Consider the following 288,358-nt stretch of genomic DNA (forward strand, 5'->3'; position numbering starts at 1 on the left):
GATTGTGTTCCTTTTCACCTAACTGTCTGTAGCTAATTTCCTGTTTTGGAAGGGAAAAAAAATCTAGGTGCATACCTTGGTATGTTGCTAAAAGCTATACTTGTTGACTTAAGCTTTTTTTTCCTCTTAAATTTTATTTAATTTTTTCCCCTCCAAAAATGTAACTAGTAATCAAACGTTTGAGATACATTACCTCATTTTTGTCAGTTACTGACTTAGTCACTTTTGGCAATGTTCTGAATGCTATATATAGTGTAAGCTTCCTATAGAATTTCTAGAAAGCCTCAACGATAAGATGTTTACCCCACATTTTTTTCAAAATTTATTTTAATGTTTTATATTTCATTGTAGAGAAAATGTTTCTAAATGAAGTCATTTGCATATTCTTTATATCTCAAAATATTTCAGCTTACAAGTTTTATACAATTTTCTAATAAATGTTGTATTTTTCTTAGCTGTAATTTTTATTTATTTATTTATTTATTTGTTTTTTCAATCTTCCAAGGTATAAGGTATCTTTCACATCTCTCGAATCGTGCCCCCATAACCGTTTGTTTTTTGATGGGAGAACTTGTTACTTTGTTTATTTTTAACAGATGTCGCCACTATATGAAAAATAGAAAAAGATTTTTCAAGTTCTTCACCTTGGCATACAAAGACTATGGTGGTCAATATCTTCACTATAAATATTTCAACTAAAAATAATTGAAATATTTAAACGAAACTGAAAATTAAATACTCAAATAAAAGTAAAACAATAAAACATGATTACTAATCACTAGTCTTACCAAAAAAATTTCGTAAAAGTATATCATTTAAGCGGAACTGGAATAATGATTGTAAGTGATAAATGTATGGAATATGTCATATAAAATTATTTATGGAACAAAAACAGATTAGGTTGTAAATCTTAAGGTATTCCTAAGGTCTTTAAATAATTATGTACTTTTAATTAAAAGCAAAAAAAAAATTTAAGCGACTGCAGTATTTGGCTCAAAAAAAGTTTTAACAAAAGATGTGGTCTTAAGGATTGAATCTTTATAGAGGCCAATGAAGCATAAACATTATAAGAAATCGAATCATAATCTTTATCCTAAATCAAGTAATTGGTCTAAAACAGCAATGATTCGCAGTGTGCGAAAAAAAAAATTTACTCCCTAATTAACTTTTGGTCCAAGTGAGTCGGATCTTCACGTACTATGACATGAAATATGCGATTTAATAAGTGCAACGATATTTTAAAGTACGAAAATAGGCACAAAAACGTAAAAAAGTACATATAAAATTCGAATTTTTAGAAACTAATCAACCAATTTCATTCAATAATTGTATTTTGCCATCTAAAATTACATTCTCTAAAATGATGTGAACATTTTTATACCATACAACTCAGAATTTTTTCAACTATTATTAAATATAACGTTACAAATAATAAATAATTATTAAAAATCATTCTTCGCAAGGAATTTTAGTTGGATAAAAAATTTTATAATAGTATGCAAAAATTTTAAACAGTTCTCGAGATATGGCAAAATATGTAAAAAGTAAAATTGACCATTAAAAAGTTCAAACTTTTGACCATTATCCTGACCAAACTACAGGGACCATATTTTTCAGATTTTGCTACTTCTCAATTTTTGATTTTCAAGAATCCAAATCTGTCTGGAAAAAAAGGATATTTATTTAGCGAAAGTGCGTTTTTATTTCTGATTTCGTAAATTAAAATATTGTCCGCGGTAATTAATTAGAATATTTGAGACCAATCCTAAAATCTGACTACTAGATCAAAAATTATTTCCTGTGCTCCATTTTTTTTTTTTTTTTTTTTTTTTTTTTTTTTTTTTTTTTTTTTGCACTGTACTCATATGAAATAAATTAAACATATTGAGCATTCTAAAAATTGTCGTAAGCTGAATAACTTCATTTTTTTTATCAGATTTATTTAAAATATTTTAACAGTGTATACAAATCATAATTTCCCTTGCATACAAATTTTTTAACTATTTTTTCTTTCATTACTTAAATTGTAAACCCAGATTTATAAGTTATTTTAATCTAATGCACCACCCTCTTCTAAAACTGATGAGGGATTTAGTTTCACATAATTAAGTTTATTTGCATTTTTTAATATAGTACAAAGTATATAAAATAATTTAAAAAAATTTGTCAAAATTTTTAACAATTTGTGTTTATTTAATTTGCTATTAACTTAGAACGTTTTCGGAAAACGGCTCCCAGTGTAAAACCCTTTTTTTACCGTGGAAGTAGTGAGTGAATGAAGTAATCTTGAAGGCATCTTTGTGATATTCTTCTCTCACTTGTGCTATCTGTTCGTCAACTTGACAAGGGCCTATAAGCTGCACTTTGTATAGAACACACATACCTGCATATGTGTTCACGTACCTGCATAACTCTATAATAAATAAAATAAATAAATAATATGTTTTTTTTATTTTTTAGAACCTGGTGATTGATTTAAGCAGTAAGTTATATGCATTTATTATTATTATTATTTTAAGGTTTTTCATTGTTTGAAATTTTAAACCGTAATATCCTTCAAATTTTCTGAAACCTTGACAGGATACTAAGAAAAGCGAGCATTATTTTTATACATCTTATAAAAAATTATGGTGCGACTTTGGCCAAGGGTGTGACTTTAAAGGAAATATGATTCAATTTAATAACGTTTTAAGGACGTTTCAAATTTACACCGTTTTAAATTGAGAAAAAAAGTATGGTCAAAACTACAAGAATATGGTAAAATTTACCTTGCTTCTGACTCTTATGGGAACACCAAAATGTTCCGTAGTTTTTACCGAAGCACTTTGGTAAAATTAACAATAAAATATAGTTCCATAACGGGTGATAAAACTCGGTAAATGTGGTAAAATTTGATAATTTTATCATGATGCATTAGAACATGGCATGTAAATCATTTATTCAGTTAAATTTACTTTTCAATATTGCCTGATTTACTAAGAGCGTGGTAATAAGAACGATAATTTTGGAAACAGAAATTTCTAGTGAACTGTTGTCATATGTATAAAAAAATTATCAAATGAATGGTTTAAATACCATGTATTTTGTTACACCAGAATTATAGTTTTATGTTGTTGTTGTTTTTTTTTTTTTTTTTGTTTTTTTGTTTTTTTCTTTTCAACCAGAAAGGTCATTGCTATACAATACGTTAATTTTATAAGAATATATTTCTTCGTATACAATTTAAAGTACCGATATAATGGTTTTACGTTTAACCAATTGCTGAACGGCCATTTACTCTTTCCTTAATAGTTTCCTGATGTGAATATCTCAAACTGGTTTAACAGAAGAATTAAACAAAAGAACTGTGAAACAAAACAAAATCTTGAAATGGATTCATCTTCACGTGAAAAAAAAAAATTATTTTTTTTCAGGAATAAGGTTGATGTTAAAATAAAATTCAATCGAGGCCAAATTATTAGAGCAAGGAAAGACAGCTGCTCAAACGGCGGAACAAAAAATACTTTCTTAGTTTTGCTAGCTATCGCACGTGTGAAAAATTTTCATTCAAGGTACAAATAATTATAATCTGCTGACTTTTTGCTTAACTTTACTGCACATTTTACTTTCAATAAAAAAAAATTATAGTAAAAAAAGAAATTTGGTTAAACACTAAAGTCTCCTACGCTTATAACAATAAAAAAAAACTTTATTTAACAATATAAAATTCAAAACCACAAAAATTAACATATTCATCATCAAAAGATTGTTGTTTAGAATAGAGACAAGAAATGCAGTAAAATTTATTGTAAGCAGCAATAAGTAAAAAATAATAATAATAAAATTAAAATAACTAAATAATAAACATAAGCTCCAAATATAAAATATACAAAATCAGGGAAAGAATTCGATTGATTTACTAATTGATTTTTTTTATAAGCTAGAATAATGTAGATATAAATTTTGAGAGAGTGACAAATAATAGGAAAATTATTAAATTGATGGCAGAAATCTAAAGAAGTTAAGGAAGCATTATTGGTTTCCTTAAAATTGAAAAAAAAAATGTCATTGATATTAGTGTAAGTTAGAATATAGATCTGAATGTTAAAGTCTGAAAAATAATAGGAAAAATATTTAATAGAGGGTAGAAATCGGGAAGGACGGAGGAACTTTTATTTATTTTTTAATTGAAAAAAATTGTTTAATGTCTTTGATATTTTTATAAGTTAGAATATTGCAAATCTTAATATTTAAAGTCTAAGAAGAAATAGGAAAAATATTCTATTGGAAAAAATCATTACTGACATATTTCTATTGTGAAATATAAGATGTCTAAAACTTCATTAGTTTCTTTCTTAAATGCTTCTTTTTAAATATTTTTAAACTGGGGGGCAGATTTATTTCGATATAAAAAATAGTAAAATACAAAAAAAAAATCTTTAAAATATTGAAAATTTTGAATTTTAAAACATTTTTAGAAGAAATAGTTGGAAACAAATTTTTAAAATAATCAAATATTGATAAAATAAATTAGCAAATTTAGCAAAGTTGTATTTGTTTTCGATGAAGATTTGTTATAATTATGTTGGACATTAGTAGTAAGCGCAGGCATCTATGCGGCGGAAGTGATAGGCAGTCAAGGGGTGCTTATTTCTGCCCGCCCATAAACCGGAAGTTGCTTATTTCTGCCCGCCCATAAACCGGAAGTTGCTTATTTCTGCCCGCCTGAAAATCGAAACTTCGTCTGCAGCGTCATGGGGAGCTTATTTCTTTTTTTCTTAAGCCTAATATATTTTTAGTTTCGGTTTCTGTTTTTAATTTAGTTTCGTTTTTTAAATATTATTAAAAAATTTTAGTTTTTTGATTTATTAGTTTTTTGAGGGTGGCAACACTTATTATTTTTAATATTAACTTTTAAGGATGGCAACACTTAGAAACTTTGTTATTTGGGGAGATTTTGTATATTATGAAGTTATGACGTCATCTCTTATTACATAACACATAAATGATATCATACTTTTACTCTAGTGGCGCCATCTATATGAGAATTTTAGAAATAAAATAACTTTAAATCTATTTTAATATTTAAATCTGTTTTAATATTATTTATTAAATATAATTAAGGCTGAGGATCGAACTCACGCCATCAAAAAGCCTTCGTGGGTCAGTAGTTGGATATCATAACCACTGACCCACGAATGCTTGGTTAGATATGTGTTAATAAGTTAAACTTTTGTATTCTGAACACGTGCATAAATGAAAAAAGGATTTGATATCGATATCATCCTACAGTTTAATCGATATATTTTTCACTTAACCTTTGACAGTTATTAAATATTTATTTCTGCCCCTCTTAATGTTATTATAACTTTCTCTGGATGGCAACGGTACTGACCATACACGTGTTCAGATTTGACGTGTTTTGTGTGATAGCACAACTACTGATTACAGAGCGAGCCATTCTGATAAGATATAACAAGCTAGATCTTGGTCTATGACGTGTGTGTTGAATTCAGTTCCTTTCACTTGCGCTGGTAAATAGTTAAGCATGTGACAGCTTAACATTTTTCTGATTGGCTGTTAAAGTTATACTTTCTTGGTTTGGCAACTAGAAGGATAGAGTGACTAAATTTCCTCCCCCTCTTATATTAGTATTTCACTTGTTCTTCTGTTGTGTCTCGATTAAGTTTTTAAAAGTGTTTTGATTCGCCGAGTTGTTATGGACGGATATTTAAAGAGAAAACACGTTGAAACTGAAGTAAGTACTATTGATTTCTTTTGTAATTTACTATGCTTTTAAATTTATTGTTAATAGAATTGTTTTATTGTAACTTCTAGCATTAATTCTTTTTTAAGCAGATCATGTGGCAAAACTTAGTTAACTTTAAAAATTCTTTAATATTATTTGAATCGAAAGGTATAATTAAGTTAAATTTAAAGCATAATTACATTCTGTTAATAGTTGTTACTTATTTTAAACGTTATTGTTGTTCTTGTTGACTCAAAAAAATGTTTCTTTTTATTTTATTAGGATGAACCAAAGAGGAAAGGTTTGTTCCAGGAGGGAAACTTTCCAGAGTATTACTATCCAATTGGTGAGGACTTATTCGTTTTGGCCAGCACGTATAACAAGAAATCAGCCATTCACATACGAAGGTTTAACAGATATGGAGACTCATACTATCCTTCAGGATATGGTATAACTCTACAGCCTGAACAGTATAATACTTGCTTCTGTCATGGTCCACCGACATGTATCTTCGGCATTGCAGACATCAACATGGCTTTGGAAGAGATCCCTCCAGCTAATCCCCGTGAAAAATTTTATGTGCTGATGAATGACGAGGGAAAGTATCTGCTAGTGGACGAATATACCTGCAGAAGTGGCCGCGTATACAAACACGAGACGGAAATCAGTTTCAAACAATGGAGAGAACTACAGAAGTGTCGAGATAGTGTGACATTCGGCTATATTAATTTAAAATACAGGTCCGTGGACTTTTTGAACATTTTTCAAGAATCCACCCATCAACAGTGTCCAGTGGTGCCAAAGAATTCAGACATCAACGAAGTGGGTCCTGTTATGAAAGATTGCCTGAAAATTGTGTTGTATAAACATATTGGACTGAAGAAAGGTCTGAAGCCAGTAGACAGATCTGCTGACTTTCTAGACCAGGTTGTGTGCAGTGTTCACGATTTCAATGAATCTTGTTTGGACTTACATGTGGAGAATATTGCTCTGGATTTTAATAATGAACTAAGTGAACGAAGGTTGTTTAGACAACCCCTTAAAGACTTTTTGTGTGAAGGTTTTTTAAAAGAAATTAAATTGGATACTTTATTAACTGCTGCTAAAAATGATTTTTGCAAATAAAATAACTAAAGTTTTAAAATATTTTGTTGTTATTTTTATATTTTGTAAAAATTACTGTGAACTTTTGTTTTCAGAGGAAACGAGATTTCTTTCTTTCAGCAGGCATGAATTTTCTTTTTCAAAATAATACTTTTTTCAAGTTCTTAAAATAGAAGAAGAAAAAATTATTGCTGTAATACAATAAGGAGAACTATTTTATACTTAAATAGGTATTATTATTTAATTTTATAGAAATTATTGTATACCATTATTTTTTAAGAATGTTTATGAGTGTTAATTTTAACTCTTAGAATTAAATTGTTATCAAAGAAAAAAAATCTGATAATTTCAAAAATTTTTTTGAAATAGATTATGAATCGTTTACTTTCATCTGTTTATACGAAACCTGGACATCCAGGAAGTTTTGGAGGTGTAAATGTTATTTATAATTCTGTGAAAGGTAAGGTGAAGAAAAGCGACGTTAAGAAATGGTTGGAGACTAAAGATTCTTATACTTTGCATAAACCTGTGAGGCATAAATTTAAACGTAATAGAGTGATTGTTGGAGGTATAGATGAACAATTTCAAATTGATTTAGTTGACATGCAATCTTTAGCAAAATTTAATAATGGATATAAATATTTGTTAACTTGTATAGATTGTTTCTCAAAGTATGCTTGGGCTATTCCTATTAAAGACAAATCAGCCAAAAATGTATTGCCAGCTTTAAAAACTATTTTTAGAGAAAGAAAACCTGAGAAACTGCAATCAGATAAAGGAACAGAATTTACTAATAAACTTATACAGCAGTATCTTAAAAATTTAGGAGTTCATTTCTTTACAACGAATAATGAAACTAAATCAAGTATTGTTGAGAGGTTTAACCGTACTTTAAAAATGAAGATGTGGAAATACTTTACAGAATATAATACGAAAAAATATATTGACGTCATTTCTAAATTAGTCCATAGTTATAATCATACCAAACACAGAAGTATAAAAATGGAACCAGCCTCAGTGAATATCGATAATCAAAAAGAAGTATGGAATAATTTATATAGTGATAAGGTGAATAATGATAAGCCTGTCTTTCAAATAGGTGACACTGTTCGCATTAGTAAATCAAAACTTACATTTGAGAAAGGATATGAAAATAATTGGACACGAGAATTATTTGTTATAGATAAAATAATTCCACGAAATCCTATAGTGTATAAATTGAAAGATTTAATGAATGAATCAATCGAAGGTACCTTTTATGCAGAAGAATTACAAAAAGTAGTCAACTCGGGCTATTATCCCGTAGAAAAAGTTATCAAAAAGAGAAAGAAAGGAGGAAGCACGGAATATTTTGTTAAATTTCTAGGTTATCCTGAAAAGTTTAATGCCTGGGTGAGTGATATTCAAAAAGTATAAATAGTGAAACTTAACCTATGAAGACTCATTCTCAAAAATGTCTTTCTATGTGACGCTACCCTCTGATAGCTCCATGCAGTTTTTTCCTAACAACAAAATTTCCCATTTTAAGACGCAGTTACCGATACCAGTGGATTTAAAAGGGGAATGGGAAGTAGGCCTATCTGAAATCATCTATCCGCATTCTTGGCTGAACGTAAATGAAAGTAACAATTATTTTCATTACAAGATAAGTAACGGTAATATCATATCGACTGTTAAGCAAACAATTGATGTGGGCTGTTATGAATCAATGTTCGATATTGTATCAGCTATACAACTTGCTTTACCTAAAAATCCTAGTCGATTTACAATAAAGCTACGAAACGAGTTAAAATTAACGCCGTTCAAGGTTGCAGCCTTCATTTAGAAAAGTTAGGTGAATTGTTAGGATTTCAACGTGATGCAATCATTACGGGTAACCAGAAAAGCGAATTTGTGGCTGACGCGTGGTCTAATTTTTCCGTTTTTTACGTCTACTCAGATTTAATTTCACCACAAATTGTCGGAGATACGCAAGCTCCTTTACTGCGGATCGTTCGAATAAAAGGATATGATGGTGAAACAATTAGCCAGTATTATGATAGACCACAATACTTACCTTTAACGAGACACTCCTTTCAAACTATCCATGTGGAGCTCAGATTGAATTCAGGTGATTTCGTACCTTTTGAAAGTGGTAAAGTGATTATAGTTTTACATTTCCGCATGAGACAAATACTATAAATAGTACGATGCGTTTTTTGAATCATTCATTTGAAGAGAAGACGTCAAGATGAGTGTACCGTACGTTTGTTGTGCTGAAAAATTCGAAGATCATTATGCGAGTCAAATTGGCTCGGGTTTGCCCTATTATAAAGGTGTTAATTTCCAAAAGGGCTATGGACTTGGTGGTATATTTCGTCGATTATTTAGAGCAGCACTACCCTTTTTAGTAAGAGGTGGTAAAACTATTGGAAAAGAAGTTTTAAAAACAGGAACTCGAGTAGCATCTGATGTATTATCTGGAGAAAACTTTGAGGAAGCCGTCAAAACAAGAACTAAAGAAAGTGGAAAAAATCTAGCACGAAAAGCTATTGATAAAGTGCAGTCTATGGTCGGGAAAGGAAACTATAAAAGGAAGCGTAAGAAGCAAAAACGATTCATTTCATCTAAAGCACGCAAAGTGAGTGGACGTGATATTTTTGATCCATAAAATGGCATTTTTGTTGAAAGATTCTCCTGAGTGCGTAAAATCGGAATTGGAACTTTTTACTTTACCTGGAACTCAAACAGTTATTCAAGATGGTCAATGGATACAATTTCATCCTCTTTCTAACGTTTTTGATAATGCTCCCGTAGAGTTTCATGTCTCTGGAAGTGTAGAAGATTACATAGATCTCAGTCAAACACAATTGTATGTGAAAGCGAAAATAGTAAAAACGAACAATACAGCTATCACTAAAGATGATGTTATAGGACCTGTGAATTTATTTCTACATTCATTATTTTCTCAAGTAGATGTGTCTTTAAACGATCGTACAGTTTCCAATTCAAGTAATACCTATCCCTATAGGGCCTATATTGAAACTCTCCTAAACCATGGATATGATAGCAAAACATCTCAATTAACTGCTGAGTTATTTTATAAAGATTCTGAGGATGGTTTAAATAAAAGAACTGCTTTTTTCAAAGAAAGCGCAACAGTGGACATGATTGGCTGCATTCATTCAGATTTATTTCATCAAGAACGTCTTTTACTCAATTTAGTGGATTTGAAAATAAAACTAATAAGAAGCAAACCAGAATTTTGTCTACAAGGATCTGAAGGATTTAAAGTAGTATTGGATCATGTCTCTTTATTCATTCGAAAAGTTCGTGTGAACCCTGGAGTGCTTCTTGGTCATGCTAAAGCACTCGAGAAAACAAGTGCAAAATACCCCATTAATCGAGTCCTATGCAAAGTGTATTCAATTCCTAAAGGGAGCATGTCTTTTATTCAAGATAATATATTTTCGGGTCAAATGCCTAAAAAGGTTATTATTGGTTGTGTAGATAATGAAGCTTTTCATGGAACATTGACAAAATCTCCTTTTGATTTTAAACATTTTGATTTAAATTTTATTGGAGTGTATGTAGATGGACAACCTGTCCCCCATAATCCATTGGAACTCAACTTTTCACAAAATCAATACATTCGTGCCTATCAAACTTTATTTGATGGAACGGAACGAATGGGTCAAGATAGAGGAATATTTATTTCCAGAGAAGACTACAGGAACGGAAATACATTATTTGGATTTAATCTCTCCCCAGATCTATGTTCAGGAGAACATTTAAATCTGATTAAGCATAGCAATTTGAGATTAGAACTGAAATTTGCCAAATCACTGGAAAAAACAGTATGCGTTATCGTTTTTGCCGAATTTGAAAATTTGATTGAAATTAACAAGTCAAGAAATATTTTATTCGACTTCGGAAATTGAAGAATGGATGGATTGCAACTATTCTACATTTTATCGCAAGATAAGATAACAACACCTTTCTTTCAAGGCGTATATTCAAGAGATACGCTTCCGAGTCTCCGAGAAAACACATGTGCTATCACGAATTCAGATGACTCATCACAACCTGGAACTCACTGGCTAGCATTATTTGTGAATGATCAAAGACAGTTAGAGTTTTATGACTCATATGGGAAACCTCCCGGATTTTACAACGTGAATACCGCTTCCTACACGGACGTACTATGGAATTCCAAAGTGTTTCAATCACCTACATCCAATGTATGTGGACAATATTGTATTTACTTTTTACTCAAACGCTGTCAAGGCTATTCTATGTATCATATTTCAAATCAATTATATGTAAATGATTTTCAGATGTATCAATTTGTAAAGAAAAAATATGGTGTAAGATTTGTGTTTAGAAAATAAAAAAGGAATGAAACTAAATCTAGTGTCTCTCATGTCATTATTATAAAATTTTACATTTAAATATTGTTATGTAGGCAATAGTGTAACATTTTAAATTCTTTTTAACAAAATTTTCAGAAAATATTTTTATTATTGAGGAAAACTTTCTATCTTTTATGAAAATATTTTTTTTTTGCAAAAAATTTTCTCTTTTAAGATAATATTTTTTTGTTTTTGTAAAAATATTTCAAACGTTTTAACAAAATTTTTCTATCTTTTAAGAAAACATTATGTTTTTACACAAAAATTTTTTATTTTAAGAAAATATTTTTACTTTTTGTTAAAAATTTGCTAGTTTCGTAAAAATATTTCAAACTTTTTAACAAAACTTTCTAATATTTCAGAAAATATTTTTATTTTTATAAAAAAATTTCTATCTTTTAAGAAAATATTTATGTTTTTGCAAAAAGGAAATGTCCAGTTTTTCAGAAAATTCTATCCCTCTTTCTAAAACTTTTTGTATTAATTAATAAAGGGTGAAATTTTTCCTTGATAATATAAACTTTTTCACCTGTGAAAAAAATGATCAATTAAGACAAAATACATTTTAATTAAATAAATAAAATTTTATTCAAAGTTTCACCCAAGCACTTCTGCGGGCATACATCATAGGTTTCTTAACAATTTTATTTTTACTATACAATTTTTTATTTACATCTAAATGTGATGGTAATTGAATATCATTTAATGTTTTTAAAAATACATTTCTCCCCACTGGAGCTGATTTTCTATTTCGCAAAAAGTCATTGATAAGATTTACTATATTACTTCCAGGAACAGTTTTATCTTCATGAATAATTTCACCTTTAGCGTTCCAAAGGAGAGATTCATTATTTTTTAAGAATTGATACATATCTTTAGCTTTTTCTTGAAATCGAACTGGAACAGCAGTTAGAATTTTTCCCTCCAAGTCTTCAGTTTCTTTTTTGATATTTGAAGAGATCTCTTCTGCAGACTCTACTAGAGGATTGTCTATGTTCGTAATTTCCTCATGATCGGTTTGAGGTTCTGGCTTTTTTGGTCTCGAAATTGAAAAGTGCGTATACTTCTGCAATATTTGTAAATACAGAGTTGCTTTCTCGTCATCTGCTAAGTCCTTTTTCTGTAGAATATTCTTCATTTGTTGATCCAATTGTGATAAGTGTTCCGCTACTTGTACTCTATCCTCCGGAACCAACACAAATTTCTTACTGTACTCCATGAATTAAAGAAGTAATCACAGAAATAGCTGCAGGTAATAAAAATGATAAAAATCCTTCTCCTTTCTGTACAAGAATTTTTTTCTTCTTATACAATGGCAATTTCTTCTTAGAAAGTTTTCTTAAACTTTCTTTATGAGGAGCTAGTTTATTTTTCTGAGATTTCGTGAGTGGTATATTACCACACAATACATTCAATACACACTCACACAAAGTTTTTATTTCACTTTTTGAACACTTTTTTAAAAGAGACTTGCAATGTTTAGTTTTAGAGATCAATTTCATGAGCTCTAATGTTCGCTCATTACATACGGACATCTTACTTTCAAATGATTTGAATTTCGAGTGTCTGTCCTATTTATAGGTGTTGATAAAAGTTGAAAACCTTCAAAAACAATGGTTAAAGTTGTCATCTAATTTCCTTGAAATTCACAATTGAAATGAAATTATCGAGGTTGGTACACATAATAAGTATCTCCAGGAAACGTACCAGTACGCATGCGTAAAGATTCTTCCGTATCACACTTTAAATCAATGAGTAAATAACCATATGGTTTTGATGTAGCATCAGCATAACATTCTTGAAAAAAATTAACTTTACGAGGGTACAATTGACGTCCTAAATGTGTAATTTGCGATTGATCTCTTCGATTCTTAAATAATACAAGATAATGAGCATTTAAGGATATTTCTCTCATTTCCTTTCCTTTATGAAAAATGTTTTGAACCACAAAAATAATGCTAAGAGATTTATGATGGGAAAATTTTGTAAATAATTTCGTCAATTGAGGATCATTTCCCAATTCACTCATGAGATCATCAATCACAATTAATGCATCTGAATATTGATTCAAATTCCTTCTTGAAAAACAACATTAGGCATCTCATCATATAATTTTTGATAAACGCCATAACACCATACCACATGTTTTGGAAAAGGATGTATCATTTGGTTTTCAATCACATTTTTTATGAAATAACTTTTACCACTACCTGTTGGACCTGCGAGGACAGCTGTAAAGGGATGTTTGAACTTCAAAAGATCCATGATGAATGAAAAACTTTACTCTCGCCACCTCTATTTATCGTTATCTCTTATCACCACATGATGAGTTCAATCCTCAGCATTAATTATATTTAAATTAAATAATAAAATAGATTTAAAGTTATTTTATCTCTAACATTCCCACACAGATGGCGCCACTAGAGTTAAAATATGATATCATGTATTTATTATGTTATAATTAACACGTGTATGGTCCGTACCGTTGCCATCCAGAGAAAGTTATAATAACATTAAGAGGTGCAGAAATAAATATTTAATAACTGTCAAAGGTTAAGTGAAACTATATCGATTAAACTGTATTAAGATATCGATATCAAACAGTTTTTATTTATACACGTGTTCACTATACAAAGGTTTAACTTATTAACACATATCTAACCAAGCATTCGTGGGTCAGTGGTTATGATATCCAACTACTGACCCACGAAGGCTTTTTGATGGCGTGAGTTCGATCCTCAGCCTTAATTATATTTAATAAATAATATTAAAAACAGATTTAAATAATAAAATAGATTTAAAGTTATTTTATTCCCACATAGATGGCACCACTAGATCAAAAGCATGATATCATTTATTTATTATGTAATAAAAGATGACGTCATAACTTCAGAATACACAATTTCTCCCCCAAGTAACAAAGTTTCTAAATGTTGCCATCCTTAAAAACTAATATTAAAATAATAAGTGTTGCCACCCTCAAAAAACTAATAAATTAAATAATATTTAAAAAACGAAACTAAATTAAAAACAGAAACCGAAACTAAAAATATATTAGGCTTAAGAAAAAAAAGAAATAAGCTCCCCATGACGCTGCAGACGAAGTTTCAGGCGGGCAGAAATAAGCTAGCGGGCAGAAATAAGCAACTTCCGGTTGTGTAGGTGGGCAGAAATAAGCAACTTCCGGTTTGTAGGTGGGCAGAAATAAGCAACTTCCGGTTGGGGCAGAAATAATCACCCCTTGACTGCCTATCACTTCCGCCGCATAGATGCCTGCTCTTACTGACATTGTATTTCATATTAAGAAAAATAATATTTAGATACCATTCTATTTCAGCAGGTTTTTCTTTTATCAAAAATCTTCAAAAAATTTTTAACTAATAATTTAATTATTAAGCAATAATTTAATTATTTTAAATATCAACTAATAATTATAATTTAAACTAATCTTTTCGTGAAAAAGTATTTTTAAAATATCACTATAATATTTACCATCGTGACAACTAATATTGATCTTTTTATCAACATTATTAATTCATAATATTAATATAACTAATGTGATTGGTTGGGACTTCAGTGTATATCATATTAATATTATTATACTATTATTTACTTAACTATATTATTAAAGGTGAATAGTTATTTTTAAAATTAAAAACTACTTAATCTGAATAAGTAATGAGCTAAGTTTTTAATATTACAGTTTATTTTATTTAATAATAATTGCATTATCATACATAATTAATATGCATAATTAGACAAATAAATGAACACTCATTTTCAATGCATTATTTAATTTGTCCCTAAATCTGAAATTTAATAATGTGGGATAATAACTTTTTTTATTTTTTTATTTCCCCAATCCAACAATTTTAACTTAATTGTTTCTTTCAAAAAAAATTCGATAATTTTTATCGATATAACAATGAACAAAAATAATCTTTTTCTTTGTGTTTTTTCTATTATAGCATTTAAATTTTTCTTCCTCGTATGAAAATTTTTATGCTGACTTCTACTTAACTTTTTTTGCTCAGTTGCCTTATTAATGTATTTTAAGAATTAACATTATAATTTCCATTTTAACACTGCCAATTGAATTATACCTGAAATCTTTCGTTTTTAAAATCAGAAAAAAAAAATTAAATGAAAAAGAAACTCAAAATCGATATAAATGTTTCGAAATTCTCTCCTTAAATATTTTCAATTAAAAATTATAAGAAAAGCTCGACTCATTTTCATACATCCATTAAACGAAAGACAAGTTGCGACTTAAATAAATAAACATTATTTTTCATTAAAAAAAGTAATGGTGAAACGGTTTAAATTTACCATATAATCATATTTTTAACTAAATAAATTTCTTAATTAGTTTAATCCCTTGACATACGAAGACGTCTCGGAGACGTCATTTGTGTCTTATGTCAAAACAATAATTGACGTGTCTCAGACGTTTTCAACACAGAGATGCCAACTTGCTCCGGACAGCAAATAAATACTTTAAAGTGGTAGTTTATCAATTGTGATTCTTGGTTTAATAAATTCAATTTAGTAGATTTTTATCCGCCACTATTTCTAAATAATTCTCAGGCTTATATAATTCACCACTTTATAGTAGTTATGTCCAGTAACAGCCACCCCATAATTAGCCCTGAACTCAAACTGTTTTTTATTTCAACTTTTGTCAAATTTCACGATGTATGGGATATGGGCCTTCTGCCCTGTCCAGGGGCCCAATTTTTGTAATTAAAGTAAGTAAGTAGTTATGCTATACCATGTCATGCTATACCATTTAAAAAGCAAACAAAAATAGTTAAATATTTGCAAAATTTAGTTTGTAGTTATTTACCGTTTTTTTAATTATTTTGGCAAGTCCGGAGCAGTTGGCATTTCTATCAGCATTCCGAAAAGAGTTGTTGTTTACAGTACAATCAAAGATCATTTCTATATCAAGAAATTATATGTTAAGAGGTTAAAAAAGCAAAAAATTAAAAAAATTATTGGAAGATGTCGTAATTTGGAAAATGTTCGAATTATATTAAAATAAAATTATATTCAGGTTTTTCTGTGAAAAATTATACACGTTAAAAGAATTAAAAAATACATTGCAATATTTTGAAAATTTTACAAATTAAAATAATTACTCTCAGTATTAAAGAATTACCACCATAGCCACAGTTTTGGGTGTTACACTTTACGTTACATTTTGTTTTGCTGAGCAAAAACTGTAAGAACTAGAAACTTGAGATGCGTAGAAAAATGTACTGGGAGTATAATGAAAAAAGTTTAACATTCGCTAATCAATTCGAGAATTATGAACTGTTAAATTTGTAACAAAAATTTCCATGGGATTTTCTCTGAAACTTACTGAAATACAACAAAAGAGTTAAATTTGATATACTGTGAGGGCCATTTTTATTTATAAACTTTGCACGAGGTTTTTTTCTTCCTTCTCTTGATCGAAAATCCAATTTGTTTGAAAGTAATTGCAATTAAAAAGTTCTTATCGATATATTTTTAACTTTTCTTGCTTTAAACAATGACTAATTATTAATTATTGTCAGAATCCATCCATTGCTTATTTTTCTCTCTCAACATCTTAATTTTATAAGTTCGTGTCTGAGTTGAGGTCGAAGCTAACAAGAAAAAATAGCAAAAAAAATAAGAAGATGCAGATTAGTCGTTGCTGGATACAAATCTGAACATTTGTATTAAAATCTTTTAAAAAATAAATTAACTAAATTCGAGAGATGTAAAAACCGTTTCCAATTAGAACTATCTACATAAGACTACATAAGTCTATCTTTAAGAAGACGCTATGCCATGAGAGAAACTCTTCATCCCAAATTCTCTTTTACCTCGATAAATAATTTAAAATTTAAAGTACAGAAAAATTGAGTTCAAGCAAACCTATAGTAAGCTATGAAGTTTCAAATACTCAAAAGAAATTTTCAAAATGTAAAAATTAAAATAAATTATGAGAAAATAACTTAGAATTGCGCAAAGGGGAAGCTCTCTTCCAATAATTTGCTTGCATTTCGATATTTTGAATTTTTTTTTCAGCAACTTCATGACCTACGCTAGGATTGTCTGAACCCACATCTTCTATATTTTAATTTTAAATTACAAATGCAGGTGAGAGAAAATTTGCAATGAAAAGTTTCTTCGTTAGTGTAGCGTCCTCTTAACTAGTAAAATTATAATTTTTTCTTACTGCGGGACGCATTCTAATTCCTAAGTTTAAATTTTATTTTCAAGTGGAGTTGATTGCTTTTTAAAAACAGGTAATCCTTTATTTCATTACGATTAACATATTTACAAAATGCTTTTTCATAAAAATAATAATAATTATATGTTGTTGTTTTTTTAAATGATTTCTTTAAAAAATATATCGACTTTTAAGAAGAAGAAAACAATGATGAATAGGAGGCATTTATAGGAGTAGTGAGCGGCGCGAGTAAAGAGCAAAATCTCCAAGTTTTTTTTTTTTCTTTTTTTTTAATTAGAAAATTACCCTGATTTTAGAGCACACAAAGCAAAGTATTGCTCTGCATCTTTAAAATTTTTAGTTTTTAAATAGATAAGATTCGTTGCAAAATAAAATTAATTTTTAACGAAAACTTCTGGTGGTTTTGAAACATGCCATAATTAACGATTTCAGTTTTTGCAATCACAATTTCGATCAAAAAATAACTTTATACTATTTAGTATGTATTTAATAAAAATAACTTTAAAAAAATGCTATTGATTTTATAATAAAATGAATGTTCATAAATGCCATTTAATTAGTAAGCCAATTTAATTAGTAAGTAAGCACAAAATTATTCAATCTCTTTTTTTTTTGCGAACATAAAATGTTGTAAATGGTTTCTTCATTATAAAAATTATGATGAATCAAAATGACGTTCGTTCCTGTTTCGCAAATAATAAATATTTCATAAAATGCATTTAAAACATTGGAAAGACGTTTCAAGTACACATTTATGAAATATTTATCATTAAAATGTTCTTTATTCTGACATTTTCAATTTATTTCAATGACATGCAGTTTTTTTTATAAATTGTGTAATAAACAAATACTGAGAGTTAAGTTGTATTTTTTCCGTGAAAAGAGTTTAATTTTTTCCCACGAAAAGAGTTGAATTTTTTCCCATGAAAGTTGTGTGTTATTAATTTACTGACTTTTCTGATTGATTCTTGTTTTCCTTTCTAAGTTTTATTACTTTTATAAATGTTAAAGTAATAATTTTAAATGTATTAGAACTGGATTTTTAAGAACTTAGTATATAAAACGTTAAATTCAATATTATAAAACCCCACATAAGTAATACGCGAAAATAATTTTTTTTAAAATAAAACGCTAACAAACGACTATAAAATATTTAATTTTTAGTAATTGAGCATAAAAAGCATAACATCTGGAGTCATCTGTGCACTATTTTTTCCAACAATATATTTTTAAATGTAACAAAAAAATTGTAATTACCATTAAGTTAGTTATAAATTTTTGTATTAAAAAAACTCCCTTCTTTAGTTATTTGTTATGAAGAATGAAGAATTATTCTATCAACCACTATATATCCGCTTATTATGATCTTGATTCTTTTATTCGATTTCAGTTTACATCGTGATTTATGAACAATTCTAGCAAAATGAAATAATAATATAAGTTTTTTAAATTCAATCCAACGTAAAATGTATACGATTCTCGACGAAACATTTGTGTTAAAAATATCAGTCCCGTCAGCATATTTTAATATCAAGCTAAAAATGCTTAAATGAAAAAGAGGAAAAAAATCATTTTTTTATTCATTCATTTTAAATTCAATGATATGAAGTATTCAAAAAAATTCGTAATCAATTCACAAATCACTTCGCAGATCGAAGAGGTTGGTGAATTTGAAAACACATATTTTTAATTAAATATTTAAAGTAACTCACAAAACTGCAAATAATGCCAAAGGAAGTAAAAGAGCATTTAGTAACCATTAATGATATTTTTGCATAAAATTCAAATTTTTCGCAAAAAAAAAAAAAAAAAAAAAAAAAATTAGGTCACTTAGCTTTTGCAGGCAATTAAAAGATTGTTCTAAATCCCCCAATCTACATCAAACTCTTAATATCACAAAAACCAATAATTGGAAAGTATAGTTTCAACAACAGACAAAATACATTAAGGCACAACTCTGCACTTAAAGTAAATATATGATATATAATCAATTTGACATGAACAAATATATATCCGTTTGCTACACCTTTGCTTTCCTGGATAACACCTACCTATTATGAGCCAATGAAAATTATTCCTCGGCAGTTCTTCATCTGGCTCAATGAATCAGATTTTAATAAAATAACATCAAACTCTTGATATCACCAAAGCCATAAATGAAACAAAGGACCAGGATAGCCTGGTCGGTAAGGCACTGGGCCATTGTCCAAGAAGTCGTGGGCTCGATTTCTGCCGGCCGAAGACTTCCCGTGTAGTAAATGGTGACTGGTGCACGTAAAATCTGTCGAGTCACAAAATCCTCCATGTTCCCGGCACACATCATACCTCTGGGATGTGCTGATCCGGAAATTTAACAGTGCTCTGGATTGGGATCAAAATTACAAGATTACGGAGGTGAACATTTGTAGTCCTTACCCCAAAATTGGGTCTTCTGTGCAACGACGGTTATAAAATAAAATAATATAAAATAAAAAAATTACACAAGTCGATAATTTCTGCTCGAAAAGAGGCACTTTCTGTTTAGTGATTCTAAAGCAGTTGTAGATAAAAATGGCAGTAAAGACCGGGGCGAGTTCCCGGATTGGTGACCGGAGCGAGCAATTGAACCTGCCTAACTTCTATCTGAATATGCAGGAAAAGTTAGTCTACAAATGTTTTACTATTAGCAAACAATCTCTACAAATTAATACTTAGTTTGAACAGCGGTGAAAAAAAAAAGTTTGACACTGTCATACATTTTTTTTTCTTTGCTTATCACAAAATAATAAGTTACGGAGTTTATAATTTATTACATAGTTTATAATATGCATTAAAAAAATTTCTATGGAGATTAAAATAAAAATCCGTTCATATTTAGAATTGAAAAAACACTTTAGGACATTTAAAAAAAACTACGGGGATAAACCAAAATCGGTAAATATATTCTGCTTCGATAAACTAAAAATCATCTAAATTGAAATGGAATTCATTTTTTCAAAATTGCGACATGGAACTTTTTTATTATTTTCAAGAATAGGTTCTGGCAAATCTTTGGCAGATGAAGAAAAAGGAAAACATCACTTAAGTGGAAGATAAATTGGTGAAAGAATTGAAAAATCAAAGACAGTTTCACACAATGTCTTCGTCGAATCCAAATGGTTACGAAATAAAATAATAAATGACACGGACGCACATCAAAGCTAATATTTCACTGTCACCTTCGCGTCATAAAATTAACGATTGATGAATCAAAACTTCAACATCAATTATATTCGTACTGTAACTTCCTGTTACATCAAAAGCATTACGAGATGTTTAAAACATTTTCACGCTTTTAAAATTTTCTTAATTAAGTTCCAAACCAAATCTACGAAAACAACACAATGCCATCAACACGCCTGACAAAACAGCACAATAACGTTTAAAGTTTGCTTCACATAGTGTTCTTAAGTCAAATTTATGGCGTGTTCTTATGCCAAATTCATGACGTAAACTTATATTTACTGATGAAACTAAATGTAATCTAAAAGGGTCCAGATAAGTTAATATTACTAGCTTAATAAAAGACAAACTTCATATCTATCAAAGCGTGCTCGGTTGTGATATGGGATAATTTCAATGCCGGATCTGAAACTATAATATCGTTTTCACAAAGTTTGAAGTAAATTCAATCGATTGACACTTAAGACCCCCTTAAGATATATTAATAAGATACCCTCCTGATACCAATAATTTTACCAGATGAAAGACTAACTGATGGTCACAACTTTGATATTGTTGCTTCAATCCATCGATAATACTTCAATCTGTAAATCGAATTTCACGACTGAACAATTATCAGTAAATAAAGATATTAAGAAACTGTGGTTTTCTGCAAAAAGCACGGGGAAGACTGAACTGAACTGAAACTAGCAACCAATGTAAATGGCAGAAATTGCCCTTCATCATTTGTAAAAACCTTTGCAATATCCTATCCAAATCATCTTTTGGAAGTTATACGCCTGAAAGGCAAAATAACACACTGCTAAAACCTTTTTAGAAACTACATTTTTATTAAATTTCTTTCCTGAAGCCAAAATTTTTTCAAAGCATTTACAACACAATTTTTGATATTTATAAATTATTAATATAAAAAGAGTTCATCGTATAGTATTGTCCCTTAAGCGTTCTTAAATTTTCATTTCTAACACAATGGTTAGTTTCCAATGATTTTTATAAAATTTAGTTTGAAAAATAACGAGAGGTGTCTAAGTTTTTTTCACCAATGTTATATACCCCCCAAAAAAAACCTCACTAAATCTATTTTTTTGAAACAAATAAAATGAAAATTTGAAAGCGTTCCGAAAATGCGATACCTATTTGCAAAATCGTTTGACCGGAAAATTGTGTTCTTCATCTTTTATAAGACTTTTTTTTTTTTAAATAGACGTACTGTTGAATTTCAGATGTAAGAAATTATTCAATAACTAAAATTTTCTAAGTTGTGTATATTTCTATGCTAATGTTATTATATTATTATAGAATAATAATGCTCTTGTATTTCAACACAGTGAAAGTGTTAAATATGTAGCTATTAAAGATGATATTACCGATTAGAAATTATTGTTCAATTTTCTGTTTCCCAACTGAGAGCACGAGCTGCGATATAACATATGCTTTCTTTCATTCACACTTCTGACTAAGATGAAACTTCATATTGTTTACATACGCGAAGGCTAAACGTCTAACCTTACGATTCAAAACACTGGTGCGTGAAAGCTTGTGGCAATTCGATGGGGTGTTCCGGCATTTCCTTAATATTTTTAATGAAGTATGTGTAAAAAATTTCACCTTCCGCTTGAAATTAATTCCTTGAACAAACTTTCAAGGTTTAGTTCTTCTATGATGTAAAGCTGCCAAACAGGAATATTAACTGTAACTTAAAACAGATATTTTTTTTGTTGAATGAAATGACGTAACTAGAGATTTAGTCAACCAGGACAAGAACTCGGTTTAAGGTCTCGCTCCTCTTTAATTATTTTCATAGCGTTTTAGAAACAAAAAGAAAAATTACATTAAATTTTATAATTTCAAGTTTTATAAAAATTGGATTTTTTTTTTTCTTTTCTTTTTTTTTTTTTTTTTGCGAATAATGAAATAACTTCTATCTATCTCTATCTATCTATTCTCTAATTATATACAATTCAAATGCATCTGACCTCATATCCAGTTCAATACCAAATTTACAAAAATGTGGAAATATTAAAAATAAAAAGAAGAAAAAAAGTAAAGCGCAATTTTTTTAAAGACTTAATCCTAAGATGAAAAAGTACGAAAAAAATTTAAAAACAACTTTTTAATGGCCAACCAACTTTTAAAATCGAGGAGATACAGTTTTAGCTGGTTTTCCTGATATTACTTTCATTTTATATAGCTGTTATATAATTGTTGTATTATAATGTATTTTATTTCATATTTTGTAGCCACCAAATTGCCAGCCAATTGAACAGCAGACCAAATTTTGAGTCTACGACTACCTATATTCAACTCCACAGTCTTTTAATTCTGAACCCAATCCAGAAGACAAGGGAACTTCTGGATCAAGTATTTTATATTTCATAACCGTCATTGAACAGCCGACCCAATTTTTTGGGTATACGACTATTGATGTTCAACTCCGTAACCTGGTAATTTTGAACTCAATCCAGAAGACAAGGGAACTCCTGGATCTTGTACAAGGGAACTCTTGGAGAAATTTACCCTCATGGAGGACTCTTTAATGGAACTTACCCGCATTTCCGTTACTGTAGAGGAAAACCACGAGACCCTTACACGATTAGCCTGACGGCAAGGGTACTCTAACCCATGATACGTCTACCACAAAGGATATTTAACGTCAGCACTATAAGCGATGCAAGCCGGATGTGGAATTCGTATCGACCAGTCATCTCTGGGATTCGAACCCGGTTCACCTCATTGGAAGGCGAACTCTCTATCCCCTGAGCCATCACGGTGGATCAAGTATTGAAATTAATTTACCTTCGTGGAGAACTTTTTGATGAAACTGGCCCACATTTGTGTGACATGAAGAGGAAAACCACGAAAACTTTAGCCGGAGGGCAAGGGGTCTCTAACCTATTATCCGTCAACTACTGAGGATATTTTTCATTAGCACTGTGGTCGGTGCGAGCCGGGTGCAAAATTCGTAATAATCAGTAATCACTGGAATTCGAACCCGATAGCTTCATATTAAAATGCATTGCAAGAGTTTATTAAAAACTTTTAAAAAGCAGATGAAAAGTCAGTTGTTTTCGAATAACAATATTAACATCATTTAATATTGCTATTTTTCAGAATTTTCGTGCGAATAAAAAGTAAAAACAAATTTGGAATTATGGTAACTTTATTAATTCTAAGATTTTCAATTTTTCGCATGATTTCGTAACGTTGATTAATATCGATTCAGTGATTATTTACTATTTGTTTTATCCCATATGACAAACGGGATTTAAGCTGAGATATGTACGAGTTAAAGTTGAATTTTGTTTTTAATTAAATTAGTTTTTCAATTAATTTTTAAATATCTTGGAACTTTAATATATTACTTCTTTGAAGTTGTATTTGAAGGATGCAGCCTGAAATTAATATTTCGACATTATTAACAGCCATGACAATAATTGAAGTCAGGCTCTTAGAGTAGTTAAATATTAACCTTGAATGCTTTAAGTTTCTTCAATCTTAGTAAAGTTTATTTAGCGTTATCTTCGAATCATTTATATGAGGGAATCTACAGAAAATTCAACATTCTAATAATGTGCTCCTCATTTTATTCAGCACCATCTGACATCTAATCTGGGCTAAATTAAAAAAAAATAAAGAAAGAAAGAAAACGAATCTAATTACGAAAAAAATAGAAACACAAAACGAAGCTTTTTTAGAAAAAAAAAATTTCAATTATTTTAGTGTATTTAATCTAACTGAATTATTCATGAATTACAGTGTTGCCACTGTGTTACCTGAAAAAATTTAGAACAAAAACTCTTTCATATATCTAAGAGAAAAATACTTTCGTTCTTACATAAAATTTCGTTCTAATATCCATAATTTTTTTTTTTTAATATTCATAGAGAAAACGCCTTTTAAGTATACACAATATCTACTAGCAGTGAGAGAAATAAAATTAAAACTTCAAAAGATTTTTTCTTTATTTTTCATGATTAAAAAAAAATTCTCCATCAAATTACTATTTAAGATCAAAAATTAACATAGAAAAATAATGGTATATTTTAACGCATTTTAAGAATGTATAAATAAACATGTAAGCATGTTTATAAAATATTTGTATTTACTTATTTATTCGGAAATCAATAGTTCTATATAACATTCGTTAATCGATGTTTCTGTTCTGCAGTTACCTCAGCAACCTATTTGTTATTCTTTCAAATCTATTTAACTCTAATCAAGGGGGAATAAAAATCAATCAATTTATTTATTTATTAATCTAGATTACTGCATTTGAAAATGGAAGACTTTGTCTCATAAGATGCACTTATTGAGTGATTCTATTTTATTTCCGAGCAATCCATTTTAATCAAATAAAACAAGATATTTACGAACATAGTATAGATAACCGTAAATAACTATTTTTACGAGTAAAAAAATTAAGTGTATAGGAGCCTCTGTTACTACGAATTCTTTTAGCGGAGATTAAAAAAGTACTAAATTGAAATTTTACTTCTTTATTTTTTTAAGCTTTTCTTTTTAGAAACTGTTTATACTACCTATATCAGTAAATAACTGAAATGCACAAAAGAACAAATCAGTGAATTGATAAATCGCTGATCAATGAATCATCAAATCAATGAATGATCGAATCAATATATAAAGAAATCAATGAAAAACTAAATCAACAAACCCAAAGATTAGTAAATGGCTGGATCTGCAAATGAAATAATCGATGAAAAGTTTATTAAAAAAATGAAAACATATGAATCAGAAAATCAATTGCTTAGTTGGACAACATATCATGGACATATATCATGGACAACATATCAAACATAAATGAGTGAATGTCTAAAAATTGGAGATTGTACAAATCGGTGAATCAAAAAATGAGCAATCTAACAAATCTGACACTAAATTAATAAGAGGGCAAATGAATAAATTTATCTACGAAATACCGAAATAACAATTGAAAAAATCAACATATAAGAGAAACAATAAATGATCAATTAAATGAGTCAACGAATTCATGTATAAAGGAGCCAACTACTCAATTAATCTGCAAATAAATGAATTAATAGCTCAATAAATCAATACATGAAGGAGTAGACGAGTCAGTAGTTCAATAAATGAGCAAATCAGTGAATCAATGAATCAATAAATAAGTGAATCACTTAAACAGAAATACAATGAATCATTGATTTGCAGATTCCTTGGTTCATTAAATCGCAATCTCAATGATTCGATATGACACGTCAATTTGCCGATTTATTGATTCGCTAACTTATTTAGTTGTTCCATCATTTTGTATTTATAATTCATTCACTATTCCATTTATTCGTGAACCTACTAATTCGTTTATTCGCATATTCATTGATTCAATAATTTCTAATTCGCTTATTTATTGATTGTCTTGATTATCTGATTTATTGAAAAAACCACGTTTAGTTTACTATCATAGACAAAGTCTGCCCACACCATTAAATAGCTACCATTTCGCTGTCCATTTAAAAAGATATCCTCTTTTTTCTCATGTACTGTTTCATTTTATATATCATATAAACAAATTGCGATATAAAAGAATTTTTCTTATCCATTATTCAGCAGGGTGGAAGCTTATTAATTGTGTGTGAAAGATGCAGTTATAGTGATCAACTTAACCTCCCAAAAGGGCAGTTTCAATCCCTTGCAGAATTGATGACATCATTGTCATCATTGAAACCTGGCACTATATTGATGCTAATATCCTCCACGTATTGGTATTTGGCAAATCACATCACATATTTCAAATCTTATAAAAATGTGGTGGACGTTTTGACTGTTATAAAAAGTGACTTTAATTCGATGGAACATTGTTATCCCTCCTTTTTTTTCTATCTAGGTGGAGTAGAGAGTGAATTTCTCCTCATAAATACATATTTGTATTATGATACAAATAAATACATAAATACATATTTGTACTTTCTTAATATACATGTTTGTTTCACATTGGTTTTCTTTGCGCGTAATTATAGTACAAAATCAAGGAGGCTTTAACTAAGTGGGGCACACTTCAGTAATTATAATAGAAGGAAACTTTTTGCTCGTAATTTGTAAAAATTCGGCTATTTAGAGTATCATATGTACGCATATAAGTGAGAAATATTTAATTATTCATGTTCGTAATGCGCAAAATTAAAAAGTGAGCACCCGAAATAACTTTTGATGGATTATCATGCACTGGGGCTCGATTTTAAGGGTTCAAGGACCAAAATTTAAATATAAAAATTATTAAAAGCAGATAATATTTTAAGTTACGATATCAGACACAAAAACACATTTTTTCTGAATAAACATGTCTCTTTTTTTTATCGCTTTTTTACCTGGAAAATATGGTTCCAATAATTTAGGTGGGAAAACTATCTGAAGTTTGGACTAATCGAAACATTTTTTGCGAATTTATTAATAAAGTTTTGCGAATTTATTAATAAATTAATAAAGTTTGGACGAATCGAAACATTTTTACGATTATAAAATTCAATTTCTCAAGGAAAATTCCGCTTGAAAAATCATTTTTCCGAATTATTTATTATTTTTTATTATTTTATTTAATAATCGAAAAGATTTTAAACTGTACGAATATACGGATTTTTTTTTATCATTTTAAATTATGTAATTTTAAGTGACCAAATACAAAATTTGTGCAAATACAAAGTTCCTGTGTTATTAAATTTTAAAAAAAATATTATAAAATCCAATAATCTTAAAATATCGATCTCTCTACCACTAAAAACTATTTCTCAATTAGCAGTGTCTAGTGGAGTGAGTAGCGGTAAAGTTTCGACGAAAATAACACATAAAAATGTTTCAAAAACACATTTAACTATTGATTTCACGTTTTTACATTTAAAATAATTCCAAACGCTCCGTGACAAACACTTCGACCGACTAAACACTCCTCGTCAATGAGGGGTATTTGGAGGGGGGTTGGAGTACTTACTGCTTAAATTTAAAAAAATAAATTTTTAAAAAATTAAGAAAAAAAGTATAAATAATTTTTTATCAAAAAAACTGACCGCTTTACTCTTTCATCTTAATTTTTTTTTCAAAACCTTAATCACATTGTTTTTAATCATTGATTTCATGATAATTAATTTGAATTTTCGTAGTGTAGAAAAATACGACCAGGTACAAGTAGCAGAAAACCTAAAGGCTACTTGTTTTTAAATTCAGAAAGGTGAATTTTAAATTCCTAATCTTAGAAAATTACTCTAGATTTAAGACTTATACGAATTTCTTAACGTCATTTTTCTTTTATTTATTCCATTTATTTTTATTTTCACTTTTATTTATTTATTCATTTTTTTCTAGTGTGTATATTTTATTTACATTTTTGTTTCAATAAAAAATATTAAATTAAGTATAAATGTCTGATAACTTTTACTTAGCAAAGATACTTATGGTGTATATTTTCTAAATAAGTACAACTTTTTTTTACATTCTTACGTAATACTTTCACAAGTACTTAGCCACACTTTTATGTACGAATTATATAGAGGGAAAAAAAGGAGCATTCATTTATCATTGTGTTATGATATGATAAGATTTAATTAAGATTTTGATTCAAATTTTAATTTTTTATTTAAAATTTCCTTGAACAAGTCTTTCCTTTTCTTTCGTCTTTATGATTTGTATCAGCAATTACTGTGGAATAATATTCATGTACCACTAATAATCTTGTAATGTTAAGGCTGTTTTATGCAAAACAAATATTTTGAAATCAATTCGCGATCGCAACGCTCGAGTACGCCATCTAGCGGGAGACTGAAAATATCGGACATTAGTTCCCACAAAACCATTGGCAACGACGGACGCCATTTCATTAGCAGCAAATAAGAAGCAAAATTTCCCTAAGGAAAAGGTAGAACTTCTTGAAAAAACTAATCAGAACATGCCAAACATTGAAGCCGAACACGCTAAGCATTTGAAGAACAATTTCTGGATAATTTTTACCTTTCTATTACCAACAACATAGCTTCCAATTTCATGATAACTTGCTGTTACAGATTGTGTGCATTACGGTAAAATAATTTTTTCTGTCTTCAATTCATTACAAATTAAAGTGAAATCAGCATTGCTTTCGTCATTCCAATGAATAAATAAGAATTCAGAATATGCACAGAACTGTATAATATGTAGTTATAGAATATTGTTCTTCTTTATACAACAGTATATATTTCTGTATCTATTATTCGTAAAACAACAATAAAGAATCATCCGAACTACTTGAAATAGATTCATTTGTGCTGATTATTAATAAATTTGAATCGTTTTCTTGGTAATTATTATTTTGTTTTGAAGGAATAATTTCAACTAGAATTCAGCTATTCTGTTTTTAGCTACATATTCAAATTCATATCAATTATAAAATTTTACTGTGTAGTATGTTATCTAAAAGTAATGAAGGGATAAACTATGCATATATTATTTGAGAATAAAGTTTTCAAACAAGGAACTTATCATTTTGGAATTCTCCGGGAATTATAAATCAGGTAAGTGCAATGATTTTTACAATAAAAAATTTGCTTGTAAATATTTTTTTTTTCATTTGATGTTGGTTCTCTACAGAATGGTTTTTTACGTCTGATTAAGAACTATAAGAATAATAAAAAAAGAAACAATATGAAAGTTTTTATTTCAATGTAAAGAATTCTTAAAATCGTTTTTTTATCCTAAGAATTCTTTATTTTCCGTTTTTTAGTTTATAATTTTTTGATAAAAATTGTTCTCAAAATACTTTTTCTGAAAAATTAAATGGTATAACATTATGTGTTTATGTATACTTCTTGTATATTCCAATGTTTGAAGTAATATGATTCAGAAAAGTATGGAATAAAAATTCGGTACTTACTTATTAACGCCACCGCCGCTACAGATTTGGCGGTTTTTAAGTGCCGCCAATCTACACTTAAAATTTTTGCGACAATTCATAAAATAAAACACTTTATTTAAAATCAAAATAGTCAGTCGGATTTCGGTGGAAAATGAGCCGATATAGAGTTTAGCATAGATTCAAAACAATCATATCGCCATATGAACTCTGATAAATAAGATTCCAAATGAAATAACATTTCCAAAACGTACGTTTACCAAGATAAAGTTTTATGTTGTGGGAATTGGTACATTTTCGTTTTTTCGGTAAAGTATTTCCCTCCTGAAAAAATAAAATTGCTTCTTGTTTTGTTTTTGGCAAATCCCAAAGACGAATTTTCGTAGCACTAAAAATGGCGACAAAAAAGAATTGTTTTTTTTGTTTTTGTTTCGTCAGCATTCTTTATTTTACGTTTCTTAGTTTCTAAATAATGATTTTTATTGAAACTTGAAATTTTTTGATAAAAATTGTTGTCAAAAAACTTTGCTTACAAAATTAAATTTCATAAAATTATGAGGCTTATGTATACTTTTTGTTCATTTTAATTTTTGAAGTAATATGATTCTTAAAACTATAGAATGTAAAGTTTAAATGGGCCTTTCATGTTATATCATTAAATTTAGTAATACTATTTCTCGGGAAATTAGGTTTTAACTCTTATAAGAAATATACATATTTTTTTCTGTTAATGTACAAATATTTTTCCGATGCGTTTTGGATATTCCTTCTCTAATAAAAAGAGATACCATTTAGTTTTCGTTTGTATAAGAAAGAATATCAAGCATTTTTCTTTTTTAAATTTAATTAGCCACAATAAAGAAGGAACGTTGCAATGCTACACGCTACGTTAACGACGTCTCCAGAGTAACTGAATGACGGTTCATATAGAAATCGCAGGTAAGCGGCTCACACAACAACGCCCCCTATAGTTCGTTGCGATCGCGAATTCACTCGTGCCGAGGTTTTTAATTTATTCGAAAAAAGTCTTTACAGATATCCGGTTTAGGATATCTGTATCTCTTCCTTTTCTTTCCTTCTTTTTAACAAACGGCAAGATATTAGAATAGTTAAATTATAGTTATAACATTGAATTGGATCCTTATGGATTTAAATCATAAAAAAGTAAAAATAATAATTAAATAATTTTAGAACTTCTCGATCCTATCTTTGCGGATCGTTGGAACATAAATATTCTCAAGATGAGTTGAGAAAATTTGAGGGGGAACTTAAGTCTGGACCTCACAGGCTTTATAATAAATCAGGCACTGACATTTCTATTCAATTATCTTTTAATTATAATTTTATTTCAAGTTTCAAACGCATATCCAGTTTCTCGATTGGTTGGAAGAAAAAAACATAAATGAACATGAGCACAAGATTGAAACTGTAACCGATAAGTTGGATCGATTGTTCGGAAAACAAAAAAGAAAGAAACTTGTAAAAACAAATTTTTTAAAATTTTATGGTGTTTTTTCCTCTGCTAATACTACCAAGAATTTTAAAGAAATCAATAATATTTTAATGTCAATCGAATAATCGCGATTTGAATTATCTGGTAACAACATAGAGAACCTTTTAACACGTCTTTAGCAAGTTTCATTTGAGCATGTTCCTGGGTGCAAAAAGAGTGATGTGTGCAAAACCTTTTTTTACGATATGTAAAAAACGTGTAATTTTCGACTGTGTTTCTTGAACTTTGCATGCTATCATTATCTTTGTTAAAACATCTTATCATTGCTTTCATTTTTCCCCAGGTAACCTTTTGATCTTAATTTGTTTGAGCTAATTTAACTATTTGTGAATGTTTACTGAGGACAGCGTTCTACTATAAATATAAAGTAGTTATAAGCGCATTATAAGCAAATTTACTATAATTACGCTTTCACTATTTTCACATCATTATTGCAAGTTTTGTTATTATTTCATACATCTATTAAGTCCGTGAATAACTTTTCACTCTTGAATACAGTATTTACTATATTCCTCAATAAAACTAGTCAGTGTGAATGATGATTCTCTGGAATTAAAGAAAAAATAATAATTTAATTTTCGAATCGTTAGCAACAACTAAATTTAATTTACAATTGTTTGTTTTCTCTACATTTTTCCTCTTATTTTTTTTCAGTCTAACATAATTTAGCAAGTTGAAAATTTTTAAAGTGAAACACTTCATTGTTAAATATTTAAATAATTATTAGTTTTCTTTTAATTAAATTTATGTTCTTTGATTGTTTGATTTCTAAATTGAATATGCGTATTTATTTACATTAATTAGTTTTAAAACTATGTGTGTAATAATTTATTTAATTAATTAAATACTTGCCACAAAACAAGGGATATTTAATCAAATTAACTGACTTCTTCCTTAGATTTCATTTCTTTTCTGCAATCTGATAGAAAAGGATAATAATTATGATGCATCATTGATAAATAAAACTTTATTATTTCTAAGGTGCTTCTTCTTTTTCCATGAAGATTATCAATTTTTTAAAAATTTAAATTTAACTTTCAAATCTTGTTTGAAACATTTATAACAATAAGAAATCTTTGCTTGATAATTGCTTATTCATTTTAGAATTAAATGAGAAATAATTTGAATAAGAAATAATTGGGTTTGTCTCAATAAATCTGCTGTTTTATTTTAGATAATTAATGAACTGAAAGAAAAATACTTAAGCCTTCAAACCACGAAAATTAAATTTAAAAGAAGTAAATTATTAATAAAAGGTAAAATTCTTAAAAATCAAATATAATTTTTTATAAATAAAATTATCCTTTTGTATTTTTATTTTCAATAATTAAACAAATTAAGGGATTGGATAAATTGCAATTTAAAAAATTTTATTTATAATTATTTAATATTTGCTACACCAAAATTTTTGTTTTTAACAGTAATTTTCAAAACAAAAAGAGTTTTATTAAAATAATTACAATATATACCTACATATAGAATTCTTGTAATTTTACATTTATGTTTTTATGTTACATTTTAAAATTGTTTCATATTTATAATACCTAATAATTATCCTTAGACCAAAATTTTGTGATTTTGACAATTTTCAAAAGTGCTTAAATATATTTTTTCAGTGCTTGTGAAGTGCTTATTTGTCGTTGAAAAATTTGGCTATGCATCTGAAAATAAATGGATAAAGAATATTTTGTATGAATAAAACAGGACTTATAATTTAAATAACCTTTTTCATTTTTATTATAGGTAGGAAAGATTACTTAATCATTTGAATAATGGGGAGATATTCTGGAAAGAGATGTCGGTTGATGAGTATGTTTACTCTCACCACAAGTTTTTTCTTCATTGAAATCATTGTAGGTTATTTTACAAATTCTGTTGCGCTTATAGCAGACTCTTTCCATATGCTGTCAGATGTGATAGCTTTGATAATAGCATTTTTATCTGTACAGGTATTGATATATTTTTAAAGATTTTTATCAACTTTTTTTATTTAAAAAATTAAGAACTATAATTTATTTTAAAATTTCAGATGTCTCCTAGAAAGTGGTCTAAAAACACTTTTGGCTGGGCCAGAGCGGAAGTTTTAGGCGCATTGGTTAATGCAGTATTTTTAGTAGCTTTGTGTTTCTCTATATTTATTGAAGCTTTAAAAAGGTTGTTTAAAGTTGACGAGATTCGTAATCCCAAACTCATTTTATATGTTGGAATAGCTGGATTAATAGTTAACATTGTTGGGCTTTTCCTATTTCATGGTGAGTAAACTGTTTTAAAATTAAACTAAATTGTTATTTTTTAAATAATATTGATAAATGCTCTAATTTTAATTATTTTTTTTCCACATGATTTAAAGTCCTATATGTATTTGAATAAAATGTAACAACAAACTTTTATACCAGTCTTTATTTTTGATGTAAAATGAACAAGCAGAGTTAAAAACAAGGTTCAATTTCAATCTGAACTGATTTACAGGGTTTTCTATAACCTGGCTACAGTTTTGATTTTTAAAGACACTAATGTAATGTATAAAAAGAAAATCAGTGTTTCTTTTAGTAACATTGTGAGTAAATTTTTCAAATAATGAAAAAAACATTTTGATTTCTTCCATTATATCTGTTGTGCCCTATAATCCGTAGAGAAGGTATTTAAGCAACAATGTAAACATTTTAGTGGTTAATCCCTAGATCCAGGTTCAGTTGGCACAATAGAGACAATGCCGAGTTCCAAAGCGTCTCCAAAAGACAGAATCTGTCTCATATGAGCGTTGGCAGAAAGATGAGCGAGCGATTATGCATTATATTTAAAGGGCATTCACCCTAAATGCAAAAAGATTGCATACGTGATCTTTGAGATTCTGATTGACGAGTAATTCACAGATATATTTAACCAATAATGTTCTTGCTCCCATCTCCAAAATATGCATGCATGAATAATTAAGTTCTCAAATGTTTATGCTCTATTTTAATGAACCAATTATTTTTATCCATCTTACTAATTATTAGCAAACAAAATAATGTCTATATAACTAATCAATTATAATTATTTAATTTACTTTTTTTAAAATTTCTTATTTAATGTTTAGTTATTTGATTTTATAATATTTTCATTTGGTAGTTTTTTTTAGCTTTAAAGTAATTCATATTTATTTAATATGATTCCTAGAGATAATCATGATTTTAAAATTCTGAATAATTGCTAACTTTTGATACGTCTTAGAAACTTTTCTTTTGCATTGTAATATGTGATTTATAATGTTTCTGTTCTGTTAAGCACTTCTGAAAATAAATGACCATCAAATTATTTTATTAATAAATTATTAATCTTTTTAGAACATGGTCATGGCCATAGTCATCGTAGAGCTCATCATCGAAGTTTACCTACCATTGAAGAAGTTCTTGCTGAGGAAGATATAAATGAAAATCATGAAAATTACAGACTATCAGACAATTTGCCAAATACGACCCAAGATGCACATGGAAATCGTCAAATGGGTGAGTAATTAAATAAATAAAAAATTTTGATGCTTTCAATTAATTATTAATTTTTTAAAGTACTTTTAACAGTGAAATTTCGTTTTATGTTAGCAAAGTTTTCAAATTTTATTTACATTTTTCAAAGACAGAATGCCATCCAAAACTTGGAAGAAATATTTTGTAAATCATATTTTGTAATGAAATTGTGTATTAATATTTTTGACAGTTTATTCTTCGTAAAAGATTTATAATGAAAGTACTAAAAGAAAAGCTTAATTTGTATTTACTTAAGATATTTTAAAATTTTTATTAAAAAAATTGTCTTTGATTTAATATTCACCTAAAATTCTAATAAATCTCAATTCTTCAAAAATTAACATGCTGTCTTAAAATAATTCATTAGATGTTATAATTATAATATGGAATCTACAGTCTTACGAGCTTTCACATTCATTCTCATTTGATTATATCTTATTAGTGAGATTATTACGAAAAAGGAATATCTTATAATATGTTTATCCATTGAATTACTTTAACTTCTTTAAGGGAAAAAAAATTTCTTTATATTTTGAAACACAGGTGACAGGTAGTATCTTCACTTTGATAAGACAAAACGCTTTCTGCAAGTAATTTTTTAACTCTCATAACTAGTTTCAGCTCTTTCGCCGCAATGTGATTTCAAAGAAGTTTATTCAAAATCACTGATTTTTTTTTTAACTGTTTTAATTTTTATGAAACTCTTATGTTAATTATTATACAAACCAGCATATATTTCTTTAAATTTATCAGTTTTTTGAAGATATGAAACTATTTATTGACATGTTTTACCTTATACTTCACTTTCTTTGTATTTCTAAAATCTGAATCATTTCAATACGAATATTTAATAAATATTTTTATTAGAATCGCTTGTCTATTCTTAAATAATCTTGCTTTACTCCTTTTGATATGTATAATAGTGCAAAAATAAAAATTATTAAAACTGAGTTGTCAACATATTTTGTCACTGAAAAATTCTATAATTAAATTACATATTTTGTGTTTTAAATTACATATTTTCTATAATTATATAAGAAAAAGAGAGACCTGTGCAATATAATTTTTGTAACTTCTTTTGTAATTATTGGGGGTGCTCCCCGCCCCCAAGGCTAATAGAGCATCCCAAAAAAAAGAAAAATTTAAAAAAAGGGCCCCATTTCAACAAATACGAAAATATGTACATAAAAATTTTTATTTCAACAACTGTATTTTAGCTGTATCTGAATACAATGCATATTCAGGGGTCTGTCTAGGTTTTTTCTGAGAGGTACCTATTTTGTGAAAATTTAGACATAATTTGTGAAAAATTAAAAATTATATTAAAAAATCAGCATAAAAATATGGATTTATCTTTTCTTAAGGGATACAAAAATAAAATTTTAAGAAAAAGTATTTTGTGAAACTACCGTTTTTCCTAAAATTGAATTTGTGAAATTACCATTTTTCCTAAAGTTGAATTTGTGAAGGTACCGCTAAACGGTAGTAAATTCAGCCTGGACAGACCCCTGATATTAGTCAATTATTTCACAGAAGAAAACCACAGGATTAGAAATCCCCTCCCCAGGGTTGGGTTTTTGACGTCAAAAAGTGGTTTTTGACATGACAAGGGTATAATACTGGTTTAAACCGTCAAAAATGTCAAAAACTAAAGTTTGCCAAAAAAATATATAAACTTCAAAACTACCAACAATTGCCATGCATTATATTGAAATTTAATTATACTATAGGTAATCAGCAGGTTTTAAAATATTTTTTAATTAAAATTAAGGTAAAATAACAGATTTAAAATCTCTGAAATTTATATTCAAATGCATGTGTGGAAAAATTTTGCAAAATTTTTTTAAATATTTATATTTTGAAAAAAAAAAATTTTTTTTTGATACTTAAGAAAATTAAAAGTTTATTACTATGCATTTTTGACATATAAGGAACATATAACTAATATTTATTAGGAACTTACAAGTTATGTTGTATAAATACAAACTTGATACAAGTGTATGAAAAAAATTTTTTAATGTTATACCGAATATCTTTATCCAGTATGTTAATTTGAATTTAAAAGTAGTTATATTTGTGAATAATGATAAATATAATTCATATTGTTTATTATATTTGTTTACAATTATTACACTTATCATTTTAAAACAATTTTTACCTCTTAATTTTTCCCCCACTTGTATTAAGAATACAAATAATGCATATCTTGAAAGCAAGAAGTAATTATTCAACAGCTGAATATTTAGATATTCAACAAAACTATGTATATAGTATTCAGCAAAATGAAATTCACAAGTATTTGGATAAACTAAATTTTCAGCATAGTAAATGAATAGGCTGAATATACTGTAAATCGACACTAACTACTCTGTGTATTTAACAGAAAGCACTTAAATTTGTATTGTCTTATGTTAAAAAGATTATTAAGAAGATTTAAAAGAATATTAAAAAGATTTTTCTTTAAAAGATGTCTAATTTTTAGTATAATCTATACTATACACTAAATTTGGTTATAAATAAATTTCTTAAAATATCACTGCAGATTTTCAATAACACATGAAAATGAATACATAATATTACAAAAGATGTGAGCTTTCAAAAGTACAAGATTTTGGTTACTATTCAAAATATAAGTGTTTCTTCAAAATTTTAAATTTATTTTTTCTAGAACATATTTAGAAACACTATCCTTTATAAAAAATATATAAATTTTATGTATTAATTAAATTTCACATATGAATATAGGTTTTTGACATTTTTGACAGTGAGGTTTTTGACGTGACGGTTTAAACCATGGTTTAAACTGTCACATGTCAAAAACCTGCCAACCCTGCCCCTCCCCAATAAAAACAGACTTCTAAATCTTAGTACTCGCTTTAAAAATTACATGAATTTTAGTTAATTCGTTAATCTTGTTATATTCATGATTTGATTTTCTTTAATTTAATGTAAATATTTATTCTTTAATAAAATTATATGTTTTTAAAAAGTAAGTTAATATACAAGATTTTAAAGTTTACAAAAAGATAATGTTTTATATTTTTAAAATTAACTTCTATGATGATATTGTCATATTTAATTTGATAGCTACAAAAGTCTCTCAAAGGATTAATCTTGTTACTAAAGCAGAGCAAAAATACGAATTTTCTGCCGTCTCGATATCTCCGAATTATATGAATGAATTTCATTAAAAAAGTTTAAAAACTCAGAGTTTATAATTTCAAAACTAATTTGAAATTTTAAAAGAAAGTTAATAAGATCTTTCTTATCTTCAAACAAAAGAGTAAGTAGCTTGAAAACATGGTTTTACTGCAATTAATTCTTTTACATTAAAAAAGCTGAGAAAAATTGCAAACAAATAACTAAAATAAAGTGATAACCATAAAACTTATTTCTAATTTCAACTAACTTAGACAAGTTTCACATCTTTAGCGATAAGAGTACTGAAAATGAAGTATTGGTATAAGAATAATGAAAATACTGGAGGGGGATTAACCTTCTTCCTAAATATGAATGCTCCCCTATTCTTTGTGAATGTTAAACTTTATCCTTCCACCAAAAAGAAAAAGTTTAACTGATAAGATATACAATGTGAAGAATGAAACAACCTGAATAATTTTTGATCTGATTATCAGATTTTCATGTACCAGAACTCAGTCTCAAAGAATCGTGAGCTTGACCTCAATTATGCGACTTAAAACTGGTGCAGACAATATTTTAAACTAGTGAAATGGCTGCAAATACATGCTTTCTCTGATTAAACTTACCTTTTTTTCAAAGGATTCGGATTCTTGACCTTGAAATTTTAAAAGAAAGGGGGAATAAAAACCCTTAAAAATAGGGGAGTAACCTTAATCCGAAAATTATAGTCCCATGAGAGCAGTCAAAAGTTTGGTTCCCTTAAGGTTAATTTTACTTTTCGCAAATTTTGCCATATCTCAAGACTTTTTTAAAATTGCATTCGTTAAAAATGCTGTAAAAAATTTTACACCTTAAAATTCAAATTTTTGTTTCACCATTATTAGATAAAATCTAAGGAAATATTGAATGCTTGTTTAAAATTGTTTTTTGTTTGGAATTATCTTCGGACAAAGGAATTTGATAATTTTGTGTAAAGTATTTATAATAAGATACTTTTAAGTTAATATGTAGATTTAATAGACTAAGGGACCTCTTTTAACAATCAAAAATATCCTCGAAGTCTATTTTACAGTTTAAAACTGCAAAAATATATCTAATTTTAAAAAAAGGGTATTCCTCCTTGGAATTTTAATGTGTCTTGTCGCCTTTGTGGGCACCCCTGCACGCTACATCTTAGTAAAGATAGAAAAGTTAAAACCAGCTCCTTTTTTTTCTTTAAATATATTTTAAAGACATGAATTGCCATAAGTTTTTTGCTATTTTCTCAATTGTTTTAATGCTACTTAAACTAAACTTCAACCATATCTAGCTTCAGATAGCTAACAGAAGGGTTTGAGGCAAAAAAAATTTTAAACTGGAAAAACTCATAATTTACCATTGGATCTAAACTTGTACATGTCAAGGAGGAAATTTTTTTTTTATTATTATTATTGTTTGAAAGTTTATTCATAGAGAATTCTCACTTTTATCTTTTCCCTAGCAACTGGCAGTCAAATGAACATGAGAGGTGTTTTTCTCCATGTACTTGCTGATGCCCTTGGTTCAGTTATTGTTATAATTAGTGCTCTTGTTATTTGGCTGACAGATTGGAAGTACAGATTTTATGTGGATCCTGCTCTAAGGTATTATTAATATTTCATTTTATTTGTATTGTGATGTTACTGATATATGGAGATTAATTAATTGTATTCTCTTTATTTAGTATTTTCATGGTTATGCTTATTATGCGATCAACCTGGCCATTATGTAAGTATAGAAATATTTTAAACTAAACATCAAAAAAATAATAATACCCATCATTATGTATTTTTTTACATATTTACCAGCCAAATTAAAGTATATTAATAAAACTTTATATTTAAAAGTAATACAGCAAAAATAGTTAGTAAATTTGTTTTAAATTATTTAATTATTATAAGCTACTCAGTGAATAAACAAAATCATTATATTTATTCATACTAAATATCCTAAAATTTTAAAGACAGAGAGACAGTTTGCCAATTGGATATCCAAGGAGAATTAAGTTAGTTTGGATCAGAAAACATTATTGAAAAACAATATAAGTTTCTCTGGTCATCAATAGATAATTTTTATCATTTTACATGAACTATATATTAATAAGTTTTAAAAGCACTTGTAACGGCAAATTAACCTAAGACTGAAAATTATTTTCATACACCTATTAAAAAAATTACAATTGATTTGAATCCATGATATTTTTTTTTTTAATCACGCGATTTCAATCATTGATTTTAGTAATTGCTGAATAAATTATTCAATAAAATGGCAACAAAAAATTATGATCTAATATTCAAATGCTTTTAAGTTTTATCTATGCATATAATAAATTTGCAATAATTAATTACTTCCAGAATTCTTTTCATTCAAAAATAAGTTTAAATTTTATTGTTTCAACATTGTAGCAAAAGAAAAAAAAAAACTTATTTATGTTCTATGTATTTATGTTATCTATTATTTATGTTCAACTTTTTTAGCTAAAATATTTTTAATCCTATTAACACGGAAAATACATAGAAAATTTGTTTTTCAAAATATTGAGAATTTAAATATGTCCCTATGTCTGGGTTTGTAATAAATTTAAATTTGCTAAAGTATTGTGCAACAATTTTTATTCAGTTTTGTTATCTTTATTGCTTGCTTAACCAAAAATACATTTTTAAAGGGGAAAAAAAGTGGTCAACCCTTAATTTGATGGAATTATTAAAAAAAATAAAATTCTAATTTTAATCGCTCCCTATCCCTTATAATGTATGCAAAATAATTATTTTAGTGCATAGGTATGTCTTTAAAATAAAAATACTTTATTCATTAGTCTGTTGATACTGTCTGGGTAACAACAGAATTAAAATTTCATTCTCAAATGTATTCTTAGTTTGAAGCAACAGTTAGCTAAATACTCTGAGTATCAAGAGAAGTAATTTGTAATGCCATTTCTTGTAATTTGTTATAACTAATAACATTTTTATTTCACCTACTTAATAGCATGTATTGCATTGAAAAGAGACTGGTTTAGTAAAATTATTTGCATTTTTTTATTAATTTAAGTGGTTTGTAAAGAAGTGAACTATTTCGGTATTTTATGGCAGTGCCAAGGGTATTTTTATATTGCCCTCTACTGCATTTGAAAGCATTTTACTAATTGCAGTTATTTGAATAAAATGTTTATATATTTTTATTATGGTCATCAAATTACATTTTCAGTATTTTTATCATTAAAATAACTTCTAATAGACTAATTCCTAATTGATGAAAATAGCTATGTGATATTTTTAAAATACTAATCTATCCAGTTACAAGGATAAATTATTGTCTACTAGAACACTAATTCACTGTCAACAGTAAATATAAGAGTTTATGAAAGAAGTATAAACAAATCTATATATATACAATCAGAAAGCTAATTTTCTCTATTTCACTGACTTATAAAGTATGTATCATATTAGTATTCCATTTGTTAAGTTACGGTATATTTTTAGTATAAACCACTCTGTATGTTCAACTGAACTCTGTATATTCAAATTTCTAACTTCCTAATTTTTCTCCTTTTATTTTTTAGTAGAAATCCCAGGGTTGCCACAGGCGACTAAAATGCAACTCTATTTTCAGCATAAGGCGACTATGGCAACATTTTTTGCCTGAAAAGGCTTTATAATAAAATAAAATAAAAACCCAACTATTTTCAGGAAAAGGAGACTTTTTCTGTACTCCTAGCAGTGTTTTTTTAGCATAAATTGGGTTGAAAACCTGCAGCCCATGAAATTTTCTGAACACACTGAATTTCTTTTCTTAAAAAATAAAATAAATAATTAAAAAATAAAAAATTTTAGATTGCAAATTTGAGTCATCACTTCTTAATGCGCTCAATTTGTACAGATTCTATCATAAGTCTATTTCGTTTCTCGATCGCCTTTTCCATGGTTATTGTTATGAAATTTTCCATAATTTAATTTTAAAAAACAAAATTTTTAATACGATATTATGCTGCATGAATTTCGAATTTGAGTATCACTTTTCACTATATATATATATATTAGTTTATGTAAAAATTATCATATTTGCCACCAACTTGACTCAATGGATCAAATGGTATATGATAATTAAGGCATTTAATAAAATTTTAGTTTTATTTTTGTTCTTATTCAGGCGACTATTTTCATAGTTTTCTGCAACTATTTTCATGCTTCAGGCTACTAAAAGCAACTATTTTGTTCATTTTTTTTTCTGTGGCTACCCTGAACTCCCTTTAGGCATCTATAAAATTAAATTTCTATTAATATTTTTATGTTTCCCTATTTCACCTTTTCAATATTTGGTGCAGAGGTTTGCCTGGTGAGGCTCTCCTAAAGGTTTCCTTCAATACAAATTATAGAAAAAAAGCCTTGCATCCCAAAGAGGTTGCTACACAAAGGTGTTCTTTCTTAGAGATTTCACTGTGTCTTCATATTGGAATACAATTTAAAAAGCTTATATAATTATCATTGATCTCAATATTGTGCTGTGAGATGATTATTACTAGATTTTTATCTTACATTTTCTAATTATTTTAGTGGTGGAATCTGCTTTGATTTTATTGCAAACTGTTCCAACTCATATTCAAGTTGATTCATTACAAAAAAAGTTATTGCAAGAGGTAAGAAAAATTCTGTTTCTTCTTAAATTTTAAACCTTTAACACATCATAGCTGAATTCCCAATTTTTTTTCTTCTTCTTTAAATTACAGATTGATGGAGTATTAGCTGTTCATGAATTTCATGTGTGGCAATTAGCTGGTGAAAGAATTATAGCTTCAGCCCATATTCGATGCAGAAATTTAGTTGATTATATGCAGATTGCTGAGAAAGTGAAAGAATTTTTTCATAATGAAGGAATACATTCTACCACAATACAGCCAGAATTTGTTGATATTCCTTCAGTAAGTAATTTCTTTTTCTAATTACATATTTTCAATAAAACATATTCTTTCAATATAACAATTCATACTGACAGCCAAAAATGTAAAAACTCTTAAAACTTAGCATTTTGTTAATAAAAAATGCTATAAACTACCACAAAAAAATGCTATTTAGATTAATATTAAAATATTCTTTCTAAATACAGGGGTGTTTACATTCCAAGAGTAGTCCGGAATTCCGTTCTTTTTAATCGCATCATTCTTCTGGATCTAAAAGCAGGTCTTGATTTTTCTGTGAATATCGCAAAATTACGCATATCTCAAGATCATTGTTTTGCGGATGTCTGCAAATCTAAAACTTCTAATCTGAAAAAATTTTATGCTAAATCCCATTAACAAGACGTTTATATACATGTGATTCTTCCACCAATTCGATTGGTTTGGCGGATTTGCCATTTTGAATCGTTGGAACTGAGCTGGAATCTGCTAATATCACGGTTTTAATATCAAACATCGGTTTTTCGTATCGACCTAATAAAAAAGTTACATGTATCGATTCATATTCACACAATTTATAAATCCAATATCGCGATATTTATGCTATTATCTGATATTTTCACTTTATAAATTCCAATGTCTCGATTCTTAATCGTGTGCTTGTAACATCAAACATTGAATTTCTAATTTATGTGATTTAAAAATGGGCATTGCGATTTGTATTCACTTGATTTAAAAATTACGCTTCAATATTTGTATTCACGAGATTTAAAAATTAAAGATCGCAATTTGTCTTTTTGCATTTTTAAAACCCAATATCGTGGTTTGCACAATTTTAAAATCCAACATCACGATTCTTATAAGAAGTAAGTTTGTTTTTTTTTACTTAGTTATTATTAAGGTCTGATATTTTTCATACGTTTTTATAAGCTCTTGACTAGTTTTCCTGAAAAAATATGTTTTGTGAAAGATGACTGAAAAAAGAAATTAATTTGTTTTTATTCTTCTTTAGTATCAAGAGAAAGAAGAAAACTGTGTTTTAGATTGTCCTGCTAGCACAAATTGTACAGCTCAAACTTGCTGTGGTCCTCAAAAGGAAGGTCAGTCCCCGCAAACACCTCGTTCTGCTCCAGCTTGCAGGCAGAGGGTAAACAATGGAGCCAACTCAGAAACATATCCCGAAGAAATCACTCTATCAATAGAGGGAGGAGATTTGAATGCAGCCTGTTCTGCAATGAGCAATCGACACTCTTAAGGACATGACAATCTTTGTCTGAATGTGGCTGTACTTTTGCCTTGGGATGCTGTTATTGATCAAGAAAAGCAGTAGATACTCTAGTTTTTTTAAATATAAATTGACAAACTGAAATGTATTTGGCGGGAGCAGTTAAGGTTTTTATATTCAGTTTTCAAAATTTTCTGTATGTCTCTCATCTACACTTGAGGTGCACAACCTACAGCTCCTGTTTGATCAATTCTAACTAAAATTAAATAATTTTAAACTTTTTTTTTAAATATATCAATAAACTTGTTCAAAACAATTTTTATTCTTTTCGAAAACATAAAGATATAAGAAATTTTTCTAAAGTAAAAAACAAAAATTTCTTATAAATGTTATAAAAAATTTATTGAAGAAAAAAAAGTGCGTTTAATTTCAAATGTTTTTTTTGTTTTTTTTATTCAAATGAAATTGACATTACTCTTCTTTTAAGTAAAGTAAGTTATTATTCATTATATTATCAACAAAAAAATTTAATTCCTAATTATTGTCAAATAAAAATGTCCCTTTTGCAAAAAAAGGTTGTACATCCTCAACACCATTGTTTATTCAAAATTCAATGATCTTTTTAGAAAGAAATTTTTTTTTATCCACTGATCTTATGATTTGTAGCCCTCTAAAGTATACAGAATGTTTTGATAGATTGTAACTTTCTAAATATTTACATTATTAAAATTAAAATGAAATTTTTTTAGGTATCAAAATTTTTATATCAATGGAACAAGGAATCGCATATTTTGAATACATTTATAATATTCAAAAAATTTAATATAAATAAATTAAGTACAAAATTTTTTTCAATTTTTATTTATCAAATATGTGGGTTTTACCATCTTTATATATTCATTTAATATTTTGCTGTGTAATATATTCATTACATAAGAATACTTAATCACTTGAAGTATTTTATATACCTTGAAGAAATACTTGTAGCATAATATAAGCTCTGTAACTGCATTCCAACTGTACAGTTCAGTACTAATTTGATACTTTTATTACTGCAAAAATGTAGTCAAAAGTTGTTTCCCATGACTTTGAGTGTTTAGCTCAGTTCATTTTTTACATTACTAGAGTCTTTTCACAAAGTAAGGTTTTTTTGAGCATTGGTTGAACATTTGTTAGACTTAAAAACTGTGAATTAATGTCTTTCATTTTTTTTAAATGTTTACTCTCTTTTTTTAATGTCACACACATTGTGTGATATTTGTTCTTTTTATTTTCATGTCATTTAAATTATTATGCAAAAAATATCATTTTGATTATTGTTTGGCACCTGTTCTTAGTTTTGTTTATACATTCTGATATTGCATTTCTCTAGAATATTTTTAAATTTGCATTTCTTTTTATATTTTGTATTTCTATACAATAAAAGCTTACTTCCATAAAATGAGTTGTTTCTGAAATGCTTTGTATTGCGTGATTTCTATCATTAATTCTAAAATGAAACTAATTTGATTGACACTGTACAAATTTTTTATTTATATTTTGTTTTGTACAAAAAATTAATAAATTTCTTTATGTAATTCTAGACTTGTAAATTGCTGTTAGAATCAATGCTGTATTAGTCTTACTCAAAATCTGTTATTATATATATATATATTATAGAGAGAGAGATATTTAGATTTTGCTGTTGGCTTACACAGTGTCTGAGTCTGTGTGTTTATATAAGAAACTTTCAAAAAAAAAAATTTATTTTTTTGCTAACTTTTGAATTTTTTAAAATATTAATTTTGCTTTCATCATATAGAACTTGGTAAATTGTTGATTTCATTGTAATGATAATAGTAATTAGATTATTTACAATCACAGGTCTCATTGTGAGGCAAAGGAAATATCAGTAAATTTTTGTATCAATGATTGATCTCTCATGATAAAATTACTGTTGTTGATTGGAATCTATCCTTTTTAAAAATAAGTAAAAGAGACGAATCAATAACTGAAATAAACTTACGACCCTTGAATTTATCACCCTAAATGTTTGGTATGCGAAATTGTTTGAGTTCCTTTTTCATGAAATAACTTAAATCCAAAACAATCACTAAATTAGAACTGTTGAATTTCGTGGTTTTTATCATTTGTGGTTAGCATTATCAAAAAGACTAAAAAGTTTTGATTTCATTTTTCAGGTTGTAACTTGAACAATTGAAGTGTAAAATGTACCTTAATTTGCAGCACAAATTCCTAGAAGCTTTTAGATCAATATTGTATTCATTAAATATGATTTAATTAGTTATTTTATAAAATCGAGATAATAGTTAATAACATTTGAGTGATGAAGCAATGTTTTTATTATCTGACTTTTTTTTTGTGCATAATTTTAAACATAGATGAAATATTCATCGAAGTTTTAATATTTACTAACAGAAATAGTTTGGATTTAAATATGGAAGGAACAGATTTTCTTTTTCAATCAAAAAAACCTATTCTTTGAAGACTCATTTCACTAGCTAAATACTTAAGACTAGTTAGGGAATACCTGGAATTGTCAGGGTATTCTATTTTGACTCCAAAAAGTAAGGAATAGTAAAAAAAAAGAGCATTTTTATTATTAAAAAAAAAAACTTGAAAATAACTAGTCTTGAATGATATAAGTTATTGAGATTCCACTTAAATAAGTATTATCAATTACAATTATTCACAGTAAATATTTCACTTTTTAGAGAAACTTTCCCATGTTTCCATTTGAATTTTCAAGGATATTTTTTTATTTACAAAATCTAATATTTGACAATTCAAATATAAAAAAAATCACCATTTTCCAATTAAATGAATGCATGGTTTGGACTAAATATGGTCTGGATTTACATCGAAATTTTCCTGAAAAACTTTGGAAAATTTCAGGAAATTTTTTTTCCCAAATTAAGTGGGAACTCAGATTATGTCACAGGTGAAAAACAATTAATATTTATTTTTTTTCTAGAAATTTATTTCTTAAATTAATAATAAATTTTAATCACAGAATTAAAGAAATATAAAAATCACACCATTTTTCTATATGAATAAGAAAAAAAATTGTTTACTATGTACCAAAACTTTATTTTGTCATAGAGAAGAATAATTATACACCAGTGCTTAAAAATGAATATTTACACAAATATTATAAAGCAACTCTGCAACACATTAAACCTCCCTAATTTACAGAAGTGAACTATTTACACAAATAAGCATAATTGGTTAAACAAGTAAAAATTACATTTGCAATCAATTTAGATTCTTGTAAAAATATTTAAGGCACAGGCATTCTGGTTATTTATAATGTCATGTATTAAATGAACCAGATATAAAATGCAGGATTAAATTGTCTTACCCCCACACTATGTCATTATTTTACACATACTCAACTTTTCACAGCTAATACAAAGTTGACCAAAAATGAAAAGAACAACATACAGTTTATCAAAAATAAAGTTCATGATAAAAATAATGACATTCTTTCACTTTCAAATTTTAGTTTTTTTTTCTTTTTTACAATTTTAAAATAGTTTCTTTTTCCACAAATTTATTGAAATGCTGCTAAGCACACACACCAATTGAATTGCAAATAATTTCAATTATTTATAATTATCATGAAAAATCTGAAGACATTACTTTTACTCTCAATCATAATCAGGTGCAACAAATAAAATTAAGTATTAAGTGAATAGAAGATATCTTAACCAATTTAAAAAGTAACATCAAACATTTAATAGCTATTCGTAGTGATCTCTTAATATAGAGAATTAATGCTATTCAAAAGATATTTTTAACTCTTTTTAGCAACTAGCAATCGACAAAATAGAATGTGACGATTTCCCTTATACATAACTTTCTCGTTTACAAATATTTAAGTCACTAGTTTCTAATGCTGAAAATCAAACAACTTCATGGTAGAATTTTAAGTTAATGGGTTGAAAAATGACAGTCTATTTTTAAATGGTTTATTATTGGAAAGATTGTTATTTCATAATAAAGAAATCCTAAAAGAAAACTTATAAAAAATTCAGACATAAACTGTTTGTATCAATATGATGTCTAAAATAAACTTTCACAAGAATTAATTGCATAGTCTAAATTGTTAATCATGTAGTAAATGAATCATCAGAATTATAGAATTGTTTACTTTGCCTTGCTAATCATGAAAGGTGTTAAAAATGTTGATTTAAAGTTGGAAAAAATGAAATATTTTGTTGGGTCAATGAACAGAAGAAACTACGAAATAGAAGATACAATATATACATAAAAAATTATAACTGTGACTTGTTTAAATTTATTTAAAGTGAACTAAATTAAGTTGTATTGCTTTTAATGTTTACACAGCATAACAATATTTTGAATAAATTGATACTACTCACTAATAAAACTCTGCAATACTAATAAACGCAAGAAATAATCCTTTTGGGGTATAGAGAAGATATTGCAAAAACATAAAAAGTGTCACTTGTTAAATTTTTGTATCATAATAAGAATGGATAAATTTTTTCTCAAGAAAAAAGTTATTTTAAAAAAAAATTCATATTGTTAAGTTCATTTTTTTTTTTTTTTTTTTTTTGAAGGAAAAGAACAAAAAACAATCTTGTTTTTGTTGTTTCAGAACTTGTTATTCCAGCAAAAAAATGAGATAATTAAAAGCATGCGAAGACAGTCTTAAAACCTATAGCTGCACATAAGTAACTATTCAAATATTTTAAATTTTTTTTTCTAACTTTGAAAATCTAAATCTTGCAAATTTATGATATAGATCAATAAAACTTGTACACTGAAATCATTATAAATTTAAAGACAAATTATTATGGCTATAAAAATTTATTAGTAAACGTAAATATAATATCCAAGCTAACTTAGCAATCAATATTGAAATTAAAAGAAGAAATTAGGTAATTAAAAAATTTACTAACAATTCAACCAAATATTGTTTTTGATAGTTTCAATAAAATAAAATTTTCAAGCATAGAAAAAAAAAACATTTTAGATTACATGGTAAGGCTTACGCTAATATATAAATTTTTTTTAAAAAACAAAGTGTCTTGTGCAAACTAAAACCAAGAAAACTAACACCAACACGTGCAATAATCAATTTACAAACATGAATTTCCCAGAGTAACACAAACCACATAAAATATTTGTAAATGCAGCTTATCAAATGCATTTTTTTTTCATCTAATAATTAATAAAATTTGTTTCTAAACTTCATGGAACTTATAGAGAAACTTATTATATATTACATGAATTAACAGGAGTAAAATAAAAAAGGCACTAGATCCATGTTTTCAAGAACAATAGCAAGATTGGCACATTTTTTAAAAAATAAATATTTTTTGTTTAGTAAATGACGTTTTGACTTTAGTCAATATCAGAATGTAAATTGGAACTATACCAATAAAGACTAGTTTCACTGTTTTACACAAATATGTAAATTACGTCACAAAAAAGCTTTTATGTGATATGTAATTGGTAGATCATTGCTCGCTCACACATACATATGTATGTAAAAATCAAGTTTCTATTTTACATTAAACATATCTGGAATACCTTCTATCTTTTCATGCCACTCATATACAACATGATTGAAAACAACATTTAATAAAAAAAATAATTAAATCTTACAAAGCAAAGCACTTTTTGTACATATAAGTCTTACTTCATATAGAGCTAAAAATCTATATTTTCTTTTACTAGACATTTTCCACAATTAAATTTCCATTTACTATACAAAACAAATAACACTAATGAAAAGTGATTTATTTCATTATTGTACTTCGAATTAAAATTTCAGAAGTGAGCATTGCAATCATTAGATCAAAATTTTCAAAAACATTTAAAATGTGTAAAGCAAACAGTTTTAGTAATTTAAACTAAATTAAAAAATTTGATTAATTTTTAAAAATCTAATATAATAATGCAGATTATAAAAATCACAATTTTAACAGTAAAATGTTTATTTTTAAGATATTTTAAAAAATTCAGAAAAAAAATACAACAAAATAATATGTGATAATGGAATCGTGTAACAATAATATAATTAACTAAAATGTAACTCATTTTCATATTCAACAAATTTTTAAAAAAATTACAGAATTTCATTTACATTTTGATAATAAATGGAAACTAGCAGTAGTAAGTATCTCTAGTAAAATTTCAAAATATCACAAACTTATTGGTCATTAAGATAAAATTGCACAAAAGTCAAGTCACAGAAATTGGTTTAATGACCAAAACCATTAAGAATTTCCATAAGAAATTTTTTTTACAAACAGTACAGAATTAAACTGCAGATTAAGGAAGAAATATTTTAAATAAATAAGCTATAAATGAAGCTTATACAAAGTAACTATAAACTATTTGTTAATTGTAATTATGAATTTTTAGAAAATTTAGTTATTCTTCACAAGGACAATACTGTAAATGAAAAAAAAATCTATTTTTATCTACTTAAAAAAAGTTTGCCTGATTTTATGTCTAACTAGGGCAAACTTTTTCTCATTTTCCATTCTCTGGTCTTCCAACCCTTTTTTAAAAAAAAAATTCATTTCCTATCCTTTCTTTTTCCCTGTGTTGGTTGTATTTCTCAACCAACAAAGGGAAACCGCCTGAGCGAAATGAATTCTTCCAATATGCCTGTAGAAGCTTAATAGCATAATAAATATGCATCTATATTAAATAGTAAAGTATTTTGATGATTAAGATTTAGCTTTTTAATAATCATAGAGATTGCCATCATTGTAACTGGATTTAGAATTTTAATTAATCAAGTCAAATATTTATATTATACTTTAAATTACTATTTGTTACGAAAATAATAAAATATTTTGTAAGATTTATTTTTCAAGTCCTCAAGTATGTATTGAAATGCTAAAATTTAATCTGCAGTTTAAACCTAAAATAATTCTAAAGAAAAATTTGTATCACAATAATTTTAAAATGTAAGATTTTTTTTAAGTACCAATATTAGGTTTTATAAGTATAAAAATGACAATTTAAACCAACTAAAACCACAAAAAATCACTATTTTATTTAAAGAAATTTATTTACTTTAAGAGAACTTAAGTCGCAAATAAAATAAATAAGAGTATCAAAATTAACATTTAAGACAAAAAAAAAAGACACTGACAATAAGACTTCAAAAATATTTCACACTTTCAAGAGAGCGAAAGCTGAACTACAATAAGTTACAATAAATAATTCCTGGAATAATTATCACGTTCATGAGTACGAGAAAAGTTGAAGTTTCCACATAAAAAATGCAAATGGCAAAATCATGAGCATTCATCGTTCTTCATTGGAAGAGAGTTTCAAGCTGTCTTGCTGCAACAACCTTTGTTTGTATTCAACATAAGCATCCCACCTTGCTTTTCCATATTCCTAATTGAAATGTTTCAGTATCAATGTTTTGTTAAAATAAAATATTTCAAAACATTTTAATGAATTTTTACAAATAATACAAAAAATTTAAAGTTTTACAATCTTACTTTTAAAAATAGTGTATATTTTACTTAATTAGTATTACTTACCCAGTAAAACACCTGAACATAAATTCAATGGACAAGCTTTTCTATTTTTTTAACAAAAAGAATTATACTCATTATATAAATAAAAATTAAATCATATATTTCTAATAAAGCTATTTTTTCTATCATTATTAAAAAAGAAGAAAAAATTATGGAAAAATGTAAGTCAAACATTTTTTAATATCTGTTTATTCTTTGAAATAATAATCATTAAATAAAAGAGTAAGGTCATAAATGTTTCTGAATGAGATTATGCAAACTAATATACTAATAATATAACATTAAATATATAGCGAGTTTTTATAATCAGTAAAGAAAATAAAACACAAAAATATACTATTTAAATTAGCTGCAATATTTGATTGAGATGGATAAACTTGAACATAAATTATAATTTTTATGTTTATTATAGTCTTCAGTTCATAGTTATAAATAGCAAACAGATATTAAATTCAAATAGTTGTGAATTATTTTTTAATAAAATGTAACTAAAAAAATTTTTTGAAAGGAAAAATTTATAATTGAATTTATTTAAAAACAGAAAGTTTTTTTTTTTAAAAATTAAAATAATAAAATTTTATGAAAAAAGTTAATAACTTTTTGCTATAAAATTCATTTCATTACTTAATAGAATTACTTATTTAGATTTCCAATCAAGCAATTATCTGACTAAACCTTATCTTAAGATAAGTAATTTTTCAGAAACTAAGCAATTTGAAGAAATTTTTTAAAATATACAAAGTCTAGGAGAACTCTTCTGCTATAAAAAAAAAATAGCTTTTGCTCTTTTATTCAAAAGTTACTTATAAACTTAACAGTTAAAAGCATTTCCAAAATTCATATTAAATTATTTTTTTCAATTCTTAATAGGTATAAACAAATATCTGACATTCTAGAATAAAATACCAGTTATAAATTTTAAATCTATTCACAGAAACTTTGTAAGAAGCTTATAAAATATAATACAGTTGAATAAGAAAAATAAAAGCATTTAAGATGTGCAAATTCCAAGGCAAATTGTCATTTGAAACAGTCAAACAAAATAAAATCAGACTTAAAATTAAAGTAAGAATTAAGACATCTTTAATGAATGAAACATAATTCTCTATAGTTATCAATATTTTTATTCAGCTCTGTACTTTTGAATGTTAAAAACTAAATCTGTGGAGTTTTCACCAATTAAAAATATTTGATGTTATTAATCAATTTTATACAGTACAGAACCCGTTATCCGGAAATCAGTAAACCGGAAAACCAAAAAACCGGAACGAAATTTGATAAATTTTCCCGCCATTTTTTTAAAAAAAAATGTTTTTTTCCTTATAAGATTATAGGATTTCTTTTTTGAAAGATGTTTACCTTACCATCATTTTGGAAACAATCATTAGTGTATTACTTCGTTTTTTCAAGATTATTTCCAAATATTTTTTTTTTAGTTGGGTTTAACAATAAAAAAAAACGGCTTTTGTAGCGATTCAGAAAACCGGAAAAATCAGTTATCCGGAATAGCGATGGTCCCGATCGTTCCGGATAATCGGTTCCCTACTGTATTACATCCTCAATAAAAACAACTTAGCCACATCTGAATATATATTGAAACAAACTGTTTATAAAAAGGGGCAGAAAAGTCATTAAAGATTATCCCATCAGACAATCATGGAGAAATAAAAATCTTTCATTTAAATAGATTTAAAAAAATTAGGATAGAATTTTATTGTGTTTAAATTTAGCCTATTTAAAGATTCTTTACAGGAAATTTATTACAATACAACTTGTCAAATATTTAACTAAAAAATAAACACTTTTATGTGCAATAAAATAAGCAGGTGCAGTTTCAGGAACTAAGAAGTGGAGAGGATGGGGTAGCAAATGACAAAAAGAGGTGATGGCAAATGAAATAATTTTTTTAGTGGCCACCTTATTTCTACTCGCCAAGTGGCGCTTTACTAGAAAGAATAGTCCCTTTACTAGAAAGAATCTATTTTATTATACCATTTTACAGAAAAAAAGTTTAATTCTTCTTACCCAATAGCCAAACTGAATTTGTGAATTCTGAGCATTCACCATAGCCCATAAAGTCCACAAAAAATGAGAAGCCAGCACAAATATTGAAACTTCATGTAGCACATGTTCTTCATTATTGACTTCATCTGATATTTCTGTGTCTGCACAGCTGCTTTCAAAATTTTTCAAATATGAGCGAATAAAATTCAACTGAAAGAATAAGATTTTTATTAATATTTCACAAAAATTACCTGGAAATATTTTGTTACTTTGAGTTTCATTATCATTTGTAATATTCAGTATGTTATTATTTAGCTTATTATTCGGTACATTATTATTAAGCTGTTATTAAGTACCTTATACTTTATTTTACTTAATAATATAAATTGAACAGCGAACTCAATTCTGAGTTTAAGACTTTAAATTCAACTCTGTAGTCTTGTAATTTTAAACCAAACTCAGAAGAAAAGAGAAATTCTGGATCAAACATTTGGATAAACTAGCCCTTGTGAAGGACATTTTGATGGAATTAATCCGCATTTGCTTCACATTAAGAGGAAAACCCTGAAAACCTCTAATGGTTAGCCTGAGAGCAAGGGGACTCTAACCCATGATCTGTTTATCACTGAGGATATTTTACGTCAACACTGTGGTCAGAATGAGCGGGGAGCAGAATTAGTATCAGCTTATTCGAGGCGAACGCTCTATCCCCTCAGCCACAGCTCACATACATTATATTGTAAGAGTATTGTACTTAACAGATTATACATGTAAGAATTTAAATATTTTTCTCAGTTTATTTATTTATTTATTTGTAATTGTAACATTTGACATGAGATCATTTATCAGAGTAAAAAAAAAAAATTTCTACACAAACTAATTAAGGAGAAGCAAAAAAGCAGGTGAAAAAACGTAAGCAAAATATAAAGTTAAAAATCGGCAAACAAGAGGGCTAATAGCCACTCTCTAATCCTGCAATATCTATCGTAGAGAACTCTGGTAACTACTGGACATGCTCTAAGATGTCTAGCATCTATTATTTGATCAGTTTAGCAGAGGACACAGTTTTTAAAATAGACAATTCCAAATTTTTCGAATAATTACTTAAGTTGTTACAGATTTTAAGTTTGATGACGACAATTGTGTACAGTCTTGAAGAATCTGGTACCTATTCAAGAGTTTTTCACAAATTTTCATCCTTAAAGTGTTGAAATATTTTACTTTAATAGCTCTCAAATTATTTAAACTTATAACTTTGTAATTACAAACAATATGAATAAGAACTATTTTATAAAAACTTGCATCAGCTTTTCAAACAATTATAAAATAAGTAAGTAAAATAATCATTTTAATAAATAAAGGACTGAAATAAAATAATTGGAAAAACAATAAGCAAGAGATAAAAATTGTTTTGGCCATCTTATTAGTGTTATCTCTACATATATGTATAAATTATAAAATAAATAATCATATAAACAGCTCAAAAGGTAATAAAAATAAAACATTAACAAAACAAAAATCTATTTCGACAAAATTTATTCAGACGATTAACAGGGTACAAAATAAGTAATTTTCAATGTCTAATAACATATTACTCACTTGCTGACTAATTGTTGGATATTCCTCTGATTTAACAGTGAAATGAGGATACTCTAAAGATGAATAATCACAGATCCACTCACAGAAATGATTAGCTATATCAAATGCCCTAAAAAATAAATAAAAAACTCTTTTTCAATAAAAGCTTGCTGATAAACAAATACAAAACATATTTCAATCAAGAGGGAAATAAAATTATGACAATTGCTAACAATTGCCAATAACATGATCAGCCAGAAAAATGTTATTAAATATATGTCAAGCATAAACTTTTTTTTTTTTAAATTTTCCCTGTTAATATTTAAGTGACACGAGTAATGTTTTAATTTTTTAAAGCTTTTCATTTTGTCCTCATCTCTTTCATTTTTTTAATCTCAACATTATAGAAAATGTAATTAATCACTTTGTTGCAGCTAAAAATTAGAATTTCTATAAGGTCAGTTTTCTATGTAGACAAAAATATAATTACGTACATTAAAAAATTCACATAAGATTTTGCTTTAGAAACACTAACATGGATTATTTCAATCTAAAACAGAAATTTTTATTATTCAATATATATTTTTATTTTGTATTACAATACAAATCAGTGCAACAGTTAAAGCTATAAAAAAAAATTTATTGCTTAAAATGTAAGTAAGTATCAGTTCTAGATTATTTTTTTTACTTTTAAGTAAGTAATTTTTGAAATTATTGAATCAAAGTTACAATCATGTAAAAAAATGTAGAAAATACTGAAATTTCTTTAAATTATTTTTTGTTTTCTAACAAAGTTATTTAATTCAAGCTTTTTATAACATGGCATGACATTTAAAAAAAAGAAAAGGATTTATTTTTACTTTCATTTCTAGGCATGAAAATATTATTACAAAAGAAAAAAAATACAAGATGTCAAAAGACTAAACAAATAATAAAAGGTACCTAAAAATTGTACAAAAATGGTAGGAAAAGGATGTTAGTTTATTTTTATAAAAAAAATATTAAAAAAACTTTAAAAAAAGCTTAATAGGTAAGTTAGAATTAGCAAATTTTGATTTTGAAAATTAAAAACCCAAACAACTTGTATAGTTGATAACATACCTGAAGTTATAGCTACAATATTCAAAATCGATAAACACAATTTTATCTTCATTAGCTGAATTTGTCTCAGGAACTAGAATGTTACCTAAGTGGGAAAGGCATTTTAATTACTAAGAATAAGTAAATATTTTAAAACAGAAAAAAAGTTTAATATTGACAAGTATATATATATATATATATATATATATATATATATTAAATAAATTAGGTTAAGACGGAAATCAACTGTATAAGACAATTTCTAAATGAGTGAAAGAATATATTAAGAATGTATACCTTCTTGCAAATCATTGTGACAAAACAGAACGGGGGATTTAGCTCCCATCAGAACTGGCCTAGAACAAAAGTTGTCCAGTTAAATAAATTAATTAATCAGCTTATGAAAGAGTAACTTAAATTTTTATATTATATATTATCCTCTAGCTCATAGTCAACTAAAACATTTATACTAATAGAGGAATCTCATTTAAAAATTAATATTTTAAATTACTACTTTAAAATCCTTCTACCTCAACCTATTATTCTTTTTTCAAAGGAAGCACTCTTATTTTGCTATTTCACATATTTTTAACTAAATTGGTTATTGTAAACTTATAAGAAAGAAAAATTTTACACTTAATGAAACTAAACATACAAATTATACTTAATGCTTAAAATGTATAATTTTAAAAAATATTATTACACAGATAAAATAAGCTCTTATAACGTAAGCAGTTTGTTATAAAGAAAGAAAAAATAACTTGCCTAAAAAACTTACATGAAAACCCCCGTAATAAAAAAAAACTTATTAATATTTAAGTCTGCAACTAATTGGTTAATTATTAACTGAAGGTAAAAAGAAATTGTATTAACCCCTTAACTGCCGCTGGCGTATACATACGTCTCGGCCAGACGATGCGCTAACTGCCGCAGGCGTATATATACGCTTTCCTGAAGTACAATGCGTTGCATTGTGCTGCTATAAATAGAGCTACACCCCCCGACTTGAGCATGCAGTAAAATGACCTTGAAAGTTTTCACCAATGGAAGTGTTTGCAACGAATGTATGTATTACCAATTTCAGAGGAGGGAAAGGGGGAATGATAAAGGGATGTGTTGGAAAAGTTATATCATAATATTTATTGCTTGTGTGTTTCTATTTGAGTAAGGTCAGGTTTATTCTTCTTTCGCTTTCGTTTCCCGTGTATATTCGTCGAGAATCCCGCTATCAGTGCAATGAATGTGATGTTGGTTTATGTGTCCAACCATATTTCAGGATTTATCATACATCAGCTAAGTTTCAACACCTTTTAGATAGTATTTTTATTCTTTAACTTAAGTTTTGTATTTTCGTTTTTTCCTTTTTCTTCTCTCATGAAAGTAAACTGTTTTTAAATTGCAAAGCGTGCATCTTTCCCCCCCACCAAAACACCGCGTAACAAAGCACACTTGAGTGAAAAATGGTGGCACTGGGGAGTGAATCATGTAAATTTTACTCGGCAAGTAAGGGGTCAACAATGAATTCACTAATAACAAACAGAATATAATATTAAAAAGAAATTTACATAAAAAATTCATACTTTAGCCAATTAAATTCTTTTTCCCAGTCTACAGCCAATAACTTCATAGCACAATTCTTTTGTTCTTCATTCAAATCATCTAACCTAATTTCATGCTTTACAAACTGTATCCAGCTATAAGAAATATGAACCAAGAATGAAACATATTGTACACTAAATTATTTTCATGGTAAAAAGTGTACACATTTTCATAAAATAATGAATATCTATTTCAAATTCATTGAAAGTAACAAACATTATAAATATTAAAGAACATTTCTTTTAGTTAGTTTAAAACAGTTTCAAAAAATATTCAAACTAACAAAATTTAAAATAACCTGAAAACACATGTTTTATAACCCAGAAGAGGTCATCAGGTCATAGCCAATAATAATAAATACAAAACTTGGAAATAAACTGAGGTATAAATTCATACACAAAATGATGAACAAAACTTATTTTTTATGTAACCAGTTTAGAAAATATATTAAGCAAATCAGACTGAGAAAAACAGGCTGATCCCCCCATAGAAAATCCGATCTTGCAGGATTAAAATAAACAAAGACACAAATTTACACAAAATATATATATCTTCATACTTAGCTTTGTTTCTTTCAGATGCTTTATTTACATTTGTAAGAAATGCAAACAGAATCAATATTTTGAATCTTTGAAAATCGGATAGCAACACGCAAACTTTCAAAAACAATCAACTAAAAAATCATAATAATTCATCTAACAGTGATATCAATGCAATTAAAAAAAAACATAAAATTAAATTACTGTGCAGAAAACTTGTTTTCTTACCTGCATACAGTACCTGAATACTAATTATATTTTACTACCACAAAAATTTTTGTCAACAACTCAAGCTAATGTAGCAGTCAGAATTACTCAAAATTGTGTACTGAAAATAAAATAAAAATGATATTGCAAATGACAAAAAAATAATTACTAATTTAAATTTAATTGCTTAGTAATTTTTTCCGTCATTATGCATAGCCACATTACTCCTTTACTTATATTACCAGACTAATCAATCCTTTTTTTAAATCTTATTATAGAATTTTTAATCAATTTTTGCAATTAGTTAAGAATTCCATTATATTGTTTAAAAATTAAATATTTCATTTTTATTTTTTAGAAAAATTCTGTGGATCTATTAATAAAATAAAACATTAAACAAAATTATTTTTACTTTTTCAAAAGCTACTACAATTAATATTTTATCTCTAATGATACCAAATTAATGAATCAAAATTAAAAATCTGTAAGTTAAAACAGATATTAAGTTTCAACCTTTTTTTGCAATTAAATTTTACAGGAACACAAATTTAAATAAATGCTTTTTATAAAAATATTTTTCGAATTAACATTGTGAACTTAATGTATTTTTGTATTAAGTATGTAATTAAATAAAAATTTTGAATTATTGAATTATCAGATAAAAAATGCACTAAACAAAATTATTTCTTATTTAGTATTACTTCAAAAACTATTCTTGGAAATTTTTAATGTGAAAATGAGCAAAAAGTACCACAATTGCTGTTCAAATTATAAAATTTAAGAAGCTTCTAGGTATAATCAGTAAGTTAGTCAGTACAATTGTAAAAAAATCCAAAAGTCCAATATTAGATGCATAAAAAATTAATTAGGGAAAATTCATTTTATGCTTTAATTTATAAAAAAAATATTAAAATTATAACCAGCTGCTTTGAAGGTTTTCACTTAAGAAGTTTCTTGTCTGTGATGTCATCATGGAAATAATTTAAGATGGCAAGAATCTGGACATGCAGTCAGACATCTTATCTGCAATTAGCAGTTATATAGCATATACACAACATCATCAAATACTTTAAAAGTGCATTTTTTTGTAAATTTATCAAATATATATTTTATTTTAAAATTTGTTTGCATAAATATTACATTAATATCAGCTTGAGCTAATCACTTACATTAATTAACCAATGATTTAAAAAAACACTTATGTTTTTAACTTACATTTAAATGTTTCATATAAGAAAATATTTGGTTTAATAAAGAATTCTAAAAAAATAGAAAGTTTAAATGGAAATACATAATTGTACATTTTTACAGTACCATACAGTTTCTATTGATTACAATTAACAGACATTTTCTATAACAAAATAATTATTCAAAATAGAAAAATTTACTCAAAGAAAATAAATTACAGTTATAATAGGAATAATATAAATGGAGCTGGTTAACCTACCAATATTCTTAACATTTAGCAAAAAATTGTTGTTGATAAGTTTTTAACTAAAAAAAAGCTATATCAAACTTTTGGAAATCTTACAGCTCCAACAAGCAAGACATGTCTAGAATAAATAAAAGACATTCATACAAATAACGCAATTCATAAATGAATCATGTAGGGAAAAAAAGAGATAAATAATAATTCAATCATAGAAATTTTTATTACATTCAATTTTGATATATTGCAGTTATTCCTTTTTTAACTATAATATGGAATGACTTATGGTAATTATAAGCAAATCAATTTAACATAATTTAAATAGATAAAAATCATTGTTGATCAAATAATTTATTTTTAATATTTTGAGCCTCTTGAAGTTGGTATTCACATCAAGTGTATTTTTTTTACTGTAAAGTATATGATGCACCAGCATAATTGCTAACAAAACAAAATATATTCCCCCCCCCTTTTTTTTTTAATGTTATGCTGATTCTTATCCTATACCTTATCTAATATTTAATTATTGTATGCTTGCTAAAATTTAATTTAATGTACTAGTTCCTAATTGTTTAATACATTGCGTTTCCTAAATCAATGACTTGAAATTGAATGCACAGTATATATGTATAAAAGCAAAAACATGCACATACTTACCAATAATATCTTTATACAAATAGTAATTAATGTCAGAAGTATAAAATGATAAAAATAGAAAGAATACACAAAAATAATAAACAAATAATCTTTCATAAGAAGAGAATTCCTAAGCTAATAGTTAGTTTTTCATATTTCTTATTTTGAATTTCTGTTGAATCTTTGACAAATTTTAACAGCCCGTTTGAGTGATCTGCTTGTCATGCCAATAATACTGAATTAATGAGATTGCAAATCAATAAAACTAAAACATAGATACTATGTAAATAAACATAGATATAAATAATAAAAATATTCTGAGACGTATCTTAAAAACAAATCCATAGAAAATGTTGATGAATTTTATTTTGGAGCAACCTTAACAAGGTGGAACAGACATACATGGTCAAAATAGGAAAGGTAAAATCTTTACAAATGATTAAGGAAATCAGATATTTTGGAAAAACATACGCTTACATTGACACAGGTTAAAAAATTAAATGAATAAATAAATAATCATGATAATTTTTGGGCAAAACATTATTACAAATGAAATGCTCTAGCATAAGCAAAAATAGTATCTGTTGACAAAGAGATAAAGATGAGAAGATTGGAGCTTAGTGACCACATAATAAGAATACACAGAAGAAATTCCTAGAGTTTATTAATTACAAAGGCATTGGATATTAGATTGGACACTAGAAGGAAAAAATTGATGGGCATGCCAAAGATTAACATGATCCAGATGATGAGAAACAGAATTAAATTAACAGAATTAAATTAACAGAATTAAATTATAAGATATTTATGAATCTAAAATAATTTGCAACACAAAACTTACTTTTTCATTTTGTCAAAAAGCCATGTAGGCTCTTTATTTATAGGTACATTTAGTGTATGTACTTTTGCTAACTTTCTGGCAATTGTGGCAGACATTTCAGGACTTTTCAATTCATCACATGTCATTGCTCGAGCCTTGAATGGAAATAATATCATTAGAATAAATTGTGAGATACACATAAAATAAAAAGAATTAAAAAAATAAGACTGAGTATTACAATATTTAAATTGAAAAATATAAACAAAAATAACTAGAAAAAGAAAATATTCATTGATATATTTAGCAATTAAATTCAATCAAATATTTAATAACCAATATTATTCAAATACTATTTTATTAAAAAAAAAAGAACATACAATAAGACGTCAAATAATGTTGTAATGAAATGAAGTATTAAATTCATTAACATTAGTTGAAGTGAAAAGGTAATTTATTGATAGAACGTTATTTTCTAACGAAACTCTTAAAACTGCAAATTAATTGCTTTCATTTAAATCTATTCGTAGTCTTTCCACAACTGCAGATTATGCAGGTGATCTACACTTGAACAGAAATACAACTATCTTAAGTAAAATTAAAAATGTAAACATTTTGAATAAAATTAGCTAAATAACTTTCATCACTAGTGGATTATCTTCTGAATTTTCAAAAGGCATTAATATCATAATTTTGAATACAAGAATACATGTTATAGACGGGAACATTTATAATCATAAAGCAAAATATTGCTAGTTTTTTTATGAAATTCGTTTTATTTTTATTTTATTTACAGAATTTGAAAGTTTAATTTATCATAAAAACATATGATTAATCTCAAATGGAATTCAAGAAGTCAAATTTTCCAAAAACAGTTCAAAGTCAAAAAACTAGTGTAGTTTAAAAAAATTTCAACAGTAAGTTTTTACACTAATTGAAATACTAATATTTTACAGATGTCTTCAGTACCCTTGAAAAAAAGTAGAAAAATAAAATTTGTGAAAAATATTCGTCACAGTGTTAATAAAAAAAAGTATTTATTGAAATTGTGCATTTATGCACGTTTGGCTGAAAATGGGTTAAACCAATAAAAAAATAATGTAGAAATAGAATACATGCACCTTCATTTATCAAACAAGTTTTCTTTAAACAGTTTTTACAGAGGGAATCTACGCCTAGGTGAGAAATATATATGTTATTAAATTTGCATGATTGCTAAAGTGCCAGAGGATTAAATAATCATCTCCATCAGTAAGCTAGTTTAACTTTACTGTATTAAATAAGTAAATACAATAAAGTAAAAATGTTTATACATTTTCATTTTACAGTTTCTCTCCTGGGAAAACTTTAATTCAATTTATTCATTGTTCTTTATTTTTTATTTATTTATTTTTTTTCATTCGTTGCTCTTCTTTCAACCAATTATATCTCCACTAATCTACTTAGATGATTATATTATTAAAAATGTCATTAACAATGGTGCTAAAATCTTTGAATAAATTCCTAATTTTCTAGTTTTTGATTTAAGGCTTAGTAAAGAAAAGAACAGCTAATTATGCCAACGTAATCATCATATTTTTTCTTCTTCATTTATTTACTTAAATGTACTTACGGGAATGTATTCTTCTAAGCGTCCACCAGGGAATATGCCATACAGTTTTGGTCCAAGTTTTCTTTCAGACAACATCATAAAGATGACACTCTCTGTAACTTTAGCTTCAATACCTTCATGTATTTGTCCATACATCCGCATGAGAACTTGCTGTGGTTCACCAACAAGGGGAGTGTGTGTTTCTGGTAGAGAGCAGTAATACAAAAAATTGCTCATGCCACCACTAAAAAAATATTTGAAAGTCAATAAAAAAGATATGATAAAGCACAAAAGTTTTAAGAATAAATATGCCAAGAGTTAGAAAGACATAAAAAAAAAATTAACATCCTTGAAAGCAAGCACAATCATACTCGGGCTTCATAAGAAATAATTGATTACTCTGAAGATCCTTTACCAGAAATATTAATTTTGAAATTATTTTAATTATGATAAATTGATATTTAAAAGTAAAAGTAAAAACTTATTACAGTCAGGAGAAAAAGATAATGATTAGATATCAATTTCACACAATGAAATTGAGATAAAACATAATGTTACTTCAGTAGTTCAGAAAAAATAAAAAGTTATTTGAAACTTGATAAAGAACGTTTTTTTTTTTTTCAAGATCCATTGAATAACAGGGAACAACACTTTCATATTAAATAGTAAAATTATTACTTGCAATACATATATTAATTTTTTTACAATGTTAAAAATTGATTGTTGTTAGTATTAACCTATATTATAATACAGTCGTCCCCACTTAATTGCATATCGGATAATCCGGTTATAGGAATAAAATTTAATGGAACCAAATAATTTTATATGAAACTAATATTAAATTTCCTCCTTTAAATTGATATTTGTTGTTTCCAGTCCTCGCTTAATTGCAAAAAGAAGTACTGAAATGAAAAAATCTGTTTATTTTTAATAACTGTTTCACTAGCTAGAATGAAATTTTCAGTTAAGAAGGTAAGAATACAATAGGGGGTCACTTCAACAGGGACTTCCTGTTCATTTGTTGCTCTGAACAGATGTTAGGAGCATAATTTAAGAATTAATCAAATCTTGCTGGCAGTTATACATTGTAGTGATGTAGCGAATAGTGATGGGGCCGAATAGCCGAATATTCGGTCAAATTTTAGGCCGAATACCGAATATTCGGTGGCCGAATACTTACTTTTTAAATATTTCTCTTTTGATTGTAATTAAAGCAGGGTTGGGTTTTTGACGTCAAAAAGTGGTTTTTGACATGACAAGGGTATAATACTGGTTTAAACCGTCAAAAATGTCAAAAACTAAAGTTTGCCAAGAAAATATATAAACTTCAAAACTACCAACAGTTGCCATGCATTATATTGAAATTTAATTATACTATAGGTAATCAGCAGGTTTTAAAATATTTTTTAATTAAAATTAAGGTAAAATAACAGATTTAAAATCTCAGAAATTTATATTCAAATGCATGTGCATAAAAATTTTGCCCAAAATTTTTTTAAATATTTATATTTTGAAAAAAGAGAGTTGTTTTTTTTTTGATACTTAAGAAAATTAAACGTTTATTACTATGCATTTTTGACATATAAGGAACATATAACTAATATTTATAAGGAACTTACAAGTTATGTTGTATAAATACAAACTTGATACAAGTGTATGGAAAAAAAATTTAATGTTATACCGAATATCTTTATTATCCAGTATGTTAACTTGAATTTAAAAGTAGTTATATTTGGGAATAATGATAAATATAATTCATATTGTTTATTATATTTATTTATAATTATTACACTTATCATTTTAAAACAATTTTTACCTCTTAATTTTTTCCCCCACTTGCACTTGTATTAAAAATACAAATAATGCATATCTTGAAAGCAAGAAGTAATTATTCAACAGCTGAATATTTAGATATTCAACAAAACTATATAGTATTCAGCAAAATGAAATTCACAAGTATTTGGATTAACTAAATTTTCAGCATAGTAAATGAATAGGCTAAATATACTGTAAATCGACACTAACTACTCTGTGTATTTAACAGAAAGCACTTAAATTTGTATTGTCTTATGTTAAATAGATTATTAAGAAGATTTAAAAGAATATTAAAAAGATTTTTCTTTAAAAGATGTCTAATGTACAAAACTGCTAATGTTTATCTTTAAAAATGTCTAATTTTTAGTATAATCTATACTATACACTAAATTTGGTTATAAATAAATTTCTTAATAATATCACTGCAGATTTTCAATAACACATGAAAATGAATACATAATATTACAAAAGATGTGAGCTTTCAAAAGTACAAGATTTTGGTTACTATTCAAAATATAAGTGTTTCTTCAAAATTTTAAATTTATTTTTTCTAGAACATATTTAGAAACACTATCCTTTATAAAAAATATATAAATTTTATGTATTAATTAAATTTCACATATGAATATAGGTTTTTGACATTTTCGACATTTTTGACAGTGAGGTTTTTGACGTGACGGTTTAAACCATGGTTTAAACTGTCAAAAACTGTCACATGTCAAAAACCTGCCAACCCTGAATTAAAGTAATTTTCAAATTTTAAATTAAAAATGAAATAAATATTAACAAAATTGCTTTTTTAATCTTTGTATATTTAAAAAAGTTTTAACAACTTGATTTATTTTTTGTAATAATTTAAATATCTTGATGCCAATAACAAGGCAATATGGCTTTTATAAATCTAAATAATTAATAATAGCATATTTTAGCTTGTAATTTATATGCTATTTTATTTAAGATAAGAACTCATTACTTACTACTGTTAAATGTATTCTTAACTTTCTTTTTTGTCAGAAAAATTATTAAAACTCAGAAAATTAAGAACTTTTTAAAAAGTTTCACTTTTGAAATTTTAATTTTGTAATTAAATAATTTTCAAATTTTAAATTAAAAATGAAATAAATATTAAAAAATTTGCTTTTTTAAACTTTCTATATTTTAAAAAATATTTAACAACTTGATGTATTTTTGTAATATTTTAAATATCTTGATGCCAACAATAAGGCTTTCACAAATCTAAATAATTAATAATAGCAGCATAATTAATAATAGCATATACTTCATTAATCGGCCGAATAACTTCAGTATTCGGCTAGGCCGAATATTCGTTACAACTCTAATGCATTGCAGTGAATGAAGGGGTTTTACTCCTCTTTGCTTACTTCACTCACACATCAGTTAGAATGTAAAAAGGGACAGAGTGATTTGTTTCACAGTGAAGACTTATGGTCCCCTCCTGGGCGTCCTATTAGATTTGATAAGAAAAAGTTTCAAAAATCTAACACACTAGTGTACAGTGTGTCTTTCTCTAAAGTAGAATAATTATTGCTTACTCCAGTAAATGCAAGATGAGCATGAAAAGGAATGATTTGAAAGAATCGAAGAAGAAATAAATTTCAAAAATCACAAACTGAAATAGCAAATTAATTTAGAATTTCTCAACTTTCATGGATAAAAATAAATAAATAAATAAATAAAAAATAAATTAAAAAGACTGTAAGTATTTGAAAGGAATACGCAAATCATGAAAGTCTCAGAAAAAAAGTAAAGGGAAAATCGAGCATTGATAAATTGAGGAATCGAACAGGTATAAAAAGTCTTCAAATACAGATTTTTTTCGAAAGGAACAAAATAATATTATAGTACTTGCATTATTTTTTTCATTAGCATAGATTTATTTTTATATAATTTTAAATAACATTTATATTTTATAATACTAAAACACACAGTTTAAACTATAATTGTTTATTCATCATAAAATTGAGTTTATATATAAAGCAAAACACTACACTAGATACTATTAAAAAGTAAAATTTCGTACAATTTTTGCATTTTAAATTTAAAATTAATTGCATTTTAAATTTAAAATTAATTGCATTTAAAATTAAATAATCCATTCCCCTTTTAATTAAATAACTCTCTTAATTGAATAGTGTTAACTCGAGCCAATGGTATTCCTTTAAGGGGGTTGACTGTACATTCTAAAAAATAATGTGAGTGTTGTTCTTGTGTTTCAATGTCTACCAGATTTCAGTAATAGCAGACAGTTTATTTCAATTACACAGGGCTTTATCATTTCACGGGCACAATCTATGAAAGGGCATTAAAATCACCACTTAATAATATGATGCAATAAATCTCAATCTAACGTAAAATTTTTCAAAAAAGAAGCTCATGTATCAAGTGTTTTAAATTTAGTTCAAAAAAATAGAAGTCAGATAAAAACGTTGACCGAGCATTCTTATTGGACAGATGCTATGGACATAATTTCCTTGCATAAAGATCCTGATATCTTTGATTTTTCATCAGCATAAAACTAGTATAAGTTATAAAGATACTTCTGACCAGTAAAATATTTCTTTACCCTTCATTTGAAGGCAATATTTTTTATCATCCTTTCTTGGTATTCCTTGTTATTATTACGTTCATGATTTTGAATTATTATTTTTTTTTTAAAAAAATGCTTAAAAAATGAAAAAAAAAATGCTATGATATAACCTATTTACGCAAAATTCATGAAAACAAATTTAAATCTGTATCTAAACTTTTTAACCATTTTACAATTAACTACACCAGAATGGAAAGAAAAGAAAAAACTCGTTTTTTTTTAAACCAGATTTTTTTTTAAATTTAAAACATGAGATTAAACAATAGCTTATACAATAAATTAAAAGTGTTTCAGCTATTAGAAGGCATAATCATGAAATATTTTTCAACTACTAAATAATATTATCAATAGACAATAACAAAATATCTACTTTTCTACCATAAATTTTGCTAACAGGATAAAAAAAAAAAAAAAAGAAGAATTGGGTTTTTTTTAATATGCTTTGCTTTACATTTCAACTTAACAAGCAAATAAAAATTTAATATTAAAATTTTTTATTAGTTATGTGAGAATGAATTCACCTTTGTTTTCCCATATATAAAAAATCCCATACTTCAGCAGTATTTAATGTCATTAGTAGTAAAACATATACATTTAATTAATGATTTAATGATAAATAATAAATAGAATACTTTTGTTAATTTTTTAACACAATGAAGTTATAAACATATTAATTAGCTTATTACATTATTAACAGCATTAAATAAAATAATATAGGGGAGAGTCGGGTAGCCCCGCTCACTTAAGGAGTATTGCTTATATTTCTGTATAATACTGAGTAATAATCAACATTTTTGTATGTTTCTATTGTTTTATCATCCAATTAAATAATGCAAAAAGAATAAACCAAAAAAAGAATAGTTAAACTTAAAAAAATGGAAATTTAAAAAAAACATGTTTTTCAGCTCTTCTCAAAATGTGTCGGGTAGCCCCACCAAGTTACAAAAATTGTGTTTTTTGGCTATTTTTTCAGGTGTAAATGAGAATGACCAATGTATTGACAATAGATAAACCTCATTTATCATTTTTGTCACAAAATTATTTTATTTATTACATATTTATATACTTTTAGTGAATTCTATCATTTAATAACAACAAATGTCATACTTTTTATCATTATTAACGTATATTAATATATTATAATATTAATATATATTTACGTTAAATATTTAACGAAAATAATTTAATTTAAGTAACAATAATTAATAACAATAGTTGTTTTTCAATATAAACTTATTTGGTTGATCTCTTCTTATAAACTTAATATAAAATACTTCTTATAAAATTACAAATTCACTTTGTATTTTGATTGCATTCAAATGCTTTTGTAGATTGATTCGTTCACAAATAAACGAAAATAAATAAGTAAGCAAATAGCTTATCATAATATTTATGATTTCTTGATATTAAATTTAATTTGGATATATCAATTACATTTTAAAAATATTTAATTTTTCATTTTTAAGTATATAAATATATGTTTCATATAATATTAAAACATATATTTGTCGTTAAAAATGCATATAACATTCAAATTTGAGGCAATAAAATAATAATCTTTGCAACCGTACATTTATCGACGAAATAAAATTGGGCGGTGATACCCGACATTCATGTGAGCGGGGCTACCCGAAATCCAATTTTTTTGTAAATTTGTAATTACTCGAACAATTTTTTACATACAAACTTCTTTCTTTGTGCAAATTAAACTTAAGACTACATACTTTAATGCTGTATGTATAGAAAAAATTATTTTTTTAGTATTAAAATGAAGTTTAATCGAAACATTCAACCAATTTTTCTTAATTTCATGACTACTGTATTCAACATATCTTCAAAACTATTGTTTACCATGTTACCAGCTGCGTAAATATTTGAAACTTTGAAAGCAATCTTTTTTTAATGTAACAATTAATGTCCGATGGCCCATTGACTTGAAAAAATATTCTATACATATGAAATTGACAGTGGGCGGGGGTACCCGCTGGGCGGGGCTACCCGACTCTCCCCTACATTGATAAAATTTTAAATGAATCTTGCAAATTTTTTAATATTTTTGAATTATGCTCTTTTATATAAGTATTACATTTTGAAAATATAAGAATTATTAAAAACGTATTGTACTATGATAATAATTTGTTTACGTTGATAACAGAAATAATTCTAAAAATAAACTAAAAAAAATATATAATTCAGTACACAAGAAATGCCTGGTTTTATTAAAAATTTAATTTGACGCATTTTAAATTGTACTTAAAGAGAAAGATGGAAAAATCCATATTTGAAGTATGTACTCGTAAGTAACTAAACAGAAAGAAAAAATTATGCAAAATGCATTCCAACTTTAAATTCAATAAAGGCTATTAATGCTAATAAATAAAACACTATAAATAGTGGTAGTTGTAATTTATTTACATCAAACTAGAGCTGCACAATGGGCTATTGGAGACGGTCGGGGAAGCATCCTTGAGGATGATCCGAAGACAAGTCATCGCAATTTTGATCCTCTGCCGTGGGAATGGCCGTAACCATCTAGATCAGGGGTTTCCAACTTACATGAGGCCGGGGGCCACAATTAAAAACACAAATCAAATGGCGGGCCGCAACTTTATCAAAATTTTATGTAGGACTCTTTTATGTTTGAAAGAACATTCAATATTACTGTCAGACTTTTACCAAGTTGTACAAATTAAAATAAGAAGTAGATTTTTAAAAATATTTAATTGTTATTAATAATATTTTTATAAATATTAAATACATATTAAAAATTCGGGCTTTAATAACTTTAATGTGCACTTATGTATTAAACAATTAATGTGCAACAGATATCTAATTGTTCAGATATAAAACTTTAAAAAGGTCGGTATTAAAACTTACATAGTAGCACACAAAATGTTCAGTGACAAAATTGAGGTTTGTCTGCTGCAACCACCACAGAATAGATATTTACATATTAAATTTAAAATTTACAAATGTGTGTGTAAATATTTTCATCCAAAATGAGTGGTTTCAAAAAGTTAAATCGGAGAATTTCTTAGAGAAAAATTCTGATACACACTTGCTAAATTATATTCACAAAATAAAATAAAAAAAGAAATAGAAAAGAGCAACATACACGATTATTTTTGTATTTGAATAAATATTTTCTTGGATGCAAAACTAATTTTTTTTCACCGCTGATATATTAAATTTCACAGAAACGAAGAAATTAGGTTTTAATTAACGAGAAAAGTATTTAAAACCCATATAGAGTTTTTACGAAAATTGTCCGCACATAAATAACAACTAATATATTTTAGTTCGCGGGCCACAAAAAAAGGCTTCGCGGGCCGGATGCGGCCCCCGGGCCGCCAGTTGGAAACCCCTGATCTAGATGGCCTTTCTTCTAGGTGGTTATGCCAGCCACCGCGCGAAGTAGCGCAATTTACAGTAGAATAGTTTAAAGAGGACCTATACCGTACACCCTAGTTCCCATCGCAGGCTGATCAAAGTGGTCATCCGATCGCACACTAACCTCAGCCAGCGAGGCTCGACTTCGGTAATCTGTTAAGAACCGTGTCTTAATGATTAGTCCACTGCAGGACAAGTTATTTTGAAAAAAAGTAGAAAGAATAAAAGAAAACAATTATTTGTCGAATTAGCTTCCAATCGAAATTAAAATATCAATCAAACACAAGTAACACTTGATTAGAATTAATTTGAAAAGAATAGTCTGCATTAAAATTACTAAAAAAATTAGAAACTTCATGAAAAATCTTTTCCTTATTTTTTAAAAATGTAGTTTATATATATATATATATATATATATATATATATATATATATATATATATATATATATATATATATTATATATATTATATATATATATTTTTTTTTTTTACCATGAAATAGATATAAGGAACTTTATAGATTACTTTTATGAAGATTACGCTGCGTAGATGAAATGTGCATATCATTCAGTTAATTACTTATTATGAAGGTTACACTGCGCAGCTAAAATGTGCATATCATTCGGACAAAGTATACTGCAGGGTATCAAATATTTAGAATATTATTTTGTTTAAAAACATGCAGGAGTTTTAGCCGAGATTTTTTACGCAGAAATTTCTTTATTATCAAAAGTTCCTTTGCAGATACATTGTTATGTTATCTCTGCAGAGATTTCTTAGCGAAAAATTATACACTTTCTGGAAACTTATATATCTTTCAGAGAATACATTTTGAAATGCTGCACCTGTACGAATGATTGTTTTTGGTGTCAGATTTCGAAAGGAAGAGAAAAGATTCTAAAACAACATTGATCAATTCTTTTTTTTTTCCGGATTGTATATATACATATATTGAACGCATCATCTCGCTAGCACTTTCTTTTTTCTTCTATTTTTCTTTGGAGATCTCAGATAAAAAATAATTTGCAGATTCTGAGATAATCTGCAGAGCTCGATGTCGTGCTGGAAGGTTTCCGCTACCGAGACATATTTCATATAGAAATTTTAAGTAACAGACTTACATTAGCAATTAAATTCATTATTAAAAATATTTTTATGTTAGGATTCAAAATAAAAGTTATTATGTAAATAACATAAACTTAAGTTATTTTTAAAAAAAATTGCTTTAAAAGAAGTTTTTAAAAAAACAGTTTGGTTAAACCGTGGTTAATACAAGGTTGGCTTTTTGCCGGCAGAAACTGGTTATAACCGGTAAAAAACGGCAAAAACTGGCAGAAACTAAAAAAACCTCTATATTAGTTCTAGTAATTGCTTAATGACATTTTGTTTAAGTAAACTGAAAAATGAATTAAGTAAAGAGAATCTTATGGCTGTTTATGAAAAAGAAGTGACATACAGATTTAAACAGGCAGTTACTGATTACCATTTGCTAGCTTATATACTGCATCCAAAGTATTTGGGATTGAAATTATCATGTGCTCAAGAAGAAAGTGCTAGAATTTTACTCGCCAATATTAACCCAGATTCTGTACCTTATGTCTAGTTCGGCTGGATTTGAGAGAATCTTCTCAAATTTCTCGATCGTGTATAGCAAATTGCGAAATTGTTCAGGTTTAGAAACTGCATCAAAACTTGTCTTTTGTTATAGATTACTGCAGAGTGCAAACAATGTAATATTTGATTTTGAATGGTGATAATTTTGTAAATAAATTGTACTTTGTTTAACATTTAATTGTTTTTTCCATGAATTATCCATTGTATGTCAATCTCAGTATTTACTTTTATGTCATTTTCTGAATTTTTGCCAGTTTCTGCCACAAATGTGGCAGAAAAGGGTTTCTGCCATGCCGGTTTTAACCGGTTTCTACCAGTGGTTTTAACCACCTCGGCAGAAACTTGCCAACCTTGGGTTAATACCATTGTATAACTCACATTGATTCAACTAGCCAACACCGTTTCAAACAGTAAAAATTACATTTACTTTTATTAGATTTGCATACACCTGCATACCTGCCAACTTTCACTCTTTCCGAGAATGGATTTTCAGAGTGGTTGTAAAACAATAAACGAAAAACAATCTGACTCAAAAATATAATTATATTTTGATCCCGTTGAAATTCGCTTTCGCAAGGATCATTATGCTTTTATATATTTATTGTAATTATTTACAGGTAGTGGTGGTCAAACTCATTTATAATTATCATTATAATTCAAAAAATTAATTGGAATAACCTGAGTATTGCTACCACTTTAAAAATGAAAATAAAATCTTCCGGAAAATCCGGAAGAGTTGGCAGGTATGCACCTGTGTCAAGTCAACATATGCAATTAAAATACAAAATTGCAAAAAAATATTAGAAATTAACTTTTAGCACAATTACTAAATAATTTCTACGGCTAAAATATTTAACTAATTTTAATAATAATCGAAAAACTAAATGGAAATAAATAAATAATTGTTGACGAAGTTGCAAAAAACATTGAGTATAATGATAAGGTTTTATTCGTTAAATGATTTTTCGACAATGACTTTTATGCATATCAACAGAAGAAAAATCCGTAAATAGCTTATAAGACTGAATTTCAAAGAAAAAAGCAAAAAGAAAAAGTGATTTGTCAGGTTATTCAGATACGAAATACTCAAGAGTACGCATATTTCAATCCAAAGATAATCTAAAGAGCAAAGATATAGACAGGGTTTATCTTTCAATAAAAAAAAAATTTTAATAATAAAACTGACAATATTGCTTCGTAAAATGAAAATTCTTGAAAAGTCCAAAACATCTTAGGAAAACACTGCACTTTAAATGTTCTAGATCTAGATCTTAACTTCAGGGAAACTCGTAAATATTTATTCAAAACATCAAAGCAGCAAGAAGTTCTAGAAAGGTTAGAACTAATTATTGCATGAGGAAAGGCAAATAAGTTTTCGCGATAACTAAATCAATAAAACATTAAGACAATACATCAAACATAAAACGCAGTTAAATAGCTTAACCTAGCAATTTAGAATGAAAATTTTTTAGTAACTTTGATATGACAGAAATAACAAATCTTAATTTAATATTTTAAAAATGTAGAGAGTTCTCAAAACATCGCTTTAATGCATCTTTAAATTCCTGATCAAAAGAGTAGATGTTCGAATTATAATAAACGATTTTGATAATTATTATCCTCTAAACTTTAAATAATTATACAAAATCGGGCAAACCATTATCCAAATAAATAATAATAGGTGTGAAATTAAAATTCGCAAAATAATTTTATTTGTCACATAAAATCAAAAAGCAATTATTTTTATTTATTAATCAAAAAATTACGCAATTAACAACAGAAGGCCAAAAGTAAAGGCAAATTTTAATTGGCTTTCATCTTAATTTGTTTTTTATTCGTTTAAAAGTTACGCAAGCACATTTTGATAGGTATGCAACTATACTGCAAAAAACACGATTTCAGTTCTTTAATTATTCCTACATATATAATTAAACATCAATTTATAATAATCTCTAAGCAATTTTGATCCGGCTTGATATTATGGACATGAAGTATTAAATGTGAGAGTTATTTATTTATTAACAAAATGTCATGCTAGACAACTTGTTACTTTAACATTTTTGTCACGTTAGCACTTCAATTTTCGTAGATACGCTTTTACGTATCTTTATAGCTTCCTGCGCAGTTCAAAATAAGTTTTGCTTACGTGTTAGTTTCATGGAATATATTAAACTTCACAACAAAGGGCGTATAGCTAAAAACAACTATCTTGGGAACAAAGAATTTTAGATTTAAACCAAAATTGTTTTCAATAGTTCTGTTTTAAATTAATTGAAAAGAGCAACAAAACACGCGCAGTTTGTTCGAAAAACATAAAAGTTCGAACGTACTGAAAGTAATTTCGCACGATACATGTGATTCAACAAAACTTGCGCGTAAATTCTAGCGCTGGAACTAATCAGCCCGTTAATCTATAGACTGCTGTGACAACTCGTTTTATACCTAGAAAACTTAAGTATTAGAGCCTCGAATATAAGAAAAAAAATAACTTAAAAATTTTTTAAATACCTGACTTTTTTAAAATTAGATTTCTCAGGAAATATTCGACCGATTTCGCTCAAATTTTATATTTTGTCATAAAAAATTACATTATTGAAATAATGTAAAAATTTGTATACAATTCAAAATTCTTCGACTGTTATTAAAAAAAATAATAATATATAATTATTAACAATTATTTTCGCATGGAGTTACCCTTGGTTGTTGTTGTAGTTGCAGTTCATTTACGTCACAAAGAGCTGCACAATGGGCTATTGGCGACGGACTGGGAGCCGAAGACCTGCCGTCACAATTTTGATCCTCTGCAGAGGGGATGTCCCTTGAGGTTCGGTAGCCCGACGACCAGTTGAGCAGTTTACGGTTGAACAGTTTAAAGAGAACTAAAACCGCACATCCTCGGACCCTTCGCAGACTGATCCAAGTGGTCATCCACCCGCACACTGACAGCAGTCAGTGATGTTTAACTTCGGTGATATGCAGGGAACCATGTCTTAACAATCAGTCCACTTGCATTAGGATAGTTATTTTTTTGTTTTTTGACAAAAGGTACAGTAAATGGAAACCGATAGTCTATAGTAAAAATCTCAATATAAAATGGGACCATTTTGGTCCAATCTTCAAACAAACTCAATACAAATTTTTTTTTAACAGAAAAATTTATTTCTACATTTGTTGTCAAAAAAAATCTTAATAATTTTGTAATATATATCCGTTGATGTGTTTAAACAAAACCTGAAGGATTTACAATCCAAATAAATTATACAAGAAGTATTATGTGTATGCCTATCACACATAATTTATTTTATAGATAAGTAATATATTATAGTTTTTCAAAATGTTTCCTCTTTTCTAATCATGCACTTTATTTTTTCATTTTCTTGGTTCATTTGTTCATCATAATTTTATTTGAAAAATCAGATTACTGAAATATGTTTTACTTCAGATTATTTTCTATAAAATCAAATCAAATATAAAAAACAAAGATTATAATTTCAAGGAACAATTTAGTTTGATAATTACAAAGAAAATTTATTAAAAATAATAAAGCCTAATAGAACCATTTAATGGGTATAAAGATGAGTTTTTTCAAATGAGCAAAATTCGAAAAAAAACTCACTGGGTTTTTCTGAGCCGGGCCCATATTTGCGAACCCTGGCACTCTGTGTTGCCGCATAGTGAGATAAGAGGTGCCACGAGGTACCCATGACTACAAGAATAATTTCAATCTTTTAACTCGTTCAAGACTGACAGAAAGCGAAGTGCTTACCCAGGCCAGCAGGCTGCGAGAGTATACATATATTAATACACGATGTTCCGAATTCTTAGATCAAGCAATGGAGACAAACTGGCCTTCGTGGAGAAATTTTTTAATGGAACTAACCCGCATTTCCGTTATACGAAGAGGAAAACCACGAAAACCCCAAAGATTAGCCCGACGGCAAAGGGATTTTAACCCATGATCCCGACATTGAAGATATTTAACGTCAACAGTGAGGTGGTGCGAGCCGGGAGTTGAATTCGTATCTACCAGCTATCGTTGGGATTCGAACCTGGGTTACCTGATTAGGAGGCGAACGCTCTATCCTCTTAGCTACCGCGACTCAGGATATCGAATTGAGATTACGCGATTTTGGGCTGCTATTGTTAGAAAGGCTGCTTTCATATATGTTACCGAGGGCCATGAAGGGAGAAGCGCGCGATGATAAAATTTTGAATATGTGTATTACATATTTATTCTTTCCTAAATAAATTAAAAACTATGAGGGTTCTCTTTCTAGTTGTTTCATTATACCAATACAAGCTGGGATTTCTGCAGATGCTGTTCAAAAACGCGAATATCACTCAAAAATAAATATAGAAAAAGTTATATTAAATAGTAGGAGGTAATAAGCAGCAAACTCAACTTTTGTACTAAATCACTATGCCTTGGTGTGGATAGTAATTTCTCTTTATTTAAATTTTCACTTACATATATTATAATATGAAACGCTATTAATAATTCCTTTTTATTAAAATACTTAAGTGGATTTTAAACATGATTTATACTAACTCACCACTTACTTTCATAATCTTGCACAATGCATCGTGTGTATATCATTAATATTAAAAACCAGAGAATATTATATGACTCGGGTGCCAAGGTGCCACCTCTAGAAAAAAGTGTGAGAACGCCTGGAGTGAGCAATTTTAAAAGTTGGCGAGCAAAGCGAGCAGGGGCTAATTTCCTTTTCTTTTTATAAAAAAAATCGGAAGATACTATGCAATTGATATTTAACAATATTTGTAGTGAAAGACCGAAGAATTAGAAGCAAGAAGTTAATCTAGGGCAGCGGAAATCCAAAAATCCAAGACAGCGAGAATCCATAACAAAATCCAACAACGCTGATTAAATCCACAACAGACAAGGCGTAGTAAGCACAAGTATTTATTTATTTATTTTTATTTTTTTAATGTTCATAGAAATTTTTTTAATCAACAATCGCAATTTAAACAAATAAAAACATTCTCTTAATTAATAATAATAGTAAAAAAAAATTTTTTTGATTTAATTAATTTAATTTACAAATATATTTTTCGATTGTGGATGTCAAGAGAGATGTTTATAAAAAAATAATAATAAATAAAATAAGGTTGGCATTCCAAGGTTAAAGACTATTCCCTCATAAAGTTCGGATATTCCGAGAATTTTTGCACAAAACTGCATTATGAAATCCCAGTTTCTTCGAAATTACTTTTAAAGCAATTTTAAATACTTTTGAAGGTCTGTAATTGCGAATTCAGGAAGTAAAGCTGTCCTCAGAGGGGAAATACTAAAAATAAAAATTTCGGCACGTGTAATCGTCAGTTAACAATATTCTGTCAACATAGGGCAGATGTCGTCAATATCATGCTGTGATAACTTTAAAAAAGAGAAGAAGAAAAAAACAGGTTTATATCATTCTATAACTTATCTAAAGCAAATCACAGCAGATAATCAAATAAAATAAAACTTAATAGACGACTGATGAACTGAAGTTCAACAACTTCAATAAAACTACTAGCACTACACATGAAAAACAAAAAATAAACCCCAATTCCCAGGCAAAACTGCTAAATGAAAATCTAAATGCAGATTTTCATCTTTTATATATAATACATATTTGTTTATTTTTTTAAATTCTTAAAAAATAAAAGAACTTATTTTTTGGTCATCTTACAACTATTTGTATCATGCCGACGACTGCTGACAAGTTCGAGGTCGGGATTAAAAATACTTTTGGATGACATCCCACTAGGGCATTGTCATTCGTTCCACCAAGTTCATCTCGAAATAAAATTTCAAGATTAAGAATTCATACAGGTTTAGAATAAATAAACTAACATCAAAAACGAAGGAGCAAAGGAGTGGGAAATTTTTTAGACGTAATGCAAGCCAATGAAGTTCAAAATGAAACAAAGCTTAGAGATAAATTTCCGGATCAGTTTTATTTTAGTCTTTTTTATTAATTTAGCAGTGGTAGTCTATCTGGATCCTACCCTTCAGAGATTAATACAAGACTTCCTGGTTGCCACGCGCCAGAAGTAACTTAACAAATATAGACGGAGAAATGTATTTCTGTAGTGCAGTAAACAGGGTTTGAAAAAACCAGGGTATTTTAGAAAAAACCCAACCCGCCTGGGTTTTATAAACCCGGGGAGAACCCTGGGTTTTTTATAATTAGATATATTACCCAATATAAAATTATAATCAGTAAAAACTAAAATTTCATCTGACTTTTGACTTTAATAAAAAACTAAATAAATATTTAATGGTCTTCCATGTTTTTATAATAATATTAATAGAAAGTGACATTAAAATTGCGTATAATTATAAAGAGTATCAGTTAGTTACTCCATTTTTTTTTGTCAAATAATTTACCCTAGGAAAATGATTTCATTTTTAGAAAAATAATTTTAAAATGCTCTTGTATAAAAAGTTTTAGCTTATTTTTTTAAAGCCAGAAAATAAAACTGTTTAAATTTGTTAATGTATCATTTAGTAAAAAAAAAAAAGTTTCTTTTAAATTTTTTCAAACATATGAATTAATAATAACCTGTTTATTAATATATAAAGCATGCAACTACATTTGAAAAATTGATCTTTTCAGACTATATTATTAAATTTCTATTTGATTTAATTTCATTAAAATATTACTTTTCGAAAAAACCCAATTAAAGTTTTCAATAGTACCTACTATAAAATTAGATTCGAGTTCCTTTTACTTTACAAATATTAGAATCTTAATTATATAAATCCTGCAACTCTATTTGACAAACTCATACTGCACAATAAATTATATAAAATTAAATGTGCAACAATAAGTTTTAATAAAAAAAAAAATTTTAAAAACCCACTTATCGTTTCAAGTGGGTTTTTTCAAGGTGGGCCCACCCAATGAAACCCCGGCGGGTTTTTTCAAAATGGGCCCACTTGGCGAACCCTGGCAGTAAAGCATCGATTATCTCAAAGCCGATTTACCGGATTGTCCAATTATCCGGATCGTTGACGGGCCATGTGTTTTTCCAACCTACTCCAAAAAAATAAAAATAAAAATTATGTTTTTTTGCGAATATTTTTTTCTAAAATATCTGAAAGAAGTCGAAAATGGCTTTTTTGTCCCTTGGTGACCATGAAAAGAACCACACATTCATTCCACCCAGTTTCAATCATAACCATCTAGAAAGGAGATGGTTATGTTTCTATGCGGGTTATGTTTCTAGATGGTTATGTTTCAATGCGGGTGATAAGTAGTTTCAAATAAAAAAAACATGTTTCTAATAAAATGTTAACGAAAATTATAAATTTTAACCACGCTGAATGTAATAGGCTATAATAAATACTACTATCATGGCCAATCCAAAGCCTAGTAAAAGTCTGAAGGGCATAATTACTTAAAAAACATTCGCATAGCAGTTTTTTTTTTTTTTTTAAATTTGTTCAATTATCCGCATTGTTATTGGTTCGGATAATCGGCGCTCTACTGTATCAAAAATATATGAGACTCGGGTCCATAATGATAAACCACATTTTTTTTAATTGTTCGTTTTTAATTTTTTGTTTTTTAATGGTGAAAAATTGGTGATTGAAGAAACTCCATTCTGAAAATAAGGCGTTTCTATGAATCGAGTGGAAATTCCGTTAACTTGTTAAATTCTTATCTAGCATTTAACAACGCCATTCATTAAACTTGTGCTTAAAAATCGCGAGTATGTTACATCGCTGCGACTCCGAATCAAGCTATTCAATAAAACTAAAAAAAAAATTCAAATTATTAATAGCAAGAATCCTAGAAAGTTCTATTTACAAGATTATAAAAGTGGAAAATTTGGGAAAAAGATGAACAACTATAGTTCGATCACCAGAGGTTGTCCCTTGTCGGACGAAGAGTTCATTTCAGCGCGGGAGTAAAAACGTCTCCGCGCTTGAAATTGCAAACAGTGAATTATTTTTCAATCACTTACTTCGCTTTATCATCTGCTGTTATACCCTTCGTTACTCTAGCTAATTAAATATATTGCAGGAAAATGTCTCAAAAAGGGCTAACTATTCACTCAAAAGAGAGAAATATCATCAAATTTATGAAATATTTAATGCTAAAAAAAAGCACATAAAGATTGCTAAATAAATCATTTTGTCATACGATTGCCAAATAGCAACCTTGTTCAGGATTGCTCACATTCTTCTCCCCAAAATAGCGAAATAATATAAGTCGGATATCACGTGATGAAGGCGGAGCCAAGTGCCAACTCCTGGTGAACAAACTATACCTACAAGACATGATCATATATGCATAATACATACGAAATATATATACTATCACGGAACTACTATAATAATACTATCACGGAAAGTTATAATACTACAATAACTTATACTATAATATCAGGGAAAGTTTTTTACTATTATTCATCATAAAAATAAAAGGAAATAGGTCAAAATTTTCATATTCTAACCTACAGTAAATTTTAGAAAATTCGGATACAAAAATTTTTTTAAAGTTAATAACTAGTTTTATAGCTCCAATAGAGAAATATATGCTGACATCTAATATTCAGTGTAGCTTTATAAGAATTAAAACACTTTTTAAAAAAAAAATTATTTTCGAGTGAATTTTGTCAAAATTAGGTGACGACAAAAGGTTGAAATGAAACTAGTTAGAAGAGTCAATGAATTGCTTGAAGAAAGTTTTTTAAATTTAGATTTTTTGTTCACATTAAGCTTTTCCTTTTATTTAAGTCTAGACATGACCTAACAGAAACATTTTGCTCTCAAGTAATGTAACTTAATTCATAACTTCTTTTGACGGGTGCAAGTATTCATTTCTTTTCATTTAAAGCTGTTGTTACTAAAAGTATGAAAAAAAATATTTAAAAAAAAACTGCAATTACTAACACAGATTAGACGGCTTGCCAGTTATCAACTGTTGTGGTAGTAGAATAATTTGTGAAGCAAAATATGTCTTGGTGCGCAAATTTTAATTCAAAATAAACTGGAAAAAGAGGAATAAAATATATATTTTATTTTCCTTCCGTTTTTTAATTACAAATTTGTTGTTGAAAAAAAAAAAGACACGGATCAGGAAACAAATTATGCTAGAATAACTTGTAAGTTGGACAAAATGCAAAAAATAATTTTATCTTAACTCTTTTCCAGTAGAAAATGAGAATAGAGTTTTTATGCAAGACTTCAACATTGGGTGACAATAACCTTAAAGCTAAGAATTTCATTTCTTGTTATTCTAGAATAAAAAAACTATGATGCGTTTTAGGAATAAATTTCTGTATATTTATTTGCTAAAATCCGCATTAGAATATATTTTTCGAATTAACTATCCATTTATATACATATTTTTACGTATATTTTATAGATATATGTATTTTAATTCTACTCTTGGAAAAATACCAACTATAAAGAAAACAGTAATTCGATTAAGAATAATTAAACAAGAAAAAAAACACATAATTAATAAGGTATTCGCCATAACTAATAGTATTTCCTAAAAAAAATTTTATTATTCTAAGAAAAGAAGGTGGGAGAAGAGATCTTCTCAATGCAAGCATGTAATGAACATACGTAAAATTTAGACCCAAAAATTTACTATTAACAAACTAATTGGAATTATTTCATTAGAATAAACTCGTAACTGAGTGTAATATTCACACTGACTTATAAGTTTCAATAAAAACATAGATTCAAAAAAAGAAAAAAAAAGAAGCTATATTAACAGTTTAAAAAAAGGTCTCGTTAAGAAAAAGTATTAGTGAGGTTAACGCTCTTTTTTAAACTTTTGCAATTTTTTATCATCGCAATGATTGCTAGAACATACGTAAGGAAACAAACAATAAAAACAAGATATTCCTTCCGCAAATAAGGCGATAAGAATAACGGCGAAATTAATCTTAGATAAAAATTAATCGCGTTTTGATAACAAAAATAAAATCGAAATTTCTTCAGACACTATTTTCGAATGTAGTAACTGTTTGAATGATAGCCGAAAGATATATCGTTATCATAAATTTAAAACATAAATAATTTCACATGATAACCATTACATCGCAGCAAAAAGTTAAACATGATTTCAGTCCTTAATGCTGCGCTTTGCAATTGAGAAAAAAAAAAAAAAAAAGAACGCAAGTGTTTCACGATCAACTTCGAGATAAGAGACTTGAAAACTATATTACTAACTCTATCAAAGCTAAAATAAAATTTCAGAAAATTGACTCTTGAGAAAAAAATGCAGTAAGTAAGCTTATCACACAAAAACTCCAAATGTATAAAAATCTCGTTTTTGAATTTTTTATCGGTTACTATACATACATACCCTGTAGAAAAAATCCTCCGAAACGGCAACGGTCGCTGCAGATTTATTAGAGCATCAGTAGATTAATTTTAAACACGGATTTAATAAGCAATCCAAAAATGTTACTGACTATAGAGAAACGAAAAAAAACTAATTACATTTTCTTTCAGTTTCTTAATAACATTTGTCTGGCAAGCTGCAAATATATAAGCAAAAGAAAAGTTATAATTTTCGTACATTCCAAACAATGTTCTTGAATTAATAGAATTTTGAAAAATAAAAGAATGCAATTTTTTTATTTTTAATTATTCCACTCATTTAAAAGTCAATAAAGAATTTTAACAGAAAAAAGTTTTTTTTTTCCTTTGAAATTTTTTTATTTATTTACACTATATATACTAATTTTGCTGTACACATGTTAGGTTAAGCCTAATGTTTAAAATAACAGTCTACAATAGTGAGAAGGTCACACAAAAAAAATCAAAAGTTTTTACAGAATACTTCAAAATACGTTAGCAGTATTATCAATAAATACGAACACAGCCAATGAACAAAGAATAATTAGTTCAAATCTTTATTGTATGAAATATAACAAAAGAAAATTATAGAATTTCATTCAGCCTTTTATGTATTAGATTGTCAGGGGTCTGTCCAGACATTTTGTGAAAGGTCCGTTTTTCGTGAAATTGTGAAAAAATTACTCACATTCTTTCAACCAGGGTCCGCTTTTATGAATTTGTGCAAATAGGGTCCGTTATTGCAAAAAAAAAATTTTTTCAAGGAGTTTTTAAATTGTATAGACATACAAGATTATGCTCAACACTGTAAAATTGTAATTAAAAAAATTAAATTTTAAAAAATAAACAACAATTGCTGCTTCTAAATTAGAGATGCAACATACAAATATTTGATATTTAGCCTATACTGCTGAACGCAGAATATTAATTTCGGACGAATAATGGAAGAATTGTCTGCCGAAGACAAAACTTAATTCGTTTACATCCATCTTTCTTGTTTTCTGCCCTGGAAAGGGTTTATTCGATTAACAAAATAATAATGAAGATAAACAAATTTGTGAAGGGTCCGATTAAAAGAAAGGTCCGTTTTTAAGTTAAAATATTTTGTGAAGGGTCCGTTAACGGACCCAAATTTCTTCTAAACAGACCCCTGATTGTATATACTTGTACTATGGTCAATGCTCAAAAAATTGAGCGAATAACTACAAAACTCATATTAAAATCTAAATAATCACTGAATTTTATTTTATTTTTATGAATGAAACTTCAAATTTTAAATTAATATATTTATTTAAATTTAATATGAAACCTAGGAGATTAACTTATATGTATATAACTTATATGTATATAACTGGGAGATTATAAGGTGAAATAAAAAAATTTTTACTATACGATAAATGATTTGATTTGAAGGGTAAAAAAAATTTTTTTTATCGCGACTGCAGATGAGGATATTTAAAATTTATTAAAGCCTGACTGTGCTTATTAGTTTATATAAAATGTCCAAGTCTTTGCGTTAACTATTTACAAAATAAATACTGAGATTGATAGCTTTAGAAGGATTCTTATAGAAAAATAAAATAAAAATTTAAAAAATAATTTTAAAAAAAACGGGAAATAACAATATAGAACGTCGCTAACATGAAATTTAATTCTCATAAATTTCAACTTTTGTTGTATTGTTATTATTATTTCTTATTTAGATAAAACATATGACAGCCATGTCAAAATACAAAACTAGGAATTAAATACACTGATGAATGTATGTAGATTAAGTATCACAGTGTAATGTTCATCAAAAACTAAAGTTTCAAAAATTAAATTGGTGTAACATTCAAGGTAATATTGTATACTCGGTATTGTATACAAGGTAATATAATACTCGAATTGAGTAAACTCTTTTAGCAAAAATAAAACTTAACACTGAATCCCAAAAATTTTATCCGAATTTCCAAGGTTAGTTAAATGTTATACCAAAATGAAAAAATAACAAATCTGCAAATAATAAATAAATAATATGATAAATTATCTAAGAATTAAAAAAAAATCAGAAAGAAAATTAATCAGTTAAACAATTATTTCCACCACTAACCCTTAAGAGAGGAGAAAATATCCAGTAATAGAATTTAAGAAAATAGAGGTTTCAAAACTTTCAATCATGGCAACCAGTATAAGAAATTATAAGACATATATTATTTACTTTCCATCGGGTAATAATTAAATCTATTATTAGAAACAAATAGTATTTTTAATAAGAAGGAAATCTTGCTTCGTTATTTATTATATAACTATTTGGAAGTACACTGCATCAACAGTAATTTTTAAACAGTAAGATAACGTGCCTAAGCAAAAAGGTAGATTGATTGATTATATATCTGTCTTAAACAAATTTTAAAAAAAGAAAAATATTAACCATAATATTTTTTGAAACAAGATACGCAAAAAAATTTAAACTGTACACACTTTTTATGATAACTAGGTTCCTTAGAGAGGAAAAACAAGCAATAATAGTACAGAATAAATATATCATTATTGTAAAGAGACTGATATCTTTTATGACTCTCATTGCATAAAAACATCGTTAAAAAGTAATAAGAGTCAAGTAAACATGTTTTTTTTATCAACATATCAATCACTGACAGTCACAATTTTGACAAGCCCTTGTTGAAAATAAGACCTATATTAGCATTAACTAACAGAATATTTTTATATTTATGAGTGAACACCCTCAAACAAAGTTAATCATACTTTACCAACTTAACAAAAAAAATCGCCTTAATACAAAATATTTTGGATGAAAGCGGGTCACACGTAGTTTTTGAAGCCACAAATAAGGCCCGTAAGATGCCTTGGTACATTCCCGACATCAAGCAAACGACAACCAGGGTTTGCAAAATTCATGTTTTTTTTTTTTTTAATTTAAAAAAAATATCGGATTTTTATTTAAACCACTGGTAAATGTATATGTATATATTTTTTTTAAATATATTTACCAGCCAAATCATGTCATAAAATACACTGGTTATCATAAATTAAGGAAAATTCACAAAAATCGCGATAACTCAAGAAATTACACATGGAATTTTATGAAACTTACCCACAATATACAACACATAGTAAGGTATTAAACAACATAAAAAGAAATTATCAGACATTAATAGTAGTATAGAAATTAGCACATGTATAAAATAAACAAATTGGAAGTATCGGTTTGCAATAGAAAAAGTACCTTTAATATGGAATATGATTGCCTCTAGAAGCAATACAGCACAAACAGCGATGTGTGATGCTTTCAATTATGCGGTCTATCAGTTCAATAGGAAGTGAGAGCCATTGCTCTTGTAAAGCAGTTGCAAGCGTGGCAAGGGTCTGAGGGGGCGGATTGATGGCAGATACACGCCTCCCTAGAGCATCCCAAACGTGCTCGATAGGATTCAAGTCCGGGGATCGAGCTGGCCACTCCATGCGAGTAATTGTTTCCTGTTGAAGATAATCATCAACAATGCGAGCTCTGTGTGGTCTTGCATTATCGTCCTGTAACAGGAAGCAATCACCAATTGCCCCGGCATATGGGCGCACATAAGCATCAAGGATGTTGTCTCGATAAACCTGAGCATTCACGGTTCCCCTTGGAAAGACATGGAGGTATGTGCGCCCTCCTAAGGATATGCCTCCCCAAACACAGACACTGCCTCTTCCGTATGCATCTCTTTCACGGATGTTTGATGGATGATAACGGGTCCCAGGTTCTCTCCATATCAAATAACGTCTACTGTCACTTTCTAGACTAAACCTGGACTCATCCGTAAAGAGAACAGGCCTCCATTGATCTGACGTCCAGTGGACATGTTGTCGGGCCCACTGCAAACGGTCTCTCCTATGGCGTGATGTGAGCGGCACGCAAATGGCTGGTCGTCTCGCATACAGACCACCTTCGTGGAGCCTTCTGCGCACAGTTGACGTTGACACCAACCTTCCGGTGGCTGCAGCAAGAGAGGATCTAAGATGTGTCGGAGTAGCGGTTCTATTCCTGCGTGCACTTAATGTCAAATATCGGTCATCGGCACTGGTCGTAACAGTTGGCCGTCCTTGACTGAACCTCCTAGATGCCGAATCTGTGGTTTGAAATTGCCTCCAAAGTCTATGAACCACAGATGGACTCACATTTAGCCATCTGGCCACTTCTGATTGACTCTGCCCTGCCTCTAGTCTCCCGATGGCTCTCCATCGTAGTTCTTCAGGCAAATGATGCCTAGAGGTCATTATTACGAATTGGCTATCTCAGATTTTCAATGTCGCAATCACAGTAAAATTTGTGTGCTTTCTCTCAAACTTGGACTTTTATGCTCCAGGCAGATGACGTAAGCCGAGTGCAGCGCCACTAATTTGCATATTGCAATTTTACTCAGCTACTCTTAGTGGACAACATATGCAAATTTTGCACGTTTTGGCTTACTTTTGAAAGAGTTATCGCTATTTTTGTGATTTTTCCTTAATTTATGATAACCAGTGTATATTCACATGACTTAAAAACAATAATATAGCTATAATAGTTGATTTTTCTAACTAAAATGTTCAAAACATATTATTCAATTATTCAAATTAATCACTGAATAAATAAAATCACAGTTATTTTTGCTCAAGCTAAACATCGCAAAATTTTAAAAACAAGGAAGCAATTTGCCAGTTAGGTATTCAATGAAGAATAAATTAGTTTAGATCAGGACACATTAGAAGAAAAAAATTATGTTTCTCTAGGTAGATTCTTTAATACAAGTGAAAACTAACAGCGTCTTTAATGTTTTAAAAGCATTTAAATAATTCTTAGCTTATTCGAATAAACATAAAACGAAATGAGTATAAATGAAATATATTTGTTATGCGCAAATTATTTTATACGCAGCTAATGGAAAATTATAATTTAACATTTTAACGATATTCCCTTGTAGTCACTAATTTCATTTAATTACTAGGTTATTTTGAAATATAATAACTCACCCTATCATTATTTCTTATTTAAAAAAATCACACCCTGAAGAAAATGTTTATAAAAATATTTTCGACTGAATGATTTATTTAAAAAAATCAATTCTTTTAAATCAAGGATTTTCTTTTAAAATAACAGCTTATTTAAATCAATATTTTTTTTAAAAATAAAGTGATTTTAAATCGTGATTTAAATCATGCCAATCCTGCTAGCAAACTGATCCCGTTAGCCACAAATCACAAAACAAAAATAAGAAATTTATATTAATGCAAGCTAAATACTCAATGCGTGAAATAAAATAAGAATAAATTGTGTAAGACTCAACGGCTTTATTTATTTTAACGAAATTAACTTCTAGTAAATGTAAATCAGAAAATAAATTTTTTGGTCCATTATTCTAGAAAACACTTATTACCTCATTTTCCGACTAAAAACAGAAAAACGGGAGCAGCATTTTTAAACGCTCTAATAATAACTTAAAATGGACACGGAAGCGCATATAATTATTGAAAATAAAAGATAAAAATTGACCTAGTAAAATAGTAAAGGATGTTACAAGCTAACTTATAATCTGAATACATTAGATTAGAGGTTTGCAGCTACAGCATTAGTAAAAAATTAGATCCATTCCCAAAGAGGAAGGGAATATTATAGATAATCAAAATCGTATCATGGTTTGCTCGTTAAAAAAGTCTTGAAGAGAGAAAAAAAAATGGTCTTTCAGAAGTTAAGAATTTGGATATCATTATCAATCTTCACTTGCAATTTTTTTTTTTACTTTAACTAAAATTAAAATACCTTAACCCATAGTAAATTTTGCATAAATAATTAATTTTAAAAAATTATTTACGAATATATTTGCCTGTTAAATCATTATAAACAATATTTTTACTCAGACTTGTATAGTAGAATTGTAAAATGTAGATGCACAAGAAATTTCCGATGTAGAGCAAAAAATTCGTCAAATGTTTCTTAATGCTAAAAACAAAGTATAAAATAAAGATCGGACATTTTTTAAGTCTATACACACACTGATCCATAAAAAATTATCGCTTCCTCTCAAGGATTTGTAGCTTTTCATTTTCACATATTTTTTTATTATTAATTTATTTTTTAAATAGTTACCTAGTTAGTAAACACAGCGTTTATGAAATACATAAACATTATTTTGTTCCGAAAATTTTGTTCGCCCACGACGTTACCTGGTTAAATTGATTTTAGTTCAGTATTTGGGTTGGTTTTATACAATCCTATTTAAAGCCAAAACTTTTAATACAAGTACAAACATACAAGTAATACAAGTACAAACAAAGCAATTTAACTCTATAAGAAATTTAACTTTAGTTTCTTATAGAGTTAAATTGCTTTGTAAATAAATGAAAATATATAACTTTTTAATCATGTTTCTAATAATCACGTACTGATAGTCATGTGAATAGTATAAGTTAGAGAATAGAATTTTGTTAAATAATGTCGTAGGAAAAAAGAATATCAAGGTATTAAAAAAAATTGAGAGAGGATAAAATGAACTTTATGAATGTCATTTAATTTTAATTAAATTTTAAAAATTTTTACACTAAATCTAAAAATACATTTTTTAAATGTACACTGGCAAATGCATTTTCAAAATATAACTACTATTTATGAAAACAGAGGTAGCACAAGATTCCCTGGAAATATCCGACTCGAAAAGATAACAAAAAAGAACGTTTGCATTAAATAAATAAAACTAGACGCAGAATCAGCTATTTATCAATGATGCATCAAATATTCCCCCAGACACTTCATAATCAACATAAAAGTAAAGAAAAACAGGACTCACCTTATAGATCGAAATACCATATCAGAGCTGGAAATACTTTTCCACGAACCACTCAGGTAATCTCGGCAAATTCTGTAAGCTTGATCCCGCATCTTCTTTACTTGGAAAGTAGGACCAGGGTTACTGCAAGCACACATGACAAACAAATCAGGAAGTGCATAGAAATCGAGAAAAACAATGTTATTCAAATATATCACCCCACTACACCACGCTTGACGATATTGCGCAGACGTTCCCGGACAACTCAGTACGGAGAGAATGACTATCTAGTCGCAGAAACCGGAGAAGGAATAAATCGCTATGGTCCGGTCGATTATGCTCATGGGAGGAGGGGCAGGATACCTTTCGATTGCATGAGAATTCAGGATAAACAGAAAAAAAAAGGATATTACGTCATTCCGCATCAGTAAGAGAATTAAATTATTACAATACAATAAATTGTATTTTTATTTAAAGCGAAGAAAACATGAAAGCACTACATTTTTAGTGTCATAATAAGATGAAATAATCGCAAAAACGAGCTTTATTTAAAAATTGATTTTAAAGAACTAGTACATGTTTACTATCAATTAAAATCAATTAACAGTAAATGAACATTTTGAGTTTTTTTACTTGAATAATTTATATATTTTTCTCTTTTTTAATTATGAAAAATAAACAATACATTGCATTATTATCAAGCTGCTTCATGTAGAAATTGATTTTGAAGTACGTACTGGTAAACGTTCAAAATAGAAAGTCAGATTGTTGAAGTTTTGAATTATTTCCAAAAAGTGTATGGGAAAACTTTTTACTTTAAAAATTGAAATTGTTAATACAATACAGTTACACCATAGAGTTGATATATAACTGAATATAGAAGACTCAGGATAATTTAAATATCGGATAAAAAAGTAAAGAAATTAGGAATAAAAGTATTCTCCGTTTTTTTAAATAAATAAATAAAAAAATATTCATTTTCTTTTATTTATTTATATAATTTTTTGAAGAAATCTTTAAGGGAAAAAAAAACTCAGAATATTGTCTTAATTTCAATTTTTAAATAATATTTCTCTTAATTGTATTATGTTTTTATTTTCCAAAATGATGTTACTAGTGTAGTTTCACACAAAAAAATTCATACAACAGCTGTGGATATATATTCTTTTTTTCTCATAATAAAGCACACCTTTCAATGTCAATAAAGGCAATCCCTTATAAATACAACTCATATAACAATAAATAATAACTTCACCACCATCGAAAAATTATATTCTCATATTGTATGTTTAAAGACAAAGTAAATTATATTTAAAAAAAATATTACAATTATATAACATGCCTGAACAGAATGAAATTTTTAACATAAATAATTCATAAGAAAAAATATTTGTCTCGCTTCACATCTACAAAAATAAATAGCTTTTAATATTATACAACTAAAATGTGTAGCATGAAAAATATTTTCCTGGAATAAACTTATTTAGTTTATTATTATTATCAAGAGATTTTAATTTAATTAAGTTTACAGGGTTAGATTTTAATTTAAATAATTATTAAATGTAATTATTTAAAAAGAGCGTTAACGAAACAAAACAATATCTTTTATAACATTTTATTTAAAAAACTGTAAAAATTCCAGCTCCTATAACTTATAAGTATTACAAATATTATTAAATAACAAAAAAATAATAATGAGGAAATTTATATTTTTTAATTATAAAAACCTCTGAAATTAGTAAATAAAATTTAAAAAAAAATAGATTTAACTGAAAAATGAATGGAAAAATAATCTAGGTCCTAATAATTTCAGCACTACCATATTTGTACTTAATTAAAAGAGGGGGGAAAATATATCTTAAAATGTTTATTGAATAAAAAAAATACTATAAAAAAAACTAAAATGAGCGATTAAAACATTTTTCGAATGATAAACGATACATTTTTCGAATGATTGCTTTTCCTATTTGTTTTCCAAATTAATATTAGAAAATAAATGCTTCGCAGAAATTCTCAAACAGAAAAAATTTTTTAAATAAAAATAACTGGAAAGGTTAAGGGTTAAAGGCTGCTACCATTTTTTAGTTAGTCAGGACACTTGTCAACTTACTAACGCAAGAGACAGAATATGCGAGGATGAAGTGCTGTCACAGAAGAATATAAATAAATCTATATTGTTTTAAATAAGGACCAGCTTTTATGTAGCAAAGAGAACTCAGAAATTCGAATGTTCTGAGAACTATAGTTTTTTAAGTCTCTAGTCTAAAGGAATCAATGGAGCACCCTGAGAACTTGAGCCCCTTAAAATGCTTGTTTCCATTTCTGCGTTTTTCGCTATATCCAGGGCTCGAAAAAACTGAGAAATTTTACCCGTTCCCGAGGACGGCTTGTCCAACAATGTACCCGTCCTCCTTTGAAACTAACAAGTAGCTTCTAAATAAATAAAAATATAATTTTCTCCTATTTATTGCAAACATTTATATAAATTGCACAATGAATTAGTAGTTACTAGGATTACATTATACAGTAATAAAAAAAATATTAGATTACTAATGGTAAACTAGTATTTCTTTTATGAAATAATTTTTTTCTTTTATGAAATAATTTAAATGACACAGGTCAAGCTATCTGGAATGTCAATTTATCCGAGAGTACTGCCTTTTTTAAATGAATCAAATATGACGTTTGCCAGTTCCACAATCAAGCCAATGATTGTGGAACTGGCAAACGTCATACGACAGAGGTTTCTGCACAGAAATTTAAAGGGGTTTTCCATTTAGGTAGATGTTCATATTTGCTTTTAACGCTTCTTGTTTAAGACCGTGCGCAATGTGCTTTTTTGTAACCCAGACAGAAAAAACACCAATTCCATCATGCGCAGCGTGTTGCTGTATTGCGGTGGGTCATTTTGCTGCATTAGGTCTTAGCTTGGGCTAGAAGGGCTGAAGTTTTCTGGTGTTTAACGATGTTATGTATCTTAAATTTTAATGACACCCATTAAAATTTTAGATATATTCCAACAAAAATTAAAAATATATCACGAACATTAACAGGAAAATGGCCGTCCGCGCGGACGTCGGATTCGAGAAATTCATTGTCCACGGGGAATTTTTGACCGGCAAGGACGGGCGATTTTTCGATCCCTGGCTATATTTGTCTGAAATTTTAAGCTAATCAAAACATTTTCGCACACAATATTAAAACACGTTTATCCAAAGATAAATCCATGCAAAAAAGTTAGCTAGATATGCAAGGTTTTATCATTATATACTACATAATTTTAAATGATAAATACAAAATGTGAACAAAATATGCCGAATAGTTCACGAGATGTGAACATTTAAAAATACGACATTTTGGAAATTTCATACCTCGGTTTTATACGGAGTTCGTTCACATTTTATATATTGTCATTTGAAATTACTCAATTTACAATGATAGAAAAATTTCATACCTTATGATTCCAAATTCTTTCGACCACTGATAAATGAAATACGCAATTTTTAAAAATTATTTTTTGCGTGGAAATACCTTTAGATAATCGAGTTTTATAAGTGTATAAAAAATATTTTGTATCGCTTAACAAGTTTCAGAGATTAGCGAAAAAAGCAAAAATTGACATTAATATTAAAAAGAGCGAATATTCGACTGCTATCATGTTCTAATTACTGGGACCATATTTTCCAGATTGCAGCTTCTCCTAAATTTTGATAGTCAAAAATCCAAATCCAGCAGAAAAAGATATGTTTATACTTAATTCCATAACATACTCTCTTAACAATAAATTGATATACTCATTCCTGATATCTGGGTTAATTGTACAAAATAAAAAGCAAAACAGCCAAAGGTTGTTAAAATGAGCTTATAATGCGTCAAACCCAACATTAAAAAGAAAAAAAAATATTACAATGATAATAAATAGAATATCGGATAGGTTTTCAATGCAACAAATTGATATAATGCTAGAAATTATGCTTGGTACAAAAATAAAAGGGGAAGGAAAAAAAGAAATAATACCAACAAAAAAATAATAATAATAATAATTTAAAAATTAAGCGAAAGTCTCTAGGGACATTGAAATCCTAATACCTGCAATTTATTTCCTATCTCTAAATAAAACAGTATGTTAAATAAAACCAACTCTCTGAGGAGTAATCTTATCTAAAATTTGAAGATTTATCTTATCAAATCGAACATAATTTTATCAAGCTTATCTTTCAAGCAAACAGAAAATGTAATTAAAGTAATAGAGAGATAAGTAGTTAGAAACTTCTGGAACTGATACACATGCAATCTTTATCAGAACAAAAAATTTAATGTTTAAAATGACAAATTTAAAAATGCTAATTTACTTTGGAGATAAAAAAAATTTATAACCTGAAAAAAAATGAGATTTTTTTTAACAAAATTACGTTGAATAAATTTTTTTAAAAAATATTCTTTCTGGAATCCCAAGATTAAAAGTTTCCAAGGCTATTGCAGCGAGGAGAATGCCCACTCTAGCACATAATATGCATTACCTCAGATTGGTTGAGCCATCTGTAGTGGTGTGAGGGGCTTATGAAAAAAGAGTGTTTAAAATTTTGATTAAGAGAAAAAACATTTATGGTGTTTAATCATAGCAAGGATTACTTTAATTTTGTTAATTATGTCTCGCCAATTTGTTTTTTACATTGAACTTAAAATTTGCTTTGTTCTTAATTTCTTTGTTCTTCAATGTTTAGATAATGCTTACAAATATTAGAAACAAGACACTAATATTAGAATTGCTTACAAATATTAAAATATTAGAATTCAAGCATGAATAAATTATTTTTTGAAATTAGAATGCTACTTAAAATGAGAAAATGAATTTAACAAAATACTGACTCCATTAAGAATCAGAAATTAAAGTGATTCAGAGTAAAGTGCATTGAATAAAAAGGATACATTTAATAACAATCAAATTTAATAAATGTAAACAATAAAACAGACGTAATGAAACTGATAATTTAGACAATATTAAGATTTAAAATAAGCTTTTGCCCAGCTATTGTCTGTCACACAAGTTACACATATTCAATTATTGTGAATGATAACAGTACCTTAATGATAGTCGGGCAGAAATTCGTAACCACTTCATTGTTTCTTTCTCTCAAATTTTTAAAATAGCAAAATGCTTACCACATTAAATAGAGATTGGCACAAATTTATCATTTGTCTACTATCTCTGGTGCTGACCAGAAGTTTTTCAAAATAGAATGGATGGAGTTTTCTACACTAGAGTGCACTGCAAACTCTTTACTGCCTATATTTCCTGGTTACTCTTTCCAGGAGTCTGTCCAGACATTTTGTGAAAGGTCCTGTTTTCATAAAATTGTGAAAGCACTATTCATAATTTGTGAATATAAAATAAGCGTTAAGTCACATTATTTCAACAAGGGTCCTGCTTTTGTGAATTTGTGCAAATAGGGTCCTGTTATTGAAAAAATTGCTAAAAACCTTTTCAAGAAGATTTTAAATTGTAAATAGATACAAGATTCTGCTCTACAATTGCTGCTACTAAATTAGAGATGCAACATACAAATATTTGGTATCTAGCCTATACTGCTCAACACAGAATATTCATTTCGGACGAATAATGGAAACAAAATCACTCACATTTTTAATAATTTCAATTGACACATGTTAAATAACACAACTTAGTAATGTATCACTTTTAATGTGTAATGCATTAAGTAAACTTAAGTAATTCATAAATTTATAGTATTTTATTTAAAAAATTGCCAAAAATTAATTTTGATTTACATAATGTTCAATTATTTATTTACAAAAAAAATTTATGACTTAATATTAATAAGAATGCACACACAATGAAGTCCTATGTTCAGAGTGTTATCCTGTTAGAATGCCAAATGCTCTCGATTTTTTTAATAATACTTTCAACTGGAAAAAAATCCTTATTCTTTCAATTTAAATTATTCTATTGACAACTTGTCTATTTCAATTCATAAATAATGTAACTTTGATTATTATAATTAAACCATCGTAATAGTTTTAATACATCCCTAAATCTAAAAATTAGTTTTTGCAATATTTTGCATTTTGGATTGCAATTTGAAATAAAATCATGCAATTTTGCTCAGCAATTTGATCTTTAAAGCTTCATTTCTGATAAAGACGAAAAATACTCTAAAAATTTATGCAGAGCGCTTAAAAATTAACCTTATATTTATTTTAAGTACCTTTGCATTCAAATTTTTTTTTTTTTTTACTGAAAATATGTCAAAATACATTTTAAAATTTTAACAATTAATAAACTAAGCTCCTATTATTATCTTCTAAGAATATTTAACCTTAAACAGATTACTCTTTATTTTTAGAACCTTGAATGGTTTAAACACCTTTAATTTCTCCTGACATTAAAAGAGCAATTTTATGTATGAACTAATTCTTAAAGTTTAAAGACAGAAGTACTCAAATTAAAAAAAAAATTTAAAAAAAATAATATTTGACATATTTATAATACTATACAAAATATTTATTTTAAAGAATTTTCTACATAAAATATTTATTAAAAATTCTATTCACCATTTATATTTTAAATTCTAAAATAAAACACTTCTTTACTGTTTAAATTTATGTTGAATCAAATTTCGTTAGAATACATATTAGTCATAATTAAGTTTTTGACATGCATGTATATGCTTTCTGGTGATAAGTTTTTTAAATAACCCTATAAATAAAATTCTTGAAGAACTTATCAGTAATGACTCAAGCAGATAAGAATAATGAAGAGTTCTTGGCAGACTGACATGGATAATCAAGATGAAGATAATACTAGGGTAAAATCAGTTTACTAAAAAGATTCACACTCTGGAAAATATTTTGTATCAAGTAAAAAATAGTGTTAAATTGCAAAGTACTAGTTAAAGTTAAGTATAAAACATTTAAAAATTATTAAACTGTTCTCTATCAAATCTTATTTCCTTTCTTTTATCAAAGAGTTCAATGTGTCATAACAAAAAATCACACTACATCTTATAAATTAAAGGGGAAAAAGAGTTTTGATTATTAATTTATAAAAACCACAACAAAATTTTCTTTTAAATAAAATAAGTTTCTGAACCCAGAAATTTTAATTTTATTGTTTATCTTACAGATATACATAGGAGCAGAATTATAGATAATGTATGTAGCAGGAATTAAGATAATAACTAATGTTCTTGCAGTTCCAGTGTTTTCACTACAGCGCGAGAAGGCGAGAATCTCGCATATTTGTTTCTTTTCTCGCATTAAAAATTTACTGCGAGAAATTCGCGCATTCTATAAATCAATTTCAAAATTCGCGAATTTCTCGCATTTTGGAAGAAGCTTCGAATTACGCCATTTAGAATAAAATCCACTTCACTTTTCTTCCTGGATCTTTCATTATTTTCAACATTTGCTCCGTTATCTATCTTCCCTATTTACCAGTATTGTTCAGAACCTTTTCGAACAGCAGAACACAACCGAACCACGGAACCCCTTTCAGAACACATTTCTCTGCAACCACGTGTTTACTGTTGGTAAGGTTTTTTCATGTAAGACGTTCAAATTTTTAATGCACTAATGTAAGATGGACAAATACCTAGTAAAGGCAAAATCTTCTAGGATGATGCAGCAAGAATATTCAATGCTTTAAAAAATAGAAGACGTTAAAAATGTATTATAATAAATGAAATGATTTTTTTTTCAAGTCTATTTGTGTTTTTTTAGTTTTTAGAAATCCCACTTAACTTTCTGAAATCTCACCCTGTTTTTGAGAAAGGGTGAGAAATTCTCCCCCATTTTTTTTCTATGATGAAAACCTTGGGTTCGTAATAAATAAACTCTCACCATAATTAAATCAGCCTAATATTATTAATAAAAAACACATTGGGACATACTTTAATCTCTTTGGGGCTCATGGAAAGATTAAGAAAAAGAAGCAAGCCCAGACAGTATGAATTTATGCATACCAAACAATACATACATATATGCAGTAATGTGAGACGTAATAAGTGGTTATTGAATTGATATAACATCTGTGTGATCTTGGTCCGTTGCATATAGGATATTGAGGGCCATAAATTGAGAAACACAGTTATATATGTTTATGATCATGATCCTGACAAAATTAAATTGCTTATTTAAAATAACTATTGAGACCACAATTAAATCTAATTCCTAAGTTCATTCAGTGTTTTCACTACAGCGCGAGAACGCGAGAATTTCGCATATTTGTTTCTTTTCTCGCATTAAAAAATGATTAACGCGAGAAGTTCGTGCACTCTATTAATCAATTTTAAAATGCGGGAATCTCTCAAATTTTGTAAAAAATTTCGCCTTACGCCGTTTTGAAAAAGGCATGAAAACAGCTACAGCGAGTGTTGAGGAAAAAAAATGAGTCCTGTATAATACGTTGTATAAAGTTAGCTCTATTTTTAGCTGTTAATGAATTACCAAACTCCCTCATTGACAATTTACAGCAATTTGTAAAATTTGAAGTCTGTGAAAACTATGCTGGAAGACCTAACAAGAAGTATGAACATGGAAATAACTTCAGCGAACTTCACTATTCTATAACAGAAATCATTCAAAAGCCTATGCTGGCCGATGTAGAAGATAGGAAAGAGTGTGCACAATGCTACAAATTTAATTAATGAATCCGAATAGTTCATCTGTTACAAGGTCATTTAGCACCCAAAACCGAATTAAAATGAAAAATTGCAACAGATTGACTGATGAGCATTTGAGCAACCTAATGAGAATAGCTGATGAAAAAGTAGATATGGAACATTTTCCATATGCAATGAAAATATTCAATGGTTTAGAAATTAGAAAATGTTAAAAATGTATCAAATTAAAGAAAAAAAAATTTTTTAAGTATATTCGGGTTCCTTTTTTTTTCCCTTTTTTTTAAATATTTAGAAATCTCACCCTGTTTTTGAGAAAGGGTGAGAAATTCTCTCCCATTTTTTTTTCTGTAATGAAAACACTGGTTCATTGTATTGCTGAAATAACACTAATTTCAAAATCTTATAACAGAGATCATCTCAGAACCTACTACTTTTTCTGCACAACAAATTGATTTTCTTTGTATGTTAAATAGTAAAACAATCATATAATCAATACAGTTTTACATGTAGAAACTTATCTTTTTGGTACTTTATTTTTTTACTGTCATACAATCTATTTCATGCTTTTAATACAAGATAAGTAAGATTACTTTCCAAAAAAATAAATTCAGTTATTAAAAATTTATTGTTTTACTTATGATTATGCCTCTAAATACATCATATTTTGTGAGTAACTCATATTAATTAGTAGGTAATGTCTTATATTAAAATAGATGACAAATTGTATAACATTAAAAATGCTGTCATTTTTGTTGAACTTCATTTTTTAACGATGCATTTATACAGTTCACCAATATTAATATTATTTTTCAAGCATCGAATTTTTTTAATTTTATACATCATAACTTTAAAAAAGTTATTTAATTACCAAAAGTTACAAAAAAATAAATAACACACTTACTCATTATTAACCATAGTTGCACAAGAATGTAAATCAGAGAGCAATTGACTAAATGATGAAATTATTTTTTCAATATTTAGTAGCCTACGCGATAAACATCGAAACATAAATTTACCCAATTAATGGAATGGCAGAACTAACACGCAATTAGTTCAAATCAATTTTACCGGTGTGAAGAATACGTTATTTTCACGAAAACAAAGTATTTACTCCTAGCACAACAAGTGCAATCAGATAGCTAGTTATAAGCTCCTGATATTACGGAGTTGAATAATTGAAAGGAAAGTAGAAAATATTTTCGCTACGTAAATAGAACGTCATATAATCACACCTTCCAACGTCACTCGAGCTTTAATTCTGGATGTTACACTAAAGCTCCATAAATATCCGTATGAAACTAAGCACAGATGGCGCTAAGGTTTGAAATTCGTCCCAAGATTTCCGGATTAGAACTTCCAATTTATTTTTGCAACTGAATAACTGCTAGATGTTCTTGAGAGAGCACACCATCCATTATTATTTTACTCAGAGTGTTTATAATGTAATGCACTCTTTTAGTTTACCATTAGCTTAATCCATTTAACTTTACTAGGGCCACGATTACTGCGGATCGGACATTAGTTGAAAACGGGTTTAGACAACTGCACAACCTTGTTATGATACTGCCTTGATATGAAGTTATATGTTTAAAAAGTTTCTTTCACTTTTCAGAATCTTGTATTAATGTTATAATATTTTATGATAGAAATAAATAAATATTATACATGAAATTCAAAAATGTTTTTATTATAATTAAGTAATTTTAAGCACATTATTTTTAACTAGTTTAAATGATAACTAATTTAAAGTAAAAAGGAAAGCAATGATGAAATTTAAATAAAAAATATAAAAAGAAAAAAATAATGAATGATTTATTTTTTGCTTAGTTATTTTTTAAAAATGTATCAATATCCGTTATTAAACTTAACAAAAATAAAACGAAATGGTCAACAATAGGATAATAAATTTTATTGTTATTTCAATTTAATGAACAATAATAACACACTGAGGTTAGGTCACTGAGCTGTGACTATGAAGACCTTGTAATCAGACCTTGGTGACCAATTCAGCATCAAATCGATTGCTCGTAACGGGTTGTTGCGAGAATGTTTTAATAACTTTTTAATTGAAATTAGAATTTCTGAAATAATTCTAAATTTATTTTATGTTTTCAATTATTTCTTTGGATTAAAAAAAAACTACATATTAAGTAAATATTTTAAAATCCTAATTTAACTAGATCTAGTTAAAGTCGGACAAGGATTCAATATTTGATCAGAGCTTGTTTGTTTTGAATAAATCTAGATCCAGGGATTTTTCCTTGAAGTTTTAACTATTTTGCGAAAATTTAGAATAAATAAGACCATTATCAGAGAAAAATGAATAAATATGAAGTCCTTCTTTTAAGTGTGTCCATTACCACTGATTTTAAAATGTAACAATATATATTTAACATAAAAAGCTTCAATTGATCTTTTTATGTTATTCCTTTTCTTTCATTTTAATATTCTAATCGAAACACTTTCTCAAACTTTTAAGTTCACATCCTGTCTTTTAAATCTATTTTTGGCTCAAGTATGCATTAATTAAAAGACATTTCCCCCTTTACTCTTAGTGGGAATTGCGAGACCTATTTAATAAACTAATAACAATTACTAAAATTTCCCTTATTCCCTAAAACGAAGCATTTTACGGATTTACTTTGCTAGATTTTCCTTAACTTATATCGAGGAACACAACTTTTCGTGTCCACTTTTATAGCTGTTCTCCGTCTAATAGTTAATAAATACATTTTGTACCCTCCTTCCATGCCTAAGATCTGTTTTAATCCTTCCACTCGGCAACGACATATTTTTAAAATTAATGATATACTAGAATTATTTGTGCATCTTATATACTACTAATTTTCTCAGTAGCTCTTTAAGAAAAAAATTGGCAATATTTTTTATAAAATTCTAAGATTCGTGAATATCTAAAGGTGTTACAATGATATGAAGCTAAATTTATTATTATTGCAAGTATAGACCATTTAGTTTTTGCAATCACTTATACATTGTAGTTCTCTTTACACACAGGAAGATTTGTCAGTATTTGCTCCGAAATATAATAACACAGAAAAGGAGAAACTCATAATGAACCCCAGGCAACCCCGCCTCCTCAAAAAATAATTTTTTTCACTTCTTTTCTTTTTGCTTAGGCAATTTAAGTTGGAGCAAACAGCTACCGATCGATTGGGACGATCCTCTAGACCAGAGGTCGCCAAAGTGGTCTATATAGACCCCCAGGGGTCTATTTAACATAAGCGGGGGTCGATCTGTGCCAGGGGGTCGATCCGAAGAGGAAGGGTCAATTGGTCGAAGGATTATCAGTATTTTTCAGATATGTGACAATTAGAAATAAAAGAAGATTTGGAAATACAGTGGAGCATCGTTTATACGACGATCACTTATACGACGTTTACATTTATACGACGTTTTAGTGTGGTCCCAAATCATTCCTATTCATTTTAATGTAAAAATATATCGTTTATACGACGCACAGAATCGGTTATACGTCGATTTTTAGATTTTGTTCTTTATTTAATTTTTTATTTTTTCTTGTGTATTTTAAAAAAGGGCGGAATTTGCCAACATGAATGATACAGAAAAGGGTGTCAACAAGAATGCTTGGATGACGACCGTAATTTTTACTAGATGACTGAAAAAACTAGACAATGTTATGAAGAGGAAAAAACGATAAATTTTGCTATTCATCGACCAATGTCCAGCGCACAAATCGATACTAATTATTTTGGAAAATGTAAGAGCTCTCTTTTTTCCTGTAAATTGCACAAGTGCGCTTCAGCCATCAGATTTGGCCGTGATTAGAAATTTAAAATTGCATCATAGAAAGCAGTAACTTCAACTCGCTATTCAAAGCATTGTAGAGAATAATAGCAAGAAAATATAATTAAAGGTAACATACATTCAAATGGCTCACTGCAATTTTTCATCTTTGGTTATTTGTTTGTTTTGCTTTGTCTAATTTAGAAATGTATGTAAATCAACACGTTAAACATTAAAATTAACTGAAAACAGAGTAAGTTTCAGTTTTAGAAGTAAAAATCGATTATCCGACGTTATCGTTTATACGACGTTTTTCGGTGGTCCCTTCGGCGTCGTATAAACGATGCTCCACTATACAGGTAATCTTCAAAAATTGAGCGACGATTTTAAACTGCGTTTTGTTGATTTGGAAAACATTGACATTCCTGATTGGATTATTGTGCCATTTTCTGCTCAAATTGAAAACGTAGACATCAACCTGTAAGATGAACTTGCTGAATTATTATGGGGATTTGAAGCAAAGACGCTTTTTAAATTTTACAATAAGCAAATTTTGGACAAATATAAATATAATGCAAAAATATGTAAAACTTCACGAAATAGCTCAGCCATTTATGATAGCATTTCCAAGTTCCTATATGGTTGAAGCCGGTTTCAGTCACGTAAATTCAATCTTAACTAAGAAGAGAAATAAATCAAATGTGGAGTTTCGAGGGGATTTAAGACTAAAATTTACAATAAGCAAATTTTGGACAAATATAAATATAATGCAAAAATATGTAAAACTTTACGAAATAGCCCAGCCATTTATGATAGCATTTCCATGTTCCTATATGGTTGAAGCCGGTTTCAGTCACGTAAATTCAATCTTAACTAAGAACAGAAATAAATTAAATGTGTAGTTTCGAGGGGATTTAAGACTAAAATTGACCAATTTTGAACCCAATATAACGAACCATGTAAAAAATAAATAAATAAACCAGGCGTTGATTAAGAAGCAATAAATCCGTAGTTACTTTACTTATTTTGCTACTTACTTATAATTACTTATTATTTCATAAATATTAATGTATTTATATTTCAGCATTAATATATCTCATAAAACTATTGTTACACTACGTACTATTACTTTAATAAATGTTCAAAATCATAAAATAAATGTACAAACACAGTATCTAATAGAGTTTTATTTTAATTAGCAGAAAATTACTTTTAAGGGGGTCGATGGAGATTTCGAAAAAATTATGTAGGGGTCGATGATCAAAAAAGTTTGGCTACCCCTGCTCTAGACGCAAAGATGTCATATAACTCCATTTCATTTTAATTAATATTAGCACTTTCTTTTCGTTTTGTTTCAAATTTTACTTTTATTTCAAGGACATTTAATTCTTTTTATCAGTAACATGCATTATTTTTTTTAAATTCTCAATTTATTTCTCGGAATAGTGTTTGTCAATGTTGTGGTATTTTTGGGCTAGATAGATATTTTGTTCTATATGTCAACATTTCACAACATAAAGCTTTTGGTTTTATGCAACCCTGAATGGTCATAAATTATTTTTTGAAATTATGATTATACATGAATGTCTTATTCGAATAACAGATTTAAAAAATTCAAAACGATTTTTCAAATTATGGTTTACATCGCATGCTAAACTTATGTCCAAAATACTGTCTGTCAAAATAAAGCTTTTTTTTCTTCGCATTTCTCCTTTAAGATTATCAACATAAAAAAGATTAGCTTATGATTAGATGTTATGAATACATTGTATTTTAAACTATATAGTAGAGTAAAAAAAACTCTTGTAATCATATACTTTAAAACTCATAACTATTTAATAAGTTCAGTTTTAAAATGTTAATTTCTTTTTGCGAAATATTTTCTAATTGCAATTAGTAAAATATTTAAGAACTAATGTTTTCAGAGACATTATACATTCCATCTTTTAAAAGATTTTCAAATTTACTGGATGCGAAACCTTGTTGAACACAAAATTTTCAATTAAGAACAAGCATTAAGTATTTTATATAATGTTATAAATATTCATAGAGCTATAAAATTTCATTCTAAATGTTTTTTTCAGAAAATAAAATTGTGATACAATGAACTTCGTTTTGTGTGGTTCTCCCTATGAACACTGCAGCACGTTTAATATTGTTTGGTATGATTGCTAAATTTTTTCAGATTGAAGTATATAAAAAAAATTAGAAGTTTATTTTATGCCAAATAATTAAAAAAATATATATTTTAAAAACGGGAATCAGTTCTCTGAAATTATAGTGCTCGAGGCGCAAAATTTTAAACCTTACATACTAGACCAAACTTGAAAATATCTAATCAGAAATATAAAAAATTACTGATTAAACACCACTCAAATATGGAAACAAAAAAAAATTTCGCTATAGGAGGGAAAAAATCGATTATGTATGTTAAGACCTCAGTAATATTGAATTTAATTTAAGTAAGCTTATTCTTCTTCATTGCATCAGTTACGCTTATTTTCATTAAAACACGTTCACCTTAATCATTTTGCATAAGAAAATAGTTTATAGATATCAGTTCATAAAAAAAGTTTTAAAATAACATATTGAAGGGCATACACTTGTACCAACTGTACTTAATAATTTTGATAATATTGCTTTATTAATAGTGCATTGAATTTACTCATCAATGCTCAATATTTTCCTGTTAATAATATTTAACTTCTTCAGGACCACCAGTTGAATGAGAAAGAATTGTTTTCTTATGCCTGCGAGTTCACACATACTTAAGAGTACCTACCTATATATATATACACACGAGTACCGTATTGAGATCAGGTCCAATCTCTGGGCATTACAGTGGGCCATGAAGTCAGAACTGTCTGTTCATGGTCCTGAAGGAATTAATATTTCAGATGCTTACTTAAAATGAGATTGTTGATATAATATTGTTGTTAATGTCATATTTTGATGAATTAATAACAGGTACATTAAAAAATTGGCAAATTCATAATAATTTTTTTTTTTTTATTGTGTTGAATTTTTTTCCCACAGACAAATGAAGTTCAATTGCCAAATCTTTTCAAATTAGTTTATATATAAGAAGATTTCACTTTAAATTTTCATTTTTGCAATAAAATGTTTACTTTAATTAAATGAATATTTTACAATTTTTACTAATAAACCATTACATGATGTTGAAGAAAAATTTGGTCCCTGATGTCTAATCTCTTTATACTAACCTACTGTACTCATGGGGACAAGATATTTTATGAATTACTAGAATATTTTATGTACTGTAAATATACTTCATTTCATACTTTAAATATTTTTAAAAATTCAAAAAACAATATTTTATTTAGCAAACCATCTACAAAATAGTACAATTCTTCATTTTCCTTTTGAAGATGAAAATATTTTTTGATGTAAAAACACTAGGAAAATATTCTTTGCTTAGTGTAAAACTATGACACTAAAAGAATGAAATAAATTCTTTTCGACAGGGTCAGCTACTACGTACTAGGTCAAATGTGGTCCACTCTATAATTGGCAACAAAACAATACACAAATAGAAGAGGTAAATAAAAATGACTCAATTATTTTATTCATACAGTAATTACTTTATTCATATAGTAATAACTCCACATTACATGATTACTTGCTAATAACACCATAACAAGCTATCAGTCCTAAGATAAAAATATCAGTAAAGAATGACATCATTTAGTATAGAACACACAGTGAAATGACATATGAAAGGATTAAGATAAAGAATGATTTAACGAGATTTGCTTCTGCTCACACTGCGGTCACTATCATCCGCATATCGCTCATCATTATCTTTACTTGCACTACGGCTGTGGCTTTTATGGGGACTTCTACTTGTGCTACGTTCTTGCTCAAACTCTCTATCATCAGTCTGTTTGTCATCCTATTAGTTAAAAAAAAAAAAAAAAAGTTCAGTAAACAGGCATGTACCAAAAAATAGCAAAGAGGAATCACAATCAGCAATGATTTATATCACTCAAGCGTTTTTTCTAAAAATAAGTCACTGATTTAAGACAAAAATATTTTTTATACAGTATAATTTATAAATACATTCTCATGGTTGTGATTTCTTTAAAAATTATATTACAGATTTATTCAAGGGAGATAATAAGATAAGGTAATGTAGGTAAATATTTTGATTATCAATAAAAAAAAATAAAAAGTAAATAGAAATAAAAAATCACATGAAACTTTTAAATTATACATTACCATTAGGTGTATGTAAAGTATTTAGCTGTTTAATAAATACATCTCATTTAAACTCATTTACTTTTAGGATTAGTTAAATTCAAGCGTATGTTAGAAAATTATTATATATGTAGTTTGTTTACATTAATAACCAAGACAGACTTTCTGTCAAGAGTAATTAAGAATTGTTTTTGTTTTGTTTCCTAATCTAAATACTAATTTATTCTTGTTTTAGTAGTTAAATGACAAATTTAGTGTTGGTCTTCAAAAATTCATTATAGCGTTGAGCTTGAATAAAAAGAACTGACTTCATTGATAAATTTGTAATAATTAAATTTTAAGTACAAAATATTAAGTACTTTAATATAATATTGTTTTCAATAAATAATAATTATTCACATATTTTATCAATGTTTTAATTAGTGAATATTAAGAAATCAGTTTTAATTCAATAAATAAAAAAATATGACCTTAATTATGGTATAGTAAATGAAATAGTTTGGTATAGCTGAAATATCCTTAAACAGCCCATGGATTGCACTTAGAGTGATAAATTTTTTAAAAGACAAAAACAAGAAATAAAATTTCCTGCATTTTCACTGTTATTTTAAGCGATTTTTAAATTTCCTACATTATCCAGGTTTTTCCTGTGGAGTGGCAGCACTCACAGATTCAATATATATGAACAATTTACTTTTAATTTATCTTTCCTGAGCAGCTTATAGATTAGTTTTTTTATTGCCAATGAGAGGAAAGAAATTAAATTTTTGAGGTAACTTTAAGCATTTTATGTATTTATAAAATTGTTATCAAAAATATTCAATAAATGCAACACTACTGGCATTAAAAACATATCAATTCATAAAAAGTTGTAAATAAATTAAAAAACTGATTAGTTAAAAAAAAAATTATTTCTTTTAATTAAAATTATTTATATTCTTAAAAATTAATTTTTTAAATCTTTAATGTCTTACGATTACAACACTTAATTATTTTCCTACTTCAACAGGTAAACCAATCTTATGGAATCATATGAAAAAATTACAAACGTTGAAGCTTTGAATGAAGTGGAAGTTGCCAAATATTTGACATGTTTAGCCAAAAGAATGTTTTGTAGCAAATTTGGTTACACTTTACCCAAAAAGTAATTTTATACTTCTAATAAAATAAAAATCTGTGTAAAAAATCACGATTTCCCATTCCTATGATGTAATGAAAACTATACTGTAAATTTTCTAAAAAATATCATTTATAAGAAACATACATACACACAATTTTAACACAGACTGAGGGAAAATTAGCAACTTACATAGTCATAATTATCAGAATTTTTTTCAGGAGATTTGCCTTTTCTTGCATAGCTAGGCGAGCGGCTGGCACTCTTACTCGGTGATCGACTTCGGGAGGCAGATTTACTCTGGGAATGCTGAGAACCCCTCTTGGGTTTTTCAGTTTTTCTACGACTTTCTTCAACAGATCTGCATAGGCACATATATACAGTATTAGAACTATAAATTTATAATTAAATTTTTGAGATTTAAGATAATTATTCAGAGAGATCTAAAGAGAATCAAACAGAAATTTAGATCTGTAAATTTCTATTAAATACTACTTATGTAAATTTTATGAATATGTTTCAACTACATGTAAAAAAACATATTTAAAAAATTAGTCAAAAAGAATAAATTATATTCTGTGATATAATTTATTTTGCAGTTTTTCATTCCAAAAATTGTTAAAGCATAATAGCAAATCAATTATATAAACTAAGTAAGACAATGATGTTTGATAACTTTGCAAGTTCTGTGTTTATTCTTATTAACCAAGCACATATTTCTAACTTATCTTATTTTAAAATTATGAAGCAGTATATGTTTCATTTGTAAACAATTTAATAGTATAAGCAATGCATTTCTTTATCATTATTTTCAAATAAGAATTTATGTAAAAACAGATAAATGATTTTTCAGAATCACAATTTATTACCTTGATCTTGAGCGAGAAGCAGATCGACTTGCTGATCTGGGCTTAGTTCTCTTCTCTCTACTTGTGCTTCGACTTTTTTGACGATAGTCTGATGAACTTCTCCTAGCACGATCACGGCTTCTTGAGCGACTCCCAGACACACTCCTTAAAATAAAAATGTGCAATCAAATAAAAAAGCATATTATTATTTTCATGCACTATTCTGGTAGCTTGCTAGGATGTAATGATAAAAGTCAGAGCTTGACACAAACTACTGAAATAAGACTCAAACCACTAGAAAATAATCCTCAAAAGTTCATAGGTATAGCAACTAATATCTGCAATTGAGCACTATAACATTAATAAAAAAATTTTCAATTTATTTTTTATGCAACCAAATTATATAATTTATGAGCAAAAAAAAAATGCAATAAATAAATCTGTTCTATTAGTTCAATATATTAGTTTCGTTATTTATATGCTTTCTTCAATTGATACAAAGTTAGCCATGGGATCACCCATTAAAAGATAAATAATATGTTTTGTTTTAGCTTAATGTTACACTGTTTTGATTTAGCTTAATGTTACATAGTAGAAATAGCTGAATTATTTATTAAAATTGCTTACTTAATATACAGAATTAATAAAATAAAATACAAATCAGAGCATGGTCCTAATGTTGTAGTTTGAAAATTTCATTAGTTATTGAACTTTTATTAGTTTAGATTCAATCCTAGCAAAGACCTCATTGGAATATTTAATATGTTTTTTTTTTAAAATAATAGTAAATAATGCAGCCAAAAATTAGATTTAAAAAAAAATGAATAAACAAATAAAATAAAGAAATATTTTCTATTTACCCTTTAATTATCAAGAATTATATTAAATATTATGCACTGAGATATTAATCAAAAAAATTTGATAGGAAAATAAAAACTTTCATTGCATATGATTTGAAATAGCAAAAAATCCTATCCAAAAGAAGAAATAAGTAGATAGCACATAAATTCACCCTCATAAAATTTCATGATTGATAAATTTAATATTTTTTCCTTTGCTTCATCAATAAATTTTCTTGAGTTCTAAAAATTCTAAAGCAACAAATCAGCCAGGAAAAATATACCTTAACTACTTTATTCAATTTGTGTAATGTTTCTTGCTTAACAAAACTTTTTGAAATTTCAATGTTGTTTATCAAAAGAGGGCAAGTCTGTCTTCAAATGCAATATTTTTGGCCCAAATCAAAAATACTGATATATATATATGAACATACATACTATTAATTTTTTATACAATTAGACAATTAAAAGGGATTCCATTTTGTAAAATAAAGCTAGTTTATTTTTAAATAAATTAAGTAAGTTTTATTTTAGAGAAAGTGGGAGCAAAAAAGGCACATATGTTCGCACTTGTAGACAGGCAACTTGATTATGCTGGCTAGTGCTGTCGTGTAGAGTGAATAAGTATCAATTTAAAAAATTTTATTCATATTACAAATATATATAGACTGAAAGACAGATTTGAAATCAAATAACTGCACAATAGATAAGGTTAAAAAAATTATGAAATATCATAATTTTAATTTGAAAAACATTGGAGTTTTTAAAATATGTAATTAAATTTTTTTGAAGTTTATTTTATAAAAATGATTTTACATACAAATAAAGGTAAAGATTTGCCTCGACCCGCCCTATTACAGGGCACGTGAGGAATTACATACAAATAAACAAACTTAAATAAGTTCGAGTTTAAGTAACTAAATTTTGATTAACACGAAGGTATTACTAGTTCTATTTTAAAATGAAAAGGCAAAGGTGAAGTTACATTTTCGCGACAATTAAAAAACTAAATTGCAGGACTGTTAAATTATCTTTTAATAAATTTAGAAAGCGAAGAAAAAATAAAAGCTTTTCTAGTTTTTAAAAGATTAGGAAGTCTTCTTAAAAATTTGAAAAATAGTTTGTTATAAACAAAAGAAAAATAAAATTATGTTTTAGATTTACTTTGAAAACAAATAAACCAGCGTCTTTAAAACTACAGTCAACACTTTTTTTTTAAAAATAAACTCTTCATTAAAACCTTCTGTGTTAAGGTCTTGTTAAACCTAAATCATTTTTGAATCTCATTTCAACAAATCTAATGATTTATTACTATTCCTAAAACTTTTTCTACTAATGGTGCTCTTTTCTCACATATTTATAATTTTTTTTCAACAACTAAGTAATTCAAAATCTTTCATAAAAATATACTTCAGTGATGTCATATTAATTGAACAATATTTGATATTTACATACTTCATACAGAAAAAAAAAACACTAATCAAGAGAATCAGTCACCTTTGGCGCCTTGATCTTGATCTAGAACGACTCCTAGAACGATTTCTTGAAGAACGAGGATAGTATGATGAAGAGGATGCCTCTGGACAATCTCTGGCCCAATGGCCTGTTCTTCTACAGCGATAACATTCTTCACTATTCTAAAAATAATTGCAACACAATATTAAAAATGGATATTAATTGCTCTAAAGGGGCCTGTTATTTTGAAACAGACCATTTTAAATTAGAGCTCAGAGGAAAAACATAAAATAATTGATTTGCTAACAGATTTGCAAAAAGTACATTGAATCTTGTGTAAAAACTAGCAGGGGTGCAGAATATGATGATTGCGAGGTTTGGGAGAAATTCAGACAGCTAAGGGTAAATTTTATCTTTTTTTTTTAAAAAAAAATCCTACAAAATGTTATTATAAAAAACGTATCGCTTTACAGAAATTTCTGTAGGAAATCTTACAAGAAAAAAGAATGAGGATTACCTTGATGGACAAAAGTGAAAGAATATTCTCTGTTATGTTACAAGAGAAAAGAATATTTTCTGCTGTGTTAAAAGAGAAAAGTACTTTCTGTTATGTTAAAAAAAAAAAAGACTTTTCTGTTATGTTAAATATAAAACTAACTGTATGTCAATTAGTTCAAATTCCTTAAGTTTCCACATGGGACCCCATAAATTTAGTTTTATAAATTATTACTATTAATATAAATTTTTAATTCAATCATTTTAAATATGCTGTCAAATCAAATGAATTTTTTTCTTTGTTTAAGAATATTTTGAAAAATATAAATATATATAATTTTCGGGGAAATTTCAAACCAAAAAACTGCATTATGAGAAAACATTTAGCTTTGAAAATTTTGCACCCCCGAAAACAAGTACTGTCACTGCTTATGAGTAGTTACAGTCCTTGTGTTAAAGTAACTTTACAAGTTTTTTGAGTAGTTTCTAATGAGATGAATAAGCTCATCAATCTTCTGGAATGAGAGAAAAAAGTAAATAGGTTTCTTTGCATATTTTCTGTCTCTTTAAAAAACTAAATTTATAAAGAAAAGATTTCAACATTAATATTGCTAAATTCCCAGTGTCGTAGATGTCAAAATACATGTGGTAGTAAAAGTGACTGATGAGTAATAATGATATTTTTATTACTCATTAAAAAATGCTTAATATTTGAAAATAAATGGAGAAAAAAAAACTGAAATCACCTGTCGAGATCCTGATGAACGGCCATAGCTTTCTCTCTGAAAAGGAAGGAATAAAAAATTCCAATAAATAAAGTAACATTAGAAAAAGATTACAGCTGATATTTAGATGAATATTAAAGCAAATATAAATTAAACATAAATTTTGAATACAAAGACATACCTGATATCTGTTGTACGGAGCCTGAAAGAGTATATAAAAATTACAAGGTAGGAAAAAAATCTGAATTTTTAAAAATCAAAGTAAAAACGAAATGTTTTATGTATCTAACATAGTCTTATTTCAATAAATGATGTTAATAAGACAATGTAAATGGTGGTTTGAAATTATAGGGCTAATTTTTTATTCTATTTTTTTCAGTTTTTAAGGATTAAGTAAATTTGTAATTGTAATTTGTTATATCTGACATAAAAATTTTACTTTAAGCTCAGATGATGATACGTTTGGAGTCACCTTGGTCAGAAAAGGTGTAAGCTTTATTCCTTTTATTTTATTACTCTATTTAAAAGTAACTATAATTTTTGAGCTGAGCTTGATAAAGATACTACAGAAACATAGGCAATAAAGCTGAACAATAAATGGTACAAAAACAGATAGACTGTAGTCTAGTTTTGGTTTGATCACAAGAACTGAAGTGATAAAGAAAGACTCAGTGTCACGCTGTGTTAAGACACCAAGGAAAGTATGCGTTTGTAGAAACAAAACTAAAGTATGTCCATCTTTGAGCTTTATAGAATTGTAATTAATTGAGATTTGTAGTTATTAAGTACATAATATACTCTAATTTTATTTAAAAACAAAGATAATAATTTTTTTTTTATCTATCTTCAATTAAAATAATTAAGAAAAATCAAGATTGATCTTTGTAAATTATGAGCATGTATTTTGGTTTTAACATACTATGTATGAGAATATTTCATATCTTAATAAAAAATTACTTTAAACATATTTGTTAATGCAAAATCCAGTAAGTTAAATCGATACATCGAACCTTTTCAGTTATAATATATGCGTAAAAAACTATACAATCGAAAAAGTATGTTTCTCTATACAATAATGTTAGATATACAACAAATAAGTACAAACTGTACTTTTTATGAATAAAAATTCTTAAATAATTACTCTTATCAACTTAAGTTTGGTCTAGATACATGAAAGACTGCATGCACTTTAACTGCCTCTAAAGAAATGTATCAGTTTTTTTTCTTCTTGCTTTTAGCCCCTCCCACCTAGTAAATTCAAAGTGACAGTTAAAGCTCACTTTGGATAAAAAGGCCAACATTAGATATTGACCTAAAACCACAAATTTCAAACAATTTCCAGCTTACTGCTTATTATTTCTGCATTTAACCACTCTGAAATGAGCCTCAAGTTTAGGGCTACACACAAATATATAATAGGTAATCAAATATATAATAAATCTGTTAATTGATTTTGTTATAATTGCGAGTTCTTTTCTAACAAATTTCCCAGTGAAACTTTTGGTAGAGATAGTTAATGACCTGTAAACTTGCATAAAATTATTGTTTCACACGATTTAATTTTTCTTCTGCAGAACAACACCACACATATCTTGCTTTTTTTTTTTGTTTAGGTATGTCTCCATAGCATATAGTTACAGAAATATACATCTTAGTGTTGATGGTCAAAAACTATGTAAGAAAGCTTTGCGCTTCTTCAAAGAAAATTTCACAATCTTTGAACTTAGAGCCAAAAATCAAACACAAGTAAATATACACTTTTAATTAGTACAGAAGTAGTACAACCCTAAACAAAGTGCCAGGCACAAAATATTCTAGAAATACAAGACCATCACTTCTGATCCCATTAATTTTTTTAAAATAAATAAATTAAAAAAAATGTATCTAACAGAATTAAATTTAAAAAAAAAAAAAACTTTAGTTAGAGCATTTCCACAATATCAAGCGTGCCTGATTTTAAGAAAACTTGACTTAATTAAATTGTGGCGAAAGCCACAATTTAATTGGAAAATAAAATTCCTAAGCGTTATTAACTTTTTATAAAATTAGTGAATAAAAAGTTCAAAGAAAAAATAAAATTTATAAACTTATTGTTTCATTAAAATATTTACAGATATTTTTAATTTATTCCTTTTAAAATTAAGAATATTCTGGATGAAACAATATAACATTATTGATAATCAACCAATATTTCACAACCTTTTTTATCTAATAAATTTAGGGGATCATTATAGCTGTTCTTCATCAAAGCGAATAGACCATGTGCTATATTTGTCTATAAATTACAAAATAATAATTTTCAATTAAAGCTTTTTTTTTTAAATCTTGTTTGAAAATGCAAAAATGTTTAATAAATATTCTATAAGATATTTTATGTAAAAGAGAATGAAGAAAAAATTATTACAGTGTTATGATGGATTTGAGGTTTTGATGGGCATTGAAATAACACTAAATATATAAAATTAGAAGTAAAACTAGTTACTTTAGTTATTAATAAGTATTAATAGCTATAAATAGTCGTTCTAAAGAGAATGCTATACACTACATGAATCTATATTTAACATAAAGATTTAGAAATATAATTTTAAAAAGGATATGGTTTGACAAAAATATGAAGAATTATTAACAGTGCGACATTAATTTATTTATACGATATTAGTAGCTAATGCAGGACACAGTAAGCACTCTTTAGTACATTCCTACAATGTAACAACACTTTTATAATAACTGACACAAAAGGTACTATAATTAAACATATCAACACACATATTTTGAACAAAGCAACTGAACAATAATTACTAAAATGGCAATTTTAGCAGAAAAAAATATTAATGTAGAAAATAATAGAATTATTAATTTTTTAATACTTACTCTATAATTAGAATTCCTTTGATATCCAGATCCTCCGCCACCACCACCCTATAAAAGTAGTTTAGAATTGCTAGTTTATTTTTAAAAAATTATTAAAAACATTGAGCCTCAACTCAACCATAAAAAAAAAAAAAGGTTACAAACATCTAATTATCATAGCTAGAGCAAAATAAATTAACTTCAATGAATTAAAATTTCTCCCACTCAATTAAAATTTAAGAAAATAGTTTTCAACTATATAATATAGTTGAAAACTATTTTCTATGAAACTATTAGGAAGGCATAATAAAGGGCAGTTCTATGAAAAATAATAAAGGGCAGTTCTATGAATCCTGCTTGAACTAACATCTTACAACCTAATATAAGTTATTTGTCATCTAATCTGCAACAACAGAAATCACACTGAAGTTACTTCACGCGTATAACTGAGACATGGCACAATGTATTTATTTTCAATGTAAATAAAGAGTTTTGAGTTGATAGTATTTAGTATTATTATTTTCCCAATAATCACGGAGTCAAAATTATTTGACGGCACGTCTATGACCTCATTAAACAATTTTTTAGAAAAAATGGCACGTTGGTGTATAAACGTTTGCCACCTCTGGTTTAGATAATATAATCATTAATGCCAACTTGTAAATGCCTTTTGTTCTTTTTAGGTAATAAGAGCAGCCATATTTTAAATTCACAATTCTATAAAACAATTAAAATTCATTCAATTTTACTACTTGCATAAATATAAATATATTACTACTTGCATTTTGCCCAGCCCTTTTTAATTCCTAGCGAGAACTCTGGATGTTCATTTGTTATTTATCCGCTTATTGTGAACTTTAATGTCAAATCAAAGACCCTTTAGTTTTAAAAAAAAACTAGCTTACTTGTAAATCATCAAAGCTTAAGCTTTAGTTTAGCAATTTATGCTAAAAAGGCTATCTAAATATAGAGAATGAACATATGCGACATAGTATGCTTTTTGAATATCACAAGGGTAGTTAGGCAACATTTTAAATCATTGAATGACTTTCGTTTACATAACAGAGCCAAGGATAGACAATTTTTCCCCAAGCAGCAATTAGGTGTTATTAGTTGTATTTGACGGTACAGACAGTCAGGTGGAAAAGTATTGGAATTCCAATTTTTACAGTGAAGATCCTAAAATATGGGTAAGTGAACACATTGAGAATGAAAAGACAAACAGATAAGCTCCAGCCAATTCATAGGGAGTTTCTATGCATAAACACTTAACCTTATATTTTCTCTCGTAGCATTTAAATTAGAGAAGTAAAAAATAGTGATTCGACTAAATACTCAAGGGCCAAATAGCAATTTAAAATATATATATATATACACACATACATATATTTTTTTATATAGAAGTTTAGTCATTATTGAAAAATAATCAAAACTAAGCTGTATTATTAGTATGGGGTAAAGGGAAGAAAAAAAAAGATTAATAGAAATGTTTAAGATAATACAGAATTCTCCCTAGGAATAAAAAAGGGCAGGGTGTTTCCCTCTGAAAAGAACACTTTGAATTCTGAAAGAACTTAACACTGTAAAAATTTATTAAAGAAGTGTAATAATATGTACTAATAACTGAATTTTAGCCTCAACAATTTTTAAATTACACTCTTATACTATTTTATGAGCATATTTCAAAAAGTAATTCTGTCTCATTATCAAAATAAGAAAAATGTTAATAGTTTATAAAAATAATGAATGGCATGCTAAAAAACATTCTAGTTGCATAAATTTTCTTTAAAAAAGAGTAAACAAAAAAAAAAGTTAAATGATAAACAACTTTAAAGCTTCAATCTAATAATTTAAAGTGAAAATTATAAGAAAATAAGCATTGAAAGTTTTATTTTTTTAAAATTTTTTTTTTAAAAAAAAAGGTACTTATTTAAAAAATAATTTTAAAATCAATTAAAAAATTTATTAATATCCCACCCTGAAAAAAGAGATACTAAAAAGATTTGTAATAGTAATCAGAAATAAACCTATTAACACAGATAATTTTAAATGGGTGTAAATATTATTTTAACAGTGAATAAATTTTTTTCAAAATGGAATATGAATAAAAAGGCTGTGTTTTTAAGGGATGGCGGCTTACTTATATAAAAAAGGGTGCATTTATTAGGATCAAAGAGCAGGCAGGGCAGGCCACCTTTCTAAAAACGCTTAGGGAGAACACTGATAATAAAGATAATTAAATATTAGGATAGTTTAAATTTTTAAGGAAAAAAAACTTACAGTTATTAAAAAAAAAAAAAAAATTGTAAATAAAGGGAAAAAAAATCCTCTTAATTCTTAAAAGAAAACTTTAAGGCAAAAAATAATATTTTCTAGAAAAAAACTTATCCATAAAACATTTACGAAAACTTGCATTTGAGGCCAATTTGAAAACATTTTTCTTCTTCCTTTGAACGAAAAAAAAAGGAAAAATCTTTTGAGATAGATTTACTTTATGCAAATTTTTCCAGATTTTCTAAAGAAAAATTCAAATTTTCTTGAATTTTCCAAGATGGTAGACACCTAGTCTTATTTTAACTTTCTTGTGTTTCCGTACTTTTACAAAAAAGTTACCATAAAAGAATAACATTCATTAGAAACGCTTTTTAAAAAATGCTGCCATAATAAAAACAATGAAAAACATGTTAATAAATTCAAAAGAAAAGAAAAAGTTATTAGTTTTTAAATATAACTGTGACGTCCAGAATCGCAGTTTTCTATATCACTACAGGCTCCGTAGTCAAATTTTTCAACAAAAAGAAGTGCCTTTTAAGCACTAAAAAAAAAAATTTTTTTTTCAGGTGAAATTTTTTTTCATATGCGCACTAATAAAAATTTTTTCTTACTCCTATTGTTGAAAGTTCTTCATAAATACATTAACAAAATAATTTCCGAAGACTTTATGTGATCATGATAAAATAACTAGTTTCTGACAAAGAAATCGTTTCCTGATTATATTAGTCACCATAAAAACAATTCTATTTTTAAATTAATAATTACTTTAATTATGTAAAAAAATTCATTCAAAATTACAATTAAATATTATTTTAAAAGGCTATTGACTGTCTAAGTTATTTACAAAAGCATATTCAATAAAACATTAATTTCTAATATTATCGATCATATAAAATTTATAAAGATATGTAAAGAATTAAGCAAACTAAGAAAACTCCAAAAAATTCACATTAGAAATGCAAATGACCTTTAAAAATATGTTTATTATTCGTTACTTGGTTCAGTATTTCTTTAATGAAATGATTTTTAAAAATCTTTTTGAAATGTAAATACAATGAGTATTGAAACTAAAAATTTTTGTTAGAATTAAATTATTACATCGACTCTACATTCATTATATTTAACAAATCTGAGGTAATTGAATTTTTTTCTCAATTGCTTATAAATAAAATCATAAAAGATGAATTGAAGTTTTTTGGAATGATACTAAACACGAGATTTTTTTGCTGCATTTAAAATATTAAAAGCCCCTCACTTCATACTTTTTTAAAATCGTGCCTCTAAATATTATCTCATAAAACAACTTAAGAGTACTGAAAATTTTAAAAGTAATACAATAGTTAAAAAAAAGTAATGAAGTACAATAAAAGTTTACCCTCAGGTTAAAATATTACACTTAAAATTCTCCATTAATTCTTACATTTAATGATTAAAAGGGAGATGGAAATTTTCAGGTGATGAAGTTTTGGGATTCTTGACTGTTCTAGGGACCCACATGAAAATACATAATTAGTGAATGATCCCCAAGTTAAGTTCAGAGATTATGGTACTGATCTATAAGTAGAATACCATAAGAAGGCCATTAGCTTGCCACTGACGAAGACGATGACGCATCACCAAAGATGAAATTAACAAGAGAAATAAATAAATGTATCGCTACAAGGGGAAAAAAAATCTGATAATGATTAGTTGGTCCTCATAATCAGCGAAAATTAGAATTTTTCTTTGTTTAATTTCAGAAGGCAGAAAATGAAGTCCGAAATTGAAAATCTCTTGCAAAATGCAGCAGAATTGCACAGGAGAGGCCAAAAATCATTCCCACTGAATCCAGCTGCATTATTTTATATAGCCGCAAGTATTTCATCCAACATGTAAAATTACAGACGCTTTCACACGTTACAGTAGATTAGGATTGAAATAGAACAATGACTTTTTGCATAATTTGAGGCAAATATCAACATGGTAAATAAAAATTATCTCATTTTGGAAAAGGGAAAATTAAGCACTTTTTAAAAACACCCAATGAAAAAAGTGCATTTAAAGGCTTTTAAAAAACAAAAATAAACAGCTTCATTAACATGCTTCGCTTTAGTTACAACAGAAAAACAAACAAAATGGAAACAAAAAAAATCTCACATTTTAAAATATAAAGTGTTGAAAAAAAGTTGAAATCGACTTGCCTTAATAGAATTAAAAAAAGAAAAAAAAATCAGTATTACAAAACACACGGTTCAGTATAAAATAATCTAGTTTCAACTCTTCAAATTTCACTTTTGCAAGCATATTTCAGAACATGAATTAACAAGTTTCAGAATTTCACAAATATGTGCAAAAACTATTTCTAATAATGTATCGTAAAGAGAAAAAAAATTCAGATTCTCCTTTATTATTAAACCAATCAAAACTCCCCCTCCAAAAAAAAAAAACTTGGTTGATAAATAATCTTCCAAATAATAAGGTTGCTGAATATTCGGCAAAATGGCCGAATACCAAATAGTGGCCAAATAATCGTTACATTACTAATTTAAATTGGATATAACATTCATCACGAGCCATTAAGATTTTTCAGGTGCATTACCCTTAGCCTACATTTATCAATATAAGGATACTCAAAAATGAAATGCTTAATTAATGTATATTTACACTAAACTAATGAAACAAATCCTTACCCCTGAACGGTATGAAGGCCCACGAGCCCATTCCACAACTATGCTCTGACCTCTGATTTCTCGGCCATTTTCATACTTAATAGCATCCTAAAAAATTGGGGAAAAGTATAAAAAAGTGATTAGAATAAAAATAACAGCGTAAAAAAAAAGTTAAATACTGAGACTACTTAATAACTGGACAACTGAGCCTTAAATAATTTTTTTCTAAGATAAAAACTACAATAAAACATTTTTACAATTTGAATGCTTAAAGTTTGAAGGGTAATACACATGAATAACTTCTAAACAAATCATATAACTTTACATAAATACGAACTTACTCCCAAGACAGATCATTGTATGAATTCATAACAAAAAAGTATATCAAAACATTTTTTTTTTGAAAAGAAAAAAATTTATACAATATAAATCCATGATTAAATTTATTAAATGGACATTTATTCAAAAGTTGGACATGTTTCAGAGCCTTTAAAAGGTGGATTTGTTTCAATATGCTTTATTTTTAATTTAGTATAGTGCATAAACCTTTGCATGTATATTTGATAAAGTAAATAATGCCACGGAGGACATTTGAAGAATATTGCTGACAACACACATGGGCTGAAGTTTTGCTCTAGAATATAAGCCTCTAAGATGTTATAAATATAAAAAATTAAATGATTCAATTCAGCACTTTAATAATTTTTGTAAAAAGCAATTTAGGCTTGAAACAAATTATTATTTTAATTTGACAAATGTCTAAGGCTAATTTTTCATTTTAAGCAAATGCTTACAGTATGGCATAAAAACTAATATAATGAAAATATTGTTGCTTTGCAGGACCTTTCAAAATAGGAGACTTATTTCCCAGCATAAGCAAGTTCAAACATATCACTTAACTAAATACTCTATCTATAAAATGAAAAAGAAGGCAGTTTGAAACACATATGACTCTAAAAACCATTCAGTTAAGAGCAGTGGTTTCCAACTAGCCCGTGGAGCCTTTTTTTGGGTGAAAATTTATATGGATTTCAAACACTTTTACAACAGCACATTCCACTTCTGAAGCTGCTAACATTAAACTTTCTTCTGAAGAATTAAGAGAACTTAAGTACACAAACATTCCCTATTATCTTGGTGGTTATAGCTATTGATGAAATGTTCCTGTTATAACAAACAGCTGCATTCAGTTGCATGTCGAACTGCAGGATTAGAACAAACGCTCTCAGCACAGTGCACAGTAAAATAAAAAATTGTTTGGATGTTACTAAGGCAGCAAAACTTGTGACAATATTCAAAACTTTAAATAAATAATTTCTTTTTAGGTTTTTCAAAATATATTTAAAAAAATTAAAAATATGTATAAAAAATATTTATTATTATTATTTTTAATTACGTCCATCATTTGCTCTCTCGAGCATGAGAAGTCTTGCAGTCCAATATAACAAAGAAATATGTCCAGCGTCGGAGAGCGTCTTGAAACTAGAAGAATTACGGGCCTCCTGGAGGGCAGAGCAGTTCCATAGATGCCCGCCATTCATATGGGCCCTATTTGTACATAGAGTGCAGTTAGGAGAGTCAGAAAGACCAACATGGTGCAAGTGCACCTGTAAGTAATCGTGCCCCGTCAACAATCGGAAAGATGAAACACTGATAGCTCTAGGGAGATTGTATAAAAATTTTTTTTTTTTAAAAAGTGGGCAATTTTGAATCTCCCCCTCATGTTTATGTTTTTTTCCTCATTTCTGTTTCAAATATATTTTAATATACATTATTAAATCTGATTTAAAACATTTACCACACATTTAGACGTAAAAATCAACTTTTCAAACCCTCAAAATTTGACGAAAATCAGAGGATCTACTTAAATAATGTTGGACATTCATTGATCGTGAAATATAGATGCATTATAAATAATATATAGAATATAAATACCTAGACATGAATAACCCTGTATCGATTTACCCCTTTCAACTGTAAATATACTAAAATTTGAGAAATTCGCATTTTTTCTCATCTTATTTTTATTTGGTTTTTCAGAAACAATAATTTAAATTACGTTCAGGAAAAAAAAGTTTCAATAATTCATTCAAGGACATTTCAAAAAATATAATACAATCAAAACATACCATGAAGTTACAAATTTAAATTCCTGGGTCCCATAAAAAATAGACCCCATTCTCATCCAATGAAATTGAAATTCTACACTTTTAAAAGGATTTTACAATATTATTTGAGGACAAATGCATCATCATCAGAAAGAATAACCTGAGATATTTTTAACTTGAGAAAATTTTGTAGTTTCATAGAATTTAATGCAAATCAAAAATAAAGGATCAACTTATAAAACGATATATACAGTAACTACCACCATTACTAATTAATGATAATGTGTTTTTAAAAAGAATTAAAATATGTCAAGTTTGAAACTATCTTAAAACAAATAAACAATTTTTCTTTTGCTTACAAAATTGCATAAAGCGCAAATATGCAATTGTGAAACTGTATCTGTGTTCTATACTAATTCACTAAAGCATGATCTCATTATTTTAAGGATCCTATCAGTGCACATATATAGATAAAAGACCAATGATTTAAGATCTCTGTAAAAGATTGGAAAAGAGAAAAAATTTTGCTCATTGTTTTAAAGATTAATATAATTTTAAAAATCAAAATTTTAACTTTCTTAATGATCAATACATTTTAATCTTTAACACACTAATATATTTTTCTTGATATCCCTAAAATAAATCTGTGAATTTAAGGAAATATGAGGTAACTGATATTTTCAAGTAAGTGAAAAACTTTACCATTACTATTGATGCTCTGTTAAACAGACAAATAATACACACAGCCCATAACAACTGTACAAGGCAACAAAAGTTAAAGTGAGTTCTTCCAAGATATAAAATACGTTTAATTTTTAAAAAAAAGTAGTTTGGACAAGATGCAAGCTTCTTTTAAAAATAACAAATTTAAAATTAAACTTCTTTCAAATAATTTGAAAACCAAGTTTGCAAAAAATATTTTACACAAGGGTTTTAACTATTGGTGAACAATAAAAACTATTGATTTTGTTAAATATATCCAATTAAGAAAACAAAAACATATACTACTAAGTAGCGAATAGACATAAAAAATTAAAAGGCAATTACACAATTATAAATTGATAAATATGCTAATGTTAAAACCCAATGTTTCTTTGATGAATAGAAACTTCTGTTACTACTTTGCTGATTCGAAAAAATAATAATAATAAGTAACTCAAATTAGCCACAAAGTTAAACCTTGCTGCTTTAAAATGTAAAAACAAAATGTAATACCTATTCTGGCTTCAGTTGAAGATGCTTAGGCATATAGTTGACTAAGGGAATAATACGGAAAGGACTACAAGGCATTGGCAAAGGCAATACTTTTGGTCTTGCCGGAACAGAGATAAGGCATTTGGATTTAGAATGCACACAAGACCTTTGGTAACCTGAAGAGCATTAGGAATGGGAGGCTAGAATTTTTGGATCCGTATCGGAAGGACCATTTTTTATGATCGGCAAGATGTTCTTTAATGGCTTATAGGCTCTTTTCTATGGAAACATTGTTGTGGCACAAGGAACAGGCATGTTCATAGAAGTGGAAGCAGTTAGGAACTGGATTCTGTCCAAGAGGATTCTCAGAACAGTTAAAATGAATAATTATGAAACAGGATAAAAAAAAAAATTATATTTTGTGAAATTAAGTTATTCAGTTTATTATTTTTCTACAACATATTAAACATTGATTAAAATTTATTAGAAATGTAAGAAACTAATCTCAACAGAAAAATACAAAATAACATTACATAACTATTCTTATAACAATTTACAAGAAATAACAATTCAAATTATTTTTCTTAATATTAATTATATTTAGCTAACAATCGCTTGGAACTAAGAACACATTTGAGAAAATTTTCAAAAGCAATAAAAAATAATAAAATAAAAAATTTCCCAATCAAAATTTTAATTTTGTCATTACAAGTTTACTGTTTAGTAGTATAAACCGATTGACGAATAAATAAATTTTATTTTGAAAACACATATGCATCAAATATAGAATTATTTTACATAAACTAAAAAGGGATGGGTTGCCATTGAAGTTAGAATTTTGTTTCTCAATATTTTCATTCAAATTAAAGGTTGGCCAGTCTTTCTGTAAAAATGTACTTTTGTCAAGATAACGATAAACCTAGCTAAAAAAGTTAGCTGAAACAGATTAAAAATTGATGCACAATTCTTTAACAGATCTAAATTCAGACATAAGAACATATTTAAATTCTCACTTATCGAAAAATAAATTTTCAATGTTTTTTGCCCTGTTAATTGAATTTAAAAATATTTAAACTAAAAAAAAGTGTACAATAATCATAAAATTAAAGTTTTTTTTTGTTGTTAATGCAATGTTGAAATAACAAACTCTAAATTGCAATAATGAAAATGAAATTTTAGTTAGATTTGTAAATAATTTTTGAAGTAATAAATTATTGCAAATTTATTATATGTACAGATAAAAATGCAAAACATTTGCATATTAAGCTTTTAATATTTTAAGCTACTTTATTGCATTTTTTAAATTACTGCATTAGGTTGAATCTCTTAAAATTCAGTACTTACTGAAATTTAAAAAATAAAATATAATTTATTCAGTTTTGGCTGAATTAGTTTTAAAGAGCAAATTAACAAATTACCGTTGCAATAATTCTATTTAACTGCGAGAAAAAAAAACATTTTTGTGATAAATATCTGTTTTTGCTATTTTGTCTAGTAAAAAGCATGCATGCCAATCTTAAGTAAATTTGGTAGAATATTAACACAATTTATACAAAAAGTACATTTTTGAATATTCAATAATACTTATTCTTAAAATACTAACAAAATTCTGAATTCAATAAAGAATAAAGCATGTATTTTTCAATATTAAAAATTAAAGTGTTAATAAAAATCAAAAAGCTTTACCAAATATTAAATTAGGCAATCTCTAAATTTAAAATTAAAAATAGACAAAATTAATTCACACATTTTATCCTTAAAAGCTAAAATGAGTTTAAATTTTATGTATTTATCAAAGACATAATTACATTGCATTGTAAATTTCATTAACAAGAAGAAAAAAAAATCAAATTTGTTTGAAATGCTCTTACTTCGGCATCTCGTCTATCATCATAATCAACAAAAGCATAAGCCATTCCAGTTCCTTGAAACAAAATAAAAAAAATTTTAAGTATATTTTGTGCTAAAATAATTACAAAAACATACATATGATGAAAAATATGCTTTTATATTTTGATTATAGTTCGCCCTTTGGCAGAATTTTTTCAGGCCTTCTGCGACTAAACTTTCTAGCACTCATATCCTACTGTTTCAATAATATTGCAACTATGAACTATGTACCGATTTAAATTAACAAAAAATGCTGTGTTCACAAAAACAAAACAAAAAACATAGAATTATCTTCATTTAATGTGTAATATTTTTTTATTCTAATATTATGGGCGATAATATTGCGTTTTGTTGGGGAGAAAACCGCACTTATTCTTTCCAATATCGCATTCTGAAAATCATCACATTAAAAAAAATAATTAAAAATCATGAAATCCTAGCTGTAATTACCGAAAAACAAATTGACGACGTCACTCGAATTGGACTCTTCAAAAGGGGTTACTCAAGTTAGCGGTTCGTTTCAAGATTTGATTGTTGTAATAAATAGTATCGGATTTTATAAACTATATGGAAGTCAAAAGCAATAATTGCCAAAAAAATAGATAGTAGCGGTGTCTTAAAAAGTAAATACTCAAATGAAAGATTCGAATTTCCCATATCGTCTGAAATATATTGGGATAATTAAAAACCACGTGAAAATCAATAATTGCCGAAAATATAATCGAACCACTCTACGGATTTACGATACTATCGGCGTAAATTTAATGCCACAATAAGTTATTATTTAAATGCGCATTTCGATTAAGAAATGAAAACTAAAATTTTTTCTTCCCAAAAGAAATATCTTCCTGCAAGAACTCTGTAACGTTCTGCGACAATGTTGCCGTGATTCTGCCACAAGGATAGTTCGGCTATACAACTAAATTCAAAAACTGAAAACTCAAAATAAAAATAGTAAAATCTATAAATCAACATCATAATAAATTATAAATATTCAAGTTCTAAACAATAAGCCCTAAAATTATGAATAATCGCCAAATCCTGGCGACTTCTGGGCTATGACCAGAAAAAATAAATAAATAAAAAAAATCCCAAAAAAAGGACCATTCTGAATTGTATAATTCATGGCCATTTTAGAAAATTTAAAATAAATAAATAAATAAAATTCTACATTTAAAATCCATTTGGTGCCTTGGAGATTATAATTGGCACGACTGGTCAAAATATGGAAACATTCCAGAAAACTTTGTTGACATCGCCAATCGAGAAGATGTCAACTTTTTTTATCAGGGTGTGTAGCCAAATCCTCAACAAAAATAAGCACCTTTTAAACACTCAAAAATATTTTTAAGCGCTATATACATTAACAAAATGCAAAATAATTTTCAAAGAATTTACATGACCATGATAAAATAACTAGTTTCTGACAATAAACTTTTTGTTTTGTTGATTATATTAGCCACCATAAAAAGATTGAGAGATTTTTTGGTTTGATTACAGGGGGAGGGGGGGGGGGATGAAGTTTGAAATTGAGAATATCACGCACAATGCAGCAGAGTTGCACATGAGAGTAAGAATCGCACTGAAGCAAACTCAGTAGACGTACATGCAGACCCATAAGTATTTTGTCAAACATGTAAAATGATTGGCGCTTTCATAATGCATTATGTTGGAATGAATTGTGAAAAAATTAATAGAACAATGTGAAAACCACGCTTTTGCATAATATGTGGCGATAATCGACATGGTAAAGAAAAGAAAAAAAACTCAATTTTGAAAAGGGAAAATTAAGCACTTTTTAAAAACATCCAATAAAAAAGCACCTTTAAAAAACGAAATCGAGAATAAGCACATTTAAGCACTTTTTAAAACCGCTATGCACCATATTTTAGTGAGATTGAAAATTAGACCTTAAATCATTACATATGAATATATTACACATGAATAAAACATTAAATCAAATATTTCTTGTAATAATAAAGAAATATTTTAAAACTTACTTCCAGCACCTCTTCGACCAGTAGATCCATACATTCCTAAATAGAGTTAAATGAATATTAATTCTTTGCCCAACAGGGAAAAAAAATCTTAAAACATTAATCAGTAAATAATTAAGAGTTGCCAATATCTCAAAATGAAAATTAAACCCTCTAAAAATAAACACTTCACCCCTCCCCCCCTTTTTTTTTTACTTTTCTTTCATTTGTGTGGCTTTTCTTAACATTTACAGAAAACATTTTAAAATACAGTGGCATAGCAGGTTCATACAGAGATCAGCAGAAGAAATCCAAGGACTCCAAAATTTAAAAACTTTGTGTAAAAGATAACTAGACAGTATTTTTTTTTAAATTAAAAAGCAGTTATTATAAAGTACTTGCAAAAATGTATATTTTGCATAAGATATTTTCTCTAGCCTTTTTGAAATAAATTTTGACTTTGTTAAACTTCATCAAAGAAAAATAAATAAAGTTATCACTTTCACACATAAATACATTTTCCAGTTTCAAATATTTTACTAAATCTTGTTACATAGTACAGATATTAGATTAACATAAAAACCTACCAATCTTATATTTTTAAATTTGAATATATAAGAAAATCTATGGCATTTTATACAAAAGAAAAATCACAGTAAATCATTAAGTTAGCTTGTAACATGTACAATTTAAATTATTTGCTGTTATTTTTTTCTTCTAACTCTTGCAATTCATTATTATTTTTTCTTTTCTTTTTAAAGTTCTTCTTAAACTATTAGATTTTGACAGCTAAGTCATATCATTTCGTTTCCCTGCTTGGACAGCAAATTCATCAGCAGACTTAGTAAGTTCATCTATGCAATGCAATAATCTAAGGAGTTTCTAAGGACTAAATTGGAAATATAAGTAGTTCCAAGTACTCCTTGGAGACTGTTTTTTATTTCCAAGGAGTATAAGGAGTCTGTACGAACCCTGAGGTTGTATAAGAAACACAGACTATGGCAAAATATTCCATAGGGCACAGAGTGTAAAAAATAAGAAATCTATTGAATCTGTAAGAATCAAAACAAATTTCTGGTAGTTTACCAATCAAAATACTATTCATGAGGAGAAGTGTAAATATGGTTAATTATCACAGAAATAAAGGTTAAATTTCTCATCGGTCAAGATTCTTAAAAAACATCAATTTAGAACTTATTGCTATAATTTTTTTTACTTCATTCTAAATATTTAGCGTCAGTAATTCATTACTTTTTCATTCTTTTTTACACTAATATTTAACTTTAAAAGGGTTTATTTATTCATATTACATAACAAAAGTAACTAGAGAAGAAGAAAAAAAAAATTACATCAATTTACAATGGCTTTGTTTTGATCTTAGATATTTATAAGTGTGCAAAATTTTGTATATTAAATGAGCATCTGGTTGCTGATCACATTTTAGTGCAGTTAAGAAAATCAAATGCACAATAATACAGTTAACTCTTAATTATTTCATAAATTAATAAATTTTCAAGTGATTTTAAAACTATTTCTGAAACAAATATTTTCTACTTAAAAAAATGCACCTTTAAAAGTTTATTTTCGCATAATTTTGGATTAAATTATAGAAAAAAGATTTCATGTTATTTATCAATTAATCATTTCTTGTTACTCTTTTTCAAAAGAAAACACAGAGATTGTCTTTTAACATACCTTTACTTTTTTTATAAACTACAAATTTTCCTCTTATTTTGATAATGAGAGTATTACTTCATAATATTACTAATTTTCATAAGTTTTTATGGTGTTAAGTGTGCAAAACTGTGCACTTTTTTATTCCTCCGCAGAACTCAGCACACAAACCTGTATGATTCATTGCATTAGAGGTATAATTGGTATTGAGTTATTTCTGTTACCTTTCAATTTTTATAGTAATGTCACATTGTCATCTAATAAATATGATTTATTTTTCCCATTTTATAAATAGTTATTGAAATAAGATAGATTTACTCTTGTCACTAATAAGCAAAAATATATCTAAGCAGGGTCGGGGTTTTAGATGTCCTAAACTGGTTTTGGACAGGACATGTGGGTTTTACTGTCTTAAACTGGGTAAAACTGTCCTAAACTGTCCAAAACCTTGAACTTTGGTAAAAGGTAAAAATTCTATAGATGTAACCATTGTACACATGATAATTACATGTATCAATAAATATTTGATATTTTTTATACAATTTACTATAACTTATTAAAAGAAAATAATATGATATAATAGGAAAAGGTTTATAATTTTTGAAGCTCCACAATTCATTGAACAACAAAAGTGAATACCTAATCCTTTAAATATAAATATGCTTTTAATACTGATAAATAATATTTATGCATAAGGATAAATATGGCAATTTTAAAAAATAATAATTTTTCTTAAAAAAAAAATACTAAATTTGTTCAAAAATTAACCTTTTATTTTCACAATATTTTTTTAAAAAAATGTTTTAATTTCTGCATTACAGGATGATAAAAAAGACATCTATTTAAAAAAAATAGTTTTTAAATATAAATATATTAGATAATTAGATTAGATTAGACTAAGAGATTTAGATAAGCAAAACTGCAAAAAAATTATGTCCTTTTAACTAAAGCCATGTCTATGGATTACGTGAAACTTTATTTATTCTAGCACTTGGCAAAACACATTTTTGACAGCAAAATTATCAACCCTGTTTTTACAGCCATTTTAAATCGATAATTGTTTACACATCTACCGATATAAATGTCAAAATGCTGACATAAATGACAAAACATGTCATTTTCAAAATTAGCCAATAATAGTAGAATGTTTCAAATATGTACAACTGTTAATTAATTTAAATATTATTTTTTTATTTCACCACAATCCACCATGACTATAGCTTGCTAAAAATTGTTATTTGAAACATTTCCGATCTTAGCTTTCAATTTTGGAATTATTATTATATGTTTAGATCATTTGCTCCATCATCTAACTAAATCTAAACGCTTCTGAAGCGACCACTTTGTGTTCCACAGTAAAATGGTTGCACATAGAGGTTGGTCGTTCTTAGAGGTTTACTCTCACTACTCAATATCATTTTCTTAGTGCGGAAATGCCACTTGTATCGGTTTCATGAAAACCGGATCTGAAAATTTAGCATCTATAAAAATGACCCCTATTGAAATAATTATGTGCTAAAACAAATTTATCAATTATGAATGATAGAAATACTTTAAATAAATAAGCAAATATGCTTCTTGCTCAAGCTTGCATTTAACTTCGTACCATGACAATTTACTTTAAAAAATAAGAGGTTTGTTTGCTAGAATTGCTTAGTTTTTTCTGAAATAAATTTTTCTTCTAACTTATCTTTTCCACTTTAAATTGATATTATAGTTTTTAGTGCTCACTAAGCATAACATGAAGCGGTTAATCCTTATCAGAGATCGTTATAAGAGCTTGCTAAATAAGAGCCACTCACAAATATTTTCAATCTACTTATTTGTTTTAATATCTTTTTTGTGTTTCCTTATTTGACTTTTTCTGCATTTGGTACGGAGGTTTGCCCAGTCGGTGGAAAAGATTTTGATGGTCTCTCTTAAAGGTTTTCTTCAATACATAGCTTATGTAAAAAATTATGCGCCTCCCAAAAATTGTCGTAAATAGAGGAGGTCACAACAACGAGATGGTCGTTCTTCGAGGTATAACTGTACTTATATTGTGCTTCCAATTTCAGATTTATCCTAAATGTTTATTGCTTAGAAATTTAGTGTTATGAATCAAATGTATCTCAATTTATCTTAACAGTCAGGTTTAATATGAAAATCCAAAAGTAAAGTAACAAATGGACCTGTTACATGGCAGTTTTTGGAGCTGCTCCAAATTTATTTATTTCTAAATTCAAACTTTTGAGAAGCTTTTGTTGTTAATCCTTTAATAGTTTTATGGTTGTTGAATGTTTCATAATTGAATTTCCTACTGGTTTACAGTGTTTTCATCATAGAAAAAAAATGGGTGAGAATTTCTCACCCTTTCTCAAAAACAGGGTGAGATTTCAGAAAGTTAAGTGAGATTTCCAAAAACTTAAAAAACACAAATAGACTTGGGAAAAAAAATGTTTCTTTTATTATAATACATTTTTAACGTCTTCTATTTTTTAAAGCATTGAATATTCTTGCTGCATCATCATAGAAGATTTTGCCTTTACTAGGTATTTGTCCCTCTTACATTAGTGCATAAAAAATTTGACCGTCTTACATGAAAAAACTTTACCTATGGTAAACATGTGGTTGCAGAGAAATGTGTTCTGAAAGGGGTTCCGATGTTCGGTTAAAGGATTTTATTCTAAATAGCGTAATTCGAAGCTTCTTCCAAAATGCGAGAAATTCGCAAATTTTGAAATTGATTTATAGAATGCGCGAATTTCTCGCAGTAATAATTTTTTAATGCGAGAAAAGAAAAAAATATGCGAGATTCTCGCGTTCTCGCGCTGTAGTGAAAACACTGGTTTAATTCACATTTTAAGAGATGTAATTTATTTAATAATTTCTTTTATCATTTTATGTCAAATATTTCTTTCATAAAATCAAACTGGAATAAAAAGTTAAAATCCTAAAGAATTATAAAATAAGATACATAATTTTAACAAATTTAGGAATCATTTCTATTGGATATGGTTTAATTATTCTACGTTAAATGCATCCATCATAATCTAATTTCTAAATGTATGTTTTATATAAATTTTTATATTGATGATTAAGTCAGTGCTGAATAAGAAAATGGTAACCTTAAATTTTTTTAACAAATTAAAATGACAGATTTTTTTAACGCTTTGCCAATGAAAAGAAAAATAATCATCCTTAATTTGCAATAGTCTTAAAACAACTTAACACCTAGGGTATTATTATAACGGTCACAAAAGATATTATATAACAAAAGGGGTGATATTGTTTGAGGTTAATACCTATTTTCAAACGAGATGCGCAACAATTATTCTATAAATAAGCTTAACTTATTATCGTAAAATTAATTATATATAAGCATCACTACAAATGCGAATATTCATATATGCTTCTAGAATAATACTATATCAAATGTTAATAGTAACATTATTAGATGTAAAAGGTATTAATTATACAGCAATAACAACGTGTTATCAATGGAAATGAAATAAAATTTATCAAAATGAAATAAAATTAAGAAAAAAGAATAAATAAATCGATCAACTAGACCTTTACCGTATTTTACATCACATCTTAATAATCGACCATATTTTTCAAACACTTGTTCTACGTCGCGTTCACGAATATCAATAGGAAGCCTTCCTATAAATAATTGGGCTCGACTTGACATATTGTGGAATGTTAGTTTAATTTTTACAATGAGTTTGCATTTAAAATTTTATAAGTTGTGACTTTTTGTCCTACATAAAACGCTAACATTAATACACAATTGGCGATCGAAATGGGCTGCAGGTGGCGTAGAGCAGAACTCTTTTCCTATGGCAACACTTCACATGCTTTCCCCAATAGCGTGTGGAAAGTCATAGAGGAAGGAAGTACGTTAGTTTCTCTCTTGATTTTCATATAGATTAAAATCTTTTAACTTGAAAAACTATATGGAACTGAAAACTACATTAAACATAGTTCTAAAGAAAAGTATCATGGAAATTTTAAAAAATATTTTTATTAAATAAAAAGGAAAAATATTAAGAAAGGGGAAAATATCGTAGTACATTCCTATACAACTGAAAAGAGGAGGAGAGGGAAGGGAGAAGGGCTAAAGGCATGAAACCGGTCTCTCCCCAGATGGCGTATTCGAGTGTTGCGATCGCGAATAAGCGATCGAATACCACAGAAAACAAATACTACATTTAATTCGTTTTAACTGTAACTGTCAAGGCAACCGTTTCAATCCAAAATACGGACCAATCACGTTTAACGAAAACATTCACTGTGAGACAGAGCCAAATTTTAACAAAAATAAGCAGTAAAAAGCGATTTGCTCACGCTAACATAACAAACTAGCCGTTGTTTGTTATTTTTTAAATAATTACCTTATATAAATATCACACTTAATAATGTTGCTCGACTAGTAAATTTATCAGGGTAAAAAAGAAAATATTATATAATTTTGAAAGAGAATTTCTTTCACTTTCGTTATCACAATTTTGTAATGTAAGTCTGTCAACAGTTCTCGATCGAGTACCTTAATGCTCGATCGTATTTTATAACATGGAATCTGTGTTTAATTATTTTCGTTTTCGATACATTCTTATACTGTGTATCAGCGGTACCATATTAGGCATTTTTATATTCGGCTATCTGTGTTCTGAACAAGTATGTGCATTTAATAGTTGGACTTATTCACAAACTCAACCTAGTCAATGGAATAGATTTAGCCTCAGAAATGTGGTTGATAATATGGGTAAACCTCTTTCGTTTTTATCACACCCTTCGCTTGCGAAATCAGATGTTTACAATTCCAAAAGTAAACTTTCATTTGAGGACATGCTAAATGAACCAGACTTCGAGTTTGACATAAAAGGTTCAGACGTAATTGTGTTTCTTCATATTCAAAAAACAGGTGGCACAGCTTTTGGTAGACATTTAGTAAGAAACTTGGCATTAGAAAGGCCATGTTCTTGTTTGAAAGGGAAAAAAAAGTGTAAATGTTCTAGACCTCATTCAGAAGACAGATTATGGCTGTTTAGTCGGTATTCCACTGGCTGGAAATGCGGTCTTCATGCAGATTGGACTGAACTGACTAATTGTGTTGACAGTGCTATGGATCAAACTGAGAAAGAGTCTTCAAAACGAAGGTATGAGAAATTATTAAAAGATACTCTCTCTTATGGTTAATGTATATGAAAATTGTGCCTTGTATAGAAAATGTGTTTATAACAACCCATTTTTTACACGTATTGCTACAGAGTTGCCATAAGTGTGGGATAATTGGAGTATTTGCCCTGGGCCCGTCCATAGTAAATATTAAAAAACTAGGGGATATTTCTGTATCATGATCTGTCACGCCAAGGCACCAAATGGAGTTTCTGATAGGTTGCTGACCCAAAGATGCCAAGGATTGGTGATTAATATGTCACAGGAATAATTTTAATATTGCAACTTGCAAATATTATTTTCTATTGTATCATGTAGACGAGATGGGAAAGCGGTAGTTGCCACATCTCTAGGAGTTCTACATATATAAACCTCCTATAAATCAAAGTTATGATTATTAACATAAGGATCAATTTAAACATCTTTAGATTTATCTTTAATTGAAGCCCCTAAATATACAAAATTCCTAATTCTAAGGATCTCTAATCATTTTTAATAAAAATGAAGCAAAAGTCTAAAATTTAAGAAAAAAAATGGAGGAAACATTACATTTTTTGTTTTTAGGAACGAAATTTGGAAAATATATAATACTGTAAAGTGAGGGGAAAAAAGATGTTATTTAGACAACTGATTTAATAGAAAGTAGTTTTTTATATATTGATTTTTAATTTTCTTCTATTAATAAAAGTAGAGATGTGGTTATATTTTCCTAGCAACAAATAGCTCTATACAGTTATACATAGCTTCCATCTTATGTGCAGTGTTGCCACAGGTGACTAAAATGTAACTATTTTTGGCATGAGGCGACTATGGCAACTTTTTTGCCTGAAGAGGATTTAAAAAGGAGAAGGGAAAAAAAAGCAACTATTTTCAGGAAAAGGAAACTTTTCTGTACTCCTGGAGGTGTTTTTTTAGCATAAATTGGGTTGAAAACCTGCAGTCCACTGCACTGGAGCTTCTCAACACACAGAATTCTTTTTTCTTAAAAAATAAAAAATGGAAAAATTTTGAATTGCAAATTTGAGTCATTTGTTAAATCAATTATTGATAAAAAGGAAATTTTTTTAGAAAAATTATGTTTTTTTTAATCAATTCTAGTAATTAAAAGTATATAATTTCTACAAATATACTAATTTTTTTTGATATAAGAATTTAGTGCTTGGACACTAAGGTTTATATAAAAATTATCATATTTGCCTCCAACTTGACTAAATAAATCATGGTATATGACAAGTCATTTAATGAAATTTTAGTCATATTTTTGTTCTTATTTAGGCAACTATTTTTAAGCTACTAAAAGCAACTATTCTGAGCATTTTTTTCTGTAGCAACCCTGTATATGTTATTTAAGGAAAATGTATCCCAGCAGCAGAGAAATTAACTCATTAATACCAAATTTAATAACCACGATATGAGATTTTTAACAGATCATTACTCCAGTATAAAACCATGTAAATTTTATAAGGGAAAAAAAAAACAATTTTAATTTACATCAGTGTATATGAATTTATTATCTTGTATCAAAGTGTTAAAAAAAATTAGGTAAAATTTGGCTTTTATATATCAACTTAGGGCATTTTAAGAAAATTCTTCCAAAAAAGTCGACAACTTTTGAGATTAGTTCACTTCTTTACTAAAGTGTTTTTATGAATTATAGCTGTTTGAAAGTTTTTGTTGCAACTGATTTTAAAGCATTCTCAATTATTGTTCATGTTAATTAAAATTGTTCCTTTGCTTGCCATTTATAAGCCTTGCTGTCTCAACAAGCCTTAGTTTTGATTTTATTATCTATGAATGAAAAATGAAATTAGTACTATTTTATTAAATATATATATTTTTCTTTACAGGTACTTTTATATTTCTTTGTTACGAGACCCAATTTCTCGTTTTTTAAGCGAATATAAGCATGTGCAAAGAGGAGCGACTTGGAAAACTGCAAAACATCTTTGTAGTGGACGAACTCCAACTAAGGAAGAACTACCTCCATGCTTTGAAGGCAAAGACTGGAGTGATGTTACATTAGAAAATTTTATGAACTGCAAATCCAATTTGGCTGTGAATCGCCAAACGAGAATGTTAGCCGACTTGACTTTAGTTGGATGTTATAATCAATCTGTGATGACAGAAAGACAAAGAAATGTCATAATGCTTGCCAGTGCCAAACAAAACTTACAACGCATGGCCTTTTTTGGTTTATGTGAATTTCAAAAGATAACACAATATTTATTTGAAAATACTTTTCATCTTAAGTTCCTTCAACCATTTCAGCAATTGAATGAAACTCATAGCAGCTTGACTCTTTCTGAAATTAATGAAAATGATTTACAAAAGATCAAAGACCTGAACAAACTAGATATTGCACTGTATGAATTTGCAAAATCTTTACTCATGCAAAGATATAACCAACTGAAGAAATTTAAATCTTCAATTGAAAATTTCAGTAATGATGGGAATGTAATTGACAGAATGTTTGATTATGATGCTTAAAATATATCTTGTAATTTAAGCAATTGTATTATTTATAAGCCATATTGGCTTGATATAATTTTATTCAAATTATCATCATTTGATGTAATGGTATTTTGATAATATAACTGACTTCTATTTAAATTTTTAGTTAGAAAAGTTTTTTTTTATTGCATAATTGCCGAGAAAAAATCATTGTTGCTTCTTACATAAATTGACTAGGTTTCTTACCTATAAATGTGTTTTCATTTATTTTTTTAACATGCATGTTTTTAATTTAATGTTATAATTGATTTCTTGTAAAATCTCTTGTTTAAATCAAAATATTTTCTTATGGTATCAATATTTTTATGTTGTATTTTTAATGAATAACAAGTATACTATTGTGCTTTAGGAAATTATATTTATTTTAAATAAAATATATTTAAGATTGAAGTACAAAAGAATTGAGAATATTTTTCAATCCTAACTATTAATAAAATGTGTGTTTTTATTCTTATTTATTTCTGTTATATTTAAAAAATGTAAACAGTCAGTGGCAAGGGTTTCATAATGCAGGAGAGAACTAAAATGTTCTAGAATCTCAGTGATGAAAAAAAAAGTAATTTACATATATGTTCTAGGAAGGTTCCATAGAGTTTAGTTTTTCACTAATTGTTTTAATAAAAATCTAAAATAAATATTTTTTTTACAGCTTCTAAGATTTTTTACAAAGTGCTTCTAAAATAATTTGCATCTTTTGAAATGATAATTACTATTATTGATTGAATCTTTTATTTATTACTCCATGGTTTAAGATTTGACAGGTAAAAAGTGATAATTAAAACTGTAAAAAATCGAGGCAATTAGAAAATGATACCAAAACATTTGAAGATTCATCCAATTGTTATCAAAAAAAAATTTCATTATTAGTATAGTTGCAATAAAAAAGATTTTTTATTTTGTTACTTTTTTAATTAGTTTTTTTTTAAATAAATTTTTAAGCATTAATTTTTAATAATAAGACATGTTTTGTTAAATGATACCTTATCATCAAAAGTTAGTTGAAGACAAAGAAATATATATAGAAAAAATCCAAAATGAGGAGGCATTAAGTCACTTATAGTTTTTTATGTATTAAAATTTTTTATCAGCTTAAAAAAAAATGAATTTTTTTTACATACATATTAACAAAATAACAGAATTTGAACTTTATTATTGATTTATGATTTTGTTTCTAACTGAAATTATTTATAATTATAATTTTTTACATTTCCTTCATGCATAATATAAATGTATGTATTACATTGACATAATAATTTACACTGCCTTTAAAAATCATTAATAAAGTACTATGATATTACAATCTATTTTGCATTTTATTTAACTAGCATTAAAATATGTTTCAGAAATGGAAGCACACTAAATATCGTATTGTACTAGTAAATTTCATCTATAGCAGGATAATTGGTTTATAAATTTTTAAGCATTATTTTTTAATAATAAAACACAACACATATCTAAAAAAAATTCTTCTTCTCCATAGTTGTTGAGAAATTTTTCTCTAACAGCAAATTATTAACTAAAAATTTGAATTTTAAGTTAAAAATTTAAAATTGTTTAAAAATTTTTGAAATTTATTTATAGCTAATATGGCTTACAATAAAATCATATTTATGATTTGTTTCGTAAAAGTCTAAATAAAGTTAAATTATCCAGACTTGCTTTCCAACATTTCATTGTACCATTTCACATAGTAAACAGCCACAATCCAATTTTTAAAATGTAGAAAAGTAATGATATTAATCAAAAAAAAAAGAGAATATTCTAAGTATTTTTTAAGTACTATTTTTTTTATAAATATGAGCTGCTTTTTTTTATTTTTATAATCTGCATTAAAAATATTTCATTATTTTCAAAACTTTTCTGCATGTCTGCAAAAAAAAAGTTAGCTAGCTTGAATGAAAGGAAAAAAACTAGCTAGTTTAATATATTTCTCAAATTTATTAGTTTGCTATACTAAATTTAATAATGCATGTGTTATATATATCAAGTGTTACACACTAGAGACCACATTAAATCTATTTTATTTTAAAAACAGTGTATAGTTTTGTTCTGATAGTTTAAAAATGAAAGAAACTACACTTAGGTAAAACTATGAAATTGTACAAAAATATTTTAAATTGGTATGTAAAATAGAATTAAGTTGTGTCATGTGTCAATAAATGCTGTCAGAAAAGATTTTAAAAAAAATTCATTATAATTGGTACTTTTAAAGCCTCAACTATAGTCTCCCTGGCTTTAATTTTGTATTTTTTTCTCTTTTTGAAATATGAGGAACCACTTAATACAAACTTACATATATATCAGTTTAAAAATTCTTTTTAAATAAATCTAATCATTTCAACATTATCTACACTCAGTTTTAAATTACTTTTCTTTTTTATTGTAATTTACTAATATATGTCTTTTAATGAATTAATTATTATCATTATTAAATTTGTATTTTTGAAGCAAGTTACTTGATGAATAAAATATGAAAAGGAAAACTAGCACAAAATAAAAATTAGAGCACTATTTTTTTCTTCAATTTTAAAAAGATTTGACAAAAACTTTTATATAAAAATATATTTATTTTATAAAATTGCTAATCTGATCTTAATTTGTTGCACTTGAAATAATTAAGATTCTCTTCATTAGTGTAAATATTTAGCATGATATTGAAAATGATCTTCAAGAAAAGTTCCCACAAAGAAATAGCTGTGATCATAACCCTAAAAAACAAAGCAAAAAGTTAAACAAATTGATTTTATTTGAAAATATAGAAAAGTTCTACAAAATCATGGGGGAAAAACAATTTTTTCAAAATAAAAACAAAAGTAATTTAAACTATATATAAATTAATTTTTAATATTAATTGTTAATTAGCAGAAATGAAGTAGAAAGTATGTATAATAATTATTAAATTTATAATAATAGGACAATCACTTATGTTAAATGCATCATAGGTTTATTATTTTTATTTTAAAAAGGCACATTTTACTACTTTGAGTCACTAATAGGTTATTGAAAATTTAGTAACTTAATCAAACAAAGTATTTTAGAAGAATGAAAACTAGGGAGCTGGAATGTAGAGTTTTATGGCCCAATAGATTGAATCGGTTATACTGCACTAAACGGATTTTTGGTTAACCAAATTGGTGTTAAACATTTTCTTAAAAAGAAAAAAGTCGAAGGGGAAAGATCACTGGAGTGCATAGAAGAATGAGAAATCTATGTTTACTTAAAATAGGCACACCTTTAACTTATAAATAAAGACGAATGACTCCAACCAAGAGTTTTCTCCCTTTATTACAAAATCATATAATAAGCAGAAATAATTCGTCTCATCAACTGTTATATCAATGACATCCTCCAATGAGGATGGCGTGCTATGGCATATTGTGGTCTTCAGACATCCCCCATAACAAACTATAGAAAATCTCTACTCAAAGGACATAAAATTATTCACACCTTTAGTCTTTAAAACGTAGTTTTCACAAAAAATTCAATGTGAAAATACAGTAAAACTTCAATAATTTGAACTTTAATTTAAAAAATATTTTCAGTAACTTGAAGAAAAAAATTTTAACTATAAAATAATTTATGCTTAATATGCCAAAAAAAAAAAATTTTTTTTTAAAAACTTTTTCCTCTTTTTTCTTGTTTTTTTTATGTCCAGAAATGCAATAAAGTCTATTTTTTAAATATAAAAACATTAAAGCTAAATTAAACTGGTAAAACTTGAAAGTATATTTCCAAGAAAAAATATTTACAATGAATGTAGTTTTTAAAACAATTTATGTAAATTAAATTATTCCATAGTATAATAAAAACTACATGGTCTGTAAAATTAAAAAAAAAAACAACAAAGTATAATATCTTTGAATTTAAAAAAAAAATTTAATTTTGCACATGTGGGGGCGAAGTTAATCGACAATACCAACCTTCATCTATCAAAAGGTACCTCTCGATAGAATCAAGTTAGCATGCTTTATATACTAGTGAATGATGTTAAACTTTTGTAGTGGTAGTTACGCCACAGTACTCCCCCACCAGAATTCTATTAGGGATAGAATTCGTTGTATAGATACCACTAGTTGCTGTACTTGTGACAAACCGGGAGAGCGGTCACCGGTATTTTGAGTGCTGAATGTGAGAGGTGTATTAACTTCACAGTAGTAGTTGCTCTTGTGTTGCCATTAGCAGTTGAGTGTATGCAGGAGTTGAGAGTATTTGACATTGTATGTTCGAGACGAGACTGAGTAGCAACAGCACAGGAGGGTGATGATGCTGTCACAAATAGTTAGTCAACTTTCAATGTGGACTATTCATTGAAGTAGGCGTTAGTGTTAGGAATTTTGCGAAGTGGGCGTTACTGTGTGTTCAAATCACGTCCGGAGGTCGCCAGTGTGGGGGCGGAGTTAATCGACAATACCAACCTTCATCCATCAAAAGGTACCTCTCGATAGAATCAAGTTAGCATGCTTTATATACTAGTGAATGATGTTAAACTTTTGTAGTGGTAGTTACGCCACACACACTTAAATTATAGGTACACAATTAAATTTAAATTATTATATACTTAAATTATAATTTTTTAAAAGCTTGTAAATTATTTACTTCTCTATTCAAGTTCTTTAATTACAATTAATTTGAATATGTTTTTGTAGAAGAAAGTTTTCCTAAAAAAATCATACAGCTTGAATGTCGAACTAGGAGTTCTACATTTCAAAATTTTAATTTCAGTGTTCTTTCAATTTTTAAAGAAGTATTAGTTTAAAAAATGCTATTTATACTAGTTATGTAAATTTTTTTAAATATAATTTTTGATCAAAAAAGCAGGGACCCCTTAAAAGCTGTATTTACTCACAGGTTGTGCTTCTTGAATTAAAATGAAAACAATCTTTTTTGAGCAATTTTGTTTTCCAAATGTCTTTTTCCAGAAAAGTCTCAGATTTCAAATCCTTTTTCGATCTTTTACATCTTTTTCAAAATTTGCTTTTCTGTTCCTAAGCAAGTAAGTAATAGGTATCAACCACAGGAGGTAATTATAATGAAGATTAAACAGGCTTCTTACATAGCTGACAATTAGTGTCCAAGTTTTACTTATTTAATTTCTAAAAAAAAAAAAAATTCAGAAAAATTAAAAAGATATCTTAATTATAGTTTAGGAAAATTAGTGTGTCTACTACAGTGTGTTGTGAATCTACTATTCAAATTTTTTTTAAATTTATAAATAAAAAAAATGGTAAACTTGCCTCTTGCATACGCAATTTTGCTTTTATTGAAGTCCCTTCAACTGCAGCCATGAAATTTTGAGGCTTTAACTCTTCTTTTAAATAAGTATCTTCAGAACCCTGAAACGTAAAAAAATGTCAGCATTTTGCCCTTTGCAATTCTTGGAAATGAATTGAGCAAAGATAAAGAATAAAAATAATTCCACTGAGAACTTTTATAACACAAATGTAAAGTGAATAAAAAATATTTGAGATTATAATTTTTCCATACCGAAAATCTGAGGAAGATCACAAAAAAAGAATTTTTTTTTTTTTTTTTAACAAAGTTAATTTCTAATAATTTATCTAAACACAATTTTTAATAATTTTGAAACTCTTTTAGTCTTACCTGATCAATTAAAATTTGTATTTCTGGCCCACTGTACGATTTTGCCAACAAAGTTGCATCATACTGAGCCCAGTTAGATTTGTCTGGTCCAAGATAGCCTGTAAGAGCTTTTATACCCCAAGGGCCTTCAGAAGGATTGGAAATTGGAGAAAAGGCAGAAACACTTTTAAATTTTTCTGGATTTTTCAAGGCAATAGTCAAAGCTCCATGACCTCCCATACTGTTAAAAAGAAAATTGAAATTGTATTTTAATATTATTATACTATTTTTATAGTTATTTTAATTTAAAAAAAAAATCATTTTTAACAACCTAATTTAGGGTTTGATAGCATATTATGCATCACCATAAAGCTCTCAACATATAGGCTTTCTGTGACACAGAGTTTTTTGTGAGTAAACTAACAAAAACACCAGATAACAGAATTGCTCACTGAAAAGAAATCACTGTATTGAATTTGAAAAAGAAATCACTTTAGTTTAATCTCATTCATGTTTTGCAAGTCTTGAAAATCGGCATCCATTTTTGAGCACTTGAAATATGTCATTTCCATTTAGTATATTTTTGAAGGTAATGAAGTATTTAATCAAGTAGTATGGCTCAGGTTTCATAATCTATTAATATTTTTATTTCAATACACAAAATTAGTAAAAATATATTTATCAGCATTATATATTTTATTAGTAATATACCTCTATTATTCGGTTCTGAGTATCCAATTTATTAAAAAATAATGTCTAGGTCAAAACTTCATTAAACCTGACTTAAATTCCTCTATTTTTTGCTTTTAAGAACAAAGAAGTATTATTTTCTATAGTAAATACCTTTTCCTGTTGTGATCCCATGTTCTGTTGGAGAAAAAATTATTCTTACATTATGTTTTATCATTCTTTAAGGTTTGCCATACTTGTTTTGTATTACTATGCATACATGCATCACAAAAAGTTAATAAGCTGCAAGACAGAGGGAAACAGAATTATTTTAAATTATCCGTGTATGAACAGCAGATATAAAAAAATCTATTTTTTTACTCATCGTAATTATTGCTCATTCAACATACAGGTTATAGAAGTCCTTAGCTGTAAAATCACGAAGAAGCCCTAGTATATAACAGTATGTTAACAAGCATATTTAACTATTTTCAAACAAATATTTCTATTGAATGCAATAAAATCTGATTAAACATAAATTTCATACAGCTTTTGTTTATGACATATTTCTTTTTTCCCTGCATTTCTTTCTTTGTTTAAAAAAATTAAAAATCTCGTCTAACTTTATTTATTAGCTTGTACTATGCTAATTGATAATTTTCCTCATGAGACTAATAGATTTTGATTTTTTTTTTTTTTAATGTAAGGTTTTATAAGATTCTGATTTTCCATCTTTATTCGGTCATTTATTTAGTTACATATCATTATAAGAAATTGCGATAAATTTTAAAGGAACTGATTTGCTAAGTGTCTGCACCCATTGTTTGGTGACTTTTTTCACATTAATCACTTTTGCTCCATTTTTAATGGCACCACTTTTGTTACATACCGAAAATGGAATCAAATATTGCAACTCTATAAAACTCAAAGCTCACTTGTATTAAAGTCATTTTTAAAACATAAAACATTAATTTCATAAATCTACATCAAATATTATTTCCTAGAAAACAATTTTTTTTACCAGACTGCTGCTGGAAAAAATTTCGTAAAAATATAGCAATATATGCAGGCAAAATTATTAATATTTTAAAATTCTAAACAAGTTTTGTTACATCTGTGCTGCAAGATTCATAAAAATATAACCATGCATTTACACAAAATTATAACTTAATGACTCTAAAAAGGTACAATATGAAACAAATTAAAGTTACTCACTTATAAAACCTCTATATCCTATTTCTTTTCTTCAAAATACTTTAAAAATTATACCTATGCTTAATCATCATTTTAGCAGATCCACAAAAATAAAAAAATGACTTAAATTTATAATGGTAACTCTTATATGTAAAAACACCAAAATTTGAAAGTTGCTTTGATGCTTATTATTTATAAATAACATACAAATTATATGCATAATAGAAATAATTACCTGTGTCCAGAAATTGAAATTTTTCCAGTAGTTGGAAATTCTTTTTCAATTATGGTTGGAAGCTATGGGAAAAAGATAAAAATACTTATATTTAACTTCTTTTAAGACATTTTTTTAGATGGTTTAATAATGATACAAGACAATAATAATAATAAAAATTAAGATAAAACACCAAGTAAAAATTTATAATTACAAAAAATTATTTAATAAAAAAGAAAAATAAATAAATTATATAAGTTTTATTTCTTATTAAACATTTAAATACAGTTCAATTTCATAGTATTTATATTGACTACATTAACAAAGCGTTTCAATATTAACTGAATCTGTATTAAAAAGAATCTGTGAATAGAAATTAACATTTAAAATATATCTAACAAAAACAAATATTTACTATTGGGTTATTCAGCTATAAGCATTATTTGTACACATTTGGAATATGTATAATTGATAGCATTTTAATTTTTTGTATTCTACTAAAAATATTGTTTTGTATCCAGGTTCATATCTAAACACTAAAAAAAGAAGAAAAAAACCCATTAAGACAAAAACAATCTAAATTTAAGCACTATTTATACCTCTTTAGTAACATATGAATACATTCGGTAGTTAGTTTTAAATTTTTCTTCGGTAGCATCAACATAAAATCCTGCTCCAGTACCAAAATCATAATCATTATCTTCACCCTCAATATTACAGCCTCCTAAATAAAAAGCGATTGTTTTAGTTTAAAATCAGAGTTAAAATAAAAGCTATTTTTAGCCATACAACAGGATAGCCTGAATTATAAATGTGAACATATATTCATAAATAATTCTTTTTAATTATAAATGATATATATTGAATAAAAGTCACTGAAGTCACTTTTTTAACATTATTATTTTGGAAAACAAACTTGTAGTTCAGACTCAATTATTGCACAAGGCGAACTTTTCTGCGGGAGCGCAGAATATGTACAAATGTGCAAATGAGGTTTCTGGGAAATTCAGTCAGCCATAAGAAGCTTTTTTTGTCTAAATTACAAAAAAAAAAAAAAAAAAAAAAAAAAAAAAAAAAAAAAGGAATCGAAAATTTTGTTGGTAAAAATCCTACAAGTACGAGGAATGTTTTGATGGACAAAAGAGGTGTGTTCTTTCCCACACAGCCGACAAGGAAACATTTTTTCAGAGGAGAAGAATGAAGTGATTGTCTCATGTTAAATCTGTTATGCTAAGTATCACACAAAAAAAAATTTTTATCTCGATTTGTTTCTTTATTATCTTTTCATCAGGACAACACAAGTTATGAGAAACCTCAATTTGAAATGACGTCACGCTTCTTCGCCACTGAAAATTTCTTTAATTTTCTTACCAATTTGAAGACTGTATTTAACACAGTTGGGGTAAAAAAAGAGAACAGAAAATATAATCTTTGAGTTGCTCATGTAAATGAAACATTTATTCAGTCACTTGATAGATGATCAATTGTGAATAATCAACGCCATAGGTCCTTGTGTCTTACAGATATGCAGTGCTTTTTACTCTTTTGTGCATTATGGGTGGTTTACTTTCAAGGAGGTATTAAACACGTTTCTTATCAAGTGATAGGTAGGTGTTAGGGGGTGTACACCTAATAATTGAAACCGACTGAGGACTAAAAGCTCTTATTTGGTATCATATGACTAACTTAAATATCTATGTAAATAGGAAAATTATATTCATTTATCTGTAGCTACATCTAGAATTATGTAATTATATCAAACTTTTTCATATATTTTTTTCTGCATAGAAAAAAATATTTTTTTAAAGTTTAAATAAATATCCTTGTAGATAGTTAATGTAGATTATTTAATTATTTCTATATCCTTAAAAATATTCTAAAAAAAATTTATAGTGTTAAACTTCTTTATTAGGGTACCCTTTCCAAACAGAAAATTTTTTTGGTGTCAAGAATATCAGCTTAACCACAATTTCACTGCATATATATATATATACATAGTCAAACCTTATAAACATGAAATCACTTAGCGTGAAATATTGCTTTACATGAAACACAAGCTTCCGTGAGTCAGCAATCAATCCTTATTGTATTTTACATGCTTAACATGAAATTTTCAAGCTGATTATTGCTTAACATGAAACAGGGGTGATTGTGAGCCCAAGTCAAAATTCCGGAAAATTTAGTTAAAAAAATTTTTAAAAAAAAGACAGTTTAAATTGAAAAATTGGAAAAAAATTTAAACAAGGTTTTTTTTCCTTTTTCTCAATATTTCTTAGTTTACTTAAAATATATTTAAAATTTTACACATACCTATACCATTTACACAAAGCTATGATGACCTGGAGAAGTAATTAAAATTTACAAATATGTTTTTCTTTCTTGAGTTCATGATTATAAGCTTATAAAGTATCTCTCTGGCTCTCCCTTACAAACAAATAAAATAAACTGTGTTTTTAAGTTTCACCTTTGAAAATTTGATTTGCGGAAACTTCTGTGACCCATGATTTTTTTAAACATCTGGACCTTCGATCTCCGGAAACTTCCGGATCACAGTTGGCGAAAATTCCGGATATCCGGTTTTTTTCCGGAGCACAATCAGCCCTGATGAAAGAAAACTAGACACAACACTGATAAGAGGAATGTGAATAAATTGTCAATTATTTATTTTGAGTTATGTTATTTCTATTATCCACCATTGTTAGGAGTAGCAGATGGGTAAATAAATAAAATAGTTAAATAAAGTTATTAAAATTTTTAAGCTTATTTTAATTTATTTGGTACATAATAGCATTGTTTAAATTCGTAAATGTAGTACATATATGTAACAAACTGTTTTCATAATGAATTGGATAAGATGAAATCTAGTTAACATAAATAATTATGATAGTCCCACCAATTTTGCATAAACTAAACAGTGGGAAATTCTGTGCAAATCATTTCCAGCTAGAATTACTGAATACTAAAAATTATTTATGTCAAATATAATATGATATTACGCACACACAAACTATAGTATTATTTACAATGGCTGTGTTTTTACATTAAATATATTTAGATAACCACATTTTAATAATGAATATTTTCTTGAAGATATTTTTGAAAGAATATTTATTTGTACAATATAGCTGATATACAATAAAGATTGAGCTTAAATTTCTGAATACTTACGAGGGCTGGTATCTGGTCCAACTACTATGATACCATACTTTGCAGCATGCGTCTGAAAGCCAGACTTAATCATAAAATTTTGTTCCGTACAGGTTAGTCCTAATGAAAACATACAAAAGCATTGTTAAAAAAAATCAGTCTAATCTCAATATAGTTTGTGTAAATACTTTCCATATTGTTTAATATAATACTTTTGAGGAATTTTTATGTTGTTGTTGTATGACATTAAGACAAAGGGGGTGCGCTCCTTGTTTCCAGTGGTGCCAAAAAGGAAATTCAACTTCTGCTACACACATACATCGCGACCTGTTTACAGGGAGTACCAATTCATACATCCATTCATTCATCCACAGATCATAATTTTGACCTGAATCAGAGATCGATCAATCTCCAATTCAGTACTCCCAAAGGTATGATATGTGAAGGAAACGTGGAGCACTTGTGACCTGACAGATTTAACACATACAATTACTACACAGGGTGAGACTTCAGCTGATGGGGATAGAACTAATGACCTCTTGAACATGGGCATAATGCCCTAACAACCAGGTTATCCTGGCCTGAGGAATTTTTTTGTTTTACATAATACATGAACTATGCTTTTACTATTAAGCTTTATAGGATTATTTAATTTACTAATTTAAACGAGATTAAATTGTCTTTATTTATATTAATACATAATGTAAAATGAAGGAATCCATAGGAAAAGGAGTGATCCTTTAACTATGACTAATCACATTATCTGAGTAATTTTTATTAGCTTAACAAAAAGAGCAATCATTATAACTTTTTTCTCATTCAAAAGATAAATTATTTTCTTACAAAATAAATATTGAATTCAGGATAACTCATATTTTATAGCTTATAGTGAAAAAAAAAATCATTAGATATATCTCATGTTAAAAAAGGAAGAAAAGAAAGAGTAGAAATAATGACAATTCAAAGCTTCTAGTCTTCGCAATTTACAAATTAATAGTTATGAAGCTGAATTGGATAAATAAATAAACTTTTAAAAAAAAAGTACTTAAAATTTCAGGAAACACAGTTGTAATGTATGCTAAGTTTAGTAACACAAGAGGCTATGACAGGGGTGGCGAACCTTTATGCACCAACGTGCCATTTTTTCTAAATTTTTTTAAATTTGGTCATAGACGTGCTGTCCAATAATTTTGCGTCGTGATTATTGGGAAAATAATAACACTAAATACTATCAACACAAAACTCTTTATTTTACTATGAAAAAGAATACATTTCGCAATGTCTCAGTTATACATGTAATTCAACTTAAAGTAACATCAGTGTGACTTCCTGTGTTGCAGATTACATGACAAATAACTTATATTAGGTTGTAAGATGTTATTTTAAGCAGGTCTGTTATTTTTTTTGCTAGTTATTTACTGTTAGCTTGTATTTTATGGTAATTAATTGCTTTTTTGGCATTAATTGTAATTTTTTTGTTAATAATTGTTTATTTTTTTATGTTTGTTTTTGTGAATTTTAATTTAATTGGTAAATCGCTTCACAGTGAACTTCGTGATCGGTGGCGTGCCTAAAATATTATGTGGCGTGCCACAAATGGCACGCGTGCCATTGGTTCGCCATCCCTGGGCTATGGTACTGGTCAAATGCAAATCCTATTAAGTAGATAATTTTAAAATTCATTTTAAGACTTTTTTTATTAAAAAAAAGAAGGAGAAAGAAAATAAAGCTTTCAGTAAATTCGTGTGTTATGAAAAAAACAGAAAATCACCTGATAAGAAATATAAAACAGGACATTTCTTTTCACTGGCTTGAGGGGGAAGATAGATAGCGAAGTTCAATTCGCATTTAAGTTCTTGACTATAATGACGAAAAACTTTTTGGTAGCCTCCAAAACTTTTCGAACATGAAACTTCAGTCAGAGAAGACATGATTGCTTTGAATATTTTCTAAAAACAAAAAAATATATGTATATATTGCATTAAAATCTTTGATTTGTGCAAAATTAAAAATAAATTTTCAAAACATGATTTATATTATTTTATACATTTTTAAATGCAACTTTATAGTCAGTTTTGTTTTGTAACATATAAAAGATTTGTCTTATAAAAAGAACAATTATAATCATGATATTTTTAGTTGGAAATGAATATAAATACAATATAACAATAAAAACAAGTTTGTTACGCTTTCAAATATGATTCAAAAAGAAATTAAACACTTGTGTAACTCGTCTAGAATATAATTGGATGCTCACATTTTTCATGAACGTAAATCGACATGGTTAAAAAACTTTCAATCACAGTCTCTCAAAGTCATATACAATTTTCAACAAGCTTATTGTAAAACTCTCCTTAAGGAAAATGAAGAATTATGCAAATCAGCTTAAACTTGAATTCAGAAATGCGATTTTTAAGCATAATATATTTTATTATTCAGTCTGAATTACTGGGATTCTTCCAGGAAGTATTTCTTAAAGAGGGTAGTTTATCTTATAGAGTGAAATCGTATCGCGTATAGTATTGTTATGTAATGTATATGTAATAAGTTCTGATTTTCTAATTCATTTTCAATGAAAACAAATTCGATTTTTAATGATGGGTTTGGCATAACTCGTGTCAGATAAGTTTCAACTTGCGATGATGTTGCGGCAGATTGACATTGAAAATTCTGTTACTAGACTTTTTTAAGAAAAATATTCTATACAGGATATGCAAATATAATCTAAATAAAAAATAAGTAGCTTCATTACTGGAAAATATTAACAACATCAGGCAGCATTTATCGGATCACAGGTCAATTCCATCTCCTTAAAATTTTAATTAAATGCAAATTATGTCAACTTATTTTTAAGTATTTTTTGAAGGGAAAAGTTACCAAATTATCTTTTTTATGGTTCATGAATTTTTTAAATATTTGTAAAGGAAATAACTCCGTCGGGGTTTGTTAAAAATGATTAAGAAATTCATTATCAGAAGATTTTAGTGCATTTTCATGGACATTTTATGCAAGATATTAAAATAAAAACAGGACTAAATTAATGAGAAAAACACTTCTTATTGTAAGTCATTCTTAGTGATGTTATACTAACCAATATTTTATAATTTGAAACACCCAATAAGGTTTTTAGTAATTTGAAAAGTCCAGCAGCTCACTGCAAGCCAAGTCAGGTGACAAATTTGTTTATTTATTTGGCAGTGTCTATTACACCGACTATCGGTAAGATAGCCTCAGAGCTATCGCGCCGACGTTGACAACAGCGCCACTTTACAGAAACTAATTCATCGGTCCAATAGCTATAAGTTATGCTTTTCTACCTGTGTATGTGAAATTGGTAATGGGTTGTCATTGTTTGATGGGTTGTCATTGTTTCACCAACAACAAAAAATTTAAAAATAAAAGAACATTATTTCTTTTTTCCTTAAAGCGTATAAAATTTTTCATAGAATTTTTAAAAACTAAATTATTTATTAACATTATATTGGATTTATTTAAATATATTAATTGTTTCTTTCGACTAATTTATATTTTAATTAATAATTTAAATAAAGTTTTTACTAAAGTACAAATAAAGGTGTCTTTTCCTACTTTTTTTTCTGGTGAAGTATATCTATTTTTTATTTATCATTTATTTCAAAGGGTACCAAAATTTTCGAAATTATTATTTTTCTTTTAATTTATAAATTTTTTGAGACAGTTTTAGGGGCGATAGCTATTACGGTTATTTAAATAAATTATATTAAACTTAATTGTCTGGTTGAAAAATATTTTTTAATAATAATATTTCATAATTATAATTTAAATTCAACTGTTTTTATAATAATAATAATACACTACATAAAGTGACAGAGGAATTAATGGTATACCATTAAAATATATGAAAATATGTTTTGCGATACAGCTTTTTATATTACATCTAGCATTTGAACATAATATATTAATATTAATAGTTATTTATTTTTGTAGAGAATTGTTGGGACTGCGAGAGAAAACATTTTGCCTTATAAATTATTAATGTTATTAACTTCATATTGATCAAATATATTTTATGTAATTTATTTTCGGTGGTTGACTTATAAATTAAATGAAGATTAGATAACTTTTTTCAATAAATTATGTATCCAATAACGAGGATTTAATGGCAAAAAAATTTAATTTTTGTCTTATTTAACTATCAAAAGTAATTAATTTTGCTTAGTCATTTAATTCCAAAATTCTTAGTGAATGACGGATTCCAATGACAAAATCCAACCCATCGTCCAAGAAAACCTCTCACTTGGTTTTGTAATGCAAAAATGCAGAGTGGGAGCTCCATCCAAAGACAGATACTTTGAAACCGTGTTTTAGGAATCTATATCTACACTCAACATTTTGTCTTCAGATTAATGTTTTTAAATTTGAAATGATGGGGAAATCATTGGCAATATTTAAAGTGTGCATTCACATTTATAATGCTTGGGCCCAACATTCTTACTTACTTGCGTTAAAAATAGCTATTTTAGGCTCGATATATCTGTAATGAGTAGAGCAGGGAACACTTCACGTTAATGAAATATTACCTTTACAATTGTCAAAAAATACACTTTAGGCAGCTCCAGAATAACTTGAAGTGTTAAAATGAAGCACCTAAGGTTGTTGAACAAATAGTTCCATAGCTAGGTGTAAAGAATTATATTTCAGGTTGATAAGTAATAACCTAAGGTTGAAAAAGAAACACCTTAAAGTAGTAAATATCTACCTCTCCTCAAATGTAAGATGAAACACCTCAGGTTGTTACATATACCTCTGGAGGTATATTTGAGGTAAATTTTGAGATATTCATTTGAACCCTTTTCAACCTAATGACATATTTAAATAATAATTTCATTTTTACCTTTGAAAAATACCTCAATTTATCCTTAAGGGCACTCTAAATAACTTTTGATCTAATGATCAGAGACCTTCACGCTTAGGGCTCAATCTTAATGGTTCAAGAGATGGGTGACCACAAATATGCTAATTAATAAGAGTCGACGATATTTTAAGTTACGAAGAAGTCAGACAAAAAAAAAGTACTTTCTCTGAATAAACATATACCATTTTTGGAAGGCTACACGCTACAGACAGATTTACGAACCCCCTAAATATAGGTGGAAGCGGCAACAATTTATAGCCAGAAGTTAATGTAATAAATCTTACTATTTTGTGTATTTCGCTACATCTCGAGAACTTTTAAAGCAAATTAGATAATTCTATGCAAAAAATTAATTTTTAGTGAACTTTCATTATTTTATTCAATAATGGTTGAAAAACTTTTTAAAAGTAGGTATACAATTCTTTGCACCCATTTTAAAAATTATAATTTTACAAGACAAAATTTGAGCGAAATCGATCGAATAGTTCCTGAGAGATCGAAGTTTAAATATCTAGCCCTTTTGAAATTCAATTTCTAAGAGACTATTCGACTGATTTCGCTCAAATTTTGTATTTTGCCATGTAAAATTATATTATTTAAAAACTGATGCAAAAAAACTTGATAACTTTTCAAAAGTTTTTTTTACCAAAATTGAATAAAATAATAAAAAATAATGAAAGTTTACTAAAAATTATTTTTGGATAAATGAATTTTATAAGTGTGTGAAAATTTTCTTCGATTCGCTTAAAAAATTTTGATGTAACACAATGCGTAAAGTAAAATTAACATTAAGAGGTCCAAACTTTGGAGCACTTTCTTGACCGCCATATTTCATGGACTGCTGCTACCCGTATATTTTGGGGTCTAGAAATCCAAATCCGTCAAAAATGGTATGCTTATTGGAAGAAAGTGCGATTTCTATTTAATTTTGGCACTTAAAATATCGTCTGTACTAAAATTAGCACATTTGAGGTCACAATGGTGACCTCAAATGTGCTAATTTTAGTACAGACTTGCAAGTCCTAGACATCTTATCATCAAATCAAAAGTTATTCAGGGTGGTCCAGTTCGTTGTTTTTTTCCTTTTGTTGCGCATTGTACATTCCAGGCTGAAAAACGAATGGAATGTATGTTACGATACATTTCAGGACAAACATCCCTTTCTGCCATTAAAGGATAGTCAATTCGTTTTTACTATGGCAAAATATTTTCAGTTTAAAATAGCTTTGCTTCTAATCTTGATGGTTGAAGGCATATCAGTTTCAGGGACAGGGGCAATGTTTTAAAAGCGTACTTGTTTGTACAGTTAGATCGGATCATGATCAATTTCCAAGAATTTCTCTTTTGTGTTAAACTAAAACTACATATGTAACTAATGGATGAAGGGTCATATTACTTCCTAATTCAGTCAGGATGCAAAAAAAAAAAAAAAAAAGCGTTAAGTTTTTTTTCTTCCATAATTTTAGTCTATTTCAGATTTTTCCTTTTTTTTCAATATTTCTTAGTTTACTTAGAATATATTTAAAATTTTATACATACCTATGATGACCAGGAGAAGTAATTAAAATTTACAACAGTAAATCCTGTTTCTGTGCGGTCCTTATTTATGCGATTTTGGTTTTGTGCGATTTATTTTTATGCGGTATATGAATCTTAGCGGCGTTAGCGCCAGTTTAATTTTTCCTATCAATGTACATATACATGTTGTGGACGAACTCTGATTACGTGGTCTCTCCTTGACAACGATGTATCTGGACTTCGCGATGCTCTGTTCATTTATTTTAAACAATCTCTTGATAAGGCAGAGTCAGTTACGTACATACGAGGGTCACTCTGAAATTTTTGAGATACAATTTGGTGTTTAAAGTTACACTTCATGAGGTTTACAAGCAATTGACCAGTCGACCGTCGTCATAAAACTGATCACCGATTTTATGGTACTAAGAAACAAATCAATTGAAATCCTATCTTCAAGCTATTGTTAACCATTTCAGAAGATGCGCGTTTTGCTTACGACGAGTAGCAGCAAACTATTTAACGCATAATTTGAAAACTTCTCCATGTACATGGACAATGAAGAATTAATTATTTTTAAAATTTCTTTAGGTCTAATTTAATTGAAAGCATTCTCTCATAAATCATTGATGTATTTTTTTTTAAGTCCAACTTTTTTTATGCGGTCCCTAAGCACCGCATAAATTTTTTTTTTAGGTACTATATCGTACAAAGTTGTTTGTTATACGTAATAATTTATAATTTTTTTTTGTATGATTTCTTTTATGCGGTCCCTATCCAACACACAAAAAAAGGTTTTACTGTATGTTTTTCTTGAGTTTATGATTATAATAACCATTTACTAATAAAAAATAAATATTTATCAGGAATATAAGCTTATAAAGTATCTGGCTCTCCCTTACAAACAAATAAAATAAACTGTGTTTTTAAGTTTCGCCTTTGAAAATTTGATTTCCAGAAACTTCTGCGATCAATGATTTTTTGAAACGTCTGAACCTTCGATCTTAGGATCACTGTTAGAGAAAAATTCGGGATTTTTCCAGAGCGTAATCAGCCCTGCCTATTGACAAAACAAGTTACGATTACTTTTGGACCACTGAAAGCTAAATTTGTCACTTTACCACTTAAGAGAATTATTGTAAATAAACTTAGAATTTTTTCTGCCTTACGGGTAGAAGTCTCAAATTTCAACTGAATTGCTATAAATCTGTGTCTGATGAGCAAAAAACTAAACATCTTCAAAGTTACAAAATAATCCTTTAAGTATTTCTTGAGAAATTTAAAGCACTTGTTTTTTGAACCTGGGACATAGTATAAAATGTCCTTTCACTAACCTGGAGTAGACACAAAAATAAGTTAAAAAATAAAATTGTGTGAAGATAAACTGCTGGAATCTTAAGTAACTCAGATTTATTTGTATTGTCATTTAAGATTTAAAATTAATTAAATACGATTTAATTTTTTCAGTGCCTGTATCAAAGTAATACCATGTTTGGTACTATATATGTTTGATATTATACTTATGTTGTGGAGGTTAAAATTTTTTAAGTTCCACTTATTTAAATTAAGAATCAAATATAAAAGATAATTTTCAAAGTAAAATCTTCATAAAACAGAGGAAGTTGATAAATAGGAATTTTATAATCAATATTTAAAGATTAAGTGTAGGAAAGAAAGGAGTAGATTTTTTAAAAATTTATTCTCGAAACATTTCTATAAATACAAAACCTTGTATATTATCAAAATTTCATCAAACACAAATGCAGGAAGAAACTAAACTTTTATTGGACAAAAATGTAGCAGATTTAAAAAACTAAATATAAATTTATACAATTAGGATTAGAAGCAAGCAATCACAAAGTTGAAAGAAACATATACTACATAAATTACAGTTAAAAGGAACATACTGAATGCAAATTTATTGAAAGTAAAGTACTATTCTATCAAAATAGGTAACACCTATACCTAGAAACTTAATTATTTAACAACTTGGTGGGAAAATTTATGTCATTGAAGTCCATCAGAAATTAATAATGAAAGGTAAATGATGAGTTTTTATGTGGACATTTACTCGAAATTTGACAATGGATAAACAAATATTTTTTTTTAAAAAAAAGCAATAAAAATTACTAATTAAGAAATAAAGTTTGTTTCAGAATTAAAAAAAATATAAAGTTGGCTTACACATGACAAATATCTATTCAAAATATATCTCACAGGAAGAAAATCAAAATAAGCTAAAAAAAAAAAGTCTAAAAAGTTTAGATTTTGAACAATACTTTTGCTCTGGAGGCTGCAGAGGGCCGACACAGGAATAGTGATACCACTGCGAATAAGAGTCGCACAAAATAGTATCACCATACCGCAATCTTGTTTGCATGAATAACATTCCCATGTCATCATTCTCGATTTTGTAAAATCACATTTTTAACCAATAGCCACCCATCAGAAGTAAAAAACAGCTTCATTCACTTCATTAATTTCAACACATGATTCCATACAAGAAGAAACCTTCTCTATACCACATTCTATAGCAGCTTCTTCTTCAAAATGCCTTTATTTATGGTCTTCGATAATGTCTCTTCATCTACAAAGCAGTTCATAAGCATATTTTTTTCCCTCCAAAACTGCTTTTCTTGTAAAAGGAGTGGGCCTATTACCTTTCTTCCTCTTCAAACCAACAATTTTTGTCGTTAAACCTAAAAATATAAAATATTTTAAGAAAAAAAAAAAAAGCTAGATAAAAGAAATCATTGCAGAAGATAAAAATTGCTAAAATAAAAATAAAGTAGTTTTTAAGGACGACGGGAACCCGGCATAAATAATATCTATTATTTATGCCGGGTTCCCATCGTCAAAAAATCACTCATTAAATGGCCCAAAAATTAATTCTAGAATTAATTTTTGGGCCATTTAATGAGTGATTCTTTTTTAAATATGCAAAACAAAACAAAAAAAAAAAAAGGAAATTTTTTTTTTAATTTTAGTAAGAATTGCTAAATTGTGTATTGTAATCTCATTTGCTAAATTGTGCAGTTAGAAAAGCTAAGGAAGGGAAAATAATAAATCTGACCAAATTGAAATTGTTTTAATGCAAGATTAATATACTTGTTCCTTTCACATTATTGTTGCATTTATATTTTATAATGTTAGAGTTAAAAATTGTGTCTTTAACAATAAAAAAGATTCAAATACAGTGGTACCTTGAGATACGAATGCCCTTACATACAAGTTATTTGAGATACGAGGAATGGCCTTGCAAGCCCTTCTCGTCCTCGACAATGCTCCCGTTCACCCACCAAGCCTCGAAGTCTATAGCCGAAAATTGTGCTGCCGGCTAAGTCCGCAGCTTTGAAGGAATCGAAGTCGAAGTGCCAGCGGAGGAGGAGATTGTGCCTCTGAGAAAATCCATGGACCTGGTGATGGGTGAGCATTCGGGCGTACTGCAAGAAATTGGATTCGAGGAAGAATCAGAGGTGGAGGAGGTTATCTCTACAAATGAGATAAAAGAATTCTTGGGAATGTGGAAGAGAATTTCACAGTTCGTGGAAAAGAAACACCCTGAAAAAGTTGAAACTGGTAGTACATCGGAGCTATTTAATGAGACTTGCCTAACTCATTTCTCCAGCATTCTGAAAAGGAAGAAACAAACCTCCTTGGACAGTTTTTAAATCTGACTAAAAAAGCAAAGACCAGTGAAGAGAAAAGCAGTGACTAAAATTAAGCATATAGTAGCATTTAAGTTGTGTGTAAGTTGCATTTAAGTAACCAAAATACAAATATGCATGTACACTTTATAAAAGCAGTTTTTTCTGCTTTACATTCTCTTTTATTATGTTTTTATATAGTATTTGTCATTTATAAATACATTTTCCTTATTCAAAAACACACAACAAAAACAATTGAGGGTAGCATTTTTGGGGACGGAACGGATTAATGGCATTTCAATGGGCAAAATTGCTTTGAGATACGAGCAAGGTTAGGGAATGAATTAAACTCGTATCTCGAGGTATCACTGTATATGTATTAGTGAGTTGGTGATGATGCGTTATTTAAACTCCTTTTAATTTTGTTATATGCATTTTATATTAACTTTTTGGATTTATTTCTATTTTTAAGCTTTTACAATACTATTTAAATAAAAATATTTACACAGTAAAACTTATAAAAAAAAGATCATTATCATAAAAAATACTATGTCATAATTTAAAGTGAATAAAGATATTTAAAGAAATATGAATTATATTAAATGTCAGCACAAAATCACTATTTATGATAATAACACTCCGAATATATTCTTCCTCAATCGGAAGCAAATTGTTTACTAATATAATACTATTATAAGGGTCATGCATTAAATTATTAAAAAAATTATATTGTTATAACAGTTTGCATAACTAAAGTCAATGTACTTGCTTTACTTACAAGTATTTCATTGAATTTATTTTTAGAACACAAACATTAAATTTGCCTCAAAACTTATTTTACTTGGTCAAAAACAAATTCAGAATTTGAATTTTCTATGTGTCTTTGCTTCTAACCATATTTTATGGATACATAAAATTTAAAGCAAGGACTGCATATGAAAATTTACTATGTTCTTATATATAACTAAAATACATTTGACATTATGGCAAGGTAAAAAAACAGGGGATATTTCGTATTGTGATCTGGCGAAGCAACTACAATTGCCAAGGTGCCAAACAGATTTTAAACTTGCACATTTTTTAAAAAATATATGTAGATAATTGCCTAGGGGTAACTACAAGTTATACCTTACGAGTCAGTTCCTTTCTATGACATTTCTTTTAGTTTCTCGCGGGTCACTGCCCGGAAGTTTCCTGGACTTTACGATTACTCTGCCGCAGATCACGATACAGAAATCTCCATTAACAACAGTTTGAGCAACAACAATAAGTTCAAATAGATATTATAATATTCACACGTAAGTCAGTGTAAATCACTCTGAGTAACAAAATAATTTCTTAACTATACAAACAATATTATGATAGAAAATGGAGATAATTAGAGTAAATGTAGGAAAAATTTTTACCTATATGAAATGGAACAGAAATATAGATACTTGGAGATTCACATATTTTTGAACTTTCTCTTGGTGCTCAACAGGTATCAGGCTTTCTTTAGGCGAAGAACGGAACAAAGATTCGGAGAGGACATGGTCATGATCCTCATTCATTGATTTTATCTGCAAAAATTGTTTATCTGGAGACAGCAGCTGGACAATTTTGAGTAAAGGTTCTGGAAAATAAATTTTTTTTTAAACAAACTACGTAAAAAAAATGTATAAACTAAACTCTATAAGGGCTTGCAGACACAATATAAAATAATAGATAGCAGGTCAGAGAACATATAAAACAAGAGTGTTAAATTGTTCTTTACAAGGTGTATAGTGACTATTGACATGGTGACATAAGGAACGATGTTGCTAATCAATTAACACATTTTAAATAATTCATTTTAAATAACACATTTTAAAAATTAATTAAACAATACAAAATTTACTTACTTGGATTGGCGACTGTTATCTGTACATTTTTTTTAATGAATTCTTCCACCATGTGTATTTCAATTCCAGCGGAGCCTTATCAAATTTTTTAAATTTCTTTGAAGCATTTTGTAAAGTTTTCGCTTCTCTCTTCCAGAAGATCGTCCTTTTTTCTTTTTCAAATTCATGAATGGCTATTTGTTATTCTTCATATGAAGAAAATCAAGATGCTACAAAAATTGTAGCTGCCTTGACTACGATAAACAGAGCTAAATTATTTTTGAAAAAAAAATCGGAGAGTCACGTGGACAGATACGCTCTATGATTGGTTAAAAATTTGATCGGTAAGATAGCAAAATGAATTTTACTGCGCCGATAATCGGTGCAATAGACACTCCGTATTTATTTCTTGCACAGTATATTAAAGTAGAAGTATATAGTTACTAACATTAAAATAATTGAAATATAATTTTTCTTTTTGAGAAAGATTTCCCACATTTTGATATTTTTATGTGCCTTTTTGCATTTATTTATAGCTAGAGTGAAAGTTTCTTTATTTATCAAGAATATTTAGAAATTTATAATAAATGCAGACAGATTCGTTCACGTTTCGTAATTCGCGGAAATTAAATGGCTCCTGTTTAATGTTTGGTTGTGTTCAGAGAACAAGTTGATTTATTTACCATATATTTTGTAATTAATTATAAAAAATGACAATTAAAGCTGCATTTTTAATGTCTGCTAGAAAAAGAAAATAGAAACTCTTTAGTTTGACCGATCATAAATGTAGATTTCTTTTTCTTGTCTAGAAGGTAATCAAGTATTGTAGTTCAAGAGTTTTTTTTAATCATTTAATTACATTATTGAATTAATTTTTTCATTTTCTTTTAAAAGCTGAAATCACTTTTTTAATGCCTTAGATATTATGAATTTTTCATTCTTTTATTATTATATAAATTACTATTCTAAAATAAAGTTGGCACGTCATCTATGTGACAAGCGGCTAGAGAATAACTTGTAATGCTTAAGACTCATATGCTTTTGAAAATTAATAAAAACACTGAAACTAACGCTTATGTTTTTGTTTCCTGATTGTGTAACATTAGCTTTAATTAATACTTATTAATTTAAAAGTTTTTTTTTTGTTGACCCATTCATAATGACATTGTAAAAAGTAATATTCCTGGGTTTATTATTTTGAATGGGATTATTACTTGTTTGTGTCTTGAGTTTACTTTAAATCATAACCATATTTTTTTTGTATGCAAAAATAGTCATTTTTATAATTTAGTTTATTGTTCTTTTTTTTTTTTTTTTTTTGCTTCTCATTTAGATTTTAAAGATTGAAATATGTCTACTAAGAGGCCTGCACCGCAAGATAATTCAGCTCAAAATTCTGCTAAAAGGGTTCATTTTGAGCCATGCAGAATTGGTTCTGTTTCAACTCAGGTTTGTATGCATTTTAACACTCTTTATCTAGTAGATATTTTCAACCTTTTGAATACAGTTTTTATAGTAATATAATCTTGACTTAGTCAGGTTTCTATATTGTGAACTAGTAAATATTTTGGCATTTTGTTTAAATCTTAAATGTCAAAAACATTTACTTATATTTCTGATTATATTAAGGGGAAAATTTTTAGTAAATATGGCTATGAAACTATGCACATTTTGATTATATGTATGTCTTGTGTTTTTCAGCAAGAGATATCACCTTTTGTTACTTTTACAATTAATGTATATTGCTATTTGTTCATTCTAATGCTTCTTATTAGTCTCATGATATTGATGGGAAATTTACATTACATCAATACATAATTATATATGATATAATTGAGTCTAAAAGAAAATATCAAAACAGTAATTTCTATTTAATTGAGATAGTCATGTGTATGTCTTTTGTTTTTTCAATAAGAGATCACATTTTATAACTTTTCCAATTATTGTATCCTGCTATTTTCAATTTTAATGCTTCTTATTAGTCTTATGATATTGGTGTGACATTTACATTACATCAATACACAAATAAATGATATAATTGAGTTCAAGAAAAAATGTCAAAACAGTGATTTATATTCAATTGAAGATAGTCATATCTTTATCATCAGCGAAAAAACTTTTACACAGTTTTTATTTGCAGAAAATTTTAATCAAAATTTTATTAAAAATGTTGTTTATAAATCTCTGTTTTAAACTTTTTTAAAAAAGTAACATTTAATAACTTAAATAAAATGTTACAAACAAGATAATTATATTATATAATTAGCCAATCATATGAATTTGGAATTCTAGACTAGATTTATCTCAATTTTTTATTATAAATAAAAAAATTTTTAATATATTGGACTTTTTTAGTTCTATTTCAAAAAGTTTTTTTTTAAAAAGATAACTGTCATCTCTTAAAATCTTGTCAAATATCATTAGATATACTATCTAGACTAAACAAACAATTGAATCAGTTTGTCTGAAATAGTTGAATCTAAGTTCTGTAGGGTGACCCGGGGTAATTCACGATCACTCTGTTTCTGGGGTAAATAATGATCACGTAAGTTTCATTAAAAAAAATTTTTTTTTTTTTAAATTTAAGACATGGACAAGAATGCTTGTACACTTTACTAAAGTATAACTACATTTACTTAAGAATAATTTTTTGTTTAATCTTACAAAATAAGTATCTTTTAAACTGCTTTCTGTATTTTCCATTTCAAAGATGGATTTCAAAATGTACACATTTCTACAAAGATCTCCCTCCTTCTCTTAATAATAAATATTTTGAGTCACTTTCTTTTTCTTTGATATAAAAGTAGTGTAAGCTTTTGTTTAATTGTTTCACATCTACTGTAAACATTATAATTGATTATAGGAAACTATATCAAATGTTGCCCCCTACAGATGGGGTAGTTATTGATCAATGGGGTAATTCCTGATCATTGTCATTTCTTCTTATAAATAGTATATAAAATAGCTTATAAATACCTAATTGTCTTTTCTTAAATAACAGTTCATATTCATTAAGTGGAACAACTATAAAATATATTTTAACTGTCATCACAAAATTTGTTTTTAACTGTATACAAGACTGTATTCTGATTTGCACCATTTCTGGCTTATCTTACCTTGCTTCTATCTTAATTTTATGTGTGTACATCGTTAGAATAATTTTTAAGTTTATAAATTAGCCTAGTATAAATATGGTGAGAAATTATAAGCCTAAAAAGGATACTAAGTTTCTAGAAAACAAAATTAATGAATTTCTTTTAATGATTGAAAATGAAAATTTCAGTGTGAGAGCTGCTGCCAGAGCTGTTGACATACCTTACTTAACTTTACACTTTCCTTTAATGAAGTTAAAAAATCCAGCAAAAGTGACCCATGGAAAAACTCTCTTATATTTCAGAAGAACATGAGAATGAGTTGGCTGATTGCCTAAAATGTATGGCACAATGCAAAGATTTTTGAAAATTTAAAATGTTAATCGTTCTTCTTGCTTTTAAATAAATCATTTTATTAGTTGCTTAAACATATCTTTTTGGTTTATTTGTTTGATCTTGATGTCTTATTTGTTAATTACCGTTATATAATTATTTTTAAACAGCCCCTTTACAATAAAAACTGGTGATCAGTAATTACCCCAGAAGTGATCAGGAATTACCCCAGAAATGATCAAGACCAGGGGTAATTCCTGATCACTAAAAATTTAAAATCTTTTAAATTCTAATTAGATTTTCAAACAAAAGAAGGTGGCATTGAACTCATCTCATATAGCCTCAAACTTCCAGCAAATATTAAAATTCTATTTTGAATAGTTTTTTCACAAAATAAATGTTTGCGTTTTTTGATCAGGAATTACCCCAGGTCACCCTAAATTGTATATATGTAATCGTAAGCATGTTTGATGAATTTCAATTACCTTTTCGTTTTTCAAGTTTAATTTATAGCCACGTGTTTTGCGAATGCTGGGAAATGTAATTTCATACAAATTTTGCATAATTACTTTCTAATTTAATTCAATTAAGATCTAGATACATTTCCTGTTTTTACAATTGCAATTTTGCCAAGAAGATTTCTATAACATGATGTGCTATAGAATAATGGTCAAGTTTGGCAACTTCTGGGCAGCAGTTTAAAAAAAACAACAACAAAAACAAGGGACCTATTTGAAGGGTATAACTAGTAGCAAGCCTTATGCAAACCTCTACATGTTTTTTCTATTTTTTTATTGAAAGTTTAAAATGGCAAATGGCAGTCATGATATGAAAGCATCTTCTATTTATACCTTATTCAGTTTGACCAGGGATTCAAAAAACCTACCTGCCCAATAAAATCCGTGCGGGTTTTACTGGGTAAAACCCACCCTAAAGTGGGTATAACAAAATTAGATCATTAACTCAATGTTTAGTTGCAACTAATAAAGTTTATATGAAAAGGAGTGAATTTTAATATGAACTTTCGAGTAACCCAAAACATTAGGCTACCTTATTTCACTAAAAAATATGATGGGTTGGACCATCAAAATTGTCCATATAGTATGTCTGATAGGTGAAATATATGAATGAATCGCATCTTTAATGATTGAAGCATAAACTTGTTATCTGCCCACTATGTTGACAGACTCACAATTATTTTGATTTCTGGACAAGAAACAGATTATTTCATTAAAAGTATTTTAAGCTTTCTATTTTCATTAATGTTTGCAAAATTTTATTAATATATTTGTTCAATTCAAATTTTAATGGATTAATAAATGTTTTCATTGCAATTTTTAACTATTCTTTATGCTCTTCAATATCTATAACCAGCATTGGCAGGGTTTAGGACTAAATGAATTAATCCACGGTTTAAACCGTCCTGTCCAAAACTGTCTTAAACTGTCCAAAACCCTTTTACTCAAATTATGTCACAATTTTATCTGAACATTATTTAAAAGGAAAAATAAACATAGAACTAATAACATATTGATAATTAAATCTACTAGAGAATATTTGTTTTTAAATGTATAATGTATTATTAATATTGCTTGACTCTTCAATTTAAACATTAAACAAAGAAAGATTACTCAGTAATCAATATCAATTGGTCCTTTCATTCAATAGTACATAACTGAAGTTTGACCTTGCCATACAGCTTAAGCTATTAGGGACTAAGTGCTTGGTTAATCTTAAACAGGTTTATTTATTTATAGTACTATTCAAGAATACTTTTATTTCATTGATGTTTGATTCTTTTAGCATAGTGGTGATACATCACCAGTGTCAGTAACTGAAACTGATGTTATGCCCTTCAAAACTGTTAATACATTTTTCAATTATTTTGTATTTCCAATTTAAACTAGTATATTTATATTTAAAAACATTTTTAGATGTCTTTTTTATAATTTTGTGATGAGGAAATTATAACATTTTTAAAAAAAAAATATTGTGAAAAATAAAAGGTTAATTTTTAAACAAATGTAGTATTTTTTTAAAAAAATTATTATTTTTTAATATTGCATTATTTATTCTTATGCAAAAACATTATTTATCAGTATTAAAAGCATCTTTATATTTAAAAGATTAGGTATTAATTTTTGTTGTTCAATGAATTGTAGAGCTTCAATAATTATAAACCTTTTCCTATTATATTATATTATTTTCCTTTAATAGGTTAAAGTGAATTGTATAAAAAATATCAAATATTTATTGATACATGTAATTATTATGTGTAAAATGGTTACACCTATAGAATTTTTACTTTTTGCCAAAGTTCAAGGTTTTGGACACTTTAAGACAGTAAAACCCGCGTGTCCTGTCCAAAACCCCAACCCTATCTATAACTCATAGCTATAACTTAATTTTGATATGTATGACTTAAAATATGACAAAAAATCTACGTTTTGTTCATTCAGTTTTCTATTTTTATGTATGTCATTTCCAGTGCCTGCTCGCTTTGTTTACAAATCCTCACATCTGACCAAAATGATTCTGTCACAATCATTTTGGTTTCTTGTGTATAAACAGATTATTACATTGAAATTAAAAATTAATCAATTGAAAAATCCCAAAATTTCATAACTCAGATTTAGTTTTAGGCATTTTTTCCCCCGATTCTTTTAAGGATTAAATTTAAATCTTATAATTTAAATCTTATAATTCAATTCTACAAATTTGTTTTAAATTCTATCTTTTTTTTCCATGTCATAGTCTATATAAAAAAAATTATAGATAAAACATGATGGATAAGATTATTTATTATATCAACCAGAATCTGTGCATTTTAATTTTTCTGTTTGAGAATCTGGATACAAATTTCTTAGTACGAATAACCTGTGAGAGCAAAGGGGAAATGACAACCGCTAATGTTAATATGGGATTTTCTGAGAAAGCATTCTTTTTTATTTTCATCTGAAGTTATATCTGTTAGAAATAGAAATGAAACTTTCTATTCACATCAATAATATTAACAACAAAGGGGTCGTTTACTTTAAAATTGATTAGGTTAGTGCAGTCATAAATCCAGATTCCATTTTCATCATACCTTTTACAGCTGCAGCTTATCATTATAACAATAGATTTAGAAAGTATTTTCATAAGCACACAAACTCTTTCTTTTAATATTATAGTTTTACAAGAGAAAAAAGGAACCATGCAAGAAATATTTCAGTTACTTAAAATTATATGGTCCATAGTGAAAACCATAAAAGTTATTAATAATCAAAAACTCCTTACAAAAAAAATATTGTAGTGCATAAGCTGATGAATCTTTTTAATATAATTAAATCTCCACTGTTAAAAAACTGAGTGAAACTATTGTTTCATCTGTCAAGAAGATAAGTCAGAAAGTACTTGGTAAATGCATAGAAAAGGAAACTAGTTATAAAGCAATTTCTGTTTTACTTTTGGAGTTGCTTGTGGTCCTCTTTGCACTTCTTGATACTAAATTTTGCTTTTAAACTATCATGTTAATCTAATTAATATTGTGTTAATACATTTAATGCAATATGGACTATGGAATAGTACAAAAAATTTATTATAAATTAAGTGTAAATACTTTACTATTAATTCATATTGTTAATTAATTCATAAAATTTGATTTGATAAAATATATTATTAAAAATGGCTTTTATTAATAAAATTAGAATAATACATGCATTTTTAATGTAATAATTGTTTATTGTCAAGAAGCTAAGATAATTGAAAGGTGTTAGTAGGACTCATTTAACAAAGCGAACAATTGATATATATTGCCTCAAGTGACATATATTGATTAAAATAGAGTACTGCATGCACAAAATATCAAATGTTCATCATTTCTTTAATTGATATTATTCAAATGAAGTTTTATTATAAACATATTACTATAATTATTTTAACTATTTAAAAAAATTATTTGGTTTTATACTTTCAATAAAGATTATTTAAATTTATTTATGCCTTTTTAGAGGCAGAAAAATCTTTCAAATATTCTATTTTAACTATTCAAGTTACACAGGTGTGCAATAGAGAATAATAAAATTTCAGGAAAAGGAAATAAAAGCTAGCGGATATTTCATAAATTCACTTTATATTACTCTTGTCTGAAAATATGCACTTCATTCATTTTATTTTTAAAAATAACTATACTAGTTTCATTCACCATTAAATTATAATTTTTTTTTCTATAAATATTGCTCTTAACTATTTTTTGAACTGAAAAAGAAAAGAAAAAATTTGAACAGTGTAACTGAAATTTGCTATATACCCTTCTATTGCTTATAATTGAAATTGCTTGTAATTGAATTAATTGCTTATAACTGAAATTTGCTTGTAGCAAATTTATTTTCTATATTTAAATTTTTAGAAGGAAAAAAATTTAATTTTATCCATTATTATTTTTGTAAGTATTTATGACTGAAGAATTATGATTAAAGATTATGACTATGATTTTAAGATTGTGTTTGTTTTTTTATGTCTTAATGCTTTTAATGTCTCAATTAACTATGTGTGATAACATTGGCGATCAATTAATATAGATGAATTGTGAAAAATTAATAAATAATTGTGAATAATAATTTTATAAATAATTGTAAGAATAAATATCTTTTTTTTACAATTAAAAACTGCCTTAATTAATCTTTAGCAATACATTTTTCATTTGAAATACTGAAGAAAATATTAAATTTCTCATTTTTTAATTAAAAAAATCAGGAGGAAATGGATATGAAGGTCCTGCAATTCCAAAATAGAAAACTAACTGAACGACTCGAACAAAGACAACGGCAGGAGGCTGATTTACGATCTAGAATAGAACAGCTTGAAAAGCGACAAACGAGTGATGAAGCTGTACTATGCGTTGTTAACAGATATTGGAATCAGGTATCAATTTTAGTATCCCTAGCAATAATTTATGTTTTGGAATATCATATTGTTGACATAGTAAATAATTAGTGTCAAATTGTCAAGAAATATATTTGATTAAAATATTATTTTAATTAACACTTTATTACTTAGCTAAATGAAGATCTTAGAATATTGTTGCAAAGGTTTGATGCTGAAACATCTGATGAATCAGAAACCCAAAGTAAGTACATTTTAATTTTTTTCCAAGATGTTTATATATACATTTATTAAACATATGTTCTTAATATTTGAGCGGCTTGCTTAAATTTTAGAATTAAATTATTTTTTTTTACTTCTTGTGGTTTGTATTTGCATTTAATATTCTGTAAGATTAATTGGGCTGTTAAAAAAAAAGTCTTAAAATTCTTGTATTTTCTGTTCGTCTGATATTTTAAAAGTCCCAAATCTCTGTAGTCCATTAAAGGAAATATTTGCAAAGAATAATTAATGAGAAGTAAGCCTAGGATTTTGAAATTTTTTTCTCATTATGTACTCTTTCTTAAATTCATAAGATGCAAGATTTCTAACAATAATAAATAGTTTTATGATTTTTTTTGGATAGTATATTGATATTTTACTTAAAAAGATTTAATAATTATATAAAGTTAAGGTTAAGATTGATTGTCTGGGTTAAATGATAAAATAATATGTTAACATCATTTATTATTTTTAATTAATCAATATATTTCTGTTACTTAAATTCCATGCATTAACTTGTCATGATAGCAAACAATTTCCATATTTCATTTCAAATTTACTTTGAAATAAAAGTATTTAAAGATAGGATTTTCAAAATAACTAATTTGCAAAAGGAAAATATATTTCTAAAAGAACAATATAAAAACTTGATTATTAATGTGTCATTAACTAAAATGGATTTTTTTCTTCTTTCTAGATGAGGAAGAAGCTACTACATCTTTTTTGGCCCTTTTGGGACAGTGGGATAAAGAAGAACTGGACGAAAAATTAGCTCAACGTGTGCAAGTATCTACTAGAGCTGTTGCTAAAGTACTCCAAGCCTTTGATCGAATTGTTCAAAGAAACCATAAAATTATGCTGGCTCTGAAGGGTGACCCTTCTTCTCAAGGTAAAAAGAAAATGAAATTGCTTTCAAACTATATATTTTTCTCTCTTTACGTTATAATTTTCTTTGTTATTGCTTTATTAAATTGTGTAAACAAAACTACAAAAAAAAGGTCACATAATTATGTTTACTCTTGAGGTAAACTTTTCCATTATAAAATGTTTAATTTTTTTCAAATAAATTTGCTCTTTCAGTCATAAATATTTTCTTATCCACTAGCTTTAAATTGTAATAATTTAAGAAAAAAAAAATATTTAATTCTAAAAAAAATTTTAATAACTTAATTAAAATATTTATTTGGCATTTGTCTGAATTATTCTTTGAAAAGAATATCTGAAAATTATTAACTATATTGAAAAGAATATCTTTTTTTTCCCCTTTCCGATTGGGTTGAAAAAAACCTAATTCTTCCACAGAGGTTTTTCCTATGGTTCTTTCTTTTGTTTTTTCTACTGTGAAAGAAACTTGCCATTACTGATTTGAAGACAGTACAATCAATATTATGAAATTACTTTAGTTGAGTGTTTATAAATATTTTATTCGATAATGTAAAATTAAGTTTTTTTATACTATAAAATTGATAAGTTTTCTTAGTTAAGATATTCTCAAATGTGTGTGAGAGAATATTATAAGAAATAATCCGCCACATATGTTTTATTTACATTATAATATGAAAAGGTGCCTGCATATATTTCGGAGCTTTTTGTTGAGGTATACAATTTCATTTTGCTTCAGATAATTATTTAAAATGATAAAGGAACATTATACTTATTGTAACTTCATTTAAGCTCTATTGCAATTTGATCATTATTTAAGCCAATTTTTTTATTTCGAAAATCTTTAGTATCGAAATCTATTTTCTGTGTGAAATTTCTACTTAGAATAAATTCCACTTGAATAATCTTTTCATTTTTTTATTTTATTTATTATCATAATTTAAAAATAAACTGTTTGAGTTTTTTTCTGATTGTTTGCAAGTTGTGAAATCAAACTAATAATATAATCTGTAAATGTATTATGTATGTTAATTCTTGTGTATTTTTTAAATTCTTTTTAGTATAATTACTGAAGTTATAATTATATGAAAATATTGTGTTCATCTTCAATCAATCATGTTTTAAATCTCTTATCTTTTTTCTTTTTTTTTTCTTTCTAGAAACTATTCCAAGTTTAGATGATGTAGTTCGCCAAACTAATGTGGATTTGCAGAATGAAAATAAAAACTTGCACCTGCTGGTAACTGGTTTACATGAAAAACATCATCAAATGAGTTTAAAAGTGAGTGAACTTAACGCAAATATTTTTATATAAAATTTTTAAAAGACTTTAAATATTTTAAATTGGATTTCAAAAATTTTCTTGTAATGTTGACTAATTGTTAAAAAGAAGAAAAAAAAGAAAAATACTGAAATTATACTGCTTTCTTTTACTGAATTTTATATTTAAATAAGCATATATTTTTGTATTAGGGCATTTCAAAAGTTTATTTTCTTTTATCTATAGTTTGCTGAAATTAATGACAAACTAGCTACTCTAGAAATAGCAAATGCTGAGCTTAAGAATCATATTGAAGATTTGGAATATGATTTATCAAAAACAAAGCAAAGAGAAGAAAAGCTGGATATGCATCTATCAGAAAGCATAACAAAACTTAAATCCTATAATGCAGATAATGATGGAAGAACTCCTGTTAGCACTGTAACTCAAGCAAAAGTATGTTATATATTAATTTCATTTTTTTCCTTGCAATAAATTTTGGTATTATAAATCAAAACCTGACGAGTTTTTGATTGTTAAATAATTGTTTTTATGATATAAATGACAAAACTCTCTCTCTCTCTCTCTCTCTATATATATATATATATATATGTGTGTGTGTGTGTGTATATTTTTCTTTCTCAATTTATTTCAACAAATAGTAGTAGCCAGTTGTGGTAATAAAAGCTGTAAACTGTGTAATAGAAAAGAATAATTTTTTAAGTAAGCTTTAGTAAATATTTCACAAATAATAAGACATTTTGTATAAGTATATTGTTTTTTGAATTATAGCTAGAATATGCTTAACAAAACAAACATATTTAATAATAATATTTATTTATTATTAAAGATGTAATTCAGGGTTGAGTTTATGGCTGTCTTAAACTGTATATAGATAGAACATCTGAAATTTACTGTCCAAAAGTGTATTAAAGTGTCCAATATAACTTTATAATTCTAAAATTAATTGTAAACTTAACTATTTTTTACTGATATTTAAGAAAAAAATTCTTTTTATTTGACGAATCTGAATGCTTAAATTATAAGGTTATATTAATTTCTAACGTTTTTCTCTTAAAAAAAGGAATTAATATTTTTCAACTAAAATCTATTAGTATCTTTAACTTGTCACAAGATTTATAATTATTTTTTTAATTAATTTTGGTAAGGGAACAATTAATAATTTATTGACACATTGTTGACTACAAAGGACTCAAGATACCTCTTTACTATGGCAACTCATCTTGTGTCGGTGCAAAAGGTCGGTTTTACATTTAAAGCTAAATTTTTTATTACAACTGGGCAGAAGAAATTGCATTCCTCAACAGAATAGGAGTTTAGAATTTATTTATCCTTTTTTTTCTCTGCAACCAGTATTATCAAGCAGTTGCCAATATTTTTTTTCTTCATTAAAATATTTTCTTTGTTTCTAAATCTGCTTTCTTTAGGTTAAATAAAAATTAATTTTAGGAGCTGTGCTATTTTATATTGCTTATCCAAAACTATCAACTTGCTTAATTTTTTTTTTGTTAAATTAAAATTTTCGAGGAATTTCCAATTAGGGGAAACTTATTTTTCATGTTTTGCAGTTGCATATTATAGAATCATATCTTAATAAATTTGTTAAGAACATTAAACAAATTTTAGAATTTCATCAGCAAAAGCTCAAACGATTGCTTTTATCTCTTGTTCTCTTGATTATCACATGATCTGTTTTTATCCAATTCTTGAACATTTGATCCTAACAAGCATATTAATCAATTATATTTAATTAGTTATAAATTTCCAAAAGTCCTTTTTAAAATATTTGTTTACTTAAAGCAAAAGTAGGAGTAATCATATAAAATAAGACACATAAAATCTCATTTTGATTGTAGAATTTATATGCTAGGGGTATAAAATGCAAAGGAGAATTTTTGCTATAATTACTATAATTTTTTGCTTCATTTATAGGAATATCTTTGGAGTGAATTTTTTTTGTTTTTTGCTTTTCCAAAATGAATTTTTTTCTCTTCTCAGGAGATTTGCCTTCTTTCGATGAAAGGGGTCCCAAAAACCAAAAGTACTCCATCAATCTTTAATTTTTTCTTTTCTTTTTTTAAATTTTTTTTTTTTACTTTGTTTTATATTGATAGATTAGTTCTTGTTTTTTTTCTTCACTATTTGCTCATCTTAGTTAGATTTAATAATAACTTTTACCTTAATCACAGTAACATATCTGACCAAGACAGTTTATTCGCAGAAGCCCAAGAATCAAAACTTATAATTAGGGATGTAACGAATATTCGGCCACTATTCGGTATTCGGCCCTTTTGCCGAATATTCGTCCTAGCCGAATACTGAAGTTATTTGGCCGAATAATGAAGTATTAATTATGCTGCTATTATTAATTATTTAGATTTGTGAAAGCCTTATTGTTGGCATCAAGATAAACACAACAATTATTACAAAAAATACATCAAGTTGTTAATTTTTTTTTAAAATATAGAAAGTTTAAAAAAGAAAATTTGTTAATATTTATTTCATTTTTAATTTAAAATTTTAAAATTTTTTAATTACAAAATTAAAATTTCAAAAGTGAAACTTTTCAAAAAGTTCTTGATTTTCTCAGTTTTAATAATTTTTCTGACAGAAAAGAAAGTTAAGAATACATTTAACAGTAGTAAGTAATGAGTTCTTATCTTAAATAAAATAGCATATAAATTACAAGTATAACTATAACTAAAATATGCTATTATTAATTATTTAGATGTATAAAAGCCATATTGCCTTGTTATTGGCATCAAGATATTTAAATTATTACAAAAAATAAATCAAGTTGTTAAATTTTTTTTAAATATACAAAGATTAAAAAAGCAATTTTGTAAAAAATTTATTTAATTTTTATTTGAAAATTTAATTACTATCAAAAGAGAAATTTTTAAAAAGTAAGTATTCAGCCACCGAATATTCGGTATTCGGCCCCATCACTATTCGTTACATCACTACTTATAATCCGATAAAATTTCAAAACTTTTGCTAAATCGGGTTAACCAGACATTTACATATATATGATTCTTCCACCCATTAGATTCTTCTAGTTCGGCAGATTTTAAATATTTGGAACTGCACCCAATCTGGTAATACCGTGATTCTTATTCACGCACTTTTAATATCAAACATCATTTTTCTTATATTCCTGATAGAAAAGTTAAAGTTGTAATTCGTATTCACGGGATTTAAAAATCCAATATCGCAATTTGTATTTACATGTTTTTAAACCCCAATATGGCGATTCATATTCACGCAAGTTTAAAATCCAATGTCGCGATTCATATTCTAGGGTTTTTAAAGCCCAATAATGCGATTCATATGATATATCAAACATTGATTTTCATATTAATACGTGATTTAAAAACTATGTTTTGCTGTTCGTATTTACGCGATTGAAAAATTATGCATTGTTATTCGGATTTAAAAATTCAATGTCGCAATTTTTTTGCATTTTTTAACTCCAATATCGCAATTCATATTTTTATGATTTTAAAATCTAAAACTAAAAATTCAATATCTCAATGTTGTTTTCTTAAGATTTGAAAGTCCAATATCACAATTCATATTCGCACTATTTTAAAATCCAATATCGTGATTCATGTTCTTGCGATTTTAAAGTCCCATATCGCGATTGTTTTAAAAAGTAAGTTTTTTCATGATTTAGTTGATTCAAAAAATTATCTTAAATATGAAACAGGTATGAAATATAAATTGATATCTTGGTATCAATTTTATGCACATAAAATTTTTAGTTTTTTACTTTGTGTCAGAATTTTTCCCTAACTGTCTTATCATGCTTTGTGTTCCTATTTTTGTTTTTAACAAGTTGGCAGTTATGCAGTAAGCTCCTTATTTTCATTTGTGTCAAGTTTATAGTCTCAAAAAGTATCTTGGTATAGTTATCTGTTTTGTTTGGTACCTGTGTAAGTTACAAAAAAGTGTGCTGTTTAAAAATTAATGCATCAGAATGTAAGTTTAACTTATTTCTTGAAAAAATTGTGCAATGGGAAGAGTATTGGATTAAAATCTGAAGAGTTTAAAATCTTCTTTAGCTTTACTATCCTTTTTTAACTTTTTTTTTCGCATTTTATTTTACTTATTTATTTAAGCTTGAAGATTTGCAAAAAGAATTAGAAGAACAGAAAGAGCTTTCAAATAACCGTCTGGTTGAGCTAGAAACTTTAAATACTGAACATAAAGAGGCTCTAAAACTTGTTGAAAAATTAAAGATGGATGTAAGTATTATATTTATTTTTACTTGTGTACTATTAGTATTTTTTTCTTGAATTGTGGATAGTGAAATTATACAAGGAAAATGTATCATAGAGAAATCTTGGTTGCAGTTACAAAAGTTTTGCTTTAAAAACTTTACTGTAACCATTTCATTTATTTTCTTTCGTCGAAATTCAAAACTACATTTTTTAACTCAGTTTTTATGTTCCTTAATAAATCAGTTGACCGATTGTGGTGAAATTATACCAAGTTATTGTGGATTTCATGTTAGAAGTTAGGTTCAAACATATTTTTTTAAATAATTAAAGAAATTATTGTAGGAAAACTTTTTTATTTTTTTAGTCAGCACATTAACTAAAGCACTTTAAATTTAACTTCATAGTTTTATGCCTTTGGCACGTATGCCAAAGTTATCAACAACAGAAGATGACACACTGACTACTTAAACTGTATGTTTAATAATTTACTTGAATAATATTTATTACAAAATAAATATATTAATCCCCTTTTTTCCCCATGCTTTCTTGGAAAAAGTTCTTTTAAAAACAAATAAGCAAAAGCAAGATGTTATTTTTTCAGCTTTTAAAGAATTTTTCAGAGCTTTTAAGGAATCAGTCATAGTTTTAAATTTAACTAAAGACATACAGTTATAATTAAGTCATAAATTTTCCTCATTCATAAAACAAGTTTTAAATATGTTTTCTGTTATCCTTTTCTTTATAATTAATTAAATAAACATTTTCCTCAAATTGATATTTGAAACTTTCTTCTTATTAACAAAATCTCCTTTTGTAATACAGCTATAAGTAAATTTTTAAACTTATTTATTTTGATAATGTTAACTTAAAAGTATTCCTAGTTATTAAAGGTATTATAGTTGAACTAGTTTTTCTGTGAAGTAAACTTAAAACATGTTTTGTGGTACCTGGGTTATCAAGTTTTTTACAATTGATGGCTTATCCGGTTTTAACTATGGTTTTATCTGTTATTGCAAAAAACCCTTTTTGACGATTCCCAAAACCCCAAAATTTTTCTGTAGCGATAATTATTAGCTATTGCAAATGTGAAGTATTTATAAATATACATAGATATAAAATTATATAAGTGATCAATCAATAACATTCTTGTATTATTTAGACATGAAACTCTCTTTTTGTTTTAACAATTACTGTGAAAAACCCTACTTTTGGCGCAGAAATATTAAATAATTATACAAACAAAAAAAGAAGAGTAAATTGACAATTGCTGAATAAATTAATCTAATCTGTTCTCAGAGCAAATTTTTTTTATAAATTTAAATTTCTCCAAAATATTTTAGCATGTTTTTTTTCTCTCCCTTTTCAGTACAATGACTTTTTAAAAATATTTTTAAAAGTAACGTTTATACATTGTTAAAAAGTTTTGATAACAAAAGAAAAGGAAAAAATCAATTTGATTTGACACAATTCTTGAATAAACAAGCATATGTATTTAAAATAATAGAAATCAAAATGTATTGAAATAGTAATAATTTTTTTAATTAAATTTGTGGTCGCACTCATAAACTTAAGGAATTCAAACTGATAAATGCACTAATTGACATAATATTTTTTTTAAAAAGGAAAAATTTTGCAAAGTGACACATTTTTGAAGAATAAAAAAAATTTTAGGAATTTTTTGAACCTAACTTTTCTCTAGGGTTACCTGAATTTCATTCAAAATATCGATTTCTCAATTGGGCATATTCTGCTCCCTTGCATAAGTAATAGTAACAACAAATATTAAGAATAAAAAAAATTAAAATCAGACAATTATTGGCAATCACTTTAGTTTCACTTAATTTAAAAAATCTGCCTAAATTGAGGCATTAAAGAATTTAAATCAAAATTTAAGATTGATAATAATTAAAAACTCATAAGTTATCTGCAATATAAACAGAATAGTTATAATATAGCAAATAATATTGATCTTAAGGTATTATGAGTACTATATATTTAGAAAAACCAATAGTTTCATTAATTTTGGCTATATTTTTACAATGAGAATCATAGTAGTATATAAAGCAAGTATTGTGCATGATTTAATATATAATAAAATGTCCCCAATGAAAAAAAAGAACTTGCCCCAGATTTTTGACAGTTTTTGTCAGATTTGACACTTATTGACAGGTTTTTGATGTGGCATGTCAGAAACCCAACTCTGTGAAACTCAAATCATATGAAATAAAATTGGATAAATTTGCTTGAATCACTGCTATACCCATCTACTGCATGGGCGATATTTCTGAGATATGCCTCTATGCTATTCAAATCATAAACAATTGTGACGTTCTCAGTTAATTTGCACATTTAATTAAAATTATCAAAATGTGATGAAAAAAAAGAAAAATTTGTGATTAATTAATGCTTATTACAGGTTTTTATTTTATCTTTTTGAAATTATCGTATTAGTGTATATATGTAATAAAAAGTAACTTATGCAGTTATTTTATCACAAACTCTTTTTCTTAACATGTATAGTTGCAGTGCCTCCCTGAGAGTGTAGTTGTTGAAACAACGGAATATAAGTGCCTTCAATCCCAATTTTCTGTTTTATATAACGAAAGTATGCAACTGAAAACTTTATTGGAAGAAACTAGAAATCTAATGGCAACAAGCAAAAATACTCATCTGCGTCATATTGAACAGTTGGAGGTAAATATCTTAAAAAAATTTATATTATTAAATAAACATTTATATTTAAGAAAAATTCATGCATTTATATAATATGAATTTGTACAAATAAATCATTTTTTAAACCTAAATAGACAATTACCAGTCACTTATTTTCGAACTGAGTAATTATTAATTGAAATTTTTTATAGAAAAATTATTTTTATTAGAGCCAAGTTATAAAAATAGTTAAATTCTATTGGAATTTATTAAAAATTTTATAAGGCTATAAATCAACCAAGTTATTGATTCTGCTTTTTTTCTTTTCATTCCGTTAGCTGTTTTAAGGTCTACACATTTTAAAGTGAAGTATTATTTACATTTATAACTCATATTTTAGAGTGAAGAGTTAAGTGCACAGAGAAAACTGAGAAATGAAGCTATACATTTAGAAGATGCTTTGGCTCAAACTCGTAAAGAATATGAAATGTTGCGGGTAGAATTTGAACAAAACTTAGCAGCAAATGAACAAACAGGTATTAAATATAATTAGCATTATGTATACAAAGTGTGTTCCATAGGTCATGAAATATATTTGTTTAGGAAAAAAAATATATTTATTGATGATTTTGGTACAAAATAATAATAATTTCTCAGTTATCTCTATCAGAACTTACCCCATTAGCTACAGATTCTGATATATATCTGATTCGCCCTTTTGAAGTAAGCCTCCTTTAACGCTGTTGTCCCCAACACTTAGTCTCAATGTTGTCAAAATGGCATTTTTTTTTCTTCAGTTTCTTCATAAACAAAAAGTACCTAAAGCTAAAACGTTGGTGTACCTCACCAGGATCTCACTGAAGTGAGGAGACATTTGCTTAGTTGCATGGTTTGCAAAATTGCAACCATGTCTTTTTGCTCATGAATGACCTTTTTTTCTTAACACTAAACCAAACCTACCAGAATGGTCAAATGACCCCTTTTAAGACTTTAATGAATAGTGTTAAATTTGCAGTTTTCCTTTTTCTTTACTTACTGCACCACTTTTTCTTTAATATATAACTACTTAATTGTTTAATATCTGTTTCTCTTTTATTTTTCCTGATAATAATGTGTACTCTACTGTTTACAGTAGTCTTTTGACCACTTTAAAATAAATTAAATTTTATAAAGTTATCTGCATTGAAATCTCTGACTTAATACCAGTTTTGAGATTTCCGAAAAAATTTCCTCTGTTGTGTTAAGGGACATGCTGTGTGCTCATGTTCAGTTTGTTTTATGCTAGATAGGGAGCCCTTACTTCTGATAACCCACAAAGCACAATAACGACCATACAAATTTAAGTAGTCGCTCTGCCTGTGGCATTACAAATGTTTGCAACATAATCGGTTCTGTTTGTAAAATTAAAATAAGCTGCAATCTTTGGCTAATAAAAAATATAAATAGTAAGTGCTAGTTTTTGTATTTTATTAATAGTGGATTATTCAAACACAAATTCAAAAATTAAGCTTAAAAATGTCGATGCAGAAGAAATTATCGAAAGAAGAAAATTTATAATAATAATCTTAACAAACTATGTCCTAAAATAGATGAAGAAGAAAATTCTGAGACTGAGTATGGTATAAATGATCAATTGGACCTTGAACTATTCAACACTGACAGTGAAGAAGAGAATATTGAGAATGTGTGTAGGGGATGAAAGCTTCATACTATTTTCAGAGAAATATCAGGGTTAACGGGATATGTAAAACATAATATTATAAAGTGAGGAGTGCATTTTCGTTGATACTTGATTAAGGCATTATAATTCCTTTAAAAATGTGCACGGAAGTACATCCAGTTTTAGAATCCGAATGGAGTCTAAATTAAGCAGATTTAGTTATTTTTATTCCAATTTTATCTGCACATGAAACAAGAAATTTGAATGCTTCATATTTATGGAATAAGAAATGGGGTCCTGCTTTTTTTTTCATGAATAATGGGTAGAAAATGTTTCACAGAAATTATGCAATTTTTTTTATATGCAAGAAGCGAATGAAGCCAGCATTTGCAGACTATTTGATCTTATTTCAAAGGTATGGAAACATTTATAAAAGAAAAGCTAAAGCAACTACACACCAGGTACAAAAATTACTGTTGATGAACAGTTATTTGTGACAACAGCAAGATGCAGATTTATGAAACATATGCCCATCAAATCCAATATGTTCATAATCAAATTCTGGTTAGCATCATACAATATCTTTAAACAGATTTGTTGTTCTCAAACTCACTGAACCATTTACAGGGTGCAGAAGAAATATAACACCCTAATGTTTTAATGACTACATCTTTTGCAACAAAACTTCAATAAAAAAGATTACTTTAGTAGAAACTATTTATGTGAATAAGAGGGAATTAGCAAAACCTATGAAACAAAAGAAAGACAATATAGAGTGTTTCTCAACATAGCTTTACAAATCAAATGCATGTACTCTGACGATTTATAAAGATGAACTGAACAAGAAATCTCTCTTATTAAATTTGAAGCACGAATTTGTAAAAATTGAAAAAACAGGTAAATGTATACATTGCGTTTGCTTTTTTGATAACACTAAATTTGAGGGGAATATGATAGATACAAAGTACAGTACAAAATCTAAATTGTGTAGGTCACCTGTCTTTGTATTATTCAACATTTTGGATTTAGCTGTGATAAATGCATGGATTTTGTATTAGCAAACAACTGGAGAAACGATATTGCAAGAAAGTTTTTATTTTTGTTAGCAGAGGAGCTTGCCACTGAATACCGAAATTTACAGAAACGAGAAAGCATTAAGTATGGAGAGCATGTTCCCCTACAATTTCTGAATGATGAAAAACATGTCACATTGGATATTGCAAAATAAATAAAACCATAAATATTTGTTCTACATGTAAAAAAAAAAAAAAATTGGAAAATGTTTACAAGAGAGACCTTTCATTTGTAAAAAATGGGACGATGAATAAGTTTTAATTTGAATAACAATATCTGTGTAAATTACTGAAGTTACATAAAATTTTTCAGTTTCGAGTGTTCTTTCTAAACAATATGTATTCCTTAAGCCCCAAAAAATAAATGTTTTTTTAATATTACACAATAATTATTCTGTTCTTTATTATTTAAAATCAACTGAAAAAGAGTACAACCATTGATTTGAAAAGTGGTAATTTTATTGCCATCAGTAGGAATATGTATTCATAAAATGCCAGTAGGTTTAGTGTTAATCTTTCTAGAATATCCATCTGTTTTCAATGCAATTAACCTTGGCCTTTGAAAAAAGACGTATAGCATTATACACATTGTACACATAGCATTGTACACTGTGTAGCATTTGCTCCTCAACTTCTTCAGTTTCAGGGATACAGAATGTACCATTTACTCTTTCTCTGGATCAATCTTATATGTCCATGTATCATCACTGTCTCTTTTTTTATGTTGTTGTTAAGGTTTGTGTAGAATTTTATCTTCTTGAACATTGATTAAAGAAGCTAAAATCATGTGTCTGGAAGTGGTCTCAAAATAAGGTTGCACTAAGTGTGACATTCTTATGCTGTTGATTCTTGATGCATGTTGATGTTGTCCCTCCCACCTAACCAACCTAATGCGCTGTACCCGCCATAATAAACCCGTTCTAATATGCTGTTATTAATCTGAGCCTGGCAAAAAATAATTCACAACTTTTGGGACACACTTTGTATTAAGATTTATAAAGGCAACAAACTGTGGTTTCAATAATAACTATTAAAATTTAGTTGTTTAATTAAAATTTATTTTGAAGACAGCTTAGTTTAATTTATAAGAAAATGTAGTTTCTTTTATTTTTAAGAAAAATTCATTTGTATCTTCAAGGAGGGCGTCATTATCTGTAAGTATGAATCAAGAGATTTTTTATAGATTTTTTTTTTTAATTTTTGCAAAATTTTTATTGCAATTTTTTTTAAATTTTTTATTATTATTAAAGTAGTAAGATCATGGACCATATTGCAAATGGCTAGGAAAGGTCAGAATTCTTGGAACAAAATGTGTTTTTCATTGACTGTAAACTTACATCATTATTATTTGTTAGTTATCATACATACTGTGGTGACTTAAAATCTTGATCCTGTCCTAAAATGATAATCATTCCAGTTTAACTCTTATAGACGATCGAAACTGCTTTCAAAGAAAGAAACAGCTGCTACAGCGAAATGGTAATCAAATTCAAGTGCTCTTACTGTTAAAACTGATAAATGCAAATTAATTTATGAACTAATCTTTATAGAATTTTATAAAATTAAGTCCATTTAATCAATATTTTTAAAAATAACTAAAAGAAAAATTTATTGGCTCAAAGCTTTTCTTATTAATTTTTAATCTTTTTTCAGTTTAAAAAAAAACCCATCCTGAATAATTATTTTAAAGCTTTTGCCGAGTTTAAATTTTAGATGAACATTTTTAGCTTTTTTTTTTTTTCTCATTACAAATTTAAAAGTGAAAGAATAGTTTTAGTTTTGATCTCTTTTCAATATTTATTATGTTTATAAGTTTGTTTGAAAATTGCAGTGCTGCCAAAAATTTTCTATCTCGCACTCCTCGAAATATTTAAAATTTAATCAAAATAACTTTAAATCCATAGATTGAAAAAAGATAGAGGTTGTGTGTAGGCAATTTGGGTTTTTCAACATGACTTATAAGGGGTCATGTATCAATTTTAATTAAGCTTTATGTAGTGAAGATTTAAAATCTAGTGTCACTTTTGCTATCTAATTCTCGCCTTTTGCTATCTTATTCGAAAGTCAATGTTTGTATGCTATTTATTTCTCTATTCAATTATAATTTTATTCATTTTATTTTTTGAAGTTAGTTGGAATATTTTTCAAATGCTCTATTTTCAGGTCTATTCATCTAATATAAATGATAAATTGATCCTGATGTATAAACCTAACGAAATGCTATATGTTATGATTTTATTGTATTAAATTTGATACATCATTGATATTTGATTTGTATTAAATTCGATACTTTCCATGAAGCATCAGTTATACAAAGATATAATTTTTTTTATAAATTTATTAGAAAAAATAAAAAAAAAATTTCCTTTATTTTATTGCATTTTGCACTTTTTTTCACCTGTGAATAGTTTTAAATTGCTAGTGTCATCATATAAAAATAGTAGTAACATCATTTTATTAGTAAAAAAACAAAACATCTTCCATACCAGTCTGAATCTAACAAAAAAGGATCCAAAATAATTTTCTACCATTGCTCAAGAGCTTTGATTACGGAACCTCTTTCAATTGAATATATCTGAGGTATGCACATATGACGTGTGTACAAGCTAGTAATTAGCCAACATCAAAGTATAAGTTGTCAGCATCCTATCCTTAGATGTTTGTAAATTAGTAGGAAAAACTAAAATAGAAAGTTTCCTTTGCAGTGCAAGTCTAAGTACGAGTGTAGAAACTGTAATATGAGTCTGTGTGTCCAACCATATTTTAAAATTTATGATACTGAATTAAATTACTTGGAATTTTTTGAATTATCCCAACTTGCATTCGTATTTATAATACTTGCATGATCTCCAAATATATTGTTACGTAATACTTAAATATGAAAATCTGAACATTACCTTACAAACGTGCATAGCGACTCAGTGCACTGATCAGTGGCATCACTTAAGTGGAGTGAACTACTGTATTAAAAGGATTAATTTTATAAAATTTCTGTTTTTTTTTTTTTTTTTCTGTTGAGAAATTTTTAAATAACTCTAGTTTCTAACTTAAAACGGTTATTGACAAATTTAATTTTTGAAAATGTGTAATTATTTTATTAGCAAATTTCATAAAAATAATATTTAAAAAAACTAGCGTTCAACTAAATGGTTGAGCCATTAATTTGAACAATGGTGTATATATGCACCATTCCAATTGATGATATTTTATTTATTTTTTATATTTAAAAAAAGAAATAATACGAAAGTGGCTTGCTTTTATTTATTGCTATCAGTTTATTTTATTTAGATGCAAGTTGTTATAAGTTCATTTGTTACTCTTGTATAGACAAATTTTCTTATACTAATTTATTATGCTGTTAGATTAATATTTTTTTGTATACTTTTTACATGTTTGGTTATGTTGCCTGTTTGTTTTTTAAATATATGTTTAATTCACAAGTTGGTATATAAAATTGCTAGAATAATTTTTCAATCAATTTTGCACTATTAATTCACTTTTCCTGCTAGGTGTGTTAATAGTGATAATTACTCATGTAGCATATTTTATGTGTGTTTCTTAGTAAGTCTCTTATTTTCAGAATTTTCTTACATAAAAATGGTTTTAATTATGTGCATTAAGTATACGATTATAAAATACTTAATTGCATAGCTCAAATTTTAGGTGGTGTTTTAAACTCTTTACATTCACATATTAATATGAATGTAAATGCCTAAAATATTGTATTGCAAAACAAGTGACCTTAGAAATAGTAATCAACAGCATTAATGTGTTAAGTTGCTAATGCCTGAAATATAATCTATTAATACCAATTATTTTTTTATTAATTATTTTTTGTTAAATTTATTTTGATTTATTATAGAGTGTTGGACTACATTTTCTTTAATGTTGACAAAAACTTTTTTTTTTCATTCACAAAATTTGTGAAAAGCATATTAAGTATTGAATAAAAAATATTTAAAATGTATATTTAAATATATTTAAAATGTATCAAAAAAATTACAAGATATTTGAAATGTGAATTTTTTTGGGGTTGTCAGAACTGTATTATTAAACATTAAGCAACAAAATTTGGATGGGAAAAAAATGTGATCTTTGCCATATTAAACAGCTTTTTTTATTCTATCATTTTCAAAAATTTATGAAATATATTTAATATTTTTTTATAGATTATATTTTTTATAGATTACAATGTCATACAATCATTATTTACAGGCCCAATTAATCGAGAAATGCGCCATCTCATTACTAGTCTTCAAAATCATAATCATCAACTGAAAGGAGAAGTGCAACGTTACAAGAGGAAATTGAAAGAAGCCACAGCAGAGTTAGCAAAGTTGCAGGTAGAAAAAGTAATGTAGATCTCTAAGCTAGAATGTATTAGCATTCACTTAACATCTTTGGAGTATACTATAATGCAGTTATTTTATTTTAAAGAAGGGAAAAAATTGCATTTTATTCTATAATTTGGAAACATGCAAAGCTTAATTTTCCCACTTATTTTGTGTAAGTAAATTTTTATATGCACCTCTGGATAACTTGTAACTCATTTGTCTGTTTTAATGGATTAAAGACATTGGAAAAGGAAACTTTAATTGTGAGACACCTATGAAATATTGCTTTCAGTTTGTTTATTCAATGTTGAACGCATCTAATTAAACTGTCCTATTACTTTCAAATTATGAAGTAAACTGAGCTTAATTATTCTTTATAGATTTATTTCAGCCTCTATTTCCTTGTTTTCCAAGTTGTAGCCCAGTGTTAAATTTTAATATTGAATAAACAGGTTGTTAAAAAATTTTGAAACATAGTTATTTTTCACTTTTTTTTATAGAACAAAATAAAGTTCTGGGGATTTTTAGAGAATAAATGTACTAATAATAGTAAATAAAATTGGATGCTACATTAAAAATTTGTTTACCCCCCCCTTAAATCACTAACAAATTTTCTACGGTCAAAGCTAGAATTATTTTTAAAAAAATCCCAAATGAAAACTTAATATTTTTATATGCATGCTTTAAAATTGTAAAATTGAAAAACTTTTAAGTTTTTGATTGAAGTTATTAGCTTACCAACTTGTTGTACTGTATAAAACTTCAAATTATATTTATTGCAAGTTACTAAATTTTAATATTTTAAATAATAATTCAATTTTTTTTCTTTTAACATGAAAGCTTATACGATTTTTTAAATATTTTCTAAGTTAATCCATATAAATCCTTAAAAATTATTAAGAAGATAACTTGAAAAATATTTTATCTGCTGTTTAATTTGTGAGAAATTTTAATTTTTAATGAAATTTTTTCCCCCATATTTTACATATTTTAAATGTATAAATTATTTGTATTCTTAGATTATGTAAATCTTGGAAGAAAATATTTATTTTGATGTAATGTATTTCTAAACTTTTAAGCTATATTTTAATTCTGTTTTGATTCTTAATTCAGCCTTTAGCCAATGCTAGCGAACATGTTAAACATATAAAAGAAGAACCCACCGATACTCCTTCTGGACTGTCTAATAATCCTCCATCAAATGTGACCATCAAAGAAGAAGTAGTGATTAAAAAAGAAAAAGATGATGACAGTTGCCGAGACGAAGAAACAGATATTAAAGAAAAAGGAAAATCAGATGCTGAAATAATTAGAGACCTTAAAAGTCAATTAAAGTGAGTTAAAATTTGGTTAAAAGTCAATAAAAAAATCAACATTCAATTAAAATAAGTAACATTTTACCTGGAATTATATCCAATAAACTATGAAGTTTCTCAACGCAGATCTAATTTTTGCATTTGTAATTTATAATTTGCTTTATTATATAGCTTAATTATGTTCTCTCATTTTATTTTTTAAATTTTGTACACTTAATGAAAGGAAAAGGACTCTTATTAACTTTTGATGTAATTTCCAATTCTAAGTACTATTTTCAGGTGTAAAAAACAGTTTTATTTTGCTAGTTTTTAACTTAATCCTAGTTTTTTATACATGTTTTTATTTGTTCTGCACATATTGCACACAACTTAAATCTTAAGAATTGATATTTATCTTTAATAAGATTTATGACTTATCCTTAAAATAAAAGGCCAAAAAGAGAAAAAAAAATTCATCATTTGAAACATTTAGTTCTTTTCAGTTGAAAGCCCTTTAAAGGCATGAACCTACCTGCATTATCAATGTGATGAAAAAGTTTATTTAACGAAATTTATAAGAGAACTTTAATGGTGTGCTACAGTGAGAAATTGCTGCATACTTAAACAAAATCTCATTTACCAAAAAAAATTTCACAATTTCAATTATTTCTAACTCTGATGTAATTTGTTATGTGCATATGAACAAGGTTTTTATACTTATGTTTTTTAAGTCATAATTTTTTTCTCAACTATTTATCTTTTTTTTTTTTAAGTCATCATAATCTTTTCCATTGCTTATTTGAATTTAGGAAATAAATATGTATTAATCCTTTGATGCAGATGGGACATCTGTGTCCCTTCTATGTATCTTTTTCTGACTATCTAATAGTAAAAATATAGTTTGGTATATTTTAATTATAAGAAACAGGGTAATAGTTACTGAAAAATTTGTTAGAATATTGAATTATATTTGTACTTAAAAATATAAAATTCAGAAAAAGTAGTTTCAAATTATTGATTTTGTAAATTAAAGAAATTTCAAAGATGAATAATTGTTTCTTTTAGATTTAAATAACTACAAATAAGTGCAAATTTGAAAAATTTTTGTTGGGGAGTGAACCATGTTTGGAACAATGTACCTTTAACCAGAGTTGGCCAAAAATGTAATCGATTACATTTTTTGATTACAGTAATCAATTACTTGTAATCATGATTACAATTTTTAAAAATTTTGATTACAGCTGTAATCATGATTACAATATTGATTACAGTAATCAATTACTTGTAATCGTGATTACAAAGTTTGATTACAGCTGTAATCATGATTACATAGTCGATTACAGTAATCAATTACTTGTAATCATGATTACAATTTTCAAAAAATTTTGATTACAGCTGTAATCATGATTACAATTTTGATTACAGTAATCAATTACTTGTAATCATGATTCCAAGTAATTGCAATTACAAGTAATCACAACAAAAACGATTACAAGTAATTATGATTACAAGTAATCAAAATATATGATTACATGTAATTTGATTACAAGTAATTTGATTACATGTAATTTGATTACATGTAATTATGATTACATGTAATCTAATTACACGATTACAAGACTATTGTATTCTTATAAATGATTATATTTTACAGTAGATAGTAGAATGTATTTTATAATGATACATTTTGCACGTATTAACATGTACTGCATTTTGTACGTATTTGTATACGTACAAATGAATCTAACTTAAATGTATGTACGTATGATTTTACCTAGTGCATATGTTCAGACATTTTAGTATCACACACATGTACATACACTTATATTGTAGGTATAAAATATATGTACGTATGTATATAGATAATAATTACGTATGTATGTGCAAACAATGTAGGCATGTACATTTATACACAATGAATATATGCATTTTATGCAAATATTTGTGTATGTAAAATGTATATCTATGTTCATGTACGCATGTATATACAAGTACTTGTGTTTGAACGAACATATATACATTGTCTGTACAATGTATGTCCCGTGCATGTATGTGCAATTTATTTATGAACAGTACAATATATGTATGCATGTACAATATAGGTATATCTGTAGGATGTACAATATAGGTATATCTGTAGGATGTACAATATATGTATGTATACATGTACATGATATGCATGTCCAGTGTATTTATGTACATGTACATAATATGTTCATGCTCAATGTAAGTATCCAAATATGCATAACACATTTGTGAACTATTGTACGTACATTGAGCGTATTTATATTTCACATATATTCATACATGCATAACGTACGTACATACACACATTTGAGATGCATATATTGTACAGATGTATATACATATAGCGTACAGATGTATATTCATATAATGTACATAGGATGAAATGAACATATAATGTTCATATAATGTACATATGTGTGTACATATACAGTACGTATGTGCATAAATATATTGGGCATAATTCTTTCGTACAAATTTTACATGTGTACATGTGTACATGCATGCTATCCCTATCTATGCATATGGTGCAATGTATATATGTCCAATGAATGTATCCACACATGTACAATACACGTATGTTCCATGTATGCATATCCATATGTACTATATATGCACGTACAATACATTAATGTATGTACATACATTGTACATGCGTACATACATTACACGTATACATATGTACATTACATTTATGTCTAAATATGTGTACAATGCAATAAATAAAATGCATGTAAGTCAACTTTTAGTGACTCAAGCAAGTTAAATGACAAAATCAAACGATATTTAAATTTAGTTTTCAGCTTTAATTGTTCTATATCATTTTGAAATTCTCTGAATAAAAAATTATTTTCAGGTATTTTCATGAAATGTTTGACAATACAGATTTATTTTTTTTATAACATAATGCATGAGTCATAGAAATTTTTTTTATGGTAAGAAAAACGGTAATTTTTATGTGTGGAATTAATATTTAGAAATTCCAAATAAAATTATCGTTTGCTTTCTAAAAAATATGAGGTCGAGTTTCATATACCTTAGAATAAATTTTAAAACAAATTTTAATAACTTTACTCATATAAATTTTTTTAATGTATGCACAATGTATGTGTATATTGTAATTACATATATTTAAATGAACGCACGTATTTGTACATTACTTGTAATTATGTACATGTATACGTTGTATGCACATGTATACATTGTGCATATAACTATTTTTTTGTACATCCATGCATTACATGCGCATAAGTATTAACAAAGTATGTAGTTATACAAGTACATACGTAAGTTGTACATAAGTACATACTTTGCGTGCACATATATCGATGCACATATAAATATGCATGCATTCATGTACGCATTTTATTTACGCAACTATGTGCATATATTGTACCTTTAAATAACATTCTTACATATTGTACGCAAATACGTACAATTTTATATACAAACGTACATTGTATATACGTGCTATTATCGTAAATTTATACAATATATGCACTTAAGTACATAAAAGCATGCAAACGCATAAACATTATTTTCATATACGTTCATACATACATTGTCTATGTATACAAAGATACAAAACATTGCCTTTTTGTACAAACTAACATACATGCGTACATGTATCATAAATGCATAATTATATGTACTAAGCATATGCGCATTGCATTAAGTATATTACAATATAATTATGAATATTGTACGTACAAACAACATTTGTGCATACATTGTATGTATAGGAATCGCAAATTGTACGTTCATGCGTGCGTACATTCTATGTACATAAAAATATGTAAACACATGAATACTTACATAAAAAATTTGACTATAGTATACAATCGTAATAACTTGTAATCGTATAATTTGATTACAAGTAATCACAATTACATGTAATCAAATTACATGTAATCATGATTACATGTAATCATATATTTTGATTACTTGTAATCGTTTTTGTTGTGATTACTTGTAATTGCAATTACTTGTAATCATGATTACAAGTAATTGATTACTGTAATCAAAATTGTAATCATGATTACAGCTGTAATCAAAATTTTTTGAAAGTTGTAATCACGATTACAAGTAATTGATTACTGTAATCAAAATTGTAATCATGATTACAGCTGTAATCAAAATTTTTTGAAAGTTGTAATCACGATTACAAGTAATTGGTTACTTGTAATCGTGATTACAAGTAATTGATTACATAGCTGTAATTATCTGTAATCAATTACAGTTGTAATCGATTACTGTAATCAACGGCCAACTCTGCCTTTAACACAGAAGAAGACAGCAGTTGCTTGTTGCTGTATTTCATAACAATAAATTAATAAAATTCAAAATATAATATTTATCTCCTATTTTGACCCAAATTAATACAAAATAATAATAAAAAAATATTAAAAATATGTTTAATAAAAATTCTACGAGTTAATTATAATAGAGCTATTAAAATATAATTATTGTTATTTATCATAGAAAATCACAAGAAGCCCAAAGAGAATTAAAATTGCTTTTAGATATGTACAAAGGGGCACCAAAAGAACAGAGAGATAAAGCTCAAGTAAGTTTTCAATTTTTATTGATTTCTAAAGCCTTTTTTAAATGAATGTTTTATTTTTAATTAATATTTTTAAGTGGTAGCAAATAACCACATCTGTGTGTATTAAAAAATGCTGTTATCTTAATATTTTTTATGAAAATGTTTATCTAATGCATGCAACAGCAAATCTGTAGTATTACAGTTTTAGTTAACATATTATTTTAAGTTTCTCTTAAAATTAAGGTAATTTTTGAGTTTACAATTTTTTAAAGATATTTGTAAAATGATCTTCCTAGAGAAGTAGTGGGTAGAAGTTGACCCACCACCCGTGCAATGTTTGTTACAGTTTGTGGATGTAATGACATTAAATATACTATTCAAGAGTAAAACATCATTGTTAAAAATTGAAATGATAAATTCATTTGTTTTTTTTAATTTATATTTTTAGTTGATGGCTGCTGAAAAAAAGGCTAGAGCAGAAGTGGAAGAATTACGAAATCAGATACGTAAAAATTTGGATAACGAAAGAAAAGAACGGCGTAAATTAGCAGATGAAGAAGCTTTGAAGAAAATCAAGGCTTTAGAAGATTCGCTTCAAACTTTGCAAAAAACTCTTGCATCACAGAAACAAGTATTTTTTATTTTAATCCAAAAGAGTTTTGCACAAATTGAATTTTATATTATTGTAAAATAATAGTTAGTATTAAATAAATATAATGCAATATTTACAAGGTGTCCTTTAAATAGGGAAACGTCAGGAATTTTTCTCAATCTTTAAAATTTCGGGATATGACTTGAAATTTAACTAAAATATCCAAAAGAATCAAAGAAGAAGAATTAATTTAAGACTGACATATCTAAGTCCTATATTTTTTCTGAAAAAAAATTGTACAATATATACTACAATTTTTTGCCATATTAATATATTCTTATTTATTATGTTTATAAAATTATGGAAATAATTTATCAGTTTTAAAAAAAAATTTTCTTCAGAAAAATTTGAACTAACATTTAGTTTAAGTAAACAGTATTTTACCATCGTCATTAATGCTAACTGACATCAAATGTTACAGAATCAGACAAAATTAAAGTAATATATAGTAGTAATAAATATGTAATGTATATATTAATGTTATAATAATATTTAGCGTAATAATATAGAGTGAGACCTCTCGGGAGCGACCACTCTTTCAGAGTAAAATGGTCGTACATGGGGATTGGTCGTCACCGTCATTGACTTGAAAATCATATTGAAAGTACATGATTTTTCGCAAACAATTTAAATTTTAGTCAGTGTCATTTTTCTTTTTGGTCTAGAAATGCCACTTTTGTGTGTCATGAAAACGGGATCGATGGATAAAATTTAGTGTTAATAAAAAGTGACCTTAACTGATATAATTATGTGTAAAAACAAATTAACCAATTATGAATGAACTGTTTTAAATAAATAATGTTTGCATTTAATTTTGTATCATAAAAATTAGCTTTAAAAAATTAATATATTTTTTTTCTAATCAAACTTTTAACTCTAATAATCTAAAAATAAATCATTGGTTGTATTATTTTTAGTGCACTCTGATTGCAACATGATGTTGATCTCTATGTGCTTCAATCTAAATATGCATTTGTTTATTTACTTATGTTTTATGTATCATGTTTTAGACTCCATTCTGATCTTTTTGTAGACATTACAGGCATTGTTCACTACAGTACTAGCAGTTTACTTCCATATTAGCACTGTTTATAAACATAATTTACATTCTATTTAAAATGCTATATTTTTCACTTGTACTCCTCAGTTTCCATGAATGAACTAAAATAAAAATTCTCTTTACTAAGGGTTTTATTTATTACATTTGATGATTGTGAAAATGTTTATCATATTTAGGAAGAAGAAGCATTATTGAATGAAATGGACATTACAGGACAAGCGTTTGAAGATATGCAAGAACAAAATCTTCGACTCATGCAGCAACTGCGGGAAAAAGATGATGCAAACTTCAAACTCATGTCAGAGGTAACTAGTTTTTGATCATTACCAGTTTGTCAAACTAGATTAATGTCATATTTGTGCAGGGTTTTAAAAAAATTGCAGTTTTTTTTTCTTTTCCCTAGAATAAAACCTAACCCACTGGGTTTTTAAAATTGAATTTATCATCATTTCCTTTTTATTTTTTATAGTTTTAAGTAAGTTGTGCTCCATTAATTTGATTAATAATCAAGTCATTAATAACCATAATTATTAGCATATTTTATTATAAATACATTGATAAATTTAGTAATAGAGTTCAATTTAACTTTGTAGGATTTACCCATTCTGTTGTGAAATTATGAAAAACTAATACAGTCAAACCTCGATATCTCGAACTTGAAGGGAGAGGAGAAAAAATTCGAGATATCGAAAATCGCATGTTATTGATGGTAGAGTAAAGAAAAATGCTCTTTACATGCCTTATTTACTATTCCATATTTATTCTAAAAACACTTTTTACGCTTTCACTTAAAAAAAAGATTCAATTGTTGTTTGCTGTAGAGATGTGTAAGAAAGTTTGTCTATAACACTTTCTAAGTGGGCTATAGCTTTAAATGTCTCCTCTGACATATTCGGCTGCCTCTCTATAAATCTCCTTACAGTGTCCACTGCAGAAAGTGATTGTTTGTTAGTAACCTAATCACTATATCTTCGAGCACTGTGATCACTAAATCTTCGATTTCCTCATCCTCTTCTTCTGATAGTTCACAAGAAGCTTTCGTTTGAGCGATGATATTATTGTCATCCCACTGACTGCATCACTGTTACTGCATCATCTACGTTTACGAAGTCATGAAATTCCATGTCATCAAGCTTCATGAGTCCAGTCAATGTGTTCCAATCATTTTCGGTGTAGTTTCCAGTAGAATTCACGATATTGATTGTTTGACTACTTTGGTGATCTTAAATAAATCCAGACTTCTTGAAGACATTCATTATCGTAGAGGAAGACGCATCATTCCATGCCTTGTCAGCCATTCTTAAATTTTTTTATTTTTATGGAATATTTTTTTAATTTTAGAAAAAAAATCTTCACTATTTATAGAAAAAAAAAATTCAAGTTATCGAGGGATTAGAAAAAAAATTTCGTGAAATCAAGTTTTTTTTAACATTGAGTGTATAGGAAATTTGAAGGGATTTTTTTTCCTTCGAGATATCGAAAAATTCGTGAAATCGAGATTCGAGATAGCGAGGTTCGACTGTAATTGTTTAAATTAAGAAATAAATTATTTATTTTAATTCAAATGAAATACATGTTTTTAAAAAATAACTTAAAATTAAATATCCTACTCACTCTGTATTTATCTGACACACATCTGTATTCTTGATATATTTTAAAAATACTACAACTAATATTTAATTCTATAGAGGATAAAATCCAATCAAATCCATAAATTGCTGAGGGAAGAGAAAAGTGTGCTCATGGAGCAAGTGATCACCTTAAAAAATCAAGTGGATGCCCAAAACCAAGTGGTGAGAAAGTTAGAAGAAAAAGAAAGACTACTTCAAACAAATGTTGCAACTGTAGAGAAGGAATTAAGGTATAAGTTTTTACTTTTTTCAAACGATATAAGTTTTTGTGTAAAAATAATTACATTCAGCCATTTTTTATGCATTGTAAAATAATTTACATATTATTTTTGGAAACAAGAAATGCAGATTAACTAATATGTTATGACTATTGCCTAAGGTTGAGAGATAAACTTAGTATTAAAAAATATTGGTGAGATTTCAGCCTTAACAAAATACCTTAACAGTTTTGCAAATATAATATAAAATACTTGGAGTTATAAAAAATAAATCTTATTCTATTTTATTTATTTTTCAAAGAACAAAATTCTCCATAGAAAGTTGCCCACCCCCTCCTTTTTACTATTTTTCTTTTTATTTGCTTCAGAACTAATTTTCACTTCTAAGTTATGAAAAATTAGAAATGCTATTACTGCTTGCCATCGTTATCAAAATTCTTTTTTATTTTCAAAATTTAACTTCTGATAGTATTAAAGTTATGTGAATCATGAAGTAAATGTCTTAGTATGAGAAAAAAAAGAAACACATAATTAATTTGATTGGCGAGTTATAATGAGAGCAGATGTTAAATGTTTCATTGATATACCAGATTGTATCTAGTTTACATTATAATTTTTCTTATTTGGAGATATATTTTTTTCTTTCAACAAATACTGCATTCTGAAAAGATATGTTTTAAATTAAATGCAATTTTGTGATTGTTACTGCAATTGCTCTTGACTGTTTCAAATCGGTCTAAATTCATCTTAGCTATGAAAAAGTCAATTTTGTTTTTTAAATATTAAAGTTATGAAATATTAAAGTTGTTTTATAAATATTTTGTTAGGATTACATTGCTAGATTATATGAACTGAATTTTTAAAAATAAATCATTATGCGTTAAAGTAAAATTAAATTATTGCTCCTAAAGTATAAAACTGCCATTTTGAATATTCAAGCTGTGAAGTAATAAAGGTATTGGCTTTAAAACTTGTTCTACTTGATATTAAGGTGACAAATAGTTTCCTGACTGATTTGAGCTTAGAAATTTAAAGCTAATTCGTTAATGATTTAATTTTTAAGCCTAAGGCAACAGTCTGCTGAAATGCAAAAACGAAAATCTATTGAAAGTGCTCAATCGGCTGCAGATCTAAGGTTGCATCTTGAAAAATACTTATCACATCTTAAAGAAGCTCAAGCTGCTGTAGCTGAAAAAACTAGTGCTGTTCAGCAAGAAGCGTTTAAGACTAAACGATTACAGGTACAGTAAATTTACATTCTTATTTTAGAAAGCTTCCTTATCCATTATGCTTTAGATTAAACCGAAAATTTTTTTTTTTTTTAAATTATCAAATTGCTTATTCTTTTCTATTTAATGACTCTATTAACCTTTTTTTATATTTAAATGTTTTGTCTTTATTATTAACAGGAAGAAATAATAAGTTTAAGAAGAAAAGTGGAAAGAGGGAAGAGGTTTGAACTTGCTACTACTCCTGATGAAGTGCTGGCAGAAGAAGTTAGAGAATACAAGGTAAGTTTTCAAAACTTCATTTTTGCAGAATGTGTATTTGTCCTGCTATTCTTAATTTTTCTAAAAAAATTATTTTTCTCCTGATTTTTGTATATATTCATAACTTCTCATTTTCTATGAATACAAATGCAAATTTTAAAATTCTCATGATCCAACAGTCAATGAAGGAGTCAATAATTCAAACTTATTGACTTTTAATTATGTTTTATTTATTTTTAATCATTTCATCAATCATATAGCCTTACTACAGTATTTATTGTTTCACACTTTTTGAGAATCCAGTCATTTTATGAAGAAAAAAAACTCCATTACAACTTCTATGATGTGAATTCAGGGGTCATACATTTATTAATTATATTCCACAAATGCCTTAACAAATCTCTTATGGAGCAGAGTAAATGATTCATATCTTTTCATTTTATAAATGATCAATTCCAATCAATATTTTAATATTTTTATGGAATTTTTTAATGGGGAATTGAAGGATCATCCACTAAATACGTTTCTTGCAAAAATGTTTAACAGCATATTCACTTTGTTTTTGCTTTTAATTATTGAAACCCTGATTTAATATTTAGTTAAAAAAGTCTAAAACTCAATTACAAATTTCAATTAAATATTGGTCTTTCTGAGGAAATATTAACTAGATTACTTGATAGTTATTTTTTAATGTAACAATACAAAAATTTTTTTTTGTTTATTGATCTTTCAACTATGAGTTGTTTAGTGCTCCATTAATAAAATTATACTGGAAACTGTTAAAACTTTCTGTTCTGAACAAAATTAATTATAATATATTTTATATATATAAATTAAGAGTAATATGTTTTATTATTCTCTTGTGATAAAATCTGCCTCAAATATACATATATAGAGCAAATTATGCTTTTTTTTTTAAGTTTGTTATTTACTCTTTTTAAAAGAAGTTTGGTTATTATTGATTTAAAAATGTTTTGATTTTTTTTTTGGTCCACTACAAGTCCTGTAATAAAATGTTAATTGCTAAAATTGACTTTTTTAAAGAAATCATTTATAACATTTAATTAAAACGTTGATATTATTTTTTTTTTCATTTAATACTGTTATTAATGGAAATAAGTTTTGTGTTTAGTTTTACTTAAGAAAATGCATTTATATATCAATGTTAAGATATTTTTATGTAATTCATTGCAATTAAAGCTTTCAATTTAAGTAAAATGTTTCATAGTTAGAGTAAGGAGTACTAATTTTTATTGCATGTATGCCATGTTTTATACTGGTTTTAAATTTTTATAATTAATTAATAAAGTTTTAAATGTAAGGTAATAAAACTTTTGATATTTTTGAGTTAAGTATATTGTATTAAAATTCTCACTTTTTTATATAAACTCTCTACTTGTAATTTTATTTAAGTGATGGAGCATCAAGTATTAAATAATTTGAATTTACTTTTTTTATGATTATGATTCATAAAACTGATTAAGCTGTAAAAACAGAGGCATTTTATTGTTAAAAGATAATCAAAACTGATTCTTATGTTACAATAAATCTTAATAGTTTTTTTAAAAATAATATTGTATCCAGTCTCAATTAGATAATCTATAAATTAGGAGTCATAGCACAGATTTGCCAACTTCAAAATTTAACATTTATACCAGTATGTCATAGTGCAGTTATAAAATATATGTATTAAGTTTAGTTGTACAACTTATGTAACTACTAAAGTGAAAAATGAATGTTTTTTCCTACTCACGGCCTTTGTTTTTTTTTCCACACTAAGAAAAAAAATTTACTTTGATTTGTTAAAATGACCAATTTTCGATAATTTCTAATATATTCATAAAATGATATATTGGTGTATAATTAAAATGTTCTATCCAAAATTAAATCTTTTTCATTCTTTAAAACTCTTATTTATAGGAGCAATTGACTTGCCCATCTTGTAAAGTAAAAAGGAAAGATGCAGTTTTGACTAAATGCTTCCATGTGTTTTGCTTTGATTGTTTAAAGACTCGTTATGAAACAAGGCAGCGAAAGTGTCCAAAATGCAATGCCAACTTTGGTGCTAATGATTTCCATCGTTTGTACTTAGCCTAAATATTCCGGATTGTGTAAGGATTATATACCTAGGCGCTATTCTTTTTTATACCGAGTGGCAGTGATTCTTTATTTTTATCTCTTTTTTTTTATCGTATGGATTTGAAACTTACGAGTTAAGTTTTAAAATTCAGAATGTTGTTGGTGGATTATTCTGTGTATAATGCATCGTTTGGAATATTTTCAGTGTTTACACATGTATTTATTTGTTAAATGTTTCATTATATCATACTTTTATAAATTTCTTTTCTCATTCATTGTTGCATCATTGTGTCTGAATCTTAAAATAATTGGTTTATAAAAATCAACATGTGCATTTAAATGCTTTTATGCATTAACACAGTAAGAAGCAATTCAGAAATATTCACTGCATATACACTTTAAGTAGTGGCCAAAAAACCTGTCAATTATAAATATGGATGGAAAAGTTATAAAATTACTTATTTAAAGTTTTACTTGTAACAAAAATACCATTGGGTAGAATTTTATGCTGATAAATTTCATCTTAGCAAAGTGTGTATATCTCATTGATAAATGAATATGTGTAGAAAATATTGACTGTGAAAATTAAGTAAATGTTGATACCCATGTATATTATTAGGTATTTATTTGTATTAAAAATGTTTAAATGATAACTACTATAGTGATGGGGGGACTTATTTTTAATTTATTTAATTCAATACTTCTATATTAGGAAAATTTTTAACATTTTTGGTAATGTTCTTTTTACTATTATGATTAATTTAAACTTGTAGGCATTGTTTAAAAATAGACGAAAAACAATGGCCACAACTGTGCCTTTCACTTAAATTATTACTACAGTTTTGTAAAAAATTTATATATACATATATATTCCTGAATTTATAGGGAATTACTTCGAAATTCATATAATTTTTCCCCCGAAGTTTTTTCTTTTTTTATGTTGTATTAATATAAAAAAATTTTTTTTTTTGGCTTGCAAAATGTTTGAATGCTATCAAATGTAAAGAAATTCATATATGCATTAAAAAAATCTGATAAATTATATTTTCAAACTTTTTTTTGTATTTTATTTTAATGTATTAAAATATTAATTCCACACAGTTATATTAATTCCACAATTTTTTTCTTGTAAAATGTTTTTATACTGTTAATAATATGCAGCAAAATACTTCAAGATTTAATTTCAATGTATCAAAATACTAGTGCTGCATGATTTGTTCTGTCCTGTAAAATGTTTTTATACTCCTAAAAATGTGCAGTGAGGTAATTTATATATATAAAAGTTATTCATTGTTTTAATTGTGAAACATTATACATTGATTACAATGCTGTTTCTTTAAGATCTGTTGAAAATTTTTGTCTGACTTTTGAAAGCGTTAATTTATATTATTTAAATTTATTGCCGATGTAATTATTATTTTTACTTATAAGTCATGACTGTAAGGGGGAATACCTCAAATATTGTGCATTTTTTTTAGAAAAGTTTATAGATGTTTTGCTATGTAAATAAAAATATTCATGACTAAATTAAAAAGTGAGCAAGTTTTTTCAATTTTCTTTTGCTTATAGGTAATTTGATATGAAAAATGGAGTCTTTCAATAACTTTTTTTTTTGTCTGCAATGTACACTGTGTTTCAAAGTGAATATAAAGATAATTTGAGTTATGAAGTTTTCAATATTTTTTAACCTAGTGGCAATATTATTTCAGCTTTTTTTAAAAATAAAATTTAATTTTGAAGCTATTTTTCTTACATGGTATGGATAAATTAGATTTTGTCACATCAAAAAGAAAAGATATTAAAAATTGTATTTTTTCGCCAAAACAAAGAAAAATACCTATCGTGAACATTTAAGTAACGATAAGCTGTCAATTGATCTTCAATTTCAATTGAAGTTTGTCTATAATTTATGAAAGTTAATAATAATTTGCATTCAAAAGATTGTTTCTCTTTTGCCTATATCTAGATCTTAATTCACTATGAGCTGAAAAGTAACAAAATCGGAGAGTGACACTACCTAAAATAATCTGTATAAAATTTTAAATCAAGTAATTAAATTTTGAATTGAGGCTTCTTACGTACCGTTGTTAAATTGAAGCATAAAAGGATTTGTTTCAAAAACAACTTTTCCTGTGTGATTTTACTTTGTTAATTTAATAGAAGTAGTAGGTTTTCAAATGCAAGGAGTTGAGGCATTTTTAAAAAATTAAAATGTCTCCACCTAAAAGTTTATTATTTTTTTTCTTTTGAGCAAAAGGTTTTTAAATTTAACTAAATTTCCTATCTACTGCTGTTTAAATAGTCTGAATGTAGATCTTAACTGCATTTAGCAATATAAACTCTGTTGAAAAAAAAATTAAAATGTATAGTATCTATTTTATTCACACAACCTTTTTATATAGTTCATTTTGTGGTGATTTGAAAATGAATTTGTCTCGTTAACTTGTAAAAAATTCATTTTTTTTCTTATGTGTCATTCCTTTTAACAGATTATTTTTCTATTTAAGTTCCATTAATTCTTTTTTTTCCTTAAAAAAAATTAAATGTAGACATACGGTGAATGTGAAATTCTTATAATGTTGAAACCTAATCCTACAATATGCGTAAGCATCTCTGTCCCTAGTAGGACTAGATTTTTGTTAATTATAAACTGCTTTTTTTGAAGGATAAAAACATGGTTTATCACAAATTAATCTCACTTTTTTTTCTGTAAATTCTCCATTTTCCTATTACTATTCTATTAAATTTTTTTCTGTAAAATATGCTATTAAGTAATCTCTGTTTAAAAGTTTAAAAAAAAATTTATAAATTATTTAACTTGATTTTGTATCAAAACTTAATCATCTAAAATAATTGCAAAATGCAAAGCATTGTGAAATTTATTTTTATTTTATAAAATGTTACAAAAAAGTAAACAAGAGCAGAGCTAGCTATAAGCTGGTTATAAATAGAATAAAAATGTAAGAAGTTGTTCACATGAATCATGGCAAAATTCGAATATATAAGATTAAATATGATATGTAGTAACAATAGCTCTGACATTATAAAATTAAATAAAAGATGGCAAATTATTGAACAAAATATGTGCACTAACACCACTTCTCAAAACTGTAGAAATATTCCATGTAGATTAACTTAATATTATATTTCACTATTTATTCTAATCAACAAACAAGTCAATATTATAATGTAACATAAATAAGTTTGATGAAACGCTGGACTCTGATTCACAGTATCTGCTTCAGCTAAGACAGCTCTTTGCGTAGTTATTGGTTCAGTCATTTCAACACTTGTTTTGGAGCATTTGAACCAATTACTTCCTACTTCAAATGGCCCTTTATTATCAACTCTCATTTTAGCATCTATGAATTTCCAATACTTGAGATCTTTGAAAAAATAAGTACTTCCTGAAATAAAAATTTATTTGAACATTTTAAAAATAACATTCAAAATTTTATGAAACAGTTGTTTTGTTTATAGTTTAATCATAAATGAAGGCAAATATGGCATCCATATTTTCTATAGAAAATACAATTAGTGAGATCATGGAAAATAATATCTAATTTATAGCTCTATATGGTCTATAGACTACTTGGTGGTGTTAAATTTATCTACACCAAATAAATACAGATACAGAAGCAAATAAATTCAGAAACAAAATTGGTTGATACCATTATTTTAATTCAAAATTAGCAAAAAGTCCACAATATTACTTTTTTTCAAAAACAAATTACTGAAAGAAACAGTTTTTCTTAAAAAAGGCATTTTTTATTTCAAATTTTCTTTATATTGCGATAAACCAAACTCGTGTAAAGATTGCACTAAGCAAATTTGAAAGTGCAGTTGAATTTTAATTGGTGCAATTTTTACTCCAACGGCTTAGCAAATGCAACGAGAATGCATATTCGCAAAGTCTCTTATAAATGATTAGTGTCAACAAGAACTAAAAGCTTATTCTTAACAAATGTGTAAAGCTGTAGATGGAAGGCTACAATCTTTAAAATAATTAAGCTAATCAGTGACTTATAGCAAAAATCACTGATTTCAATTGTTTGTGGTCAACAAACTATTTTTATTTTCATACAACATTGTTTTGTTGTTTTATACTTTGCTTTAATATTTAGATGTGTAAACTTTACCTTAGAAAAATAATCTTCAATTGTTTGCTTTCAAACTTTTTTAGGATATTTCTCTTGAATCATGCATTTCAATAGATTCTTTTTATTGTTAGGACTACTCTTCAGATATTTAATTTCAAAATATTTTGTTAAGGGCCCGGAAAATTTTGTGGGCCTTGGGCCTGAATTAGTCTTGATCGGTCCCTGTACATGGGTATAAGGAACTGGAGAAAATTTCACCTTCAGATCTATGCCAAACTCGGGAAGTGGCCTCACGAATGAGTGGTGCTGCTGTGGGGTTCTGGGGTAAGATGTACTTTCACCCTTGTTGTCCTCTTTTGTCAAATGAAAGGCACACCTTGACTTAATTCGCAAAAGGCCAATGGCTAGTGAGCTTGGCTTGGTCAAGTGTCATTCGAAACAATAATAACCGCATTGTCACCTTCCCTTTCATTATAAAGTTGTCAAGTTACATTTGGTGGTATTAACCATTCCTCACAGAAATGCGACTTGTAAGTGAATATTCAGCTATGAAACAAAAAGCCACGCTTAATTCTGTTCTTTGTGCTAACAAACTTTGCAAATTTGTTGACAGGGAAGGCAAGTTAAAAAGAATTTCAGAAAAGTTTTATATAGCGTATTTAAAAATGCTTAATCAGTCACTCAATCTGATTTGGAACAATAGAATAATTTATTTTGTTATTTTTAGGGGTAAAAAAAATCTTTATTATTGTTTACCTCATATTATGCTGTCGGCACAAGAAGTCGCTAGCTTTTTGAATTTCTGAGGTTGGCAAGTATGAACGCCATAAGGTGACTAAATATAACAACTGGCGATTAAAAAATAGTCTACCTAGTGCCGTCTTATTGCCACTTTTTCGTCAAAAATGTAACCTGTATACATTTTATAAATTTTTTTACGAATAAGGAATTTTGAATAATTTATATTATTTCAAAAATTAATGTACTTCATGTTTGATCTCTCTTTTTTTCTCTTCTTTTTTTTTTTTCATTCTGGAAATGAACCTTGTAATGTTTACCATATTTTAAGAAATACTTCAAAAGAAATGCCTAATATCATTAATATCAACATTTTTTTAATCGTTTCAATATTTGACAAAGTGGCCACATGCTTTAAAAATTGGTCACTGTTAAAAATACTACAACTGGCCCTTAGTATAATTTCTTAATTTTACCCTATAATATTCACTGTGTTTTCATTCATAGATAATTAATACCATATTTTAAAATTTGATTAAGAAAATATTGAACTTAATTTGAAATATATATTGGTATGAGAGGATATCAACTAATTAATACTCTTTTTTAATGTAACAGTCAATACAAATTTTCCATGCATTGATTTGAAACTATTATGAGTTGATCAGTATTGGTAAAATTATATTAGAAACTCTAAAAACTTTCTGTTCTAAGCAACGTAATTCTGATATTAGAATATTTTATTATTCTTTTGCGATAAAATTTGGTTTTATAATGCTTAAGTGCATTGGTTAAGAATATTAATGTTGATGATATTTTAATTTTTTTACCTTTTCTTTTATTAATGCTTGAAATAAATTGCAATTTTTTTATTATCGTGATTACGTGATTCGTCGTAGAAGACCATTATTATGTTTGTTTCTCAATTAATTTAAATCTAATCTGTTATACTAAATATCAATTTATACTATTTTGTATATTATTTTTATTAGCGTGATTGATTTTGATCAATGCATTGTGGTAACTATTAGTAATAGTTTTTGTCTTAATTATTAAGTTAGCAAATTTATTTATTCAGTATTAAGTACAAATTTGTTGCATAAAATGTATCAAAAATTGCGTCTAAAAACTTTTTCATAAATTGCGGCGATATCTATCTTTTATACATCAACAGCTCTTTTAACATGCAACAAAGCTTTAAATTGGTCGTGCAGGACTGGTGAACATATGGAATCCATATTACCATCAATCCATTGAAAGGCTGCATCAACATTTTGTGGAACACCTCTCCAAGCTGATATTTTTCTTGGATAATCAAGTTCAACTCTTCCTTCAGATTCATCTAGTTTCCAATATTCTTTCCCACTGAAAAGATATGTTTTGCCATTGTGCCCCCATACTATAGCTGCATCGATTCTTTCTAAATCGGGTGGCAAACCCAGTTCTGTTAATGGCTTAGGATAACCTGGTTCTAAACGGTTTGCCTGAAACAGCCAATAAAGTTGACCTATAAAGAGAATATAAAACAAATGAAATTGAGTTTTGTCTAAATTATGCAATATAATAAATTGGAGTAATTATTTCTAAAACATTATTCTTTTTGTCCCATGAAAAAATATGTAGCTTTATTGCAATTAATTAAAACAGCTAGGAAATAATGCGCAAAAGGAAAAAGTGAACACCCTGATTTTCGATCTAATGAATTGATTTTTGTGCTTACTGCAAGATTCTCAACAGCCAAGCAATTATATCTTTTGCATTTAAAATATGATAACAATACACTGAGCCGTTACTTCATGTAATTAGTTTTTAGTAATAATGTAATGATTAAAAATTATGTTATTTATTAATTATAAGAATAATCAGGATTCGAAAGTAGCGATGGTCCTTTAGTCCGTGACTTCCACGTTGTTGACGTGTGCCATTAAGGCAGAGGGGGTGCAATTGTTCTTGTTTTCCAGTGGCGCCATCTATGGCCAAGAATTTGACTTCTGCCACACCCATACGTCACACCCGTTTATAGGGCGGACCCATTCATTCATCCACAGACCGTAATTTTGACCTGAATCAGAGAACGGTCAATCTCCACTTCAGTACCCCCAGAGGTATTGATTTGTTATGGGAACATGGGGGACTTAGAGACTCAGCAGATTTAACAACTTGGACATGGGCCCAGTGCCCTACCAACCAGGCTATCCCGGTCCGCGACTATCATAAAATAATTATCAGTGGTCTTTTGGACCAACAATTAATGGTATGCTCTTTTGGTTTTATTATTTAAAGTTTGTTTTTTATACAAAATAGTGTATTTCATTATAACTGTGAACATTACACATTCTCTGTATTGTATTTTTTCATTTCACTTAAAGAAAAATCTTAAAACACGCCTAAAGGGACCAGGGAAAATGTGTATCCAGTCCTTAGGACCAGTGACCTAACTTGATATTTGAAATATATAATCCAGTATATGTTCCTGGCGACTCCTATATTTCCTTGTAATTTATTTTATGTTATTTTACTCTACTTTTTTTTTAAAGAAAAGATCATGGCTTGTTCATTAGATGAGTTTTTTCTTTTTAATTTTTAACTAACTAGACATTGTCATATTTAACCCACAAAATAGAACATTCAAAACTATGGATTACATTTGCACACTTCAAAAATTTAGAGATTCCCAAACTTATGACACAGTTTTTTATGTATATCAGCAAGAAGATTTTGAAAATGATAGTAAAGATTGATTGTCAATGAGTAATTGACGAGTCGGTTGTATTTTTGCGGACTATCATCAGCAATGAAATTTTTGCCTTTGCTTTATAACAGAACAAGAAAAAAAAATTATGATACAGTACAATTAACATGCAAATTATCACGCAATATGAAAGAAAAAAAAACGAATGCAAGGAGTGTGAGTGAATATTCATAATAGAATATAGGTAAATAAAATGCATATTATATATAACTACAAATTTAAACTAACTGTACAATTTTTTTATTTTCAGTTGATTAACGGGACTTGGATAAACAAATTTTTATTATGTTTCATTATATTCTTAATTTTGAATAGTAAAGAAAAAAAATATTAAATTCATTGTAGTTGCAATTAGATTCTTGATAAAAATATATATTTTTTTATAATTTCAAAAATAGATAGCTCTCAATAAAAAAGTAGACTTGTGGAATTTAAAAAAATTCAAATTATAACAGGATGAATAGTCAGATTTTTCAACAAAAAATAAGCACCTTAAGTACTATTTAAGCACTCAAAAAATATTTTTATGCATTTTCCAAAAAAAAAAATAATTAGGATTTGTGCAGTAATAAAAATTATCTTTTTCTATCGTTTAAAGTTCTTAATTTATAAACATAAAATCAATAAAATTCAAAAACCTTACATAATCATGATAAAATAACTAGTTTCTGATAAATATTGCACAGAAAATTATGAAAATCATACATTTTTTGTAATTTAGAACGACAATCAGTATGGCAAAGAAAAGATCTACTTATAAAAGATAGAAAATTAAGCACTTTTTACAAACCCCTAATAAATAAAGCACCTTTAAGGGCTTTTAAAAAACCTAAATCAAAAATAAGCACTTTTTAAAAACGCTACGCATCCTGCTTTCACATACTTAATGTTTTGAGGACCTAATCTTAAATATGTTAATTATTTAGTGCCGAATAAATAGCCTTAAGTTTCGAAATTTCACACAAAAAAGCACTTTCACTAAATAAACATAGATCTCAAAATATGGAGGTAGCGGAAGATTAATTTAAATAGAGGCAAATTAATTTGCATTTTTAAGGTTAGATCTTCGAGTACCTACAACCTGAAAATCCGATCATTAGTTCAAAAATTATTCAGAGTGTTCACTTGCTTTCCTTTTTGCAATAAATAATGTTTGATTGTATAATAAATAAAGTGTTGCCAAAATAGTATTTTACTTCATTCTTTCTACGACATAACAGGAAGAAAAGAAAAAATGTTTCACTAAAAAACTTGTTTGTCATTAAAACAGAACTAGCCATAATATACCAATGTCTAAATTCGATGCAACAGATTCTGAATTTACAGAATTTACAATATTGATATCATTATTATCAGTTGTATTTCAAATTATTTAGTTCTTACGTTTAGATAAAATTTGATTAGCTACAGGCATTTTACACGCAATCAAAAAGAGAAAAGATGATCTTTTAATTTTTACACTATTTCATTTATTTTTCTTTCGCTTAATTGAATGAATTAGACAGTGGGTGAATTACTCTATAAATATACTATTTTACCTTATTCTTAAAAACGAGAAAAATCTGCATATTTTTCTTTGTGAAACAGGCTAAAGTTTATTTCAATATTTTCCAAAACTTGAAAGATATTGCTGTAAAAATATTGGAATTTTAAAGCAAGCGATTTTGTTTATGTTATCTGGAAAAATCTTTTTAATTTTCGATTTTGTTGTTGAAAAATAAAAATGCAAACTTTGAAAGCTATTTTTAACATATTTTTTAAAGAAAGTTTCAAAAGAGATTTTTCATATTTTTGTCATTAAGAACAGCTACAGTTTTAGAAAGTGAAATTCTAAGTTTCATTCACATTAGAAACTCTATAATAATTTTTTTCTGAGAAGGAAACTGGCAATATTTCTCGTTATAAAACACACCATATTATTAAGAGGGATTAAAATTAGAAGAAATAGTTCTTTTTTGTAGCTGTGAATAAAAACTGAAATAATTTCATATGAAGTGTAGATGTTTACATTTATAGGGTAACTTTAAATCAAATTTGTTAGTAAGATTTTTCTCTTTCTGAATTTCACATGTCTTCACAAACGATTTCAGTTTATTCACCAAGTTTGCATGCAATGTATAAATTTACATAAGAAATCATTTTTTTTTTTAAATCACAATGTTTCCCTTAAGTAATAATATTAAACTTACCAGAGAAAAATACTATTTTTGTATCACCGGGTCTTTCATACAATGCATCTACTTGCTGTATATCTGCTGGAAGGTCATGCCAAAAACGATCAATTGCCACAGGATAACCACTTCTCAAAGTTTTATTCATGTCTAGTCGCCAAAAGTGCTGAAATTTTTTTTAAGGAAAGTTTATATTTTATATTGTAATACATCACAATACATAACTTAACAAGAGAAATATATTTAAATAAAATTCTCGTATTTCAAAAAAGTTTATATTTCTTTTTGAGCTATTGGCTCGTTATCATCTTTGGTGGCGAGGACGGTGGGTTGGCTATGGTATAATAAACACCTACTATGGTATAAGCCCCTTCAATAATTAGAAATCTCTATAAATCCCCTCAATATTTCAGACAAATAAAGAAACTTTTCATGAATCACCTTCTATTTAAGCTCATCAAAGTATTAAATGTTAGAAAAAAGATAAAAATAATTAACCTTTTTGCAGATATTTAACAGATTTAAGAAATTTGTTCTCTTATGTCCTGGAATTAAGATTCCGTATGTCCCCCCCCCCTCCAAAAAATAAGACCCCTGCGACACTCATATATCGGCTTATTGAGGTGGCTACCTTAGCTAAGGAAATTTCCCGGTCTCTCTTTAATTCTTATCAAAAAATAATAAATAAATTTTTAAAAAAAATTGGAAAGCAAAATAAAATTAAATAGGAACTATTTGTTGAATATAAAATGATTATGAGGATTAAAACACAACAAAAGTAACTTCTAATTTTGAACTTGAGTTTAAGAGAGCCTGACATTTAATTTAATGAATAGCCCTATACTATATTATTTTCTGTGATATCTAAAAAAGTTATAAGACTGTTATGCCGTTACAGACATTACATATTTCCTAGCTTTTAAATATCCTTTATTTCATAAATTTATAATTTTTTAATTCTTCCTAACCCATCTTTAAATAACCAAATCTATTAATCCTATTTAACAAAGATCTAGAAATATGCAGTGACTTCATTGCTATGACAAAAGCAGTGTTACTTATCGCTTTCTAGATCAAGGTCTAATTTTGTAATTCTGGCCCTATCTGTACTGGTAAAAACTTCAGCACCTTTCTTATGATGTTCATGTTAAGTTGGTTCATCGTAAGATGCGTTTTAAAGAAAAAGTCGTGAATACAAGCATTAAAAACATGGTTGAAAGTTGTCTCTACACATAAAGTTACCTTTAATTACCCAATTTGTAATAAAACATCATGGAGCCACTAAACATATCAATAAAACTGCTGAAATAAAAAAGAATATTTTAGCCATCAATCGGTGCACAAACGTCTCACGTCTTCAAAGCGTAGCACGAAAGGGTAGCAAATCATGGTGAATTATCTGTCATTCCTTATTTCTCTGATATATTTCGCAACAGCATCATTCACACGCATTATTGACATAGTGTCATATTTGCTGAGTGTCGAACTGAAAGTGGTTCATCATTCATGGGATTCTTTGCCAGAAAATGTTTAAAACCTGCCGTCAACGTACTTTCTTTCTCTTTCATATATTCTGTACACCTACATTACCATTGCAGGCGTTTCTGATGATCCCGTTTACACAGTTTGTAACAAAACGGAATGTTTATTTGTTGCTTTATTTAAATTTGATGCCAGTTTTTGCACTCACTCTTTTCACCTGACCAATGAGAAGTTTTATCTGTTACGGAAAGTGCCGGTAACAGAGAAACCTGAACCAGTATCACTCACGTTCCTTTAGGATTATTCATCCATTCACGGAACTTGCAAGACATAACCACATTCTTTTAGGATTACCAATCTGAATTCCCCCCCACCCCCAGTGATGCATAACATCTAACACGCAAAACAGTTCTACATTTATGAGAAGCAGTCTGTAATAATCAAGGTAAAGAAAGCAGTTCGTAACGATCAAGCATATGACTGTAATGATTCATAAAAAATATATAAATATGTACAATAGAATCGCGACTACCTAAATTTCTTTTATCCAAATACAACTCTGATTGTCCTCTTTGCATGTCTAGTTTTCTTCTTAATTTTAATTAAGACCTCAAAAAAAAAAAAAAAAAAAAAAAAAAGACTTTTGTAAAATCACCTGTTGTATTGCTTGGTATATAGAAAGGCTCATTTCATAGAATTGATCGTTTTAAAGTTCTTTTATTTGAATTTGTTTGCTTTGGTTTTGCTAAAGAAATCTGAAAAATTTTCTTTCCTTTTACCCGTCTTTTTATCTATACTACTGCAGATAAGTTTAGCTACTTTTACTAAAAGGAAACATAGCATATTACATTATTTGTGCATGAAAAATGCAATATCATAGGGCGAATGAAATTGGTTCAAAGCAATGTAAATCAACTTTCAAAACTAGTGAACATGAAAACGGTTCAGAAATGCACGTTGCTTCGTACAATTGGCTTATTCAGAAAAGAGCGAAGTATTATCGCAATATGAGGATATGGTGCAAGTAACTTTTAAAATGAAATATTGAAAAAAGAAACTTTAAAATGTCATACTAAAATTAAATTTCAATATTATAAAACACTATTAAAAAAACGAATATTTCGATTATAAGAAGTAAGACCAGTTCGAATTATCTCAGATAATCGAGGAAGGTATTAACAATTAGTCTGATGCGAATCTTACTTTGCCTTTAAAAACAAACACTTCTCTTCGAATCACCGATATAGCATCAATCGATGTATTGCAAACATCTACTGCTTTAGGAGTGGCTTCAGCAGGTACTTTTCGGGGTTTTAACGTAGTCATTGGTAGGAATTTTCCTGCCTCTGATGTTGTAGAAGTTTCTGTAGTTGTCGGTAAGGTGGGCATAGTTGGCTGTTTAAAGGAGTTTTTCCGACCTACAATAATAAATGTGTTATCATAAACGAATAGAAAAAAAAAACTTTTTCAAATATCACAGTATATTTATTTTTGTATAATTTACAAGATGGACCCGTACCGTAAAGGTGTCGGATTCCATCAGCGTCATCTTTTGGCAGGGTAAATTGTTCTCCCATCACTTGATAATAAGGAAACATCAGGGAACCTGGCGTAGATGAGTGAGATAATCCCAAGGAATGTCCGATCTCATGAGCTGCCACAGCAAACAGATTTACACCTAAACGAAGAAAACAATTAAACAAATGGCAACTTCTGTTGCATGATGACAGAAATTAGTTACACGAACCTTCATCTTCATCGTCTGGTTGGGTGGGTAGCCACTTTTCTTCAGCATCAAAATGAGCATCTCCACCGATTCCTTCACCTGGAAAAAATGCGTGAGCAAGGATAGATCCCTCACCATCAAATGGATAACCATCTCCATGTGATCCCCTCAAGAAAGAAACTATTATGTCTGCAGTAGGCTCTTCCACTTCAATGAAAGTAAGAGAAGATGCTGCGCTCCAGACATCAAACGCTTTTCGTAGTTGAGATCGCACCATCTGTAAGTCGGCCGAGCTAATACTGCTCTTGACACTAAATGTAATGAACATTGTGTAAAAATACAAAATAAGGCAAATAATAATTCTAAAATTAACAACAATACTACGAGTTTTGACTTCATGTCTGATTTCCATTGATTTGTTTTTAAGGTAAAACAAAATTTTCGCTTAAATTCGCGATCTTATCACTGCATGATTCTCGTCATATTAAATAAACTTATGAACCCCTAAGAGTAATTATTTTTTACCAGATAAAATAACAAGTTGTTGTAATGAAAACGTAATTTAATTTTTTTTTTTTACCTTGAACTAACTGGGCAAAGTACAGTCGCATAAGGTAAATCCACTTTATGCGGCACATTCTGAATTTAAATAAACCTAATTTTTAAATTAAATTTCTTTATAAACGTAGTGAATGGTTTTATCACTTTGCCCTAAGTCGTACAGAATAAAATTGCGAGTCACAGCTTTTCCATTTTTTTTATATATATATATGAAAACCCAGGAAGAAGAATTGTTTATGTCCATAAAATCTGATTTGGGGGAAAGCTGATATGGTTTTTTTCACAGTACGGCCCATCTTCACTGTATAATACTCGGAGAGAAATGATTTGTAACGTTATTGAGTTGTAATGTACGCAAGTTATATTTCCCGATATATACGCACTTAGTAATGCTCAAAATGCTACAGATGGCAATCTAATCATCATTTTTCATATTTTATTTTATAACCAGTGCTGAACAGCCGACCCAAGTCTGAATTAATGACTATCAATGATTAGCTCCGTAGCCTTGCAATTTTGAACGCAACCCAGAAGACAATGGAATTCCTGAATCCATTTGGATTAGCTAATCTACGTGGAGGACTTTTTGTTGGAACTAATCCGCATTTGCGTTGCACGGAGAGAAAAACCACGAAAAACCTCGCACGCCAGCAAGTGAATTCTAGCCCATGATTCGTCTACCACTTAAGATATTTTACGCCAGTACTATGGTCAATGCGAGCCGGGAGAAGAATTTGTATCAACCAGCCACGGCTGGGATTCGAACCTGGATCAGCCCATTGGAAGGCGAACTGTGTATCTCCTGAGCCACAGCCGCTCAGATAGTCATTTTTGTGAAAAAATGGACATGGAAATCGAGGAAAGTTAAAATGCGCTGCATGATTGATCCCTCCCATGTCAGTAAAATACAACAAATAAAATCATAGCATTCAACAATATCAGTAAAAACAAGATTTAATATGCAGAAAAAGTGTATAAATTACTTATTAGTTTGATACCATTGAGCACATTAAAATATTTACAATGGTTAATATACAAATTTATTTGCAAAACAAAATAACAAAGAGAAAAATTCGTTTGGTCGAGAGCCGTCTACTTAAGATCAACGAAGCATAAATTGCATATTATTACATTGGCGATGACAGTAAAATAATATCCATTCTATCTGGATTATATGAAACGTTTATTCATGTACTAGTTGAAACACAAATTATATTTACATTGTGTAGATATTTATATTAGAACTTGATTTTTAAAAGATTTCTCTCATTCCCAAAGCTAGACTTTGTAATAGAATTGTATTCATTGAACGAGCTATATCATAGATTACGAAACGATTCGGAAAAAAATTGCAAAATCAGTTCATGTTGTTGGCGAGATCAGCAAGCAGGATCGCTTTATTGTAAATTATGAGTCCATTGTCAAGATCATCCCTAAGATAGAACGAGTCTAAACGAAATTCGATGATGAAGTTAGTTTTGACTCATTCACATTTATACAGTTTGCAATAAGCTATAATTACTTGCCAACAACTGACCAGGTCTTTCTTGATATAGCTGGAAAATATTTTCATCAAAAAAGGTGCGATGATCCTCAGACGGTCTTGGAGAGCGAAGTGGAATATTTGAAGATTCGTACCATTATCGTCCCTCACTCAAGGAGGTTGTGTTAATAACGACATACCACAACCCTATTGAGAGAGGAACGAATTACGGATACATCTGGACGCATCATCTTCTTTTGGTTTATCGACATTCTTTGTCTTCTGGCTTTTCCTTTCAATCAAGTAGTTATTCTTTTGTAAATTACATATGGCTCATTGGCGATAAAATTCAATTACATATGGTATATTGGCGATAAAATTCTAGGGCTAAACAGTGGCAAAACCTTCAAAAACCAAACTCATTGCAAATTATCTTTACTTTTTAGAAAATATAAAAAAAATCTCGTTAAATTGTCGGGGAACAAATCAGTGTGATTTGTTATCCCTATAAATAAATACCATCAAACAATGAAATATTTTAATTTTCAAAATAAAGTATAACTCAGAGAGATGTTACATTATTTTGGTACACAAATACAGATCTCAAAGAATGAAAGTATAGCCAAAGGAAGTCATTTCGACTGCTTTTTAATTTCAATTAGAAAAACAATGATGACACAATTTCTTAGAATTTTGTGACTTTTTGTACAACATATAATTTTTTTTATTGTTAATATTTTCTAATAACTTGTTATATAACTGAAAATAATATCAAAAATATTAAAAATTAATTTTAAACAAATTTCTTCATACATTAGTTATTCTTTCTCAATACAGTCATTTTGACTGCTTGTGGGCAATATAGGTATTTCAGTCTTTCTAGTGTTAAAAGCATAAAATGAAGAAAAGAAAAAAGGCAAATTTGTTTGATCTAGCAAAGTTGAAATTGTAAACCTTGTTTTATTAATTCTATGAAAGCTTCAATATGTTTCTTTCTTCTTAAATTTAAAAAAAAAAATCTAGCTTTAATTCTTTTCTTTTTTTTAAAGTTTATCAAAAGACAAGTAATTACATATCTTCCTGTTGATACGATTTTCTCTAAAGGAAAAAAAGTGTAATAAGTGAAATCAACAAAAATAAGTTAATTAATTTCAAAGATGTTCAGTCATCAGGGAAATTCTGATAATTTTATTTATTCACTTAATACATTTTGATTAAATTAAAAGCAATATAAAAATGAGCGTAAGAGATGCTGGACCACAAAGAAAAATCTTAACGAAATTTATCTTAAAAAATAATAATAATGTTTTTGCTTTAAAAATGACTTGATTTATGAAAACATGATATTATATAACATTTAATAATATTATTTCTTAATTGACAAAGTATTTCTTAGATAAAGAAGCTATCCACTGCAATATCGATTTATAAATAATTATTTAGATACAATTAATTAAGATATTCTTATAAACTGTTTCTTTGCATTTCACTTAAAAATTATGAGGATAAATTGCAGCAATTATGAGAAAAATAAATGTTGCGAAATCGATCAATATTTATTTCGGTTCTTATTACCTTTATAAATTAAAATATATAGTGTCTATTTTAAACATGTACCTATTTGCCTAAAGATTTGAATGTTGATTGCTAAATTATTTTAAGTTTGATGTTTTTAGTCATTTTTCAAAACCCTTCTAAGATACCTTTAAAAAAGTGGAAAGTATATGCATTAATGTAGGGGAAAAATTTTTTTTTTACTTAAACTAGAAAATAATAAAAAAAAAGTAAATTTTATTCTAAAACTCATTTTTTAATTTTTAAAACTAATGTAATATCAAGTTGGAGTTCATTTCATAATTTTGAATAACTCTTAGAATTTATTTACTAATAAAAATTAGTATTACGGAGGAAAAGTTGTTGCTTATAAATGTTAAAGTTTTGGAAAACTTTAAAAGAAATACTTTAAAATGAGTTTTTGAATTTAGAAGAACTTAATTTATTACTGTAAAATTAAAGTTTCATACACATGTCAATACGCTCGGATGTGTGTATCATCATTCGCTCGACAAATATCTAGTCGATCAACAATCTCACTTCATGTCAAGTAAAGCTCAACTTCCTACCCTTTTCAAAACACCGCCGACCGGTCAATGTTTGATAATTTTACCTCTGCCCGCCAAGGGGAAGATGGACATTAGTTATTCATATTTTAGATTGCTTAGATTCGATAATTTTAATTTAATTATATTTAAACATGCCTGCCTTCGAAATATAAAACAATTAAATGCGTGGTATTGGTGTGGCTTTAGGTGACATCTCTCAGTTTCCGGTCACCACAGTAAATAAAATGGCAATAATTTAATGTTCCTTGAGCGGCTCGGTACCATTTGACCTACGGACGGGAACCGAGTCGCGACTCCAGGGATTCGAGGCCACTGTTATAAAGCACCATGGAGTTACAACTTAAGCAGCGCCTAATTATTCAATTCCTTTTTCTGGTAATTGATCGAAGTAATTTGTTTAACTGTAATTCTAATAAGCTAGAAAAAAACTACTACATTTCAACTCAAGAGTTATTTCCTTACGTTTAAAAACTAATTTTAAATGAGGTTACAAAATCTCGACACTCTTCATTAGATGACCCTTTATTGTGTCTTAACCGCCAGACACAAATAAATAGAGACCATATTAGAAGAAGGAGACATTTTTTTTTTTATTGTTATTCTTATGATTAATAAATTTTGCGTCTGATGATTAACCTTGAACTTGATCAGTTCCTTGTTAAAAATGCAATGCTGATGGTTGTCTGATGGGAAAGTGATTCATTGGAATATAAATTAATCCAACTTGCATCTGCTGCTGCAAACGATCCTTAATTTTTATTTGTATTTGTGGAATGCAAACAAATTCAGAAGACAAATCATTGCAAGTTTTTCGGACTTGGTTGGATTTAAATTACATCCATTTTTAAGCTATATTGATTACAGTGTGTTAGAAATACGAATAAATCATTGTTATATGCATAATTACAAAATTACAACATAATTGCATAAATACAAATTGAATCATTGTTGTATGTAGATATGCAAACTCCAATGACGAAATTGATTATTATTGTAATTGCAGAAGGAAAAAAACTTCAAGAATAAACCTCAGTTTAATAGAAAATCTTGTAATAAATTTAGTAATAAAGTGCTAACAATAAATCTAATAATAAATCTTCGCACATATAATAAATTTTCAATCAATCTTAGAACACGTTATCAAAAGCAATATAATATAAATATAAAAAATAAAGTGCAGAGTTCAATTTCTATATCCAAGTTTCGAAAAACGTTTTATGAACAACACTTACATCTAGCTGAAGTTGACTTATTGAAAAGTTATATTTGCAATATAACTAGTATGTATACTAAGATATTGTAACTAGATACCAATTTCTCATGTTTATCAAATTAATTAATAATAACTTAGTGCAATTAACATTAGATTTTATTTAATAATAAAGTAAAATGATGTATTAATTTTAATAGGTTGATTAAAGTTTTATAGAGGTCATTTTAGTTCGTCAGATTAAGAAAATTATTATGTAATAAATAATATTGAAATTCAAATATTTGTTTTAAAATAGCTATAATTATTTTGATTATTTACATTCATTCGATACAAATATTTCAAAAACTGGCACTCTTAATCAATTTTTAAGAAAAAAATTAAAGAATACAAAAATAGAACATTCATTTAGAACAATATTTATTTAAAAATTAATGTTCTTTTTAAAATTTTCAAAGTGTAAAAATATTTAGGACTTTAAATTTTTATATTTTATAATTTTTAATATATTTTTAAACTTCTATTTACAAAACTAGTAAATACCACAATTTAAAATGGCGTATATTGAAATCAATTTTAATAAAAAGAAATGATAAATGTAATTTTGATGACAAATTTCTTTTTTTAAAATAATACCTACTTTTAAATTTAAAAATTTCTCTTCATAAAATAAAATTCACTTATGAAAAAAAGTCATGCAGAAAAGTAAGTTTAATTTAGAATAAAACCTACTTCAAATTTTTAAAAATGTTTAGATTAACTACAAGCGATTTCGATTTTCCGAATGATTTTCTAAAATTTTTAGTTGAAGATTGAAAACTGGAAATAAACACTTTTATACACAAAACTGTACTTTTAAAATATGATACTTAGGAATATTTAGTTCTCCCACCCAAATTTGGAACTTATTACACCCGGTGAATCACTGGTTATAAAAGTAAATCAATTGGATATAATATAGCCTACGTCACAGGTTGTGTTGTTCCTACTAAATTTAACCCATGAACGGCATTTTCTGCGAGCCTAACTTCAAGCCACAAATAAACAAACGAAGTGTTCGATCGTTTAAACAGCTGCCAGCCAGATTTTATTGCATTATAAAGAAAAGTTATTGAAACTAAATACAACTAAATAAACAACAACAACTAAAACAAATAACAACAACTACTAATAACAATAACTAAATAAACAACAACTAAATTCCATTCGTTTAGCATTGCGTCATATGTTGTTCCTACTAAATCGAAGTAGTTGTGTTTTTTTCATATTATACCCAATTATTTAAGAAACTAATGAAACAGATAATAAAAGCAATGTAAACAATGAAACAGATAATTAAACTAATGAAACAGATAGTAAAAACAATGTAAATATTCAATTCGGTTTAAGAACTAACTAAATAAAAAAATACTTAAACTAATAAAATATTTTAAAATAATAAATTACTAATTAAAAATAACTCTACCTTCTAGACGTATTATCATTTTCAAGACTGCCACAGAACTTAGTTCTCCCAACCAACAGATGTGGAAACGCAGACGAATAAATAACGTTATAAGAGCCAAGAAGACCACAGTTCTTTCGTTTTATTATTGGAGGAAAAACAGTGGTTGAAGAGAAGCCAGCTGCCTTTTTAAGAAGAAACGGGCAGTTCTAGGGTTAGACCACGTGACAGATACTTCCAGTCGGTATTATGTGCTAATGAGCGGAAGAAGGGGTTCTCCGATAATCAATTTATATTCCTTTTCCTGCCTCTGGACCTGCTACGATAAGATGAAATAGGGAGTATATTGCGAAATATGATTCGTATATGCGAGAACTTAATCTTTCTATGAGCCGTAGGGACGTCTGAATATTGCTCATTTCCCGTTAAAAGGGGTGTTAGATGTTAACATTTCAAACTAAGTATTAAGAGGAATTTCAAATTAAATTCGAGAAATTTTATTCAGATGATATTCTATAGTCAACCTCTATGATTAAAATGAATTTTCTGAAAGAAATGGAGCCTTGATTTTTCATGACAGGAGTTTCGAAATTCGTCGAAGAGAAGTTGTATTGACTTTTCTATAAAAAATTGTTCAATTAGTTTTAAAAAAAAATGAATTTTGCGTTCATTGAATTTTATATTGTTACTGTTATATTACTTAACATGAAAAAAAAGTATTATTTAAACTAATTTAGAGTGAAATAAAAAAATTATTTTAGCAGAAAAATTCGAATGATTTTCTATAATTTTTTTAAAAAAAATTCTGAATTATAACAAAAAATTTTTTTTTACTTTACTTGAATTAACGAAAACTGATTTCCAGAAAACAAAATTTTAAGCTCTGTCAATTCTCGTTTCAATCTTTAGAAAAAAATTTCTTAAAAATGGCACCTTTAAAAATTACAGATCTAGATACTGTGTTGCATGAGATTACTTCTTGATGTATTTTAATTTCTCTATGGGTATTTTAATAAGTCAAAATATATTAAGGGCATTTAGATAATATGTCAAGATAATATATTAGATATATTAAAGGGGAATTATATTTTAATAAAACTTGACATTTTATTATGTCAATAAACAGTATGATTTAATGTCTAAACAAATAGCAACAATTTTCTTTAAATATTCCATTTTAACTAATAAACTCAAATAAGATATCAAACCCTCTTTTATTGCTGAAAATTAATTTGAATTATTATTCTTTTATTAAAAGTATACTAGAGATTAAATATTAACTCAAATGCGAAAAACTTAGCTCAAAAGATCAACCTAAAGCTTAAGTTATTTATTGACGTTGAATTAATTCAATAGAACATAATACTTTAATCCTCTCAAACAAAACGGGAAAACGTTTAAAAATATGCGCTTATAAACCTTGAATAATTTACACTAATCACCTTCTGTTTATATGCACAAATGCTTTTGCAATTAAAAAAAGTTTCTGGCATAAAAAATCATAAACAGTCACATCTTTAAAATTATCTGTCTCATCGTCTAGACTAGCATTAGCGATCATTTTAAGTCTGGCACATCAAACTGTTGAAAAAGTTATATATTCATGTAGAAACTTTTAATTAAAATCCAAAAAATGTACAACGCAAATAATCTAATGTTTTTGCAAATCGTCATAAGTTCCAGATTTGAAATTAAACTTAAGAAGTTATTTAAATAATAAAAGTATGTCGTTGCCATTAACCTTGTGTAGGTAAAAAGTTCTACTTATGTATTTTATTTTAGTAAACATATAGAACATAGTTTGAAATTTTTTGGGTTTGAAAGCAATAGCTTAATTTAAGTAGGATATAATTTTTTAAAAAAAAAAGACCAGAAGACGAAAAGATATTCCAACTTATGGATTCGTGTCTTAAATGAATTTTAACTCAATTGAAAATTTTTAACAGAGATGACTCAGCTTAACGTATAACATTAAATCAAAACTTTTTACTAAATGGAGAAAGAAACTAGTTTTGAACACTTACAATTTAAAATCTTTTTGTATACAAATAAGAAAATAATTAGGAATCAAAGCAGAAGTATCTAAATAATCAGAAAATACCAATGTAGACCAACAATCAGCATTACCATTTTCACTTATTTCTTATTTTATAATTTATAGCCAGTGTTGAACAGCTAACCCAATTCTGAGTTTACGACTCCCAATGTTCTACTCCGCATCCTTGTAATTTTGAACCCAATCCAGAAGACAAGAGAACTCCTGGATCAAGTATTAGGAGAGATTTGCCTTTGTGAAGGACTTTTGATGAAACTAACCAGCATTTGCGTTACATGGAGAGGAAAACCACAAAAACTTCCCACTGTAAGCTTGATGTCAAAAAGACTATAACCTATGATCCGTCTGCAACTGAGGATACTTTACGTCCGGATGCGGAATTCGTATCGAGCAGCAACCGTTGGGATTCGAACCCGGTTTACTGTATTGGAAGGCGAATGCTCTATACCTTTAGCCACCACGGCTCGATCAAAAAACATTGACAATTTTTGGTTTCTCATTTTGATTATAAAAGTTTTTGTTTTAAACTTTTACTGGTCTCATAACCTAAGAAGTCCCAGTTTCAGCGATGAAATGCAAATAGTAGTGTCTGTTGTAAAAGTCTTTAATTTTCGTACGCCGTAGCTAAATTTAGTAAATTTTATTTTTTTTAATTAAAAAAATACTGCTATAAAAACACTTATCCCACACTTATTATAAAATTCTCAGATATTTATTATAAAATTAAATAATATTAGAATTCCTCTTTATTATCGTAAACACATTGTTAGCTATTCTGTATTAAAAACATGATATGTCTGGACAGCTATATACTCGTAAGTAAGGAAGATATGAATTAAAGTACTGTACAAATGGAGAATAAAGTATAGTAATCAAAATTTCTTAATTACTATCCGTAATCCTATACAATATAAAATAGAACTTCTAGGATTAGAATTGATAAGATTGATCTACCTTTTAAGTGAAGAATAAGGTAAATTCTTTCATTACATCTTTAATCCTAAAATGCAAAATAGAAACTACTGAGTGCTGTACAAGTGAAAAATGAATTATGGCATTGTAAATTCAAGTACTATCCTTAGTCCTATAACATAAAATAGATTTGCTGGGATTGAAATAAATAGAATGGGAGTGCCATAAAATTGAGGAATAAACTTCGGATGGTATTGTAATTTTCTTCATTGAAATTAATTCTGCAATAATATTTGATCCTATAACACAAAATAGATCTACAAGACCCATAATTAATTATACAAAAGTGCCATACAAGTGAGAAATGAATTATGGCATGGTAAATTCAAGTACTATCCTTAGTCTTATAACATAAAATAGATTTAGCTGGAGTTGAAAATAAATAGAATGGGAGTGAAGAAAAAGTGAGGAATGAATTATGGACGGTATTATAAATTACTTAATTACTATTCGTAATTCCATAATAATATTTGGTCCTATAACACAAAATAGAACTACAGGATCCTTAATTAATGATACAAAAGAACCATACAAGTGAGAAATGAGTTCTGGTATTGTAAATTCCTTAACTATTATCTCATAATTATCCTAAAATGCAAAATAGACTGTCTAATATTGAAATTAAAAGGACTGGAGCGCCAGAAAAATAAAGACTAAATTATGATATGAGCAAATTCTTTACTAACTATCCTTTAATTAGTATCCTAATTTAATAACTAATTCTATAATACAAAGCAGAACTACAAGGACTTTAATTAACAAAATTGGAGTTCTATAACAGTGGGGAAGGGGTTGAGATATTGCCCATTCCTTTTATTATTTGTCTCTTAATAATCCTTGTTTCTATAATTGAATTAAAATCTTTGGCGATTAATTAGAAATAGGATTTCGACTTTCGTTACAGATTCTAAAATTTTAAAAGTAAAATGGAGATAAATCAAATGTCAAAATCAAAACTAGTCAAAGATGCCCATAAAATAGAATTTTTATTAGGATTCAAATTACGCGTAGTTAGGTGAAAATTGCATGAATAGATACGTCAGCATACAGCAGTAGCTACATACGCTATTTTCAATACGTTGAGCAGTACATTAGTGCGCATTGATTTGTACTACATTTTTCAGAAATTTTGGAGCCTATTGAATCATGTTATCGTACTTTCTAAACTTAATTACACGATACTATTGCTCAACTTGACGGAAATGTGACTTATTAACAACTTAAAGTGGAAACAAGTTTGTACTATTAGTCCAAAGTACTGATATTATGCTTCAAAGTTGAACTCTTTTCTCTGAAAATGAAGAGAACAGAAACTGTTAGCATAGATTCGGCTGAGTTTCTTTTATCACTAACTGCTTCAGAGATCAAGCAATAGAAACAAATATATTACAGTTCAATTGAAGAACGTAATTCGAGAATATGTTAAGTTATGTAACGAACATTTTCCAGATTTAAGGACATGTTAAAGGAATAATTTGTTCTGTCTTAAAATAAGGTATTTCTCATAAGAAAAATGTTTGGTGAACAGTCTTTTGATGCTTTAATACATTATTTTGATTTTCTCCCATTCACTAAAATGTCTTTAAAGTGCGTTATTCTCATAAGTTATTTAATTCAACCTTGAATACAGAAGAATAGCGGATATAAACTCTCTGAAAAGTGTATTGAACGATGAAACATAATATTGGTACTTTGAACCATAATATCGCAGCTTGAACAACTTATTAGTTTAACTTCAAAAATACAATGTACATTTGAAGTATTAAAACTTGATTCTGTTTAAGTTGAATTATAGTATCGTGTAATTAAATATAAGAAGCAAGATGATGCGGTTTAACTTAACTCCATATTTAAATTGCAATAAATTTGAAAATAATTATTATATAACATTATAACATACTCAAAAATTTCTCAAATAAAAGGACTAAGCAAAAATTAACATAAAAATCTTAATGCTTGTTAAATAAAATACTTACTCTTTGTTTAAGTCTTGTAAAAACCTTTAAATCACGAACACATTTTAATCCGATTACTTGGAGTTTTTATTAAATCTGACAATATTTACTTTTCATAAAATTATAAAAGTAACATCTTTTACCCAGTGATTTAAAAATATCTATTGATTAGACCTATAAAAGTTTTGTGTTTAAAACTAATTGTTGTGTAACTATAAGCTGATTTACTATATAATTATTTGAAACGTTTAAGAAAACGCTATCAATTTTCTTGTTTCAGATACAATTTAGTTTATAAAACCTACAGGTACATTTCTAGGTCTAAAGTGTTTATACCATAGGATGTATATTCTTTGCCATATCTTTGTTTATGTAATATAGATTTTTTATTTATACTCTGAGGCTAGTTAAATTTTAATTACAAACAAAGTCGGATTAATTAGTGCTATTTCTATACATTAATAAATGTAAAAATGAAATTAAATATGAATCCATCTTTATACACAGTAAAAAGGAGAAATTCTGTCATCTTTCAAATCCTAATAATAATTTATTTGTAGCCATTTTATAATCACTTTAAAACATTTTATTTCTTTTTTCTCCATCAAAACTCTTAAAAACAAATATGGATACTTTATGAAACATCTATATTGTCAAAAAATATTCAATTAAGATTTTTGAAATATAGCAGGATATATCTGGTTCAAAAGGAATAAAGTTTTTTAAAAAAAACTAATCACTTTTTTAAACAGATATTGTGCATGGCAATATAAAAACAAAACGTTTTTAAATAAATTGGAGATCTTTCTGAAACTAAATGTTGAGACCAAATTATGACTATGTAACCAAGGTGAATTTAAAAAATTTGTAATTAAATTATTTAAAAAAATTTGTGGCAGCAAAGTATGCAAGACAATAAGTTTACCATTTTATTTAGCGAAGTGTACAAAAATGTTTAATTTACAGAAATTGTAGAACTGGTTGAGTACCTGACCCGGGGCCAACCTTCTTACTGAAACTCAAAAATGTTTGAAACAATGTTTAAGTTTTCGAACAATTCATAATTATTACTGACGTCACAAAGACTATTCAAAAGATGTGAAGGAAAATAAATAATAGCTCGATTAAAATTACGTGAATAGTTCTACCGGATAAGTGCTTCTACATTTCTTTTTAAAAAAAGTTTCCTCAGTGTTGCTTAAAATGTCAGAAACAGTTACTGTCTTTGATTAAATACAGCTACTTCTTGAAACTTGAAACGTCGAAATACGCCTCCCGCTTAGAAGGGCTTCATATCCAACAGGGTTGTTGTTTTCGAGAGAATTATATTGAGGGGCGTTTCTCGATTTTTTTTAAAATCATGGGAGGACATTCATAGAAAGAAATTAGTAATAGTTTTAACCATCAACCCCGCCATTAAGAAAACCTGAGTGCTGCAATATATATATATATTCTCCTTATTTTTGTAGAAACGAAGATACGTTTTTTACCACGTTTATATCAACTTGCCTTCGTGTATGTCTGTTCGGGTGGAATTTTGTAATCGATTTTAAACTAACTTCCCGACTAGCTACAGACTTCAAATTTGGCCCATTGGAATTGGATGACAATGCATGAAAATGAAGAGAAAAAAGACATACAAAGTAAAATCAAAGAAGAATTAATATTTTCGCAATTGTCTTTTGATGTCGATTCGATTATTTCAAATTAGTGTCACATGTCAGTTGAAAAGTTTTGTGTACAGTGAGTGAAAAAATTTAGATTTTGGAAGTGAGTGCAAAAAAAAAATCAAAGTAAAAATAATATTTTTAAAAACCACGTTTTTGTAGTGGAGAATAATAATTAAAAAACAAATATTTGAAAAACGAAAAATTGGGGGCGCATGAAATACATAACAGTACATATACACATACATATTTTCTTACTCATGCACATGCACAACCACATCCACATTCAGATACAATTACAGATATACATACACATATTCTTATGAGCACATATACTGTTACTGTTATGTATTTCATGCGCTCCACGTTTTCCGATTTTCAAATTTTTGTTTTTTAATTATTATTCTCCACCGCAAAAACGCGGTTTTTAAAAATATTATGAATAAAAGAAAACAACGCACAATTAGAGGTATAGAAATGGACATACTATACAGAATAAAAAATTTGTGGCGAAATTACCGTGCTGTAAGGTAATGATATTTCTGGTAAGAAAAAAAAACAAGCAAAAACAATAATTCTGGTTAATAAAACTGAAATGTACGGTATTTAAACCATTAATTTGACAAATTTTTCGTTCTCAAGGTAACGGTTTATCAAAAGTTTTGGTTGACGAAATCATAGTTTAAATTGAAAGACATTTAGTAAAAAATACAAGATTGAAAAGTAATATTAACTGAAAAAATAGTTCTTATGCCATGCTCTGAGGCATCATGATAAAAGTACCGAATTTTATCACATTCACCAAATTTCAAAGCATATTATAAAACCATATTTTATAGTTCATTTTTCTGGAATCCTTAACAAAGAGCTTCGGTAAAAATTACCGAGCTTTTTGGTGTTTCAAGCAAGATAAACGGTAGATGTTACCACATTCTGGTAGCTTTGACCTTACTTTTACCTCAGAGTTTAATTTCATACTATAAACAAGAACCATCCTTATTGTCAAAAACAAAATTTTTGTGCTTAGACTTTGAGGTAGCAAGGAAAACTGAAGCACACTTTTATAGGTATTTTTTAATTTTAAAAAAAGAAATTGAATAAAATGAATTTTGGATATTAGTTTTGATGTAATTTTTTATTCTTTTTAAATTCGTTTTTTTTTCTTGGTGTGAAGTCTAAATGTGAGAGAAGTGTATTTGCAGTAACCAAGTTTCTGTACAAAACGAATGAACCAATTACTTCATTTGCTTTTTGTAGTGAAAGTCATTAAAAGCTTTAAGTTAAGAATGTAGATAGATACAAAACATTTGTTGCATTCATTTCCATTAACTTACGACCGTAAACTTTTTCACCTTAAGCACTGTAAGTGTGCTTTTTCTGCCTTATTAGTTGAATTGCAGATGAAATACATTTACAGATTACTAGGCTATCTAAATCAGCGGTTCCCATTTTTTTCCCCGCAATGGACCCTAAATAATTATCCTCCTATCGGCGGAACCCCAACTTCACAGATAAAGTAAATAAAGACAATTGTGACTTTAAATTAAAGGTCAATAAAAGACTTAATTTTAAAAGCACTTAATAATAAGATTTTTTTTTTAAATCTTTCAATCATTTATTACCTTAAGTTAAGTTTTTATGTCTGACAATAAGTCACGGAACTGTATCCTGTCAACTTCTTTTTTTTTTTTTGTGTGTGTGTAAATTATGCTTGCAGCTTAAAAAAATAAAATACTTAAAAATACAATTTTCTTTGAAATAAAAACTGAAACGAACTGCTGTAAACGTTATTAGCGAAACGTATTTCTTTATTAACGAATTTGGTAATTTTATTTTCATTTGAAAAACTTGATGGGAAATAATAATGAAAGTTTTGCATGATCTTTTCATTCTTTATTCAATATATTGTTCTTAAAAAAAGGGAGAAATTTGCCTTCGTGGAGGACTTTTTGATGGAGATAACCCGCATTTGCGTTACATGGAGAGGAAGACCACGAGAACCTCCCAAGGTTAGCCTGATGGCAAGGGGACTCTAACCCAGGATCCGTCTACCACTGAGGATATTTCACGTGATGCGGAATTCGTATCGACTGGGATTCGAATTTGGTTCACCTCATTGGAAAGTGAACGCTCTATCCCCTGAGCCATCGCGGCTCGAATCAAACAATTTTATTTTATTTTATATCCGTCGTTGAAACAGCCGACCCAATTTTTGGGTTTACGACTACTAATGTTCAACTCCGTAGCCTTGTAATTTTGAACCAATCCAGAAGACAAGGAAACTCCTGGATCAGTACCCCCAGAGGTATTAATTTGTTATGGGAACATGGAGGACTTTGCGATTCAACAGATTTAACGTGCATCAGTCACCATTTACAACGTCTTTGGCCGGTGGGGATCGAACCCACGAACATGGTCCTTGGACATGTGTTCAGCGCCCTGCCGACCAGGCTATCCCGGCCTAATCAAACAATTAATGGTTTCAAAAGAATTGGTTTTGTTCTTTTTGAAATAAATATCCCAATTCTCGAAACTCCTTAAACTCTTTCACGAAACCGCATTTGGGAGCCGCTGACCAACGTAATAAACAAATGCTTCATTTAATTTGATTTTTCAAGGAAAAAAGAAAACATTTGCTTCTTTAAAGTTTATTTGCATTAAAAAAATATTAAGAATAAAATCTGAATTCAGAACACTAGCTTTTATTTAAAAAAAATTATCCTCCTTTATCGTTTTCTTCAACAAAGTAAATGTGTTGTTCCCTTTGTTAGATTCGACCGTTTTCCAATTTTTGGTACCAAAAAGAAGAAACACGTTACTTTTTTTTATGCAATTTTCTTAACAATCGTCATTAATGGCTTTGAAATATAGAACTGAAAATGTAATATACAGGAAATAATTGTTGTAACTTAACTTGGTAATCGTTAAGTTTATCACTATAAGAGTGCTTTTCCTGTCTTATGACTTGTAATGCAGGGGAAGTGTATTTACAGATCATATTCGGTTAAGTTAGATAACAAACAGATGGTTGCTTTTTGGAGAGTACTTTTGATTTCATAAAAATTATAAATAGCATTTTATTTTAATTTACAGATTACTCGGTTATCTAGCTAGATAATAAACGAAAGGTTGTCCTTTGGGAAGTAGTTTTGATTTCAAAAAAATTTTAAACAAAATTTTTTTTTTTTACTCAGAAGTACTAAAAACTAAATTTAGCTGAATAAATGGTTTTCATGCCATGCTCTAAGGCAGGGGTCCCCAACCCTATGCCCGCGGTCACCTTGGCGCCCGTCGATCGATCTAGGTGCGCCAGCTGCTTGTGCCCATCTATAAAATAGTTCAGTTTTCCATTTTCCCAATAAATGCTATGCAAATACATACTGAAGTACGCTGGCTCAGTAAAGGCAAAGTACCTGATAGATTTCTACATTTAATTGGAGAAATAAGAAATCATTTTGAAGCCAAAAACCAAACATTTTTAGAACTAAGAGATCCTCCTTGGCTAGCAGATTTGTCTTTCATAACGGACATAATGGAAAAACTAAATAATTCAAACTTGGAGCTGCAGGGAAAGGACAAATATGAAACAAAAATGATAGAGGCTATGAACTCGTTCAGAGCTAAACTAGTTTTGTGGATATCACATTTGAAAATGAAGTCTCTTGTGCAGTTTCCAAACATGAAAAAAATGATAGGTGACTGTGAAATAGACTTATTAACATTTGTCATCAACCTCCAATTGCCTAAAGATCAATTTAAAAAGCGCTTTCAACATTTTAATATCATCAAGACTTAGATAACGTTTTTGTTAATCCTTTTACCATCCAAATAAACGTAACCGTAATAGCAGCATACATTTCAGAATATCTTCAAGTAAAGCGAGAAGAATTGGAGATAGAAATTGTGGATCTTCAGAACGACATTATCCTCAAAAATATTATATCACATGAGAAATTTTAGAATATAGTTGAAGGAATAAATTCCATTCTTAAAAAGAGCATCATATTCTCCCACTTATGTAGTGCTGGCCAGCGAAATGCCATGCCAAACACCACACTGACTGTATTTTATAAGTAATCTTTATACTTCGTATGCTTTGAAAGCAATTTAGTAATGATTTAATTTACACAAGAATATTAATACTAATTATATTCATATGTTAAATTAATTATTAAAATTAATTTTTTGTGCACTTTATGTTGTGTGTATTATTACCTATGTCTACCAACTATAAATTTATCTTGAAAAAATAAATGGTGCCCGCCATTCGACCGATATTCTGGTATTTGCTCTTAGGTACAACAAGGTTGGGGACCACTGCTCTAAGATATCATGATAAAATTACCAAATTTCACCACAATTACTAAATTTTATTACACATTATAAAACCATATTTTATTGTTAATTTTACTAAAATCATTATCAAAGCTCCTTGGTAAGAATTAAGTGTTTTCCTTGAGTCAGAAACACGGTTAATATTACCATATTCTGGTAGTTTTCAGCATACTTTTTTATCAGTATAGAGTCCAAATAGGCAAGAACAGAAATATAGACAGCAAGAGAAAGTTTTTTTAAGCTCTAGAATTAAAGAAACAACAAATGTAAAATGTTGTTTATGCAGTAGAGGTCAAAGAAAAGAAATCTCAGTATCCGGTGACTCAGTCATCTCAGCTTTCCTTTGATTCTAAAACCTCCCCTTCCTTCTCTAGTTCCGTTTTCTCTTTTTTTTCTCCATTCAAATCCCTCCATTGGGTCGTGGCACTCAACTGCTACGGTTTCAGTTAGAGACTTAACCACCACGACAGTCTAGAGAACAACAGGAACAAGTATAGTGTGAAAGCTTTTAAAGATACCATCTCCATTCTTGTGTATAAAATTCAAGACATTTAAGTCCAGTTCCCCTTAATCTATGAAACCAAGAATTTTATTTACAAAATTGCTATTCTTTATAGGAAAAAAATAATATCACGTAAGACATGTTCCTTTCATAAATAATGCTGATACAAACTTTTCAATTGTAAGGTATATAAGTTTTCACATAATTTTAAACTTAAATTTAAATCACAAAATACGAAAAGTCAGTAAAATTGATAGAACAGTTCAGGAGAAATAAAAATTTAAAAATAGGACTTTTTTTTATAAAAAAAATTATCATTTTTGATTTTACTCTAGTCGGCTTATTATATCCAAATGGTATAATTTGTTACTTAAACTACAATTGTGTCATTTTTGGTCAAAGCAAAATTAAGAGACAACTAAGTCAACAAAAGCAAAGAACCATATAAAGAACAAACATATAGAGAGAAAAAACACACAGATAGCAATGCCCCAAAAGTCCAGTAGCGGTCCACAAAAGTACATTTGGTTAAAAATCGGTAAAAGAAGAGATGGTCACTACCCATGACCTGTCCCAGATTACAGAGACTACAAATGGGACAGAACTATGCCATTTTTTAATTATGTAACAATTTACTTAAATTATAATTCACAATTTTTCTATCACTTTTAAATGAAATTAAAACAAAAATATATAAATTTAAATTATTGTTATTATTTTATTTGCAGGGAGCAGTCTTTTAACAAACGAGTGTTATAACTGTGTGCCAAAAATTTTCGATTCACCTGAAAATTTTTCGAGATTTAGCAAACATGCAAAAAATGAAATAAACATTGAAGGACTCAAAGTTCGACTAAACTATTGGAATTGTGTTCTCCAGGTTGTATCTACTATTTTGTTAGTAAGAAATCCAAAATTGTCAGGAAAAAGGTATATTTATTAAGATAAAGGGCATTTTTGTGTCTAATTTCCTGACCTAATTCATAATTCGAACTAATTAAGTAAAAACGGTGAGGTCAATTTTTAAAATTAAGTTTGGATGTTAGTATGCGAAAATACGAATATTACAGCAAAATTTATGAATTTTTTTTTGTTTAATGTATTAGCACTGTATAAGTCTAAGTAGACCAATATCTACGCTGCACCTTCCAGGCGAAATTTGAACAAGATTGGGTCCTAAAGTTTTCTGTTTATTTTCTAAGCAGCTACGTGTATAAAATTGTTTAAATATTTATTTGAATGATAAATCACACCTTTAGTCTCAAAAATAAACAATATTTAATGTGAAAAATCAATATTTTAGAAAATAAAATAATTTTGTGGAAGTATACTAGTACCCGGTATCATTCAGACTAATTGAAAAAAAAGTGGGAATGTACTGAAAGAACGAAAAAAAACTGGGTTTTTTTTCCAACTAAAAATTTTTTATTGCATGAAATTACTGGAAAGATCTTTCTATACTGATAAATATAGAAGGGTTTAAAAAATGAAGAAGCATAAGCAATTTTGAATTTGATATATTAGTAACTTAATTGGAAAAATTTAAGTGAATTGATCAATTTTAAAAATATAAATCTCAAATAAAACTTTATGGTTCCCTGCATTGTTGCAAACTTCATGTGCTTATAATTTACAGTTCTACTTTTCAGGCACCATTCAACTTTCATGAAATTTTGAATGGGACATCTGCAATTAACGTAGTGTGGGTATCTCGATCATGATTGGTTGTTGAAACGTGGCATTTATTTACATTATTAACTGCTCTTTTCATTCTATTTTGAGTAAAACAAGCCCATGAAATATCAATTCTCTTAGATAACGCGTTCTATATTCTTTCACAAAGATTTCAATTTTTTCACTATACATTTCTTACTTAACACAAAGACAGGTACGAAGCTACGTAGAACATAAACGAACTAATTATGCATCGAATTTGCCAGATACCCAAAACAAATATGTATTATGGTTACAATAAAATACATAAACACATAATAAATATAAGTTAAAGAAGTAAACGAGAAAGAATTATATTTTAACGAATTCTATGTTCCACACTGTGTTGTATTTAATTAACTTCAAGTTACTTAACATTCTAACTTATGTGGAAAAACTCAAACTTTAACACGTCATTTTGCTTATAAATGATCAGCTAACGTCATTGGTCACATGTGGTAGTATTCATGATCTTCTCCTTCTTGAAGTCAAGTACCCAGCCTATCACGTCATTAGAAACCACGTGTTTATTTTGTTTATAGACGTGTTTTCAAAAGTTTTTTCATGGAACAAAATAATTTAAAATCAACGGTAGTTGAAATAAAGGAAAATAAGTTAAGTACTAAAAAGCAAATTCTATAAGGAAATGGTACTGATTCATTAAGAATCTTAAACAAATCGCCATATATTATTCATGCCAATGATGCTTAATTAATTTTGATAATTCGTACTATTGTTACTATGTGGTTGATTCTGGTTTTCAATAGGTACAAAATATACTAATATAGGTATAACTGTACTGCGGTAGGTTTTTCATGATCTACCGCAAGGAATAAGTACAGGAAAAAAGTGCTTGCTGGAAGTAAATTTTGATTGTCATGAACCTCGAGCAACAGCATCATGCCAAATGATTCTGATGAGAGTTTATCTTTATTTACATAAAATGAACTTCCAAAAAAATGTTATTCTTAATCTAATGATATAGAATCATTGGCAACGGCAATAAATAATAAAATGGAAACAATTTAGCTTTATCATATATGTCGGTATGTGCCTTTCAGTTTTGTGTGTGACTCCGATTCCGACCTATGATCATTTAAAATTTACACCGATTTCTAGGAAACTGTTAATTGCTACAATATCACATTTTAGCCTCTTTTTGTAGTGTTACTTAATGCTATTAATTTAACTGATAATTTGATTGCTATTCTGATACTATATTACCTCTATTTTTAGTTTCTATCTATTCTAACTATCAACTATGTTATAATAGAATAAATAAGCAGATTTATATTATTTTTCCTGTCCGGTTATGCACAATACAAATACATCTTGTCTCATATCGAGTTTTACTGCCAGCACTAAATTTAAAAAAGTATAAATTTAAAAAAGTAAAATATTGCAAAAAAAAAATAAAATAAATAAAGCGCAATTTTATTTTAAGAACTTTGCGAATCCTAAGATTAAAAAAAAGCATGAAATAAAATAGTTTTAAAGACTTTAACAAACAACAACGTTTCTATGATTTTGCGCGAAAAAGTAAAAACAAAAGATTGAATGTAACTAATAAGAATCCAGTTGATATAGGCTCAGTTAATTTTCCAGATATTTTATATAAAGTTTATCTTAAAATGTGCTACAAAGATTTCAAATAAAATTTCTCCTCGACTCCGCTAAAAGACCCACCGAGTGCACACGATATATATGCCCGTATGATCAGTGGAATCGAATGTCCTGTGGTCGGTCGCTGAGCAGTACCATGGGTACAGGGATCTGGAGAAAATTTCCTTCCCCTTCAGATAAATTGAAGAAGTGGCCTCTCTAAATTTATGATGGTGTATGTCTTCACATCATCGTCCGGGATGTTTCCTAGACCGTCGCCAATAGCCCATTGTGCAGCTCTAGTGCGACGAAAATAAAGTACCAACCTACCTTCCTCAACACATTTTAAGATTAAATTTTAGAAAATGAGCATTACATCTGGAAAATCAACTGAGACTTTATTATATCAAATTGATTCTTATAAGTTACATTTAATAATTTATTTTCAGAATGAAATAAAGATAATAACATGGAATTCTAAAAAAAATTAAAATAAAATAAAAACTTCAAGAAATGCAATTTTTTTAAATTTTAAGATTTCCTAACTTTTGAAACTCATCAAATTTTCACTAGTTTATTAAAACAAATAATATTTTATAAATCTAGCGTTACTAATATTTTAGTTGATGGAATGTGTATATATGCCTTATTATCTACAAGAGTTCATTTGTTCATTTTTTTATTATTATTTATTTATTTTACGCAAACTATTGTAATGTGCCAATTAGGCGTAATATACTTTACGCCAAATTGCCTATTTCTTCCCCTGTTGTTTATCTGATGTATGGTAATATTTCAAATTAATTATTTTTCGAAGCATGCAAAATCGATCATCGCTATCCTTGTACCGAATTTTAATTTAGTTTTCTTAAGTTAAATGTATTATAACAATTTTCTCGTCTGGTTTAAAATCGAATGCATTCTTTTATCTGCATTTATAAAAATTTGGTTCGAAAATTTTTAATTTAAAATAGGTACAATATTTGTTTATTTCAGTTGTAGGGATGAAAAGGAAAGCATTATAAGTGAAGAGTAAAACGAAAATTAAGAAACACATACGAAAAATGTTATGCTGCCATCTAGTGGACAAGTTTCAAAGTATATTTGCTTCATCGTTTCCTCCGAAGTTTCTTTCATCGTTTCTCCAATGCTGTACTTAGGAAAGGCGTACGTACTTACATTAATACTAGTGACATCTATAATAAATGAAATTATCTCCGCCTCAAAATAACTCTTTATTGCATGTTATAAATAACAGAATAAGCGAATAAAAGAAATTAAATAAAGCGGACTGTATGGATTCAAATTAAAATATAGGCTAAGCGAATAGAATTGACAAGTTGGACTCAATTCTCCAAACTCATGTCTATACGGCACATTGAAATTTACATACTAATTTCTTGAAATATAAATAAATAGGATGGGACTGGACTCAAATGAAAATTTTGGCTTGGTGGGATAAGAATAAAATGTCAGTTTCCGCTTTCTAAGAATGAAGTTGGAATCATTTCTATAAGACATAAACTAAACTTATGGCAGATAAAACATAAACTTAGAGATTATAAATAAACTTTTAGATACAATTTATAGGTAAGCGTTGAAACTATAAACTAAAATAAGCAAATTCTTTTTTTTCTTCTTTTTTTGCTTATGCAAGAAGCTTTGTCTCAAATAGACTGTAATCAATGTAAAAAAAAAATAATAAAATTTATGTAACTTGTGTTTACACATTTTGGCAATAATAGATGGCAAATCTCATTTTTATGTTTATTGAATTAAAAAAAATGATTAACGTGTTTTATAATGTCACTAAATCATTTGTTTTAATTATTATTGTAAACAAATAGCAAAGCAAGTGTCTATAAAATTTATACATTTTACTGCAAATTACTGCAAAAAACTATTTTTTGTAACAAGATTGTTAAAAAATTATGCAATATTTTTGTACATAATAAGATAAAAACGCCTTGATCATCTTAAAAGAAAAAAAAAAAAAAAAAAAAACTTATATAGAGTCAAAAGGAAAAAGTAAGCAAAAAAGATGGATTTTGTCTGAAGATTGAGTCGCTATGGCGACCGCCCGTTCTAAAAATTAATGTAGTATTCTTCTTCTGGTCTTATGTGATGTATCAAACTGTTATTTGAGTGAGTAATCTAATTAAATTTAGAAGATGTAATTCAATGTTTTAAAAGCAGAAAATAAAGAGTAAGTTTACATAAAAATTATTCATGTGTTTTTTTCGTTAAACAATACTAATCAGCACCACTAATATAAGGTTCGTAATAAACAGCAAGAAAAGGTAAAAGTAAAAATTTAAAAAAAAATTAATACAACTCCTAAAAGAATTTGATAAAAATTAAAACACACAACACAGACTTTTTTTTAAATTTCTCCTTAAAAATTTATCAAAATTTCAGATATAATCACTGATTTTTAAAAATCATTTGTTTTTAAAATAATAACAAACAAGATGTTCCGTTGCCATCAACATTAATCTATATATTTCTTAATCCATCATCATCATAGTTGACCAGACAGTCCAATGTGGGCCAATGCCTTCCTCTGAAAATTTCCTTCTTACGAATTCCGATTTTTCTTTTATCTCCATTTCTTTTCAGAACTCCACTGAAAAACTCCACTGAATCAGCCAATCTCAACAGCGGCTTTGCCCGCTTTCTTGTTCCAGTATAGGTTTAAAAAGCAATATCTTTTCTTACTGTATAGTCCTCGCGCATTCGTTTCTTTACATTTTCATAACATTTGTTTCTTTACATCTGGCCTGTCTTGAAAATGGGCACCTATTTTTGAAGCTTTTGAAACATGTTGACTGTTATTTCATATTTGTATACTTTTGAAGCGAATGAAATTTTCATATCAGGCAATAGGAATACGTTTCTATTGGTATGGGAATACGTATCGTCTAATCGGAATAGTGCAAACAACTAGTTGCCATTCACAGCTACAAAATTACAACAATCGATTTATTCCACTCTAGGAATTTATTCAGCTTCTGGCTTACACATCTCTCTACGAACTATATTTTTTAAAATTTTTCTCACAAGAAATAAACGATTCAAGGCTAATTAATACATGAAAAAAACTTTAATTGTTTATAAATTGTTCGGGTAGAAAATCTTAGGTTTTTTTTTAAACTATAAAATTACTCTTTGTCAAAAATAATTTCAAAATAATAAAATCTTTTTATCATTACTGTTTTAGACTTGTTTAAATGACAAAATAAGTAATATATGAGTTGTATTTCTTAAAAAAGTTTCTTTAAAGAATTAAAAGAGTTCAGATAAATTCATTTAATTGGCGTCACACAAAAGGCCTTACAAGTTTTTTAAACCACAGAATAAGTAGTAGCCTCTTTTTTAATTCTTTTTATTTATTTTTTATTTTATTACACGTAAAAGGATCTCTTGCAGAGAAAGGCCAACAGCCCGTAATAAACATGTTTAGATTTTCTAGCAAGATTGACTGAAAGCTCGCCAAAAAAGCCTTCATTAAAATGTATGATTAAACTGTCGGCTTGTTTTATTTATATTTGTGTTGTTGTTAAGATTAAACGATAAAAAATGCGAGAAAAAAGTGCTCGCCAAAAGAAGGAGACCAATTACGTCATTTCATCATGATTTATTTATTTATTTATTTATTTATTCTAAATTTTATCAGAAAAGATCAAAACAAAAAAACTTGACATACAAATTTTGTAGGATTTCAGTAAATAAATTGAATCTGAATTATTTAAAGGATGCCACCGGAAAGTTAAGAGTAATTTTCAATAATAAAAAAAAATGCTATGAAATTAAATGTAAAGTATTATTATGTAAAAGTGAACTACAAATGCTAAATATATTTAAAAATTTTCTTTTTCTTCACTAACAATAGCTCAAGCATCAATGGTTTTAATCAAATGATTAAAAGCAGCGATTTACTCTAGTACTTAATTTCTTTTTTTTAAAAAATAAGGGTGTGAACTTTAAAAATAACTATAATTAAGATAAATAAATCATAAAATGACTCTAATTAAAAAATTCTATGATAATGACTTTAGTAAAATTAACAATAAAATAATTATAATATGAGGCGATCAAATTTTTTAATTGTGGTAAAATTTGGTAATTATATAGTGATACACTATAGAGCAGGACATATAAACTATTTTTTCGGTAAAATTTAATTTTCAGTTTTTTTTATTTTTTACTAAATGTGTGGTAATAAGAATTATAATATCGAAAACCAGAATTTCCAGTAAACCGATACCATATATATGGTTAAAATACCGTATGTTTTCATTTTATTACCAGAATTATGGTTTTTTGTAACCAGAAATGTCTTTACCATTCATTACGGCAATTTTAGAAGAACTTTTTTATCTGTTTAGAATTCGTTTTTTGCTGCATTGAAATGATTAGCAATAAATCTCTTTTCTATGAGATTTTCAAAAATTGAAATATACATAAAGCTTTAAAGAAAGTCACTTTAAAATGCCAAAAAATACAGAAAATCTTTACATTTTTTTCGTCATTTCTCCAAATACTCCACGATAAATTTTAGTCATAATTAATGCGTTCATTAATTTCATGTGATGCATACATTTTTACTATTTCTTAGCTGCAATTTCAACCAACCATCAATAATATGACGAATCACGAAAAAAATCACTGGAAGAAACAACACGAAAAAAATACGCTGGTGGGGGCACGAATACAGAAAAAAAGAACAGTCTGAAAAATTTAATTAAAAGAAGAAAAAAAAGCACAGTAGAAAAGCAACGAGAAAGAAAAGCATCGCTTTTATAATTATATGAATTTAATAAAAGATTCGATTCGGGCCTTAGAGTCCGAATTTAATGTTAATAAAGTATTATTTAAATGTAATAAAATTTTATTCAAGAATTAATTTGAAATTTACAGAAAGGAACTTTCAATACTTTATTTACTTTTAATTATGTATTTTCTATCATTTATGTGTACAATAAGTAGGAAGTATGCATAATATGTAACATTTATATGTATAATATGTAACATTTATATGTATAACATGTAACATTTATATGTATAATATGTAACATTTATTTGTATAATATGTATGAAGTATGTATAATATGTATCATTTATATGTATGATATGTTCAATATGTAAGAAGTGTTTCAGTAGAGTAATCTTGAGGTAAGTTAAAAATTTGAACCAAAATGATTATTTTTAATAAATAAATCAGTTCTTGAAAAAGTAAAGTATAATTTGTGTAGAATTATTACATCACAATACAACAAGTGGATAATTTTTTTTTACAGTTTCTTAGTTAAAAAGTCATTTAGTTAAAAAGTGTCAATTGTGAAAATTTCTTTTAAACTTCACACTAATCCTTGCTTATAATTTATTTTCAAACATAATATTTTTATACATTCAAACTATAATTACATTAAATTCGTCTTAGCTTTTAATTGCAATCTCAAAGAGACTATTTTTCTGGTACTTTGTTTCCAGTATTTTTTTCTGGAACTTTTTTCCCGTGTTCTGTTTCTGGACTGTTTTTTAACGGGACGTTTTTTTCGTTGACCAATATTAGGATAGAAGCAATGGTTGGAAGTAGTAGTGAAACTACTGTAGTCACGACTTTTTTTGTAGTTTGTAGTGTTGTGTGTTACTTTAAAAAAAATAGTGTAGTGTGAAGAATGATACAAAAAAACAGTGGTTTGTCGCGATTCTTGGCAACTGCTTTCTACTTTAGCTTAGTTAAGAAACGGGGTTCTAACACAACTAAATTTTCGAATTTGATGGGTATAAATCTTCGCAGGTCTGTCAATGGTCGCAATTTAAAATGCCCCTATGACTGTGACTTAACAAGAATTGCATAGCTGGAATTACGTATGACTAATATTTAAGTTAGTCATTACGAATAATACATAATTTATCACTTTGATCACACTTTCACATTCAAATGTACACTCTTACAGTACGATACAAAAAAAAAAACAGTAATTTGTAGTGATTCCTGGCAACTACTTTCTATGTTAACTTAGTAAAGAAACAGGGTTCTAATAAAACTAATTTTTTGAATTTGATGGGTACAAATCTTAGCAGATCTGACAATGGACGCAATTTAAAATGCCCCTATGACTGTGACTTAACAAGAATTGCATAGCTGGAATCACGTATGACTAATATTTAAGTTAGTCATTACGAATAATACATAATTTATCACTTTGATCACACTTTCACATTCAAATGTACACTCTTACAGTACGATACAAAAAAAAAACAGTAATTTGTAGTGATTCCTGGCAACTACTTTCTATGTTAACTTAGTAAAGAAACAGGGTTCTAATAAAACTAATTTTTTGAATTTGATGGGTACAAATCTTAGCAGATCTGACAATGGACGCAATTTAAAATGCCCCTATGACTGTGACTTAACAAGAATTGCATAGCTGGAATCACGTATGACTCATATTTAAGTTAGTCATTACGAATAATACATAATTTATCACTTTGATCACACTTTCACATTCAAATGTACACTCTTACAGTACGATACAAAAAAAAAACAGTAATTTGTAGTGATTCCTGGCAACTACTTTCTATGTTAACTTAGTAAAGAAACAGGGTTCTAATAAAACTAATTTTTTGAATTTGATGGGTACAAATCTTAGCAGATCTGACAATGGACGCAATTTAAAATGCCCCTATGACTGTGACTTAACAAGAATTGCGTATTTAGAGTCACGTATGACTAATATTTAAGTTAGTCATTACGAATAATACATAATTTATCACTTTGATCACACTTTCACATTCAAATGTACACTCTTACAGTACGATACAAAAAAAAACAGTAATTTGTAGTGATTCCTGGCAACTACTTTCTATGTTAACTTAGTAAAGAAACAGGGTTCTAATAAAACTAATTTTTTGAATTTGATGGGTACAAATCTTAGCAGATCTGACAATGGACGCAATTTAAAATGCCCCTATGACTGTGACTTAACAAGAATTGCATAGCTGGAATCACGTATGACTCATATTTAAGTTAGTCATTACGAATAATACATAATTTATCACTTTGATCACACTTTCACATTCAAATGTACACTCTTACAGTACGATACAAAAAAAAAACAGTAATTTGTAGTGATTCCTGGCAACTACTTTCTATGTTAACTTAGTAAAGAAACAGGGTTCTAATAAAACTAATTTTTTGAATTTGATGGGTACAAATCTTAGCAGATCTGACAATGGACGCAATTTAAAATGCCCCTATGACTGTGACTTAACAAGAATTGCATAGCTGGAATCACGTATGACTAATATTTAAGTTAGTCATTACGAATAATACATAATTTATCACTTTGATCACACTTTCACATTCAAATGTACACTCTTACAGTACGATACAAAAAAAAAACAGTAATTTGTAGTGATTCCTGGCAACTACTTTCTATGTTAACTTAGTAAAGAAACAGGGTTCTAATAAAACTAATTTTTTGAATTTGATGGGTACAAATCTTAGCAGATCTGACAATGGACGCAATTTAAAATGCCCCTATGACTGTGACTTAACAAGAATTGCATAGCTGGAATCACGTATGACTAATATTTAAGTTAGTCATTACGAATAATACATAATTTATCACTTTGATCACACTTTCACATTCAAATGTACACTCTTACAGTACGATACAAAAAAAAAACAGTAATTTGTAGTGATTCCTGGCAACTACTTTCTATGTTAACTTAGTAAAGAAACAGGGTTCTAATAAAACTAATTTTTTGAATTTGATGGGTACAAATCTTAGCAGATCTGACAATGGACGCAATTTAAAATGCCCCTATGACTGTGACTTAACAAGAATTGCATAGCTGGAATCACGTATGACTCATATTTAAGTTAGTCATTACGAATAATACATAATTTATCACTTTGATCACACTTTCACATTCAAATGTACACTCTTACAGTACGATACAAAAAAAAAACAGTAATTTGTAGTGATTCCTGGCAACTACTTTCTATGTTAACTTAGTAAAGAAACAGGGTTCTAATAAAACTAATTTTTTGAATTTGATGGGTACAAATCTTAGCAGATCTGACAATGGACGCAATTTAAAATGCCCCTATGACTGTGACTTAACAAGAATTGCATAGCTGGAATCACGTATGACTAATATTTAAGTTAGTCATTACGAATAATACATAATTTATCACTTTGATCACACTTTCACATTCAAATGTACACTCTTACAGTACGATACAAAAAAAAAACAGTAATTTGTAGTGATTCCTGGCAACTACTTTCTATGTTAACTTAGTAAAGAAACAGGGTTCTAATAAAACTAATTTTTTGAATTTGATGGGTACAAATCTTAGCAGATCTGACAATGGACGCAATTTAAAATGCCCCTATGACTGTGACTTAACAAGAATTGCATAGCTGGAATCACGTATGACTCATATTTAAGTTAGTCATTACGAATAATACATAATTTATCACTTTGATCACACTTTCACATTCAAATGTACACTCTTACAGTACGATACAAAAAAAAACAGTAATTTGTAGTGATTCCTGGCAACTACTTTCTATGTTAACTTAGTAAAGAAACAGGGTTCTAATAAAACTAATTTTTTGAATTTGATGGGTACAAATCTTAGCAGATCTGACAATGGACGCAATTTAAAATGCCCCTATGACTGTGACTTAACAAGAATTGCGTATTTAGAGTCACGTATGACTAATATTTAAGTTAGTCATTACGAATAATACATAATTTATCACTTTGATCACACTTTCACATTCAAATGTACACTCTTACAGTACGATACAAAAAAAAAACAGTAATTTGTAGTGATTCCTGGCAACTACTTTCTATGTTAACTTAGTAAAGAAACAGGGTTCTAATAAAACTAATTTTTTGAATTTGATGGGTACAAATCTTAGCAGATCTGACAATGGACGCAATTTAAAATGCCCCTATGACTGTGATTTAACAAGAATTGCGTATTTAGAGTCACGTATGACTAATATTTAAGTTAGTCATTACGAATAATACATAATTTATCACTTTGATCACACTTTCACATTCAAATGTACACTCTTACAGTACGATACAAAAAAAAAACAGTAATTTGTAGTGATTCCTGGCAACTACTTTCTATGTTAACTTAGTAAAGAAACAGGGTTCTAATAAAACTAATTTTTTGAATTTGATGGGTACAAATCTTAGCAGATCTGACAATGGACGCAATTTAAAATGCCCCTATGACTGTGACTTAACAAGAATTGCGTATTTAGAGTCACGTATGACTAATATTTAAGTTAGTCATTACGAATAATACATAATTTATCACTTTGATCACACTTTCACATTCAAATGTACACTCTTACAGTACGATACAAAAAAAAAACAGTAATTTGTAGTGATTCCTGGCAACTACTTTCTATGTTAACTTAGTAAAGAAACAGGGTTCTAATAAAACTAATTTTTTGAATTTGATGGGTACAAATCTTAGCAGATCTGACAATGGACGCAATTTAAAATGCCCCTATGACTGTGACTTAACAAGAATTGCGTATTTAGAGTCACGTATGACTAATATTTAAGTTAGTCATTACGAATAATACATAATTTATCACTTTGATCACACTTTCACATTCAAATGTACACTCTTACAGTACGATACAAAAAAAAAACAGTAATTTGTAGTGATTCCTGGCAACTACTTTCTATGTTAACTTAGTAAAGAAACAGGGTTCTAATAAAACTAATTTTTTGAATTTGATGGGTACAAATCTTAGCAGATCTGACAATGGACGCAATTTAAAATGCCCCTATGACTGTGACTTAACAAGAATTGCATAGCTGGAATCACGTATGACTCATATTTAAGTTAGTCATTACGAATAATACATAATTTATCACTTTGATCACACTTTCACATTCAAATGTACACTCTTACAGTACGATACAAAAAAAAAACAGTAATTTGTAGTGATTCCTGGCAACTACTTTCTATGTTAACTTAGTAAAGAAACAGGGTTCTAATAAAACTAATTTTTTGAATTTGATGGGTACAAATCTTAGCAGATCTGACAATGGACGCAATTTAAAATGCCCCTATGACTGTGACTTAACAAGAATTGCATAGCTGGAATCACGTATGACTCATATTTAAGTTAGTCATTACGAATAATACATAATTTATCACTTTGATCACACTTTCACATTCAAATGTACACTCTTACAGTACGATACAAAAAAAAAACAGTAATTTGTAGTGATTCCTGGCAACTACTTTCTATGTTAACTTAGTAAAGAAACAGGGTTCTAATAAAACTAATTTTTTGAATTTGATGGGTACAAATCTTAGCAGATCTGACAATGGACGCAATTTAAAATGCCCCTATGACTGTGACTTAACAAGAATTGCGTATTTAGAGTCACGTATGACTAATATTTAAGTTAGTCATTACGAATAATATATAATTTATCACTTTGGTCACACTTTCACCAGCAAATGTACACTCATGAAACATTGATGTCATTTCAAAGGACGGGGACATATTTTCGATGAATTTAATTTCTTAGAAGAAATAAAAGAGCACTAAACACTTCCCGAAATTGCAAGTATTTGATAATTTCCTAGTACTTCTTAAATTAAATATTCGTTGTCGAAAAGGACATAAAAAGTTGAATTAAATTAACAAATTCGAAAAACATGTTTTAGAATAACAAACTGGCTCATGTAATCATGAATAATTATTTCTAAATAATTCTTCAAGTTTGATATAAGCCAAAATTTTTATTCAAAACCATTTTGAACATAAGTGTAAATTAATTTCTCAAGCAACGATTATTTCCATAAAGTAGAGACCTGGTGACTACATTTCGAAAGTAGTTTGTAGTCACTCCATTAAAAAAAGTAGCTAAATTTGTAGTTAACTACATTTGTAACAAAGTAGTTGTAGTCATAATAAACTACAAAAAAATAAAGCTTTTCCGACCTCTGGATACAAGTATTGCAGCCAGAGCGAATATATACTGTTGTCGGCTGAGACTAACAAAATATCTAATTATGTTTTTCTCTAAATAGGTTCATTTTATGTAGGCGATGAAAAATCATATCGTAAAGAAGGTTTTTGCCCAAGAGATTCTAAAATTAGAATGGGAAAAAATGAAATATAAAAACTCACCCTTGAAAATCTCGCAGAGCAGAAACATATGTCACTTTCTTTTCCCGCCAAACTTAAAAAAAAAAAATTCAAACATAGTTGCAGATTCGAATTTCTTACAAAATTTTTTTACTTGAGTCTCGACCAATTCATAAATGAGTTTCTCATGTTTATTTCCTCATATCTTAAAAAAGTTATAAAAAAGGAAGTACAATTAGGAGAAGTTATTAATTCTGAGCTAATTTATTCATATTAAATTTAGGGTTGACATTTGACAATTATAATTATTCGTGTCCGCGTACTTTATCAACGTGTAAAACGATCAATTGTAGGCCTAAAATATTCAGATGCAGCTCTCAGTTGTTATTTAATGAATCAGCCACAGTTCGTTGAAAAGAAAGAAAAAAGCTCATCATTGTCATCCTTCAAGCAGAAAAAAATTGACTTTGCATAAATATATTATAAATATTTCCCTGACGAAGAGATTAGTATTCGTGCACACAAATGCTTGTCTCCTAAATTAAATGATGACTCTAAGTTAAGGAGCAAATAAAATTGTTCTAAGTTTTCAATTGTTTCTTTGGCGAGAAAAGATTATGAACTATAAATTTATATTTCACTTAAAATAAATTATTATAAAATAAGATCAATTAGGTTTTTTTTATTGATTTATTTGGCTTCCTACCCTTAAAGGGGCCGTGGGAGATGGCAAAATTTTTTTGAAGTAAATCAAACACCGAACATAACAGTCAATCAATAACAATCACAGTTAACTATTTTAAATACTGTTTAATAGAATAGGGATAAATTAAGGAATGTGAGTACTATTGTCCGGTTTACCCTATACAGACTTCGTTTTAGTTTATTTTTATTTTTTTTAGGTTAAGTGCCATTGCTAACGGTATTCTTCAACTGACCGTTGAGGTGAAGGGTTGTTTTCGTGCTGACGAATTTGCTCGCCGCGATTTGGGCAATTTTTACGGCCCCCTTTAACGGAACAAAATCATTCATTATTCTTTAAAAAAAATTCTAAAAAAATTGTATCCGGCCCAAACTTTTGGAACACAACATCAGAATGAAGAAGTTTATGTTATTCAGACAAATTAAGTAGTTTTTGAGTTTCTTCCTGGATAAGGTTGCTATAGTACAACCTGATATTTATTTTTTTAAAAAATGAATGGTTTAAAACCAAGCTATAATAATTCTATAATAATTACACTGCAAAAAAAGGGTTTCTCAAAAATAGAGCAAAAATTTGCAAAATAGCTCCTTACAACAAACAAATAGCAGTCGAATTCGAAAACCCATGTCTTAAAAATTGAAACAGCATATACTCATTTTTGAACAAAATGCAACTGGTTGGAGGAATGTATAAAAGAAATATTTGTTTTCCAGTAGGTTTCGAACTGAGAATCTCCGGATTTGGAGCAGGATGCACTACCCACGGCAGTTGAGTTGCGCTCCCGAGTCCTGGGACAATTAGGAAACTTTAAATTGTAGGAGCCGCCACAATAATACATCATGGCATACTAATTTCTAATTTCAATTACACAAAGGTTTATAATTTAGAAAGTATGGTAGCTTAATAAGGAGATAGATAATTTTAATATCTCTTTTGCTTATTTAGCTATATCTTCACGACTTTTAAATTAATGGAATGCATATCATGATGTCATTGCAGCCGCCACTATAAAAATCTTTGTAACTCTCCCTGGATTGAGGTGTATAACTATCATGGTTATAGCATATCCTACTACGATCCTGGAGGTCCTTGACAGCCAAAGGACATCTCTCTCACATTTTTCATCCTTCATATGCATTTTTCTCAAAAAGGATGCTGTTTCAATTTTGAATATATGAGTTTTCAAATTCGACTATTATTTGTTTCGGAGCTATTTACATTTTTGCTCAATTTTGAGAAACTCTTTTTGTACAGTGTATTTTCGTTCTTCTTCAATATTGTTTGCTAATAACTAACAATAATGTAGAATCTTCAATACTGTTAACTAATTTCAATGTATTGGATCCTCAAACTTAAACTGCATAAAACATCTGGGCACCTGAGGCCTCTTGCGGCCCTTTTCCCATTCATCTTTAGCTTGATCTATGGTGCTTCGATGAGGTTGTGGAATGCAAATAAAGTAAAGCAGTATTCATGTTGATCGTTGAGGTTCTGACTGTGTTATTATATGCAGTAGAGTGATAAGACTATATTGTGAAAAATGTATTGGATCCAGTACACTCAAATAAATATGTATGTATCAAATAAAAAAGCAAAAAAAAAAGCAAAAAAAAGCTTTAGTGCCAAAAAATTTAAAGATGCTTTTGCGTTATTAAAAAATTAACAATGAATTAAATAAAAAAAGCATCCATGTTTTTTGTTTTAAATTCTTATTTTCTTCATTTTTAAAGTCATGAAAATGGTAAGGTATCCATATGCTTCCATATGGTAAGATTTAATTAAAGAACTTTAAAAACATCTTTAAAAGAAAAAAAATTGAAATATTTAGTTGACAGTATTTGGAGATTCTGTTAATATAAGTTTCACCTAGTGTAAGTTTTACTACTTATAACATAAATTTTATCTAACCGTTATATCTTTGTAAAACAGAAAGTTTTAATGATAGCAGTGAGATAAAAAAAATTATTATTATCTCTACTTAATTTAAAATTTTTCAACCACATATATTTAAATGTATTTCAAAATTTGAAAAGATAAATGATGAACTAAATCGTATTTTATTCACTCATTTTTCGTTACTTTTACGTTAAATAATTGAGTATTTTAGAGTAATTCAGATAAGTTAAGATTACTTAACTTTCAAATAGCATTTACCGCAAGGATAAATTCAAAATGATTATTTATTCATTATTTCACAAATGTTGATAAAATATTTTTTTTCCTTAAAATAAACATGAAAATCACATTTTTCGACCAAATCTAAACAAAATAAAGAAAGTAAAAATTGTACCTAAAATGGGATTAAAAAGGAAATGAAAAGAAAAAAAACATATCCCTATTTTCAAAACCATAAATGTTGTAATTAGTACGATTAAATAGAAGCAGCACTATCTTTCGAAAGTATAATATTATCTTTCGAATAAAACTGACTGTAGCATATAATCCATAAAAAGAAAATATTATCGAATAACAAAGGCACATCCTAACCTTTTTTTTTCTTCATTTAAAGTGTTTAATGATAGATATAACAGCCTTTCAGCTCTTATCTTTAAATTTATATCCAGGAAACTTGGAAGCAAATTTATCACCAGGCATTTCATTTATTTTACCAAGATAAGATACTTTCATCATATTCTTTCAATTCCAAGTGTATGATTGTAATCAATTGATAAAAACAATCCTACCTTTATTCTAATATCAGCAACATGAAAGTGAGTTTATCTAAACTTATTAACATTGAATAACTATTAAAAAGATTAATGGTCTTATACAAGTTAGGTAAAATCCGTTGAATTTAAAATAAATTTAAATTAAAAACTTAAAATAAATTTTTAATTTAATTATAAATTTAAACACGAACAAATTTTGAAAACTAACAAATTTTACTAAGTAAAAATAAATGTATCTGAAATATTTGATAACAATTAAAAGATCTAAATTATACAAATGAGGAAAGGATATACTGTGGTGTTATATATGAAAATAAATCTCAGCAGCGTGAATAAATCACAGATAAATCAACAAAGACTTACTAAACAAACGATACTAAGTTATCTGATATTAAACAAACAATAATAAATAGCTAGCACATACCTTCGTTTCTGTAATTAAAAATTTTCCTTAGTGTCAGAACACAAAAAATAAACAGACTAATAAAAGACTGGGTTTCGACAATGAGGTAGATTTTGGAATATAGAATCAAAACTATAGTATGACTGATTTTGTCGCTTTATTGACGCTGATTAACTTAATTATCAAAATATGTATTTAAAGAAAAAAACACCATGTTAAATTAACAGTCAACAATAGGAAACAATGTAATAAATTAAACTTGATTTCCAGAAGTATTATGCAGGCAGTAAGGAATATAGTTAGATGATTGAACTATTTAGTGATCCAGTACACTGCGAAAAATTCAGGATTAAATTATGGTATAAAATACCGGAATTCAGAGTACAGGTACTTTTTACCGTAAAATCCATTTTTACCGGTATATGTAGCGGAACAAAAATTGTAAAATACCGTAGTTTTTGGAGTAATAATTATACCTTAAAATCGCTAAATCACTCTAACTGAGTAAATAATACTGTAAAAATTACGGTATAATATTTTACGGTAAAAATGAACTTTACAGTAAAAAGGATTTACGGTAAGTGGTACTACCGTAAATCCATTGACTAATCCAATGAATCGTAAATCCGGACCAAATTACGGTAAGCGGTACTTACAGTAATTTGGTCCGGAATTGAAATTCAAAAATAGTTCATGCAAACATATTTTTAACAATGCATTTTCATTAGTAAGTATAAATTAACTTAAGTATAAATTCAGTTTTGCAAAAAAAAAAACAACATAATTTTACTAAATTTTTTTCAAAATTTTGCAATTTTCTACGTAACTGTATCCGCATTGCGACCTTCTTCTATTTATGCCAATCCTGTATTCTAATAAATATAGTGATATATCTAAAAGTATTTTTAAACCCACAGATAACACTTGTGTTTAAGAACAGAAGCGTGAAAATGTTCTTTTTGCAGAATGAAGAAATATGAGAAATTGTTTTAACTATAGCTGAGGCAGCGATTCCGAGAGAAAATATCGCGCCAATTAGGTAACATTAGAGCTATCCTTTTGATTATCTGAATCCTCCCTTTTTCACTCTGCCAAAGATAATGACCACTTTAAGCACTTTAAGTTTTTCAAAAAAAAAATGCCGCCTTCTTTGAAACAGATAAAAATATCATTTCAAGGGAAAAGATGTGGTGTTCTAGGGACTGGGTGTTGAGAATATTCTTGAAAGCCGTTTGGAAGAAAAAAAAAAGGCGCACAAATGAGTGGATCCGGAGCTTGTTAAAAAGAAATGTTTTGTTTGGAACTGGCAAAAAAAGACAAAGTTGCTGTTAAAGGCTGATGGTATTGTCTATTTGCAATAAAGAGCACAGCATCGTGTTACTTTTTTAGAATACAAGTCACTTTTCACTATACATTGTGATAGAAATAAAATGGCCGGGATAGCCAGGTCGGTAGGGCGCTGCGCCCATGTCCGAGAGTTCATGGGTTCGAACCCCGCCGGCCGAAGACTCCCAGTGTAGTAAATGGTGACAGATGCACGTTAAATCTGTCGAGTCGCAAAGTCCACCATGTTCCCATAACAAATCAATACCTCTGGGGGCACTGGATTGGAGATCGATCGTCCTCTGGTCAAAATTGCGATCTGTGAATGAATGGATGTATGAATGGGTCCACCCTATAAACGGGTGTGACGTATGGTGTGGCAGAAGTCGAATTCTTAGCCATAGATGGCGCCACTGGAAAACAAGAACAATCGCACCCCTCTGCCTAAACAGGCATACGAAATCAAGCAAGCATAGAAATAAAATAGTCAAAATTCACAATTATATGCAGTTTTAAGCATTCAAATGCATGCTATAATGGGAGTGAAAAATTTATGAAGAAGACTATGTCAAAAAAACATGTTTATATATTTAATTTTTAAAAAAAATCATCTATTCAGTTCATACATTGAAAAAAATTCCGTATAAAATTACTGCAAGAAGTATCGGTACTCAGAGTACCGATACTTTTACCTTAAGATCGATTTTTGCTGGAACATGTTGCGGAACTAAAAATCTAACGTACCTTAATTTTTATAGTAATAGTTACTGTAAAAACCATTGATTCAATCTAATTAAATAAGTATTGCTGTAAAAGTTGTGTTATACTATTTTCACGATAAAAATAAATTTTACGGATGATGCATCCAAGGTGCCGGTACTTTATGCCGTAATTTTATTCGGAATTTTTTACACTGTATTAAATAAAGAAATTCAAAACCCTTCGGCTACTGATCAAATCTCTCTGATCAAAAATCACAGCTCTAAATAATTAACGGATAAGTTTCGATCATTAAAGTTTCTTCAAGGGCAAGTTGATACCATACTGCTTATCCAGAAATTCTTGCATCTTCTGGATTGTGATTAAAATTACAAGCGTACAGAGTTCAACGATGTTCACCACAGATCTGACTTGGACAGTCCGTTCAACACCAATTATACGAGCAAAATAAAATAAAGTTAAATTCATTAAAGATTAAAAATAAGTACATTAATCTGTTTTTAACCCCAGAAAGCAAAACCAAAATCATTCTTATACCTGTTATAATAATTTAGAGTCCTGTTATTTAATTAAACTACAAAACTACCTCAAACAAAATTCTACTATTCCAATTGATGCATCAACTATATTGCCTTAACTATATTGCCACATTCTAGTCATATTTTCTCTATGATCAAACATAGCCTGTTCCTATCTAGTCCCAAAAATCTCTCGAAAACACATATAATTTGATTTCGCCATTGTCTTTCATGGTATTATATACCAATTACATAATACATACCAATCAGATATTTTATGAAAGATTTAATTTAAATTTGGAGAGTTTTACTATTAAATTTGAGAATAACCTATTCAGACTCGTGATCGCATATACGTAATAAAGAGATTTTCCCTCCAAAGTCCACAGTATCATATATGAGACGAGCCTTTCCATCTTCAGCTGCCCATTATCACACAGACCTCAATTTGGTACTCTTGTATTACACCTTGTATTAGTACGTATATGTGCTCTATAGAACGTATACTCTCAGAGTTTGTGGGCCTCGGGAAGAGATTCTTTCTATTTCTGAAGGTCCTAAGCGAGTTAATGTTTTTTTGTCAACCATGCTCAACAAGATAGTGGATAATGGATAATAGATAAACTATATATATTATAGTTCATCTATTATCCGCTATAGATAAACGTATTACAGTGGATATAATAATATTCACTATTAATAGATCACCATTAATAGATAAACATATATAAACTTATACATTACGGAACGTATATAAACTTATGTTATTGCTTATTCTTGTTTTGCTTCTATCGCTGCAAAGGATCATCTCACCATATTTATATTCTTGTTGTTAGAAAAGGTCCGATTAACAAATCAAAGATAATTAAGATATTTTCTTATTTTCATGCATTCTTATTTGTATTTATTAGTTTTTTGGTAATTTTTAATTTTTCATATTCTTAAAAATATGTATTAAAAAAATCCTACAGTAAAAAGAAACTGCAGATAAAGTTATAATTTTGTTCATGTGTGTGAATAGAGGTAAATTAAGTCTTGATTCGTTCGGATTGACAACTCTATTCCATATTTCATCACGAGTATTAGTTAAAATATAATTTATGTCCTTCGTATCCGGCATCCGTTTCTCAGCATTTAATAAAGCATAATGAAACAGTAATGAGTAGGCCAAGACATGATTTCTACAAGTTATTTCCATATCGCATAACAGTATCATTTGTTTGGGAAGTGGCCTTCTGTAATATTGTTGAGGACAATACAAGCTTGTTGATCTTACATGCCTTTTGTTGAAAGTAGCGTAAAAAATAAACAAGATAAAAAAAATAAGCCAATTATTAAATAAGTTATCAATGAGATGTTTGTTAGGAGTATGAGTATGACGTTCATATATTTGTATTGCTTGTAATTGATACTTAAACAACAGAAGAATAAACACGCTAGAACGATATTTAACAATAATTGATAAATTGTCCTATTCGTATTTAATAAGCAGTTTTGTTCAAGGAAAAAAAAGTGATTATCAGTTGAAAAATACATATTGGATGAACAGACATATGTCACCTTTTAGATAGTGATTTAGTTTATTTTTTGCATTTTACAAACTTAATTGCATTTAACAAAAATTAATTGCCCTAAAGTAAAATAAATTTACACAAATTAAGGAGTTAGTGGAGTAATTGGAACGTATAGGAAATTTCTAAACTTGAGAAGAAGCTTATTATTAACTTCAAGGAAAGGTTTTGTAGTTAAGGATAGTTTGAACTGGTTTTGAAGAGAACGCGTGGAGTTTGGCTGTCTTTAACTTTTTGGGACACGGGTGTCCCTTATAAATATTTTTTTTTCTAATGCTCTAATTACACGCAAAAATTTGTTTTGTTATTTTTTAATTATTAAAAAACAATCTAATAGTTGCTAAAAAAATCTATCAGTTTATTGGAATTATATTTGGTTTAAAATATAAAATCCGAAAAAAAGTAATTTGAAAAAAGAAAAAAAATTTTTTTCCCATTCATATTTAAAAATGTAAAAACAATTGATTTTGTAAATTACAGAAATTTCAATGATGAATAACTATCTCTCTTAGATCTATATAACTGCAAATTTGAAAAATTGTTGTTTGGAAGTGAACCTTGCTTAGAAGATTATACCTTCTACATAGAAAAATAAGACACCGATGTTTCCCGCTTTTTTTTCATGACCATGAAAATTATGAAATGCTAAATATAAGATTTTACACTTATTTTGACCTAAATTAATACAAAATATTGAAAAAAAATCTATAATTCCAATAATAGTTAAAATATTTGTAAATCAAAATGGTAACACTGTTCACTTATTGCATGTAAGAAACTATGAAATAGGGAATCGATGAAAATAACATAATTTAATGAGATAATTAATACCAAATCTACAGAAGAATTAGTGACAAACGATTTACAACAAACAATAATAAACTCTGCTATTCATATCTAAGAAATGTTTTTATACACAGAATCAGTTGATTGTAAACTGGAAAATTAACAACTTTATAGTTTTGTGTTCCCGTTTTGAATGTTGATTGAATTTTGCTTTGTTTTTTTTCATTTTACAAACTATTTCTTGGACGTAAACTAAAATAAATTGAAAAAATTTCCGAATATCAGGAAGATAATGAGAATGATATTCTATAAAATAATGAACTAAACAAGGAACAATTGAAACGTTAGAACAAAGAGCAATACAATAATTAAGGAATGAGTGGATTAAGAAAATGTATTTCATGAAGAAACTTTTATGGATTTTAAAGTCTATCTACATTCATGTATCTTCTTTATAATACTAATCCTTTTTAATCAAGCTTTTACTGCGATTCGGTCAGTGTTTTAAGCTTAAGTTTTTCTTTACATTTATATGTATACGATACAAAAAAATTTCAGGCAATAAATCGATATCTCTTTTTAGAATGTCGCATACATCATTTATTTACTCATTCTTAGAATCATTCGTTAAAACTACAATAAACTAATAATAATGATATGCTTCAGCAAATATTTGCGATTAAGCTTCTCACATTAAAAGAATGGTTTACTTAACAAAAAAATATAATGTGATGATCTGCACCAATTTTATAAAATTAAAGTAAAATTTAAAACTAAAAGACGAAACAGTTCCGGCAACCCCATTGATGAAATGTCTCTGCTATTTCGAGAAATTTCTGTTTCCAATTTACAGCAATTTACCCTAATTGAAAAAGTCGGCCCATCCCCCAAACATAAAATTCTTGAGTAGTGAAGAAATATTTTCAAGATATTCCGTGATAGACTATATAATAAATAAGTGACTGAAAAAATTTAAGCTAATTATGAATTGTTTTTAATCATTGGGGAACACATTTTTTGCCACATTTATGCAAATACTTGATCGTACATAATTAGGGTATGAGGATTTTAGATCTAAAATTATTTTTACTCCGAAACCTATCGATAGTTTTTAAAATAACATTTTTAGACTTTTTTGTTGAAATTTACAAACGTTATATATAATAGGGGGATAGCATAAATTTTGTGACAAACTTCTAGAGGAGTTGGGCCACATCATCAGCATTAAAACTATGTAAAAAATCATGCCCAGAAATGTCGTCTTGCGAGGCTAGAAGCATTTTTCTGTTATGACCTATACCGAAGCACACGAAGAAAGAGTTCATAATAGGGAAGCGGCCCTAGTGGCGAGTGACGACATTTTCTTGTATGGGGGTCCATGCAAGTTTAATCTTGATGATGTTCCCTAGCTCCCCTGGAAGTTTAACTCACCATTTATTTGCCCCCCTGTTATATATAACGTTTTTAAACATGCACATTTCGACAAAAAATAGACTATAAATGTCGTTTAGAAAAGGAGCAGTACCTTGGAGAGAGCAACTGATAGCAAATTGGAAATCAGCGTTACGAAAATATCTAAAATCTGTTAAAAAAAATTTCATGCAAAAAATTTTTTATCAGTGTTATTTATGCTACAATTACCATGTATCGAATAAATAGCTTAACAAACGGAGGATATTCTATATTATATTATAACCATCGTTGAACAGCCAACTCAATTTTTGGGTTTACGACTACTAATGTTCAACTCCGTAGCCTTGTAATTTTGAACCCAATCCAAAAGACAAGGGGACTCCTGGATCAAGTATTGGGAGAAATGTGCCTTCGTGGTGGACTTTTTGATGGAACTTATCCCCATTTGCGCTATATGGAGAGGAAGACCACGAGAACCTCCCATGGTCAGCCTGACGCCAAGGGAACTCTAATCCATGATCCGTCTACCACTGAGGATATTCCACGTCAGCACTGTGGTCGGTGCAAGCTGGATGCGGAATTCGTATCGACCAGCCATCGTCGGGATCGAACCCCGGTTAACCTCATTGGAAGGCGAACGCTCTATCTCCTGAGCCGCCACGTCTCTGCTTCTTATATATGATCTTTGTTTACTACAGACTTTGGAGATAATAAAATTTAATCTTACTGCACATAAAGATGCATAGAGGGTGTTCAATAATGATGGCTCTTAATACACTATTTTATAGTAAAAAATTAAGTTAATATCAGCTTATCCTAATGACTTGATGACAGCGCGGGCTGGAGGCCTAACCTTCTGCAGGATTCTCTTTTATCCTGTCCTGTTCTCGGCAACGTCAGAGTATAATAAATTATCAGGTAAGTTTCACGGCAAGTATTGTGACTTACCATACTAATTTCTCAACATTGAGAGCAAAATAAACGTTATGAAAAAATCTTCACAGGAAAGTCATAAAAAAATTTTCTTATTTTAAAGCAATTTAACAAACCTATTCACAACGGTTTAGTTTGCAATAGGTTTTTATTTATTTATTCATTATTATTTTTCTTTTTTATGAATTAAGAAAATAGAAAGTAATAAGTTACCAATTTACCAAATGAATAAAGGGATGCCTGCGGACAGTTTTTCAATGAAGCCAGAATGAGTCAAACAGTACCATTTTGAAAACACTACAAAAAAAATGAAGTACTACTCACCTCCAACTAAGATTAGTGTTAGGCCATTTTTGTCCTTGAATAGTGTAACGCTTTACTCGATAGTGACCACCAGGTATGATATCTGGCATTCCACAGCGCCTGCGCTGCATTAACTTCATGGTAGCATCATCAACGACACCCGTGGGTGTTAAATGTCCAAATTCTTGCATTGTACGGATAGCTTCTCTCAGCTCATTTTCTTTACGTAAATTTCCTGTACTTGGATCGGACGGAGGTAAGTAACCATATTTGGTGAGATATTCCTAAATAAAAAATAGTTCTTGTAAGAAAAAGTTCTGTTACAAGCTTTCTATAAATGCAGAAATACTTTATTTATTAATGCAGGATGGAAACTAAACTTAACAAATAAAAAATAAGGAAAAAAGGTCGCTTTTTTTGAATGACATACACAGTTATAGAATTTTTAAAAAAAACGCAGAATCTTATTAAAATAAGCTTGTTTCAAAAAGTGTAAGAATGAAATTTACGTTTATGTGAAATTATGATGTTTTTTTCTCTCGAAGAGACTATTTTTAGGCAGTACACGCTACAATTTATAAGTGTACGAGTATTCAGTATACTCTTGATCAAGGGTAAAAAGGCAGCAAGCGGCAATTTTTGCCATTTTCGGTATTCTTTTTCACCAAGTTATTGTGAACTTATAAGTTATTAAAATAATGGATAAAAACACTCCCGTATCAGTCGTTTGTCGGCCAATGAAGTCCTGAAAATTACGCTTTGCATTTTCGAGACCAACGTCATGATGGTGGAAATTGCGTCACCATTGCGCACCGCCGCATTTACATCACAGACCAGCTTGTACCATCGATATAAGGCTGGTGGACTACAAGCCACCACAGGGATAGAAACCAGGGCCTTCGCAATGACAAATCAGTCCTTAACCACTGTGTCATCGTAGCAATAATACCTAATACTAAAAATACCCCACAGTTATTCTAAATACCTATTACTTATCATGATAAAGATAAAAATCTAAGATGGCACAAATCAGAAGAACTGACTATGTCTTGCTAAAGTATTATAGCTTGATCTACCTAATTGGTAGTTGAATTCCAAATAGGTAGTTGAAGGTATGCAAAATACAGGGCACGCATTTTTTTAATTTAGTCAAATAAAACAGTTTTCTCGACTTTGAAATTATTTCAACATCATATAAGCACGTCAAACTTTAGTAATGTTTGGATAAACCCAAGGATTAGCAATTACCTTTGGAGCAAGTGTCCCAGATGTCAATTAGCACATTTAATCGGTAAGTAAAGAATCGGTAAATGGGTTTATCTTTGCTCTTTTGTATTTTTCTGTTCAGTAAATCGCAAAATGTTTTAGAAATATAGGTTCGAATCTCTATTATGAATGTTCTTATTTTAAATCGTGGTTCTTGGACAACATCGACCATCGATTGCAGAAATTCAAATTGATCCTAGTTTCCGAGCATTTAAGTAGGGGAGAGTGGGGTCAATTGTAACAGGGTACGATTGTAACAGAGCAAAAATTTCGAGTGTCGGTATTCTAGATTTGGTTCCTAGGTGGCGCACAAGGCGTATTTAATAAATCTACATGTACACCCCTGATGGCAACCACTTTTATGTACTTTTGAAAGAGTTACATCACAAAAGATATTTTCACGTCACGCAAGTACTTTTTTTGGTATTAGAATATTATATTGTAACAAAGTAATTTTGTTTAAACAAATAAAAATTAGTAACCGAATATGTAAGTGGACACTTTAATTAACATTTCAATAAAAAAAAGATTAGTTTTGCTAATTAACTAGCATTGTTTTTAACAAATGAAGCTGAAATGGCGTCTTGGGGACAATTGTAACAGTAAGTAAAGGGACGATTGTAACAGCTGAAAATAAATGATCTTATGTTTACAAACCATTACTTAACTCTTTAAGAACCACCAATAGTTTCCTATATCATTTATATTACGTTGCATGTGCATTATTTTATTTGTCACCTTTCACAGCATGAATTAAAATTTTTAACCCCTTAAAGTTAAAAGTTTAACCCTTTAGGTTTCTGCTCATTATTATTTTTACTCCTAAAATATCACTACTATTTTGATCAATAAAAAAATATATCACAACTATGATAATATGTATAATTAACTATGTTTTAGTTGAATTTATGAACTGTTACAATTGACCCCGTAAGTGGGGACAATTGTAACAACTGCACGACTGTCAAAAATTGTTAATAACTAGTATAATAATATTTAAAATCAGGTATTTATTCTTTTTCTAGTAGAGGATAGTCTACTTTACTCGTCTGTCAATTAATACTAATAATATATTGGATGTTTTGTTAGTTAAAAATAGTTAAGTAAAAAATGTTACAATTGACCCCACTCTCCCCTACTGTTTAACATGCACAATCGCTTGCTTAGTTTCAATCAAAAAGAGATATATTTAATTTATATTCATTACAAGATTCAGACATAAACTATTCCCTATGTATTAGCAAATATTAAAGCAATCAAGGTTTAACTTCGTGGGCTTAAGAATCATATTGAAATATCAGAAAATGTTGTTTGCAGATGAAGATACTTTATGACCAATTTTGAACAGAAATACCTCCGAAATTTTTCTCAAAAGATTCCTGGTATTTTTGAGTAAATTCATTATTTATATAATAAATGAGCATTTATACATTATTGTTGGTTTTGTTCCAAAATTAAAATAATCAATAAAATAAACTACGTAAAACTAAATGAAAACTATTAATAAAGATTCGATAATTTCTTATATTTTTCACGATTTACTAAAAAACTTTGAAAACTTAAATATAATTGATGAAGTTTCTAATGAGCGAAGAATTTATTTTTCAATAGAATAAAATGATGAAAAATTTGGCCAAACAAAAAAAAAAAAAAAACCTTTTCTTATTTAATGAAAACCCGTATCAGAATTTTCAAGTAAATACGATGAATAACTGAAAGAATTTTTACTCCCGCTAGGGTTAAGAATAATGCTGCTTTTAGACAACATTTAAATTTTGCGAAATATATTTTACACAACAATCGGTGAATTACGTCTCTGAACGTCATTTTAAAAGTTGCAGTATTGTCATATTGATGTAATTGCAAGTAAGAATTTAAAAGCAGTAATTTGTAATTTGAAGTTATTTATTTAAAGTTATTTCAATTTTTATTTTTCTAATCCAACTGATTATCAAAAACTTATAAATTATTTTATTAGAAAATATTTCATAACTACTAACTTACGTAACTACTTAGCTTTAGTAACTACTTGTCTATTTTTTGACGAAATGTACTTATTTAAAAAAGTTGTATACAACAAGGGGTCGTGTAAATGTTGCGTCAAACGTCTAAGCGTATTAGAGCACATTAATAGTATTAAAATTGCATAAAACCCATGTATGAAAATCTCATCGTACGTGACTGGGCGCTTCCCTTATTAGGATCTGTTCAGAACCACATGAAGAAATAGTTCATAATACGGAAGGCGCCCCTAGTGGCGTACAACGATATTTCGATATTCAACAAAAATGTCGATAAAATATTGTAGCTTGGAGAGAGAAACCGGTTGTGGATTTAAAATTAGCGACATGAAAAGTGCAAGATTCGTTAAAAAAAATCTCATGCCACTGAAAAAAAAATCGTTACCCAATGTCATCAATTTAAACAGATTTAACGGATAATTCTATATTTTTAACCTAACTTTAAACATCAAAGTAATTTATACATTGAAATACAATTTTTATGTAATTTTAAATTTCTGTTCTAATAAAAATAATAAACAAATTAAAAAATAATTCTCTTAAATCATTTTATTGAATTTTTCGCGGACACAATTAATTAAAAAGTTTGACACGGTGCAACTGATCGACTTACTTAACTTAGGCTTTGCACATTTTATTTCTTAGAATAGTTAAAAATAAATTACATTTAAAAATGATTTAAGAATTTTTTAAGCATTGACTAACTGGTTTAACCATGACTAACTAGTTCAACCACAGATGTTATTTGCTTTCAAAATAATGAGAGCAATTCGTAGTAAACTGTCGGTGCTTTACTTATCTAAGATTTATATATTTTTGTTTCTTAGACTAGAAACAGATTTCACAACAAACTACTTTTTTATAAATAAGGTCTCAATGCATGCTTTCGTTGAAATATCCAGTTTGGAATCTTTGTAAATACGCGCCTGAAAAATGAATGACGCACGATTATGAAGTAATAATACACAAAAGTTAATTTACGTTAACAGTAAATATTAATCACTGAAACTTTTCTTTATTTTGATAATTATTAACTATTCTAATAAACGCATTGCACATTCAAAAACACTGAAAAAGAGTAAGAAAAGAATGTACGTAGTTGCAATTTACTTTCAACATTTAGAAAAGAGATTAAAAAAAGAACTAAGATAAACGTTTATTGCAAAAAGGAGCTGTCCATAAATGATGTCATACTCTTCACATTTCATTGTATCCTAGATCACGATATTACATAAATATAATATTGCAGCTCAAAAAAGAAGGTATTATTTACCAGATCAAACTTCAAACTTTATTTCTAAAATTTAACTATGTGTTTTAATAACATTTGAAAGCATAACAATAATAATCTTTCAATGTTTTTTTTATTTTTAAGGTTTAAGTGGTTTCAGTTTAACTAAATTGTGCGCAACATATTTTTTTTCCACCCCTCCCTCTCTTACAATCATAACAACATTAATAGATGCAACAATAAACTTTTTTATTTGGAAGGGATTTTTGCTGGTAAATGAAAATTTTAATCACATAGAAGGTCATAATTATAATATTAATGTATACCTAAAATATAAAGTCGCTTTTTAAGTAGAATATATCTCTAAAACATTTATTTATTTTGCAATTTGCCATAGTTGTGTTATTTATCATTTTGGATTTTATTGTTAACGCATAATTCCTTAATTTATTGTATTAAGTAATTTTAAGCTGTTTCAAAGGATTATTTTCTTATGTAATCAATTAACATGAATTATTTAAAATTCTTCCTTTTTGTATTATTACTACAACATTTTGTATTATTGCTATAACATTTTGTATTATTATTGACTCTTTCATGTCTGTGAGTATGAAATCTTGTACTCACGCTTTAGAGCACTTTCCATCTGGCTAGAGCACTCAAATGTCTACTAGAGCACCGAGCCTGATGACAATGAATGCTTCAATCGTTTTCTTGCCATCACAAGCAAAGTTTATGGTCATTTTATTTATCATTAAAAAAAAAATTCTGGTTACTTTTCATCTAACTAGATTGCTTGAATACCATCTGAAGCTCAACAGTGCCTGATGACAAAAACAAGTTTCAAGCGTTTCCTGATCACTGCAAGCAGTATTTATCGCGTTATTTTCGCCACAAGGAATTTCTTGGATAGGAAGTACTTTTCAAGAACTAATAATTTTAGGTAATTTTCTAGATTCCAAATAACTAATTTTTTTTTCTTACAGGAACTCTATTATGAAGAATGACAATGCAAGTTCAGTAGTTTTCAGAACTCATCAAACAAAATTTATCATATTATCGCTGAATGAAACTTACCAGTAATAAATTTGACCACTTACTGACAAACTCGTAAACTCAATTTGTGTCTGATGTATATAAAGTTTTAATAATTTTCTAAATGGTGCAAGCAAAATATGTGAAAATTTATCCCTAGTATAAATTTCAACCACTTTCAGACAAAAGCAAACTGACGGGCAAAAAATAATGATAAAACTTTTAAAAATTATATTTTTAAAGTAGACTAGATTGGAGAAAATACTCTTTTTTTGTCAAATCTTTTAAGTCGTAATGGTTTGAACTCACTTTCCAGTGAGAATAGTCAGGCTCGAATTCCAACTTTGGCTGATTGATACAAATTCTGCTTCCAGTTCGCACTGACCAAAGTGCTGACGTATAACTATCCTCAGTGCTATATGGATCATGGGTTAAAATTACCTTGCCGATGAGAAATTTATATTGCTATCGTGCTAATCGAGACAGCTTTTCGCGGTTTCCTTCTCCATGCAATGCAAATGCCGTTTACCACAAAAGCTAGTTTGTTCCAATGCTTGATCCAAGAGTTTTTTGTTTTCTGGGTTGGATTGAAAATTATAAGGCTACGGAATTGAACAATGATAGTCGTAAACTCAGAATTGAGTCGGCTGTTCAATGCCGGTTACAAAATAAAATATTAAAAAAAACTTGAAACAAAAACATAGATTGTGTCACTTTGTTAATAATAAATTTCTATCACCACACGTCTTTCTAAAGTGATTCTCTCAATTAGATAAAAATAAAAATGTTTTATTTTTTCAATGTACTCAAAAAGAACATTTTTAAAATATTTTATTTTATTGCTTTGAAAATGGCAACATGTAACAAACTAAATGCCATGAGCATTGGCGCGATGTGAATTTGCTTCAAATTTTAAAAGAAAATGATACAATAAGAAAAAATAAATGATACAATTGAAAAATAAATGATATAATAATATAAACAGTGGATACTGAAGATGAAGAAAAATTTACTAGCTCTTTTTAAAGAAATTGCAAGCTGAAGAATTATTTTTCAAGCTTAGATACTCTTTCACTTAGCCTTTATTAAATTATTATTATTAGACTATTGTTATTGGATTATTATTAGATTAATTATTGCATTATTTGTATTTATTTTAATTTTTAAATTTTTTATTTGTTTTAATTTAGAAATTTGCGTTTAAAATAACTGCTATTATTATGGCAGTTGTAAAGCTTTCTTAAATATGTATAAAAAAAATATTTTTTATATTTTTACATATTATACAGTGATAGAGCGAAGTTGCCGCTCAAGTTACTATTTTTTAATAATATTTTCATATTGATTTTGATTGTCGGGAGATCAACTGAAAAATTATTTCTAAAAAAAATCCTGCTTAAATATCATTTTCATTGAAGAAGTTAAGATAATTTATTATTCTTTAAAGATGCTTTCAGAAATGATAATGAAAAAAAAACTTTAAGAAAAAAAAAATATTTATCAAATTCTAAAAGTATGCGAGAATCCAAAGAAAAAAGTGTTTTTACTATTGTATTTTCAAAAATATTTGCTGAAAGCAAATAAATTCATAAAAATAATATTTAAATTTAATGTTTTTCTTTTGGACAGTGCCAAAAACTACACTATCAACAGAAAATTTCATGCATGCTGCCATTGATAAAATCTAAAAAAAACTTTTTGATTTGAAATATCGTAAGAGCATAAATTTTTTTTTTTTTTAATTTTTTTTTTGGAAAAAAGGATGACACAGGAATTAATGCGCTAAAGCCGACCTCCGATTATTTGTACCAACTCTACTAAGCACTATTTGACTCTTCTAAGTAGAAACCTTAACAGCAAAACTTTCAGAAAATATCATCTATTTAAGGTACAATTTTGGTTGTGAAATATACCATAAAAATTTATTAGATGCTTCATTTTTTTATATTTCCTCCAAGAATATGTGCATTAAAAAGGCATGTAACGTTGAAACAGTCAACCTCAATTAATTTCAACAAAAAAACAAATTCCGAAGCCAGTATTCTTATGTTCTATTGAAGATAACACACGATCATCCCCGCCGTGGTAACATCCGCTCCGCTCTAGGAGGTCCCAATTACAACTCCCTTTTTATGCTTTGAAAATTCATGGCTAATTTTTTTTTTAACTCTTAATACCAAAGAAACTTGAAAATATACTTTTTATCATTAAAAAAAATTTACCTTTATTTTTGGCCATTTGTACTCAAACTAAATGTATTGTTCCGTATTTTTTTTAAAAGCCGTAGCATTCATTTTGTATTTATTTTCAATGACAGCGCAAAAATCTCAGAAATTTTAAAAAGAATTTGAAACAACTTGATAATCAGAATGCTGTATTATACGCAGTTTTTATTACATAAATGTTTAAAATTATGTAACCGAAAACACAATTTGAAATAAAATCCTACTAGTTTGCAAAATTTTTATCGACTATATCAAATAAAAAAAGAAGTTCGTTAAAAATTGGCAAAGAACTTTCTAAAATACTCACACGTAAAATGTATTCACACGAAAAAAACAACGTTTTAACGCTTTAATTACGGCAAGAAGCTAAAACTCTCGCAAAAGAAAAATAAAATCTGCACTCTATTATTGTTGTAATTTTTAAATAAATTTGCACTTATTCAACAACAACAAAAAATTAGCTAATCACTGTGTTATGGATGAATTACAGTATGAAGCATCGGAACTTTGGGTGCATCATCAGTATACCGTATTTACCGTGCACCATTTTTACCATAAAATATTCTATCGGTATTTTTAGAATAATATTTTTTCAGAGTGATTCAGTGATTTTACGGTAATTATTACTGTAAAAATTACGGCACATCGACTTTTTTTTCTTGTTCCGTTACATTATCCGGTACAAATGGATTTCACAATAAAAAATACCGGCGTCTTTAATGCCGCTCCCTTTTGAAAGGAATTTTTTACGGTGAGTAAAAATCTCTCAAAAATTATAATAAAGTATAAGTTTTCTGCAACCTTACAATGGTTCAACTGAACCCTGTATCCGTTCAAGCTTGTCCATAATAACATGTAATTAAATTTAAGAAATATTAATTTGTACTATAGCATGGTTCCTTTTGGCAACATATTAAATGTACAGCAAATGTGAACGATATTTTGAAGGAAATTCTGTCTCACTTTGAACCATAATATGGTTTAAATTCGCAATAACCCCAATACGGTCTAAAGTTGTACTATAAAATTCAGATTAATTTTATTGAAATTTAATCACACATTGGTTCTTATTAAACGTACAACTTATAAAGAAACATAGTTCAAATAAACATTTTAAATATTGGTTTACAACAAATTTGTACATTATTGCTGTTTAATGTTGAACTGTTTTTTTTTTTTTTTTTTTTTTTTTTTTTTTTTTTTAAGAGTTCAACATGAACTTTCAGATCTGAAATTTCTAACAGCTAACTGCTGTATAATTATTGAAGCAGTAGAAATATGTTTTTATTGTAATACAATAATAAAATCAGTAGAAAAAGGATAAAAACGAATAATAATAATTATGATTTTTAAATACAATAATATGTACCTACAATACATGGGCGTTACGTATACAGTAATATATAGAAAAAATTGAGATCTGAAATAATAACAAATTAAATTCAATCACTTACCAATAATTTAAATTACTTTAATGTTTCTCAGATTCCAATCTTAACTTTTCTCGGCAAAAGCAAAGAAGCTTAAAATTAGAAATAATATCATAGTGTTCTTATAGAAAGACTCTTCTTTGAGAAAACTAATACCATTTTTTTTCTTCAGAAAACTTCAAAAGTTTACGACAAGACCGTAAACCGAATGAAACAGTAAATCATAGCTCTTAAACAAAAAGATTGCTACAAATGCTCTTTAAAGAAAACTAAAATAATGAAGCCGTAGTTTTTCAAACAAAGAAAGTGCAATTTGTCTATTTTATTATGAAGGTAATATAAACGCTATTTCTTAAATACGGTTCTCGCAAACTTTATCTGTCAAATATTTCTACATGAAATAAGTCTTAAGCAGTTTAAATTTTCAAAAAATCGGTATACAATACTATGCAGAAACTCTCAAAGTACTGTACAACTTAAAAAAAATTTCGAAGCATTCGCGTGCAAAATAGTGACATTATATTAAAGTCTCCATTAAGTATTCTAACAATACTAATAAGATATTTTAGTGCTTGGTAAACCAAAATGTCGTCCTAATTTGCTAGATCTTTTATCTTGGATGACAAGTTGAACCGCGATACTGTTCAAAACTGATTACATTGGGGAACTGTTATATCTTGTTTTCTGTTATGTGAAAGTTTTAAACAGATCTTTGATACTATCGTACCACTTATCCAATCGGTTTCGATCGGTTACCAATCGGTTTCTCTCGCAAAGCTATCATTTTTAAATGACATTTTTAGACTTTTTTTATTTATCGAAATGTGCAACAGGGGGGGGGGGATTGCATAAATTGCGTGACAAACTTCTAGGGGAGTTAAGGCCCTTCATCAGGATTAAAACTTCATAGGAGCCCATAGCCGGAAAAGTCGTCGTAAGCCTATAGGAGCGCTTCTCTATTACGATTTTTTTTTTCTTCTCGTGTGCTGCTGAACAGGTCATAATGGGGATGCATTATGCAGTTTTAATGCTGATGATGTACCTAAGCAAGTCTAGAAATTTGTCGTAACATTTACGCGACTCCTGTTATATATAACGTTTTTGAACTTGTACATTTCCACAAATATAAACTAAAATTGTAATTTTAAAAAAAACTGTAGCTTTAGAGTCAAAATTCAAATTTGAAATCCCATGCACGAACTGGGCAAGATAAAGTATTTGTATAAATAAAGTGCAAGAAAAAATTTGTTACCCAGTGTTTTTTCTGTTCTTAATCACACAATATTTCGTCTCAACTTACACGTATATCATATATATCACCGAAAAAAAAAACTTTATTGTTTAGTTTAAAACTATAATCAGAAAATAAATCGTTGAAAAAAAAAACTTTGGAGAAACAGTATAATAACAAAATAGTAACGAAATGGGAAATCAAGTTATATAAATGTCATATTTCAGCTATTTTCTCAATTTATAAAAACACAACATAGAAACAAAATTTTTTAACTAATTCCAACATGAATTATATCTCAGAAAAGGGAAAACCGTTTTAATTCATAAAAAAAAAACTATTTTCTGATTGTATCTTTAGTTTCGTTAATAAGAGGACAGTCACCGTAACCACAGACGAAATGATAAAATTATCTCAGTGGAATCACCAAATGCAGGCGTGGTTTTCCTGTTTAAAATAAAGTCTGTTTGTGTCAGCCATTGATACTCAGTTACGATAAAGGATTGAAAAATTTTGAACTCACTTTACTGACGCAGTTTTGTTAATTATACATAGTTTTTTTTAAATTAATAATTTATAGACTAAAATTTGCTTGTGTAAAATTGAATTACTAGAAAGGGGTGTTCCATTTTTGTACTTTAATTATTTAAAAATGGATATTTGTATTATGGATAATGAATATTTATACTTAATAGGGTGGCATAAGTTATAATAAAATATAATTAACTGATACGTACGATAATAAAAGCGTTTGGTTAAGAATGTTTGCAGTTTAAGCTCATAAGTTTGCTATAATAATTCAACCGAACATGTCAAAAACTACTGACGATCTAAAATTCAGCGATAATATGCAGTTTGCTTTGGAAACAAGTTAATTTATTCTCCCCAAGTTTCAGAATTAGTTACAAATTTCGTTAACAAATGGCAATGCTAGTTAAAAATACTGCAAACCAATATTTTTGTTTAAAAAAAATCACCATTTGTAGCTACAATAAGGGGCAGTCTGAGGACAAAATGTGAGGGCTCCCGTGCAAATGGGCAACATAGTAACATGTCATGGTTTTTCTAAGGATGACGTTTTTACATGAAACTGGCCTTTAATATTGTTTCCAGATAGAGGTTTTACAAGTTTCAGGTAAATTTTATAATTATATGAAATTAATTAAGATATGTAAAAAATTAAAATTTTATTTAACTCCAAGCTCAAACGATTTCAATGAACAGTATTGTTTGATACTTAAAGATCAGTATGCCTCTTTGTGTGGTGTCTTTTTGTGGTATGCTTCTTTGTATGCAGACGAATGGTGAAAAGCTTTGGTGGCTAAGCACAATAGACATCCGACCTCAAAGAGTTCAATTATATCGCTTTTCATACTTTTTGAGGGGTAAAGAAAATATTGCAATTCACACTACTTTAGTCTCATAAACGCAGAAAAATGTAAACCAAAAAGGTTTCTTACAAAGTTTTTCATCAACATTTTTTAAATTATTTGATTTTTTTAATTGTTTATTTGCATTCCAACAACATTATTATCATTTCTGACTAAAAGTTCAAAGTAAAAATTTTGTTTGAAAATTAAATGAGCAGAAAAATTAAGGAGAAAAACAGTAGACAAAAATATAACAGCCAGCAAAATCCAGATTTTCAGTAAAACGCTTGAAAAATGAAAAAAAATATTAACTATAATTCGATCAAACTAAAAGAAACATCTTAAGAATTTTTTCTTTTAATATTTTTCAGTAATTTCAGAGAATAAGTCACATGTGCTGAAAAGATACAAAGTTATAATATTTATTTTTAGGAATATTTTGTTTACATTACGATGACGAGAAAAAAAATTTAACAAATCTCTTTGAAAAAGAACAAGGAAACATTCATAAATCGCTTTTAAGGAGTTCACTGACTGATATTAAGATAAAAATACAGAAAAATTGTTTTTTCATCACACAAGTTTCAAGTGCCGTAACAACATAAGTCGAAACTAGACATAGATGAAACACATAAGAAAAATAGACCTAATTTAACTCTAAAGAAAAGTTTTCAAAATTTCTTTCCTATAAATAAAAAGCTTAGATGAAAAGCATGCAAGTGATATTATGAAAATGCTCAGTTTAAATGCATGTTATAGTGAGCTGTAAATAGAGCAAATTTATTTTTTATGGCAACTTTTTATTATATTTTTGTTAATGTTTTATTTTCCAAACAAAGGTTCTTAAAATCACTAAGATGCAAATCGACACATTGTTCTACAAAGATTAAGTGTAAAATAGGGAAATTAGCGAAAAAAATTTCATTTGGTCACAATTGTAATAACAATGCAAGAAATTTAGTATAAAGTACTGTCACCTCAGGGTGTCGATACTTTTTACCGCAAAATCCATTTTTACCGGAACCTATTAGGCAACAAAAAATCTGATATACGGTAATTTTTGCAATAATGATTACTGCAAAATCACTGAATAACTCTAATTATATAAATATTACTGTAAAGATGACGGTATTTTACGATAAAAATGAATTTTACGGTAAAATGGATTCATGAATGATGCGCCCAAAGTGTGGAAACTTTATGCCGTAATTTGATCAGAAATTTTTTACAGTGATCTAGAAAATACTCAATGTACTTTTGTAAGATAAAAAATAGTCTGAAAATCTTAACGTTAAAAAAAAAAGGTTTTGATTTTGAAAGATTGATGAATTATAATAAGATGAATTATTGCAATAAATGTAAGACAAGTTTTAAGATCTTCTGGACTAACTTCGTCTTGTTTTTTAAATATGATTTTCTTAAACTTCTCATCAAGTTCCTGAACCAAACTATGAGACAATTATTTTCTCCATCGTTTAATTTATAAACTTACCAATGTGTCAAAAATCATATGTCAGTTCGATGTACAGTGATTTAAGAATGTCCTTAAAGTATACTACATTCATTCAGGATTAATTAAAGTCTAGAAATTAATTATTAAAAGAACTATCTTTAAATTCATAGATATTTTTTGGAGTCCAGAGAAGTTCCTGAACCAAGCAATTGAGTAGATCTTATCTTTTTAGTAGTATGATTTCCTTACTTGAAAATATTTAATATTCTGAAAGATTGAAGAATTTATTTTGCTTCACGGTAATTTAAATTTTTTTATTTGTTTAATTTTTTTAATTGTTAGATTTTTCGGTTTCTGATTAACATTATTCACAAAAAGAATTATCCATAAATTCATAAAAAAACTATCAAACAATGCAACATAAATATAATTTCTAGTACATGAAATGTTTATGAGCTAAGCAATAGATGAAAAACTAACTTTTAATATTGTTTGCTCTGATACTTGGCAAGGCTTTAAAAAGCATATTTTAAAAACCTGAAAAAGTTATCCCGGTTCATGATGAGACTTTATTTTACTATACATATATCATAATTAATTGTGATACATTTAATAAAAAACATTTATCATAAAATGAATTATTTTTTAATTCATAGAATACTATCTGATACTATTCAACAAGATTTTAAAACAGAAAAAAAGCTCTTTGTTACTTACAACAGCTCGGGAAACAGCTGATGTAGATAAATTTCCTCGGTTTGGCGCGATAATTGGCAACCCACTACAGAAGGTTGTCAACAGGAAAAATGTCACTAAAAAATACGTCCTTTGTAAAATCCGCAATTTCTTTCCTATTTTCCATATTTTATCAAAATTTAAGACAAATATAAATCCTACAGATTCTCGGACACATTTGGTCCCAAAATTGGGGCACATAACGTAGCATATTCGCACTTCGCGTACGGGGTAAAACCACGTTCTGTGTCCGTAAATGAAAATTGAAAAAACTACGAAGTCGCTCGACACTATCTCTAAATGAATAAGTCAAGATGTTCTCCACCCTGCATCAACATCTTAACGGTTTGGCGAGATAACTATTCCCATTGGCGCCACTTCTTATCCTGATAGTCAGTCATCCCTGTTTTATTTTCCTTTTTTCTTTTTAACTCTGATCTGACAAATCAACATGCAGCTTGCTGACGAATCAAATATGGCCCACAATTTCTCTGATCTTTTAATTAGTTTTAAACATTATTATTAACAATAATTTGAAAATAATTTTTTGTGAAAGAAGATAATTTTGTAAAGATTTTTTTTATTAAATTTTAAATGCTAATTTAAGAGTATTTTCATTTCACAAATGTATAAATTGCTATGCATTTTTCCTTTTACAAATTATTTGAAACGTAATCATAAATTCAACAAAATTTAAAAAATGAGCATTTTTTATTAAAATAATATTATAATTTTAAAAAAAAAACATATTTTAAATTAGTTTGAAAAGAGCATAATAACTTTTCGTATAAAAAAATCAGTAAATTTAAATTAATTTTAAAATTTAAAGTCTACTTTAGTTCATTGAAAGAAAGTGTATATAAATGGTCATTGAAAGAAAGTGTATATAAATGGTCATGAGAAAATTTTAAGGAACAAAAACTCTCTAACGGGGAAATCAATTAATTCTCTATCATAAATTTTGAAGAAAAAAAATTTGAAATAGAAAACAAGGGGTACAGCTTAAATTCAGTCTTCAACGTTTCATTTTTATTTTTATATGTATGTGTTTTTCTTTTATCGCACTTTAATTAATAATTTCACAATTCCAATGGATTTATTGAATTTCATTGAATCTATAGCAATTATGAAAATCAATTTCAAAGTGTACAAATATTTATTGCCACATTTATCGCCAAAACCAAATTAATGAAAAATATTTAAGAAAATAAAAGAATAAATTTGTATGAGAAAATTATAAAATGAAGAAAAATTATCTAAATTTATGTAGATTATGTATATATTAACTCTTTAACTAAATTTATGTAACATAAGTAAACTCTGCTTTTTTTATAACAAAATTAAAAATCGAAAAATTTTCAACAATGTGACTCTAATATTTGAGTAAGATTTATTACGCTAATATCTTATTAGTATCTTCACCCTGGTATCAATTCTTATCCATACCCTTATTGTCACTTTTAAGCTTAAAATATAGGAATTAAATTGCAGTTAAAATAAATACAGAATAGGATTCAAATAAATATAAGATTAAAAATAAATAAAAGCATCTTATATTACTATTTATACTTATGCTGCTATTTTCCTTATAAATTTAAAAAAAAACCTTTTAAATTTATTTGCTAATTTATGATTATGTATTTATGACTTAATTCATGAGTATGTATTTTAAATTTATTTACTAATTCATGAGTATGTACAAAAATCGAAAACTGTTTAACAATGTGCAAATATTATAATATAAGTGAAGCAAAATGTTTAAATTCTTTTTTTTTTCTTAATACATTGCATATTACATTACGTATGACATATTGCATTAGGATTTAGATATTACATTAAGTATTACATGTACATTACATACACTTTAATTTGCTTTCATATCTTTTTAAACGTTTGTTTCTTATAAAATAATTATAAAAAGAAAAGCTAGAACTATTTAGAGTTTCCTTCCTTCTTTTTTATTTCCCAAACAAATTCTTGTGTAAATATTAATGAAAAATATTACCCTTTGGTTGCTCGAATTGTATTTTACCTAAGTAATACATCATTAATAGTACAGAATAATAGTTCTGATACTTCATAAATTCTGTTTTTATCTCATTAAAATACAAATCCTTAATAAACCTTCTGGTGCATGTCTGATGCACTTTATACATGATTATATGCTTAATACTAATGTCTATTCACCGTGAATCAAAATTAACAATGGGTCTCGGCTTACTCGGTATAATAAAAAATTATCCCTTAAGAGTTTATATTTACTTGCTATCGTCTTTTTAATTTTGAAAATTTACTGCTTTAAATTCGATATTTTTTCAGTGTTTTTGTCAGAGCAGGCTGGATTGAACCCCATTGAATTTGTCCATATAAATTTATGAAAATATGTATTTTATTAAACATAAAAGTAAATTTAACCATTCGAAAAATGGTAAGAAATTAAAATATTTAAAATGAATCTAAACTTACTTTGCAAAATGTACTTTTGTCTTCACTAAAACTCAACATTTAAAAAAATAAGCATTTCATAAAATCGAAGTAAAACAAATAACCAAACGATTACAAAAAACCTCATAAATCCAATCAAAAATAATGAAGGAAAACGATAAACTTTACAAACTAACTAAACTCGTGGTCAGAGTGTTACCATATATGATTTCCCGCTTGATAAAAAAAGGTATTTTCTTATATGTTCCAGTATTAGAGTGAAAACTATACATTCCTTTGTGATTTTATCTTGATATGAAATATTTCATAGTTTTAATATTAACAGACGATTTGTAAGAAGAAGATAAGTTCATAAATTCGTGATTGCAACACTTGAATACGCCCTCTAACGGGGTGGATATTTTCAGGCTACTATTTATTAAGTTTTCATTTAGTTCTATTAGAATCTTTGGTAGAGTAGGACGCTTCTTTTTTTTTCTTTTTTTTTCAGCAGCATATAAAAAGCAAAATTTCTCTAAGGAAAAGGTATAAGAACTTGAAAAAACGACCCAGAACATAGGTAAATCATTCTGAAACAAAACACGCCCAACATTTGAAGAACAATTTCTCATTAATTTCTTCCTTTCTAATACCAACAAGCTTGCAATCGATAACTTCTTTTTTCATGATCGCATACTGGTACACATGTGTGTATTACAGTCAAATGCTTTCTTTTCCCTTCAATTCATTGCAAATTAAAGTGAAGTTATTTAAGTCACCGTTGCTTACTTCATTCCAATGAATAAATGTGATTTCAGAACGTGTAGAACTGCAATAGTTTTTAGAATATTCTTCTCCTTTATAGAATAGTATATATTTCTGTATAGATATAATTCGGAAAACAGCAATAAAGAATGATCCGAATTGCTTGAAATAGTATAATTTGTGTTCAATATTAAAAATAATGTTCAATATTTATAATATTTTTATCATTTTCTTGCAAATATTTTTTAATTTTGAAAGATTAATTTCAACTAGAATTCAGTTATTCTGCTTTTAAGTTACATACAAAATAGTAGTATATAAACTGATAAGGTAATCTAAACCAGAACCAAAAGTTTAAATCACTCAATGTTACCAACGTCTTAAATATATATTGATACGTTCAATTAAAATGTTATAATAACTGAATTCTGAATTTTAATAGCGACTAATAATATAATTTTAACATTTGGCCTGAATTTTAAGAACATGCAGTTATAAAATGTTACTGAATTTTCAATCAAATCGGAAAAAAATTTAAGAAGTTATCGAACCCGTAGTTACGGAAAATCTATTAAAAAAACACTATTTAAAGTACACGATTGCTTATTTCATTCGTGTTCAAGCAAAATTTTGTTTTATATCTCTCACATTTTGATATATTTTTTCAGTTTTCTCATTTAAAAAATTGTTGTTGTATAGCGTCAAAGTAAGTAATTTTTTCCGTGATGATGTCATTCCATCTTTTGAAGTTTTCCAAAAAAAAAAAAAAAAAAAAACTAAACTAAACTTAGTGGCACGACAGCCCATAGAGGACCAAGGCTTATTGTGCCCATCTCAGTTTTCTTGACCTTGGGCTCTGGGATGCAGGAGTAGATGTTCCGGTCGGGTAGTCAGCCAAACGCGGAACCCCCAGTTTTTAGTTCCCAAGCATGCTTGGTACTAAGTTTTCAGTTGGGAGTTTTCACGAAATTTTTTACGTTACTTGTTTATACGTTAAAACGTTATTTGTTTTTAGTGAAACATAACAAAATATTGGTATATGTTGAGTAACCTTCAATATATCAAACTCGTACACATAGTTAATGTATGAAATGTGATTATGTCCCTACATAATGACCAGGGAAAGCTCCCCATTAAAGAAGTGTAAACTCGCAAACCATTGAACATAAATCTTTGAAACTTTGGGAATCAACAATGCTAACAGCTACGGTAGACGGATCATGGGTTAGAATCCCCTTGCCGTCAGGCTAGCAGTGGGAGGTTTTCGTGGTTTTTCTCTCCATGTAAAACATATGCGGGTTAGTTCCATCAAAAAGTCGTCCACGAAGACAAATTTCTCCTAATACTTGATCCAGGAGTTCCCCTGTCTTCTGGATTGGGTGCAAAATTACAAAAGTAACGGATTTGAACATTAGTAGTAGTAAACCCAGAAATCGGATCTGCTGTTCAAGGTCGGTTATAAAATAAAATACTAACAACTGGGCCATGGTGGCTCGGAGGACAGAGCGCTCACTTCCCGGTGAATCCCGGTTCGAATCCCTGTAATGGCTGGTTGATACGACTTCCGCACCCGGCTCTCATCAACCACAGTGCTGACGTAAAATATCCTCAGTGATAGATGGATCATATGTTAAAGTCCCCTGACCGTCAAGCTAACCATGGGATCTTAGCCTGATGGTAAGGATAACCCCTCTTTATGTAACGCAAATGCGGGTTAGTTCCATCAAAAAGTTCTCCACGAAGCCAAATTTCTCCCCATACTTGATCTAGAAGTTCCCTTGTCTTCTGGATTAGGTTCAAAATTACGATTCTACGGAGTTCAACATTAGTAGATGCAAACTCAAACTTGAGTCGGCTGTTAATCGACGTTTATAAAATAAAAAATACTAACAACCGAATTTACTCTGCTGATGTTGCAATTGTTTCTTCTTATATTTTTTCGTCAAATTTAGAACCGCGTGATTACTCTGGGAAATCGGGATCACTGTGGATGGAGCAGTAACTGGCAGCCTATGCTCCTAGCTTCAATTCATGTGACTGTTTTCTATAGAAAAATCTTAAAGACATAGTGCATTCGAAAAATCCCAAAATGGTTTCAGCGCTTAAGTCTGCGATTCAAAGACAAAGTCATGTGACATTATGTTTCTGTCACATCATTAAGCGTGATGGCTAGTGACTTATGATTTTATAAATTTAGAATATCTATCTTTTCTCCTTAATTGGAATAAAACATATTTATTCTCCCTTTTTTTTTTTAAATTGTTTTTTTTTTTGGGGGGGGAGTCATTTTTTTTCTAGTTACCCTATATTATACGAGTCCTATTTTACTTTTGTTATATATATTGAACATTTGTCCTCTTTAATTTCCTGCATTAAAGCTTCGCACTATTAAATATTTTAAACTTAATACTGACTCAAGAACATATGTTCAAAAACGAGGAAAAGGAGAAAAAGACAATACTAAAAGCTATCCCTACGCCGTGATTCCAGTATGAATGATATCGAGTTTTTGAACTTTCGCTTTTCTCCCCTGTAAAACTTACTTTACCTAGTTAATAGTTAGAATGCAGTGAAACTTACTTTACCTAGTTAGTAGCTAGAATGGAATGAAACTAGTTTGATCCTTTGTTTTTTTTTCTTCTTTCCCTTAGTTTTATTTTTTAATCTGTGATTTTTTAATTTAAAAAATTTGTTTATATTTCATTGTCTCGTAACTTTTCATCAATTATACAAATTCTTTACACCAAAACTAAAGCATAATTTCTTTAGACATTAAATTATATTGCGAGTTCCTTATTTCATTCATTTAAGGTTCATTCTGCAATGATTAATTTATTCATATTTTGACGTCATTACATCTATTTTTAATTCCAGGTGATTTTCCTGACCAGCTTGATTTAATGAGATTATTTTTCCCTTATGAACATATTCGAGTTCGCACGTTCCTAGAAAAGATTAATAACTATCATCAATTTTGTTATAAGGAAGATGAAAATATCTTAATATTATCTTCCTCTTTAGAATTAAAATTTTATGTCCGCCATTTTAGGATCTATATATATTTACTTAATTGTTGTTACAACTTTATTTTCGTCACACCAGAGCTGCACAATTGGCTATAGGCAACGGTGTGGGAAACATCCCTGAGGATGATCCGAATCAATGACATCACAATTTTGATCCTATGCAGAGGGGATGGCACTCCTGTTTCAGAAACCCGACAACCTGCTCGTGAAGTCGAACACTTTACTGTAGAATAGTTCAACGAGGACCAATACTGCACACCCTCGGTCCCTTCGTAGACTGATCCAAGTGGTTACTCACCCACACACTGACAGCAGGGGAACCATTTCTTAACGATCAGCCCACTGTGGAACTATATTTACTTAAGGAAAATAAAATATTCCGGTAGCTACAAATAATATTAAAAAAAATTAAGTTAATATTACTACCACTTTTTAATTTTTTCCAGATGCGTATGATCCCGGATTTCGTATATTTCTGATATTTGGGGCATAAATTAAGGCTCTTTCTTTTTAATTGTTTGAAATGATAATATAGTTTAGAGCTACTGAAATAAATTAACAGGAATCTCATAGTTATCTATGATAAATTCTAAAATAATGTGTCGAGCTTGAGTTTATAAAAATGACCCAAACTTTTGTAAGCACAAATTTTTATTTAATCATTATTTTGAGACAGAATCAAAAATACCCGTAAATATTAAAATAAACTTTAAATTTTTTCAAGAAAGGTACATTAATAATATTTTCAAGATAGAGATTTTGCATAAACAAAAATTAGTTCACTTCACCGACATAAATATTACAGCAGCTGTAAAAACCAACATTAGTGCAAAATTTCTTTAAATGCTATCCATGATTTCCAACTTGGTTCATCATTCGAAAAAACTGCTAATCTAAGTTAAAAGACTGCAACTTAGACGCTATACAAATTCGTTGCAATCTCTGAACATATTCCTTTTTTTATAAAAGAAAAAATACTTATATAATTTCTAATTCACAATAGTTGGATTAAGATATTTGCTAAGTTATTTCTCATTTGGAGTGGGTCTCAAATTTAGGAATTATTTGTTTACACTTCAGCTCACAATGGAAAAAGATTTCAACTATCTTGTTAAAAAGAAACATGTAAACATGTACAAAACTAGTGCAAATTTTATTTTTATGTTTACTTGCAAAGTTTCCTGAGATTTTTTAGCATTGTAGGAAAGTTTTCAGCTCCGAATTTTCCTCCTCGAGTTTGCACCTCTTCCGCTTAAACAATTTTAAAGTAAGGAAATTAATAGGTTCATTAATTTAGCTACGTTAATGTGAGATATTTTGCATTTATAAAATATAAGAACAAAATATAATAACTTTATCATAGAGAAGGGGTCAAGTTCGCGATCTTGCCATCATACAAGAAAAAAGAAAAACTTCAATATCACTTTTTATTTCTTTGCTTTTTCCCTTTATTCTTTGTTCTCTCTTTTCCTCAAAGAACGGGTGTTTTGTTAGCCCTTTTAGCAGCTATGCACTCACTAAACAAAAGTAAGCATTTTGTGTCAGCTTTTCTTTTTATAGTGCATCACATCTGGTCACAATGATTTGGAGAGAAAAAACTAGTTTATAAAAAATTGTTTTCTTTAAGAAAAGTTACACGGAGATTATTGGAGATAAATTTAAAATGATTACAGACAGTTTTTGTTTTTAAAAAATATGAAATGGGAGAAAAAAGATTTTTAAAGAAATCGTTTTTTCTCACGTATTGTTGCGTATTTTTGGATCATCAGCCTTTGCTTTTTTCTTTGTCTTTCACTGTCTTTATTTTTAACAATCTTTTCTTTTGAAACATTTTTACCACCAAATAGAAGATTTTAAAAACGTCATGTAAGAATTAAATAACATTTAAAATGTGTAAAAGAACGTCAATACATCAGTAACATTCCATAGCACGCATATACGTATGAGATGAGCAAATGAAAAGTAGATATGTGGGATAAAGTAAAAAATGCAGTAATGAGAGAGAAGTAACTGGTGAATCAATTCACATCATGAGAGCATTTGAAGTCGTATATCAGAAGACGTTACTCTTCGATTGCTTCGTGAACAGCAATGAATTCATGAGAGATACTAACATTTACTTGTGTTGAGTCTTGGCAGAAGTGGTATTGATGCGCGCCCTTCGTGAAATTTTTTATCACATTTGTTCACAGCCGTTAATTTTAGGCGGTGTTCAGAATACGCCAGCAAACACTCAACGATAAATGTCGCATTGGCTCTACTTCTGTAATAAAATAAAAGTATTACTGCATGCTGTTCTGCTCTGGGTGCATCCTGCTTAACACAACTTTACATTAACTTTTAATGCTCTCGCGTTAACTGGTTCATCAGTTATACGTATAGCGCTTTCCTTTTATCTTAAACCTTCTTTTTTTCCCTTCATTTTTTGTTCTGGGTCCTTTACTTTTTTTGACAACATTTATACATTGGAAAATAGAAATTTTGTAAGACGCATGTCGCCGGTCAAAACTAATTTTGAAAGGAATAATTTAAAAGCCAGTTCTCTAAATGAGTTATAAAAAGCTTTAGCAATAAGTTGTGTTAGAATTATATAGCTATCCATACACTTTATAACATCCACTTCCTGTAACCTTATAAATTACCGTTTTTAACCGTCTTTATCTCATGTACACAAATGTGACGCGGCACACAGAAGTGTTGTCGAGAATTTTCGGTATGGGAAGTCATTCTGACGCAATATAATGCATAGTATAATAGATTTATAGTGCTTATTAGGACTACATTTTGTTTAAAAAAATGAAGGTATCTAATATTTAACTTAATAATTAAGTAATTTTCGTTATAGAGTCTGAGACAGACTGAATAACAGAGCCAGAATGCAGGAACGGATCTTCAAGTACACAGGAATAATAGCTCCATCCATAACAAAAAGTACTGTATGTCCTGCATTACAAATTAGAGAAATATATGAGAAAACCGATCACTAAAACTAGAAAGAAAATGCTCATGAACACCTGCAGTATCATGAACCATTAACTTTTATAATGATTAGATGCTTAGTAACAATTATTGGATTTAATTATTCTAAATTGAATTTAATTATTTTTAAACAAATTAAATTTAATTATTTTTAAACAAATTAAATTTAATTATTTTTAAACAAATTAAATTTAATTATTTTTAAACAAATTAAATTTAATTATTTTTTGACAATTTAAATTTTATTATTTAAAAAAATAATTAGTAATAAATTAAAAAATTTATATCAAATTATTTCTACATAATAGGTCAAATTTTTATCTATAACTAATTTAGTAAACATTTTTAAATAAGTTTGATTTTCTCGAATGCGGAAGAAAAAGTCAAAATAACCAAGAACCATTAACTTTTCGAATGATTATATGTTTAATAACAATTAATGGATTTAATTGCTTTAAATTAAACTTAATTATTTTTGAACAATTTAAATTGAATTATTTAAAAAAAATTTAATTAATAAATTGAAAAATTTATAATGAGTTATCTACATAAGTCAAATTTTTATCTATAACTAATTTATTAAATACATTTAAATAAGTGTGATTGTCTCGAATGCGGGAGAAAAAATAAAAATATGTGTCAAAATTTTGATTGAACGAGAGAAAATGTTCTATTAATTTCGCAATCATTTTGATTTTATAAATTGAGTGTATTTTATCTCAAATTTAGATGATCAAATTAAGATTTTATTTTAGACATAATCTTATAAAATAACTTTCACCTAGAAATTGGGCAATGAAATATTTTAGCTTCCTTATTACCTACTGAGTGCCTAGTAGAGAACAATCGCATTAATGTATAGCCAAATAATTTTATTTTCTGAGAGTAATAATAACAAATAATTTTATATTATGAGACGGGCTTTGGCTCATTATCTGAAAGAAGTCTTCTAACTCGGCTTATGATAAAGTTTCATATACTTTCTCACTACTTTCAAATACAAATATACACAAATCTATTTAGTTAAGTTATAAAGAAATATTTTTAAAAAAAATTATTCAGTCTAAAAATTAAAAAGTAAATGATCTTAATAATATAATACATTTCACCTTTCTCTTCGAAAACTTTAGCCTTTATTTATCGTATTAAATCACGGGAGAGAATCTAATCGATTCAGGGTCGGATTTAAATTATTTGGGCTAGTATCTCAAAAAGTGAGCTCGAATTCATTTCTAATGTATAGCGATTGTAATTTTAGTACAACCTCTTCAAATCATGTAGTATAAGGGTAAGAATTAGTATAAGGATAGCTTCGGGATCCTAGGGGATACTAATCATCAGTAATTTCTCAAAATTTTCAATGCCATCCCTTATTTTAAATCTCAAAAAAGGTATTTTTTATTCATAAAAAAAAAGTTTGGAAGATTTATATATACATTTTCTGTAAAAAAATTTTTTAAGGAAGTACAAAAATTTAATCATTTTAATGATTTAGGGTAAACTAACCAGTGAAGGAACACTTAAGCTTCACTTGCCTTTTAAAAAAATCATATTAATTCTAGTTAAATGACAGTGTCAACATATTTGTTACTAATTGCAAATTATGTAAAAAAAATTGTAGAGAACTTACATAATATTGTTTTAAAGTTTTGGAGGTTCAAATAACAAGTAGTAAGAAGACCAAGTGAAGGAACAGCTCTTACCAGTGAATGAACACCCAGTAAAGGAACACTTAATTTTGGTTATTTTTTAATGCTAATTATGAATTTATAAGCCTTACAAATATTTAAAAACAAGCCTATTCTTGAAATTATAACATATAAATACTTGGAAAATGTTAACTTTTTTTTGTAATCATGAATTGAAAATTAAAGTGTCAACATATTAACACATACTGCTCATTCATTGGGAGATCTATGTCCAGCAAAGGAACATGCGTGTTCCCTCACTGGTTAGAAGTTGTTTTTCGTATTTTTAACATACTTTTGATGCGGAACATCACTAAAGGTACAAGGAAATTATAGTTTATCTCTTATTTTCATTAACTTAGAAAAAGAACCAGTAAAGGAACACTTGTTCCTTCACTGGTTTTTCATCGTTTGGTGATCCAGTGAATAAACACCCCCTTATCTCAGTACTTTATTATGCTATGATGCTTTAAAAAAATATAACGTAACTTCAATAACTATATTTTAAATTCTCCTTTTCACAGTGACAAAAATAAAACTATTGCATGCAATTAATTCCACTTCAAACATATAAATACACGCACTCACCTTATAATTTTTTCAAAGAAACCAGGTGTTGCAGAGTTAATAACAAATTTAAAAAAATTTCCAGAGAAGTCTATTTGACCACGTAATCCAAAACATTGCTAGATGACTTCCTATTGTTTGGCAATAAGCTATTGTTACCAATCAATCTAAAGAAAAACTTTCAAATTCTTATTTTTAATCAATATATGTGAAATGTTTCTTCACTCGGTAGTGTTCCTTCACTGGTTGGTTTACCCGATATGCAATTTAACAAAATGATTTTATGCTTCTCATTTTCTTGTAAGTGATATCCTAAAAGCTTGATTTAGTCTTTAAAAAAAATTAAAACTAACTATTTTAATGAAAGAAAATTAAAGTACTCTCAAAGCAAAACTTTTTTATAACATGGTGACATAGGTATGGTTAACATGGTGACATTTAGTATGCATGGTGTCAAATGTATACAGGACTTACAATTTAATTTTTTTATTCGAAATATATTTTCTGTTTAATTAAAAGATATTTCAGATGAAAATTTGATACATTAGCTATGTTAAATATTTTTATAATTTTTATTCAGTCGGTAATAAATTTTACTTGGTTCGAAACATCTTTCTTTGTAAATAACAGAAAATTACTCTTAAATTCAGAGTTTTTAAAATCTTGTTTCCCGCATACTTCCTCCATAATGTTATAATTAAATAATTAACAAATGTAGCATAAAATGTATGATACAAATTTTATGATACAAATTGCTTTTCTAAAATAGCTGCTTTTATTGCCTAACGGAGTCATGGACTGAAGTTAAGGCTGCACAATTTCATGACGAGGGGAATGATGGTTGTAATGTGGTCATCATTACGCACCGGCCGCTCTTATTTCTTAATAGAGTTGCACCCATTGATCTGAAGTTTTAAAGTATCATTCCATGAGAGTAAAAAAGAAGGAAAGAAAAGAAAATTTCCTACATTTACATAGAAAAATTCCTACATTTTTTATGATATTGTTAAATAGTTTTCTGAAAAATTGAAAAATGTAATAAAGTTACCATAATTTGGTCAAAGACTTATTTTATATACCAGCAATTTTTATTTTAAATATTTTCTTCGTTGAAACAATTATAGCATTTAACAATTAAAAATTACTTTGGCTTTTAATTATTAAAGGAGTTTCAATGTTTAATAGTTGCTATAAAAAATTAACTAAAGAGGACGCTACTAAACTACTACTTTTTTCTGCAAGCAGTTTCAAACAATAGATAGCGCCACTATATAGCTTATGCACATTCATATGAATTCATCCAGAAAGAATTCATTATATAATAACTTATTTAGAAAAAAAAATTCTTTATAGATAACAAAAATCATAACCATGAAATAATTTCATAAATATGGATATTAATAAATTATTTAGTAATAGAAGCAGAAAAATTTATGAATTCTGAGAAGTATGGCTTGTGAAAAAAAAACATCGACATTGTAATTTAAAATGTTTGGCGCCATCTAGCGAATTAAATATCAACTAAAAATAGCATGGCTTTTATTAGTATTTTAAATTCGTTAGTCTTTTAACATAATTTTAACGATATATCATGAAAAATACACACCTCTCTAAATTGGACATTCAAATAGATAGGAGGATCGATATCACAGTTCCCACAACTCTGGGTTTAATTTTTTCTAGCTCTCTTGATAGGGTACTAAGGATAGGAACGGTGGGTGTGTGCCTCCCCCTTTCACTAATTAAAATTTTCTATAAATCCAATTTAATATTTCAGACAAACAGAAAATTTTTTAATCAATCATTATCTATATAAATTCATTTAAGTTCAAAACTAGAAAGAGGTTTATCTTTTTCCAGATGTTTAACAAACTAAAAAAAAATTTCTTCCTTCTTTTGTTATCAGTGAAATTGAGAAATTAGAAAAGAGATTTAGAATACTAGAGTGACTGTGCATTTTAATTTTGTCCTCCTCGAAAAATTGGGCACATGCGACCTTCATGGTCATAAGCTCTCTTTATTTTTTATATATTAATATGTATAGTAAATAACTATCTAAACTTAAAACCAACAAATGTGAAACTAACAAGTAAGGGGTCAAAGAAGCCTTCCTCCTAACAATAATATACAAACATTCAAAACAATTGAGGGACACTTAAAGATATTAACTTTTTAGAATTAACTTAAGATGCTGAGACAATACATTTGAATTCAATTCTTTGAAAGATCTTTAAAATCATTTTGAATTTTTAGCTAATTATTGGTAAAGGTCAGATCTGTAGTCAAGAAAAAAGGCTAAGCCCCACCTTGCAAGATCATTTGCCCTCCCACCACTAGAAGAACCTAATCTCTGTGTGAGAAAAACTATAGATCATATCTCGTGATTTATCTATCCAGTGAAAAAAAACTTCACCGGTTATCATTTTCACTTGATATTTATACACTTTGATATACTAATTGATATATTTATACTAATATTTAATTAACAAATATCGACGCTATGTTAAATGTGTAAACAAATTTGAAGGTATTTTCAAATAGAATTTATAATAGATGTCTAATTTATACTAGATTATTCGTACGATCTAAGTTTAATTTTGAAATGTCTTTGGAATTAGTGTGTGTATTTTAAGCGAACCATTGAGAAAGAAAGCATTACAGAAAGTATTTCAATATGAAAGGGGTCATCTTAAGAAATTGAGAAAATAGCTTTAAATCCGATTAGGAATTCTTCTTCTTCACCAGTGGATAGATGGTGAATACCTTCAAAACAATTCTAACTATTCTTTTTCAAAGAGTTTGTTTAAAACCTTTCGAGTATATAGTACGATTTTTTTTTTACGTATATCTTTTTTTTTTTTACATATATTTGTAATTTTCCATTTAAAGTAAAAAGGCTAAATACAAAGATATTAAAAAAAAACTAATAATGTACATTGTAGACATTATGACATAAAAACAATGTGGGAATCAGATTAACAATTTCGGAGGCATAGAAGGGGTGCAATTAAAGAATTAAAATTGCGATTAAAGTTTTAAATTTCGTATGTGTGTTAAAGAACTCTGTATTTTAATTGCTGTAACCCCTTATAATTTTTGATTTTTAGAAAATAAATTTAACACAATTTCTTATACCTTTCAGAAAATAATTTTTTGAAAAATTCCATTATATACTCTAAATCAATTCTAGTAGTTGAAAGCGTATTTATTTATTCACTCTCTAAATTGCTACTAACAGTTAGAAGAAAGTATATTATTACTTATCTAAGATTTGTGGTTTATATTTAAATTTTATTCTAGAATTATCTGTGACAGGAAAGTGAACTAAAACTACAATTCTCTTTACAAAATATTATGAGTAATTCTCATAGCTGTTGAGGAGTGGTATTCTAGAAAGTGATGACGTTATTCGAAGTTTTTATCTTAATGCAGTCATGGGATAAGGCAACGGGAAACTCTGCCTAAATAAGGGTGGACATAAATAAAGTAGATTATTGTATTGTAATATACCCTTTTTGATAACGAAAGACATAATTCCAACTTTAAATAATGTTAGCTGATAAAAACGATAAGAAATGTTTCGATATTAGATAAGACCACTTTTTTATTTATTTGGTTTCAAAATAAACTTTTTTACATAACGGTAAAACAACTAATTGTGGAACTTTGAACTGCCTAATAAAATGCCTGTTAGTACATGTTTCTCGACTCCGATTTGACCCCCTGAAGTCCCGAATCTGCGATTTAAGTCCCCGAGAACATAAAGATTGCATCTTGCAAGAATGTTACATGAAAATCTAATCTTTTGCTCAAAAGTTATTTCAGCTATTCAGTTTTTATAATTTTTCTCGACTAAACTGAATATTGCATTTGCTTGATTATGAATTAACCTAATCTTATCTTAACTTTAATTTAAATAATTCTAATTACAAAACAAAAGTTTCTCTCGTTTTTTTTCTGGTAATCAAACGAGAGTCGCATAAATTTACAATTGCTTTTTTCTGTCTCAATGTCATAACGCAATCCTGTTTATCAATAGAGACAATCAGAATTTTATAGTGACATTTATTTCGCATTGTCAGATGACGTTTTCACTTTTTTTTAAATTTTATTTATTTACTGCTGGTTCATGCTCTTTAAAACTTAAGATTTTTTTTAAAAAATAAAAAATCACATTCACAGTCATCAAAAATAAGATCAGACTTTATACAGGTAGATGATTTTTCTTATTTAAATACTCAAAGTCATACTATGAAAGTATTTGATTAAAGTTTCTTCAATCAAGGTGGAACCTCGTGCGTTTTCATATAATTTATAACTCTTTCCGACTCAATGAACATCAAAAATAAAATTACACGTTGTGGGTGAACTTCTTATATTGAACGCGGAGGATGAAAAGGACAACTGCTCCAGTCATCCAGTCAAATAAGGCTAAGGACATTAAACTAAAATAGACTAAGGACGTTAAAACTTTACGCCTTGCTATATTTATTAGGATTAGAGTTTTTAAAGAATAAATATATGGTTAAGGCAGAATATTTCATGAAGTAAAAACTCATGATTTAAAATTAAATTTAAAAATGAAGTTTCTGATGAATTAAATTCAAATTTCCCTTGCAATTAAGAAAAGAAAATTAAAAATGTTTTTTTTTTTTATAAACAGTAATTTTGTATTTTTAAGATTAATTTCCCCTAAAATTACATAAAAATTAATATCAAATATGAATTTAGATTTTTGATTAAAATTTTCGTTTTTTTAAATAATTAATATTGGATTTTTCTGTATTTATGAAGTACACCCCAATTTTCAGGGGCATATTATCAAAGAATTTGCCCATGGCATCCGAATCCTAGTGCTATAAACTTAGATTAAAAGTAGGTACCAAGTGATTTATTCATACAAATCTATTTGGATTCAATATTTAAGTCTTTTAAAATACATTTATCATAAAACAGTTAAAAAGAAAGGAATCAAATTTTCGGTCCTTTTGCTTAAACGCTCATTTTAAGTTATGTCCATTTTTTCAAATAAGCATTTTAAGCTATGTTTACTTTTTTAAAGACACTTTCTTTAACGAGCATTTGAGCAGCTATGTCCTTCAAGCGATGTATTATCTAATCAATAAGAATAAAAAGTAAAATAATAATAAATTAATTTAGGGCAAACATCTTTAAAATTTAAGAAATATTATGGGGAAAAAATAATTTGTATCCTTCTTTTTCGAAAGACAGCACCGAGTTCACACCAATCTGTTTAGACGCCAACAAAATTACTGAGAAATTATTCAATTTCTAAAATAGATAAGCATTAAAAGCTATATTGAATTGCTGCAAATCACAATTCATCGAATAGAAAAAATAAAATAAGATTTTTGTTTACATAAAAGGATTAACCTTAATCCTTTTATCTTCAGCAAACTTTTTATAAAAAACAAAAAACAAATAATATAACAAAAAGTTTTTCAAAATTTGAAAATCTGGGTTTTCAAATTTTGGTTTATCCTACAATATGTAACATCGCTTTGCTATTTTTTTTTAGTTTTTGTGATAGATATCTAATTATGTCATAGAAGTTATCCATGTAAGCGACAAGATATTAGTCTGGATAACTTATAAATACTTAATTCATTTTTAGATTTATTTAAAACAAAAATGGAAATGATCGTTTTTACTAAGTGTGTCTTTATTTCAACTTATTTCTACTATTAATATAAAAAGTGTATTTAATAAATATTCCCAAGTATAATTATCAGTAGCATTAGCCACAATTTTTTTTTATTTGAAACATACCCTCCGTTAGAAAAACATAAAATAATTAATTAATGTTCTTCGAACTAACTGCATTGAATTTTTATAATTCAAATGTATAAGAAACTATGATTAAACGATACTGCTTCATAATTTGTAAACATATTATTTTCAAAATCATGTTTCGGATAGGTAAACTAAATTTTTCTACAATTCGATTGATTTGAAAAAGATAAATCTTTTTAAACTCCTTATGTGAAACAGTGATTAAGAATGAGTATACATTTCATTTTATCAGAAGTGCTGAAGTCGTTACATATTTTAGATCTTATGCGACTCTTGAATTACTAAACCTTGTTATTTTGGACCCAACTCAGAAGACACGGGAACTCGTGAGTCAACTGACGAAATAATTTCATATTAGAACCGGAACTGAATAATAAGCGACAAAAATTTGACTTTAAGAAAACAGTTAATCTAATGGATATGGCTCATACTCCTCAAAAAACAGAGGAGAGTGAAATTTTCTGCGAAATTCGCACTCTGGGATAGTTATTTTCTTTATTTATTCTTAGATAAATATGCATCAAAAATTAATTATATAATATTTAATAATAACATAACAAATATGCATTAAAAAATTTCTCAGGGTATAGCTAGGAAAGTTATTACAAAATTTGTGAAGATATATTTTTTTCTGATAGTGCATCTAAAAAAGAATATATATTAGTGCATCTGAAGATATATTAGTGCATCTAAAAATATTTTTACTAGTGTACATCAAAATATTTTTTCAAGTTTCGTTCAATTATTACATTTAAAATACTAAGTAAACAATTTTTGTCAACATTTAAATTTATAAACATAAAAAAAAAATTATAATGTATTAAGAAAAGGAAAAAAAGAGTTCGCGTGACTTATGATTTTTTAATTTTCTTTATTTATATTTTTAATATACATATCTTCTAATAGCAAATAAAATATTAGTTAATTATAGCATTGATTTTAAAAATGCAGCTTATGTACTAGGTTTATAAATCCGAATGGATTGAATATCATACAAACAAATGATATTTGATTGCTTAAAAAAAATTGTATGTAATTGGATTTCCAAGGGGTTGCAAGTGACCCTCTTGGTGGGTTCCCATGGTAACGGGGTTATAGACAATAAAGAATCACATGACTAACAATATGAGATAGAGAATTCTTGCTTAGTTGTCCTAAAAAAGAAAAAAAAAATCCCGATTCTTCTATTTTGTATCACAAAACAGAATAAAACAAATTTCATTTACTGTTTTCCCGTGTAGGTAAAAAGAAAAACTAACAAATAGCAAAACTTGGCGAGAAATGAAAGTCCTTCCCTTAGACACTTCAGTTACGTGTCGTCATGATAACGATTATTCCAGAAATGTTTCATCACTCTATAGGCGCGTGTTCGAAGATCGTAAAGGAGAAAACGTCATTTCCTTCTCGAATTTGTAATCCATCTAGAAAACTACCAGTTTTATTGTGAAATTTCAAAATTATGAAGTACTACATTCCAATCTTTTCGCAGTCTAAATTGGGACGCACTAAGAAGGTGGGGAATGAATTAATTTTAATTAAACCGAAATCAGGGGTGTTCGCCCTTCCCCAATTTCGATACATTTTCGGCCTACCGTATGAGAGCAGGGCCGGATTAACCTATAGGCACAATAGGCACGTGCCTAGGGCCTACGAAAAACTTGGGAGAAAAAAATTTGTTGACAAAAATAATTTAGCTTTAAAAACAACAAGTGTATTTTGCATAAAATTATGAAGATACAAATAAAAATATTATATTTTTCGGTAATAAATTATTTTGCAGAATCTTATGATCTAATATATTACTTTTTTGCGATTTTTGGATTCAACGAAATCTTGTATTATGCTGTCGAATTCCAAACTACGCAAAATGTCGAAAATTTTAGCATATATTTTGAAAAGAGGGGAGGAGTGGGGGAAGGAGGGGAGGGCCCAAAAACGGTATAATCCGGCTCTGTATGAGAGTATTAGTGATCGTGAAGCAATTTTATTACACACATTATTGTGATTAAAATGGAATTAAATGGAGCTCACATTATTTTAGCAGCATCCTAAGGAACTCGCAGAATATTTTTAAAAACTGCGTTACTAAGCGTTCAACTCCAACTAAAACAATTATAATAAATGTGTTTTGTCTATTTTTATAATTGAAATTACGAAGTTACATTGGAAGTTCAGTTAAAAAAAAAAAGAGTTAAAAAAAAGTATCTCATCAAAGTGGTTTTATGAATTTGATAAATACAGATTTTTGGGGGAGATATTTAATATGAAATCTTTATTTCATATATCCCCTCCCTCCAAAAAAAAATCAATTGCTGCTTATCTAAACCACTTGTTATAAATAAGTTATCTAGTATTTTTTATTTCTTTAATTGCAAAAAAAAACATTGAATTTAGCTAATAAATATACCCTAACCAAAAAATTTTAACTTCAAAAATATATCTACTCATATAATAAACGAGTAATACATAAAAAGAAAAAAAAAATTCCTACTTGCAAACCAAGAAAATTTTTATTTTAGTTACTTTTTAATAAATAATTACAATTAATATAAATATACATATGATAGAATCACCCTCGTGGCAGAGTTTTTGCTGAAAGATTTTTCTTGCTATTGATTTCTCCATAGTTTTTAAACCCATATTTTTTGTACGATATTATTTAGTACATACAACCTAATCTCGATATGAAACACGCATCTGATGAGTCAGATTCACGTGATTTCGTCGTTGATCTTTTATTTCGGCAATTACTACTACGGATTTCATGATTTTTAATTATTTTCTTCATTGTGATGATTATTTTCAAAATGTGAGAAAGAAATTAAGTTGGGCTTCCCCCCCCCCCAACAAAATGCGAGAATATCACCCATAATATTAGAATAAAAAACTATCACATGTTCAATGAAAAAAATTATAGTTTTTTTTTTCCTTGTAAACACAGCGCTTTTGTTATTATTAAAAGTATCTTGCAGAAAGATATTAGTGCTAGAGAGTTTTGTCGCAGATAGATTGAAAAGATTCTGCCACAGGGAGAATCACAATATTAAAATTTAGTTAATGAATAAATATTTGAAAAAAAAAATAAAGTAACATCGTCATCCACTACAAGTTTAAAAAAATGTATTTGATCTTGAGTGGATGAATAAAAAGTATTTTATTAACGATTGATATAAATATATATAGAAAGAAAGTGAACTAATAGTAGGAATTGAAAAATAGGCTCGAAAACTATTTTCCAAAAATAAAACTTCAATTAAATGATTTAAAAAATGCTTCCTCCCTAACATGGCTATGGTGACTTTCCTTTCGTTTCGTTTTTTACAAGTTAATAAACTTTGACATAAGTTGATATTTCCCATCTTTAATTTCTGAAATCAATATAATTTAGGCTAATTTAGTAAGTGTAGACTACAATGATTGCACATGTTTCTTTGGGAACAGCATTTTCCGTTAATTTTATTAAAAAAATTTAAAAACCGAAACTTTTCTCACATTTTATTGTTGTTGTTATAGTTCATTTACGTCTCACTAGAGCTGCACAATGGGCTATTGGCGACGGTCTGGGTCATCCCTAAGGATGATTCGAAGACATGCCATCACAGTTTTGATCCTCTGCAGAGGGGATGGCACCCCCGATTCGGTAGCCCAACGACCTGCACGCGAAGCCGAGCAGTTTACGGTAGAACAGTTTACTGCACACCCTCGGTCCCTACGCAGACTGATCCAAATGGTCACCCGCCCGCACACTGACTGTATCCAGTGATGCTTGACTTCGGTAATCTGCTGGGAATCGTTATCACACTTTAAAAGACTGAAAACTAAACATTTGAGTAAATATTTGACCTCAAAATTTATTCACTAAATGATTTGAGAAATTCGTATACTACC

General features: G+C 27.7%; 8 protein-coding genes and 1 long non-coding RNA gene across 19 annotated transcripts; 4 read left to right on the top strand and 5 right to left on the bottom strand.

Annotated features, from left to right (window-relative positions):
• The first annotated feature begins 9,483 nt into the window (after positions 1 to 9,483).
• On the top strand, positions 9,484 to 22,024 carry LOC147815759 (uncharacterized protein F54H12.2-like). The gene is made up of 4 exons (XM_087156570.1): positions 9,484 to 9,823; positions 9,962 to 10,588; positions 10,820 to 11,052; positions 21,950 to 22,024. The coding sequence occupies exons 1-4, from the start codon at positions 9,484 to 9,486 to the stop codon at positions 22,022 to 22,024; spliced, it is 1,275 nt and encodes a 424-aa protein (XP_087012696.1).
• An 8,902-nt stretch (positions 22,025 to 30,926) lies between these two features.
• Positions 30,927 to 45,369, top strand: LOC107440479 (uncharacterized). Its single transcript, XM_016053404.4, has 9 exons — positions 30,927 to 31,294; positions 32,755 to 32,960; positions 33,041 to 33,263; positions 34,338 to 34,499; positions 39,139 to 39,280; positions 39,361 to 39,404; positions 42,227 to 42,309; positions 42,400 to 42,591; positions 43,580 to 45,369. The coding sequence occupies exons 2-9, from the start codon at positions 32,784 to 32,786 to the stop codon at positions 43,820 to 43,822; spliced, it is 1,266 nt and encodes a 421-aa protein (XP_015908890.1). The 5' UTR covers positions 30,927 to 31,294; positions 32,755 to 32,783; the 3' UTR covers positions 43,823 to 45,369.
• Positions 45,370 to 50,346: 4,977 nt separating this feature from the next.
• LOC107440480 (choline kinase alpha) lies at positions 50,347 to 99,248 on the bottom strand. Of its 3 annotated transcripts, none has more exons than XM_087157308.1 (10): positions 98,903 to 99,248; positions 89,384 to 89,506; positions 62,832 to 63,054; positions 61,244 to 61,377; positions 57,573 to 57,686; positions 56,290 to 56,348; positions 56,014 to 56,098; positions 54,934 to 55,042; positions 53,356 to 53,544; positions 50,347 to 51,184 (listed from the first exon to the last, which is right to left on the bottom strand). In XM_087157308.1, exons 1-10 carry the CDS (start codon positions 99,007 to 99,009, stop codon positions 51,089 to 51,091), a joined length of 1,239 nt encoding a protein of 412 aa, XP_087013434.1. In that variant the 5' UTR covers positions 99,010 to 99,248; the 3' UTR covers positions 50,347 to 51,088. The 3 variants fall into 3 exon arrangements, with proteins under 3 accessions (XP_087013434.1, XP_087013435.1, XP_087013436.1); XM_087157309.1 differs by lacking the exon at positions 98,903 to 99,248 and adding an exon at positions 94,526 to 94,704; XM_087157310.1 differs by lacking the exon at positions 98,903 to 99,248 and adding an exon at positions 93,452 to 93,471.
• A 6,096-nt stretch (positions 99,249 to 105,344) lies between these two features.
• On the bottom strand, positions 105,345 to 132,305 carry LOC107440483 (uncharacterized). 5 transcript variants are annotated; one of them, XM_087157311.1, is made up of 12 exons: positions 132,233 to 132,305; positions 131,630 to 131,847; positions 126,428 to 126,463; positions 124,409 to 124,461; positions 119,257 to 119,343; positions 114,335 to 114,382; positions 111,645 to 111,665; positions 111,485 to 111,520; positions 110,286 to 110,425; positions 107,971 to 108,114; positions 107,294 to 107,462; positions 105,345 to 105,679 (listed from the first exon to the last, which is right to left on the bottom strand). In XM_087157311.1, the coding sequence occupies exons 2-12, from the start codon at positions 131,748 to 131,750 to the stop codon at positions 105,527 to 105,529; spliced, it is 1,008 nt and encodes a 335-aa protein (XP_087013437.1). In that variant the 5' UTR covers positions 131,751 to 131,847; positions 132,233 to 132,305; the 3' UTR covers positions 105,345 to 105,526. The 5 variants fall into 5 exon arrangements, with proteins under 5 accessions (XP_087013437.1, XP_015908896.1, XP_015908895.1 ...); XM_016053410.4 differs by lacking the exon at positions 132,233 to 132,305 and having other exon boundaries at positions 131,636 to 131,866; XM_016053409.4 differs by lacking the exon at positions 132,233 to 132,305 and having other exon boundaries at positions 131,630 to 131,863.
• Positions 132,306 to 132,345: 40 nt separating this feature from the next.
• Positions 132,346 to 137,048, top strand: LOC107440482 (heparan-sulfate 6-O-sulfotransferase 3-B). The gene is made up of 2 exons (XM_016053408.5): positions 132,346 to 133,218; positions 135,085 to 137,048. Exons 1-2 carry the CDS (start codon positions 132,632 to 132,634, stop codon positions 135,722 to 135,724), a joined length of 1,227 nt encoding a protein of 408 aa, XP_015908894.2. The 5' UTR covers positions 132,346 to 132,631; the 3' UTR covers positions 135,725 to 137,048.
• Positions 137,049 to 138,295: 1,247 nt separating this feature from the next.
• LOC107440484 (S-formylglutathione hydrolase) lies at positions 138,296 to 149,774 on the bottom strand. Its single transcript, XM_016053414.4, has 8 exons — positions 149,644 to 149,774; positions 148,324 to 148,501; positions 146,574 to 146,672; positions 144,005 to 144,129; positions 143,427 to 143,488; positions 141,350 to 141,569; positions 140,983 to 141,081; positions 138,296 to 138,456 (listed from the first exon to the last, which is right to left on the bottom strand). Exons 2-8 carry the CDS (start codon positions 148,481 to 148,483, stop codon positions 138,379 to 138,381), a joined length of 843 nt encoding a protein of 280 aa, XP_015908900.2. The 5' UTR covers positions 148,484 to 148,501; positions 149,644 to 149,774; the 3' UTR covers positions 138,296 to 138,378.
• A 4,867-nt stretch (positions 149,775 to 154,641) lies between these two features.
• LOC147815760 (uncharacterized) lies at positions 154,642 to 158,743 on the bottom strand. 2 transcript variants are annotated; one of them, XR_015431374.1, is made up of 3 exons: positions 158,489 to 158,743; positions 158,015 to 158,220; positions 154,642 to 155,660 (listed from the first exon to the last, which is right to left on the bottom strand). It is a non-coding gene; the product is annotated as an uncharacterized LOC147815760 (long non-coding RNA). The 2 variants fall into 2 exon arrangements; XR_015431375.1 differs by lacking the exon at positions 154,642 to 155,660 and adding an exon at positions 156,476 to 156,593 and having other exon boundaries at positions 158,489 to 158,678.
• A 323-nt stretch (positions 158,744 to 159,066) lies between these two features.
• Positions 159,067 to 197,654, top strand: Bre1 (E3 ubiquitin-protein ligase Bre1). 4 transcript variants are annotated; one of them, XM_043042659.3, is made up of 20 exons: positions 159,069 to 159,279; positions 159,801 to 159,916; positions 166,630 to 166,797; positions 166,933 to 167,002; positions 167,717 to 167,908; positions 169,062 to 169,183; positions 169,409 to 169,618; positions 173,305 to 173,430; positions 175,927 to 176,100; positions 176,459 to 176,594; positions 180,223 to 180,270; positions 183,007 to 183,134; positions 184,239 to 184,459; positions 188,927 to 189,011; positions 189,439 to 189,621; positions 190,879 to 191,007; positions 192,391 to 192,563; positions 193,615 to 193,792; positions 193,961 to 194,062; positions 195,962 to 197,654. In XM_043042659.3, the coding sequence occupies exons 2-20, from the start codon at positions 159,818 to 159,820 to the stop codon at positions 196,136 to 196,138; spliced, it is 2,721 nt and encodes a 906-aa protein (XP_042898593.1). In that variant the 5' UTR covers positions 159,069 to 159,279; positions 159,801 to 159,817; the 3' UTR covers positions 196,139 to 197,654. The 4 variants fall into 4 exon arrangements, with proteins under 4 accessions (XP_042898598.1, XP_042898593.1, XP_042898596.1 ...); XM_043042655.3 differs by having other exon boundaries at positions 159,080 to 159,279; positions 183,007 to 183,143; XM_043042664.3 differs by lacking the exon at positions 180,223 to 180,270 and having other exon boundaries at positions 159,067 to 159,279.
• A 1,333-nt stretch (positions 197,655 to 198,987) lies between these two features.
• LOC107440486 (collagenase 3) lies at positions 198,988 to 267,568 on the bottom strand. The gene is made up of 8 exons (XM_016053424.4): positions 267,190 to 267,568; positions 253,232 to 253,494; positions 209,111 to 209,400; positions 208,883 to 209,041; positions 208,567 to 208,781; positions 205,900 to 206,047; positions 202,202 to 202,465; positions 198,988 to 199,527 (listed from the first exon to the last, which is right to left on the bottom strand). Exons 1-8 carry the CDS (start codon positions 267,406 to 267,408, stop codon positions 199,262 to 199,264), a joined length of 1,824 nt encoding a protein of 607 aa, XP_015908910.3. The 5' UTR covers positions 267,409 to 267,568; the 3' UTR covers positions 198,988 to 199,261.
• Between the last annotated feature and the right edge of the window lie 20,790 nt (positions 267,569 to 288,358).

Source organism: Parasteatoda tepidariorum, chromosome 2, assembly GCF_982258835.1.
Source record: "Parasteatoda tepidariorum strain Cologne lab strain chromosome 2, Ptep-v5.0, whole genome shotgun sequence".
In the NCBI taxonomy this organism is placed as follows: domain Eukaryota; kingdom Metazoa; phylum Arthropoda; class Arachnida; order Araneae; family Theridiidae; genus Parasteatoda; species Parasteatoda tepidariorum.

Excerpts from the sequence above, each read along its gene's own strand:
- LOC147815759 (XM_087156570.1), top strand. The coding sequence starts at position 9,484 with ATGGCATTTTTGTTGAAAGATTCTCCTGAGTGCGTAAAATCGGAATTG. Across the intron at positions 9,824-9,961 it reads TCGTACAGTTTCCAATTCAA|AAAGCGCAACAGTGGACATG; the intron begins GTAATACCTATC and ends CTTTTTTCAAAG. Across the intron at positions 11,053-21,949 it reads TTCAATCACCTACATCCAAT|AATAATAATGCTCTTGTATT; the intron begins GTATGTGGACAA and ends ATATTATTATAG.
- LOC107440479 (XM_016053404.4), top strand. The coding sequence starts at position 32,784 with ATGGGGAGATATTCTGGAAAGAGATGTCGGTTGATGAGTATGTTTACT. Across the intron at positions 34,500-39,138 it reads ACATGGAAATCGTCAAATGG|CAACTGGCAGTCAAATGAAC; the intron begins GTGAGTAATTAA and ends TCTTTTCCCTAG. Across the intron at positions 42,310-42,399 it reads AAAAAAAGTTATTGCAAGAG|ATTGATGGAGTATTAGCTGT; the intron begins GTAAGAAAAATT and ends TTTAAATTACAG.
- LOC107440480 (XM_087157308.1), bottom strand. The coding sequence starts at position 99,009 with ATGTTTCGATGTTTATCGCGTAGGCTACTAAATATTGAAAAAATAATT. Across the intron at positions 89,507-98,902 it reads GCAACTATGGTTAATAATGA|TAACCCTGGTCCTACTTTCC; the intron begins GTAAGTGTGTTA and ends GTGTGCTTGCAG. Across the intron at positions 51,185-53,355 it reads AAATTCAGTTTGGCTATTGG|GAATATGGAAAAGCAAGGTG; the intron begins GTAAGAAGAATT and ends CATTTCAATTAG.
- LOC107440483 (XM_087157311.1), bottom strand. The coding sequence starts at position 131,750 with ATGTCAAGTCGAGCCCAATTATTTATAGGAAGGCTTCCTATTGATATT. Across the intron at positions 119,344-124,408 it reads ATGATAGACGAGATGCCGAA|GATGCTATTAAGTATGAAAA; the intron begins GTAAGAGCATTT and ends CCAATTTTTTAG. Across the intron at positions 111,521-111,644 it reads CTCCGTACAACAGATATCAG|AGAGAAAGCTATGGCCGTTC; the intron begins GTATGTCTTTGT and ends CTTCCTTTTCAG.
- LOC107440482 (XM_016053408.5), top strand. The coding sequence starts at position 132,632 with ATGGAATCTGTGTTTAATTATTTTCGTTTTCGATACATTCTTATACTG. Across the intron at positions 133,219-135,084 it reads AAAGAGTCTTCAAAACGAAG|GTACTTTTATATTTCTTTGT; the intron begins GTATGAGAAATT and ends TTTTCTTTACAG.
- LOC107440484 (XM_016053414.4), bottom strand. The coding sequence starts at position 148,483 with ATGTCTTCTCTGACTGAAGTTTCATGTTCGAAAAGTTTTGGAGGCTAC. Across the intron at positions 146,673-148,323 it reads TGTTTTATATTTCTTATCAG|GACTAACCTGTACGGAACAA; the intron begins GTGATTTTCTGT and ends TGTTTTCATTAG. Across the intron at positions 138,457-140,982 it reads CAAAATTGCGTATGCAAGAG|GGTTATGATCACAGCTATTT; the intron begins GCAAGTTTACCA and ends TTTGTTTTTTAG.
- Bre1 (XM_043042655.3), top strand. The coding sequence starts at position 159,818 with ATGTCTACTAAGAGGCCTGCACCGCAAGATAATTCAGCTCAAAATTCT. Across the intron at positions 166,798-166,932 it reads TTAACAGATATTGGAATCAG|CTAAATGAAGATCTTAGAAT; the intron begins GTATCAATTTTA and ends TTTATTACTTAG. Across the intron at positions 176,595-180,222 it reads AGCAGCAAATGAACAAACAG|ACGATCGAAACTGCTTTCAA; the intron begins GTATTAAATATA and ends TAACTCTTATAG.
- LOC107440486 (XM_016053424.4), bottom strand. The coding sequence starts at position 267,408 with ATGTGCCCCAATTTTGGGACCAAATGTGTCCGAGAATCTGTAGGATTT. Across the intron at positions 209,042-209,110 it reads ACCAGACGATGAAGATGAAG|GTGTAAATCTGTTTGCTGTG; the intron begins GTTCGTGTAACT and ends TTCTTCGTTTAG. Across the intron at positions 208,782-208,882 it reads TGGAATCCGACACCTTTACG|GTCGGAAAAACTCCTTTAAA; the intron begins GTACGGGTCCAT and ends TTATTATTGTAG.